This window comes from Dermacentor albipictus, chromosome 4 (genome assembly GCF_038994185.2).
Source record: "Dermacentor albipictus isolate Rhodes 1998 colony chromosome 4, USDA_Dalb.pri_finalv2, whole genome shotgun sequence".
Taxonomy (NCBI): Eukaryota; Metazoa; Arthropoda; class Arachnida; order Ixodida; family Ixodidae; genus Dermacentor; species Dermacentor albipictus.
In genome coordinates, this window is record NC_091824.1 from 158,237,635 (window position 1) to 158,522,634 (window position 285,000).

A 285,000-nucleotide genomic window follows, 5' to 3' on the forward strand; every position below is an offset into this window, starting at 1 on the left:
AATATGATGCCAATGGCAACATGTTTCTGTTCTTAGAATTTATAAGGTTATTATAATAGTCCAGCTCTTATCTAATGACACATTACACATCGAAATCCCCATATAATTATTTCTCTTAATCTCAATAATAACTTTGATGAAGTTTACCCGCCGTCTTGACATGGTGGCCTTGAGGTTGCCCTACTAAGCCTGAAGGCGCGGGATCAAATACCGGCCGCGGCGGTCGCACTTCGATGGGGCCGAAATGCAAAATGCGCCGGTATACCACGCATGGGGTGCACGTCAGAGAAACCCAGGTGGTCCCATTTAACCTGGAGCCCCCCACTACGGCATGACTCATAATAATACTGTGGTTTGGGCACTTTAATGTCTAGAATTTAGTGTGAATTAATTTTTCAATCAGCTTTGATATCTAGCCCACAATTCTTTCTTTTTTCTTCCTGTAATTTTTTTTCACGAAGTCTTTATTCTGTTCAAGCTTCCTTAGCCTTAATTCTTGGCGGGCCGGGAAGAAAAATGCCTACATACTCTCCCAGTGTACTGCAACAGAAACAGCACGCTCGCATAAGAATTTTTATCGTACTCACAATATTCAAGACAATTACCAAAAACAAGAACTGAGTACGAGTTTCTTGCCTGTCTAAAGCCCTTTCCTCATCTGTTGTTGCCCATGCAATCATATCCGAAAATCTCAATGGCCAAGTGCGACTGTGTGCTATGTAGAGCATCGCGCTATTCCAATAAATGTAGTTGTCGAAACGTGCACTGAATGGGAAAACGTGAAGAAAGAAAGGGCGCGGTCACATTAAAGCCGGAACGTGTGCGCGAGCCCTTTAAAAGTCTTCATGCCATTTAATATCCATACTTCATTGTTGTGTCTCTAAATCAATATTTCTGCTATATGTCATTCCCCAAATGCAATGCGGAACTCCTGCCATAACAAAGATGAAAGTGTTTCACTTCACTTCTTTCTTTCTTTTTTTCTATCTTTCTTTCTTTCTTTCTATCTTTCTTTCTTTCATTCATTCTTTCTTTCTTTCTTTCTTTCTTTCTTTCTCTTTCTTTCTTCCGTTTATACATACGTATATTTCAAAGACAGGTCGATAAGGTAAGGATCGTACTAATGTTTACATGTATGTTTTAGTCGAAGAAGGTGCACATCTGAGCCTTGATAACGATTGAGACTGATAACCTGCAACTAAGCAGCTGTGTTTGCAATCCCTCGCAGATGTCCCGCTCACGAGAAGGTCACGTGTTCATCTCATCCGTGAATTTGTCCAGCGAGGGTAACTACCGCTGCGAGGCTTCTGCCGAGGCGCCTTCCTTCCAGACCGTGGTTGGGGAGAAAGAGGTCAAGGTATTTGGTGAGCTCGCTATCTTTGTCTCAGCATGTACAAGGCTCTGAGTGGAAAAAACATTGAGGACGCGACTGAATATAGATAGAAGCTTTGTCAACAATATCAGTAAAGAACCAGGTCATGTAATGGGAACGAGTAATTAGTTATTTTTACGTTTTGTTGGTCCAGCACATCTGCAGAGTATGAAATGCAAGAGAGAGAGAGAGAGAGAGACAAAGAGGAGGAAAGACAGGGAGGTTAGCCAGTGTAAGTACTGGCTGGCTACCCTGTGCTGGGGAAAGGGGTAAAGGGAGTAAAAGGAGAAAGAAGAAGAAGAGGAGAAAAAAAAAATTAAGGAAATTCACGCAGTACCGCGATACTACACGATACAACACTCAAAGGCGATCGCACAATTCGCAAGTCCTTAGATACTTCAGCAAAGCCTTTAAGGCCTTGAGTGCCGAAGCCCGTCTGGACCAGTGTCCTAGAGCCTTCTCCTCTGTAAAGGGGCGATTGTCCAGTTTTTCGAGCGCGGTTACGAGCACTGTTCTTGGCACTTTGTAGCTGGGACAGTCACAAAGGAGGTGCTGAATCGTCTCCTCGCAGTCGCAGGTTCCGCAAGTAGGGCTGTCGGCCATTCCAATACGGAATGAATAGGAGTTCGTGAAAGCGACGCCGAGCCACAGGCGGCACAGAAGTGTTGCTTCCGCTCGTGGTAACCCTGGTGGTAGCCGGAGTTGCAGACATGGATCCAGTCTGTGGAGACGTTCGTTCGTGAACTCACTGGTGTTCCACAGATTCTGCGTAAGCTCGCGGGCGAGAGAGCGAAGACTTGTGGCTGCGTCTGTTCGTGACAGTGGTAGTGGTACAACGCGGGCACCGTCGTGGGCCGATCGGGCGGCGTCATCCGCATGATGATTGCCCGCAATTCCGCAATGACCCGGTATCCACTGGTAGATGACGTTGTGCCCTTTGTTGATTGCTTGATGGTGGAGTAGTCGGATGTCTGCCACTAGTTGCATATTTGGTCCGTGGTTGAAAGGGGACATCAGACACTGGAGAGCTGCCTTCGAGTCACATAAGAGGGACCATGACTGTGACGATTTGTGACTAATAAACTCTAAAGCAGCACGGATAGCTGCGAGTTCTGCAGCCGTCGATGATGTTACGTGAGACGTCTTGAACTTGAGGGTGACAGACTCTGCGGGAATAACCACTGCTCCAGCTGAGCTATTAGAGCAGACAGAACCATCCGTGTAAACGTGGATGCGTTCTTTGTGTTTGTCATGAAGGAATGAAAGCACGGTTTGTTTGAGGGCAAAAGATGACATCTCCGTTTTCTTTTTGATACCGGGAATATGAAGAAGAGCCTGGAGTGGATGAAGGCACCACAGCGGTAGAGATGGTCGTGCTGCAGGCGTGAAGCTTGATGGTAAAGTTCCGTGGTTGGCGGCAATAATCCTGCTAAACGCTGAACGAGGTCGAGTGGCAGGAAGGGAGGCGAGATGATGCGATGGAAGTCGCGCGAAGTGTCTGATATGCATCCTTAAAGCGTCGACTTGAAGATACGTATCGATGGGGTGGTCGTGCGCGATGGCTATTGTTGCTGCCGTGGATGCACATCTGGGAAGTCCAAGGCAAATTCGCAGAGCTTGAGCTTGTACAGACTGGAGGGCACGGAGGTTGGTCTTACTGGTCCCACCCAGTACAGGTAAGCTATAGCGCAGGAAACCGAGGAACAGTGCATTATAGAGTTGGAGCATCGCACTCACAGACGCACCCCACGACTTTCCTGCAAGAAATCTGAGCACGTGAGTCATCATGAGTAATTTCCTTTTTAGGTACGAGACATGAGGACTCCAGGAGAGGTCTCGATCTATTATCACCCCTAGAAAGCGGTGCGTCTTCTCGTAGGCAATCGGATGTCCATTAATTTTGACAACGTACGGTTTCATTGCTTTGCGCGTGAAAGCGACCATAGAGCACTTCTCGGAGCACACCTCCAGGCCTCGCGCTCGAAGATAGCCTGATGTTAGTGTGGCCGCTTTTTGAAGTCTGGCGCGCACCTGGGGACGCGTCGCTCCTGATGACCAAATGCATATATCGTCTGCATAGATCGACACATGGACGGACTGCGGAAGGATGTGAACCAGGTCGATGAGCACGAGGTTAAATAGAGTGGGGCTCAAGACTCCACCTTGTGGTACGCCACGGCAGGTGTTGTGTTGTGATGACGCACCATCCTCTGTTTGCACAAAGAAAGACCTGTCCTTCAAGAAGCTGAGTATCCACCGAAAAACAAGGCCGCCTAGGCCGACATTGCCCAGAGCGTCTAGGATGGCTCGATGGGTTACGTTATCATAAGCGCCTTTAACATCCAGGAACATTGCCGCTGACAGCCTCCTTAGGCTTTTTTCGTGCTGAACAGACGTGACAAGGTCGATGACGTTGTCTATAGAAGAGCGTCCGCGTCGAAAGCCTGCCATAGCGTCAGGGTATAACCGGTAGTGTTCTAGATACCACTCTAGCCGCGTCAGCACCATCCTCTCCATCACCTTTCCGAGACAACTGGCCAGAGCAATGGGACGATAAGACGCCACGTCTAGGGGTGATTTACCTGGTTTGAGCAGAGGCACAAGGCGGCTGGACTTCCATGCAGCAGGAACCAGTCCTTCACGCCATGAATTATTGTACACGCCTAGAAGAGCATGCCGGGCTGTTTGACCGAGGTGTCCGAGAGCTGCGTATGTCACCCCGTCAGGCCCAGGCGATGAGGAACGTCTGCACGCTGCCAACGCCGCCTGCAATTCCTCGATGGTAAACGGATTGTCCATACGTGAATCCCGCGAGATTGGAACATCACCGGGATCACGTGTAACGAACGATGGCGGCAGACCAGCAACCTTGACACAGAAGTCCTCCGCTACGTCGATCTCTCTGCGACCTTGGTAGAGAGCCAGAGATTTGAAGGGGTGGCGTTGTTGCGGTGACGTTCGAAGACCACGCACCGTTCTCCAGATATGTGACAGGGGTTTATGCGGATCAAGGGAATCGCAGAAGGTTTTCCATCTGAGAGACTGCAGGGAGTTGATCCGACGCTGGATCTTCTTCTGTATTCGTCTCGCCTCCCTTAGGTCGTAGATGGACTTGGTGCGCCTGTACCTTCGTTCCGCGCGACGGCGGATTGCTCGAAGCCGCTCCAATTCTGCTTCGAAATGAGAAAACATGGGAATAGGCCTAGAAGCTCTGGTGGCTTCTTGAGCAGCGGCGTTAATTAGCTTTTCGATGTTGCCAGGTAGACAGTCCTGAATCTCTTGGCAATTCTTCTCCATGAGCAGCGTGTATTGAGGCCAGTCAATGTGACGAAGAACTGTGGTCGACTGTGTCTTGCGTATGCCGTCAATTTTAACATATGTTGGGACGTGGTCACTACCATGCGTTTCGTTGTCCGTGAACCATTTCACACTGGCGCTGAGGCATCTTGAAACAAAAGTCAAGTCCAGGCAGCTGCTGTATGTCAATCCCCGCAGAAAAGTAGGACTGCCATCATTTAGGCAGCAGAGCTCATGGTCCGACGCGAAGGATAGTAGGCGTCTTCCTCGGCAATCCATCTTTAAGCTTCCCCATAGCGGATGATGCGCATTGAAGTCGCCGGTAATAATCCATGGTCCAGCTGTCGCTGTTAAAATTGCACTTAGTCTCGCGTTGTCAAATCGACTCGAAGGTGAAATGTAGGCACCTACGAGCGTGAGTGCGACGTTCTTGCATTTTATCGTCAAACATACGTACTGATTGTCGTCATCAGGTGCGACTGGGTGTGAAACATACGTCAAATCGCATCTGATATAAACGATGACTTTGCTGCGTTCGCTACAGGTAGCAGACATGAAAGCTTCATATCCTGATAGGCGGATGGCGTTGTCAATGTTTGGTTCACAAATGACGATTATTGGAAATTTGTACTTAAAGACAAACGGACGAAAGTCCGAGATGCGGGATTTAATGCCTCTGACATTCCATTGGAAGAGAGACGCTTCCTTGACCTCCTTAATGAACGAGTGTAGAGGAGCAGCCATGGTGCTTCTCAAGACCGGACAGTACTGGATTCAGGGCGTCCAGTATTTGAAGTGCGCCTCGAGCCGCCGGAGTGTGTATGGCGGTCAGTAGTACTCGTAGCGTGTTCATAAGGGCCCTTATCATGGTGACAACTTGTTTGTCGTCGTCTAGGGTGCTACCTGAAGGTGAAGCATGATTCGGTGAGCGTGCTACATCCTGTCGCTCCGCTGGTGGATCTAGCCGTGGCAATGGCGGCCACTCCTCGCTTGAGGCAATGATATTGGAGCCTTTCTGCTGAGAAACCTCATTGCTGCTATTGCTAGTTGTATGCGGAAGTTTCTGGACTGTCAGTGGACGCGGTGCATCCTTAGCAATAGCAGTGGGTTTCCTAGATCTCCGGCGACGTGAACGTCGACGTCGCACCTTAGCGGCAGCCTCCCTGTGCGAGGAACCATCCCTGACCATTTGCCTCAAGACTTTCGCTTCATTTTTCACGTGTGGGCAATTCTTTGAAGTTGCATCGTGAGAGCCCTGACAATTGGCGCACTTTTGGTGTTCTGTACGACAGGCGTCGGAGCTGTGCGACCCAGAGCAACGTGAGCACACGGCAGCATTTGTGCAAACCGCACTAACGTGCCCTATCCTTTGACACTTCCTGCACTGAAGCGGCTTTGGCACAAAAGGTCGTACTATGTGTCTGAAGTGACCGACCTTGACGTGTGACGGTAGGCTGTCACCTTTAAAGGTTAACTTCACACACTGCGAGTTCCCCAGGCGACGGGCATGCAATATGGCAATTCCCTCTGTCGCCGGCTTGATGAGTATGTGCAGGTCAGCATCGCTTATCGAATTATCTACGTCATATACAACGCCAGCCGTAGAGTCGTGATCGTCTTGTTTATAGCAGCGTACGTTGATGCTATCCAGGACCTTAACATTGCTCAGAATGTCTAGCGCGCTGCGGTTTGCGACATCTATAGCAAGGATGTTCTTTCGGGCGTTGATCCTTACATCTTTGATCTGACCCGGAACAAGTGCCTCGAGCGACACAGATGTGGCCTGGCGGTTGATCCGGTTTAGATTGTCGTTAGCAGCCACAGGCACAAATAAAATTGTGAGGTCTGATGGCTTTCGCGTAGGGATCACAGTTGCCTTACTTGTGGACGGAGATGTCCTGACGAGCCGTCTCTTTGCTTTGTTCTTCACTACGGGCACGAAGTCACTATCATCCGAGGTTTCATCACTGGTTGCTGAGTAGATCACAGTGTCCTCGCTGTCGGTGTCACTCGGGTGACTAGACCGCTTTCTCGGAGCGGCCGCTGTTGACGTAGAAGGACCAGGGGCCCCTCCAGGTGACTCCACGTCCATCGCCGTAGTTAAGGGAGCGGCGTCTTCCACAAGGTAGCTTCAAATTCGCAGAGACAAAAAAGCAGCGTTCCACACAGTGGACACTTCGTCGTCGTCTCCCATGAAATGCAAAGTATGCAAAGCCACTCTCCGGTGGCTTTGCTCGAGCAAAGCATTCAGTCCAGCTACTGTGATCAAAGCATAACTGAAAACACAAAAAATAAAGAGGAAAGGGAGGGGGGGTTGCAAGTGATTTTGAGTTTTACCCAGAGTCTCACTGATCTTTCTCGTTCGAGTCCAATTGGTTGTTCGAGTCCAATTGGTTGTTCGAGTCCAATTGGTCGTTCGAGTTCAATCCTACGTAGACTTACTAACCATATCATGGCTTTGAAATTTTCTTTCTGATCGCCAGAAGTTAACGGTGGTCGATAACGTTTCTTCTCCTTTTTCTGACGTTATTTATGATGTGCCTCAAGGCAGTGCACTCGGGCCACTTCTTTCTTTTTAAGTTTACATCAACGACTTACCGAATAACATATCTTGTTGCGTTTATTTGTCGGCGATTGTATTGTTTACCGTGCAATTAACAGCCGCGCTGACCACGTAGCACTCCAATATGATCTTGACCGTTAGTGACCGATGTACTTCGTGGCGCATGTACCGTCGACCAAAAAAAAAGTTTGCGGACCATGGGATCTCAGAAAACGCAGAATTTCTGAGTAGCCTGAGTAGCATATATCAATAATTAGTAAAAGTGCTTATCAGAATGTTGTTCGCATATACCAAAAGAGGCTGGAAATGCGAATACCAGGCCGGGTTGCGAGGCTACTGATATATTCAGCTCTTTCGCAGGGGTCATGGTCCGTAAACTTACTGGGTCGACAGTACTTGAACGTGTCGAAGTGCAAGGTAATTTCTTTCACTCGAAAAATTGTTCACTTACAATTTTCCCACCATACTTTAATACGACCACAGTTGTCCAACTCCAAGAATACAAATACTTAGGAGTTTTTCTTATGCCCAATCTTTCGTGGACTAATCATATCACCTTTATCTGTGCTAACGCTTCGAGATCATTAGGGCTCCTGCGCCGTAATTTAAACACTGTCCCTTCCAAACTCTGAAAAGAAGCTTATTTAACAATCGCTCGGCCTCCACTTGAGTACATCTCTGCTATGTGGGGTCCCCATCAAAATTCCGACCTTTTGGAGGACATCTGAAATATAGCGAGCCATTTAATTTCAAGCTATTATACTGACCATTCCAGCGTAACCTAAATAAAGCTTCACACTTCATTGCAACTCTTAAAAGTATTCACCGTGACATTGCTATTTTATCATTATTTCATCAATTCATTCGCACAGCTGATCTGTCCATGTCAAGTCTGAAAGGATCATTTTGGACGTCACGAAGATGGCACAATCAGTTCAGCTACAGCCGCATTTATGACACTGCAATCGCTTTTACTTTTTCAGCTCTGCCTCGTGCTACCCGCCTTTGGAACGCTCTCCCCAATAACACTGCTAGCCAATCAAACCACGACACATTTCGTAGTCGAAAGGCCGAAAAATTTGCCGTCTGAACTTTCTGGTCCTTCCATGTCTTCACTTTTCTTTGTGTCTTTATTCCTTCCCTCTAAATTTCTACATCCTAATCAAGCATCTTCATTGATTGGGAACTACAAGAATTCCGTGCGTGTTTTATGTTCATTACTTATTTTCCCGAACAAATTACGTACGAGTTCACGCGTTAAACATAATCTGTGAACCTGCAGCCTTTCGTCAATGACAGAGTTTATTGTTGCATGCCGTTCTTTCTTCCTCAGTTCATCACTTGACATGTCTGCCCTCGTGTTGTATGGTTATCCTGTAACTACAGTGATCGTCCTGTGATATATACACGTTTCATTATGCGTGTATTTGCACCTGTTTCAGTTTTCAGTTCAAATGAATTTTCGTATTGGGTTATAACGTTGCGTACTATTGTGTGGCATGAGAAGTGCTCTCGTTGCGCTGGTAGATCTCCCGCGATGCGGAGATCACATCGCTGACGACCAACTTCTTGAAGAGCCCAATCTTAGCCCAAAAGGCCGACCTGCGTCGGCCACGTCTAGGTTTGTTGTTGTTGTTGTTGTTGTTGTTGTTGTTGTTGTTGTTGTTGTTGTTGTTGTTGTTGTTGTTGTTGTTGTTGTTGTTGTTGTTGTTGTTGTTGTTGTTGTTGTTGTTGTTGTTGTTGTTGTTGTTGTTGTTGTTGTTGTTGTTGTTGTTGTTGTTGTTGTTGTTGTTGTTGTTGTTGTTGTTGTTGTTGTTGTTGTTGTTGTTGTTGTTGTTGTTGTTGTTGTTGTTGTTGTTGTTGTTGTTGTTGTTGTTGTTGTTGTTGTTGTTGTTGTTGTTGTTGTTGTTGTTGTTGTTGTTGTTGTTGTTGTTGTTGTTGTTGTTGTTGTTGTTGTTGTTGTTGTTGTTGTTGTTGTTGTTGTTGTTGTTGTTGTTGTTGTTGTTGTTGTTGTTGTTGTTGTTGTTGTTGTTGTTGTTGTTGTTGTTGTTGTTGTTGTTGTTGTTGTTGTTGTTGTTGTTGTTGTTGTTGTTGTTGTTGTTGTTGTTGTTGTTGTTGTTGTTGTTGTTGTTGTTGTTGTTGTTGTTGTTGTTGTTGTTGTTGTTGTTGTTGTTGTTGTTGTTGTTGTTGTTGTTGTTGTTGTTGTTGTTGTTGTTGTTGTTGTTGTTGTTGTTGTTGTTGTTGTTGTTGTTGTTGTTGTTGTTGTTGTTGTTGTTGTTGTTGTTGTTGTTGTTGTTGTTGTTGTTGTTGTTGTTGTTGTTGTTGTTGTTGTTGTTGTTGTTGTTGTTGTTGTTGTTGTTGTTGTTGTTGTTGTTGTTGTTGTTGTTGTTGTTGTTGTTGTTCTGCACGTATGCATTTCGAATTCTTGAATTTGCTTCTAGCGTTCGCATAACATATATCAACGCAAGTTTAAAGCATTTAATGCAGAATGCACGTAGAACCTGCGTTTTTTCGTTAAATAAGCGTCCCTTTGTTAGAAAGCAAATTGTTTTCCCTCGTGTGAAGGCTTTCGTGGAATGTATACTTGGAACAAACAAGCAAATAATGGCTGACACTTCTCGGTATACAAAAGGCGCCTGTTGTAGGGTTTGGAGTACGGACGTCGGGATGGAAATACACAAACTTGGGAGGGATTTATTCTACATTATTTACAAGAGACGTGAGCGTCCAGTAACAGTCGTACAGACATTACGGGCCGGCAGCAACTCGGACGCTGCGGCCCGCTGCAAGAGGTTCGAGAGAGGTGAATCAGGGAATCAGGGCATGTCCCAGAATGCTCAGGTCTCTCTGGAAGGCTTCTTATAAACCCTCCGAGCACTGCAAGTCACGTCATGTTTGACCAATGGGAGAGTCCACTCCGATGACGCCACTTTCAGCCAATGGTAGGCGCCCGTGTCGTGGTGTCACACCTGGCGGCTTGCTGCGGTCTTGCATCGCAGACTGGCAATGCACCTCGAACAATGAGAAGGAGAGGGCTGCACCTGCCTCATTGTCGGATGCCCACCTGCTAATCCCGGCGGCGCGCGAACTTGTTGGCACGTACGCTTCTCTGGAATGCGTTCTGCATTCCTCAATTAGCTGTGCAGCCATCCGATGTGGTCTGGGGAACTCGAAGTAATCGCAGGAACCAGCTCCATATCTAACAGCTCGTCCTCGCCCCGGTAGTTCTGAATGGCCGGTGAACTCAATTCGCTGGCCATGAGGAACGCTGATAGAAGCTGCAGGGTACTGGGGTCGAGCCACGTTTGACGAACTTCGGGATCCTGGGCCCTGGAGAACAAACGTCAAACAAACAAAACAGCACAGCGCTGCACCACGCGTAAGCGCAGGCTCTTCACCCCTGACTCGCCAGACTATTACTGAGTCAAAATCAACCCTGATCTTTTATTTCCCCAATTTTGACAACAGTTCCAACCACCCTTCCAAACAGCTATCCATTTCTCCTCGATTGCCGACAAGACCAGAGTACTATTGTTGTTGCAAAACAAAAGGGTCGTTGACGATGCAAACAACAAATGAAAACAGCCGAACATTATTTAAGTGGCCTAACTACACGAACAGCATGTTTCCAATCTATCGCAGTGGCGTACTTCTAGCACGTAATGGTGCCACTGAACAATCTGGTCAACCTCACAAGTACGTAATCACAAGCGCACTAGCCTTGTGGTCACTAAACAAAACGCGTACTTGCATTGTAGGCAAACTTTTCATTCACGCTTACTCACGTTTCTTTCCTGAAAGTCCTACAGGACACGTGACAGAAACGAACAATTAAACTTGCGGGACTTACACACTCCGCGGAACTCTTAAAATGATGCGTCTTCTACTAACTCGTTCCACGCGTACTTATAAGAGAAGTCAGAATACGGCTGCCCTCAACACAAACGAGCAACCCAGTCATAAAGTCTGCTTCCTTCCGTCCACACAGGACACGCGCTAATGGAACTACGAACGCTTCTCCGTGCAACTTATGCACTCACTGAAAACTACGCGCTTAACCTTACAAAATTCAAGAACGCTCAAAAAGAAAGAAGGTTAAATAAAACACACGCGCGTTACGATAGGCCTCTTAACAATAACCTTGACCCTCAGGTTACTCACACACACAAAAAAAAAAAGCCTATCTACTTATTAATGAGCATCTCGCGAGACTACATGTTTACTTAAAACGCATCTTTCAAATCTTGAGCTTCTCGAACGAAAACATAAACAAAGCTCAAACCTTACACATTGAAAGACATCCTAGTCTCAAATCGCGAAAACCTTCCGATGCTCAAAATAAAAAAACACACTTCATTTCTACGGAAGGGCTCTTGGCCTCCCTTTTCAAACGCTTACGTCTGACTCATACTTTGAGTCTAACGCGGGGTGGACGTGGTCTGAAAGCTACTCTGGCTGCCGAGAGACAACAAAAGGAGTGATTCACTATCAGCTCCCCCAAGACGTTACGGTCTCCTGCCAATTTGCGTCCTCCCGCCCCGCTTTCAACAGGACCTCGACTGACCGCGTCGCTACTCCCCACCTGGTCTCGTCCTGCCACCTCGCGTTTCTTCGAACTGCACGCTGAGCTATGAAAAGAACTACGGAACGACGAGGAGCTTAGCTGCCTCGTGCCCTTTGTCCGCGTCCGTACAGAACATTCTTCGCGGTCCCCCTTTGACCGGTGGCTCGACCATTTTGGATGCGTCAACATCGTCCTAGACGACCGCACCTTCTTCCTCGCGCCCTGCCCTTTTGGGTTTCTCGCCATCTTTGGCGGCGCTACATTAATTACCGACTTTCGGTCTTTAACGCGCTTCTTTTTACGGCGCTTTCTCTTCGCACTCACTTTCATGTCGCCTCGTGCTTCGTGCTGGCCGGTACACATTTCGTCGGCCCGGATCGGTCTCTTACCCGCACAGTCTGAGTGATTCTCACTTAAATAAACACTCTCTCTGCCTCGACTGGCGGACAGCCCAACCGACTCTGGCACAATGCAGCAGGCTTTACTCGAGTAAGACAACTCGCACTCTTGCGAACTGCCCTCTGCTACATTGCCCAGCTCACGCTGTGCATCGGCACACAGCCCGTCGGTATCGCTCGCTGTCTCACGCGCACAGTCCGAATGATTAACAACTGAATCATCCATATCTAGGCCATCTAGACTGGCGGAGAGCCGCACCGATCCCTGAACAATGCAGTTGTTCTCTCGTGAGCTACGGAGCTCGCCACCCCGAGAACTACTCTCAATTGCATCGCTCAGCTCGCACTTCACTTCCGCACGCAGATCTGGCTCTACATGGGTGCTCGCGTCTGTCGCGTCAACAGTACCCTTTTCTTCGCTAGCAACCTCGCTAACATTACCAGCGACGCACACACGCGGTAACTGTGCCAATTTGTTCGCAGCTGGCCTAGCTGTCTCTACAGTCATCTGTTGGCACAGCACCTCGTCGCTCTCACTCTGGCCTTTAACGGCCTCTATTGCCACTAAGGCATCGTTAGCAGCTAGCCTTTTCCCTTCACTTAAGAATCTGCAGCCAATCTCACAGGCACTACTCTTCTCGTCGGCTTCTGGCGAAAGTCCGCTAGACCCTTCCTCATTCTTTCGCTCTGTACTACCTACAGAATTCTCAGACAGCCGTTCTCTCTGTGCCAATAACTGATCACAATACTGTATCTCTTTGATCAGTGCTGCCTTCTCTCTCTCATACTTTTCCTCTCGCTCACGTTCGCGTTCAAGCTTATGTTCCTGATACTCGCGTTTGCGTTCCTTCTCACGTTCGTGACGCTGACACATAAGAGCAAGTTCTTGAAGCTCCTGCTTCCGTTCATTCTCGCGTTCTTCACGCTTAAGCTCACTCCTAAGCTCACGACGCTCCCGCAAACGTACACGACGCACACGCTCCCGTGGCTCCTGTATCACTTCCCAAGCAAGCTCAATGCTTTTGTCATCATTGCCACTATCATTAATCGCCTTTATGATAGCTGGCGTTTCCATCCGTTCGTCCGCCTCAACTCCCAAATCGTCGCACACCAACAACAAGTCTAACCTCGTCAACCTTCTAAGATCCATGGCAGCTGCCCCGACAGGTGGTTAAAACTGTTTTCCTTAATTAATTTGTGCAAACACACAATGCAACAAACTCCCGATTCCCAGAACTATCAAAATTGAACACACAACCTTTGAGTCTGGCGAATCATAAGGAAAAAAACCACGCGCTCACTTACGGTTGCAGCACCCTGCCATCCGGTTCATTTGTCCGCTGTTCCCGGTTCCTTCCGGACTCCCTGGGTCGAAGGCTCGCTCCTTCTTCGATACTCCCAGTCTCTTCGGACCTCTTTCGACGAAGGCTCTCTCTTCTTCGCTCTTCCCGGTTCTTTACGATCTCTCTCGACGAAGGTTGATTCGTAGCGCTGCCACCAGCTGATGTATTCGGAGGCGATCCTACCGCTGCCAACCAGATGTAGGGGTTGGAGGACGGGACTCCGGGATGAAGACCCAAACTTGGGAGGTGATTTATTCTACATTATGTACAGGGGACGTGAGCGTCAAGTAACAGGCGTACACTCATTACGGGCCGGCAGCAACTCGGACGCTGCGGCCCGCGGCAAGAAGTTCGAGAGAGGTGAAACAGGGAAATCAGGGCATGTCCCAGAATGCTCAGGTCTCTCTGGAAGGCTTCTTATAAACCCTCCGAGCACTGCAAGTCACGTCATGTTTGACCAATGGGAGAGTCCACTCCGATGACGCCACTTTCAGCCAATGGTAGGCGCCCGTGTCGTGGTGTCACACCTGGCGGCTTGCTGCGGTCTTGCATCGCAGACTGGCAATGCACCTCGAACAATGAGAAGGAGAGGGCTGCACCTGCCTCATTGTCGGATGCCCACCTGCTAATCCCGGCGGCGCGCGAACTTGTTGGCACGTACGCTTCTCTGGAATGCGTTCTGCATTCCTCAATTAGCTGTGCAGCCATCCGATGTGGTCTGGGGAACTCGAAGTAATCGCAGGAACCAGCTCCATATCTAACACTGTCTGTGAAAATAATGGGCATCGTATATTTGCCTTAACTTTATCCTTTTGACTTGAGAAATTGATTTTCGTGAGCTAAATAATTATCAATATATAGACAATGCGCAGGCATTACATAATGTTAACTGGTCGTAAACAAAACAGCGTTGAAAGCCTCGTGCCTATGACCCTCCCTTCACCATACAATTAATGTTTTTACAATCACGAGATCTGTCGAGAATATGAGCCAGGTTTCTCTGCCACAATGTGCCGAAACTAAAAGCGTCAACAAATATCCTGAGTGACCCTGCGTGACGCGAAGTAAGCGATAAGTCTACTTGGAGCATTCCAAGTGTTTCGACGAAGACGTTTGTTCTTAATGAGTGCAGCATTGGCAATGTTAATGTTCTCTTTCTTTCTTTTTTTGTGTGGCGTCAGAATGTCTAATGGCTATCTCGTGTAAATGGCCTTCTCAAATATGTATGTATGAATTTTGTCTTCTTTGCGACAGTTATTCCCGAGCGCCCACCCAAGATCCGAGGCACGCGAGCGAAGTACGAAGTCGGGGAACGTGTTGACGTGTCTTGCAGAGCCCCGTACTCGCTACCTGCTGCCAAGCTTGTCTGGCACGTCAACGACCAAGAGGTGTGTATTGCCCCCGAGACAATGTTGATTTTCAAGGTCGGCTTACGGCGTAACGGAATACGCTCTAACGTTTCCTCGCCGGTGTACAGTAAATCGGTTGTCTGGCCACCGTCGTCGCCGTCGTCGTCGCCTTGCCGTTGCCGTCAGACGCGCACAAGTGTCAACCTTTTACAAATATGTTGCTCACATTGATTCGCACAGAGTTTGGGGTCTTCAAGATATCTTAGGGGGGAGGGGGGGGCTTTTACAGCGAAGCTGTATATGGCTAAGGCATTTCCGTCATCCGTGAGGAACCCGCGAACTATACTCCGTTTCATACATCAGGTGCAACGCTGTGGAAGCTACGCAAGTAGTGCGGTCCCAAATTTTATCACTCCGCGCGTTCCGTCTATGCTTCGCTCCGCGCCAGCGGCGTTTGCTCGCGCGAGCATGCACGTGAGGATGCCGCGACTGTATGCAAATAAAAAACAACGAAAAGCAAATGAATATAAAACAACGTGTTAGCAGCCGAATGAGCGCATGGTTTGTCTGCTTCTAAGGGTAAATTCTTATTTTCATTCAGAATTGACCTTAGATAAAGAACATCTTCACAAAAATCGGTCAAAAGACACCCAACTGTTTCTAAGTGCGAACGCAGCCACTGCAAAAGGTATCTCTAGCCTCCACAGCGTTGCACCTGATGTATGAAACGGAGTATAGCTCGTTGGGGCCCCTCGGCGCAACCGGGCGTGCACGCTCGTGCCTGTGCTCGCGCGTTCGTCGTTGTCTTCTTCTACAGCTAGCTCCGTTGCCGCTCATTGCTTAAGGGGTATGAAACTATCGTCATCCGCATCAACAATTATCATCATCAGCAATATCTGGAGCATTGTCGTCTTCTTCCACAACTGGCTCGCTTGCGCCCCTCGAAGCAACCGCACGAACGCGCCCGTGCCTATGCTCACGACTTCGTCGTTTCCGTCTTCCTGTACAGCTGGCTCCGTTGCCCCTCATCATTCCAGCGTAGAATTTCATTTCTTTTCTGTCGTCGTTATGGGGAGACCGCGTTAAATTTTTTTTTACAGCGAAGTTCTAAAGGGCTACTTTCCCCAGGATCGTGTCCCTGTGTTAACACAAGACTATCATCATGGGATTGGCTCTAGCGTCGTCTTCTTCCGCAGCTGGCTCGTTGGGGCCCCTCAGCGCTACCGCGCGAACGCGCACGTACCAGTGCTGCCGCGTTCGTCGTCAATAATTAAATAAATAACTAATTAAGTAAATAATTAAGAAACACAAGGACTTAACCAATTTTACATCGAAGCTGTTAAAGGCTAGTTAACCCAGGATCGTGTCCGTGTGTGGACACAAAACTCCCCATACGTGGGCCGATACCGAAGATAGTGAAATGCCGGGCCGACCCGCGGTGGAGGTGAAGCAGGCGTGAAGCACTCCCCATACGTTGGCCTATCCTGAAGGCAGTGCAATGCTGGGCCGATTCGCCGCGGAGATGGAACAGAAGTTAAGCATTCCCCATACGTGGGCCGATTCCGAAGATAGTGAAATACCGGGCCGACCCGCGGCAGACGTGAAGCAGGTGTTAAGCACTTCCCATACGTGTTCCGATTCCGAAGATAGCGCAGTATCGGACCAACCCGCGGTGGAGGTGCGTCCGATTCGCTATTAAGGGGCCCAGGCAAACAGATATTCCGAGATACGCCCGCATACGCTGGTCATCCTTCCTCACAGAGTGGGAGGGCACTGAGTTTTTTTTTTTTTTTATCTACGGTGATATGAACCGTTGATTCAGGAGGCATGAGCCATTCATTGTCTTTGATAACAGAAGTGACACGAGAATGTGTGTGCATACCTATCGCCACAATGACCACCGATCAGTACAATAAATATGTTCGTACCTTTGTTGAAAATTCTATGTCGCCTCTGTGTCATGTGCTAAACGCTTCGCTCGTTATCCCCATTGACAGAGTGGAATGGCTCATGACTTTTATTCAGCCTTGCCATTTAAAAAGCCCGCGAGAGGACACGTGTGGCCAACAAATAAATTTGATGTTTTCCAGACGAAAGTCACTAATTTTATCATCTATGCAGAATCACAAAATATGCTACATTTACGAATACAAAAAGTGTTCTTTAAAAAAATATCTGACAATCTGACCACTCTTGCGATGCGTAAAATAGACAATCTGTAGACACTTCGAGCAACAATTGGAACCAAATAAGGGATACGCAGTCGAGAGCGACCAGAGACTAGACTTAGTGAGGAGATTAGAAAATCTCTAGTCACAGCATAGGCTCGAATGACACAAGAAAGGGGTGATCGGAGAGCTTTTGGAGCAACATTCATCCTGTAGCGAACGTAAACCAGATGGAGATGATAATGATGACTCACCTGATTAGCTAAACTAAACATAAGTATTTTGAGCTGTGCGAAATGCCTGAGGACTTCGCTTTAACAGTTTTGATCGCATTTTTCAGCTCCGTATTTCTATTAAAAGATCGCTTATTTTAAATGGGGTGCTCTGCAAGGTTTCTTTTTTTTCTTGCAGGTTCCGTTCAGCGATGTGCACGGCCTGGAGACCCTGTATGACTCTGAAGGGCTGCAGAGTTCAGGAGTCCTCCTGTCATTCGTCCTGCAGCCTTACCACATGACTGGCAGCTCGCTGCGGCTAAAGTGTGTCAGCGTCATCTCTGAGACGTTCCTGACATCCAGCGAAGAGCTTATTGTCGGCGACACGGTTCCTTCCATACCGTATCCAGGTGTGATCGGATAACCACCCAGAAAATATGGACCTTATTTCTAACAAATGCACTTGCCCTCTTAAAAACTCTAAAGATAAAAATTATTTCAGACGTATTATTTAATTAGCTTTCTGCAATACCAAATAAGCCACTATTACCTTGACAAGAGGCTCACTAAGCCAGAAAAGATGCAAGGACTGGTGGCGCCGCCGCCTTGAAGTTTTCGCACCGGCTAGCCATGACGTCAACAATTTAATGGCGTCTGCTGGGACCTAGATATCTTTTTTTTTCGTAAACTGCAGTTTATTGTGTCCTAAAACAGCATAATATCGAGCTTAGCAAGTGCCAGGAGCATTTATTTAGCCAGAGAACCCAAATACGTACAAATTCCACCGCTGAGGATTTGGTGCGAAATTAAAAAATTGAACTGTGAGCTTCATTCCTGCTTCTAATAATTACCCTGTTACCACGAACTTACTGAAAATAGAGATTTAAAATACTTTATCAGTCTAAATTAATATATTGTTTCTCCTTAGTGGGCATTTAAATCTGTCGTTTGACTATCGCATTTCGAAAAGAAAGTAGCTTAGTTAATCTAAGCACGCTTCTATTTTCATAACTGCGCGCTTGCTCACGATTCTCCAGTATGAAAAAAATTGGGAACATGAACATGTTTAATACGGCACGTTTATCGCCAATATTTCGCAAAATTAACTTATACGTCAGGTTGCGGGTTTCAAATTTGCATATTATTACGCCCGTTAAAAATAATTCTCAACACTTTTACGCTCGCACTTATAAAGCAATATTATACCACAAGAATGTGCCCCAGAGCAACAACATAGAAAGAAAGCCGGATGGCAAGGGTAGTGATAAATAAAAATTTCAAGCTGATTGATAAGGCACCTGCCCTACATATGTTTTTGCAGAAAGTGACACGATTGCGCGAAGTTGAGAAGGAGCACAAAGATCAAAGGAAACAAATGCGTGCGCACACATGCACACGGTACAGGATAACTTGTGATTGCGTGCGAAGTGCATTCCTATTAGTGCTCCAAAGCATAAGTTCGGAAGCTTTAACCGCATTTACGTATTATTTCCCGACTCAAAATGATCGTTCGCGTAGTGCGCCGTTGACGAATGCAATTAATAGATTACCACATTTCTCAAATGTAATACGACAGTGCTCATGGCACGTGATGCTTGGAGTGGCAAAAAGAAGACGGGACAGAAAGAGGGAGTGAGACGTAAATAAAGACAACAGGGCCTAAATGCATTCGCAGTGCCTCTCTATACATAATTTAAAGAAAGTGTGCAGCAGTGCAAACACGCAACGTATGAAAGCAAGTTTTGCGCTTAGGTGCATTCTAGTGACGGTTTGCTTAAATATCTACGAAAAGCGGTGTATGTTACCTTTATCGATTCATTTAAGGATATTGGCGAGGTTAGCTTGCAAAGCCAGTCATTATGTTTCAGAAGTGTCATTCCATAGATATATCGATTGACACTCCGATGTCCTCCTCCATCAATATAGTTGTCATAAATACCCCATGCATAGATCAGCTGTATGCACGCAAAACCCCGTTGGTCGCCCTCGTTCACCAAGCGTTGATAACATATATGTTTACAACTGAGCAACACTAAACGTCGTAGCTACTCCGTTATTAGCGCACCTCATGCGGTAATCTTCTATGTGTTACCTTTAGAGGCCAGTCCGCATAGTCCCAGAATCGACGGTGGTGCGCCAAAGTACCGGGTCAACGACCTTGTGAACCTGACCTGCAGATCTTCAGAGTACGACCGGCCTCCGGAGTTGAGGTGGTTCATTAACGACAAAGAGGTAAGCGGCCACATGCATATTTGCTCTTGATGTCCGTTAATACTTAAGCGAAATTTACCTAGGGAATTGTGCTGATGTAAAGAACAATAATACCTTACATGGAAGCAGTCATTTCTATTGTTTTCCCTTTAGTTTTGTTCTATAGCAAGCTTGTTGAATCGTTAACAGCGTGCCATCTCAACTCCTCCTGTGTCACAAAAGGTAATAAAACGTGGAAGTGTGACGTCATACTAGTGAATATGCCACTGGTTGCCAAGTATACTGTGACCAAAAACGTGAATAAACTCCTCTCAAATGGCGGTTTCCGGCTACAAGACTGCTTGGAGCCCAATGAAATCTCCTAAACAACTTTCTAACGCCTTTCGCAATGACATGCTCATACGAGAGCATAGCAACATCTTTTTCTGACATAGACCTCGACATTTCTGCAAATAAAGATAAAAAGTAGTACAATACATAACGAGGACACCTCCTTTAGGAAGTAATTGTAAGTGCCCTTCGCAAAAACCGGGAGAAGCTCGTGATTGTTGCCACTTGCAGGCCCGTCCTGAGTACCTGGTGAGGCACGAGCTGCAGAGATACCCTAGGTACGCTGCATCACTGGGCCTCCGGTTCAGGGTACGGCCCGAACACTTCGAGGATGAACGCATGCATCTGCGCTGCACGGTGACGCTGTCGAACGTCCTCAATACCAGCAGTGCGGAGGCGAGCATCAAAAACAAGCACCGAGCCATGTCGGGATTCAGAGCAGCCAGCAAAGACGGTGCGTTCGGGTGTCTAGATTCTTTCTGAATAACGGGCTCTCATTTACAACGCCCAAAGGTAAAATTAATTTGCGATAAATTGTGCTACTAATGAGCACATTTGCTCCTCGGCAATGCTTCAATGAAAATAATGCTTACTGGAAAAGTTATTTCAAGACAGCTCGTTCAATTCTCTCTTCGTTCTTTTTTTTAGCATCATTGATGGCAACTGGCCGATCCCGGCGATAACGTCATTCATGCTGTGTCTGTAAAATGTGTATGGCGTGAAAATTAGTTCTTAAATCATCATTTCATATATGTTTCGAAGATCCTCGCTCTTAGTCGATAGCAGACTCTTTCCTTTTGGTTACATGCTATTATGATAAGAATAAAACAGTGAATATATAGATAATGAAATCAGAGAATTCGTGAGGAACAAACAGAACCTTCGCTTGTCATCCTGTAGCTCAAGTTTGTTCTTCATTTGCTTGTTGTTGTTGTTGTTGTTGTTGTTGTTGTTGTTGTTGTTGTTGTTGTTGTTGTTGTTGTTGTTGTTGTTGTTGTTGTTGTTGTTGTTGTTGTTGTTGTTGTTGTTGTTGTTGTTGTTGTTGTTGTTGTTGTTGTTGTTGTTGTTGTTGTTGTTGTTGTTTCACCTCTCAAACCTGTGCAGTATCCAATGGAGCAACCTGCGTGTTGGTGCCATTGCTGTCAAGTCTACTGGTTTTGATTGTACTGCCGAAGCTGTAGAAAGAGGCGTCAGTCATCACGCAAAACGCAAGCAACTGGAAATTCACTGCCTCACCAACAACCCTGCTTTTTATTCGTCTGAGGACTTGTACGTTCTTCTACGACAGCATTTCTGACCACTCAGTTGGTGCCAAGGACACTCATACAAACCTGGCCTGGAGGCGAAGTTTTGGGTCTTGAAGGATGCTACAGTGGAAAATCTCGCTAACGTCGGCTGGACATGCTCTGAGCGCTGTTTTCATTTACACCTGTGCAACCTTGCGAATGTTTGGTGTACGTTGTGCTGGTGCCTTTGTTTTTGTGAACCGTCATAGCACTTGCGTGTTCGTAAACCAGGACAAGAGTGCTGCGTTCAAGACAAGACAACAGTTTTTTTGTTATTAAAAGCGTTGATATCCTAACATGACCGCGTTACCTCGCCAGAAACAAAGACGGATGCGGCAGTTGCATTCTACACAAACCTGCAAAGCGAAATCGAAGTGCTACATGAAAAATAGCTGCCTATGTTGATCGCAAATTTTTTGTGATAATCGAATGACATGAAAGCAAGCTGTCGCTTGTGATTGCAAAGTTAAATGCAGTTGCGATGCACGCATCATCAGCAATCCGATTTAGCTGAAGGAATGACATCGTGTGACAACACGATATCAGAACACATGAACGCCAAAACAGACACACTTTATAGCGTATTACGAAAAAAATGGTATTGCATTTTAATGCTTGAGGAGTTATTTTAATCGCATCCATCCGCAAAATAGCCCAAAAGCGAAGTTCATTCATTTATACTGTTAGGCAGGAACTTCTAATAGAACAACCGGTGCCATACGGCACCCTTTACATCAACATAACACATAGTACCACTGCCTGAGAGATACGCTGCTTGTTTAACCCTTTAAAAAACCGCACTCACTCGCACCCGACAGCTGCTGCCTTCAGCGCCTAAAGAAACACAATCACCAGCATGTTGCACAAAGCCAAGATGAAGCAGTCATGCAGAGCAATTATTCTTTGAAAGCACAGCGCCCAACCGCGACGCTTGCTCATAAATGTCAGCATCTATTACCACAACAACGGCACTGATTTAAACAAAGTTGGGCCGTTATTTAAAAAGGGATAAGATTTTGTTAGTACTCGAAGAGAGAAAGTGTATTTATTCCACTATCAGTAATGCGCGCGTGCGGCCAACATAAAGAGAAGGTGAAAGAGAGGAAAGGCAGGGTGGTTAACAAGCAAAGAAAGTCCAGCTTGCGACGTGCACCCTGCATGGTGCAATAGAGAGAAGGGAAGGGTGGTTCATTAGGCTAGTTGGGAATTGATGGTAAAAGCGACGTACAGCGCGAACGACAGGGACAACGCCGTGTTTGTCGTCTCTCGCAGTCCTTGTTCTTTGCGCTGTAGGTCGTGTTTACAAGGGTGAAGGGGTTGAAGAGATAGCAAGGGACAAATGTCGGCCGGGAAACAGAAATCGGTGCAGAAGATAGCAAGGACACATGCCGAGGATCATTTCTCGTAGTTGCTTGTCAATCCTATTTTCTATTTTTATTGTTCTAAGCTACACTTCTGCCACGCGTTGGGGAGGGCCTCCTACCATTCCTTCTAACATTTATTTTCTCTGAAGACCGCAGCTGCCCAGCATTGTTCTGCGACGTACTGTCGTTCAATACATTTTGTTCAATTTTCTAGGAAGAACTATATTACAGTACATTTCGTATGCTCATTACGTGCAGTGTGTCTTGCCCTCCTGCTAACTTGGCTTTACATAAGACACATATAGTAAGATGTGGGCATGAGTCAGGCATGTCAGCTACTTCTTAATACACGAGAGAGCTGAGGATATAAGACTGTTGTGATTACACAACGAGGAAGCTTGCTGGCGCAGCATTCCCGTCGACCGTTTGTGCAGTTTAAATAAAACTCACAGCGCATGTAAAACACAAATACCGTACCACACTTCGTGCTGCATAGTCCAGATCGTACGTAAAACACCCAACAGTGAATCCATGATATAATTTTCGCTTTTTTTTCTTGCTTAGAAACAGCATACGCCTGTAAGCAACGGGCGGCTATCGGAAGGCGCCAGCTGTGCGCTGGTGGGCCGCGCCATGGACGGAAGTGGTTGAAGCACTGGCGTGTGATGCAGACGGCGAGGCGAAGGCACACGAGGAGTTTCGAATGATTTTGCACAGCGGTTTTTAAGGCCTGACGAACCCGAGAACGCATTTTCCTGCATCTGCTTTTGAGAAGGTTATCCGCTTGTGCGAGATACGTGACATTTATGGAATAAGGTAGCTATGCGTGTAAAACTGAAAACGAGTGCGAATTGCGATGCAAATGCACGGCGCAGACAAAGCTCACCGCGCGAAGCCTAACCGTGTACGTCCAGCGGTTGTACTGCAGATGATATTCTCCTTTGCACGTTAACATTGTCGCGTATTTAATCACGTATATTGGAGGAGCAGCACAATAGGTATGGACAAAATGGAGACATAAAGTTGTCTCTTTAATGCGTTAATTAGCATTAGGAATGTGAAAGATGAAAAATGTTTGAGAAATATGGGAAGCCTCTCACTTGGTGGAGGTATATATATATATATATATATATATATATATATATATATATATATATATATATATATATATATATATATATATATATATATACCTGTGTGTGAGCTCCTGAACAACAATTTGCAATGTGGGGAACAACAAGGTTTAATTCATGGAATCGGGACCGCAAAGAGGTGCGATTACTGATAACGCAATTTTCTCGCATATACCGTTACATCACCATTGAATTTGTTTTTGTTTTGTTTTTGTCAGCTTCTCGCCGATCGCGCAGGTGTCGGCACTCGTCCATTCCCTGTCCGTGTTTTTTTTTTTTGCTAGCGCTTTTTCTGATGTCCCCCCCCCCCCCAGTTTCACAGACTATCCGTATCTCCAGTCTTGGTCTGTATTTCACACAGCTTGGCGCGACAAGAATCGTTCGCGGTGGCCGGTACACGTGTGAGGCCGGCGATGGCAGCCAATGTGAACACGTCCCTGCGTTGGCATTCGCCGTTGATGCAGAGCGCACGTAGTTGCGCACCAGACGGATGCAAAGCTGGGAAGCGCGAGGAACGGAAATATATTTCAATAAAGAAAAAAGTTGGGGCCCTCAGAGGATGACAAAGTGAGGACCACAAGTCTGCGTGTTCGCCTTTTATGCCCAAGCTGTGGAGCCGTCACACCTGTGGAGGCGGACGCACAATTTACTTGGAACACCTAGCCCTTGCGAATGAATGGCTCCTTTATTTACGATAGAGCAACCAGGCAAAAGCAAAGCAGTGTCGGAGCACATGTTTTAGGAGGGTGATTTGATGGCCGAATAACGGAAGCGACGAAACAACACACGTGTCCCGCAACATGAACCGTCCGCGAGATGGACCTCGCCTATAGTCCTTGATCAGTGTTGTACTAAACCCGATGATACTGATAAAAAGAATATGAGAAATAAATATACCAAAAGGACAACCTTCTACACCGGCTCCGGATGTTCTGCCAGCGTGCGCATGCCTTCGCATCCGCTTCTCTTTACAGTACCTCACAAATCGCCCGAGCTCTATTCGCTCGTAAATAGGGAAGTGCACAGGGCTGTAACGAGCTTGCTACGAGCACAAAAGAGGCCGCTCGTTTACGTCGAGCTTCTGACGCGAGCTTCTAAGCGAATTTTAAAGCACTCATTGCAAAAAGAAAGTACTACTAAGGCAAAGGTCCCAAGAGTATAGTAGGCAACAAAGAACACCATTAAGGGGAAGGAGCGACACAAAAAAAAAAAGCCTCGCCACGCTGTGAGAAGAAACACGATAAAAGAGACCCCAGTAAATGGAGAGACGTATGAAGACGAGACAAGTTGAAGTAAGCGAAATGTGCATACGAAGCACCAATTTTCTTTTCTCGTTCTTTCCTTTCATCTCTGTCAAAGCCGAGCGCGACCTTTCAATTCGCTTTGTCTCCCTTCTCTTCTGGTCCTCCTGAGCCCGCGATGCGCGTCGAGCGTCAGACAGGAAATCGATAGATCTCTCTTTCTCAGTCGTCGCGTCTGGACACGACGAGACAGAAAGCATGAAAAGAGTAATGCCCTTTGCTCGACGTAGTAAGTTTGAAGGGCGCCAGGGGCCCTCGCGCAAGGAAAGGCAAGAGCTGGGAACTCCTTGCGCGATCGTGTTTCCCCTGCGATGGTGACGTGCTTCTGTGTTGCATCATCATTCGTCGTCTCTCTCTGTGTGTTTGCAGCGTTCTGCTTCTAGTGGGTATGACGTCGCATACTTTGATCACTGCCTTGCTTTTTCTCGAAACAGCTATATATGGGCTCTTGAATGCAACTGCGTTTCATTAGCTGAAAAAAAAAAACAGAATATCCCTCAGAAACATGCGCCACCACAGTTAGACTAAATTTTTTTTAAGGTTTCAGGTGAAAGCTTTCGAGACGTAGCGCGGAGAGTAGGCACCATTGGTGCTGATTCTACCTGCTATCACTTGCTGCTGTTGTTGTTGTTGTTGTTGTTTTTCTGGACTGGAGGCGATGGCAAGCCCGGAGACTGCGAGACTCAACCGCTTCGGTGCCGACAAAGCGGCAATGCAAAAAACAGCAATCTTCCCGGTCAGATGTAAAATTTAAACTAAACTGAATCCAGCAGGGAAAAAAATGAACCAGCACAGCAGTGTCTCTCAACCGGTCAAAATTAACTACATATCAAGGACACAAGTTCATCTAAGGATCAAAGTAACAGGAGGAAAGGCCGTTCGCGATAATAAGAAAGGCAAAAGAGGTTCCATGGGAACAAAAAATTCAGCGTCCACTTGCCCCGGAGAAAGTTATTCCAGCAATGAGTCCCGAAGGAAAGCCAGAGAGATGTGGCAAGGGAAGAAAGGCATACGGGCAGAAAAAGAAGCACCAAGATTCTCGCCTTTATTAATGCGAGATTTATTAACGTGCACGCCGGCCCATTTCTTTCAGTACTTTCAGTTATTCAAATGTTGACGCCGCAGAGGCTCCAAAACTCTCTCTACAAAGATGCCCAACATGCAGATGCAGAATTTACGCTGGCCTATTCAGCGTTAGGTTACTGTACGCTCCTAGGAAAATCTACGTTAGGAAAAACATCCCGATTGCACGCTTTAGTTTTCGTAACCAAATCGAGCCTGAGCTACGCTTAGAGATATCTTTCTTTCCCGAAATTCAAACTATTAGATTTATGCGAACAGATGAAGAGAGGCAATGTTTATCGACGAAAAAAAAAGAATGATGTTTGGTTTGGGACGCATTCTTCCAGTCAATTTACTCTGCTCTGGGAAAATGAAGGGGCAACGAAAGAGGAACGTAGGTGGTCGTGATGGGAACCGAAGAAAGAGACAGAGCACATGGAGGGCGAGTTTACTCAGAGTATAAGGTATAAGCATATGCATTTCTTCAAGAGAAACCGCGTAAGGCACAAGTGACCTGCAACCTAGATACAGAGTTGCAAAGGGCCGAGCTGCAGGTCTCGTTCGACACGACAAATAGTTGCTGTCAGCTGTTGATAAACCGTTGTGGGTGCATCAATCCACAGATGAAATCAAGCTACAGCCGAACAACTATAGTAGTGAGAGGCACTGGCAAAATTAACTTGAGTATACAACAAGCAGTAGCATGGAAGACAGGATTTCATTTATAAACGGGGAGTACTTATAGGCAAGGAACCGGGCCTCATAATATTAAGGAGGGCAATTAGGGCCTTACAAATGTCATGCCCATCATATTGTTAGTGCTCCTTTGGTCACCATGTTGTCGGGATGGCCTCTCCCAGGCGCTTCTCTCTCTCTCCACAGGACCTTATGAAGTCCTACGTCAAGTTAACGACGTCAGTTACGAGATCTCGCCGTTACAGTTTGATCCATCCTCAAGTCCGACGCCTGTTGGCATATTGCACGTTTCTTGGCTAAAGTAATACTTCGCTCGCAGTTCTACGCCTAGCATGCACCAAGACGGCGCTTCAGCATCCGGGGGTCCTGTTGCTGACGGATAAAAGAGGAGAAAGGAATGAGACCGCGAGACACTGGTCGCTGCGTGTTGTTGCTGGTGAGCGCGAGCGGTGGTTCGAAGCTCGGCAGGACGGTCTTCGTGAGGCGAGCGTTGTCGTCGTCTGGAACTGGGCGGTGTGGTCAAGAATCGGGTGGCGCTATTATACTATTCGTTTCGCATTTTCGTTGTTCTTTTGACTTGTATATTCTTTTTTATCACATGTCCATTTAGTGTGCTGCGAGTTGAAGGCAGTCTGACTAACCTCATGTCTTTTTCTTCTCCCGGACAAGGGCATTCACCTTGGCTAGCTTCTAGAGTGACCCGAGAGTGGCGGATAGACAAATTTTTACACAGTGGTATCAATAATGTCCCTGTAGCCCTAGTTCCTACTAATGAGGGAGCCATACAGATGAAGAACTTGAAAACTATTCAGGTGGAACTGTGGAAGGTCACTTACTCATTCCAGAAGATCATCGAGGTCCGTAAATTTGCCTGTGCTGTTCGTCAGACCAGAAGTCCGTTCGAGACCTTCTAAACTGTCCCGAGTTTGCATCGAATCCGGTGAGCCCGTTTATTCCAGCAGACCTTGATTGCTTGAAAGGCTTAGTTTGAGGGATATACGTAAGCCTGGACCCCTCAGAAGTATTAGACTTGTGTTCAGTAGCGGGTGCTGTTTCTGCATACCGATGTAGCCGAATTATTGAGCACAAGAAGTCAGCTACGAGATCGGTGATTGTCAGATTCGCGGGGACAGTCCGTCTATCTGGAATCAAGGCACGGCCTCTAATATGTAGAGTAGAGCCACTTTCTCCACGACCACTACAGTGCTTGAAATGTTGGCGTTACGGGCACAGCATCAAAGGCTGCATATCAGTTGCTGAAAGCCGACTTTTCGGAGAAAATCATGACAGCACAGACTATATTCCAGGTAGAGAAATCTTGTCTGTGTAATGAAGCTCACACTGCAGACTATTCGAATTGTTCTGCGAAATAATGAGAATTAAGAATACTCGTTGTGGTGGAACGCAGGCGATGCTCACGTAAGGAGGCAGTGACTGAAGTTCAAGGAAGAGCCGAGAGATATGCAGGCGTAACAGCTCGTTACACTGCTGGCGTAGATGTTTCTGTATCCAAGGCCATAGCAGACGCTGTAGGGAAAGCTACGGAAAAAGGCTATGGAACGTATTGAGACAACTATTTTTGAGTCCTTGGCACAAACGCTGCCTAGTCAGCTGGCACAGTTAATTAGTGCTGCCTCAAACCAGGCGCATGCATCCCAAGTTTCTGATGTTATAAATCTAGCTCAAAAGTAATCATCGTCACCCAATCCATAAGCTGATTCTCCTTGTGCAGAACCTTCTACTTGTGTAGAACAGACGGCTCCAGAACCACTAACGGACGATTACGAAGAGTTCCAAAATGTAGAAATGGAACTTAAGAGACTGAAATGCACCAGATCTCCTCCCCTGAAAATTTCCCCTAAGTCAAAATCTAAAATATGTGTAAAAGCAAACCTCTCCAAGAAGAACTTTTTGAAAGAGAATATTTTGGATCAGGCAATTTCCGCTGCCATTCTATCTTCAATCTCTAAAGATATTGCAGTGGAATTGCCATTCGATTGTTTCTGCTACTACAGATTTATCATATATTTATTCTAAATTTTCCCCACACATAGCTGTTTTACGAGAAACTTGGCTTTCTAATGGTCAAAAAGTTTTCCTAACATATTACCGATAATTTCGTTTGGATCAACCTGCCAGAGGTGGTGGCGTTGCTTGCTTGATTTCAACTAAATTCAGTCACAATGCCACAATTTCGTATCAGTGTATGTCTGTCGAATGCGAAATTTTAGCATTATACATAACACTCCCAGACTGCTGCCCTTTTACCTTAATTAAGTTATATTTCCCAGCAGGAGTACAAGATACCCGATCTCTTGACAGTGCATTAGCTTCCTACAGAAAAGCCATAGTACTCGTTGGTGACTAATTATCACCATGTGTCTTAGAGTTTAATTAAAACTGATTTAGGTGGAAAACGCCTGTAGGGCTTGACTCTTGATAATAATCTATCCTGTTTAAATTCAAAAGCTGCTACGTTTGTGCGCGGCCATTCTCAATCGGCCATAGATCGCACTTTTTGCAGCTCGTCTCTAACTGTATCCTCGTGGAATACTATAGACTGCGCTACAAACAGAGATCACCTTCCTATTGTTTTTGATATTGATTTCCCTGTGATATCTTTCAGGAGAAAAATACCACACTTTTAAACTTACAAATTCCAAAGGACTTGACGTCTACGATGCTTTTCTGTACGGATATGCAAAAGAATACTAGGGCTATGAGCCTCTGCGCAGTTTTAAAACGTTCTTTGAAGAATGCATTTTTTAATTTAACCTCCGACACAGGTGAATCTTTGAGTCCGTGGGGGAATTCGGAATGCACGCGCGCTCCCCAAAAACGAAAATCTGCCTGGCAGAAACTTCTTTGTAATCAGTGTCCAAACTATTGGAGGGATTACCAATTTATTGCTGCATCTTTCAAGCGTGCGATAGCTAAAGCCAAAAGATGAGTATGATATGAATAAATTCACTTATCTTTTTTTTTTTGCATCTAAGGATGATCTACATTTACTTTATCAATCGTTACAAAATTACTTATGCACTCTTGTAACTTAGATAGAGAACGTACATATGTCTCTAAACGTCACTAAATGTGCACGTCTTCTCTATCCATTAGATGTTCCCGTTCACATTTCACTCATGTATCGCCAAGAGTTCATTCCCCAGATTGATTCTCCTAAATACCCGGGAATTACGTTTGATGGGATACTAAACTCGAAAAGCCACATTGAAAAAGTCGAGGGCAACTGGTGCTGTGGGATGATTGCGTAAGATCAGTAAGCGACGGTATGGGTGGCGAAGGCACACATTAATTATGATATATAAAATGTACGTCCGACCCCTCACGGAATTTGGGTGTGTCTTGCTTTCCGGCAGCTCAGCTTATAAAATGCAGCCTCTGGTTTTATTAGAAAGGGAAGCTCTGCGATTGTGCCTTGGCCTCCCTAAGTTTCTTGGAAAACACCGTTCTGTATATGAAAGCGCGAATACCATGTTTAAAAAGTAGATTAAGAAAGCATTTACGATTCCTCAAGGAAAATCAATGTATGTTTTCATAATTGAACTAGTTCATTCTTTAATAATCATAGGCCGCGTGACTACGTGCATCACAGATTGTATTTGTACAGGCACAGCTAATACCATTGAATGTACAAATTCAACGTATTCAACCAACAGGTCAATGCAAGATAAGTCTCCAGCAGGAATTTGATGATATTTTCCCCTCAAATGCTAAACTAATGTCCTAACAATAATTAAATGACCAATCACTAGATTACCTTTCTCGCCTGGAAACAAGCAATATAATAACCGTCAGTGCTTCACTGTCTGAAGAGAAGGCTGGCGTAGGCATTTTCTCTCCCTCTCTCTGCTGGTCTTTTTCCATGCGCCTTCCAGATTACAGGTGTATTTTCATAGCATAATCATTGGCTGCTGTTCTAGCGCTGTGCAAACTTCCCCCTAATCAATCGTCAGCTGTCGTAGTTAAAGATTCTCTATCGGTATGTGTGTCGCTTTCCACGGCAACGAATACAGATATCTTAAGTATGTCACCGACTAACAAATGCTATCGCATAGCGCAGGACGCACCTGCTTGTATCGGAAGCTTTTGGAATGTTATCGATGGTTCCATCCACTGTCTGTCACCTAACCTTGTGTAATCTGATTGCATGTATGCGCGACCCCTGTAGTGTAGAACTTTGTAGAAGACACTCGGGTCCCAGCGATTACTCCAGAACGTTCGACGACGGATGTATAAAACCCGACGCGCCTGAGCCGCTGGTCACATTTTCGACAATCGCCGACTGTATCCACTGCTTTCTTTGAGCTTTGAGTGTAGCCTGATTTTGAGGCACAGCATTTTAGGGTTAGTTTCGCCATTCACAGTTTTGTTGCTGCGTCTTCGACCATCACTACCACGTGACAATATATTGATGCGAATCAAGCTACCCACTACGAGTCCCGATCGCCACCCACTACAGGTACCGATCGCCAGAGAGAAAACGACGAAGGGCGCAGTTGTGCCCCGGGTTTTCTTCTGTTTTTTTCTTTTTATGCGAAGCATATTACGAGGGCTCAACCCAGCTCCTCAGGCGCGGCGGTGACCATGAAATCACGTGACACCGTGACGTCACGACAGAGGAGAAGTGGCTTTGGCTCAACTCTTGCAAGACGGGCTGGGTGGGAATCGAACCAGGGTCTCCGGAGTGTGGGACGGAGACGCTACCACTGAGCCACGAGTACAACGCTTCAAAGCGGTACAAAAGCGCCTCTAGTGAATGCGGTGTTGCCTTAGAAACGCGCTGTTTCTAAGGCGTGCGTCTCTTGCTCAGGCGCACATTTCGTTGCCGCGCCGAACGCTGCTTTGCTCGACGCTCACCGCGTCCAATGCGGGGCGCGTAGTCGCTGCCCTGTAGCCCATTGTCTTACACCCCTTGGCGGGTCGACGGGAACGCTGTCGCGTTCCACTCTTGAAGGCGAAGAAGTAATGCATGAGTTGTTTCTTCGTCTAGCCGAACCAAATATAGCCAAGCAACAGCAGTTCACCAGGCTAAACAGTGGTTCAACAACTAAAATAAAGGCTAGTATGCTTCGCATCCTGGGCTTAACCTTACCTAAGCCACAGCCATTTTTTTTTTTTATTGGGGGGTGGGGTGTTGGTCGTCATTAAAAGAAAGCTGTTCTGTTTCGGCGAGCCCGTCTTAGTTATCTTCGTGACAATATATTGTAAATGCAGTCTGTCTATATATATATATATATATATATATATATATACTCCCAACATCCCCGTAACAATATGTTATGTGCCATTTATTTCCAACAGTGGAAGTGCAGAGCACAAAAACCAATGTCTTAAAGTGGGCTGTCACTTTTATTACGATGGAATAACGAAGGCATGCTATTATGACACCCGGTCATCTGCTACTAGAGTCCGTAAAGCGTTCTTTACATTTCAGCCTGCCCCCCCTCCCACCTTCACATATGGGCCTAAGTTGCAAACGAACTGATAAGACGAATTTAGAAGCTTTGCTGCTTATATAGAAAAAATAATACGAGATTCACGATCCTTAGTATGAGGTAAAAGCACCTTTGTGATGCAATAATTGACGCCCACAGTGTGCAATTATCGAGTCTTCGTTTATCGTGCTATACCTAAAAAGGTCCCCACAGAACATTTATCAGCGTGCCGCTGCATTGCGAATACGCAGCAACCAAGCGAATAATTTTGAAGCTTTCGACATATATTGCGCAAACTATGAGCCACGTGCGTGGTGCGTTACGACAAAGCCATCATTCTCGGAAATGCTCTTTCTCTGTTAATTTTGTGTTTCATCATATTTTCTTCTGCTTTGGCAAACTGATAAAAATAGTGCAATATATCCGACCCGCCATATTTGTCATGATGATGCGACAACAAGCGCTGAATTTGTGGCTGGAACGGAGGGAAAGTTCACGAGACGGGCATGAAAATTCCTTACAGTATCCGTGCTTCCTTTTCAAATAGAAAAAAAAAGGCCCACGAAAAACAGAAAAGAAGTATGGGTTGCGGCATCACAGACAGCTTTAAATGCAAGTCGCCCCATCCGAACAGCGTGACTTCGCTTATTCTTCTGCCAATTACATGCCGCTCACACAACACACACACATACAAAAAGAGTGCTTCTTTTGACGGAGAAAGAATGAACTGGGGGCTTTTCTTGCCGATCCAACAAAGGCCACGCTAGAAAGTTTCACCTCTTCGGTTTTCACGATGCATTTTTTATGTACTTCTTGCAACTTTCGGTCTCGCGAATTCTTGGCAACGACCATTTAAACCTTGCATTAGCGGCGAGATCGAGAGGAAGCAGTGCTCGCTAAACGAAGAGGCGCCGTCGCACCAGCGAGCTCGAAAATTGCGCTTTAATTCCGGCGCGCATATTTGATAAGCGCGCTTTACACTCGAAGAGCCAGGTATGCGCATTAACAGCACGGTTCCCACGCTGCTGCATCCGCGCTGCGCGCAGCGTTCGTCTCGCATTATAAACAACGTCGGCCAGCGCCTCACTTTTTTTTCAGCCCGAATCTTGCGTGCCTCCGCGATAGTTTCGAAACGGGCGCTTGCTTTTTTTCTTGTTCCGGCGCATCTCTGCTCTTGCTTTCCGCCCATATTTATGAAATTGATTACCTCGTAATTGTGCATATTGCGTTGCCGCGTTGTGGCTTTATAATAAATGTTGCAAAAAAAACGCAGCCCTCATAAAATGCCTCGATGTTGCCATGCCCGAGTATGTAGCTGAGTGGCTACGCACTCGAGGTAGGTACTTTGTTGTTCCTGTCAGGTTGTTCTGTAAATGCTGATAGCACGTTAAACGGCAACGTATACTTTGTATGCATGCGATATCAAACGCATCATAAATAACGATGCTGTGTTTTCGTTTTCGTTTTCGTTACGTTGCAATACGTAGCCACCAGCGGCTAGAATGTACTATTTCAGTTTGGAACCATTTACAATATCTATATGGAAGCAACGACCAATGTCGAAATAATTAGCAATTAGCGAGCCAAATTCTATTTCAATACATTTACCCTTTTGGGGTATTCACAATTCAAGTTCACCTTCTTCCTGTTGGTCTTTACGCAGGATGTTCGAAATTTAGCACGTGGTTGCGGCTTGGCCATCGTGAACAACTTGAGAAATGCAATATGTCAGAGAACGTTTTCACCTGCGGGGATGGCTTTCGAGAACGCTGAACACAGATTTATGCACCAAATGTTGGTGGCGTTAAACATGGTTGAGACCGTGTACTCCGATAGCTTTCCGTTAGCAGTATATGTGTTTATAGCCTGTAGGTCATAGCCTGTCTTTTTTATACGCAGTGTATATACATCATCCTCTGATCTTCACTTTAGATAATAATAGGAAGAAGATGTAAAGCAATAATATCAGATGAAATTTAAATACGGCAACGCCACGAATAGTAATGTTTCAACAAAAACGAACTTAAACTCTTCTTGGAAAGTTCATCAGGCATTTCTTGAGATGGAGGTTGAATGAAGGAAAAGTAAGTTAAATTTTTAATTTCATGGAGTTACAAAGTTGTGTAGCTGTAAATACGGCAGTAAGATTTCCGTAATTTTCCCGCACTTCAGTAAGGGGTAAGTTGCGACCTTCAGAGATGCTTGTACTCATAGCGTTCGTGAGGCTTCCTTCAGTGAGCTGCTAAATGTTGAACTTTCGTGAGACGAAACTGAACCGCAAGCGCAGATATTAAGTGTTTAGGCTTAGAAGATGCAAAATGGTATTAGAGTGCTTGAGCTATGATTAATATTTAGGCCTGCTTTTGCAAACGTTCCAGGAGCTTGAATCGTGTAATGAATGTTGTTTTTTCCCCTAGGATGACAGGTGGCATGACAGATAAAAGTCCATGAATGCGTAGTAGGCACGGGACGTCAGGCTAAAGAATGGAATGTGTCTATACATATATGTAAGCACTGCACTAAGGAGCAGATGATAGCATTGCAATAAGCGGCTGTGCAGTTAACAATGATAGAACTTTCAATGTTCATACTATAATATATAAGCCCATTGCAGGAAACGACGAAACAACGAATACACAAGGCCTCGGCTTTCTAACTGGTCCCATTTAACTCCGTAAATTACCAACTCGCTCAAGCTTCTACCTTTGTTAGCTTATTTAATGGTTCCTTTAATTTTTTCTATAAATACTGATCTGTAAGTTACTTGATCATCGGAAGCCCCATGGGGTATCATATGAAGTCGGAACGCTTGTAACGCCTAAAGAAAAACCTGAAAAAAGGTTACATGCAAACGATAAAGAAGCTGCAGCTCTATGTGCCTCCTGTTGGGTGATATCGCGGCAAATATATTTTTTTCCGCTTCAGGTAATCTTTATCCGCGTACACATTAAACATGTTGCGGTAACACCCAAGAAAGTGCTTTAGTTTTCTCAGATACGTCCAACGCAAGCTGGGTCCAGCCATCTGTCAAGCGAGACAGATAAGGAGTCGCCTCAGGTTGGCTACGTACTTATTACACATGTGAAGAACAAGAAAGTCGATAGAAAGGTAAGAAAGAAGGAGAGAAGCAGAAGTGAAGTCGGTGTGCGCACATCCGCGTACGAATGCTCGCTCACGTGTTCACTCGCAAGTGTTCATCTAGTCCCGCTGTCCTCAAGAAGCGCATTAGCGCGTTGGTGGCCTTGTGCATAGGGATCGATGGCCTTTTACATTCAGGGGTCTGCAGCCTGAATGTAAACAATGAATGCAGCCAAAGTTCTGTGATCTTCGCTGCCTAGAATGGTCTGTCGTCTAAGCAGCTAAAACAAGTATGCAGAATATAGCGTTGAGAGTCGTATGTTTAACAGTAGCAGAGAATGTGCTCTCTAGTTTCATCACATCCGCAAAAGCAGCATGCGGCGCCATTGGCCATTCCGGTGAGGAATGAATAGGCGTCCGTGAATGCGATGCCAAACCGCAGGCGAAACGCTTCAGTTGTTTCACGACGGTACAGCCTAGGAAGGCAGGCGATGTTACAAGTCAGAGTTCAGTGAATACAATCACAAGTTGGCGAAATTCGACGAATTGCAATGTAGAGTGCTACGAGCAAATGAGTAAAGTTGGCGCGCTGCATTGGTTCTCGACAGCGGCACTGGTAGGCATTGGTCTTGTGTTAGAGGGGAGCGCGCGGCTTCATCTGCCCTGTCGTTGTCAAAGTGAACAAAACACTGGCCCCGTTTGCCGGTCACTCAATGAACTACAAAGCGGAATATTTTTTATATAAAAAAGAAGGTTCGAAATTTTGCAACTTGAGTCAGATGCTAATGCAAACAGTAGTGCTAACGAAGATAACAAGGACGGACTTGAACTAAGTCAGAAGGACATGTTGCTGAAATAATGGGTGCTTAGTTAATGACATAATGCAGCGCAAGGGCACAACCACAAGGAATCCAAAAAAAAAAACGTCACGTCATGGTATATTTACCACTGCAACGTCTTTCTGTAGTATGACACCGGGTATCGGTTCTCGGGAGAAAAAGAATTCTCTATCCGGTCAGCGACCACCATTATACCGAAGAGCAGCAGCCGGCGCCGCTCTGTGACGAGAGAGAAGAGAATTAAGGGCCCCTTGTCCGCGACGGTTCTTAAGCAATCATCGCGGCTCGTTAAAGACAAACCGCGACAGTGCTGCTTGGACGTCGATGCTGTGTCGTCCTTCTTTTACTTCTTCATTTCAGGCTTTTCTTTTTGAGAAGTTCTCTCGCAACCAAGTTTTGCTCTGCTTTTCTTTACTGCCGCTCTCGCCTTCGTGCTGTTCTTTTCCGAGCAGTTGGCGGCGACGGGCTCAACACTGAGGCGAGCGACAACGAGTCCTTCCACTCGGTTTGATGGCTTTTTTATGCGCACCCGCTGCGGTGAACATAAACGCGCCAGCAGCGGTTCTTTGTCGCCGACGTCGTCGTCGTCACGTCTCCATGGGTTTCTTATTAAGCGCCTCGAGAGTGAGCGCTGGAGAACGGAAAACGTAAGCGGCACGTTGGCCTCTCTTGTTGCAGAAAAGGACGGCGAAATGGGTGAGTGCGGGTCCCAGAGAGTGAGGAGGTGCAGCCGTGACAAAGCTCAAGCTGTCTCTCGGTGGTCGTGGAACGAGTTTTGGCGAGACTTTCAGGGGCGGAAAGAATGACGTGCGCAGCTGAGGCGAGGGAACCCGAAATGTCATTTGCATACAACCCTAATCCCAAGTGCGAGACCTTACGTCGTCGAGAGAAATCGAGGAGATTGGTCTAACGGAAGCCTTGCACTCGATCTCGATTCCCGTTTCCGTGGTAATGCCTCACTGCTCCTAACTTGTGAATGAACATAAGAGAGAGAGAGAGAAAAAGTTGGTTAACCAGGGTCAGGCTCTCAGGCTACAAGGGATACGCAAAGGTAAGAAAAAGAAAAAAAAATATGCAGATCCGTCGCGCACGTTACAATCTATGGGAAGGGGTTAATTAAATTCTGTACAACTAAGTACAATACGTAAATGTGTTTATTTTCATTCTATGCAACGTCTAATCTCATGCAGTGTTTATGGTCATGCACAACAGCGTTCGTAAGCTATTACGAAATGCAAAAGCCAAATGATGACAATGCAGTGTGAGTCGTCGACGCAAAAGCAATGTGTGGGGCTTGCGAAAGGAAGAATGGCTGCAAGAGGTGTATGGCGCGAAAAAGTACGGCATCTGTATAAATGCATTTAGACAAGAACAGCTCGATTTTAAAATTCACTCAGTTGTGGGGTCTTCGGGTCTCACAGGAGTACCGACCACCGCGGGTTCGAGCTTAACGAGCCACAGGGCCGCGTCAGCCGTCAGCCTCTAGCGCCGCTGCGCGCGAGCTCAGGCCACAAGGGGCTACCGAGCGACGCACGCAAAACACAGTATTGCCCTAAAATGAAGGAAACCGTTTATTGTTTCCAACGGCACCCAACACTGCACAAACGCCCGGTCCCGGGACGGCGGGGAACCAAAGGGGTCCCGCACCAAGGGCGAAAAATACAGCTAAGGGCGCCTGTAGCACGTCGCTGCGAGAGCACAGGCTCAAGCTGGGACGCGCCGCTAGGAAAAGTCCCGGCGGCTATGCTACTTGCTCTGGCGATAACCAATGGGCCAAATCGCGAGAGCTCGGGCAATCTCCTTCGGCTTGGGCCTTCGATGAGTGCGGCTCGGCGTGGTACGACCTCGCGCGAGCACTAGGCACCCGTTCTTAGGCTTAGCGTCGGGATAGGAAACAACACGAGGTACGCGCTCCCCGCACGGGCAAAGGCGCCGTGCGTGAGCTCAATCCTAGTCACAAAGGTGTCGGCGGATGAGAGAGAGCATCGTACGTACCGGGTGCTGTCCCAAGAAGAGAAGAGAGCCCGTACCGTCACGGCAGTAGCCACCAGGGCCACTCCCGTGACGTCACTAGCTCCGCCCTCACCCACGAACCATGGCAAGTGGAGCGCCACCGCTAAAACTGGTTCGGAGCAAGAACGACATGGCTTTTTGGATTGCAGACATGGGTGAAATGCGGCCGCGCCATGGCGCGTCGAATTCCCCAAATCCCCACACAGTGCACACACGAAATCAGACAGACGTTCACAAAGACAAATATGCTAACTGCGGGTCTCATTTACACAGCCGGTAAACATTGTGTCTCGTCACCATCACGTCAAAAAAAAACGTACAGCAGGCGTGACGGATTACAGTGTACCAATTGGCGACGGTGATGGTGACGTCGACAGCAGCATACATGTCTGTTATCATACGGTAACCTCTAAAGGCCTGACTGACTCCAACAATTCGGCGTTGAAACGTCCTTTGGAGTGGTCCATGTCGCACATTTGAGCACCACCGAAATTCAGAGGTCGGTATTCGATGTGCCACACGTGAAACGCAGGTGTAAACAAAGCAGCAGCCGCTGCTTTTGTGCGCTTCAGCTTCGTGAAATGGCTGCATATAGTGGCGGCTTCGTAATTTCTGATTGATTCATTTTGTAGGGACGGGGCTCCGTCACCGTGCTGACGACGGAAACGTGGAGCATCGCTGTATACGTCGCCGGCAACCAGTTTTTGAGGAGAAAACGACTCAGAAACCCTCTCCCCTGACGAAAACCCGTGTCGTGACGGTGAAGCGACAGAACATTTGACGGCTGTGTCAGTGAGGCCTGACTGTGCTGCTCTATGCTCAGTCATTATACTTTCGGTCACTACGCTCACTCGGGATTGAGTTCTACGTTCAGTCATACTTCCCAGTCTGCCTAGGTAGTTTAAGCATGCTCAATCCCATGCCAAGCGTTACTGTCGACGGCTACGGCATTATGAACGTTCTCACGAAACTTAAAACGAACTCTGTACCTGACCTTTGCGGTATTTCAAACTATCCTTAAATCTTAAATCTGAAAGCTGGCATCTTTTATAAATACTTAACATTATTATTCATAAAATTTCTGAATGACTGTCAGCAGCCTCAGGACTGTAAAACTGGTAACGTTGTCCCTATTCACAAATCAGGGCTGGGAGACAAAGTTTTTAACTACAGGCCAATTTCCCTAACTAGTGTTTTTTGCAAGACGTTTGAACATGTTCTATACATAAATATCTTTCTCACCTTCAGAGTAAGCTTTCCTTAATTTTCAGCACGGTTTTCGCTCCATCATTTCTGCGTACCTCCAGTTCACCGAATTTACACATGACGTATTCAGTTTATTTGACAAGGGCTTACAGATCGACTGTTCACTACTTGGCTTCCAAAAACCTTCCACAAAGCACCTTGCGACCTTCTTTATAAACTGTTTTTGCTTCGTTTGCCCGATAGCATTTTTGATTGACTTCGCAGCTATTTAACTGGTCGCGCCCTAAAAGTAATAATAAATGGTGTATCATCCTTGGCGCCCGTTAACGTTGGACTACCACAGGGATCCACCCTTGGTCCTCTTTTGTTTTTAATTTATTTAATGGCATAGGTACCGGTACCACATACAAAATTAAGATTTACGCGCACGATTGTGCTTTATATAGAGAGTGCGCTGATCACTCGACCCACTAAGCTTTACAAAACGATTTGGACTTAATTTTCTCCGGGTCACAAAAATGTAAGATGCCCTTAAATATTAGCAAATCTAAACACATCTGGTTTACTCGCAAACGCGTTCCCCGCGCAATTTTTTTTTTTTTGTGCTTATACAAGCAAGTCATCGAAGGGGCACGACATCGCATCGGGAATGGCACGCTCGCGCTGGTTCATGTTACAGGGCACTATCTCTTGGACGGTCTGTTGATGTCTTGTTCATCCAAGCCAGCACTCTGGTGCCAAGTTACTGCTAGCACTGTGCGCATCACAGCGCTGGAAGCCGGTTCTGAACAAAGCTTGCTTCACCAACTGGCAACCCGGATGTGCGACGACTACCCTCAAAACAGCATGTGGAAGCCGCAAAATCCAGCCATCGACAGCATACCTTAGGCACGACATCGCATCGAGAATGACACGCTCACGCTGGTTCATGTTACAGGTCAGTTACCTGAATAATGCGGCGTGTGTTAAGAGCAGTAACTACTGCTTATGTGTGGAGTCGTGCCCTGTAGAGCTTCATGACTTGTTTAAGCGGTTCTTGCTGTTGCATTCCAACATTCACAGTGCTTTATCTCCCCTTCTGCTCATAGTTTCTGGAGACGTTGAACCAAACCCTGGTCGAATGTCCAAAATTAAAGCTGATGCTTTGCCCAGGCTCTAGAATCCATTCGAAAGCTTGAAAATGATAACGCTGCTTTTATCTCAGAGCTCAAAGACACGAAACAAAAGCAGGAGGCAGCAGAAAACGAAGTCAAGATGCTCGGTGCGAAAATCATAAAATTAGAATCCGCCATTTCTTCTCATCGCACAGCCAAAGCTGGGACAAATCCTGAGGCTATGAGCAATGTTTCCGAGCAACTGGCAGCAATATCTTCAAAATGTAACGACTCTGAAAAGAGACTGCGCCGCTCGAATCACTTGTCTTTTTGAAATAGATGATGATCCTAAAGAAGCTTGGGCTGTGTCTGAGCAAGAAATTATCAAGTTTTGCTCAGAAAAACTTGGCGTTGCAGGTCCACAATTCGAGCGCGTGCACCGTTTGGGCAAACATTCGCAAGAAAAGCGCGGGCCAATCATAGCAAAGGTCACTTTCTTCAAAGACAAAGAGCGTATCTTGGCTTCAGCGTCTAAACTTAAGGGATCAACGTTTTCAATCCGCGATGAGTTTTCGCCCTCAACGCGACAAGCGAGGCGGAAATTAGTTTTGCTAAGAATAAAAACAAGGCGTTTAAGTTGCGTGTAGACCGAATGCGCATAGACTCTGGGACGCACACCTACGATGTCGCAACTGATGCACTTGTCATGGTCCATAGGTAGCTCCGACACAATACGCATGTGCACAATCATAAACCGAATCTAACGCTTACTTCCCCATCCTTAACATTACCGTTTGCTAGCATTCGTAGTATAACGTCAAAGCGCGATCTTGTTTCTTCTTTTCTTGACGGCTGCAATTCGCATGCGCTTGCTTTTACTGAAACCTGGTTAAACCCTGGAATAACTGACAACGAAATTTTCCCCGGTAACACAACTTACAACATATAGAGGCGCGACCGTGATAAGAAAAGGGGGGGGGGGGGGTGTCATGACAGGGATGAAAAGGAATATCATATATTTTGTTGTTAAAACCCATACTAACCTCGATATCATTTGCGTTGCCTGCTCTGTATCAACCGTGAATGTACTGCTCGGTAACTGTTACTGTGCGCAGGATTCTGATTTTTCCTTCCTAACCGCTTACATGACAGCATTAATGAGGTAATTGGTCCGTATCAGGCAGATATAATGTATCTATTCGGAGATTTAAATCTTCCTTTCATTCACTGGTTTAATTTATCCTCATCCTATGATATGTGCACAAGCTCTATTACCTTAACATAAGATTTTAACCTATTTCAAGTAGTTAATCAACAGGCTCCTAATTCCAATCTTCTGGATCTCATTTTAACAGCAGCTCCAGAAACTATCACACACATAACTGACTTAGATTGATTCAGTGATAACCAGCTACTTAAGTGACCATCGATATTCCGTGCGGGTCCACCGGTTTCACAACAAAGCAAATTAGAGACTACAATAAAGTTCATTATATTATCATATTAACTCAGAACTAGACAACTTTTTTATTGATGTACTGGAGCCATCCTTCTACAGCAGATCTGTCAATGAAAATTGGGTTCTATTCAGATATAAGTTGTCTGCATTAATTGAAAAGCACATCCCTCTCGTTGCTATTACAAACGATCATTCCAATCCATGGTTTACTAAAACTATTTACAGAATGAGAAACAAAAAAAATGCCTGTATGAAAACGCGAAACGCGTACAAACAACATTGGCTTGGGCTAAATACAAAAACTATCTAAAAGAGTACTGCACAGCTTTATTGGTCGCCAAGGATAAATATTTCTCAAGAGATCTACCAGGAATCCTCACAAGTAATCCAAGAAAATTCTGGAACATAGTTAACCCTAGTAATCGGTGCAGTAATATTTCATTGTAGGGTAAAAACAGCTCATCTATTCCTGACCGTCAATGTACGACAACATTCAACTCATTTTTACATACAAGAGAAGATAGTTCTAACACACATTTTGTACCCTATATTTCGATTTTCAGTACATGGCTCCCATCACTATCACTTTAAAAGATGTAGTCGACCTTACAGATAACCTTAACATGTCTTCACCCTCTGGCATAGATTGTATAAATTCTAAAATACTAAAAAACACAATACTAATATCGTGCAATATTCTGCTACAACTATGTAACCAATCATTTGCAACTGGTACGCTTCCTACAGACTGGAAGATAACAGAAGAACTGCCTGTCTTAAAGAAAGGTAACAAGAGTCCTAGGGAAAATTAACGTCCTATATCACTAACGTACATTTGCTGAAAAATGTTAGAACACATTATCGCATCCCACATATATTCTCATATTGAATGTAACTTTGTTTACCCGAAACAGCGTGGTTTCCGAAAAGGATTTTCTTGCGAAACCCAACTGCTAGAATTCGCGTTAGACTTACATTTCGACATGAACAAAATTTCCGGACAGGTGAATGTACGTGGAATGTATTCTCCCCTTCCTACCTCTGGGCGCGCGCGCACACGCACAGACGCACGCACGCACACACACACACACACACACACACATATATATATATATATATATATATATATATATATATATAGTCATATAATGAGAAGCCAACAAACACTGACACCAAGTACAACATAGGGGAAATCGCATGTGCTTAATAAATGAAATAAAGTAAGGATAAATTAATGGAAATTAAAGTGGATGAAAAAACAACTTGCCGCAGGTGGGAACCGAACCCACAACCTTCGCATGTCGCGTGCGATGCTCTACCAATTGAGCTACCGCGGCGGCGTTTCCCCATCCACTTTCTTGGGTATTTATGTGTACTAGTAGAACCCTGGGAGTGTTAGCCAGCGCCCCCACTCACAGACCTTGGCGGCGGACGTGGAACGTCTTTTTTGCCGCAGGCGTCACGAGAACGTGATCTTTTCGGGTGAAGGCAACTGGTCAATAAACCCACATCTGCTACCTGAAGGCATCAATGTTGCCGGATTCGAGACCCTCGTTATGTAATAAACGAGAAGAAAGGGGGTTAACCGAGGGACCCGATAATTATTAGTCATATAATGAGAAGCCAACAAACACTGACACCAAGTACAACATAGGGGAAATTGCATGTGCTTAATAAATGAAATAAAGTAAGGATAAATTAATGGAAATTAAAGTGGATGAAAAAACAACTTGCCGCAGGTGGGAACCGAACCCACAACCTTCGCATGTCGCGTGCGATGCTCTACCAATTGAGCTACCGCGGCGGCGTTTCCCCATCCACTTTCTTGGGTATTTATGTGTCCTAGTAGAACCCTGGGAGTGTTAGCCAGCGCCCCCACTCACAGACCTTGGCGGCGGACGTGGAACGTCTTTTTTGCCGCAGGCGTCACGAGAACGTGATCTTTTCGGGTGAAGGCAACTGGTCAATAAACCCACATGTGCTACCTGAAGGCATCAATGTTGCCGGATTCGAGACCCTCGTTATGTAATAAACGAGAAGAAAGGGGGTTAACCGAGGGACCCGATAATTATTAGTCATATAATGAGAAGCCAACAAACACTGACACCAAGTACAACATAGGGGAAATTGCATGTGCTTAATAAATGAAATAAAGTAAGGATAAATTAATGGAAATTAAAGTGGATGAAAAAACAACTTGCCGCAGGTGGGAACCGAACCCACAACCTTCGCATGTCGCGTGCGATGCTCTACCAATTGAGCTACCGCGGCGGCGTTTCCCCATCCACTTTCTTGGGTATTTATGTGTACTAGTAGAACCCTGGGAGTGTTAGCCAGCGCCCCCACTCACAGACCTTGGCGGCGGACGTGGAACGTCTTTTTTGCCGCAGGCGTCACGAGAACGTGATCTTTTCGGGTGAAGGCAACTGGTCAATAAACCCACATGTGCTACCTGACGGCATCGATGTTGCCGGATTCGAGACCCTCGTTATGTAATAAACGAGAAGAAAGGGGGTTAACCGAGGGACCCGATAATTATTAGTCATATAATGAGAAGCCAACAAACACTGACACCAAGTACAACATAGGGGAAATTGCATGTGCTTAATAAATGAAATAAAGTAAGGATAAATTAATGGAAATTAAAGTGGATGAAAAAACAACTTGCCGCAGGTGGGAACCGAACCCACAACCTTCGCATGTCGCGTGCGATGCTCTACCAATTGAGCTACCACGGCGGCGTTTCCCCATCCACTTTCTTGGGTATTTATGTGTACTAGTAGAACCCTGGGAGTGTTAGCCAGCGCCCCCACTCACAGACCTTGGCGGCGGACGTGGAACGTCTTTTTTGCCGCAGGCGTCACGAGAACGTGATCTTTTCGGGTGAAGGCAACTGGTCAATAAACCCACATGTGCTACCTGAAGGCATCAATGTTGCCGGATTCGAGACCCTCGTTATGTAATAAACGAGAAGAAAGGGGGTTAACCGAGGGACCCGATAATTATTAGTCATATAATGAGAAGCCAACAAACACTGACACCAAGTACAACATAGGGGAAATTGCATGTGCTTAATAAATGAAATAAAGTAAGGATAAATTAATGGAAATTAAAGTGGATGAAAAAACAACTTGCCGCAGGTGGGAACCGAACCCACAACCTTCGCATGTCGCGTGCGATGCTCTACCAATTGAGCCACCGCGGCGGCGTTTCCCCATCCACTTTCTTGGGTATTTATGTGTACTAGTAGAACCCTGGGAGTGTTAGCCAGCGCCCCCACTCACAGACCTAATTTATCCTTACTTTATTTCATTTATTAAGCACATGCAATTTCCCCTATGTTGTACTTGGTGTCAGTGTTTGTTGGCTTCTCATTATATGACTAATAATTATCGGGTCCCTCGGTTAACCCCCTTTCTTCTCGTTTATACATATATATATATATATATATATATATATATATATATATATATATATATGCAATTAAGTTTTTTACATACAAACCAGTAATCTTTTTTCCCGCTCACTATTGCACTGTGGAATTCGCTGCCCATCGACCTCGTGCAGGCAGTATCAGACAACACGTTTTCGGATCTTCTGCTTCGCCATTTGTAGGTTTCATTTTAGCCTATACATATTTCTTTCTTCATCTGCTTTCTGCGCAAAGGTTATCAACGCATTTTGACATGCCATAGTCAGTGTACGTTGCGTTTTGTCTTAGCAGAGGACTGGTGCCCTCATTGTGCTCTAATTTTGTTTGCTTAGGTACCTATAGAGTAGGTATCACATTCTCTTGTTATTACCCATCGCTGAATTGTGGTTTCCGCGTTTTCTTTGACATGCTGATTACTCCGACTGTGCCAATCGTATATTCTTTTTTTTTCTTTCATGTATGTGGTGCATACTTCGTGTCTCTTCTTATGTAATCAACGGAACCCACTACCAACTCCTTTACAGTAATGCCTGGGTAGGCGAAATGCAGGTATTCTAATTAAAAAATAAGAAGCTTACTGTCAGCTCCAAAGAATCCTGATGCAATTTTTACGAGATTATTTCAACCGCACTTGGTTTGAGCAACTGTGTACGTATACAGAAGAAAAGTTAATACTCGGCACCACGTATCCCTATGCGTAAGTAAAGTTTTAATGAAAAATTGAAGGTTTTTTCAAAGCTTTCTTTTTTACTATAAGTGCGTGTGTATGATTGTGGCGCTGTTATAAGTTATGAGCTAGTCTGTTGATGCCTTTATTTCTTTCTGTCATTCAGTTTTCAAAATTCGACGAGTTACATTTTCTTCAGCAAATATCGCAAGAGCGGGGCAGATGCTCGACTCTATACCGTCGTCAAAAGATTAATAGAAAGAAGTGGTTTATATCTTTCAGGCTGTTCAGGCCACGAATGTTATCTTTCCACTATTCTATGCGCAAGGACCTCGTTTCGGCGGTCGAATTCTCAGGGGATTCATGACGCTGGTAGGCACAATAAAATAATTTTCTTTTCGCATGCTTTTCTGCAAGATCAGCTCAACAGAGCCACGACTTTTACAGAAGACATCAGCACGTATAGAAGGGAGCCGCAATGAGCCACAATGGCACTCGGCATCTAATCTTGACTTGCCTGTGTGGCATCCACAAGTAATCAAAACTCCAGCGCATTCGTCAGCAAGCGTCTGATAAGCAATGGAAAGATAATCCAGTGGAAGCTGCAAGGCCGGGTTAGTGACCAGTATGAGTTCTTGACTTTCATAAATGCCGCTAAATGCCAGAAGAGAAAAGTGTGCCTCTCCTATTCATTTTGTACAACTGCACAACGTGTACGCCTTCCAGATGCCTTGATGTGCCACGCTCGGCTGAATTCTCTCGCAGGGCGTGTGTTATCGCGGTGCGCCCGCCGGCTCCGTTAGGGTTCCGTTATCTTAGCGTAGTGTGCCTGTTCCAGAAGCTGTCCATTGAACCAGCTTGCTTGGAGCCTGCTTGAAACGATTTCCTTCTCTCTCTTTCTTTTTTCTCTTTCTTTTTATCTTTCCTTCTTCTAGTGATAAGTGATATCAGGAGCGCCAGCTTGGCATCCCTTCAGTGCTTTCTCTTTTGGATTCGCTGACCCCGGGAACGATTTTGCTTTCGTTATTTTGCTCGGTCTCGCGCGCGACTTCTGGTCAATGGAGAACCTGTATTGAACTAGATCGCCGCCCCTGCAGCAGCGAATAATGAATTAGTCTAAGGTGTGAGTGTTGTCGAAGACTGATATCAGCGTCCGTAAAAAACCGTCAGACCTAAAGGATGAACGGTAAAACCACAGGCTTGCAGTAGTCTGCATGCCTGTGGTCCGCACAGGCACACGCACACGCACACACACACACACACACACACACACACATATATATATATATATATATATATATATGTGTGTGTGTGTGTGTGTGTGTGTGTGTGTGTGTGTGCGTGTGTACACTCTTCTACCACGTGACCGGCTTGCCACACTTCACAGACATCCACTTTTTGTATACTTTGGAACTCCTAAATCTAACACATCACAAACAGTGACAAAATGAAAGGGGACAATAAAAACTTCCGCCCATGCGCCTTCCCAACGAATCTATACGCAAACTCGAAGAATTGTTGATGTTGCAGCTGTGCTTTCCATGATGTGTGAACAGTCGCCACGGTGTCTCAGTGGATATATGGTGCTTTGAGGCTGGGCAGTAAGTTGCGTGTTAAATTCCCAGCCACGACGACTGTATTCCGATGGGGGCGGAATGCACAAAACGCATGTGCACTGGGCTTTGGGCGCAAGTAAAAGGAGGCCAGCTAATCATTACCAATCGGGAGTCCCATGAGTATGGCGTCTGTCACAGTGAGATTGTAGCTTTAGGATGTAAAACCCCATAAATTGAACAAGCATCACCACCGTGCATGGATAATAAAACAATAGTGATGACGGCAGTATATTACCAAATACGTCGTTGAGTATTCAAGATACGCGTAACCTCACACCCGTGTCATATATGTGCTACCCGAGACGCCCACTTTCTACGCAAAATTTTTGCCAAGGTTAATATTTTCACCGTGCTTTCTTTGCTGAACGCAAAAGTACGGCCAATATACTACAAATTAAGTAAGTTCGCCGAGGACAAACGCAGACCAATAATAGCAAAGCTAAGCTTCTTTAAAGATAAACAGGTCATCCTATCACCTGCGCACATACTTAAGGGATCGGAATTCTCGATTCGAGAATACTTTTCGCCATCTACGCGGCTTGCCAGGAGGGAGTTGGTGGAATTTGCCAAAATGCAAAACAAAACATTCAAGCTGTCAATAGACAAGCTACGTATTGACAATAATATTTACAGATATGATCACGCAACTGACAAGGTCATTTCATCTCAAAGATGGCTAGAAAATGGTACTTGTAGAGACGTGCCCCAAATAACCCAATCAATTTCATCAGTACAGTCGATATCCTTATCTTTCACTAACATTCGAAGCCTACTCCCAAAGCGCGATCTGGTGTGTTCTTTTATCGAAGACAGTCATTCAGACATTATCGTTTTGACAAAGACTTGGCTACGACCCGAAATAACCAATAACGAAATTTTTCATGATTGCCCTGTGTACAACGTATATAGGCATGACCGCACCTAAAAAAGAGGAGGTGGCGTCTTAGTAGCTGTTAATCGAAATAGTTCATCGCATATCATAGACACTAACTCAGCCCTTGAAATTATCTGGGTTGCATGCTCATCCTTATCTGTCAAATTATTAATTGGTCCTTGCTATCGTCCTCCTGATTATGACCAATCGTTTGTAGAAGAATTACGTTACAGTATTAACAATACAACAAAACAATATTCCGCTGAGAATATCTACATATTCGGCGACTTTAACTTTCCGAACATTGATTGGCCGCAGCTGTCATCCCCTTGTCACAAGTCGGCTGAATTCATTAACATAACCTTAGATTTCAACTTATTTCAAGTTGTCAAAGAGTCCACTCGAGGAACTAATGTTCTAGATCTGATTTTCACTAACGCTCCTGAAACAGTCGGTACAATTTCTTGTCTAGATGGTTTTAGTGACCATAAACTGCTTCAGTTACAAATTAACGTGCCTTTAACATTTACGGGAGTCATGGTTAAACAGATTCGCCATTAAAATAAGGCTAACTATGCTAAAATGAATACTGACCTGGATGCGTTCTTTAATGAAACCTTCTCGCCTTCCTTCCAAAATCGTAACATTGATGATAACTGGGTACTTTTTAAAAACGCCATTTCCGCTTTAATTGTCAAGTACGTTCCTCTGGTCACAATAACGAATGATAAATCTAAGCCTTGGTTTAATAAATATATTCGTAGTCTACGTAACAGAAAAAAACACTTTTACAAACGTGCTAAGAAATCGCGTGATTCTAATTTATGGGCTGAATATAAAAAGTGTTTAAAGAAGTACTGTGCTGAAGTAACCTCGGCTAAAGACAAGTACTACTCCGGCGGCCTACCTTCATTACTAGCTTCTGATCCTAGAAAGTTTTGGCGAACCATTGCTCCAGACAGCACTATCCATCACACATCGCTACAAAAAGATGACCAAATCGAGCTGTCAGATCAAGAGAGCGCATATGAATTCAATAGGTTCTTTTCATCTGTGTTTACTTTTGAAGATCATTCCAAAATGTCCATTATTCCTGATCATGAATTTCGATACATGGAGCCCATTGCCATCACAATTCAAGGAATCGCATGCCTCATTACTAACCTTAAGGTATCTTCCTCTGGTGGTCCCGATAACATATGTTCTAAAATCTTGAAGAATACAATCTCTATCTCTAGCAAAGTATTATATCACATTTATTTCACAATCTTTATCAACAGGCCATCTTCCACTTGATTGGAAAGTTGGAAAAGTAATTCTAGTGTTTAAAAGTGGTAACAGAAATATGGCGGAGAACTACCACCCTATCTCGCTCACTTGCATATGTTGCAAAATGCTTGGGCATACTATTGCGTCGAATATTTATAACCACCTCGAGTTTAATAAATTCTTTTTTAATAATCAGCATGGTTTCCGAAAATCTTTTTTGTACGATACACAGTTACTGGAATTCGCCACTGACTTGCACTTCAACATGGATAATAACCATCAAACTGATTGCATCTTTCTTCACTACTCAAAAGCATTTGATCGTGTTTCTAAATCCTAAAACCAGTGCACTCTTCTCGAAAGCGAACGTGAAACGAAGGTAAGGTACAAGCAGCTACTATGCGCCGATACACGCAGATAAGTAGGGGTTTCATCGTTTGACAGGCAAAATTCGATTTCATGGGCAAAGGACACCAAGGTTCTGCCCCTGGAGTTCACTTTGGAGCTTCCCCATAGGTAATGGTGGGCGTTAAAGTCACCAGTGAGCACCCACGGCTGTGGAGTTGATGTCCAAATTCCCCGTAAGCGCTCACAATCTAGACGGCATGTTGGAGATAAATAGGCTCCAAGAATTAAGCAAACGTATTGATTTGCTTCGTCAGGAGGCACTGGGTGATGTACGTACGTCAAGTCACGGCGTATAAACACAACAACCTTGCTGCACTCTCCGTGCGTAGAGGACATAAAGCACTCATACCCGGACAGTCTGATGGGAGCTGACAGGTTGGACTCGCAAATCATGATAATGGGCAATTGGTGCGCAAATACAAACTATAAACTGGAAATAAAACTCCAGAATTTATTTATTTTTAAAGCGAACCTCTTGTCGACGTCGATGAAAGACAAAGTCTTCCTGAGCGAGTTAGGGTTGAGAACGGGGTGTGTGAACCATATAATTTATTGGAAGAGCCACGCTGGAGCGAACACGTTTGATCGACTTCAACTACAGTTCGAACCGCCTTCATAATGTTTTGTCATCAGATTTCATCATCCTAATCACCCCCGTCATATTCATCGCATAGTCAGTGGCCCCAGGAGCACATACCCACTGCCACAATCTTATTAAACCCAGCGACACATATCCAGGGGCAGATATCCAGTGGTCCTAGGGGCACATACCCAGGGCCGCATACCCTGAGACACATCCCCTGTTTCCCACACTCAGTGGCATTTATATTTAGACCTAATGAAGTCTAAAGGTCCTGAAATCTAAACGATTCTGGAGATATTGCACTATCTCCAGGATCGGCCCACGAAGAAGGGTAGGAACGCGCATTCCTCATACGGAAAAAGCGGAGTAACTCGCCAAGAAGTACGCCCTCCAAATTCGTGGCAGGCTCCGCCGTAGTTGACCTCTACGTAATGCGAAGCATTCTTGTTTCGTAGAGGATGGATCTACGAGTCGTGCAGCTTTGGAGCTCCGCCGGTGGCGGCCCAATCGATTTCGCCGGCGAGACAGCGTCGAGACAGAAATATAAATGGATGCCGGGCGCGCCCGCGCACGTGTGTTGTTATGCGAGGAGGCGAGCTGGCTGCATCGCAGCGGCAGCTGTGAGGCGGCGTGCCTTCGGCAGCCAAGTGTCGTGCGCCTGTAAAGAGTGTGCCCTCTAAGTAGCAAAGGCAAATGTGGAGGGGATCGCATTCATCGCGGGGCCAGACGACATGAGCGTTCAGAAGTGCGGCCGCTGCGAATCGCCACCTGCGGTATATCACGGGAGAGAGAAAGCGTATGATGCGGAGGAAGGTGCGTGTCATTCAAGCGCGCTCGCTGGAGACTAGAGTCGTTGTCCGCTGAAGCCATCTCACGAGCGTTGTGCCTCGTTAAGACACGAGGCTCTCCTGGACAACAAAAAAATGTCAGGTATGCGAAGTTATATCATTTGACGACAGGAACGACGTTCTACTGAGCGCCTTATATACGCGCACAGCGCACGGTCACAGCGAGACGGTGAGTGGTGCAGGCGATCACGATTGGGAATACGAGTTACGCGTCAGCTGGCAACGCTCGTCTCTTGCTCCTCCTAATCCTCTCGGTAATCCTGCTAATCTCCTCTGCAAGTGATGGCATGACTCGGTTCTCACACGCAACAATAGCAGAGGCATCAGCAGCTTTAGATGAAATGAGGCGACATCTGGAAGAAAAAAAAATATAGGCACATTTGGTTCAATTTGTCTGTACCACCGTCCACACATACAAAAACTAAGAAGTTCCAAATTCCAAGCGATTACAAAAACAATGTTGCCTATATAGCCCCCTGCTCGACCAGTCGACTAGCTTATACGCAACCAAGAAAAGCAACAGACCACTGCAGGAACAAAGACAACAAACTCATGTTCTCGTTATTGCAAGAAGAATAAAATAAAATTTATTAAAAGGAAGGGTCTGGCAGTTTTGGTTGTTGTGGATTCATGTGGCGGCTCGAAGTCCTTGCACTAGGGCACCATCTTCGGCTCGCCGGACGGCCCAGAGCTGGTCTTCCAGCTCTGAACTTTTGAGAGCCGCTTCCCAGTGACGGCGACGCCGACGGAGAAGGTCCTCGGTGGCCCCCGAAGCCAGGGCGGCGTTGGGAAGAAGCGAGCTCGAGACCTTTTTTTTTTTCTTTTGTCAACTAGCTCAGCGCAAATCTATCGCATGACTAAGTCTGCTAGCACGAAGTCATTCAACTATTTACGTGCGCGAAACGGTTGCCTGATGGCACAGGTTCAGTATATATATCAACGCTTCCGCTTTAATGTGCAAGCGTATTTATGCACTTAGGAAACGGCGTTATGGGAAATAAGTGAAAGCCGAGCAATGTACTATACACAATCACTAATACCTTTGAAATATTGGCACAACGAACTTATTCTATACATTGTTTCTTACCGCACAAAATTCGACAGTTTTCATAAACTGCCTTGTTTTAAAGTTATCTAATCACACAGCCCGAAATTCGGCCACACGAAACCTCACTACTTCGACGACGATGTGCGGATAGGCGAGCATAATCTAGTTCTTTTTGATTCGAGGAGGGATGCCGCCTGAGGTATAGTAATAGAGAAAGGCTTATATGAAAGGAAGCAACCGAGCATCGCGCAGGAAGTCTATTAAGACTTTTATAATAATCGTCGTCTTGAACCAACATGCTGCAGCCAGCACGCCGGTCACTGCGGATGTCAGACCGTCTGACGAAGGACTCCTGAACGCGTCGTGTGCCGGTGCAAGGCCACAGGAGGTGGTGCACATTCGCGTCTTTTACCACGGTTGTACAATTAGTCAGCTGAATTGCAGGTTATTCATTAGCTGCGTCATTGATCACGTTTCAGTCTCTATACGTACAGTTAGAGGACGCTAGGGGAGAAGGCTTTTCATTTTATTTAAGGATTTCTGCCATGGAGGGAGAATTCTGCGTGTGCCCAATTGGAAACTGCATTTTGGAACATCACTCGAAGCATTGCACTCATCAAACAAGCGAGTAGTTGAAGATGGTACCACCAGTCTTATATTTAATATGCATCTCACAGCACCACTTGCATCATACCGACAGCTTTCATGCATGAGCTCAGCCGAAAAATAGTTGTTTTGTTCCAGCGTCTCAGTGGCATATGCTTTCTTTTTCTCATTCACGGTAAATAAACCGCTTTAACGGGTCGCGTTCATGCAACAAGCCAAATATCATGCTAACCTTCGCTTGCCTTCGAGATATCGTGGAGTCGGTATAAATGTGTGGAGAAAGTAGCGGATAGAGACGACACTTGCTTTACAACTTAACGCAAGCAGAAAGTGATAGATAAGGACGATACTACAACTCAACGAAAGCAGCGTTAAGTTTTAGCATCGTCCTGATCTGTCATCTTCTCGACACATTTATCCCGTCGGTGCCAAGTCTCATAGCACTTTTGCGATGAGCTTGCTAATGAAGGTAGTCATGTTTAAAACAACAGTTATAAAGCGCAAGAAATCTTTTGACCGAACTGACGCTTTTGCTTGCGCCTGGAAAACTGCATTGCAGCTAGTCCCTAATTCTTAACAGCGTTTTCCACTCGGACGCTCGAGCTGATCACTATCGACCTGAAACTTACGCTCATGTCAGCCGACTCAACTGCAACAACGCCACAGAAAAAAGAAACTGATGACGCGCGGTACCTTCCCGCTAAATCAAAGCCCAAGGACTTCACGTTTCTCAAGCCTACTCGCTGTCATAAGCTAGCAGAGCCATCACACGAGAGCGATCAACAATAAAGTTCACAAATAAAGATCGCAAAAGCATGAAAGTGTTGTTGTTCCGGGGTACATTTCTAAAGCACTTGAAGAAGTCGGTGACATGCTAGGGAATATGTCCTCATGTTCTGCACAAATGTTTCATGTTTTACCTGTATATACCTATAATTTCAACATTATATACTTGAGAGGACAGGACAAATTGAGCGCTCTCGCATGATATTCGTTTTCTTTTTTGTCTTTCTTTAAGCTTGCAAAAAGAAGCAAAAAAAGCGAGATTATTAAACAGACCTTGCAATGACGACGAGGCTTTACTGATATATCCGCGATTAATATTCAGCGTATATGTTAGGTAGCTGAAATAGTTGAATACGATGTAATCAATCAGTGTGAAGACATCTTCATTACTCCAACATCTACCTATCGGCACGCCACATTGATATGTTTTTAATCATGTAAGAATCACGAAAGCACTATATTTATATACCCGTACAAACTTATGTACCACTATGTTGTGTATCATGCTTATGTGTCAGTCGACCGAAGAAAGTGACTTCTCATCAACTGAATATTAAGTATCGTAAACTAGTATGTTTATAATATTGCTAGTCTGCTTCACCGTCTTTCTTTTCTCAAACACCTATATGCGGGATGGCAGGGTGGCCACAAATGCCAGAGCAATTCTTTTGGCCAGCAGCGTTAGAGCGAGAAGGAGCCGTTTTTACGGCAAGCGATTTGCTGCGTCCAAGCTTTGAGCACAGAGGTGCGGGAATCTCTGACGGCCGGTAGCGAGGCCATGATTTTTCATGGCAAACTCGATGGCCATTTCAAAACGATCCTCTAACCTGTTTATAGCGTCAACAAGACTGCCCTGCGTGTGTTTACCTTCAAACGTTCATTTACACGTCTTCATCGTCCTTCGTGATATATTTATTCTCTCTTATCTTTTCCTTTTTCTCTTCTTTCTTTTTTCTTGTTCTTTCTTCCTTTTTACGGCTTCCATGCTCGTGTCCATATTTTCCGGGCTCCTTAAAGGAGAAACTCGAGTGGTGTGAACGAAAATATCCGGTACGTTCTCAATGCGCCTCCAAACGGCGCTTCATTGCGATTGCTCAAAACTTATCTGACGTATGTTCATGCCTGGAGGGGAGGGAGGGGGGGAGTGATGCCGGGAGCAAGCATTCGTTCTTTGCACACTCCCTCACTGCCGTACCTTTTGACTGTGTATGTGGCCAAGGCATAGGTATACACGCTGATATTGCGGGTATACGTATGACTGGCGATGCGCCAGAACGAACCTGGCCATTTGGAAGGAGGGGGAAAAAAAGTGAAGCATGATGTACGTATTTGATTTGTATGTGCGTTATGTCGTTCCTTGCTGTTACAACTGAAACTGAACATTTGTCTTTTCGTTTTATATATATACAAGCGTGTGCGTCCGCTCTTACCGCAAGCGCCAAAACGTATAACGTGCTATGTATGATACCACGTTACGTGCATTGCAGAAATATTCAGACGTGCGCATTTCAAGCTTGTGTTGCATAACTATGCAGCCGCGCGCGCGTTGTAACTGTGGATTAGCGTTTACTTGTCTCATTCAAAGGCGCCGGTCGGGAGGAACAATTTCGCGCAATTTACGATTGGTTCTAGGTCGGAATTCAACCAAGAATTTTTAGCCCTAGTTTTTCAGGCAACAGCAAGTATATGAATGCCACACTGTACCATGTTTCTAACTCCAAGCCGAAGGATGGGGCTAGCGGTGGGGGGGGGGGGGAGGGGGAGGAGGAATAATGAAATTTTGCACATAAGCTGGTCACTTTGCAGAGTAAGCCCGGTGCAAAGCCAACGAGCACTTGCAAACGGCGAAAATGCGCTGCGCCGGACAATAATGGCTCCGCATCTTCTTTCCTATCTTGCATGGTGACTAAAACGCATGCGCCCTATGTATTCGATCCACAGCTTGCATTCCTATCCCCGTTCCATGCCAGTCCTGCAATACCTGCCATCATTGAAAATTCGACTGCGTATAGGCGCCCTCCGTACGTCTTTCTGATGTGTCTGCATAAATTCGTGATGCGTTGATATTCAAATGAACACGAATAATGCGATACGCTTGCAAGCATTTCTGCTCTAAAAAGTGATTAGAAAAGCAAAGCGTAAATTATGTACTTTAGATAATTGTCGCCCCAAGTCAATGCCTCGCAACTTTCTTTTTTTTTAACCCATGGCGGTGGCTCAGTGGCTACGGCATTGCGCTGCTCAACTCGAGGTCGCGGGATCGACCCAGGCCGCGGCGGCAGCGTTTCGATGAGGCGACATACAATCGTGCACTTTGGTTTATGTGCACGCTGAAGAACCCCGCGGGGTCAATAATAATTCGGAGCCCCCCACTACAGCGTGCCTCACAAAGAGATCGTGGTTATGGCACGTAAGACTCCACAATTCAACCTACTTTTTAGAGTCGACGCTACATTTGCCATGGGATGCGAAGAGCTTCTTTCATGAAGCTCATGATCTCTTTGTTGTCGTTTTCACTTATTATTTATTTGGCTCCAGCTTTATTTCAGGGATCCAGGTGTCTCGTTCCTACTTGTGACTTCATATATGCGAGCCCACTCACCCATGTAAGCAGTTCGCTGAAATCACGATGTTGTCACTTCTAAAGTGCCGTCAGCCTGACGTTGGGACAGTAACCCGACCTTTGACGTTCCTGTATAGTAATCACTGTAAAATCTTAAAACAATGTTAGGAAAGTGCGTGTATTTGTTTGGAGGCAGGATGGGAGAGGAGGGGACGAAGGTGGGAGAATACATAGTAAGCACCGCTGTGAAGCATGGCGAAAAGACAAGCAGCGACTAATGCCGAGCGAAAGAATACGAAGACCTGCTTGGCCGCCATTCGAGACGGGAGAGAGATTAAGCCGCTCAAATGCCGATTTCTCTAGCATGGCACAATGAGGCGTGCGGCGCAAGGGGCGAATGGGAATTTGCAATCATTAAACGCCTTCTCGTCGTAATAACTTCAGACAAAGAAGCAGGACTCCGGTGATTACGGTGGAGCAGGAACGGTACAAGCCAGAAGGGCAGGAATGAAAACATATATACAGAAAGTTTCGGAGGGTTAAGACTAGGATGAGGAAATTTGAGAGCCACCGTGAATGACGAGGCCTTATTTGAGGACGCCTAGAATTTCAATGTTTTGCAGTATGCCCACGTCAACTAATTTTTTATTATATGTATTTGTTTATCTTTCCCCACTTCCAATGAGTACAGGTACATGAACACCTTAAAGAGTTTCATTTGTTCGTTTAAACCGGCACAAAGAAAACAATTAGTTGCAACAACGAAAAATGGTAGAGAGATGCGGTGTAGCGAAACAGAAGATGCTTATTAATTGCATAATACAATCACTTTCGATTAAGAGTAAACATTTATTGCCGTTTTTACGGCCACGGTCTGACGATGAAGTTAGGCGGAAGCAGCCTAAACCCCTCTTTTTCTTTTCGGTTCAAAGCCATACTTTTTTATTCGCTTAATATGTTTCGTCATCCTTTGTTTCTCCAATTCTAGCCGACAGGTTGTCTTCTTCCCTGCGAGAGCTGCAAGATGGAATTATCGAGTTGTATTTACGTACTTTCACCACCTCATATTTTAACACTTTTTCACCTTTCAAATATGGTCGGTGACATCAGTTATGTTGCTGAGTGCTGTATTAATTATTTATCACAGAGCACAGTGACTACGTTGTAAGCACAGCCTCTTTTCCGACAAAGAGAAAGACTTCATTGAGAAACAGTTCCCACCTAAGTCGATTTCTGAGATGCAATTTTTTGGAGCTTTTTCTGCTTAATTACTGCTCAATATTGTCGCATAGCAACGTAGTCGCGTGCTTAACACGCAGTCAACGAAAGTGAATATAATGTATATGTTCCTATTGTTATTTTCAGGCCATGGCGGCCGCATTTCGATGGGAGCTTAATAGAATAACGCCCGTGTCCCGGGCATTGGGGACGCCTTGAAGATGCCCTGGTGGTCAAAATTAAACGAAAATCCCCTATTACGGCGTGCCTCTTAGTCAAACCGTGGTTTAATTGGTACGTAAAACCCCAGAACTCAATTCAATTTTAGTTTTCTAAACTGATGTTAAAAAGAAACGACAAACCAAACTATCTTGGTTGCTTTTTCAAATCTCTTATGCGCTTCTTTAACAAGAAAGCATTGTTTATTTCTAGAAAAAGAAATGAATGCATAACTTCTACCTTTGAATTTCCCACAGAAAATTCTCACCGTAGAGTCACTGGGATACCGCTAATATGACGGCATTTTCACGTACTCTTTCACGTACTCTTCTAGTGTCGGCGCCGGCGTAACCGAGTGAACCAGCATTGCGCAGGATGAAAGAGCGAGCGCGAAGCGCAGCGGAGGAGGAGAGTGCAGTTATTATCTTGGCAAGTTGAGAGTAGCAGGGAGCACGTCATTCAGATTAATTGTCACTCAGAGTCTCATGTAAAACAATCGAAAGTTTGGCTTAGAGCACAAATTTAGTGACGGTAAGCAGAAAGAGATTACGTGTAATGCGAGAACCCATCTCCTGGAGCAAAATTGTGAAATACGATTGTGAAATAGGTCGTGTTTCTTCATTACAGCTGCTGCTACCAGTTTCTTGTGATTTTGCTTCATGCCCTCTATATTCTTAACAGCCCGCAAACCCTTCCAGAAGAACCAGACTAAATTATAGGGGACGCGGGCAAAAATTGTTTGAAGTGATGTCAGCAACAGAGGCGTTCTACTGGTGCTCCCAACTTCTCGTCATGACAATTGAAGAGAAAAGCAACACCTTAGGCGAATATATAGCGACCTTCTTCAACTTCGTAAAAAGACGCGGGCATGGCTTTTAATACGCCGTTGAGAGAGAGACTGTGTTGAAGGGCCAGCGAATCGAATTGGCTATACAGACTTGCTTTTTGAAATCGAGGGTTCGACGGAAGCCCGTCTGGTCGGGATGAAGCATTGAAGAAGTAAAACCAAGGACACCGACCAACATAGAAGTGCTAAAAAATGAAAAAATCTAAAAGACGTTTCGGCTTCGCTACGGAAGCCTTGTTCACAATGGGATGACGGAAGGTTCAAGGAAGCTTATGTATGCTTTAGAACGTGACGTAAGCAGCGCGTGTATGACGGTGGGAGGGTTCCCTCATTTCGATTAAGCGTGTGACGTGTTTTTTGTATCTCCAGTGACTCCAGATACAGACGCGATTTTTGGTTTCTTTCTTGGCCGATAATTCTTGAGCGATCCCAGTCGATATCATGGCCCGTTGCATCCACGTGCTCGGCAAGGGCATTCGACACTGTACGCTTCTTTTCGACATCTTTCTGATGCTGTCTCAGTCTCTGTTTTAAGTTGCCGGATTCACCGATGTATGCGTAGTCGCAATCAGCGCAGGGTATCTTATATACCACGCCGGGAAACGATTCTCTCGGAAGCCTGTCCTTTCCGCCGACGAGCGCTTGCCTCAGCTTACAAACGGGCACGTGCGCCACCTCAACGTCATAACTGCGTAGAACGCGAGACAGGGTTTCGCTTATCCCTGGAACGTAAGGTATGGCAGCACGCTTTCTTGGTCGCGGATTGGTCGGACGTGCAGGATTGGACAGACGGCGCTCCACAGCAGTCAAAAAGGATGTGGGGTAGCCGCTTGCCGAGAGATCACCTCGCACATGGTCCAAGTCAGTGGAACGGCTTTCTGCTGTGGTGCAAATGCGGTTCGTACGGTTGAGCAGTGAGGCAGCAACCGACCTTTTGTGAGCGTCAGGATGAACGGATTGAAAGTTCAGGTAGCGGCCAGTGTGCGTGTCCTTACGGTACACGCTGAACGAGAGCCGTCCATTCACGTTCACGTTCACGTCACGTTCTAAAGCATACATAAGCTTCCTTGAACCTTCCGTCATCCCATTGTGAACAAGGCTTCCGTAGCGAAGCAGAAACGTCTTTTAGATTTTTTCATTTTTTAGCACTTCTATGTTGGTCGGTGTCCTTGGTTTTACTTCTTCAGACTTGCTTTTTGCTTCCCCTCAGGGGGACACTACAAACTGCGCAGTGATAACTACAAGTCGTCTCAGCCATTCAGGAACGCGAAATGGCTGCGTGTCTCAAAGAAAGGAGAAGGGCTCGCCCATAGTGCGTCGCTAAGCCTCCAGTGATCGTGCACGAGATCAGCGGCGGAGTACCAACGAGCACTTAACCCCCAGCGGCGGCTTAGCGGTGACGGTGTTGCGGTGGTAATCCCAGGTCGCGGATTCGGTCGCCGGCCGCGGCGACCGCATTCGGATGGGGTTTGAATGTGAAAACATCCGTCTACCCTGTGTTTGGTGCACGTTGAGGAACCCCGAATGGTCAAGATTAATTTGGAATCCCCCACTGCTGCGTGCTTCATAATCATATCCTGGTTTGGCAAGTAAAACTAGGGTGCGATCGCGCAAACAGCTCGCTTTTCCGTTCTCTCGCTTGCCCTCTCGTGATTCGTTGGCGCCCGCGCGTTTCGTCACGGCCGTCATTGCGCCGGGGCGGGACCACAAAATGCGCTTACGTCACACTCCTGTCAATCATTCCAAAACCGAGTGAAATCGGCCGCTATCGTGGAACGGTCGACAAGGGCATTCGTTTCGAAGAATGAATGGCCGTTGCCATAGCAGCGCTAGTAGCAGACGATGCGCCTGTCGTCTGCTCGTAATGTCGTCGCTCGCCGAGCTTGGTTGGCCCTGCCGGGGGTCCAGTTTTTTTAGATTAAAGCGCGATCCGCCACTGCAGAACGTTAGCGATGTTAATTATTGAAAACAACTGTGATCACAGTGAAATTAAATGTTGTGCCTGCGCTGTGATAAATATAACTAGTGTTCTTCTTTTTAATGTTGTTTGATCTGACCTCATTTGTCGAGAATGCTCGCCGTTTCACGTTGTGCTCAGAGAATCGCGTTCATTGTTCGGCGGTTTGACGCTCACGAGTCACGATGACAGCTCCTATTATCGCGCTTTTGGAGTCTCTCGGGCAGCCTCGGCGACGCATCTCTCGGGACGCATTTGACGAGCTTACCGAGGAAGAGTTCCGCGAGCAATTCAGGCTCTCGAAGAGCACTGTACGGTGGTTCTGCGAGCAATTGGAAGACGTTATGGGTGGCCTTCGGACCGGTGGCATCACGACGCAAGGCAAGGTGCTTTGTGCTCTCCGTTCGCGACGGGGAGCTTCCAAAGATCCATCGGCAGCGAAGAATTTGTATCCATAGGGCTGGCTTCCGTGAGCGAGACCATTCGCGCAGTTGCGGAAACAATAACCGGGATGCGCCGGCAACAGGGTTGGGTGAGCTTCCCGTTGACAACGGCCGGCAAGCCTAGTGCAGTTTTATTTTTGAGTTTTGTACATAACTGATTTACTGTGCCGCTCCCTGGCTTGCCCCATTCTGCCGAGCGCTGCCCCACAAGCCCATTGTTGGCTTGGGCAGGCTCGTATTTGTATGTAATTTTCGAAATAAATAAATCATTTATATATATATATATATATATATATATATATATATATATATATATATATATATATATATATAAAGGCGGCCTTTACGGATCGCGGCCGCATTCCCGGTGTAGTGGCCTGGGCCGCTATTTTGTAGCGATGCCTTATGCCTTATTCTATGCTATTCTTATCATCCACCACACACGGCGGCCTGATCCCGTTGATAGTGGGGGCAGACCGTCGCTCTGACCACTGGCTTAGCGCAAAAAGCCTGAAAAAGCATAGAATCGGAAAAGGCATCGCTACAAAATACCGGCCCTGTGTCGACGGGACGCTCTTGGGTCAGCGCGCGCGATGTCCGCACAAGGTACGGATGGCCCTCTATGAACGCGACCAACAGTTCGCGTTGGTGCGGCGACACGTGCGGGTCAAGTCTTAGATTTTTGTGCGACGACATAACGATTCGCAGTCGATGAACAATGATCGCCAATTGAACTGCGCGCTCCTGCCAATTTGTTTTGGCGTGTGCGATACCACCTAGCGGACTAAACCAAAATATATGCCGCTTAAATTAGTTTTGTTCTCTCGCATCACATTTCCGACGCAGATTATATGTTGCAACAGAAAGTGTTTTTTTCTTATATTACGTGTTTAATTATTAAAGCATCACAAACATTCTGCACGTAATATATTGTCCCCGATCGAAGCCCAAACTGGTGACGCAAACTTCCGGGGCTGGGCTCGCTCGTTTATTGGCTGTGCTCTCCCTCCCGTTCTCACAAATCTTGCGGACGGCCCACTTTGTGACGTAGCAGCCAGACCGAACGAACGGAAAAGCGAGCTGTTTGCGCGATCGCACCCCTAGAAAGATTCGTTCTTTTTTCTTTCTTTTTTTTTTACCGTCGAGCACTTTTGGGTCTCGATTCTAATTGACCGACGCAGCACGTTGCTTTCGTTATGCCGCAACGTGCTGCATCGTGCTTAAGTGTACATAGCATTCCGCCTGGCCCATCGACACGTATTTGGCCGGGATTTCTTTCAGAACTCTTTACCTATACAGCCCATTCATCGTAAACTTCTCTCTTAACTCAGATGATAAATAGGAAGTATATTTTAATGCTTTCCGCCAGTGTAACATTAGTCGATGAAACCTTTTTTCATGTAGTCAACTTATTTGTCTCACTCATGTCTTACAGAGAAGTCTCCAGACATTAGACTGACAGTCTATAGTCCTTTGTAAGGAATCGTTATTGCGAGAGAAATAAAAAATTCACTCTATTGCCTTAAGAACCACATTACCTTATAAAACATAAGACATAAGAGCTAGGTAACTGTGAATAGGCATTTCAACCAGGTCCTCATTGTTAAACCTGGATTACGACAACTATGAAAAACACACATTAGGTAGTAATGGTAGCGACGTATGCGTAAAGAGAGCGTAAACTACGCGTAAAACAAGTTTATCATCCTGAAGCCATCCTTATAGTCTTGTTGTGCCGTTGGTGACACCCCAAATCAGCAGTTGTAGTTATATTTTGATTTATTTTTATTATCCTAAAACGTGCGAGTTAGAAATCAGACGGCGACACCACACTTATACTTTTTTTTTTGACGAACGCCGGTGGCAGTAAGCTGGCGAATGAAAGGAAACTACACGAACATGTGAACGTGCCTCGTCTTTTTTTTTCTTGCTCATGCGTCCAACCCCTATAGCGTGACCCTGGAGCTCGACTACTCTTTAGGTTGGGCGCACTTAGCAGCAGGCGTTCAAGCATCCTCTCAGGCAACGCGACTTCAAAACTCGACCAGGCGTGAAATGAGCCCGGCACTTTGTTGTTTACACTGCTGCTTGCGCTTGACTGGTGCAAACGTCATAAATAGCGAGGCGCGTTTTCCGCCCAGAAGCTTCTACCTTTTGAGTTGTTCGTGCACCGGAGGCGATCCCGCGTGTAGGAGCAAGCGCGTTTCGCGATGAAAGGCTTGCGATTGGTTGTTTTCCTTTTCATGACATTTTATAAAAAGCTGCATAACAACAACGATATGTGGGACACTGCAGTGGGATGTTTCAAATTTTAACGTGCAATTTCATTCAGAATAGTTGACCATTTTTACACTACACCAACTCATCCGGCTCCCTTGTCATGATTAAACTAAATTTACGTGCCAAAACCATCATCTGATTATGAGGCACGCCGCAGTGGGGGACTCCGGAGCAGTTCTGACCCCCCGGCGTTCTTTACCGTGCACCCAATGCACGGCACACGAGTGCGTTCTCGAATACTCCGTCGGAATGCAGCCTCCGCGGCCGGTAGAGAAACCGCGACGTCACGCTGAGCAGCTCAACGTCACAGCCACTGCGCCAACACGGTGGAGCCCTTTTCATGGCACGTGTCGTTATTGCAGATGACAACGCAAAAAGAACGCCAGGCGAACGTGGCGGAGTAAAAGCGAAAACGAGTACCTCCAATTCGTTCGCGTTACTGCTTCATTGCCCTTTTTCAGAACGGGGACAGACGACGCCGGCGCTTAACTTAATGTTCCCAAATGACAGGCATATATTTTAGTTCATTGCGTACTTTAGATACCTTAAAACAGCAGCCAATTAGAGCCGGTACATGTACGTAAAAAGACAAACCATAATGAAACGCCGTCGCTTCAATGACACCACATGAAGACCGAAATATGGAAATTCCGAAACTGCTCGATTTCGCACTCTCGTTTCCCTGTTCGCGTTCGCTGAAAATCGTTCTATCGTTCACTTGTATTCGTAGCCGACGAGTAACACAACAGAATCGGTGGGCATAAAACTTAATCAGCCGTTAGTTTTCGAAAAATAAGAGCTACTTGTACGTGCTCGCTTTACTTGCGTTTTCTCGTCAGACAGCTCGCATCTATAGGACTTAACGATCTGCCGAAACATTTTACGCCCGGATGGCGTGAAGTGCGCGTGTCTGTAACGAAGTGTGTGCCAGCCCCCGTAAATGCAGTACAAATTGAGCTTTCAGCACGTGCGCTGTCAAATTTGGAAGTGAATTTTAAGGCGCTAGGATGAAGAAAGCATTCAAAAAGTCTACGTGTAGCGAAACTTGAAATCTATGAGAGAGGAAAAAACGTAAACATGAAGGAAGATTACCAGCGTTAAGAAATATGAAAGGGCCCACAAGCCAGAGAAGTACTTGAAAAGAAACATTGGCAGACGAACAGGACATTGAGCATTTCACTCGCCGGATTGTGCATGCTGAGCGAGAGTTTCTTTTCGCAGAGCCAGTCAGACCTGGCATTCGTGACAGGCTCCGTCTTTCCACGTCGACTTCGTTCTGTGGTGCGCGTCAAGCGGCCGACAGAAAATCGATGCCTCGCGCTGTGTCCGTCACCCAGTCGGAGAAACACCAGAGCGGACGGAGAAAACGACAGCTCTATGCAAGTGGTGTTACAGCTTTCTAGATCCTCCCTCAACAAGAAGTGCGGTAACGAAGGAAAGAGAGCCGGCGTGTGGTGAAGGCATAGCCGGGCCGTGAACCAGAAGCACGGTGTAGAATAAGAGATTGTAACGTTGAGCGATCTGATAATTTACGATTGCAGTAAAGTTTCACCGACGAAAGAAGACGAGCACAACAATATAAGTGCACACAATGCTATACTTCTGAACGAGCATAATCTAAAGGAACTCGTAACAGGAAAACCAAATCAGTTGAGAGTGATTGTGCATTTTCTTTCTTTTTTTTACATTTTACTGTGTAATGCCGATTACTGTATGAAAAATGAATGCCGAACTTTCTTTTCCCTTTTTTTATTTCGTACTGACCGCTAAGCGCCGTTAGTGCGACGTCACAAATTTAATGTGTTCATCACAATTAAGCCGTTTTGGAGCAGGAAAACTTCTCGAAATATGCTGAGTCATTTTAACTTGCACACATAAAAATAGACTCGAGCGTATACTGCCAAAATGCGTGACGCCACACAGAACTAGGGCGGGAAGGCCATGGTGACGTCGCCAACTGCCTCTCCTTTTACCGCTAAGTATGGACAGCTGGGCTAGTTGGTTGTGATCAGCATTGTGAAACATAGTTCCAGCGCACATTTGAAATGTGCGCTGGAACTATGTGCGCTGGAATGAAACATAGTTCCAGCGCTCAAATGTGCGCTGGAACTATGTTTCTCCTTTTACCAACTTTCCTGACCTACCAAACCTCCCCTTGAAGTAAAAAGGATCGCTTTGCTAATGCAGAAGCGTAACTTATTTATACAAACGTAACTTAATATTCGTCTGTAGTGTTTTTTTTAACCACATTCAATGTATTAAACGTACAACTGATTATAAACAAACGCATGCGCACAGCTGTCACGCCTAGGCTTAGCACACTTACCACCGACGCGCGGAATGCGGTGCCACGGCCGCTCGATGCATCGGTGCCACGGCCGCTCGATGCATCGATGCATCGAGCATCGAGGCACAAATGTAACAATCGTTATCGCGAGCAAGAAGGCGGTGTGCTTGCATCGTGGCAAAAAAGGGAGGCTTGACCAATCGCTCACTGCCAAGCAGGTGGATGCAGACCTCTTTTAGAAAAGTACACTATACTTAAACAGCAGCCTTGTCAGCTGGCACGTCAAATTCTAGAAGCTGAAGTAATTTCAAAATTGAACCATCATTTTTTCATCAGAACATCGATTGGCATGACTGAAAAAAAAAACACTTTATCTTGGCACTCCTGTTACCAAGAAAACCGCTAATAGTGTTCGGCCTAAGTTCGTCAACTGTGCGGATGTGTTTTTTTCTTAATGAATTGGGTATACTTGTTGAATATGGTTAAAATATATTCGGTTAGAAACGGTGCTTGCGTCTTTTCTATTTGTTGTTGCTTCGAAAGGCTAGTTATAAGCCGCATCTGAGTTTCGTTTTCTGACCACATTGTTTTGTTTCACAGGGAAAGATGAAGGCTGTCTTCATTGTATAATTTTAAAAGTAAAGGCGGTACATGTTAAGAAGGTTTGCGTCTAACGCAAGCCAGATGGAGGTTAACTGGAGCTCAGCCTGATAACTACCCTCCACTGCTAGAAAGGTCATGAAACAATGAAGACAGCGAAAGACACATACGTTCACAGAGGTGTCCTTGCACCATCAGGATTGAAAGCGCCGGCCTGCTGGCTTGAGTCGCCAGGAATGCGTTAATTTTTTTAAAAAAGAAACAGCTGATCTTAACTCCTGAACCAGCCCCCCCTCCCCACCCCTGTTATGTAATGCCTTCATCATCGTCATTATTTTCTTTATTTCCAACAGCAGTTGGGGGTCCCTCAGGCGAAAAACGATTGCAAACCGCTTGAAAGCACCTGAGGACCCTCATACATGATAGCTGTTTTACAGACCAGAGATGTTTAAATGTCCACTAGGGCAATACAGTAATAAAGAAAGTCAACAGAAAGAATAATGCTTTTGAAAATGAATAAGTATTACAAATACAATGGAGGCAATTACTCAATGAATACATACATTCAGGAAATATTTAGTAAAAAAGGTTAAGCATAAACACAAATCACAAAATAACGCAAATAATAATGAACATAATACACCTATCAAGTACGTTGAGTACTTCCTAAAGCAGATCCGGGTTCTGACCATACCTGCGCACTCGTTGCTAAGCACACCGGCACACTAAGGGCTCCTGCCACCCACCGGCAGCATGCTGATGCTCGCTACCTCCCTAAGCCATTCCAAACACAATATATAAAGCTAGCATCAGCAACCTAATGGTAATAGGACAACATAAAATAAGAACATTAACCAAGAGCTTAAAAATATTCCCGCGTTGGTTTTCAGCTGCATGTACCGTAACCAACGTCCCTCTGTTCACATTTGTTGAGCAAGGATGGCAACGTAAACCTTAGAGATTGCAGTAAATAGCTCGTACGCCAACGACGAACAAGCCTCTTGTCAGAGCTGCGGGTGCGTAAATCACTGTGTCGTATGTGCATTTCTGATACTATTTTAATAAACACTTTAAATTGTTCATTATCAAAGAAATAAGAACAAAGTAAACTAAAATTATACATATGCTTTATACTAATTATTTTATAACAAGAAAACAGTGTGCACGTGGAGTAAGAGCGCGGATCCTTCGCATTGTACCTAGGTGCCGCAATGCCTTCGGGCCTTCTAAATTAAATGAAATTAATGTTTCTGGCAGCCTCCGGCACAAAGCTCTCCGTTTCATACTGTAAAGCGGGCTTTGCCATCAACAGGAGTATTATGTGGGTTTGCCAGGGCTTATGGAGAAGGCAAAATAGTAGTCATAATAAAAAAAAGAATCCGAGTCTCCAGAGCGGTCGTAACATGCTCGCCTTGCACACAAGCTCCTTGTTCACGGGCAATACACATGGCGATGTGCGCATATTGCACGTTCTACGTGCCGTAAAGGTTTCCAAGTCAAAGTACCCTCAGCCAAACCTCATGTGAAGTCGTGTGGCAGCCGGACAGGGGCCTGACCTGCTAGCCCTTGAAGGAGCCTGTATTCCAATTCCTTTGCCGAAAACTGACGCAGCATGACACCTGAACAACTTTTTCTGGCAATGGTATTCGCCTGATTCATTTAGCATTGCCTGTACTCATTCGACACCTCGGTGAAACTGCGCCTGTTAGCTGGTTTTCTCTGATGTGAAGCTGCTCTACACCCGTCGTCGTTGCTTAGTGGATATGGTGTTGGGCTGCTGAGCACGAGGTCGCGGAATCACGAGGGAGCGGCAGAAGGTTAGGTGGGCGAATGAGATTAAGAAGTTTGCAGGGGTAGCATGGCTACTATTAGCACATGGCCGGGGTAGTTGGAGAAGTACGATAGAGGCCTTTGCCATGCACTGGGCGTAGCCAGGCTGATGATGTTTGTGACTTCTTCGCTTCGGCCTGGGAGTTGAGTATCGTTTCTTGGATGAAGTTTCCGCCCAAGAATGAAATAGTTTTGGTTAGCAATAACACCATACCATACAATGTGAATCATACTTGTCGAGTGGTCCAGCCACCGCGGCTGCGGATTGCGCGAGCTTCCGAAGCAGTGGATGCTTGTTTATAGACCTGCTTGTTCTATATACCGCATGGTCCAAACATGCGGCATGACCATGCGAGGTCGTATTGTGGCATTAGCCAGTGCTTCTTTTTTTCTCCTTTTTTTTTCTCGCGAGAACAAAGGATAAGAACCAATTTTCTTTTCTTTCTTTTTTTCCTTCTTGTTCGTTTCGTCCTCTACGACGCACTCACCTGCCTTACCGAAATTGTGGCCTCACGAATAGCCGGCAGATTATTTTCATGCAACCCACCGTAATGGTGTTGGGCTGCTAAGAACGAGGTCGCGGGCTTGAATCCTGGCCAAGGCGGCCGCATTTCGGTGGGGGCCAAATACGAAAACACTGCAAGCAGTGCTTAGGTATCGTCGGATTTTCTCCCCCTCCAACGGCGTTATCATCAACTAGAGGTTTCTATTGTTCTGCTCACTGAGATACCTTGCAAAAGTGAAGTCAACACTGCTTTGTATGCCTTGTTTACCTTGTTCTCGTTTTGCTCAATGTTTTCTCTCTCTTTTTCCCAAATCAATAGTTTAGTTGTGTGTTGAATTGTAGCCGGCAGACGCTAGTGGTTCAAAACTAAGCAGCGTGATATGAACGGGTCTTTGGTAGCCTTTTATTTACACCTTTTACCAAGGAACATGCTCACTTTATCATAGCAGCCCCTTAAATGGGTCCTGATCAACCCCTCAGGCGTGGTGAAATAGCGTAGTCCGCTGGTAGCACACGCTGCTGTGAACATCTCCGCCAAATTTTGCTGTCGTACGCGGTGCATGGAGCTCGCAAGCGGATCGCGAAGTCACTTTTCTCTGAAACGCTCTCTTTTCAACAGAAGGCCCCGCTCTCACTCTCTTCTAGATACACTGTTTCGTCATTCCCTTAGACGGCTGCTATTGGCCGATAGCTGACCTCAAGCTGCGGTCGGCTACATGGCATAGATATCGAGGCCGCCGCGGGGTGCTGCCACGGGTCGACTGGCTAATCGCACTCCGGCACGCTGAGGGCAACCTAGGCACCAAAGGCGGAAGTCGTGGCGTCTACGCTAACTATAGGTCGGTGCACTCACTCACACTCACTCACTCACTCACTCACTCACTCACTCACTCACTCACTCACTCACTCACTCGCTCACACTCACTCACACTCAAAGGCGTGAGTGCGAGTGCGAGTGAGTGCCGGTGAGTGTGAATGAATGTGAGTGCGAGTTCGAGTGAGAGTGAGAGTGAGTGGAGGTGACTAGGCGCTTGTGAGTGTGAGTAGAGGTGAGCATGAACGTGAGTGAGTGCGTGGCCTGGAAAAATTATGGTGAGTGAGTGTGAGTGAGTATTCTCCCACAATGCCGACATATATTGACGCTAACATCCAAAATGAAATTTGAACTACGCGCCACGGTGACATTTAGATGGTGGAGCGTTGTGGGCACGCCCCACTGCGTCGTAGCCTTCACAGTACAAGACATTGAAGAAGGAACGGGACATGGAACGGCAGCACAGCGGAGGCCGTGTTTGATTGCCTTGATTGCCGATAACTGCGCTTCTGCTGAACGCATTGAAGTACTTTTTGTGGCAAAGTATTTCTGAGATAGCCTATTTTCACTTCAAGTGCCTTTCTCCACTTCGATAAAGTGTGGTTCAGTGCCCCTTTAATTTTTCAGTATATTGATGCCCTGTGCGTGTATCTAGCCGTTAAATCGGAGCAATGAGCAGCGTTGGGCATGCGAGTCAAGAAACGAAAGCGAAACCAGTTAAACCAACTGTCACCAAGGTGCCACCACCACACTGTGAGTTGCATTATTTTATTAAAAATAAACTATCCTTTTCTAAAGAAAAATATCCTTCCTTTTCTTAAACATTTGAACATAATTAAAGGTGCACTTTACACTTTTTTGCCTACCGCGCTTAGTTATCAAGGTTATCAATCACGCGTACTTCGACACTTCGAGTGACTTCGACTTCGAACTCGCATCAGTTGCCATGGCAACATTTTTTATAAACAAATACTGACTTTCTGCCGATCTGCATGCGTCGGCTAGCTTTTAATGATCGCCATTTCTCTCGTAGGTTATTGCTAATTTCAACAGTCATCGTCAAAGCAATGCGTTGGAATTTTATGGCTATTATAAGCTACTGATTACTTTACTGCATTGTGTTTACATCCGTCACATTGCGCACCGCTGGGCTTCAAATGTGAGGCGTTCTCGTGGCTCTCTCTCTCTATCAACTTGCCGTGTGCCGAGAGACAGCTACTAGTTACTCTCGTTTTAACGATTCACTATGTCGTCCAAAAAGCGCGAGGAGCCGGCCTGTATGGACGAAGTAGGGCCTGGTCAGGCGTACCTTCCCTTTGTTGTAATGGAGGACTTGTTGGACAAACTGAAGCTCATCAACTATGACACCGAGTTTACAACTCAGTTTAAAATCAAGCCTATTAGCAGGTGAGGGGCCTACAAAAATTTTAGCTTGGTCAAACGGAGAGCTATCAATGAACTATGTTCGCCTAAGAATGTTTACCTTTGAAAGTGCAGAAGCATAAAGCCCGAGCGAAGGCTTGATGGTTGAACAAACGCGTACACCCGTGAGCAAAAGTATACGGACCATGGATTGCGCGATAAAGCCGATTATTTCCTCTGTTGGTGAATGAAACTTGAAATTGAGGACTGGAGTCCAAACTTGGCACTACGAACTCTCCAGTGTGCTCGCCAACTTCAGTTTATGCATGGTACTTGCAATGAAATTCAGTTTTTCCAGCGACCCTGCGGTCCGTATACTTTTGCTCACGGATGTACATTATCTGAGAGCCTGAGAGCTTTATGATTTGATCAATTAAAGCTCTACGTGCTACGTATAAAGCGAGCTTAATTCACTCTTTTTTTTTTTTTTGTGGCGGTGTGACACTCGTTTTGCTTCTTTATTTCAGACATTATTTTGCAGTGCCAACGAACCCAGGAGAACAGTTCTACATCTTCTCTTCTCTGGCAGCTTGGCTTATCCAACAGGCGGGAATTGAGTTCGAAACACCGCAGGAGGTGACTTGCTCGACTTTTTTGTCACCTTAACTACACCTACTTGAAGGATTTTTTGCATTAACCTTGTATGACAAAATGTGCTGTGCCATTGTTTAGTAGAGAGCACAATATGTAAGGGCTTTTTAAACAGCTCACTTAAGCAAGGAGTAAAGTGCAGCTGCTAAAGATAAAATGTAAAAATAAAGAAATTTAACTTGTCACTTTTCTTAGCTGAACCCTATGCATGCCTTGTACAGTTGCAAATGCAGTGCTCTTGCAGATTTCGTGATCTGTAATAAAATTAACCGATCTAAAGAGTATGTGCTATTATGTAGTCACATAATTTATATAGCATTTATCCTATAATCAAAGTTTACATTTGCTAGTATATTTAGTACTGAGCTTCCCCCATTCAATGTCCCATATATTGGCACGAAAGAAGTACTGTATACCTGATAAAAGGAAAATCAGACATCCACTTGTTCGTAGCAATTGCTAGAAAGGAAACCCACACGGGTTCCTTGAAAGAAAAGCCTCAGAGTTGAAGAAAAATTCTTCCTGGTCCGGGACTCGAACTCTAGACCACCGCCTTTCTGGGGCAGCCGCTCTACCATCTGAGCTAACCAGGCGGCTAGCAGATGGCAGGGCGAAGTCGAATTTGTCGACAACACACGAAGCCAAGGCAAGTGTTTGACTTGCCTTGCCCTGGAAAGGCGGTGGTCCCGGGTTCGAGTCCCGGACCAGGATGAATTTTTCTTCAGCTCTGAGGCTTTTCTTTCGAAAAACCCGTGTGGGTTTCCTTTGTAGCAGTCGCTACGAACAGGTGGATGTCTGATTTTCCCTTTATGAATTACTTCTCTCCACCTTGCGGGTTTCCGCAGAACTACTACGTCAAATACTATATACCTATAATGTAGGCCTCATATGTTGATTCCTCACATGTGCAACATATTTGAATACTGTGGTTACTTTTTCAACATCTTCTTCCCCCTTTTAGGAAATAGCAAAAAATGTTTGAGAAGTCACCCCTAATCAAGTAAAACAAGTTTTTACAACCTCAACATCTGCAACACAGTGGACTCCAGTTAAGCCTAAGTCACTTAAATGGAAATGCTGGAATAACAGGATGAGGGTACAAGTTTGGGTGGCCATTCATAGGAACAATGTTAATGAGCTTTGTTCAAGTGGGACGACTCTTTGTGAACTCCGGTTAAGCCAAAATGTAACTGAAATTGCACCTATCTCATTGGCTGCCATACTTCACATCAGGCCAGAGTATGTTGACAATAATTTCAAATGGGAATGCGAAATAGCCAACAAATTCCAATGTATCAGTCATTTTTGCTGTCGTGGCATCAGCGGCTGCCGTGCAGCATTCACACTGCCTAGTTTTCGCGTTCCTTTGTGCATTGTGATGGCAACAGTAAAAAAACATGAGCACATGAACAAATACCTTGTACGAAAGAAACTGTGATACTCCAAGCACGGTACAATAATGCCTGTAACTGAAGTGTAATTAAAACACTTGATGCTTTTTAAATAAAACAACTTTTTGCCATTTTTGCGTGCATTGCGTAAACAAAACTTCTGATAAACAGAACTGTATTTTCTGTCCCTTGAATTTCTGTTTAGGGGGAGTCTACTGTACTTTCCTTCTTCCTCTAGCGTACCTTTTTCTGCACAAATGATTTCTTCTACAAGAAAGTTTCTATTGTTTTATGTGCATGTACTGAAGGTTGTTCTATTGACCTCTTTGTTGTTGTGATCTTGCTGTTGATTACACACATTTTCAACCAAAGTAAAATGTCTGTTTGCAGTCAGATGATCCTAACACCACAATATCCAACATCTTAGATGTGCTTAGGAACATGGTAAGTGTTTAGTGTTCGTAGGGATTTGGAGTGAGCCTGTTCTCCCAGCAGCTTGCATCATTTTTCTTTTGCTCTGGTCTCTTGCATAGGGTACCACTATTGACTTTCCTCCAAGCCGGCTGAAGCAAGGCTGGGGAGAGCATGTGATCTTCGTTTTGGACCATTTGGCTGACAAGGCCCTCAGGAAAAAACATTTTGCATGGAAAACGTGAGGAATTAAAACACCCTGCAGTGACTGCTTGTGCTACCTGCACTGGCCTGTGACGAAATTTAAAAAAAACGAACTTAGCAGACGTATGTACATCTGAGCAACTGATACATCATTTCTCTCTTCTAAGCACGCCACCCATTCCAGAACTGAACTGTTTACTTGGCACTGTGTATTGGATTCTTTGTACTTGATTTCTTTATTTGCAGAAACTGTCCTTTTGTTCTGAGCTGCACTTTACAGCACCAACCATACAGCTGCACCTATAATGCATGTGAGTTACAGCAATTGCACCATGTTGCCTTTTCATCAAATGTACTATTTTGAAGGGACATTAAAGAGAAAAATTATATGAGCTGTTTTGGTAAAAAACCCATCCACCATACAAAAAAAATCCACTCTTACTGTGAGATGGTGCTTGGTAAGCCATAGAAAACGTAAAAGACAGGTTGCGATGACAGGTTGCGATGCCGCCTTAAAATTCCTGCACCAGCCCACCGTGACACCACAGATTTTGTTGTCATCTGCTTGGGCCTAGTTAAGCGTTTATCACTAAAAATGGACTATGTTATATTCTAATAAAGCCAAAGACTTCACATGAAAAATTTCAACGAAATGTAGTCTAGCGTCCAGATTACACAACATGAATTACTGTACTGAAATGAGCCCAGTGCAAGGTTGATCATTACCAACTCAGTACAGTTGATCAGAGTGTTGCCTGAGAGAAATGGCACCACTGCTTGTTTATTGTTGCCTTCTTATTTTTTGAAGCTGTGCAGGTACAAATATGGCATAACAACGCTTTGTATGAAAATGAGATGAAACACATGTTTAGTCAATTTTGGCACAGTCATTATGTGTTGACCAACCACACGTCTGTTATTGACTCGTGGCACGCTGCAGTTCACACTACCACCAATAAAGCCACCATCCATTGCTTAATCTTTTTTTGTGCTTTATAAACAAATTATAAATTACAGCTCTGGACTTCAGCAGAATGGTGCATTAAGAGCATATTTGATGTACTCTACTTTACTAGAGGGTCGCATGAAAAGTTCATTTTGACGAAAGCATCAAAATTGACCTGGGCAAAAATATGCTCGACGACTGTTTATTCAGCATGGTATAGCTACCCCTGTTGTCTTTGATGCTTTGTTACCTGTTTGGTAGCTGCATGCTGGCTTTCCCCCAGAATTATTGATGTTTTTGCTGGAAAAGAAATTTGAAGAGGCACGCTTGATGTTGTCAAGCATTGGAAGTTCTCTGCCGTGGAGTGAGTTTCACAGGGACTTGAACAATGTTCAAGTCAGAGATCACAGTGCCTGGAGAGCATAGATGTTGAGGCAGAGGCAGAACATTGCACTCAAGCTCCAACAATTTTTCTTGCATTGGCAGAGATGGCACGTAGCTAGACATTGTCATGATGGAAAGCAAATGCCTTCGATTTGACAGTGCTGGAATTTTCTCTTATATTGCTGCACTGAGTGTATTCAGTAAGGGGCAGTACTTATCTGAACTCGCTCTCTGCACATTCCATATGCTCAGCAGTTTGTAGAAAAAGGTTCCCTTGCAGTACCACCAAATGCAAAGCGAGATTTTATTGTAGTGAGGATCTCCTTTGCGTGCAGTTGTTAAAGGGTCATTCTGCCCCACTTCCTCTTTCTGGGATTGTTGCTGTAATAGCAAACACTTTTCATCTTCAGTCGCTAATTGCCTGAGGAAAGGCTTTTCTCTCATTGCATTTGAGGGGGAGCTGGCTACATAGGAATGTATGGTGATAAGCGGTTTGCTCTCACTCATGTATTAATTAATCTAAACAGATTTTACCAAATCCTCAGGAACTGCAGGTTTTTATATGTACAATAACTCAGCTATCTCTCTAGTTGTGTAAAGCGAATTTACTTCAATTGTGGTCATCATCATCATGGGCCTGCAAGTTCTTTCTTTGTCTTGAATAGGGATGTCTTTGACATTAAATTTTTGAATCCAATTCTGGACAGGTCTTCCTGATAGAGTATCCCCTTCATAGTGTTCACATTGTCAGGTTCAGGTGCACTTAGTTCTTTGTTAAAAAGAAAACGTGAGGTTCCTATAGTGAGTTCAGGTGCACTTAGTTCTTTGTTAAAAAGAAAACGTGAGGTTGCTATAGTGAGTTTCTGTCTTCTGTCTTCATGCTACCTAATGCCAAATGACATTTTAAAAAAAGAAAGTGTTAAACTATACGCTTTAGCAGAAACAAACACAATCTTTTAGACTTCCTGGGTCTAACAAATTGGAATGTTCCTAAATGCTTTCCTAAATTCTCTTTGTTCAAGCGTACCATAATTGGCCAGAACTTACCAGAAAACTCAATATACCCAATATCAGATACTGCATTAGTGTTCCTAGAGTACTTGATGTACTACTGCTTCATTTATAAAATGTACTGGTTGTTAGCTGAGATAATAAGTTGCATAATCAGTAAATATTGGCAAAGAAAAAAGAAGACTATACTATATGCAATTCACAAAACCTTCATTCACTACTTTCATGAATTCACAAATGCATGTTTCTGCTGTTCAAGGCTTTTACCACCAGAAGAACAGCTTGAGGAAGAAGCAGTGGTTGATGATGCTGCTGAGGTGACCCTGGAGAAAATTGAAGAGGAGATGATGGAGGTGCGTGCTGACCTCTGTGTGTGTGTGTGTTTGTGTGCGTGCATATGCAGGTACATGCGTGTCTCTCTCTTTCCCTTTTGCTTTGTGTGCTAAAAATGGACATCTGCTTCTGCAATAGGTGCTCTTCAAAGCAATTGTTACCTGCCACATATTTATGTCAAGTGCATCTGGCTGCTACTTTGTAGATGGTAAAGTTTATTATTGACAGCTGTTAGCTTCCACGCACTTTTATAGTCAAATAACGTGTTACATTTCAGTTTGCTGCTGACAACCTGCATCATTCTGAGGGTAAATTGGCCCAGTTGGTTCAGCATAGGGAGGTGTGAAAAGGGCGACTAATGAAGACAGAAGAAAGGTGTTTCTAGTTCTTGCACTTTTCTGGCATCTAGATTTAATTGTGCATTCACGTTCTATTGTTCTCTACTCATGCTTCACTGTTTACTTAACTCCGGTGACCTTTTTGGAGATCATGTTCTGTCTATCTCCTTGTGAAAGATGGTGTTGGTCCATTATTTCTGGTCCTTTAACTCGGTAAGGCCATTACTGGTAGCACGATCATTATAAATATTGTTATACATAGTGTTAGAACTTGAGCCTGGTTCATATGTTTAGTATTGTGTTGCTTGAGCACTCATGTTTTTTCACGAAGCAATGTCCCACCCAGTTGACCCTGTTGTATCCTTTAGGAACAAGCAGCAGATGACGAGGATGATGACGACGGTCCAGTGATGGACCTGGATGGGCTGAGAACACTCTCAGCTGGCCGCTTGGTGAGATGGCAATTTTTTTTTTTTTTTTTGCTGTTACCTTGTCGAAAAATGTGAGAAAGTGCATCAGGAAATAATGCTTCTTTTGACAAAACAGACAAGAGGCAGGTGAAGCCGTCCAAACACAAAATACTATCACTGCAGTATGTGGTAATGAGCGCGTATTGTAACTCATGGAGAGCGTCATACTAATTTGATAAGCTGTATGGCCAACAGCTGTTATGCGGTCAGGCTATATCGTATTGCGACCTAGCCTAAACTGTGCTTATCACTTTAGTCTCATCATGGAGTTTCATAACAGTTTGTTACAGTCAATGTTTTAAGTATTCATGCACCTAGTGACAACAAATATATTGTCACGGGTATAAAACTATCTACACGGTGTATTTACAAGGTCTATATAAACAGCAGCAGAGAATCCCGAGAGGCTGTTGCCATTTTGTCGTCTTCACCGTCGATGACCTTGTTCTCTTTTCCCACCATAACACAACCCTCGGCAGACAAAGCACCGTCCCGGTGCTTCAGATGGGGCTGTCAGTAAGGGCATAGTAAGGCTTAAGCCAAGAGACGTGTACGACGTCAGGTGATGTAGAACCGGGTGGCAGGACGGAGGTCTCAGGGATTATGACGTAAGTGACATTAATCACTTGATGTAGAACACAGTAAGGGTCTTTGTAGCACGGGAGGAGTTTCTCGGAGAGCCCGCTCGGCGGCAAAGGGACCAGAGTAGCACGAGAGAGTTTGGTGAAAAATATGTGTCATGTTGGCGGCAATTGTAAGCGTGTCGTTGAGATTCCTGCAATGCCAACAGACAAGTACGGGCAAGCTGACGCCATGGTCAGCGTGGGCAATAGCATCGCGGGCGTACTCAGTCCTCGAATCCTATATCAAGGGAAGTGAAGTGTCGTATGGTAATACAGGGTCACGACTGAAGAATAAGTAAAAGGGGGAATACGCAGCAGTATCGTGGTGTGATGAATTATAGGCGAACGTGACATAAGGGAGCGCCACATCCCAGTCCTTGTAGTCGGGTTAAACGTATTTCGATAGCATATCAGTAATGGTACGACTAAGTCGCTCAGTAAGGCCGTTGGTCTGGGGATGATAGGAGGCAGCCAGTTGGTGCTAGGATATCGGCGATGACTTTGGAGAGGAAAGTGCAGCCTTGGTCAGTAAGGAGCTGTCACGGTGTGCCATGTACTAAAATGATATCCCGGAGTAGGAAACCTGTGACGTTGATTGCGCAGCTTGTGAGAAGTGCCAGAGTGATGGCATAGCACATCGCGTAATCAGTAGTGACAGCGATCCACCTGTTGCCAGAGCTGGACTCGGGGAAAGGGCCAAGGAGATCCAAACCCACGCGAAAGAATGGCTTAGGTGGAATGTCGATCAGCTGTAAATACCCGGCAGGAAGCGTTGCTGGCTTTTTACGATGTTGACAGGGCTTGCAAGCAGCTACATAGCACCGTACAGAGCATGTGAGGCCAGGCCAGTAAAAGCAGCGGCGCACGCGGTCGTAAGTGCGACTAAACCCAAGGTGTCCAGCAGTTGGGGCGTCATGAAGCTCCTGAAACACAGTTGAGCGGAGGTGTTGAGGAACGACAAGGAGAAGGGGAGGGCCATCAGTATGAAAACTGCGTCGGTACAATATCTCGTCGTTGAGAACCTACCACCATAACGATGGATCAGCAGAAGCAGATTCCATTCGGTCAATGAGGGTCCTCAAAGTAGCTTCATGGCATTGCTCGTTGGCCATGTCCAAAAGCTGGGAAATGGAAACAACACTTGCAAAAGCATCCATGTAAGCAGTGGCGGGCATGTGTACAGGGTAACGGGACAATCAGTTTGCGTCCTTGTGTAGGCGACCAGATTTATACACCACTTAATAGGAATACTCTTCTAGCTGCAAAGCCTATCGTCCAAGCCTCCCTGTGGAATCTTTTAAGGATGAAAGCGAACAGAGAGCGTGGTGGTCCGTTACAATGGAAAAGGGCCTGCCGTATAAATAGGGGCAGAATTTCGCCACTGCCTGCACAATGGCCAAACACTCGTGCTCGGTAATAGAGAGGTTACGCTCTGCAGGTGACAAAAGATGGCTAGCGTACGCGATGACATCTTCATGGCCGTGTTGAACTTTTGCCAAGATGGCACCAATTCCGTGGCCACTGGCATCAGTGCGCACCTCTGTAGGGGCTGAAGTAGCGAAGTGTCCTAGAATCGATGGGTTGGTGAGCATGGTGGTAAGGCAAGAAAAGGCGGTGGCCTGAGAGGATCCCCATGAAAATGGCACGCTCTTCTTCGGAAGATCTGTGAGAGGACGTGCTATGGTGGCAAAATTTTTAACAAAGCGGCAGACGTAAGAGCAAAGGCCACAAAACTTTGGACATTTTTTGAGGACTTTGGAACTGGGAACTCTCTCACGTCGCAAATTTTCTCTGGGTCGAGTCTGATGCCAGTCGCATTGGCGACATGCCCAAGAACAGTAATCTCACGATGGCCAAAGTTGCATTTCTTGGAGTTGAGCTGTAGACCGGCTTTGTGAAAAACGGCAAGTACAGCTGAAAGGTGCTTAATGTGTTTGCTGAATGAGGGCGAGAACACAATAACGTCATCTAGGTAGCAGAGACAAGTCGACCACTTGAACCCTTGGAGTAATGAGTCCATCATATGCGCAAAGGTAGCCGGAGCATTGCATAGCGCAAAAGGCATAACGTTGAAGTGGCAAAGACCATGAGGCATTATAAAGGCAGTCTTTTCACGATCTAGATCATCAACAGCGATTTGCCAATATCCAGACCGTAGGTCGATGGACGAAAAATACTGTGCCCCGTATAGGCAATCGAGGGCGTCATTGATATGAGGTAGTGAGTAGACATCCTTCTTCGTGATGCATTGTAGGTGGCGGTAATCAATGTGGAATCTCCATGAGCCATCCTTCTTTTTGACCAGCACGACATGGGACGCCCAGGGACTTGACGATGGCTCAATGATGTCCTTTGCTAGCATCTTGTCTACTTCCGTTTTGATGACGTGACGCTCCAAAGCTGAAATTCAGCAGGGTCGCCAATGGATGGGTGGATTATCGCCTGTATGTATACGATGTTTGACAAGTGACGTCTGGCCTAAAGGTTGGTTGTTCAGGTCGAACATATCCTTGTAGGAAAGCAATAGACTGCAGAGCTGTTCAGTCTCTGCAGGAGTGAGATTCAGGGTGATCATTTTCCTAATGTCGATGTTAGTACATCTGGCAGACCGGAAAGGCTCACGGGAAGCGTCAACAGCAAAAGTGGCAACGCCACTAACTTCTAAAGCAGGGATTGTAGCCAGGGTGATATCTTTAGCCAGAATTCGCTTAGCAAGCCTGAAATTCACCAAAGGAAGGTATGTGCGATTATCTGTGACCCTCAGTCTTGTATGCGGGACAGTAACGCCGTGGGTGAGAACAATGGCAGTTATGGGAGCAGAGATGTAATCACCATCGGGAACTGGCGTAGAAGGCAACAGTTCGATGTATGTCAAGTTCTGTGGTGGAACGTGAACAAAATCAGTCAGTCTTAGGCTAATTTCGTGTGGTGTTGGAGGAACGTCCAGGAGAGGCAGGTCAAGACGCACAGTACTTGAGGAACAATCGATGAGCGATGAATGGGCATAGAGGAAGCCTAGGCCTAGGATGAGGTCATGGGGTCATTGGTCAAGCACAGTGAAAAGGTCGACAGCATGGCAGCGGGAAATGCCCACACGTGCAGTACACATTCCGACCATGGTCACCGTGCTACCGTCGGTGATTCGTACGAACCGAGTAACAGCAGGCATAACAATTTTCTTTATATGGCGGCTTAGGCGGCTGGTCATAATCGATATGTGTGCTCTGGTATCTATGAGGGCTGTGACAGGTGTGTCATCAACTTGGACGTCAAGAAGGTTATGTCTCGTAAACAACGTAAAAGGAGGATTTTGCAGCAAATCCGACATTGCAGCTCCACCTCGAGGTGCCGCATTGCCTAATTTTCCTGCTGGGACAGTCCTGGGTAGGTCAGCGACGGCGAGCGGTAAAGCTGGGGCGGACCTGGCTGGTGACGTTGAGGCGAAGGCGAGCAAGCATAGCGGCAAGTCGAGGTAGTGGCGTCGGAAGCGTCGTAGACACGACAAGGTAAGGAACTTCGGGGCGAACTTGAATTCTGGAAGGTGTTTCGAGGAAGGGATGGCCAACGGCTCTAGCAGTGATGAGAAGCGTGTCCGATTCGGCCGCAGCAGAAACAGATCGGCCTGTTATCTGGTGTACGCCAGTCCAAGGGATTCCTGGTAGTGTAGGGATAACGGACACTGTGAGGTGGACTGCGATAGGACCGAGGCGTAGGAGCATGGCAGGTGTTAGGGCAACTCAAGGAGCAGGCACTGGGAAGACCATATTAGCGATTTCCTGCTGAACCACGGACTGGATCAGCGATATCGTCTCAGCAGTGTTGTTCCAAGATGTCTGTTGAGGCGAGGCAGGGAACGCTGCTTCGAGTTCGCGGCGAACAATTCGGGTCACGTTTTGGCTGGGTGGTGGCGAGCTAGATTGGCCGGCGGGGTCGGTACAGGAAGAGGTCACTGCAGTATTTGGAAGCCATATAAACTGATTGTATATACAGCAACTCTTCGCCTGCTTGAAAAGGCAGCATTCCTTCATGATGGCGTCCACAGTCTATAAGTTTCTGAAGACCAGAAGGTTGAATGCATCGTCCGCAATGCCTTTGATAATGTGTTCAACCTTGTCCGCATCTGGCATGGACATGTCAATTTTATGACAGAGGGCTAGGACATCCTGAATGTAGGAGACATAGGACCCGGTAGCAGTTCGGGCACGCGTGGCGAGTTGTTGCTTGGTGGCTAGTTGTCTACCAGTCAGATTGCCAAAAACGTCGGACAACTTTTCTTTGAACAAGTCCCAGCTGGTCAGCTCTTCCTTGTGTGTGTAAAACCACGTTTGCAGTGTTCCTTCGAGGTAGAACACAACATTGGCCAGCATTATGGTCAGGTCCCACCTGCTCACCTTGCTGACGCGCTCATACATCTTCAAACATTCTCCTACATCAACACATTGAGGCTGGTAAACTTGTCTGGGGCTTGCAGCTGAGGTAGAGCAACGTACTTGGTATTCGTAGTCGGCATTGCAGCTGCAGATGCGGTGCCTTGCACTGGAAGCATAGTTCCAGGCCAGGTGAGACGTCCACTGTGGAGCTCTGTGGTGAAGACGTGTACCCAGCACCTCCACCAAACTGTCATGGGTATAAAACTGTCTACTTGGTGTATTTACAAGGCATATATAAACAGCAGCCGAGAATACCAAGAGGCTGTTGCCACTTCGTCGTATTCACCATCTACGACCTTGTTCTCTTTTCCCACCATAACAATATTATAAAGAATACACCTGCAACTTCTGGCATTTAAGTTGTCAACAAATTAGGAAGGCAAGGCTAATTTGCAATCACAGTTACACTGTCTTGATGACAGTGTAACTAATACAGAAGGAAAAAGAGGCCAAAATAATGAGAACAGCACAATAATAGATTTCAACATGACTAAAAAAAAAGTCCTGCATTGTGGTTTGTGTACTGCTGATTTTCGCTTCCACTGGAAGCTTCCAACCTCGTCATAGTGCTGAAAAGTGTGCCTGCAAACAAAAATTATTCGGAAATGTATTCGTCCAAGTCTTTTCATAGGCTTTGCTATATGTGCAATGCGCACCGACGAACATGCCACTGGTGGCGGTCTCACTAATTGCTCTTAGGAAAGAAGGCAGCCATCCACCATAGTTTTCTGCATCGTTGCTCGTGCTTCTCTGTTTGATTCATGTTTTTCAAGCAATATAAGCAACACCCGTCGCATTTGCCTGATGGCCAAAGCTTCAAGGCATGTAGAAGAATAACTATTGCACGTTGAAGGGCTCAAATACCTGAAAGAACTTGCCCATGACATGGCTCTAATCATTCTTCACGAGGCTGCATCAGTGGCACCAATTGATCATCACTGTTCGATGGGAAATTTCTTGTTCTCATGGTTTTGTTTGTCACCTTGTTGTTTGTTGCACTCAATCATGATTACATAACCAAGCAATGAAGTTGATAACGACTGACCTGTGTTTTGGTTTAGTTTTGCCAAAGTGCAGCATGCAGAATAAATACATTTCACTTAGGTTTTGAATGCCACTAGTCGCTTTTACCATTTGCCACTTCTTTACTGTGTTTCTCTAGCTAGCGTGCATGACTGTATGGGTGCATCTTGTGTGCTAAAGCTGCTGAGACTTCCAAGGACTGATTTTGTTCATTTTGTGCAGCCTGTTAAATCATTGCACCAGCTATCATGCAGGTCATGTTTTCGTATCTACCACATGCATGGCTTCGTGCATGTTGAACTGTTGCTAGTTGCTTCATGCAGAACTGTTGTTGCTTTCTTTAAGTGCCCTTTTTGTAAGAGGCTTAAATCACACTGTGTTCTATCGGAATGATTACAAGCAAGTGCTTCTTAAACAGCTTTGTTCTTTTGGCTCGACGACATATTCAATGTCTTGGTTGCTTGAGAAATGTGTTAGAAAAGAGGTAGCTCAGGGCAAGGATTGCTGTTAGCTGCTGCATATGGTATTGCTGTCCAATTTTCTTTGAAAATTTTGACCATGTTTGTGCAGTCTCTGCACCTTGAAGCTCTCTGAGCATGCAGAGTGCTTTGTTTGTTTCACAGCTGAGTGCCTTTGTATGTGTACATTTTGGACTTTACTGAAATTTTTCTTGTTATCTTTTGTGGCGTAGAAGTGCAATGCCTATGCTGCAACGAACTACACCCGGCCTTGTTGCCAGCGCTAATTTACGTTGGCCGGCACTGCTCCGCCTTTAAAGATATCACTCGGCTTCTCTGTTCCACAACACTCAAATTAAAAATACTCAAAAATTGGTAAGGTTTTAGTTTTTTTCATTTCCAACAAGCTCACTAAGGGAACTTCAAATTGCGAGAATTAAGGCAGGAAGGGCAATTCATCAATGTATGCTGTGGAATTGCATTGGTGGAGCAGCGCTAACTTTCACTTTTATTCATCTGTGCATATGGTGACTTCCTTGACAAGTATATGCATTTCCGTTAACAAGCTTGCTAGTACTCCTCTTGAGGTGACTTTGACAACACTTATTTGGCGATGTCACGTGTGTTCATTGGTATTAAGATCGCTACAATGTACCCAGGCACCACGCCATGGAGAGTCGTTTGAGCTATAATTCCACACCAACAACATGAGCCTATTATTGAGGTACAGAAGCAGTATTATGGCAAGGGTAGAATTTTAAAAAAAAAGCGGTCTAGTCATTGCATTAGTCATCAGAATGACGCGGCTACTTAACACGAGCACCACTTCATATAACTGGGCTTTGTTACGCTTGCTTGCGGGACGCACCTGGTACATATGTGGACTTGGTTGTCCCATACTCCGGTAGCATTGTGTACATGTCCATTCTGACAAAGGCCACTACTTCAACAGCTGTACTGCTGAAGTAGTGGCCTGGTACATGAATGAAGGAGAACTCACGTCCACAAGCTTCAGTCATCCTTGCTGCAAAGCGTTGTCATCTGTTACCGCATCCCGAGCATACTTTCAAAAGCACCTGCTAGGGGGTCATCAGTGGTGCCTCTGTAGGCCATGCACTATGCGTATATCTGAGCTTTGTACTTCTATATTCACCATTATATTGGACGCATGTTTCTGCATGCTACGCTGGATCTGACGATGCCAGCATCTGACGGTGCATTCCAACGGCTTGGTAGGGCTGCATTGCTGGCTGTTCTTACTGATAGCTCACCATTGATGCTGGTATCTGGCTGTGTGTCTTCATCGATGCCCTGTTCATACATCCGCTTCAGGGCTTAGACGCATTCTGCATTGCTGGCTGCTGTTTGATCGGCATTTGATACCAGGCCAACACCTTTCACCGTTGGACTTCCTCACCGCCGCTCAAGAACCGTTGTGGTTTTCATGTGGAGAAAACAGCCTTAACAGCTTCGTTGTAAAATCCAGCGTGCTGCCTGTAGGAGTAACCAGTCAAGGAATGTTGAATAAGCATTGTTTAAGAAGCACACTTATTGATATGCACATTTCTACGACCGGATAATATAGTCACCCTGTTACTCTTGCAGAAATCTGCACCCTATGAATGCTTTATATGTAGCACATGCGCATAGAGTAATACATAGGGTATTACTTTAATAAGCAAGATAGTTAAACACATGTTCCTGCTTGTTTCCATTACATTCACTGTGTTATCGAATGAGCTCACCTAGAATTCCATTCATGCAGTTGCACTGACTCGTATAAAGAAGGGCAGTATAGTAAACTGAGGCTGTTTATAGATGTACTTGTTGAAGTAGGCAAGATTCGCAATGCCTGTCTAATGTTGCCACATGGTCTGCAATGTATCACTTCACTTTGGCTAATGCCAGTCTTCTTCATTCGTGCCAACAGTGCAAAGAACCATGCATGCACTTAAGGCTGTGCCGCCATATTATTGTATCAATGTTTTGCAACTGCCCTACTCATGCTGTGCTTTCTGCACAGGGTGGATCAGCTCAGTTGAACAAGCCCGAGGACATTCTGCAGTCAACAGTAGACAGCGCCGAGTGGAAGCTGGAAGTGGAGAGGGTCCTGCCTCAGCTTAGAGTCACTGTCCAACCTGATGCCAAGGTCAGTCAGCTGTGTTGTAGGACAGTGCCTTGGGAATTATGTGAGTAATGCATAATCCCCTTAAATCATGCACTTTCTTCATTCATTGCATAACAGTGCCACAAAGTAACTCTATGGCTTGTAGTGACATTCGTGTGACCTGAATTCTCCCATCTTTTTGCCTCAATGCTCCATTGTAACTGCACCAAAAGACTGCAGCCTCTTTTGTGAATCAGCCACCACTCGCACTCCATCAATCTTCATGCAATGCACCTCTGGCGAGCACTGCAAACTACCATTACGCCTTCACGTGCAACTGGTGCAACGTTGCTGCATGTACAATCTCTCATGAAGTGATTGCATATTTTCAGAGCCACGAGGAATGATACTTATCTATCCATCTCTGCCTCAACCCTTTCCTTTTCCTCCTTGTTCCCCCTCCCGCTTGTTTCATGTTAAAGGCACTGTGGATCTGCTCTCCATAGTTGCCTAACTTTTCTGAACCTGATCAATTGTGCTGGAAGCGAAGAAATATGGTGTTTGTTTATTTTTTCATGTAATTAGGCCTGTACAACCTAGAGAGGAACTTGGGACACTTAAATGAGTGAAGGAATGAAAATACAGTGCCAGTGTCTTGGCACTGACTTTACCGAAATTGTCCTGGCTACGGCATCTCTCATGGTCCCTGTGTTGCTTTGAGATGTAAAACCGTTTCAGTCAATCGATAATTCCATGGTAATATTTGTTCATTTTTTGCCAAAGGAAAAGAAAGATTGATTGAAGTTTTACGAGGTACTGTAGGATTATTATTTCTAGACAATAGCCAAGAATAACAAAGAAAGAAACTGCACACTAGAGAAAGACATTGACTAAACAATGAGTGTGGAAAGTGGCACTGTGGTCCTTACAGCATTCTAAAAGGCCTCTTCAACAGAGGGACTGCACCACCACTGACAAACGTAAAACTGAACAAGAAAGGGTGAATAAAGATAAGAGCAATAGGTTTCCTCTGTGGCTTTAGTTTATGGTAATGCGCACCAGCACATGCGACACCATAACTGTACCCTGTTGTGTGTATTGCAGCCCAGTGGGTTCTACTGATAGCTATCAGCTATACCTGTCCTACAATGCAGCTTCTGCGTGGAAGCTTTTGAGTTTCTTGGTTTCAATGAGGGGGACCTGAAGTTAGCATTATATTGCAGAACCTGACTGACACATTTCTCCTTTTTATGTTTCTCCAGCTCTTATGCTATGAAATGCCAGTTCCTGTTACTTCCCACACAGTCATGGGTGTTACTGTAGCATCCTGTTTGTTATATCCGAAAACTGCAAGCTTCAGCTTGAGGATGCTATGGCATGAATAGAAGCTCATGCCAACTATCGTGAATATATGTTCTATGATGACAGCATCATGATATCAGAACTGTGAATGTTAGATATCGTACCTGATTTCAATACAGCTCACGAAGTCGAATGCAAAGAGGGGGTGGGCAAAGGCACTAACAGTCACTCTATACCCAGGTTTGCGGATGCTATTGTGACCTTTGATACATTATGAGATTACTTCGATAACATAACTGTGTGAAAAGTGCAAAGAGCTATGAGTGCTCAAAAAGATGCTGTGGTTATTGAATTTTCGACCCAAGTGTCCGATGGGAATCACCAGCTTCATTTTAATTAAAACAGCAGTTAATTTCCCCTGTTTAATTTTTCTTGATACATTGTGCACTTACTTCGGTATACACTGCTGCGTGAAAAGTGACAAAGAGTTGTGAGTGCTCAAAAACAATCTGCTATTATCGAAAGTTTGAACCGAATGCTAGGTGGAAATCACCAGCTGTATTTTAATTAATAGAACAGTTTATTTCCCATTCCATTTGCTGGCACAATATGGTTGCAACTAAAAAAAAATTTAACCCCTCAGTTCTCTATATCTTTAGAGTTTCTGTAGTGAAATTCATGGCTACAACTGCTCAAAAAGATTGTTTAATACTCTAACTGCCACGCAGTAAAAGCAAGCTTTATTTAGTGATTGTTTAATAATAGTTTCTTGGCTTTCTATTTCAACTTCAAGTAATGTTTTGTGTGACAGTAGTTTATCGTATCATCTTTAGTGCTGCCACAACTGTTATAAGATGCTGCATTTTCCCAGATTGTGCATTCTTTTCCATGATCCTCTAAGAAAAACACGCTTCTACTGTATGTGACTGGCATTGCTGCAACTCTTATGTATGTTGATCTCTTGTGTCATGTCATATGATGTGCAGGACTGGCGTGGGCATCTAGAACTGATCCACCAGCAACGTCGTGAGCTTGATGAGGGCCTGCACATAACCCGGGCCCAGCTTGAGAGACTGTCGACTGGGCTTGGGTCAGTTCTGGACAAGCTGGCAAGCCGTGAGAAGTACCTGAATGCACAACTGGAAGCACCTCTGGCCCAGTACCGGTCAGTGCAGGAAGCCCTGGCACGCACACGCGAACACTACCGCACTGTAAGCGGGGGCATCACTGATCGCTCACGTACACTTGCACAGGTTGGTATCTAATGTTATCAACATCACTGGAATTTAGGTCCTTATGATTAAGTAGTGTCACATCACCAGAGATTGCTGATGGCTTCTGTAAAGTTCTTGCACCTGCTTGCACATATTGGTGCCTTCTTGTGCAAATACCAACTGGTGTTCTAAAGCGAAGCTTTCTTTGCCTCTCCCCTGCTCTTTGTGGGTGCTGGCTGCTGGCTTCTGCTGTCTTGCTGAGTATACTACCTAAACATAAACAGCACAAAATAACAGACAGCGGCACTGACTAACAGTTAGTCAGCACTGTTGTCTGTCTTTTTCTCATGTCATGTTATTTTGCACTGTTTCCGCTCAAGTCATGAACCAACCAGCCCAATTGCATACACTTCTGCTATACATCTTAGGCCACTGGGTATGTGAACATTCTTGGCCAATGCCCCACAAAGAGTATGTGCCATTGGGAATGTGACCAAATGGACAAGCAGAACAAGGGGCAAGAAGTGAAGAAGCCAACAAAAGATAATTAAAGGAGTTGACTACAGAGAAGTGAAGAAGGCAGCAACAGAAGCAGCTGAGTGTGGAGAAAAAAGTGAAGGAAACAAATTGGGCCCATAGTGTGCATTGAGCGAGAAGTGTTAGCTACAGAGAAGAGAAGTCAGCAACAGAAGCAGCTAAATGTGGAGAAAGAAGTTAAATCTATGAAATGGGACTGGATTGTGCATTGAAGAAGGAGCATTGAGCTACATTGAAGTGAAATGTAATAATCGAAGACATTTCAGTAAACATCAAAAGGAGCTTCATTTACCATTGATTTCCACATATGTGTGGGATCCGGTGATTTCTTGTGGTGCATTTGCGCCCAGTCACAACTCTGGTATCGAAAATGTTGTGATAAGGAATGAATTTTGTGTTGTGTCCTCTACGGCATGTAAAAAGTGTTGCCGTTCAAGCAGCTTGGGGGGGAACCGAAGTACTGCTGGCTGTAGCCTATTGTTCTCTGTTCAGACCACAAAGCTGCACTACAATTATTAGATGTAGGTTTCTCCTTAACAAATGTATTCAGGGCACATTACGTATGGTTGAAGAATTACGAAATATAGGATTTACGATCATTCTTTAGTGGCTACCCTCACATAACAGTGTAGCGTGCAATCGCACCCTGACAGTCTTGCACACGCAGCATTGCACACGCAGCATTGCACAATTTTGATTTAAGGTATCATACATTTTACATAAGTTGCCAAAAATGGGTAAGCTCTAAAGAAGGTTAAAGGAGAGAGAGCGTAAACTTTTATTTCAAATCAGCAAGATTTGAGTCCGGCGTCTTTTAGTGGGTCTGGGCACCCGCCGCGGACGCGGTTCTGAGACCTTGTCTCGAAGCGGCTTCCTCGGCTCGCTGGACGGCCCAGAGTTGTGCTGTCAGGTCAGAGCTGAGCAGTGCGGTCATCCAGCATGACTGGAGGCTGGCGGTGGAAGAGACGGAGGGGTCGGCACTGCCCGACTTGTTTGTTAGGTCCCGACACTCCCATAGCATGTGATTTAGTGTGGCAACCTCGCCACACGATGTGCATCTGTTTGTAGTGTACATGTCTGGATACATGGCGTGCATGAGTCTGGGGTTTCTGTAAGAGTCTGTTTGTAATTGTCTGAAGTGTACTGCTTGCGTCCTGTCTAACATAGCGTGACGGAATGGGTATATGCGTCTTTGTAATTGGTAGTGTGCCGTGATGTCGTGAAAAGTGGTCATACGATCCTCCCATGCCCAGACGTTTGCAGTACCCCGGAGAAAGTTTGCAAATCTATAACTTTGCATCAAAAACAGACGTAGCAGTTTTGTAAACTGCATCTGTTAGAGCATCTGAAGCAGATAAATTTACATATGAAGTTTCAGCTTATGTGAACTTCTTGGTGTTTATGAGAGCCTTCGCAAAATTCATACTTGCAAATTATTTATATATGTCAGAGAAATCTATAATACTGTACATAAATTTTCTGTGCTTCAGATGTCTCAATAGATGTAGTTTACCAAATTTCGATATCATTACTTGTTGCTGCATTATGGAGTTGCTAAAATGATGCACAATGCTTTCTCTTTTTTTTTATAATTTTCGAAAATTTTTTGTAGCAACATTGGCGGCATTAATAAAAAATTGACTTCCTACAGTCGGTAGATTTATTAGCTTTCTTTTAAATGCAGCAAACCTCATCATAATCGATGCAGGGGATGTTGACGAAAAAGGTTTCTCGATTCCCATGTGTTAACATAGGAGCCCCCAAGGTAAATCTTTAGATGAAGCTTTAGCTCAGGGGCTCCCATCTAAAACACTTGGGAAAAGAGAAATCGCTTTTCTCAGTAGCCACTGCACAAAAAAAGGTGAGATTCAAACCAGTTCTATAGTATGACAGCCAGATTTCTGCCCATTAAGGTCACAGACATAATAATGGAACCAGTGAATAGCAATATTACCACTCTCCTTCTCTTATAGCAGCTAGCACTTTCAGATTATTGGCATGCCCATCATGGCTCATAGCAACAATTTGCCTTTATAAGCTGGAGCAGCTGTGTACACACCAATTTCCCTCATCCTTCCCTTATGGCAGCTAGCATTTTGAGCCCCTATCTGGCATTGTAACTCCTTTTGGAATGGCCTAGATTACACAGTGCACTACTTTTAGTACCAACTCAGTTTGTAATGAGACAGCTTGTAACAAAACAGGTTGTAACATTTCTTTGTCAGAGTATACAATAAATCACTTGTTACCCGCCGTGCTTGCTTAATGGCTGCCAAGTGCGAGCTCACAGGATGAAATCCTGGCTGTGGTGGCCACATTTCAAAGGCGGCAAAATGCAAAAATGCTTGTGTACTGTTCATTGGGTGCACCTTAATGCACCCCACGTGGTCAAAATCTGGAGTCTCCCACTACAGCATGCCTCATAATCAGATCATTGTTTTGGCACATAAAACCTCTGAATTTAATGAATCAATTGTCTTGCCATCATAGTCTCCATCATTGTTGATGTGATGATCATGCTGTTATAAAGCTGTTCTACATGGTGCGATTTTAGCTCTCTGCAACTGGGTTCCGCAAAATTAGTCGTGCCGTCGCGGAGTCGAAGCGATCTGCGTGATTTTGGGCAGGTCGACAGCAAGTGCCATTGAAATTGGACTTTTCTGCTGACATCTATTTTGCATGTTGTGCCAACATCTCTGCAGTTAAACACTAAACAATTGTAAATGTAGAAAGCTGTTTATGGCGAAAAAGCATACTACTTATTCTATTTTTAGTCAAGTAACAACATTCAAACATATTACCAGTTTCCATGTTCTTTTATTGTAACGATGAAGGTGTGAATACATTGAGAACTGTGTTTGATCTTGGGCGTTGTTCTGATGGAAATAGCACCATCACCGATGCATGTGAAGGCTGCCAGCAAAAATCACTCAGCGACAGCAGCAAATCTTTTCGCTTAAGTCGCTGCATGTTAAAACAGCCTATAATCAGGCTGTCGTCATGCCACCATTATCGCTGTCATTTGCACCTGACCTTTTTTTATAGTTCTAGCTGTTATGGACTCACTTCCCTATTCATTTTGACTTCCACCTGTGGTCATCAATAAAATACCAGAGTGCTTTGCGAGAATTTTATGAAGAAATAAAAAAGAAAGCCGCAGCACTCTACAAAGATTACAACTTTGGACCCACAGATTGCCAGTAGAAGATTCTGTCTGTAAACCACTCTGCCGATGCCGTGAGGAAAAATGCTGCACCTGGACAATACTGTGCCAGACCACTTGAATGCTTATCCAAATGATAGGCTGCTGTCGTGCTCTGTAGTTCATCCATAGACTAATGCAGAGGTGAAATGAAGTCAGCAGGAAGAAGCAAAAGGCAGTATAGAAGAAAGAAGGAAGAAAGTTTTGTCCTTCTACTTCTCCACTACTGGGGAGTGCCACCTGCACATACAGAGATGACTTGGACTAGAGGCAACACTGACTAAGGTTTTCTTCTTGAAAGGAGATTGCTCGCGTGCATCTGCAAATGTTTACTCCAACCCCTACCGCATGAAACAATGCAAGACTTCCTGCACATAATATTATGCCAGCTATTGCATCACCACTTTGCATTATAGGCAAAACTGAAACCTGCGACTTGAACACCCATGAACTTCTCTGAACACAAAGGACCTAAAGCAGCTTTCACCAGTGTTTGTACAAAAGACATACCCATTTTCTTCTCAACTGCCATATGCTGCTAAATCTGCAGCTTTAGAGAACAAGAAACTGCTTAACATTGGATATTAGCAGAGCATGCGTATATGGTCACTAGAATCTGTGACGAGACATCAAATTTCAGTCCTTTATGCACTGCTTGTGTCAATATATTTCCCGTTCTGCTACTGCTGGAATAATATGGCATGGAATAGTAGGCCACAGCAGATAGTTGTTGTAATCCACCTTATTTCTCCATTTGACCATGATCATTTTTTGCAGATTACGGAAGAGCTGGAGCAAATAAAGCAAGAAATGGAAGAGAGAGGCTCTAGCATGACCGATGGGAGTGAGTTCCGTCATTTGTAGATTCCTGTTCTATATGTTGACTTCAGAACAGTAAAAGTTCAGCTAAAGACCACTGATGATACAGTCCCTCTTGACACATGTAGCAGGCAACAGCAATGAAAGTCGACATGACAACATTCTATAAAACAACCCTCACTAGGTTTAGGAATTGTAAGCAAGCAACTGCGGTGTGTAGATTGTGTGGTGACGATTCTGTCTGCAAGGTATTACACTGATGTATTCTAAAAGAAAACTAAAAATTCAAACAATACATTGCATGTTCTCCTTTTCGGAGAAGCCAGTCGGCCCTCCAGCAAGATGATGTCATGTGTGTGATGCTTCCTTATGGTGGATCCACACAACGAACTAATTCTGTCTTTCCTGCGACGGACGGCGCATCACGTGACTACACGTCACGAAATCATGCTCTCCGCACGTCATGCGCGACCTTTACGGGCGGAAAATGCCGAGTCATTCTCCGCATCCACATTCTGGCGGTCGAATGCTGTGGATTTAGCCTAGGATGCTCTATAAGACTGCCAAAAATGCATAGACGTGAGGCCCTTGCCTGAAGCATCGTTGTTTTGCTGGTACTGCTCACCGCATCGCGGTGTCCTGCCTTCCTATATGATGACACGCGACAGCTACTGAAGAAGCTGCTCTCTTGTCACTCGAAGCAGCCTCCGGTATTCCTCGCTGTCACTCACCAACATCTCTTGGTACAAGTGGTTTTGCATACCCAGATGCTTTTTGGTGATATTGTCCTTGTGCCAACAATACCTCTTTCGATTAAACAAGTACTCGTAATCATCCAATTCGGGCGAAACAACAGCCATTGCGGCCAACCGTCGTTTCCTTTCTATCTCCTTGTTCATTCAGAGCGAAAAACAAATGCGACCTGGTCTTCATTACAACGATGGTGCTACCTAGAGATAGTAGAAACAAGCAAACATTTGTAACTTATGGCTACTGAGATCTGCTCGGGCAGCCGCAAAATCTTCGAGGGGATGTTCAACCAATACAGCCACTCTAAGCGTACACACCGAGAATCTGAGTGTGGCTTTCGGAAACGGTGCCCAAGCATCACGAATACTTTGCTGTCGAAGCTTCTGGACACAAATGTAAAGCAAATACAAGCATCAGTTTGAAGCTTACGGGCCACTCAGTGAATGATGACAAGTTGATAGGTTCGAGGTGGACGGCAGCCGCTTCGAGCAGTGCCGCCATCTTTATTTTTCCGGCGTGGTCATCTGCTCACCCTGTCCGTCGTCTGGATGTGCTTTGCAGCCAGACGAGTGGCGCATTAACCATCCGCGGAACTGATTTTCACGGAGCCGTCTGTCGTGTGGATACACCATTACCAGATGCATGGTGCCTGCAGCGGTCAAATAGCCAACAGCAGTGCAAACTTGTGTGTTCCTATTAAGTGCAGTGCATGCAGAGCCACCTCTGGAAATGCACAGTACAACAATAAGAAGGAATTCAATGGAGGTGAGGGTTGTGACAAAAGAGGACTTGTGCTCTTGGCCATAATATGGTAGAAGGCAGAAAAATAATTTTGTTTGTGGATGCTGGTCAAGGCAGTGAGAGAGAGCCTGGGCTGCAAGGAGGGTAGCTAACCTCTTCACACCATTGCTATTGACATTTCACTAATCCATCACATTTAACTAACCTCCGCCCTATTACACAATTAGGCCAAAGTGCCATTTGTATAGTAAAGCGTTGACTCACTCATATGTTGCTATCTCAATCACAGTCGTCATTTTTTGTTAAAAATACTTGCAGTAGGACACTCCCTGCACAACCCTTTACATCCCATAAAGCGTAACTAAAATTCTCAAGGCGGCCTCGTGAGGGGCCCTTCAGAAGTAAAGTTTATAATTGCTGACTTTTGCCAGTGCAATCCTGTGGGCCAGAATCTTGGTTGATAACTTTAGAGGAAGCTATATGCTGTACAAAAGGAGCAATAAAAAGGAAAATGATAGGCATAGTGCTTAGAGATAGAAAGACAAGCAGTATGAATTATGCCTTGCATGTTAATGGATTATATACTAGTTAGAATTAGCAGCGTAGTGGGTGTTGGACAGGTCACATAGGTAGCCTACCACAGTATCAGAGTGAGTACCAAGGGAAAGGAAATGCAGTCGAGGGTGACAGTGGAGCATACGGGCTGATGATATTTTCAAATTTTTAGACATAAGGCAGATTCAGCTAATGCACAATACAGGGTAATTGTAGATCTCTGGATGTCTCGCTGTGTAATTAATATATGCTGCTGGTGATTGTAATATTGCCCATTCTTCGAGACTGCATAGATAGTGTAGAACGACTGGTTTGGCCACTGGAAAACAAGAACACCACAGCAGTGTCCTTGTTTTCTTTCTGTCGTCACTGTGTGATGCTATGCTAGCTAATCCAGTCTATATGCACCAACTAGTCCAACAAAACATTGCGTTAATGCAGAGTGTTAGGGCTGCTATTTTGTGGAGATGTATTTTCTGATGCTATCGCGTTCCACGCTTTGTCAGTGGTCAGAGTGATGCTCCCCCTGCATTATCAGTGGGATTAACCAGCCATGAACTATGGATGGTAAGAGTGGTATAGAATCAAGTAGAAGGAATCGCTACAAAATCTTGGCTCTGTAATGTTTAAGGCAGTTCCAGTTTGCTGCATAGTCACCAATGTGTGACATAAAACATGGCACCTGTTTTCTGCAAGACCAGTAACATATGACTCTTTGGGAAGCACAGAAAAAAGACAAACACAGGCACTGAAAAGGGCAAATGCACAATGTGCTTACTTCTAATAAATATCTACCCTTTCCCTCAAGTTGAGGGGGGGTGTACATGTCACGAGAGCGCAGGAGAACCGGGAGATGGCATCATGCGCCTCTCCCATATCTACACCGGCTCTTGACGCGTCCACAATATGCAAATGTAATGATGTGAGTATACAGGAGGAAATGGATGTGTCTGCTTCCTGCATCCTAGATTTTCAAATTTTCAAAACAAGGCACCACCACTACCTGAACATTTCAGCATTTAATCCTTGTACAGACTTTCCTAAGTATGTTTTTTTTTTTTTTCCATGCTGTATAGATCACTGGAATTTGTGGTGTAGCTGTGTTCATCCACATTTTGAGTTTTTAAAATCTATTGAATATGTTAGTGCTGCGCACCTTGTTTTATTGCATTGGGCTGTCTCTTACTAGATCGTTTTATGCATTTGCATTATTACACTCCTGCTATGGTTTATATTTGGGCTGCAGTCCGTACAAGTAAAGAAATAGATAGTTGGGGCATTCATTGCTGTGTGGCAAATAAGAGCATGGTCCCTCCAGCTCACCCAGCCTTTCTGTGGTATAATTGTGCACTCACGTATGTTTTGGGTTTGTCCTTTTCAGCTCCCCTGGTAAACATTCGCAAAGCACTGGCTCGCCTCAAGACAGAGATAACACAGATGGATGTCAGGATAGGTGTGGCTGTACACACGCTTCTCCAGGCCAAGATTAAGGAGAAGGGAAACCTGCGAGACGTCGCAGATGCACCAACTGCCAGCTACGACTCTGTGTATTAGCATTTCTTTTTCGTGTTCAGCAAGGAACTCTCAATAACTAAAGTGTTTGCTGTTGCTGTCATCATTTGCTGTGACAGATGTGTAATTTGTTCTGTTAATGGACTATTTAGTCACTTGTCCATTAATGGCTGCCTCTGTGGTTATTTCCCTGACTTAACGATGCAGTACAGAACTCCCTTCTGCTTGCTACTTGTTACAGCATATACAGATCAGATATGGCATCTGAAGAAATGTTTCCATAAATGTTGGATGGCCTAAAAAATAAAACCATTTTTACTGCACATGTAGCTTGTAGAGTGCATGGCATTAAAACAAATCGCTTCAATGATGTACTGGTCTTGATATACAAAATGTTTTCTGCGGCTCATCCTCAAAATGACTCCATTTGTGTTTTAACAGCACAACCATCGCCTCCAAAGCAGGCGAAGAAGAAGATGGATTCACGTGCGGGTAGCACATGATAAAACATGCTAGCGCTTGACCTGAGCAGCCGCAGTGTCGGCGACTCCTGAGATCCTGCTGCACCATGACTGGCCGGCCTAAATAAACTGTGGCTATGATGGCTACCCCTTCACACCGCCTCCCACAAATTGGTGACCTGGACAACTGAACTCAGCCTTCCCAGAAATTGGTGACCCAGACGACTGAGTCCAGCCATGCTCGTGTCAACCCACAACCTGGTGACACCACACGACCAAGCCAAGCCATGCCAGCGTCCGCACAACTTGCAGGCAGCCGTCCTTGCTCACTATGTCACCTCGAGCACTCACTCACAACCACTCTCACCATTTGAACCATTGCGTCATTCCATGTCTTGTCATCTCACATCACCTGCGTCCACCTGTGCCGGCCCCAGCATCAGACCTCTACTCGGTTCGTGAGTCTCCTCCCCAGCTTAAAGGCAACTGCGTGACTACTCTTTCCAAGGGATCCACTGGGCCAAACATAAACACTTTCAGCTATTCTATAGCCCGTCGCTCTCCTTCCTTGGACATTTCCTCAAGCTGTCCGCTTTCCATTCGAGGACCTTCACTCATCACCGATACAGAGGCTCACCCACCGGCTCCACTAGGCGCCAATTTCACTCTTGCAGACACGGAGATGCCACAAGCACAACCTTCACGACGCCTTCAGTGACCACCGCGACCCTGATACTATCAGCATTTCAGATTTCACAGCAAGAAAAGCAGGCGAGCCTTCCGATGTTTTATGCTCGCACCTTCCACGAATGCATGGCCTACAGAAGTTTTGCAGGAGTAGCTCTGCCATCTGGTTTCTTCATCTCGAGAATCACTTCTATGTCCACAACATGAGCGACCAACACTCGCGCTGTTTCCGCACAAATCCCGGGCTGCCAGACGGTCTACTTTTGGAGCTCCGACTTTCAATGCACCAGTACATTGTCTCATACTCCTTACAGCTTCTCAACATTCAAATTTTGCATTTGTCCTAATCTCATGGCATGTCTAAAGGGTGCAATACCCAAGCCATACATTCATATGTATGACTTGGAGAGAGAGAGAGAGAAAGCTCTTTACTGAAAAAGTGGAGTTATTACCCAGAGTATTGGAGAATGTGGGCAGAAAAAAACGAGAGAAAAAATATTATGCACATCCCACGCACTGTGGGAATCGATGTAAGTGAAGCTTTCCGTGCTGGATGATTTGCTTGACAATAATTAGCGGTGATGTTGGCGGCTAAAGCTTAATTTTCTTCACCATTTAGGCTAACACGAGAGTGGTGAGTTGATGTTAAACGTTACCTTATGTGCACCACTGCTGTTTGTCTGCGTAGTACACAGAGCACACAGGGAGAGGTGCTTGCTTGAGGCATTGTTGTGCGCCGTATTTTATAACCTCTTAGAGGATTGCGCGTTGTCATTGCCTCACATGGCACATTGCATTGTGGCAGAAGTTTTAAACTTGAATTAGATTATGGGGCTGCACGTGCCAAAACCACACTCGGATTATGAGGCACGCCGTAGTGGCAGACTCTGGATTAATTTTGACACCATGATGTTCTTTAATGTGTCCCAAATCTAAGTGCATGTGCGTTTTCTATTTCGCCCCCGTCGAAATGTGACTGCTGTGATTGGGATCAAATCCATGACCTCTAGCAATGCCATAGCCACAAAGCTAATGCGGCGGGCACAGAAGTGTTGATTTGATGGTGGACTACTTCCGTAGTGTCTCCTAGACCCTGCAGTGCACTTTAATTAATGCGGCTCTGCTTCTACACGCCCTGCGTAAGTTGCCCGCTTGACATATTTGCATGGTGTTTATTTTTCAGAAATAGCAGCAATGTACTGTACCGTACTTTGAACTTAAGCTTATCCTGTTTGCCCGCAACCGCTGTCATATAGTAGTGGGCTTTCCTTGCCTTCTCACGTCACCTCTCCGCTCTCTTGTATAGGAACTGCCTTTTCTCCTCCTTCTCCTTCTTCTCTCTACAGTTCTATCTGCGTCCCCTCTGGCCTCGCATGTTGGTAGAAAGGTAGAATGTTAGTAGAAACTCTACTGTATTGCATGTTTGCCGTTTGTGCTACCTGTACTTGCAGTGGCAATATTCTCCGATTGTCATCCTCGCTTCATTTTAGGACCGAAATGCCGAGGAAGTTGTAGAAAAATGCGGCGCCATTGTCGCATCTATACGTAAGAGCACCGCCGACACGGAATAAGTGTTGAATGTGGCCGGTCTACATTTGGAATTTCACAACACGATGAGGTGGAAGTCGCAGCTGTGAATGATGAAATAGCTCGTTACCACTTTTTTGAGTCATCCGGGCCTGACAGAAACTCTGCATGCATACATGAAGGCTAAACTGTCTAAATATGAACTGAGGTTGGCGACAGATTTGATTGAGCTTCTCTCCCCAGTAGAGGAAGCCACGGAGTTGCTGCAGAAAAGGCACGAGACAGCCAGGCTTTTGCTTCCCGCGTTGCGAAATATCGAAGTTTCCCTTGCGGAAATCTTAAGTAAAGGCACACTTCTTTGCAAAGAGGTGGCTAAAGGCCTACAACGTAGCCTGGAGAAGCAGTTTGCAAGCACATACACTGACTGTTTTTTTTTTATGGGTGCGCTTCTATACACATGGTTTAAGTCTTCTTAGTGTTCAGCTGCAACATCCGAGCAGATGTGCTCTGCTGTGCTGGGAAGAGGGCCTCTTTGTTAGGGCAGGACAGTGCCAGCACCGTCACAAATGGAGACTCTGAAGCAGGGCCAGGCGGACCAATTTTTAAATACATCAGCCAAAATAAAAATGCCCCCCAAGATCATAGGCCTGGATTCATTGTAGGGAAAATTTCTCTTTACCTTACAGAGCGAACTTGCTCAGACACAGTTAAGTCACTGACCTATGGGAAAGCGAATGCTAGCCGCTTTCCCTTGCTTTCCAGCCTCACAACGGCAGTTTTCACTCTGAATGCTATGCCAGCTGACGTGGAATGCGCATTTTCTATGGCATCCCTGGTAATGACAGCGAAGCGAAATCGCCTGTCGGGAACCTCTTTTGAGCAGCTCGTTAGTGAAGTGCAACACATAGTTAGGCAGAAGGCAACTGTTTTATCTCATTTTTTAACTAATTGTTGAAGCAGCCATCATTTACACTTAGGGTTTTAAAAACTAAATGGCGAAGCGCCCTTTTAGGTCATGACATTTTGTTGCAAAATTTCAATGAATAAAACCAAAATAAAGCTTCTCTTTACACCTTGCACTGCTTGCAACCTTTATTGCAGCATTTAGAAATCACAAGGACACCTAAACAAAAATATGCAATGTCGTCATTTTAGCATTAACACATTTAAGCTTAAATAATATTAAAATGCTGATGATGCAAATACTATAGGTAGTGGGAGAACAGCCCTATGGGAATCAGTAGGGTGGTTGTACTGCACGAGATTTGTCACCAAGCTACTATCCCTCAACCTTGGTAATATGTTTTGCATATTTCTGTAGTTCTTAATGCGTCTGATGACATCAACTTTATGGTGCATCCATTGGTAACTCGATAAAGCTACCAAGATGTCTTTCCTACATTGAGGAATTACAGGAATGGAATTGAACTGCCCGGCCATTCCCAGAGTGGGAATGGCCTAAGTTTGTCATAATTACTTTGTTAAGTGTAAAACAACGGACACAAGAAACACGACAGGACAAGGCTCTTGTGTCCGTTGTTTTGCACTAAACAAAGTAATTATGCATTCACACCAACTAGCCCGCCAATGCATTGTGTAAATTTTTTTTATTCTGGGGAAATGAAAGGAATGGAATTGTGGCAAGTTCCAATTCCTTGGAATGGAATTGGAATGAGGGTGCCCATTCCACAACACTGGCACAAACTAGAGTGATGAACTCGAGAAGCAACATGAATAGGACAAGACTTGCAAGAGCCTGAAAGTGGCCTGTGAGTAAACAATGGCATCTTTGTATGTCGACTTATAAATGTGGAGACAGAAAAAACAAGTAGCAATTCGATTTAAATTGCAATGCAGTGATGATCACTGGTGCACTAGTGCATGTAGTAAGGCTTCATGCTTTGCAGAGTGTCACTTTCATAAAATATTCATGGAGGTGCATGAACAAACTGCTGAAGAGAACCACAGCTTTTGTTTCATTCTACAGCCTAACCCATAGTTCAAGCTTCTAGGTTTATTTAACTTTTATCACTTCAATGTTGCTTAGGCAGTTGCTGCCGCTGAGCACGAGGTCGCAATTTTGACTGCTGGCCACGATGGCTAATGGAGGCAGGATTTGAAAAAAACTTTACCAAGCTTTTAGTGTGCACAAAAAAAATTCCAGGTGGTCAAAACTGATCTGGAGCTCTCCTCAATGGCATGACACATAGCCCCGTGTTGCTTTGGCACATTGCACCTGACAAACCACTGATTACCACTTTGTACACCGCAGTGCACATCATGACGATTGCCTCATGAGCCACTGCTTCTCTTGGCACTTTCCTGATCTTCTGGTAATGAAGTTGGTTAAAGCATCAGTCTTGGAAGGAAAAGAGCCACAAGGTTAAAGTTTTTTTTTTTACGTACCATAAAATCGGAAGAGATGCCCTGCCTCAGACAGATAACCCACCCCCAACTAAGCTCCTAGCTTAAAAGAACTGCATATTACCCACATGAAAGTTAGCCCACCTCATATTTTCCACTTGGTTTTATCACGATTTTATGATACCTTAACTTATTTTAAGCATATTTTATTGTTACTGTGACATAATTACTGGGGAATGATCGACTACAACATATGGCTATGCTGAGTATGCAGCTTTAAAGAGATTGCCCAGCGAATTCAAATCTGTGAAAGAGTGGCCTTACATTATAAGTATTGTTATGCAGACCTGCATGGACCAATGCAACACATATGAAAGCATTACTTTATGCACAATTAACCTAAATATGTTACACATTCCTTTTTTAGTTTTCCACACAGGAAGGGCCATGCAGCGTCATAAGTACGACTCAATCCCTCTGCATTTTATATGCCGCACAGTGTTTCAGGAGCACATTAGGCCTAACTTGTGCTGAATTTTGGTTTTCACCAGCTGTCTACAGATGCATATGAGACAACGGGCTACCTATGACATCAGCCAAGCCAGATGGTGTCACATAACAAAAAAAAGGTATTAAAAAAGTTAAGGTGTCCATTAATGCCTTAAAAAGCACATGTAAGTTGTTTTAAATGCAGGAGTACAACATATTCAAGGCTCAACTTTTTGTTCTACAGTCGGATGATGCCTTTAAAAGCGCTATTGCTACCAGATAGTGTAAATGATATGCAATTGTATCCGTTCTAAATATGCGTGTGCTGTTGCATAATCAGAATCACTCTATAGATGCCTCCTCATAAGCACTTCTAAAGTTATAAATGGTTCAATACCTGGTATGTGCACAAGAGCGAAGCTACATTTTTTTAAACATGTTGCTCTGCACCAGCACAGTAGGGAACTCTACCCAACATTCAGATAAGTTCCATGCATGATTGTGAGTATCAATGTTGTTTCGACATATCTGGCTATAACTAAAAACGGAAGCAACTGACGCTCTAAAAATCGCGTTACAGCGTCACATCACACGACGTTTCGCGATGTGACGGTAACTGCGATCCGCAGCACCGTCGATTGACGACAAGAATAAACACAAGGCAGTTATGTATTTAAAACAGGTGTATTCTAGCAACACAACACGTCCAACCACTCATGCGAGCTCTTTAGCCCGCATGTATGCGTTCCACTGCTCGGGAATCTTCTTCAATGTGTTTATCTTCTGCCTAATCTGGGCAGGCGTGTCCTGGAAGTGATTCTTGCGGTCTCTGGCCATGGCAGCGTAGTCCTCGCCGTACTTCTCCAACATGTAGACGCAGAATTTGACGTCGTCTTGTGACATCCGCAGCGTGCTGGGCCTAGGCTCAGAAGCCGCGGCTTCAAGTTGTGCCACGACGTGTTCTTTGGGAGCGCGTGTCTTTCGCTTGCCTTTAGTCGCCGGCTGAGCATCGACCTCCATGGGGATTGCCTTGTTTGCGTCCGCTGCGATGCCCATGTCACGCAGGTTGTCAAAAATGCCTTTGTTTTCCTCCCAGGCTTGCTTTATAAGCGTGCTCTTGATCTTCACTTGGCGTTTCAGCTTCTTTTTCATCTTCTTTTTGTGGTTGGCGCTATATGTTTGGCGGTGCCGCCTCTTTGTCTTCTTGGCATTTCCCATGATTTGATAGCACTCGAAAAACGGACCACTCGCTTACTGCCGAGAACAAGAACAGCCACGTGCGTTTGATCACCACGACCGACCACAAACACACCACACAAGAGGGCTCGACTTGTCTTGGATTCCAACGGCTGAGACCAATCTCCGCAAGCTCCGCCTACCGTGAATTAGAACCGGAACACCAAGAATTAATTGCGTTAATATAACGTAGCATATATAGCATATAAACATTTTATCTGTTTTAGCTTTTATAAATGGTAAAAATGCAAAATTTATGTGCAAAAAAAATTTTTTTTTAAATATTGTTTACCGGTTTGCCGCTTGAAGTGCGTGTATCCGTAGAAAAGATCCGTGGCGATCCGGTGAAGCTGTGCGGCTCTTGCATCGGAAAGACTGACGCTACGCCGTCGATTGCGTCGATGGTTGCAGTCTCCCACTTGATAGTGCCGAAGCAAGGTTGTTCGTCGCTGCAACAAGCGGCCACCTTATTAGCGACATTTGATTTCTGTTGAATTGACGTTTCATTGATCTCCGCGCTACGACAATCGCCAGAGCCCGAACCAAGGAAATGAACAACACGGCGGACGTGCTTTCGCAAGCGATCAGCGTCAGTAAGTTGGAGTCTGCAAAGAACCAAACTGGGGACAATGACGCCGAATCTGACTGCGACGTTGACAAATTGTCAGGTAAAGGTTTCCTATTGTTGCATCCCTTAGGCACACCAGTCTCGGCTGGCTTCCGATACACCTCGTTAGTTTCGTTTCTGTGAACCGCAGTCGATAATACGTGCTTAATTTTATTCACGCTTCCTACATGTATAATTATATCTGAAAAAAGTCAACACCTTTTCGCAGTTTTTTTTGGTTGAAACTCTACCACCACGTGCATGGAAAGACACCCGGAGACACGATATACTTGTGATGCAGCAAACGCGTATATGAAACAAAGAAAAAGCTTAGTAACCCTTCGCGCGGCGACGGCTCCCCGCGGACTGGTGCTGGAGCGGAACAGCTGTTATGCTCGCTGTCCCGGGCCGATGAATGCGTTAACGTTGCAGCCTGAATCACCCGCAAACAATGCTACTCTAATGTGTAGGCTTCTCTGCATCACATATTCTTCCCGCGATGTGGATGCGCGGACATCATTGCGTAATGAAGGGTGATGCGGTGTAGCCATCCTCATTGCTAAACAGTGTTCATTGGTTTCTCACGGGGAAAACAGGGCATAACGAGTAACTCCACGCCTTACTTAAATTTTATTTTAGGAAAAGCGGTAAACTGGAGAGGAGAGAGGGGGTGGGGTATAGGGCTCAGGGCACGCCCATTGACTTACCTTCGGCGTGGACGGATGAAATGAATGACGAGTCAGTTTCTCTTGTGATGACTATAAATTTGCACTGGCAGTTATTGTCACAGTGCGACAGACATTGTAATTTAAATTTGATTATTTCTTGTTTGCTGCTCGAACAGAGGCAATTAATACTATGTCATTTGGGGAAGTATGCAAATCGACACTATTTGGAATAAGTCAGTAGCACTTCTGCCTAGGGATCGTTTTTCATAAGTACAGCGCGCAAATAGAGTTTGGTGCTGTGCCTAAAACTTTTTTTTTTCTGTTATACAGCCCGTTTCGGATTCTGCGTTGATGAAAAGCGGCTTCGCCGACGCAACTGTGTTTTTGAATGCATCGCGAAAAATGAATGATTTCATGTCACTCTGCCTTTTCCCATATGCCCGCATCTGTAACCCAAAGTATGGATTGTCATTCAGATTATCTTTGGCAGAATGACGCCGAACAACTAAATTCAATCGTAAGGTCGCCTTGTCACGAAACATCCGTGTATATGGGTAGAGTGGAATAAAGTTACGCCATACACAGATGCAAACGCCGGCAAGCAACGTTAATGAAATATATAAATAGACGCACAAAGAAATGTCAAATCATGACCAGAAAAGCAAGTTCGTCTAATGATGGCACTGGTCTAACGCCGGTCCTGTGCACTTCTATGTTTTCTGTCGTCTTCTTTGGCGCTGTTTACATGTTTCGCAATATGGTGTCACGGCCGCTCGATGAAAGCACACACAAGAAAATGTTGTTTAGTTTGTTTGTTTAGCAAACTGCGGCCAACTGCACGAGGAGCTATGCATGGTGATGTGAAAGTGGCGTCGCCACCAGTCTTCCGCAGATGCATGATATATATATACATACATACTAGCAGCCAAAAAATGCTTTATCTCTCAGGTATAACGGCCGTTCTCAAGTACGTTCTCAACGTGTCTTTTTAAAAAAAAGTGTGCATGTGGGTGTCATGCAATAAAGATGTGATTTGCATTTCTAAACACAGGTTATATTTTAATATGTGCTAGGAATAAGGGGGGGGGGGGGGGGGGGTCATTGCATCTTATATCAGCCAATGCATCGCCGGCAGCTGCAGCTTCTCAGCCTGAACCGCTGATCTTTTTAAAGCATAACATAGTGTGCGGACTATCTAAAATATGCCTGTATGCGCAATGGCTAAGAATTTCAAGCTCGCCCAAACAAACAGAATACTCGTTTGTAATCCGGTATTGGTGCGCGCCGATACCGAACGAGTCATGCTTTTTTTTATTTTTTATAATGGCCGCGGTAGTTAATGCAACGCTCGTGCGCGTGCCGAAAGCCCTCGTAGTTTGTGCGACCTTTGAGCGATAAGTACGACCTTCCTTCCTTGGCCTTGGCCGCGCGTTTTTGTCGGCCTCGTTTTTTTCCGGCGAGTTCTCTCGTCTAGTGTTTCGCGATAGTGGCGGATTTCTTCAGAACCGAGTCTTTCTGCTGCTTTGCCCGAATGCGTGTTGAATGCGCTCGGGCTCAGTTATTGACCTCCCAGCTGGTCGTTGTGTCATAAATTTTACGGCCTAGCTGTAGCTTTCTGTAACAGAGTCGGCGTTTTATAATGACTTTAATGGGGTCGGTGCAGCTCAATAAAACCGTGGACTTCCCACGACATCGACAACATTATATTAGTTTAAGTTAAGCTAGGTTGCGTTACGCAAGGTAAAGTTAATTAGATAAATTTAATTTGGGAAGCGCCACAACCTCCGTAAACCTACTCCAGTTTATGGAATATCGGAACGCTAGGGATGCATAGAGATACAACGGTGGTAACGCCCTCTTGGGACGCTCACGTCAACTAGAGCCCGCAGAACTATGCAACGACCATGTTCTACCTTGGCTTGACAGCAGCAGTCATGAGCTCATGGTGGACTCCTTTTTTTCGTTATGCGGGAACACCAACTTAGCAAAAGACGTTTCTAGCGCCTTGTGGAAGAAAGCATCGCAAGATAGCACTACTAGTGCTGTCGCTGCCGTAGAGATAGCTAGTGTTCCGTAAACTGTGACTGTTGTACAGTTGAAACTCTATTTAACGAAGCGATGAACACGCTCGAATGATTTCGTTATATCGGCAGTTCGTAAAATTGAGAAAGGAATTTTTCTGTCCTTCGAAATCTAAGATTGAACGTAGCGACAAGCAGAGGCTACCGCGGCATTATGTTTCCCGCAAATCCAGCCATCTGTCTCATAAATCACGAAGTAACGGAAGCAACCACCGCTGCCACAACCGAGGCGGTGTTGAGTCGACTTTTCCGTGCATGGGCGGCGCGGCGTGCGGCCTAGTCAAAATAAAGCCAGGGATGTGAACCCATCGCGCCAAGATGTTTTAACGCTATAGCTTTAGAGCGCACGCTTGAAGAAGAACCCGTCTGTGTCAAAATTAGAAAGAAAAAACCGCTTTTTTTACTCATTTATTTCAGGAAAAACTTCGTTAAGTCGAGTTCGGACAAGTGTGTTTCGTTAATTCGGAACATTGAACCATGGGTACCTCCTCGGGAATGTAAATTTCTTCGTTAGATTGGGAACCTCTCAGTCGGATTTTATTCGATTGAGTTTTAACTGTAATTCGTATAAGCAAATACAGTCTGAAGATGTCTAACCTCCCGAGACATAATCACTCAAGTCAGTTCTTATTAGCGACTGATATGTCTCGAGCGTGAAAACTCGTGTTTCCTTTTTTTTATTTAACGGTACATTTAGGTGCTGATGACGGCATCTCTATTCACGTGGAAAAAGAAACATCTTCTTATGTTTTGTTGCGGTACCGCTTTATTTTAACACGTAGATGGCGTACTGGGTTTTCACATCATCTCGCGGTATTCGGAATACACTTCACGGATGATTCCGTCGTCTGTGAAAATACAATAGTCTAGATCAAATTAGTGTCCATTTTCTGGAGACCTGATGGTAAGATTATGATTACACTAGTTTCATACAGTTCCACATGCAAATGACTTCATATCCAGGAATTTTTTTTATTTAATCGATTGCGAGACAATATTGAAAAGGTTTGAAGACAGTGTACTACATAATGCACAGAAGGTCTCAGTAGGATAATAATGGACGCAGACATGTTCTTTTCGGGTCACGCATTGTTTAGGCACTCCTGATATTCACGCTTTGCAGACATCTTTAACGCTTTTGTTTTTCAACACCACCAGGTGTGGGACAAGAAACTAAATTTAGCGTTTTCGTAAGAACTTTATAAATTTAGAAATCAGGGCTTTCGTAAGAATTCGTGATGGCTTGAACTGCTTTTTTCAATTTTATACGTGTAAGTGTCGAATGTTGGAGGCAGAATTCGTACCTCATATTACATAACAGTAACTTTTGACCTGAACCGTTGTTTATAGTGCTGCAAGTGCTACTGGGCTGTGTGGTGACGGTATACGGTGACATTATTTGACTGTGATCGTATGTCTATGCTCCTTTCTTTCTTTATCTTTGCTTTGCTATCACTTTACCTTCCCTTCTCCTCGCTCCCCAGCGTAGGGTAGCAAACCGCATCTGCCCATCTGTTTAACCTCCCTGCTTTTCCCCTTTCTTCTCTCTCTCTCTCTCTCTTTGACAGACACAAACATAGTTATAAATTAGAAGCTTCGCACTTTTCGAGACATAATAGCGCAATTTTGTAAGCATACCGGCGATCTGTGATAGCTTCCCTGCCGTAGCTCCTATGTGAGAATCCGATAACGTATGCTCTTCGAACAGTACAGCAGATATCGTCTACTGGTAAAAGTTCAATTTCGGAACTTTCGAACTTTCATGGAAAATGTGTGTCGCCTGTACGGTTCTTACGTCTGAAAATAACAGCTTCTGTTTTCAGTAGCATTTAGGACTTGATAATTTGCAGTAGACCAGACTGCTTCGACGTCCATTTTCTTGCCTTGAAGAAGACATGGAAGAGGAAAAATAGACGGAAAGACAGGGAGGTTAGCCAGTTCTCAGACCGGCATGCTATCTCCCAGGTTTTGACACCCGTATGTTCTTTAATTAAATTTAATTAAGTAAACATTCGCCGTCGACATCTCCGCTAATTATCGTCAGTCAAAGCAACCAGCAAAGAAAGCTTCGCTTACATCGATTCCCACAGTTCGCGGGATCCGCATGGCTTCCTTTTTCTTCAGGCTGGTATGTTTTGCAGACGGCTATAACATCGGAACTGCTCCTTGTACACGAATGCGGAGTAAACGTTCCCAATATTTCTTCTAGGGCGAGTATCCTTCTTGGCTTTCGGCTGTTTAAATCATCGTTGTCGGATTCACAAGCTCCGAGGCTTTCGCTGCAAAAGTGCGCCGCTCTTTGCGATAGAGAGAGAGAGAGAGAGATAGCAAAGAGAGCAAAGGCAAGGAGGTCAACCAGACGAGCGTCCGGTTTGCTACCCTACACTGCGGGAAGGGAAAGGGGGAACAGAAAGAGGAACGCGGGATAGAGGGAACACTGTGTGTGCGCGCAGCAAAGCAATCGGTCAAGTAAAAGCAGGTGCTCCGTCGATACGTTAGGCTGCCGTCATTCTGCTGTCTGAAGCTAATCTTGGTGCTCCATAGCTGGTGATGCACGTTGAAATCACCAGTGAAGACCAAAATATCGTAAATGGGAAGGGCCATGGTCAATTTTGGCCACTCCGCTGCGGTTAAATCTGTTTCCTTGTTTTGAATCCTTTGTGCGTGCGGGCGTGCGCGCTTCGTGTTTTCATCTCTGTGGGTATGTGTGTTCGTGTTGCATAGGATAGCGTTCATTTGTGCGTTTTGGAATAACCGGCTTTTGTGAAGGCTATCATCATTCCATTTGTTTGTACCGTTAATGAACTCCGCTGTGGAATTTAATCGAGTCGCGCTCTGACAAAAAAAAAAAAAGAACACGCACGTACGAATGCACTCCTCAATTGTCTCGTGTCGTCTGCTTTGTGAGTAATCGGTCGCTTTGCGCATAGTTTTTAAACGGTGACTGTGTGCCTGTAACGACGGCCGCAGCTTCGTTCCCACAAGGTTCATATTGGGTTATGATTCTATCGCTTATCGTTCGGCACACATCTTGCGTTTATTATTTCACATTTAAAGCTATCCCGCGGGAGTATTGGTACTTGCACATGTGACTGGACAGCCTATACATTTTCTTTTAGCACGGCAAACGTACAGGATATTCCGAAGTGAATGCAGCTGTTCACGTTTTTTCTGAGGTCGGGGTAACATAGCTTTTTACTCTTCAAGCGACAAATGTCTGATCACCACGTTTGTTTTGGGACATGTCACTATAGAAACCGTTAATTCGAAGAACGGTATGTTTAGCATCTCACAAATTCCAAATGTGAACATTGTTTTCAACACAGCTCCAGAAAATAATCTTAATTCAATTTATAGAGCGAAGGAATCTACTCAGATATCCTAACATACTTATTCATGGTTGGGCTTTCAGTACTAAATATGCGTTTTGCAAGGCATTGCAGCCGTCGGAGCAAATTTTATTTTGCTATTAACGTGCGCTAACTGCATTACGTATTATATGGCGCTCGCTAACACTCCCAGGGCTATACGTTAGAAACATATGACATTAATACTGAGGAAAGTGAACATGTAGACAATAAGTAGTTTTAAAAATATGTTACCCAATCTACATCCAAGCGTTGGGGGACGCAACCTCTATTTTGGGCCCTTCGGGCTTTTTTTTTTGTGTGTGTGTGTGCTTGCTTTGCGTTCTTTTGCAAGACCAGTGGTTGGCCTCCTTCAACGCTTAGAAGTTTATTGACTGGAAAAGGCAGAGAGGTCGGCCAGTAAGTGGAGTATTTGGCCCGTTACTCTGCGCAAGGGAATGGGAAGAGGAGACGAAGGTCAAAGTGGGGCCCAACGCCTAGGCACCCTAATCAGGTAAACCTATCAAATATGCGGACGTTTTGGGTTCGGCTCCCACCGGCCACACATTGTCGTACTTACAACTTTCGCTTTCCCTTTAATTTATTAAGGATGTCAATGTTATCATAAAGTTAGTTCCCTTCTGTAGCTATACAGTTAGCCGAATAAAATTAATTATTTTATTATTTTTTATTATTATCTTTCTGCTTTCCTTGGCTTCCGTTGTCTGTTCGCTTCGTATAGTTGTGACGTATACGTGTTCTGCGTGCCTGTTGTACAGCAGTTTGACCCACCGAGGTTGACGCTATAGTTGCGTTTGTGACCACCACGAGGCATCTTTTGCAGTCACCTTTGCCTAGCTAGCAATTGAGGTATTTATCACTGCTGGCGCCTGCTCCAAGGAATCGCAGAATCTACTGCGCGTGCAGCTTTTGCGAAATCGCTGCTTCAATGAATGTGCGTTCCGCCGTGGACCCTGCGCTGGTTTTGCTGTAGCTTTCCTGGCCCTCTGAAGAGAGCGTCAATAAAACTGACCTCCCTATCTCCACCATTCTGTAGCCTTTGTATAGTTTGGAAGCTTAGCAGACGCTCGGCCTGTGCATAGAATGGTACAGAATATTTGTCCGTTCAAGGACTGCATTAGGAGGTTAGAAACAGCAGAGGAATAAATTATATCGGTCGCTTAGATACGAAATTAGCTTTGGTGTAATTCCCACCCGTCGCGTCTTCGCAGTGGCTGTGGCATTCTGCTGCTGAGCACGGGGTGTCAGATTCGATAGCTGGCCGGTAGTGACTGCATTTAGATGGAGGCGAAATGCTGAAATGCTTGTATGCATTGATTTATAGTTGCACGTTACAGAAACCCAGGTGGTCAAACTTTCCGTAGCCCTCCACCACGGCGTCTCGCATAGCCCCAGTGTTGCTTAGGGACGGTAAACCCAATCAGTCAGTCAGTCAGTCAGTCAGTCAGTCAGTCAGTCAGTCAGTCAGTCAGTCAGTCAGTCAGTCAGTCAGTCAGTCAATCAATCAATCAATCAATCAATCAATCAATCAATCAATCAATCAATCAATCAATCAATCAATCATGCAAGCAAGCAAGCAAACAATCAATATGATTCGTGGCTAGCAAGACACAGCAACATTTCTTTTTAAATAAACGCAAGGTTTAGAAATAATATAATTGATCATCATGTTAAAGCTTCACATTTTCTTCTGTTAGCCCTTCTGCCTGGGCAGCGTGGACGCCCCCGAGTCTTCTAAAACTTCTAACACACGCGCGCGCGTGGGCGCCGGGGCGGGCGCACTTGTGCACGATCTGGCGGCGCCCGCTATGCAGATATACGTCACACGTAGGCTCCTCGGCCAGCGTCGTTCGCGGGGTGGGTGATAAAGGTCGATACGGTAACTTTCGTCGCGTTTCTTTTCCTTTGTGACCCGCTTTGCGCCGTGCTGTCTGCGTTGTGTATGAGTCGATGTGCGTGCGCTTACCTCTGCGGATCCTGCGATATGATATGGATGAATAGAGGTGCGTCGTCGCGCGTATAGTACTCAGCCGGAGAACTTGGACGTGCGATGTCTGAGAGGGTGTCGGTGCGACAGGGACTTCGGCGGTCTCCTTTTCTTTTTTTCTTTCTTTTGTGCCACTTTCGCGCTTTCTTTTGTCTTTTTTTTTCACCTACACCATCTTCTGATGTCGCCAATCGGTTTCCAAGTGGCAGGGGGCACTTATACGTGCTTTCGCACTGCTGGCCGACTTCGTCTCTTGTACGCGCAAGCGACATATCGAACGGCGATAACGATACGGCGCTCGGAAACGACTTCGCGTGTGTTTGAAAGACCGCAGTCAGAAAGAAGCCACAATGCGGGAATGTGTGAACGTTCGGTATACGGCAGTACCTCATTCGGTTTGCGTGTTCCGTTTTGTTATTCTTGTTCTTCGAGATATGCGCCCGCTCTCAGAAGCTTACGTCCGATGATACAATGAAAGGGGCAAAATGACGGTGGGAATGAAAAAGTCACGCAGAAACTCGGAGAGTTGTGTAAGTGTGCGCAAGCGTTATGCAACTTGCTCATATCCACGCAGCCCGGTGTCATTATCGATGTTATGAAACTTGATCCGACCAGTATAAACCCTTATCAAACCTTATTTATTTATTTATTTTACCCTCAGGGCCACGTAGGCATTACATAGGGGGATTGGGCAGACAGGAAACTAAAGAAAATAATGCGAAAATGCAGTACATAAATGATTGCGCCTACGTATATAATGTTAGCTAAGAAACAAACAGTAAGATCGTTAGTGAACGCGAAATACAAAACTATCAGTGTTCATACAATACCAACCAAAGCTTTGCGAAAATTATTGATATCAGTAATAGATACAATTTCACTGGGAAGGTCGTTCCAGTCTTTAGAAGTGCGGGGAACAAATGACTGTAGAAAAAAAGCTGTTTTTCATAAGGGGATGGCTACATTGTGGGGATGATCCATGCGACGCGATATGTAATTGGGTCTATAGAAGAAATTATTGTGCAAGATGGAATAATAGAATTTGTGGAACAGAGTGAGCCGGCAAATCTTTCGTCGTGAAATCAACAATGTAAGATTCAAAATAGATTTTATTGCTTTTACGCTTGCGCCTCAGTTAAAGTTGGACAAAATGAAACGAACACAGTTAATCTCAACACGTTCTAAGGAAGTAATCAAATAGCCTTGGCTTGGATCCCACACTGCTGTTGAGTATTCTAGTTTAGGTGGCGTTAATGTTTTATACAGAAATAATTACAAAGAAGGCGTTGCACGAGAAAATTTACGTCGCTGGTAACCTAGCGTTTTGGTAGCGTTATTGATTATGTAATCTATATGAAGCCTCCAAGTTAGATTAAGTATAATATGGATGCCTGAGGTCTTATAAGATGGTTGGTTGGTTAGTTTGGGTTTAATGGCACAAATGAGTACTTATAAAAATGGACACGTTCAAGGGCAGTGTAATATTGATAGTATACTGGAGAAGGAGTAGATGTACATATAACACGCATGTCTTGCATTTGTTAAAATTCAGTTCCATTAGCCATTGGTTGCACCAATTGGCTGTAGCCGTAAGGTCGTGCTGTAGCATTTTAACATTATTATCGCTTTTAATCTCACGAAGAATAATACAGTCATCGGCGAATAAATGTATGTTAGATGACACGGAAGAAGGAAGATCATTGATATAAATTAGGAATAGTAGTGGTCCGCTGAACGGAACCTTGTGGTACACCACAACGTACACTAACAAATGGTGAGTCGTAGCCGTAGGCGGATGAAAATTTTAAATTACTGAGAAAACATTTGATGGACTTAATAAGTTACTGTCGAGGTGACCGAATTTTAGTAGAAGAAAATCATGGCGAACTTAATCGAGTGCTTTTGAAAACTCTAAAAAGATGCAATTTATCTGTGAAAAAAAATTAGTTGAATTTCGCATGAATATGATTTGCGGAAACCACGTTGTACAGACGTTAGGTATACATCAATTTCTTTGTGGGGATTCGTGTTACGTAACTGAGGGACGGGTGTCCTCGCTGGATAGGCATAGAAGTGCTTACGCATTTACAAATGGTTCACACTTCGGTCATCGTGTCCTGCCTGTCTTCTAGTGTGTGTGTGTGTGTGCGCGCGCGTGCATGTGAGTCATTCAAACACTCTAGCCTCGTTCGTTGCTTTACTAAACGTTGTCGAGCTCAAACTTAGTGTACCTTGCAGTCTTCGTTTACGAAGTTTGCAAAATGGGAAAAGAGAGAAAGAGAGAGAACACTAGTTTCTGCTTCGCGCCTAGCCCAACGTTTCGGTAGTAACTACCAGCTGCGTAAAATTGTGGCAAGTAACTTCAGTTTCGCTGCCAAAACGGCGGTCCACTTAAATTTTTCACCGCTCATGTACCAAGCGGTTACGCCTTTTTTTCCCCCCGCTTTCTGTTTTTATCAAGTTAATTGTTGGAGCTGTTATGGCGGCGATGGTGACTCACTTGCGAATCCGCTAGTTTTGCGCCCGGTCAGAGCTTGAGTACAGTACAGTCGTAGCTTCCCTATCGGAGTTCTTCGAGCGTATTTTTTTGCGGTGTTCCTACATGACTCTCGTCGTCTCCTCTTTTGGTGGGTAGGCTTCGTGCATAGCTGCGCGCTGTGTGAGGGAAGCCGAACGCGCGCTCACCGGAAGAGGCTGGCGTTTGCAGGCGAAGTTGCTCTGCCAGGTGCATCGCTGACTGAGTTGGGATTTGGACCGCGACGCGCGTCCGAGCTTGCCTAGATTTTCATGTTTCCTTATGCGTTTCACTTTAATTTTGATTCTGAAAGGCAGAAGTATTGCTTCCTTTTACTTAATTTAATTTCTAGCCTGGGCTGAGTCTCTGTGAGTGATGAAAATCGCTAATGCACAACAGACACTACAAGCCATTGACGGCGCTTAAGCCGCGGTCAAGGACCTTTATTCAAAAGTGTGTGCGGGTTTCTCAGGACACGTAACGCCGTGGCTCTCTATATCTGAGGTTGGCGTGCCGAGTGTGAGGCCTGTGCTCCCTCGTAGATGGCATGGAATTTTGTTGGAGCATGCGCGCTTACTTCTCCGCTTTGTCCTTTTTGGAAACCTAGCTTTTTTCCCTGTTGGCATTGCTGTGAAAAGAAGGAGCGAAATCTGATTCAAGTATATGACCTCTGGCAAACACCTGCCGCATTGAAGAGCTAGAATTGTGCACAAGTGTTGTTTTCTTTTTTTTTTTTTTGCTTATCGAGACGCTCTAACATGCATCGATGCGCGTCTGCTAACCTGGTCCCTTGTTTTTCACGGACTCATTTACGACTTGATTAAGGCTGGCGCACTGAAGCGCGGGAAGTCGTGAGCGTGACGAAGCATAATGGTGTAGAAAGTTGGGCTTGTTGGATATTCATGACTGAGGGTACAGCACGAAATAAACACGACGGCCAGTATAGTAGACACACACACAGACACACAAACACCTTCATTGCGCAGGACGCCTGAGACTGATCACTTGGGAAAGGCTTTCGACTTGAACTTTGTACGTAAGCAGCGTTAATTGAAAACGGAGTGGCACGTACGCCTGCTACCCCCTGCGGCGCGTGATGAAATCGCTCCCCCGTGGCGGTATACGGGCTCTCGAAGCCACGGAGCTGCGTTCTGTGTTGTAACCGTCCTGTGTCGTAACCTGGTGGGGGCCTCTTTATAGGAGGCTGACGTGGAGCATGACTTGCGAGACCGCTGCGGCTAGCGAATCAGGGTGAGAGCGTTGTTACGAATTAAAAGCCGAATTGTAATGGGTGGTCGGGCGATCGCTCACTCCATCCTCCCATAGGCGGGCTCGCTGCCAGGGCGCGCAAAACCTAGGCGCGCGGCTTGCCACTGCATTATTTTCGCTCGCTTCCTGTCAGTCTGCGTTTGTCTCCCTCTGTAGCAACTGGGAGAAAACAAGGAGAAACGGTGCGGTCCCGTAGCGCAGCAGACCGCGGCAGGCGAGAGTGCTACGGAGTTCAATGCTTGCTGTGGCCGTCGCGCGCCGGGAGCGTCGACGAGGCGGCTGTTGATGGGCGCCCCTCGGGGGGGCGATTGCGCTAACCGAGTTCCCTCGTGCTAGTGGATTGCGTGGTCCGGCTAAATGTGCAGACGCTTTGTATCGTCTTTTCTTCTTCCTCCTCCTTTGCGTACTTTTGCACCATTTTTCGTTCGCCGAAGGGGAAGCGCAAGCAAAATATGGAGCGTAGAGGGTTGTCCATTGCAGTGCTTAGTATAGGTGACGGGGTCTTCATGCCAAAGCTGCATTTGGATTAAAGAGTCGCTTATGGCACGCGTGGGCTTAGTTTTAAACGTGCTATTCAAGTTGAACTGGGTGGTTTAATTTTTATGCGATAGCGTTAACGGCCCCGTGTCCCAGAAAATCCGGCGTCGGCGTCCATCGTCGGACGTCGATCGGCAAAATGTTTTGAACGGAATTCTGAACCACGCATACCCAACCACTTCTATACCACCAAAGTTGCTGATACCTTGTCCTTCATTCTTTACAAAGTTATTCCTCGTAATTTTGAGAACGGCAACCCACAAACAAATGTAATGGAAAAAAACACCGACAGCGCATACCTATTGTTAGCTCTTCTCAGACTGAAATATTAAAAGTGCGAAACAATAACAGGAGATCGACCCATGCAAGAGGCCGCGTTTCTACCAGAAAGCTCGTCTTAGTACATAGCGTTCGCCGCCAGCGTTTGCCGGTAAACGTTACGGTTACATAAGCTGCAGTTAACGGGCAGCATGAAAAGCAGTCAGGGGTCTTTGAATGCACTCGCGTTCCACTCTTAAAGGTGAAGCTTAAGCGTCCTCAAAATTTTTTTATAGCGATAGCGTTTCATTGTTTTTCATTTTACTTTCGCGGCGTATCATGATGAAGATAACAAGATGTATTTATTAAGGGATGGCTCGAAGACCTATAATGGGGAGTAGGAAGAGAAGGGGGAGGCGTTTTCAGAGCCGTCCTAGGAGCTGCGCGTCCTTGGCGAAAGCCAAGAGCGAGTCCAGAATGACCCTGTCGAAATCCGTCGAACCAGTTGCCGGTCTAATCCACTCCTTGTAGGACGACAATCGCACCACCCTCAGGTGGTGATCCCGCTGCTGAGCGTGTCGCTGGCACTCCCAAATCAGATGGGCTGCGGATGGCCCCGTGGCCATGTCACAGTCAGGGCACCTGTGTGACGCCTGGGGTGCTTCTTGGTCAGCGGAGGCTGTGGGAGGGCCGGGTTCCTGCGATGGGAGGGAGTTGGGAGACGGAGATGGAGGGTGTCTTTCCTGGCGTGGCCGGTAGCTGCCGCCACCGTTCCAGCACATCCGGTGCGAGGACGAAGCCGGAACGGAGCCTATGCAGCAGCACCTGCCCCGACCTGGGAAGGCCCTCGGGAAGTGGGTCTGGGTCTGAGGGCACACTCGCATGGAGTTCCCTCTTGCGTCGGTTGGCTGCTGCTCTCAGAGATCTGTCAGGGTCATACGGGGCTCCTTTTGCCGTGCTGCTTGTGCTGGCTGAGAGAGAGAGAGAGAGAGCAAATGATAAAGGAAAGGTAGGGATGTTAACCAGGACTGAGTCCGGTTGGCTACCCTACACTGGGGAAAGGGAAAAGGGGACGGAGAGATTAAAAGAAGAGAAAGTCCACTGGGGATATCGTTCGCTCACTCAGTCCGGATCACAGACGCTGACTCAGTCCAGTAGCCTTCAAATATCGCAGCAGAGCTTTTGTGGCCTTTTGTAGCTGCGATATGCGAGGCCATGGTCCCAAGATCTTCTTCGAGGGGAACGGTGTTCTATCTAGCTGATTGAGAGCTGTGCAGAGGTCATGTCTTTCGTTTTGAAAAGATGGGCATTAGCACAGTAGATGTTCTGTAGTTTCCTCGGCACCGCAGGCATTACAGTCGGCACTATCAGTCATTCCAATCAAAAACGTATATGCATTGGTGAATGCGACTGCGGCTCTTACCAGGACTTCTACGAAATGAGGAAACAATGCTGTACCGCTTATGCTGGCTGTGATGGTTTCTGAAGGATACCGGGAGACGATGCGGTTGGAAAGAAGGGCGCGCGCCACCTCGTGGGCTCTCTCATTTCCCTCGATGCCCTGGTGACCAGGGATTCAATGAAGTGTTGCAGTGAACCCGTGGGCCTCCGCACGCCTGAAGCCCTGCTTGACTAGGAGTGCTTCCGATGATGCTGTGTGGCGTGACTTGCAGGCATGCAGCGCATACTGAGAGTCGGTGTATATATCGGTGCGTTTTGCTTGCGTGGTGCTCGAATCTCTATCTAACGCCCAGACTATTGCGCGGAGTTCAAGTTCCGTTGGGTCATCGGCATCAGCAGTTGTAAGGTAGAATGTGTCGCACAAGAACCCACTACGTGGTAGGCGACTGCTCCCTCGAGGGCTGGTGCGTGGGTCGAATGCTGCGTCAGTGTACACTTGTTCATGGCTTGGCGGTGCGTCTGCCAATGTCTGCGTATAACGCGCAGCGAATGCTGCCTGGCGGTGCGCGTGTTGCGCGGTGCCTGGCGGTGCGCATGTTGGGCGCCCATGTTTCGGGGCGTCGGTGTATCATAAGAAGCCAACAAAGACACCAAGAACAACACAGGGGAATTTACCTGTACTTACGAATTGCATTAAAGAAAATGATAAATTAATGGAATTGAAAGTAGATGAATGGCGTATGCCACATGTATGTCACGTATGTCACATGTATCATCAACATGTCCCTTCGCTATAGAACAATATTATGGAAGAAAGAAAGCTTTGTACGGTTTACTGGTGGTTATCCGTACGCACTTATGTTGTGACGTCGTGGCATCCTAGGTCACTGTCTTTTCGGTGTATTGCCATCTATAACGCGAAGGTCCCCGACACGTGTGCCGCTCTTGTGAAGCAGCGACGAACAGGGATGAAGCTGTGTACGCCCGCGCGGCGTGTGGGGCGTGCGCAGCTGTCGCTCTTGGCACCGCGCATCGTGCGGGGTGTTGTTCGGCGCTGGAGCATCGCAAAAAGGAAATTGTCAATGAAGAAGAGACGGCGTGCTGATCGTTCGATGTTCGCGCCCCTCCCCTGTGTAGCTGTCGACACGCGAGCGCAAGCAGGGTCGCCAGCAGCCGCAGTGGCTGTATTGCGATGGGCCTTGCTCGAAATGTCGGGGGAAGTAACTGCCGTTTCCTGTCTCCTTCTGAATCCGGGAAAGTCGATACGTGGTGCTGTTGTAGTACACAGCGAACGGCACTGTCTGCAAATTATATCTTCGTGCCGCACGAAACTCGGCAGGCCCGGCAAGGTGTATGGCACGGCGACCGCGACGTTTAGCGTGGTGGGCAAGGTGTAGCCGGTTCTATCCGCCGCCGCGACAGATGTATTATCGACAGGTCGAAATACAGAAGCGTCCCCGCACGTTTAGCGTGATTTTGGTTCACGTTAAGGAACGCTAAATGCCCGACGCCATTCTACTGCCCTCCACCGCGTGTGTAAGCTTTGGACCACAGTACGCAGTGATTTTTTGTTTTTCTGCGCTCAAGCGTATACTCTCTCCTCACGCCAATGTGGGGCGGAGTTTACTATAGTTTACTATAGTTTACTATAGTTTATAGTTTACTATAGTTTACTATATTTGTTGTTGTTGTTGTCGTCGTCGTCGTCGTCGTCGTCGTTGTTGTTGTTGTTCCTTTTTCATTATTCCACTCCCCTTCCTTTGAAGTCGCGGACCTTACATTTAGCACGCGGGGCTATCACCTTCAGCATTCATTCGACTCTTCCTTTGTCTTCAGCAAAATCTCATTTTTAGGACTTCTCGATTACGCTTTTCTGACCACCCACAGTGCCATGTCGCCCGCTTCAAGCTTTGCTCACGGTGCGCGCAATTATTAGCGGCAGCGAAGCTGAGTTGGCTCGCAATCCTTCTTGAAGTAAATGAGTGGCGCCGATGCGCCATGCGATGACGCAGCGCCTGCCCTGTGTTTTCATAGTTAATTGCGCGCCGTGGCTTCGTCGTCATGGTGACCCGGTAGAAAGGGCTCTTGGCCGCGCAGACTCCGAATCCGTTCCAACTACGCCAGTAGGTCTTTATGAAGTCGGAGTCGAGTTTCCTGCCGCGATGTCTCGTTTATACTTGCGCATTTGCCAGACGGGGCATATATTTAAGCGCGCACGCCATCTGTCCTATACTGCTGGTTTAATCTTTCGCACGGTCTTTTCTCGGGTAGTCTTAGAACGATTTATACTAACCAATGCGCCTCAAGTGCCGCATGCTTTCCATGTGGCGTTCCCTATATATATATATATATATATATATATATATATATATATATATATATATATATAGTGTGTGTGTGTGTGTGTGTGTGGTCATTATGTGAAGTTTGTTTTGGGTGCATGTGCATGTCCTCCCCCCTTTATTTTTGCACAGCTGTATACGTCGGTATACATGTATGTACCTTTTTTTATTTCTAAGTCAGTAGCGAATGCTTCATCTATAGCGCCTATCTAATCAAATCACTGGGACATATAGTGTTTAGTGTAAAAGACGCAAGGTCTGTTTCCCGCTTGTCCCCACGATTCAAACAAAAAAATATGCGATTAAAAATATTAATGGCCAAAGCATCCTCGTGGTATGGTTACAGTTACGATCATCTCCTGTTTTCGTGTGTAGTTTGCGTATGAAACAAACAAATGGCGACTATATGCGATGAGCAATGAGCAGCAGGTTATGGTGGCGAAAATCTGCGTTCGCATTTGAGTCAACCCTTCACTCGCAGCTTTAGCATTAACCCATTGTGAAATGCCTTCTCCGTTTCTGCGTGTCTGCGTTTCGGTTAATTTATTTATTCTCATAGCAACGCGATGAGGCGGAAGTCTGGGAATCCATTCCACAAACGCTTCCAACCCTCGCGCATGGACGACGCGTCTTTGTGTGTCCTCGTTTGTGCGAAAGCCGTCAGCACAAGCGCCTCGCCATAACATAGGCGTACTATATATGTACAGCGTCGACGTATATGATTCTGTAAGGCATAGGCTCATATAGAATTAGGTGCTTCGATGCGCTTTCATTGAGGTGCGCTCCATGGGTCAGCATAAAGACCCAGTGCAACCAGCACTTAGCAGAGAAATTGCGACCGTGCAAAAAAAAAAAGTTATTCCATTTACGTGACATGTAGGTTAGCTGCCGGAGAGGTCTCCCGTGCCACATCCTTTATGTAATCGCGATGGTGGGGTAGAATTTTGACGAGGTGTGAGAGGAGCATAGAGTTTTCTACAAAAATTAAACCAGGGGTAACTTTCGCGCCAGTGTCAACGGGAGCTGCCAGTGTTGCGTTTAACCGTAATTAAAATCATGGGAATTATAGATAGTACGTGGATGGGCCTATGTATAAAAACTTCCTTCTCTGCTACTTCAAACGACTTTGTGACTTTGCAAATTCATCATTTTCGAGGAAATAACGCAACAACTCGCTGTGATTATGCATGTGCGCAGAAACATTCTGCCTTCGTGTGTTTGGAAAACTGATTTCAATGAAGTTTAGAAACAAGGCGTGATAAACGAAGCCAGAAGAACGTGTGAAGCGACGAGTACGAAGACAAGACAAATCCATGCACTAACCATCATTGCCATGGTGACTGAACGATCGCCTCGCCAAAGTTCCCTCTTTAGTAACACCGGCGGAGACACCATTTGGCGCTGTGCTTAATCAAAGAGCACAACTAATGCAACTACCGACTGTGTTGCACTTACGTGATAGCGTGAACTTGTCTCCAGGATATGATCTTCATAAATATCGTTTTTTTTAATGGAAGCCGCTCAACGTGATAACCATTTTCTAACGCATCATGGTTGAATACGGCGTGACAAAATACTGTTCTCACGCTGCTGGTCTCGCGGATACGTCTAGCTTATTTATTAACGCGATAGCGTTAAGAGCCCTGTGTCGCAGAAAATCCGATGTCGGCGTCAGCGGCGTTGTTCGTGAGAAAAAAATCACCCCTAATCACGCAATCCCCAATCACGCAGGCCTTCCGCGTGGCACATAGGCGTTACTGAACTAATTGAATTTCTCAGAGTAAGATGCGTTAGAAAATTCCCATAGTACAATTTACAGACGACCTACAGGCATATAGCATCGGATTGTAATTTGAATATACTAAAAAGAAAAGTAGTTCTGTTACGTGCAAACTCAAACGCAAACCCCTTTTTCCAGCTGCCGTTTGAGATTTGCCATGTCGCGGCTGCGCACTACCTGCCGGATCGGCCCACGCAAGAGGCCGCGTTTCTACGAGAAAGTTCGCCTTCGAGCATAGCGTTCGCCGCCAGCGTTTCCCGGTACACATTACGGTTACATAAGCTGCAGTTGCCGGGAAGCGCGATAAGCAGTCGGGGATCTTTCAATGCTGTCGCATTCCACTCTCAAAGCGAAGTTTAGGTGTCCACCATTTATTTATTTATTTATTTATTTATTTATTTATTTATTTATTTATTTATTTATTTATTGCAAATATCTTCAAGGCTTCCTGAAAGATGCATGTTACTTGGATGGCACTTTTGACGTTGGTGTCGGTAGTGGCAGTGGCAGAGGCGGGGAGGTAGTTCCATTAAGTGCTGGTTTTAGAGATGAAGTAGTCATTCTACAGGTTAGTTCGTCAAGACGACACACCACCCTTAAAGTTGTGATCCATACGCGATGAATTGTGCATGGATCGAGAAAGGAGATCGCTTCCTATAGTTCTTCATTCTGACGATAAGGTTTGTGAAAGAGGCAGAGGCGATCGAACACTTACGGCGTGGAGAAATAGATCGCGGGTGAGTTTGGCGTGTTTTTCATTGAGGAGTGAGAGGGAATAAGTATAAATTGGGCAGCGCGTTCTTGAAGAAATTTGAAGGCAGTGATTAGTGTAGATTGGCTAGGGTCTCAGACAGCGGATGCATATTCCAGTTTAGGGTGACTAGGCTCAGACGCTACATTGTCACTTCATACGTGCGGTTTTGTTTCGTTCATTTAGTGCTTGCTTTATGTCACCGTTGATTGTACTGAGGTAGAGAGAAAAAAGGCGGAAGGTTGAAACGTAAAGTACCCGATTTGCTACCCTAAATACATTGCAGGAGTAGCACGTGAAAGTTGAGCGAAGAACTGAAGCTGAATCGCTGCTATCGTATTAAAGCACGTGATTAGAGATACAGTATAAGCAAATGTAGAGCAGCTCTAGTCAGGTGAACTTATGAGGCAGTCTGGACGGCCTGGCTAAGCACTCTGCAAAGCGGGCGTCGTAATGCCCAAGGAATTAATAGGCGTCCCTTTTTAACGGTTCTCTGTGAGTCGGGAACCGAGAGCTTAAAATCGACCATTCAAATCGACTGCACCTGTGCTAGATATAACGTTAATCGGAGGAGGATCGTATCTCTGTCGACCTGAACGTCTCGCTCTAAGCGGTCGCCTATGGTCCTAATGGAGCGACCGACGACTTCGAAATTGGGCTGCAACTAATGGTAGGATCTGTGCCAAGCTCGTTCGGTACTTTATTCGAGGTTCAAACTGGCGGTAAGGGACGTCGCAGAAACATTTGCCCGCTCCGCAATGTGAAGCGAAATCGATGGTTCCCTTATACTGTACACAGGCAATATTTTCCGCCGTAGCCAGGGCTGTTCGTGTCGTGTGGTAAGAGAAAGAGAGAAAGGTCCGATGGTAACATGACTGAAGGCCAGCCGATTTTTTTTCCTTGGTGGATAAACCCGGTGTATAGGCGCTGACTTGTTTATACTGCGTTATTGAGATGAAAATTAGCTGGACACCTGCACGGAAATTTTGCAAACATCCCTCGAAATTTCTTCCCGCGAAATTACACACCTAAAAAAAATGCTGGAATTTGCAGATGTTGAAAGCAAATCTAAGCGGCTAAGCCTTCGCCCTCGGATTGTTTTTTCTCATCCGCGTGTAATGAGAAGCCCTACGCGAAAACAAGACGTCCGCTTGAGCGCATTCCTTTAGCTGTCTTTGGTCATTGTTTATTTTCTTGATAAGGTGGAAGCTTGGGCGAGTTGGTGATTCAATAGAAACATGTGTGCACAGCGCAAAAGACGAGGACTGAAGGAAGAACACAACACAGGCCTGTGTTGTGTTCTTCCTTCAGTCCTCGTCTTTTGCGCTGTGCACACATGTTTATTTTCATTGCCACTCATTATGTGCTGGGCATGTAATTCATCAACTACCGGCGCTGTAAAAGTTTATCGCCCCATTTCGCTTGTATATGAGTTAGGTACATACTGTGAACTGCTTCACTAGTAAAAACCCGCGTATGGTGAGGTTTCAGTCTGTGTGTAAGTTATATGTTTCGACTTGGCTGCTGTCATTGACAGCGACGTCCCGCCAGCATTCTCCCTGACACAGGCGGAAGGGGGTTGCCCGTGGCATTGTCAATTAAGTCTAGTGGGCTCGGAATGTGCCACAGTTGGAGTGTAAATGTTATGCGGATGAGGAGGCCATCGTGTATTGAGCAGCGCACATGAAAGCGTTCGGTATGTGTCCGACAGGCCGCGCGCGTCATGTCCGTTACATTAATGTTCTCAGTTATGCATAGCTGTCCCTCAAATACACCGACGCCGCACTACATATTACAACGCGCATCTCGAGGCTTGCGGCGCATCCAAGCGTGGTATCTCAGCTTGCGCAGGGCTCCCGGAACGGGGCCGTTTATCAGGAAGCTTTGATTTTACCGACGCCTAATGGCCGTTGTAAACAGAAGATGGGCCGCTGAGAATACTAAAACATGGCCAGTGAGTTGCAGACAGTCGTGTAAACAGAGCTATTGAGAGCTGCAGTATATACAGTCGCAAGTGGCCGAAGCCCGTCGGAAGACAGCAGTGGCAGAGCAGCGGCAAGGGCCATCAAGATTCCTGCTTCATGTCAGCGTCTTGCGCTTCAGTCACTCGCTGGGTTTCCGGTGCGCTTTCTTTTCGCGGAAGGTGGACACCTCCGTTTGATGTGTATTTGGGCTGCTTCTTGCGGATGCTCTTCGAAACACATGCAGCGAGGGCGCGTGCTTTTCCCCGGCAATGGCTTTTCGCAATCGGGATGTAAGGCCGCACCGTAAACAAGTAAACACGGGTGCACTGTGTACCTGGAGAAGGTTGTGGTCGGCGCACTCGCGCTCCCTCGGCTATTTTCGTAGGAGGCGACGGGCAGAGCGAGGCGGAGCTGGAGCCGGACGCGCTGCCAAGCTTCTCGGGCAGCAGCTTGCACAGCGCCGAAGGCCGCCGCCCTTAACGCGCATATTTCCACCGCGCGCCTGCGCCTTAATTGTGTTTTTATTTTTGCGGCGACGAGGTAGTCCCGTCGCCGAAGCTGCGTGTTTCTATTCGCGCACCTTCGCCTTGACCTTTCCGAGACATGCCCTGTCTCGACCGGAGCACCTCTGGAAGTACCTTTACTTACCCGAGACGCTTGCCGTTGGCGTTGTTCGGATCGCAGGTGCGTCCGTCCGTGACCCGTGTCTGGGATCATCATCAGCCTATTTTGGCTACTGCAGAACGAAGGCCTTTCGCAGCATTCTCCACTTGCCTTGTCTTACGTCAGGCAGACTCCATTTTGTGCCTTAAAATTACCACCCTTCATCACACCACATGATATCACTCCTCTGCCATCTTCGAGTGCGTTTCATTTCCTTTAGCACCAAATGTGTTTCTTATAGAACACTAGTCACATGTCCTGTAATAATGGTTGCGTGATGTCTGTAATTAATATCCGTAAAATAAATTTTGCTGCACTTAAGTGCCATCCACGCGAAGACTGACCGGAGCCACCCCCTGCCCTTCTGCCAGATGGAATAGGATTCGTGTTCTCTTGTTTTACAACTCAGTCTTCCTTCTTTCGCTTCACTATAGCTAGGAAAAGAAAATCGTGCGACGAGGGAGATTGATCAAAACGCGCGGTGAGAAGTCGCACTTGAAGTAACAGAATGCATTGCCCATGCATGCGCGAAGCATAAAAAAAAAGCCGCGTGGCGCGCCCCCGCAGCCCGCGTCGTCTATTTCGGTTGCTGCTGTTTGCGTTCCCGTTCCGCACAGGAGAAGCCGCCTCGTCGGCACGCTCGCTGCAGGTTTACGTGCGGAGAGGGTGAACCCGCTTGAACCTTCCGGAGGGAAACACAGCTGTGCCAGCGGACACTGAGCGCCGCGGTTTTACAAGGGGAGAAACGTCGTTGGCACGATCCCGCGGTCGCGTGACTACATAGCGGCAGATAGCTGCCTATCCACGACAGTGCGGCGGTGAAGAGTCTCTGACGTGACAAAATAGTAGGTGGCGCCACCGTGACGGGCACTCTCGATAGAACGACAGAAAGCTGAGCTAGTTGGTAAGGATTCATTATGCAAAAAAAGAAGTGAGGTGTGCAGACAGGACACAAGAGTACAGAAGTGGACAACACGAACGCCGACTATCACCTGAAGGGAGCACTGAGGCGAAAAAAGAAAGAAGACACAAAACTCATCTGCGCATGCTCAGGAATGGTAACACCACGTGTCAGTCGGGTACACGTGCCGGTCTACGTGAGAGATAACTGTTACGGCACTTAATCTCTTCCTTATGTAAAGTAATCGAAGGCTAACTCACACACTGTTGTGCCATTACCACAAGCCCGGATTCCGAATCTGCAAGATGCGGAATCTATCCTGCGAGCGCCATAATTCTCCCTTCACAAGACAAGATGCTGCGCCGTCGTGCGGGAGAAGCCTCGGCGAGCAGCGTGTTTTGACGTGTCCGCGTGTGCCCGACAGCCCGGCGCCGCACCTCCCTTGCCTGGAGGTCACCGCGCGCGCGAACTTTGAACCGGGTGGCCAGCGCGGTCGCTGGTTGGACCCCTCGGACGACCGTCGTGTGCTGACTTTGTATTGGGCCGTTTGAGTGACAATGGGCCTCGGGGATTATAAAAGCAGCGACACGCCGCTCGAAAACAGGATCTGCCGACCCCACCGGGAGAGAGTGTCGCTCCCGACTGGGGTGAGATGTGTAACGCGTTTTCGCCGGACGTCGTCGTGCGAGAACAGTCGCGTTTGTTGTGAGCACTCGGCCCCAGTGCCGACCCGTTCATGTCCTGTATGATAACCTGTATATAATGTATAAAGTCCCTTTTGTTATTCTCATCGACGCCAGGCTCGGAGTCTTCGCTACCAACGCTCTGTCACGAAACGGGTGACGAGCGCTACGGGACCACAAAGCCGTATTCGTGGTGCAGCGGTGCAAGTTCGTAACACTGGTGGCAGCGGTGGGATTGACCGGCATCAGCTACCTCGGCGCGGTGAGTGCCTGAAGTTTACCTCAAACACCAGACTTTCTCTGACACAGGTTATAGTAGCTTAGGGAAGGATTTGGTGTTGCATTGTGATAACCTTGAGTGTTTCAAGCCTAGTAAGAGTGTTTTGGAAACCAGGGGATGCTGTGGGGGTAAACAGGGCAGTGTGTGAAATACTTGCATATGTCTTACTAGTAGCATTATAGTAGCGTTCGGCAGGTATATTCAAAAAGGGTAAACAGCAGGAGGACAGTGTGAACGATGGAGAAGTACAAGGTGAAGGAACTTCTCGAAATTTGTGAGGAGTTGGGCATTGAGTTGGGCTCAACCAAAAGAAAGAATGCGATCCTTGAGGTCATGAGGACTGGGGACGTAACGGCTGAGGAAGCCGCAGAGGCCTGGGCGGATATCAATGAACGTCGGGAAAGGGAGGAAAGGGAGAAGGAACGTTGCGAGCAGGAAAGGAGAGAACAGCAACGTCGCGAGGAGGAAAAGGAGGAAAGGAGAGAGATTCGTGAGCACGAGCTTAAAATGAAAGAGTTGGAGAACCGAAATAACTCGCCGGCGCCTAGTCTCACTTCTAATGTTCCCAGAATACGCGATCAACTTCCACCCTTTGTCGTCGGAGAGGATATGGCCAAATACCTCGTGAAATTTGAGCACGTGTGTGAACGGAATAGCATTGAGCGATCCCTTTGGGCACAGAATCTGTTAGCGTTGCTTCCTGGGGAGGCATCAGACGTAATAACTTGCTTATCGAAAGAGGCGTTTGAGAGCTACAGTGATGTGAAGGAAGCGCTACTGCGGAAGTACAAATTGTCGCCCGAAGCTTTCCGGCAGAGGTTCCGGTATGCAAAAAAGGGCAAGGAGTCGAATGTTGACTTCGCGTTTCGTCTAAAAGCCGACCTGGTGGAATGGCTGAAGGGCGAAGAGGTTTACGACGACCGCGACAAAATTGTCGAATGCATCGCGTTGGAGCAGTTCTACCGTTGCATTGATGAGGATGTCCGGCTCTGGCTGCAAGATAGGCTAAAGGAGGTTAAGCTAAACAAGGCAGCAGAGTTAGCGGAAGAGTATTACACCCGCCGCAGCTTGCACAGCAAGGCAGTGCGCGTAGAAAAAGCAGATAGGAGAGTTGGGTTTTCCGGAAAGCCCGAAAAACGGAAATGTTACAATTGCAAAAAGCAAGGGCACATCGCTGCGAACTGCCCAGAGAAAATTGCTTTTGCAACAAAACAGCGAAATGATACGACGCGTTTTTTTGAAAAACGGAAACCGTTAACCTGCTACAATTGCAAAAAGCAAGGGCACATCGCTGCAAGCTGCCCAGAGAGAATTGCTTTTGCAACGATACAGGAAACTCACAAAAACATACGTCTATTGGAGCCCTATGTGCAGGAAATTAAGGTAAACGGCAAGAAGTGCCGTGCACTTCGGGACTCTGCAGCAACTATGGACGTTGTTCACCCGTCTTTCGTCTCCTCGAGTGATTTTACGGGAGAGTGCGTTAGGATACGGCAAGTGGCCGAGAAGGAGAGTGTCTGTTTACCGATCGCAACGGTTATCATTGAAGGAGAGTTTGGGAAACTTAACACCGAAGCCGCTGTGTCAGCCGCCCTCCCGGAGCAATTTTCCTACCTCTTCTCAAATAGCTCGGAGCAGCTGCTGAGGGATCACGGCAAATCATTCTTTGCCGACGTGGCGTACATGGCCCCCACGCGATCCAAAGCGCGCCCGCTGTCGAGGGAACTTGACTTAGCGTCGGTGAGCGAACAGCGGTGCGGTACAGGGACCGATCAGGGTAACTTGAGTGGCGAGCAGTCACGGGAGAGGCAGAGCTCGGAGGCTGGCCTAGGCGAGCGGGTCCTGGAGGTGAGTGGGAGTGACGCGTGCAGTGCTAGCCACGATAGAGACGCGACGCCGCAATTAGGCGACGCGGGCTCCACACTCGCTCCGGTTTCCGCCAGCTGGCAGGAGCAGGCTGCAGTTGAAAGGGAAACTCGGATTCGCGAACAACAGGAAGATTGTTCACTAGGCGATCTGAGGAAGAGCGTCAAACGGGGAGTGAAAAAAAAAGGGGTTTCATTTGGCAAGGAATCTGGCTTATTGTACCGCCGCTACACGGATAAGCAGGGTCGCAAATATAAGCAGCTTCGGATTCCGCGAAAATATCGCCGGGAAAAATGAATGACCTCATTTGCTTCCTCAGTAGTATGTTTTCGGTCCAAGCGATTTCAAGGGGACCATTCTATTTGTAATTATTATTGCTGATTAATAATTGTTTCTATTTTGTTGTGTTGATGATTTGAAAACTGATTGTTTAAGCCTTGTGTGCTAGATCGTACACCTGCCTCTTGTTGCAGCGGGAGAAAAAAGGGGAAAACAATTTAGTTAGGTTGATTTGAATTATGGCCTTGTCTGGTGTTTGACGGGAGACAGAGGGCACTTGTTCGTGTTGGGTGTTGCCTTTTGCCGGTCGGTTTTGCAAGCTGCAGAACGACCAAGCGGGACCAGTGGCGAGAAGCAAGGTCTTAGGAACGACCCGAGCGGAGCTGGTCAAGGTGCCTTGGCGACGACGTGGTGAGCAGAGCTCCTGTCCTGGCGAGTCGGACCTGGGCACGTGATGTTCCCTGGCGTCCCGACACTGGACGTGAACTTGGACGAGCCTGACGAACGTGCGCGCCTGGCATCCGAGCCACGTGGAGGCAGCTCGTCTTCCCGGCGCCTTATCTGAGGGCGGGGATGCTGTTGTGCCATTACCACAAGCCCGGATTCCGAATCTGCAAGATGCGGAATCTATCCTGCGAGCGCCATAATTCTCCCTTCACAAGACAAGATGCTGCGCCGTCGTGCGGGAGAAGCCTCGGCGAGCAGCGTGTTTTGACGTGTCCGCGTGTGCCCGACAGCCCGGCGCCGCACCTCCCTTGCCTGGAGGTCACCGCGCGCGCGAACTTTGAACCGGGTGGCCAGCGCGGTCGCTGGTTGGACCCCTCGGACGACCGTCGTGTGCTGACTTTGTATTGGGCCGTTTGAGTGACAATGGGCCTCGGGGATTATAAAAGCAGCGACACGCCGCTCGAAAACAGGATCTGCCGACCCCACCGGGAGAGAGTGTCGCTCCCGACTGGGGTGAGATGTGTAACGCGTTTTCGCCGGACGTCGTCGTGCGAGAACAGTCGCGTTTGTTGTGAGCACTCGGCCCCAGTGCCGACCCGTTCATGTCCTGTATGATAACCTGTATATAATGTATAAAGTCCCTTTTGTTATTCTCATCGACGCCAGGCTCGGAGTCTTCGCTACCAACGCTCTGTCACGAAACGGGTGACGAGCGCTACGGGACCACAAAGCCGTATTCGTGGTGCAGCGGTGCAAGTTCGTAACAACACGCACTTCCACCATTATAGATACGCTATGCCTCTACCATAAGACGCGTATCTTCATTCTTATGCCTGTACAACATCGGGCATTCATCTAACTCTGGCGTGCAGTTACAATCTCGGCAATGTAGCGAAAGATTAGAAGGCGATCCACCGGTTAACGACCTTTTATGTTCCATGAACCTCTGATTGATACACCGTCCCGTTTGCGCTGCGTAGAACTGGCCACAGCTAAGGGGAATTTTATAAACCGCACCCATACGACACTCAATGAAGCTGTTGTTCTTGTTGTGCTTCACTGGACAAATATCTGTTCGTTTCTTGCCTTTTACCCGCTTTTTTTTTTCTGTGTACGGCAGCGCATATCTTACCTAGCTTATTGGGAGCAGTGAAAGCAACATCGTCATATCTACCTGCAACTTTTTTAAGCCTGTGCGACACTGAAGGGATACACGGAATAGCCACTACTCGTTTTTTGCTGTTACTGCTTTCAGTAATCACGTCCTTCCCCCTCGAAACCGACTTCTTTAGGCGCTCAGCCACAGTGGCCACTGCTACCCTAGGATAACCTGCTTCTAATAGGCGCCGGACCTGCGCAATAAAACTGGCGCTCATTTTGTGCATGCAGGATCTGTTGAGGGAAGACTCAAGGCATGACATGGCAATTCGGTTTTTTACTACTTTGGAATGCTTGGATTGAAAGCTTAGCAACGGCTTCGAAGATCTTGGGGAGTACTGCCAACAAACATGCTTTTGTACGAAGACCAAGGAAATGTAAAGAAACTGAATTATGCGTCGCTGAGGAAATTCCTTGGTAAACTTTAATCCTCCTCCATAAAGTTTAAATTGCTCACTTACTGAGGTAGCAGTGGAATCGAATTCTTCACTATTGCAGAAAATCAGGTAATCATCAATGTAACGAAATATCTTGATAACGCTATCACCTAAGGCTTTCTCTAAAGAGTTGTCAACCTTACTTTGGTAAATATTGCTAAGAATAGGGACAACCTTTGTGCCAATACAAATGCCTGATTTCTGCAGAAAAACGCCATCTGTCCACCCAATCAGCGTCGACTTCGAGTACATTGAAAGAATTTCTATAAAAGCTCCCGTGGAAACGCTGCATCCGTCAGTAAAAGCCAACTCTAGCAGTTGTTCTTTAATCCACTCATTTACGGAATTTAGCAACCCGTCATGCGGCAAAGAATAATATAGGTCTTCGATATCCATACTAAAAGCTGTACAATCACCAGGATTTTGCTCTCTCAAATACTGAACTAGTGCCTGAGAATTACGTAATGCTGCAATTATGCTGCAAATAAGAACCAGGCTACAGTTTGTGTCGTACCAAAATAAAAATGTGTTTCGTTTTAAAGCAAGAAAGACTGACAGCTAAATAGGCCACATGTAAACAAAACAGAAGCAGCGAATTTCTCACTACAGTGCAAGAGAACCAGCTTATATATCAAACCATATTGGTGCTGAAAAATAAAAAAACTCAAAGTGATCTCGGCATTACGTTGATGAAGACTTTTGCTTTAAAACTCAATCATGGAGACACCTGGTTATGGAGAAAACTTTTGGTTCAAGGCCGTGCTGCTTGCTTGGGTGCTGGACCTTGGTTCCTCTCTCACGGTGTCATGCTGCGACTGACCTGAAAACAACAATGGTGCTTTAATATACATATGGCAGCAGCATGATTGTACAGAACTCAGTGAAGCTCAATACTTTTTTTTTTTTGGAAGAGTGGTCAACAAAGCTCTGCAGCGTGTGCTTATGTGAGTACCGTGTGGCAGGCCACTTCCAAATAATATTTACTACAGCCAGACGACTATTTAGTTTCAGGTAACTGCAGAATATTAGTGCGTGGCCAGTCAGTGGCAGCGTATACGCTTTGAAACAAACATCACTCACCATGGGACATAATGTACACGCCCTCCACCCCCACCCCCCCACACGCACACAACACGTACAAAACGCACACGCGCGCGCAACACGTACGCAGCACACACATGCACATGCACACAACACACATACACACAAACACACAACGCACACACTACTCAATGTTCGTGGTCGCTGTTTGTTTCAAAAATGTAGAAGCCTATACAGAACAGTGCACTGACAAGCTTCATTTTATTATTGCCAATATGCACTAAGCTAGCGGATGTGTGAAACTCAGGTTAATTGAGGCGTCTGTGGTTTTATTTTTTAAGTACATTTAAGCATACAAAAGGCGACAGATAATTGCAGTCAACGAAGACAAAGAAAGAAAAAGATCTCAGGTTGGTCTCCACCGGTTCAGCTACAAGTGTAATTAACACCCTACCACTATCTTGGTCGTTTTGTTAGTTGTTGTTATGTGTGTCACCTATTCATGACAATATTAACATACCGTTTGTGCAACTATGGCTAAAACATTTTTTTAAACCATGCAGCCAGTTAGAGCGCGATATCAAAAAGAATGTGCGCATTCTCTCATGACTTCCTCTTTTATAACTCTTCTAAACTAATCATACTGTTCACTTGAGCGCACATATTGAAATTGCGGAATTGAAGCCGATCAGTGGAGAAGTGACGCGACGACTTCATTACTTCTTTTCCTCGATTTCGGGATCTGTACGTACGCTTCAAATAGAATACTTACGAAGTTATCCAATGAATCGTTTTAAGTAGCAACCTGAACACCGCAAGCGGTCGCTCAAGTAAAGTTCCCTTCTTCATGTAATTCATATCAATAGGCCAGATTGCGCTGTATGCTCCATGCGCTTTATTTAACTAAAAAAAAAATGGGGCACTTTCGCCGGAAAGGCGAAGCATCGATTGCGATAGCAAATTAGTAGAGAGCTATACGAAGAAAGGACACTAGTTTCATCGGCAGTATAAGCTTGGAAAGATTCGCTTACTAACTGAATCAACAAAGCGTGGTGTCAGCGCGCACAGGCAAACATGGACACATCACACTAGATGAGCACGGACACTCGCTGTCAAAACACTGGTGTGAGCAAGCGCAGCAGCAGCGAGTGAAGTGACCTTCGTGCGAGCTATCGCGGGCTCGACGCGAGAGCGGCGAGAACAGAGCGCGCGCAAAGGCATGAGCCGTGTGCAGATCAATTTCAAGATACGGCGGCGCGCAAAGTGCGCACTTGTTGGCGAAGTCGAAGCCGCCGCCTCTCCTTCCCGCGCTGCCTCCGTCGGTTACCCTTGCTCCCGGTCGCGAAATGCGCAGTCGCAAACATATCGCACGCCAGCAATGTCTAGCAGAATGGCACAAATTAGAAAATAGTCCTGCTAATTTAAAAGCTTACTTTGATTTAATTTAATTTAAAAAGACACATTACGTTAACTGTACAGTGTATATATATATATATATATATATATATATATATATATATATATATATATATATATATATATATATATATATATATATATATATATGTATTAGTTACGCTAAACAATTATACGTGTTTCTTTATTACTTTTTTTTACTAAGTGTGTTGCTGCAGTTCAATTTATGCAAATTTTGACCATTTGTTTCTCATTTTTGCAGCCTATCATTCGTACATTTAGTTATTATTTGCCAGAGTCAGGAAGTGACGCCAGCAGACAACATGTGAACAAATTTCTTCGTGGCCACGAGCGGGATGGCAGCACATCTTCGCGGCTTGGGTGCTAGCCCCTTCCGCGCTGTGCTTTTAAAATGCGCAGAGAGTACACAGAGCCACGCAGTCTATAGTGTTCCCGCTATTTTCAATATGAAGCGACTTAGTCAGTGGCCAGGCAAAATCATTTCCCTATGGTAACGCACTCAAGCACTCGAACCGCAGCTAACGAAGCAACAAAATGAATACTGGATACCATGTGCCCTCATACGCGGCGGGTTCATATGCCAGTATCAAAACAAATATTATACAAAAAAAAACTCGCACTTTGCGCTCACTCCAATAAACTAAACACTTGATCGTAGCTAAGAGCTAACGTCGCTTAGTGAGCTTTGTTGAGAGCTCACGCATGCTTTTACTTTTTTTTCTCGCAGCCACAGCCAGCACAAGTACATTCCGAAAAAGCAAGAACAGACATTAATACATTTGCCAAGCCCACTCACTGGCTAGCCCTTACGTGTGCTATAACAAAAAAAACTAAAGCTAAATTTAATACCCAAATTCGACGTTACCTCACTAAGCGCACCGCACACTGAAATACGTAGTCGCTAAGTTTTGTCACTGTCCACTGAATTTTCTTTGCGGACTACATTGTAGTCCCGTTCTGTGTCATAAACACGCGAAATATATTGCGTAAGGGAATACGTCGTGCACTGTTTGTTATGTACTTGAAAAGAAAACCGCTCACCTCTTGCGATTTTCGAAAACAGAAACGCAACAGTGTCGACATGCGTTGACTCGAAGAGCAGCCATCTTGATTATGGCACGGGGCACAACAGCAATACCGCAAACAGCGCGTCGTGCGTGGTACATGCAAAAAACGGCGTGTATGAAAGGAAAAAAACTGAAATTTTATTTTACATTTTTTATGCAGTTACAATTAATGATTTCAAATGATTACATTTTAGTGTTGACTCGATTTATAGTCTAGAGATGAAGAACAACAGAAAATGCCTGTTTTTCTTATAACAGGTTTCTCTCACAAAGAAATCACAGAAAATTTCTTTTGCGGTACAGAAAATTTCTGTAAATTTTCTTTAAATTAACCGCATTGTTTTACAGTGTAGCTTCATTGTGTGCGTGAGTTGTATACACCAGTGGTAAGCTTCTGTTTTAATATTGTGCGTCAGCTTATCACGCACGCACGCACGCATACATGTACGCAGTTACGCCTATGCGAAGGTTAACATGGTTCCAGCAGGCGAAAAATAGGCGAGCGCTTAGTTGTAAGTGCAGCTTTGTCCCGTCTATATACTTCTCTTTACTTGTGCTCGCGTTTTTACCCTTATACCATGCACCAGCTCGCCCAGCAAGCCACCCTCTTAAGCCTTTATGCCTTCGCTTTATAAGAATACCCTCGGGAGACCTCGCTTCTGTCCTCCTTTTTATTTTTTTCTCTACTATAGGCGGCAGAATTCGCTTGCTTCTGAGAAGAGGAGGGTGTTACCATGGCTACAGGTGGATTTAGCCTTGCAAAGGCATGTTGGCAATTCATCCGCGCGTGCTTCACGAGACTGCCTCATGAGACGTTTAACGGTGACAACTATATACACCTATAACGACCTATAACGGCCCCATTTCGCTGCTTGATTTACGCAAAATGTTCTTATGTTGGTCTTTTTTTTTTATCTTGCGTGTGCGTGCGTGCGTGCGTGCCTTCGTGCGGGTGCTTTTGGTTTCGCCATTGTTGACGGGAAGGTGTTCATTCCTAGCATGTCTTTCTTTTTTATGCCACTCGGCTGTTACTATACATATCTTGAGTTGGCACTTAATTTTTTTTCCAGTGCGTGCGCGCCTGTATAAATGTAAGTGCAAACAATAAACAACCGAAGCTTTCCTCTTCCGACACCGGTGAGCTGACTACCTCCGCTGTTCATCGTATTTTTCGGTGTCGTATGTATACGCCGAATAGAGGACATTTCTGTCGTGTTCCTTATATCGGCGCATATCGCCGCGAACTTTGTTACGGCCCTGTAGCAGCTAGTCGCTTTCCGATCAACTTTTTGCTGTTGGTTGAGCATCGTGCAGTTGCAGCACAGATATGATTATGTATATAGACAGTTTATCGCGTCTAGTGAATGATTTATACGGATGAAATTGGATATGCTGTCAACTACAGCGTTACCCGCTCCTACGCAAAGAATAAATTGTCCAATGATCAAAGGATGATAACATGAGGGGACATGAAAAACGCGTTCCGACAATAAAGCACATTTCCCATCATTCTTAATAATATTTGGGGTTTTACGTGCCAAAACCACTTTCTGATTATGAGGCACGCCGTAGTGGAGGACTCCGGAAATTTTGACCACCTGGGGTTCTTTAACGTGCACCTAAATCTAAGCACACGGGTGTTTTCGCATTTCGCCCCCATCGAAATGCGGCCGCCGTAGCCGGGATCCGATCCCGCGACCTCGTGCTCAGCAGCCCAACACCATAGCCACTGAGCAACCACGGCGGGTTTCCCATCATTCTTAAACAGAAAATATAGAGAAAAAAAATTTACGAAAACGCAACAATATGGCACACACTGCCCTTTCTTCAATTCAACATAAATAAGTCAATCAATTCAGTCGAATAATACAGAATAAATAAATAAACAGACGTATACATAGCTTTAGTACAGAGATACTGTGTCACTCTCAGTATAAAAATGTTATTAAAGATTTCGGAGCTAATCGCTGTCATGATGCGTTACCCATGGCCCAGGTCGCGGGATCGAATCCCGGCCATGGCGGCCGCATTTCGATGGGGGCGAAATGCGAAAACACCCGTGTGCTTAGATTTAGGTGCACGTTAAAGAACCCCAGGTGGTCAAAATTTCCGGAGTCCTCCACTACGGCGTGCCTCATAATCAGAAAGTGGTTTTGGCACGTAAAACCCCAAATATTATTATTATCCCATGGCCCAAGCAACTTCTCTATGCTATAACGACGATCATCCAGGGTAATAATTGTTGTCTTCAGAGCCCATATTTACTGTTGTACCTTAGGACAGCTTATCAGATCGTGTTCCACGTTCTCATATGAGCGGCCGCACAAGCAACCAGGTATAGTTGATTGACGTATACGATATGAAAAGCTACATGTATACGCCACCTCCAACCTGATACGATGAATGAGGGAATCTTTATGTCGCGTCCAGCACCTGCGGAGATTGGAAACTGCAGATGTGTATTGAACTGGCATCAAATCGATGAACTTGTGTTATGCATTTACATAATTGTTTTATTTTCTATTGTTAGCATCAACCCTCGTGAAATGAGTTAGTGGGACAGGAGCAGAACGGTGTGCATTTCTCGCCATTTTGTCGGCTTCAGCGTTTCCTGCGGCACCTATATGTCAACTTGTATGCGCCAGCTGGCGTTCTTACATTTACTTGCATGCAGCAGTTTAGGAGGGGTTACGCGTCACCGAAATACAAGCGCCTCAAAGAAACAACAAAATTGCAAGCGCTTATGATGCCGGCTATAGAGCCACCTGCCCCAGTGATCAGAAAGGGTTTGCTAATACTTTTGCAGCTTTACATACTTGCACGTCTACGCTCCATAGACGTGTGTGTGCATCTGTATCACTTTATTACAGTAATACTTGGCGCGACGCGCTGTAGTGGTTTCGCATCATCAAAAAACTACGCCTGCAGTGCCTTTCGTATGTTCTGCGCGTCCTATATGGGAGTGCTTCCTTGCACATTGTAGTAAAAAAAATCTCGCTGCTGCAGTATAGTAAGGCCAGCCATAAAAACGTGCTCTTGTCTATAATTCATTAGCCTATCTCGTATATAAATCTTGGATGTAAACGTCACTCAACAGTTACAGCACTTTGAATGCTAACTAAATCCAGGCATAATTATATGCTGAGCGCAAAGATTGCATCTTGAAAAGGGAGGCGTTTATTGTACATGGCGGGATTTTCGGAATACGACGCCAGAAATTGTTCATTGCTGCTATGCAGTGACCGAGAAAATACCGCCGCACGAGATATTGCAACAATTCAAGGACAAATAAATTTCGTTATCTGTGCAAGATTTTAATGAATTGAATTCTCTGGCGTTTTACGTGCCAGAAGCACGTTTTGATCGCGAGGCATGCCGTAGCGGGGGACTCCGGTTTGATTTTGACCGCCAGGGGACCGTTAGCGTGCCCCCAATGCACAGGACACGGGAGTTTTTGCATTTGGCCCCCATCGAAATACGTCCGCCGCGGCCGGAATTTGGTCCCGCGACTTAGTGCTTAGCAGCGCAACACCATAGCCGCTAAGCCACCGCGGCGGGTTGCAAGATTTAACGCATTGCGGAACCAGTAGCTGACGCGAACAGGAGTGTCTCTTCATAAAAAACGCAGTTGTGTTAAACACACTTGTCGCGAAGCCCCATTTATTATTTTCCTTGAAAACTCGAAACGCAGCACTGCTTCAAGAACTTGGGGTTCGTTAAGCAGGGCTTCGTCGTATATCTTCACCTTGGCAGTGCGGGCTTTAGTGAGTGGATCGACGAAAGAAAAGACGCCTGCGCTGTTAAAAAAAAAAGAGCAGAAAAGACGAAGAAGAAAAAGCATCGCGGGGTGTCGAGGAAATTCTGGAAAAAGAGCAACGTGCCATCCGAATCTTCGCCTGCAGTCGTACGCAGTCGGAGGCGTCAAGCCCTCGGTGGCACCGCGGCACGTTTGCCCTAATCGCGCAGAGACGCCTTGCCGGCGCCGTCAGCGCGCCTTCATGTAAATAAGCTGGCCGCTTATCATTACGTGAGCGGCACCGTCCCCGCGCGGACTCCTCTCAAGGCGCGCTCACACTAGCGGGAGACTTCCCGCAGCGGCACAGCGTAAACGACGCCGCTGCGTCGCAGCTGCTCGGAATGACGATCACACTGCGCGCGTTTTCTCGCTGCGGTTCTTGGGATGTAGAGAGAGGAGCCGTCGAGGGAGGACCCTCGAGGCAGGAACACACAGGACAGCGCGCCGAGCAACAGCCGAGTGTCCCGCAGCACGCGCGCAGCCTCCTGCCTCCGCCGACGGGGTCACTGAACAGGGACCGACGTCACGGTTCACGGTCGGCCCCCATTGGCTGTTCTCGACAGCGGCACGGCAAAAATAGGTACAGGACCCATCGCTCTGCGGGACGGCAGAGCAGCCTGTCTGCGGGAGAAAAACCGGTCTGTGCGGGAAGCGGCGTGCGGGAAACGTCCTGCGTTGTGCGCTTTCCCGCTAGTGTGAGCGCGCCTTCAGTCGCACGTGCTCCGAGCGCATCTGTCCACCGAGGACGTGTTTGCGTGTTTTTTTTTTTTTTTGTGCCCGTACATCTTCGCGCTGCTTCGAGCGAACCGGGTGGCAGGCCACTTAAAAGAGCTACCCCGTCTCGTCGGTCGGTAGTGAGGAAATCGGTCTCGCCCGTTTTTTTTTTCTGGCCGCCCAGGTTTCGCAGGATCGAGTGTGCTTCCCTCTCTGCCTGGCTGGCTGCTTATCCCTGGTGTCCGCGCAGCATATGTGGGTAATTACCCGTACAACCGAGCTTCAAGCACGATTTCGCCCTGGTAACGGAGGCTCCGTTCGTATGAGCGTGCTTTTTCTGATGGGAATGTAAGGAGGAACGAAGCAAGTAGGAGGTAAAAAGAGAGAGAGAGAGAAAAAAACGAGTCTTCTGGGAATCTATAGTGAGGCCTTCTGGGACCTTTCTCTCCCCAATCCCCTTCTTCATGCGGAGTATCACAGGGAAGCATACGCCGGCAGAATTCTTTGCATTTCAATAAAAGGCTCCCTTCCTCCCTTTATCTCAAAACGCGCACAGATAAGAGAGCTTCTGAAAGAAGTCCCACATTCTCAACTCCGTTAGTTCAAACTGGGGAAGAGAAACAAAAACATCGTTGACAGAAAAGCAAAATAGGACTAGACAGGACACTGAGTCTTAAACTTGACATATTTTTTTTTCCTGATTGTTTCTTCCACATTTAGGAAACTGCCAAACCGTCGCACGTGGAAGCTACGCTGATTCTCGCATCTGTTCTATAAGAAACCAAAAGCTCTGTCAAATGCAGCCGGAATCCTTGGCGCGGTAACACAGTATTAGTGCCTGCGCCACCGTGTAGCTATCCCTACAGTGTCACGTGCTATTGTCCTTAAGTATAGTCAGTGCCTCTCTTGTGTGCTTTTCTCTTGTGTTTAAGTCCCCTTTGACGCTGCAGGCAAAATGAACAGCTAATTATGTCATGTCAATAGAAAGAAAAATCAGTGGCGATGGTGCGTTACCATTACGTCGCACCTCTTTAATGTCCCGGAATCCCTGATTTAAACCGCAATATATATATATATATATATATCATAAGAAACCAACGGACACTGGCACCAAGAAAAACATAGGGTAAATTACTTGTACCTACTAATTGAATTAAAGAAATGATAAATTAATGGCAATGAAGGTGGATGAAGAAACAACTTGCCGCAGGTGGGGAACGATCCCAATTGAGCTACCGCGGCGCCGTTTTGCCATCCATATTGCAGGGTATTTATGTTTTACTACTAGAACTAACCCTCTGAGTGTTATGCCAACGCCACCACTCGCACGCTTGTGCGGCGGATGTATAACATCCTTTCTGCCGCAGGCGTGACGAGCTGTCAGGCTTCCACTTCTCCAGAACTATCTCCTATGTCCGGGTCATGTGGACCATTGGCGTGCTACTTGGCCTTGCATCTTAATATGTAGCGTTGAGGTGTCACCATTTGTGTGCTTGTCTTGCAGACATTTAAGGATTTACCTCATATATATTGCTTCGCTCTTTTACTGTTGTTATACTATAGCTGGTGTAACCGAAAGTTATTCTTTTTTCTTTTTTTTTAAAGCGTGCTATGCGCCTTAACTTTATTTTCGTGAAACTTCAGAAGCGTATATACGCTCGGACTGCAAGCGCTATCTCCTCTCCACTTATTATTAGCGTTCCTGGCAGGCTTGTGTCTGCAGTTTTGGCTTTGATATAACGCCGTCCATTAATTTTCACCCGTTCTACGTGTCGGGAGGCACGTATTATCCTTGTTCTTGCTTGCGATGACGGCCATCCATTAGTCATTCATTATATCCGGTGAGGTCGTTAACTGCGAACAGCGATTCCGACAGCCGCGCGGTGGCAACTGCGCGAAGCCTCGCCTTGCGAATTGCAGATGACTGCCCTCGCTGTCGCTGCATCGTCTGGAATGAAGATTGCAGGGCGAGTGCGTGCTGTCACGTGTGTGACTAGTGGGAAAGAGTTGCTGGCGCTGTAGCGCAGACAAAATCTCGCGTTATCGCGGTACTACACTTTGTCGAGATGGAGCTCGTAAATTTGTGCTGTTTTGTTACGTGCTTGCTTATAAACGAAGCACGACTTGCACCAAGAACGCTTGCGGTTCTCGTTTTGTTACGTGCTAGGCGTTTTGGCTTGCGTATCGCGAAATAGAGCAAAGTAGATGCGCTGGCAGCAGGGTCCGTCGTGCTGCTTGTGTGACCGTTACTTTTCATGCTTCGTGTGCGCGAATTTAGATGCCCAGAGAGACATTGGCAGTGCCCCATCTGTTGAGCTGAGAATTCCTCTGACGTCATGGGTGTCTGTACCCACACGCGGCTAACTCATGTTTGTACAACAGTATTTCCAATCCAAAGTGGTATAGTTTGAAATTATTCAGCGCGTTGCTGCGGTCGCGTGTGGATAGGCATCCAGCTAACGCTGTGTGTGTTTAGTGGGCTGGAGGCGGGGGGGGGGGGGGGGGGTGGATGTAGGGAATGAAGGATTATCGGTATGCTCTACCGCCAGGGAGCATGCTTTGTTGCTATCGCGAAGTCGTACAGGCTCCATCCGAGTTTTGAATTTTTGACTCTCATTTACTTCACTTGGCGCTTAAATGCAACGGCGGTCTGCATTTAAGACTCGCATCTGTATCGAGCTTTTCGGTATATAGACATCGTGTAGGTTTCCAGATAAGCGGGTGTCTGAAACAACGATTTCATGTTGAAACTTGCTTTGTGATGTTGCGCGATGTAGTTCAGTGTAAATACTCACAAACAGGCGTTCGTTCTTATCCCTACGTAAGTTGTGTGCTCTTACCGAAAGGCGGGAGTCTTCTGACCTGTAAAATATGCCTTGTGAGGCCGCAGCGTGCATTTTCCCTTACTATCTTTTTTCCTTCCCTTTTTGCTCTCCCCTTTCCGTGCGCTGTCGTTTGGGCGTGTCGGCGGTGCCCGCGGTCGGACGAACGCACGGTCTCGTGAAACCATTACCGGGCCCATGCATTAGCCAGCCTGCCTGCTCCTGCATTGAAGTAATTGTAGCGCAAAGAAACATGAACAGAAAAGAGGACAGGATACCACGAGCGTCCAAGTGTCGCTGCACTTGGGCGGCCCGCTTTGTGCGTGCTACAAGGACAGATGACACCGCGCTTCTTTTATTTATTTATTTTTCTCTCCGTCTTTTCCTCTCTTTGTGCCCACACTGCATTCCTGGGAACCAATGACTGCGTTGCGCCTTCACAGACTGAGTGACAGCGCCCACACGTGCAGGCAGTTCTGCATTGTTCATTATTTCCTTCGTTTGCTTTTCTTTCATGCCCCTTTAGCTTCGCCAATGCAGGGTAGCCAACCGGAGTTTTCTCCTGGTTAACCTTTGCTTTTATTTCTATCTCCTAGAAAGCGATCGTTGTCGTCGCCCGTTCTACGTCTTCTCGAAACGTGAGCGTCGTTTCTATCGGAACAAATTCAAAGTGTGCGAAACTTGCAGGTACGCAACAACGGCTTGATAACGTTGGCGAAGCCCACCTTCAGGAAAACAATAAAAATTCGCGCGCACTCATGGATGCACACATGCGTACTAACCTAGGGGTATGTCGTCGTGACAGGCTATTGTAGATATATCCCTTCGCTTCAACGCCACCTATAGAAATGCAATCCCTTTGCACGACAGGCCGTGATACCACATTTAGTGAACCGGTAGACCGCCCTCCGCCGTACAGCCAAAGGGGAGAGAAATTCCAAACGGTGCTTAGTAGCCGCTGCTGAACTCCAGCTGGGTCTCCGATCGTGGCGCTGAATCCATTTGTCTGGACTCGTTAGCTTTTTTGTATGCGCCAGCACTGGCCATATACCACTGGCGGTGGCGTCGACCAGCTCTCTCAAGTGTAGGGAAGGGAGAGTTGGATGTTGGAAAGAGTTAAAATTTGCGCAGAGAACAGTGAAAGCTGACCAGGCAGCAGTCATGGCGTTTTTGCTTTTCGCACATAATGCAGGCTTCACAATGGAAAATCGATATGATTATGCGATGTGGCGGCTGGAAGCGCGAAGGTATTAATTTTTGAAAGAGGGAAACAAAATTAGTTCGCTGACATATATCCGGCAGCTGATGGTTTTAACAGTGACGAGTTAGTGGAGTTTTGAGCCCAACCCACGGTCATAGTTCCAATGGACAGCTTCAAGGCGATAATTAAGCGGCTCATGCCCCCGAAAGAACGCGGCGTGCGGTGCAGAAAGTCATGTGAGCTCGCCTCGCGCATACACGCGCTCGTGCCACTGCTCTCGCGTTCGCCATCTTCCAGAGCTGGCTCCGATGCCGCTCATTATGTCAAAGAAAAAAAAAAGGCAAGTTAAGATAGAGTTAATTCAGGCACTCGAACCCACGACCTTCGGTGTTAAGAGGAATTAAGACAAAGTTAATATGTAGTTAATTAATGCACTCGAACTCACAACCTTTGGTGTTAATGAAGGTACAGATAATTAAGTTTTCTTCATTTAAGGCATTCAAACTTACGACCTTTAGTGCGGGAAAACAAATAATAAGTAACAGCGCATTCGAATGAGAATGTCAAGTGATTCTCTTGAGCGCGCAGGCTTTCGCCTTCACCCATTTTGATGTATGCTAAAGTGACTGTCAATTTTCAGTTTAGCCTGCTTAGCGGAATAGCGGGATCAAAATGCGGATGCGCAGAACGCTAAACGACCCATACCGTTTAGCGTACGCATGCTATTCATATTTAACGTTACCGCCTTTGCGTGACTTACGTAGTTTACGCAAAACAATATGCCGGCCGCTGTGAACTGAATTTGGCGTTGTTTTTGTAGAATTCGCTTTGTTCGTAGCAGTGACTGAGTAAACGGTCTTCGTTTAGTCTCAGGCCACTTCGACGACCGAGTATTATGGATAACCTTGCGGAGTTTTCGAGATCACTTCTTGTTTTGAACGCGTCTAAGCCTAACGAAAGAAATTCACGGATGGATGGATGGATGGATGTTACGAGTGGGGCGGTGAAACGGGGCGGTGGGTTGCGCCACCAAGCTCTCTTTATGTTATTGCCTATTGTCCTACCTATGTTGAAAAAGAAAAAAAAAAGGAAGGAAAGAAAGCCTTCGATGAATTCCCATAACTAATGTTTCTGAACCCGTATTGTGAACTTTGTTTTTGTGCATCTCCGTTGTTCGTCGTTTCCCTTCTTCACCATTCTTTGCGCCACCTATCGGTGAAGTTGGAAGATGGCGCGACGACGGTATATGGCATCTGAGATCGGAAGCTTTCGGGGCCTATGGTAGGCAGCTTGTATTATTGTTTCGCCGCAGATCGGCGGACGTGGAAAGTACAAATACAACGCGCTCTTGGCTTGCATTGCGTTGCCTCTAACATTTTCCGGACGCAGACACAGATAGAAGCATTCAGATGCACTATGTATGCGAAGTTCAAAGCGTAATGGAATAGCGTCCCGCACGTAAATTACGCTATCACGCTATACTAAAACTCGCTTCCTGAAAAGTTCGTTTGCGAAGCTGTAACGCTACTTCCCTTAACCACGCTAACGTTTAACTAAAACTGTCCAATAGCTGCTATTAGGGGTTTTCGAAAACAGCTGGCGCATATACAAGGTAATCATTTTCAAGTTTTATGGAATTTTTTAAATATATACTGGGGCAGATAGCATAATTTTTGTCCTTGAGCTGGATTATTCGAAGAGCCGGACATTAGTATCTCGAGAAATTGCAACGCATATTCAACTACTCAATATAAAATGGCTAAATAACTTGATTACGCCACATATTGTAATTCAAGAATTGTAGACGGTGAGCTTGCAAGACGTAGCCAGTTGAAATGAACTTCCAGGGCGATGCCGGTTTCGAGATATATTATTTCCCAAGGTGCCGAACTAAATGCATGGGCGTACCAGTTACTTTTATACCTCAATTCATAAAGGAGCGTTCGTTAAAAAAAATAATAAGTGGTACAGTGCATTTTTAGGCAAGTTTGATGGCGCATGTCTCCAAGCTAGCGTCATTCTGGAAAATCATTTCTATTGGATACTCCTTGCAAAATCACCGGCTACAATTCGTAAATTGCAATATGCGCCGTAAAGTAAGAGATTCGAAATATAATCAGTGGTCAGTTAGTTAGTTAAATACCTGTTTCGATTTCTCGCACATGTCTGCCTCTCTGGATAATCCAGCTCAAGGACTAGAATTACGTTATCTGCAACGGGCTATGTTTAAAAATTCCAGAAAGCTTAAAAGTGACCACCCTGTATACTTAGCGGACGTTATATTGGCTTCGTACACAAAACATCTGAAACGGGGTTTAGCGATATGCGCTTGCCAGGTTCCACCGACGCCATCTCTTTAGATACGCTAAGCCGCTTGCGCAGATGCGCAAAGAGCGGAGTAGGTTCGGTTTATTGTATTTCGACTGCTGTAAACATTGGAGTCCATGCGAAGTTTAACAGTCCGACAACAGTGGAACAATCGCACGAGGCGCGTCTGCGTTGCTTCTTGGCGGGCGGATGACCGTCGTGCGCGGCGGACCGCCCCGAGACGGCGAAGCGCACGTGAGGGCCAAAGAAAGCGGAACGCCGAAGGCAGGGCGTCGCTGGCTGCCTGCCTGCCTGCCCGCTTGCTTTTCTTTCGCGCGCGTAGCCGCAGAAGCAACAAGCGAAGCCGTCGTCGGCTTACTACGTCGGTCGGGAGGGCGACGTCGCGTCTGTCCTCATGCAAGGCGGGACGGGGCACGGCGCACGGGCTTCGGTGACGCATCGCACACCAGCTTGCGCGTCTGGCTTCGCCGAGGCCGAGCCCCCACTTCCCTCTCGCCACACTGGCTCTTCTGAACGCTCCCTCGCCAGCAGCACTCCAGTTCTGCCGGGGCTTCCGCACGGGACGTTCGGTGGTGCGACGGTCGGGTCGTTCTCGTGTTCCGCACGCGCTCCTCCGGTGGTAGTGTAGAGGCGTGCAAGTTGTGCGCCGGTATCCTCCTCGTTTAAATATTTTTTCGTTTGCCTGCGCTGCTCCCTCACGTCCAGTCGCACTCCGGTTCTTGTGCGGCTGTGAGCGTCTGCTGTGAACCGTTTCGTTATTGCACCGTGTACATTTACCGCGCACCGGTTGCAAGTGTGAGGAGGGCCAAGCGGCCGGACAGGGAGGCCCGTTGATAGAAGAAACCGAGAACGCTGGCAGCAGGAATTGATCCGTGTGTCCTGCCTGCTGCCCTGCCTCTGCCGCTCGTCTGCGGCCCACGTGGGTTCCGGGCAGCGCACCGTTCGGCGCCCGAAAGCCGTGATTGGCATATGTCGCGCGCTCGTCACGATGCCTCATAAGGAAGAGGAACAGCAAGCCAACGGCGAGGGTGGGTGCCGTAATTTTATTTGTTTGTTCTTTCTCTATCACGCGCTTTCTTATTTCTTCGCCCGTATCTTCGTTTTTCTCTGCGACCAGATTTAGTTAATATCGCGCACGTAGACCAAATCGCGGCTTGAAGATGCCTACGCGACATAAGTGCTTTAGTTACCCCGTCAATCTTATTTCGTGTCGGTATCTTATATACTCCGCAGTGTATATCTGATATTCTTTAGCAAACGTAGAAATGGTTATCGTGAAGAAAGAGGGTATAAATAAAGATTGCTATGGAAGAAGAGAGAAAGAATGTACACGCTAAGGAAAAGAGAAAGATAGAGTTAAAAATGGGCTAGAAGCGCCCTAGGAACTACTTCCTGCAAACGAAAATGCGGCACGCTTGTTCTAACAGAGAAATAAACAGAAGCATGTTTTAAAGATGCTTCATAGAGAAACGAATATGTATACGGACCGGAAAATTTAATAAAAAGGGCATATTGCGCGAGGTCAGTTTGTTTAACGCCAAAAGGAAAAAATAATATTCACGAAGCACGATATGCATCAAAACATCGATGCATCGTTGGTTTCGTTGTACGTGCTGAGAGGCTACTGTGTAACCTTAATGCAGGCGTCGCACTTTCTTTTTTTGGACAGCGTGCGTGGCCGGTGGTGGTCGCACGCATTTATTTTCACAGATTTCCGCCCCTTCTCGACTATTTTAGTTACGAGTGGATGTCGCAAGAGTAGTCGTGGCACTTCCGCTTTCTCCGCGAATTCGTTGCGCCCTCTGTGTGGGATGATTTAATTCTACCTTCGGCTTGCCATCTTGCGACGTTCGCAAGAGCAGCTCTTCAACGCAGTCGCTGGGGTCTCGAAACGGTGGCAGCGAACTGCTCGTTAACTAGCTCGAAGGACAATTCTGTTAATCATAATCAGCTTTTTGTGTGCCGAGTACAGGATGCAGGCCTGTCCCAGCGACCTAATTTACTCTTGTGTTGGCATACCTTCAGCCAGTACCTGCAAACTTAAATTGTTGCTCTTATCACACCGCCTAGTCCACTGCGTTCACCTTCATTTGGCACCCGTTCTGTTGACATAACAGACCACCGATCATCTGTTTTAGGCAGTACGTGACCCACCAAATTCCACTCATTTCCTCTCTAACCCATACCACCGTCTTTTCCGTTCCATCGCTCACTGTGGAGTCCTTAGCGCCCTCCAGGGCGTCTTTGTTATCCTCAAAGCTTCTTCCCCTTAGGTCCAAAATGAAATTTCGAATATGGGACGCGTCAAGTTTCCGTCTGAAGCTTTCTAATATATAGCACCCCTAAATAATCATCAATTCTGAAAGAACGCAAACACTAAGCGTGCAGAGAATGTCGGCTTCGCGCAGTCGTGCAGCGTATTGACATTCCACATCTTTGTTTTTCGTGCTTTCGTTGCTGCGTTGACATCTGTGGATGTAAACTTCGTTGCAGTGAGAAACAGCGCCGGTGTAAGTACGGCAAGCACATCTGGGAAACCTGCTCTCGTCGTTGGTTGTCACTCGATGATGGCTCCAACCTAGGTTTATGACTGCAATTAAGACCACGGTTTTTGGACGTACCGTCACACCAAAACGGCGGCATATGGGTGTCTGTAGCCGTGCCGGTGACAGTCGCGACGACAACTTAATGTGACTCCGTGACAGGGCAAGACTTGCTGCGATGCGAAATATCTGCAAGTGCTGCACGAATATCTATCGTTACGACAGCGTAACTGAAGCTTGCGCGCTAAAATTGCGACAAACGTGTACTGATGGGGAGAAACACACGACATGGAGAGCTACTAACAACAGTTCCTTGTTATTGCTTCATTTTCATATTATTCGGGCAATTACAAGGTTATCCCGCAAAGCAACACAAAAAGAGGACGTAATCCTCCTGACTAAGGCATTTGTCTCGCTGAACCAGCAGAAGTAGCAGTTTTTATGTTACAAAGAAACATAAGTATCATAACTAATACAACACTCTGTCATATTATTATATGGGCTTCATGGTTACATGGCTTCATAGGCTTCATGGTTTAACAGTCTCGGAAGAGAACAGCAGTTTACGATAGGTAGCGAAGCACTAGAAGTGGTAAGGGAGTACATCTACTTAGGGCAGGTAGTGACCGCGGATCCGGATCACGAGACTGAAATAATCAGAAGAATAAGAATGGACTGGGGTGCGTTTGGCAGGCATTCTCAGATCATTAACAGCAGGTTGCCATTATCTCTCAAGAGAAAAGTGTATAACAGCTGTGTATTACCAGTACTCACGTACGGGGCAGAAACCTGGAGGCTTACGAAAAGGATTCTACTTATATTGAAGACGACGCAACGAGCTATGGAAAGAAGAATGATGGGTGTAACGTTAAGGGATAAGAAAAGAGCTGATTGGGTGAGGGAACAAACGTGAGTTAATGACATCTTAGTTGAAATGAAGAAAAAGAAATGGGCAGGGCAGTATTGAGGAGGGAAGATAACCGATGGTCTTTAAGGGTTACGGGCTGGATTCCAAGGAAAGGAAAGCATAGCAGGGGGCGGCAGAAAGTTAGGTGGGCGGATGAGATTAATAAGTTTGCAGGGATGACATGGCCAAAATTAGTACATGACCGGGGTAGTTGGAGAAATATGGGAGAGGCCTTTGACCTGCAGTGGACGTAACCAGGCTGATTATTATTATTATTATTATTATTATTATTATTATTATTATTATTATTATTATTATTATTATTATTATTATTATTATTATTATTATTATTATTCATTGTACTGCTGATGTCATCACTTATATCATTTACGGCATCGATTTTACTAACCTCTTTTTCACTTAGTGGAATGAGAGGTGTGCTGGTGAATGTGCCTTAAAAAGCGGTTGGGATGACATCTGCTTCGTTTATTTAGAGAGGGAATCCCGGGATCAAATCCCGGCCGTGGCGGCCCCATTTCGATGGAGGCAAAATGCAAAAGCGCCGGTGTCCCGTGCATTGGGGGCACGTTAAAGATCCCCAGGTGGTCGAAATTTCCCGAGTCCCCCATACGGCGTGCCTCTAATCGAATCGTGGTTTTGGCACGTAAAACCGCAGAATTATTTTTTTTATTTATTTAGAGAGAGACCGAGAGAGGAAAGACAGGGAGCTTAACCAGGTGCGAGTTTCCGGTGTGCTACCCTGCACTGGGGTGGGAGAAATAGTAAATGGCCTTTTATTTGTTCTCTGGGCCTGTATACGATCTCCGCACTATTCAAAATTGGTTTGTACTGGTACCTCGTGCAGTGTACAGCCGAAATAACCTTCTGCTTCTATAGCAGCCAGTGGTCGTAGCGGTTTCCGCGTCGTTCTTCGCTCAACGTTTTTTTTTTCTTTTTCTTTTTTTTTTAAGCATGCAGTCATAGCTATGTCCAACCTAGGCTATTGCCAAGCTTTCGTTAACTATAGGTAGCTGCTGAAGAGGGTTCAGGAAAGTCTGCTGCGACTGAATCTTTTTTACGTGGCGTCTGTGAAGAAAGCCACCAATGTTGCTGTGCTAATTGGCCTGGACTGGTGAACATAATAGCGTGTTCATACGAGGAGAACGAGGACGCCGTTTCTAGCCACAGCTATTCCGTTGTCTTATTCTTCACTCCCTCTATCGCGTTAAAATCTGCCGCGTTACTAAACACATAACACATTCCTGAAGAACGCGTTGTCTGGACGGTGTTTGTCCATGCGGAGATAAATTTTCGAAGTCATTCAGGACTACTGTATGACAAGTGCTAACAACCGCCGAGACCAACCCACGAAAAGCGAAAAAGAGTACAATCGAGGGAGAAAGATAAGGGAGAACGTGGCCAGACAGGCAGCGCTCTCTCGCTTTTTCTTCGTACACTGCTTGATAAACGTTTATGTCCGAGGGAATCACGTAGTGGTTGCGCCATTCGGTCGTGATGTGGCTGCGAAGAATTACGCCCTCGGCTGCGTGGGTGGGCTGCTCACTTGTGCGCGCAGTGATCGTTATCACCGCGATCCTTCCGCGGTGTTTACTGCATCCGCTGGACGGCTTCGGAGGACGACGCGGAATGGAAAAAAACGCGGCTCCCGACGGGAACCGAAGGCTGGCGGCCGTAGTTGTCTCGACTGGATGCGTCTGCATACAGCCTCGCTCGCAAGCAATATCACTTATTGGTTCTGGCCGTACTAGAGGTGCAACTGGGCAATAAGAAACACCGTAATGGGGCGCCCCTGATTTTATTTTGGCACCCGAGGTGTCCTACATAAAGTGCGTCCGAAGTCGCAGTGCATGCAGGAACGTGTTTTACGGCGTTCGGCGGTAGTATTGTCCGTGCCGTAGGCGCCAGCGTTAGTGGGAGCCGGATACACCGACCGCAATTTCACCCATGGGGTAAAGACGACTGTGACTACAGCCTGCATGCAGTGCGCCTTCAAAAAAATAGATTGACGCAATCCATATCTTACCGATTTGACTGCGTCAGTCTTGCCTCTACAAAACCCATTAAAAGTCGATGCAGACGACAGTTGATGACAAGTATAACGGAATGAGCCATAAACTGCCTGCAAGCAACGAAATTGTAGCTTTCTATATACTTTGTGAACTGTACCGATTTTCCGTCCTTTTTTTCCTGATGAGAAACTGATGTTTCTATCTCTGCGCGACTTGGGAAACCTCCGCTGCTTGTGAATTCAGTGCGAGAACGTCGCCACCAATGATGCAGCTAAAACGACAGCCCCCACGCTTTGCATGCCCAGGCTTATTCATTTCGATGGGGGCAAAATGCAAAAACATCCGTGCATTTCGTACACGTTAAAGAACTCAAGGTCGTCAAAATTAATCCGGAGTCCCGCACTATACGGCGTACCTCGTAATCACATCGTCGTTATATGGCACATAAAACTCCATTAATTTTTTAAAACCTAAAGATGGCAGTGATTACTACGAGTGATACGTAAAAAGAAGAGAAAAAGAAAGTGTCAAGTACCTGTTAAGCTTTACTTGCTTTTAACAACTGCCGCTCTTCAGTTCCGGGACAGTTCTGACGTGCTCTGCTCAGAGCAGTTGGCTCTGAACTTTTTCGGGCGCTATGTGCGCAGACCGCAGGAACGGTTTCGTGCATTTGAGGGTCGCGCGTGTACCACGATCACGAAATTTTTTATTAACTATATACTATCAAAACAACGCGTAGCGTGGAAATAAACTGTGGGTGGCTTCCGCTTCGAAGAGGCTCTTCTTTACGCTATAAGTCATATTGACGCGAAGTATACGCAGCCCACTATATATGCAGTCGCCGGCCGTCTGCGCGAGAACGACAAAGTGTGCAGTATAGTCCGCGTCCCCTGTGAGTGTCGGCCATCATTAAAAGGACGAACGTTCGTCAGGCTCTCGCTTATTACCTTCGTGACAATATATCCGCGAATTTCTTAATCACAACTGAAAAGCTCCCTTTTTTCAACGTGGTAGCAATGGAGTTGTACGAGTTTTCACTAAATGGCACCAGGTTGAATATTCGCGTGCATCAGGTCTTTTTTGCACTTGTATTTCTGTCCCGCGCCTTGCCCATTTTCCAAGTGTTCCATACGGCACACTATCTGTTCTTTCCTTTTTCCCTCCCCAAGTGTAGGGTAGCCAACCGGGCACGACCTTGGTTAACCTCTCAACCTTTCCCTCTTCGTTTCTCTCTCTATCTCTTAAGGTTATCTCCTAATTAGCATCCAAAGCAACATAACTATGGTGAAAAAGGTGCTCTATGTGGCGCGTTACATAACGCTCTCTCTCTCTCTCTCTCTCTCTCTATATATATATATATATATATATATATATATATATATATATATATATATATTGTGCCCGCATCTTTTCATGCAGTGACGTAAAATTCACAACGACGCCTCGGAGCGCGGGAGTTCAAAGTGTGGCAGTGCGCCGGGGCTTTGCTTTGCGCTCGTGATGTGCCAAGAGTGCCGAAGACGAAGCGTTGCTTGCAAGAAACGCCTGCGGGTTCGGCGACACGCTGACAACATTTTCATGTAAAGCTATGAATAGCCGCTTCCGAAGGTATTTTCGACCGCAGTATTCCTGGCGACCGCGAGTACTCAGTGTTTCCTGCTGTGAAAAGGCGGCCCTGTATTTAGGATGAGCAGCGCAACCATGCTGCATTTGTTAGTATCGCACGCTTCACGTACGCTACAGCTATAAACTTCCCGTTCGTAGGCGGCACGTCGATAGTGTAATGGGCCGAAGAGAGCTGCGTATTTTTGTGCGCGTCCTTGGTCGTCTGCGCGCCGTACCAGCGCCGACCTTACGGTGTCCCTAATGTTTCCCATTCTCTCTCCCCCTCTTCCGCTTCCTCTCGCTCCTCTATAAAGGGAACACGCTTCTGTATAAATACCGAAGCATAGTGCCAAGAAAGCTATACCGGGGGCGCACCTATACACTCGTAAGGGCGCGGAGCACGACGCTTAGGCAGTAGTTCCTGTTTTCTCTCTTGGAAGTTATCTTTCCCTCATTCTACCCGTTCTCTCCTTTCCTGATTTCATGCCTGAGCCGGTGCTTTCTCGTCACCGTTACCATGGGTTACATGCAGCTCGACTAGCTTGTTTGCGCCGTTTTACGAAGAGACGTACTCGTGCATTGTGTGCGCAGCTGCCTTCGTTGTATATATATATATATATATATATATATATATATATATATATATATATATATATATATATATATATATATATATATATATATATATACTTGTATTATGTTATTAATATTCGTAACTGCATGGGAATGGGTTCTGCGGCCTGGCAGGCATGGTTTCAGTTTCACTATCTGCAGCAGATGTGCGTTGCCCTCCACCAACAAATACTTAGCTGTGGCACCAGTTGAACGTCTGTCGAAAGACCGTCGAGTGTTTCAACGCTTTGTGAAAGTGTTGTTTCATGGGACAGACATCAGTTGCTGAACTCCGTCGGTCTCTTGGATACAAACAGTTAAAGCTGCTGATTAGGCCTCGTGCGTCGTAGTTAAAAGCTTTTGGTTGGTTCACTGTTCCCGGCATCGCCGTTATAAGCTACACTTTTGCAATTACGAAGGTCGCTCTTCTCGCAGAACTCCAGCTTAGGCAATCGATGGAGTCGCGACTTTGACGCTTATAAGGCCTCTCGGTTCTGGGTCCCGTTTGAAGCCAGTTATTTTCCTTTAGGAGGCGTATACAGCTCGTGCGCAAAAAGACACGCCGTTATACGGTTTGAACCTTGTCTGTGAAGGTAGACGGTAGACCGAGAGAACCTTGTCTGAGAAGGTAGACGGCCCGAATAGCTTACTTATTTTGTGGATTCAGAGTGACGCGACTCAGCTGTGTACCGAAACTCGATGCGATCTCTTATCGGCGGCGGCCTTTTGCGCGTAGCGATTCAAAACGTTGAGCTGCGCCATGCTCTTTATATTGCGTGTCTGATTAGGTGATTTGGCCCGCCGTGTTGACTTGAATTAGGGAGGTAGTACATTATTTTTGATTTCACCACAAAATTGCCAGTTATATAGACCGTCGTTTCTCGACGGGTATTCCGGCATTCCTTTGAGTGTGTTATATTTTTTTTTTAAACATGACATAAAGGAAGAACAATCGCAGGCACTCGCTACCTGCACGCTGTTCTTTTACGCCCCGCTTCCCTCTTGTGCGGTGATTTGTCTCTGCCACGAAGTTTCTCTCCACAGTGATGAAAACGACCCGACCGACGTTGCACACTAGCCGCGCCAACGCGCCTTGTCCCATCCTCCTCAGTACGAACTTCACGCACTGTTTCTATTCCTGCCAAGTCAACGCCGTGTCGTCACTATGGCGACTGGCGTTGTGGCCGTGACTTCTGGAGGACGCGACGCCTTGTCGTACAAACTGGGCACGCTCCAGCGTCGGGATTCCAGGTAAACCTGCGTCTTTCGAGGGCTGGAAGGTATTCGAAGACGCAAAGGTGCTTGGGAAGCGCTTTGCGCCCCAAGGCGAAGGTTGCTGTCTCGGGGATGTAATCAACTTCGCGTCGTTAAGACGAGTGCTTCCTTGGATCCTTCCCAAACGAGCGGTTGTTCGGTATAGCAAGAGCGTCTTCCGGCTCCACTCCCCAGAACTTGGCTGCTGCCACGCGTGCTGCAGCATTGCACTCGCGTCTGATTTCCCTTGATTGCTTGGCTCCCCTGCATTGCTCACTCTGCGAAGGACGCCGCCTGTCTAGCGAGTGCGCTTTTAATACATTGTGCGCCTCTAGATTAGCCTCTAACGTTACTGTAGTTGGTTCTAGTAGCGTTGATAAGACGCTTCATGCGACGCTGCTCCTAACTAGACGATCCGCTAATTCGAGCGCAGCGCCGCGCCTCGGTCGCAGTAGTCGCTGCGCTGCAATAACGCTCCTCGTCCGTTCCTGCTACGAGGTTCCCGCTTGAGAAAGGCCCTTCACTTCAGTTTCGTCTATTATACGATCAAAATCTTTTATATACAAAGTTTGTAGATTGGTGACCTCCTATTGGGAGCATTGATCTCCTATTGGGAACTCGAAGCGTGGCACTGCTTTGCACTATACGGCTTTCTTTTTCTTTTCTTTTTTTTTTTGAGAGCGTAAGCCGCACACAGTTATTCTTTTTAAATATCACCGGTGGCAAATAGCGTAATTGCCGCTTTTGAGCTGAATTATACGAAGCGCCGGACGTTACTTGCACGAGCAATCGAAATGCGTGATCTCATAATAAACAAAAAAATCAATACCTAACTTTTAAATAATTACGGCACGTATAGCAATTTACGAGTTGTAGCCGGTGAGCTCCCATGGCATAACCAGTTAGAAGACATTCTAAGGATCGCACGGGCTTCGAGATATGCGCCGTGATACCTGCGGTAGAAATGCAATATTCTCCTGCTTACTTTTTAATTCGAAAACATTATATGTCCCGTTACGCGAAAATACGTTGTAGTTGGCGGCGTGACCGACTGATGGTACCAAAAATGGCCGACGGGGTAAACAGTAAAAACGCGTAAAATAATGTTCGGATTGACGCTAAATTTCTAAGGGGAGTCCCTTTAAAAAAAAAAGTAAATTGGTGGCTTTGAAAAGAAATTTTGCTGGATTGCGTCTGAACACTAGGCGTTCCTTGGCGCGAGTTGTACTCCCGTGAGCAAAAGTATACGGACCACAGGGTCGCCAAAAAAAAAACCGAGCACCTGGACGGCTCACGCTAGGATCAGAGAGGGATCGCATGGTCAGTTACCAGGAAATAACCCAGCACTACAGTTTAGCCAGGGCAGTGTACCCGCCAGCACACAAATCGCTTAACAAGCGACAAGAAGTAGCTTGGAGACGACTTCAGACGAACACCTACCCCAACCCCGTAGCCTATCACTACTACTACCCGGACCAATACCCTAATACATGTAAGCATCGTAAGCAAAAAGCGGATCTATTTCATATTATGTGGTCGTGCCCAGCCGAAAATCACACAAATCACGAAAAAGGTAATACTGAGCAGTGGGAGGCCGTGTTGCTCAGCTCTGACCCTGACCTGCAGGCCAAGGTCTTCGAGAGAGCTGAAGAAGCCGCCCGGGCCCAGGGGCTCGTGGCTGCCTAACAACAAGGTCATCCGTCAATACCTTGTTTTTAAATAAAGTCTTTACTCACTCACTTCTTCGTAATTAACACGCATAAGCGTAAACTGACGAGTGCACTAGAAAATTTGTAATGCCAAGTTTGGACTGCAGTCTTTGGTTTCTAGTTGCGTTCACAGACAGAAGAGAAAATTAGTTTTATCGTGCAATTCCTGGTCCGTATACTTTTGCTCACGGGTGTACGTATATGTGCCTCGAACTCTGAGTTGCATGTGTGTGTGCGACACTAAAAATGAAGTGGCCGTTGACTATACTGTATATCGAAGAAGGGTGGACGCTAAGGTCAAATGAATTTATTTATTTATTTATTTATTTATTTATTTATTTATTTATTTATTTATTTATTTATTTATTTATTTATTTAATATCACCGCCACTTACGAATTTATGCTTAGCTAGAACTCTCTGTCGAAGTTATTAACCACAATTGATGCGTGAAAACAGATCGCGCACGAAAGCCGTGTGTGGGTTCCCCTCAATCTTTTCATTTCTTCATTGGGAAATTAGTCTCTGTACATCGCTCAACCTGCGTGGGGTATTATGTTTGTGGCATTGCCGGCCTCAACATTTGGAAAGTGGTGCGCCCCTTTTCCGAATTATCGTCCATACTGTTCAAAAAATGACCCGCCATGGTGGCCCCGTGGCTATAATATACTGCGTCGCGCTGCCGAACTCGCGGTTTCGATCCCGCCCACGGCGTCCTCATTCAGGCTAGCACGTAATCCGAATACGCTCGTGTACCGTGTATTGTAATTAATTCGGAGCCCCCCACTACGACGTGCCTCGAAATCAGATCGTGGTTCTGGCGCGTAAGATACCATATTTTAATTTAATTAGCTAATGACTGGATGAACGTTAGTGATACATTCTCTGTTGTCTCCTTACGAGCCCCGAAATTCTAACAGTGCGTTCTAAGAAGCGAGAAGAATAGCCTCTTGAGAAGCACTATAGGCACAGTCGGGTGCGCACTGCGTCGTCCGCGCATACGTGTGGCTGCGAGGGTATATATATAGAACGAGCAGGCGCATTCTACGGGCGCCCTGCGACGGAACGCGTGTCGGTGCAGAGGGCGCATTGTTCTGCTTTGTGCAGAGCCGTTGTCACGCGCTCGCCGCGCAGCTGCTAGTTGCTCGTCCGTCTTTCTTTCCTTCAATTCTTTGCCTGAAGGTAAAGTCGGAAGTAAAATGTATGGTAGTTGTCTTTTAGTGACCTTGGCATGCCGCCACGCTGAAGTTTCCGGCCGGTTGCGCACACACTCGGCGAACCATTTGCGTGAACGACTTGTCGTCATGCGAAAACGACTTTCTACCGGGCAGTTGGTATACATACGAGTCAGTTGGACAGGACGCTCAAAGAGGAGCGGAGGCTGGTGCAAGTTTAAAGGTGAACATTCACAGCACCTGCAGAGTCAGGCACCGGACAGATAGATGTAATACGCGAACAGTGTTCAGAGAAACGCCCGAGTTCAATATCCACAAGAAGGTCGCGAGGTGCATGCTGTGGCCGTAAACGTAAATTCATGGATGCATCACTACGTGTGACAGCAAATGCCGCGAGCATGGTGCGCGTTGCCGGGAACACTGTTCCGAGACAGGTCCTGATAAAAAGAAAGCGGAAGAGGAAAGTAGAAGGGAGAAAAGGAAAAGGAAAACTCGTGAAACGTCGATACGCGTGAGCGTCTGAAAAGCCATCCGTTCCTACCAATTTTACGCCGAACCTTGTTCGGGCCACCGGGCGGGGAAAGTGGCACGACGTCTTCCGTGTCGATCGACATTTTCCCGGAAACGCTGTAGGCAGCTTGTACGTAATGAAATTTCGTTTTCCGTTCCGACGGCGATAGCGCGCTCTTTGAAATGTTTTCACGCGCCGTATACTGCTGCCCCCCCTCCCCCCCCTCCGCCCACCTGCTTTTTTCTCTGTCTGTTTCTCTTAATATTCAGTTTCCTTGCACATCGAGAGGTGATATACTGTGCTGAAACGTTAAAGGTTAAAGGTCATGCCTACGGTAAAGGTCATGCCTGTGCAGTGAAAGGTGTGCGCGAGTTATTAGCGGTTCCAGGGGAAGGTAATCAAAAGTAATTGAGAAAGACACAGCCTCTGCGTAGAAAACGTTCCGAGGAATCTTTTTAGGCTGCTGGGGACGGCGAAGCGTGGTTCTCCATCTTGCTGGGGATGAGGATTGTGTGCCACAATGTACTGCAACACAGCTCGCCGCTCTGTTGCTATGTATTTGCTTACACGTTGGGCACGATGCATAAGCAGGCCATTTCTGACCGTGCTTATCTGCGCGAGCATGCTGCTTGGTGTTCTGTCATCCCCTGCTCTTTCGTCAGTTAGTTAGTCTTGCAAAAATTAATTTTGACCAGTTATCGTTTGTTTACAGACATCTAGTAGACTGCCGTTTTTTGTCATAGGTTATAGTCTGTAGATTATTAATTAACAAAACTCATAGCAAGCTTGTCTACCGTCTATTTGCTGTCCATTGAAGGCCAGCAGCGCAGGAAAATACAAACCGCGTAAACGTTAGGCCGATGAAATAAACAGACAGCGTTGTCGTCCAAATGACCTTTACTTGAAACATGCATACGTGTGCATGTAGAGGGGATGTGCACATAAAAGCGACCAAGAACGAAACAAAGTCACCGACCGTCTCCTCATAGTATTGAATGAATACTGGCAGGTTTCAACTTTACGTGCCATCAACGTTTGCATAGGTGCGCATGCCTGAAAGGGGATTTAGAAGGCTGTACCGTGTCTGTGTTTGTGCTTATTTCATGGTTAGTGCCGTTTTTTAATTTTCCGCACCGATTTTCTCCCATTGAGTCGATATTCGAGCTCACCGATATCAGTTCCATGTTAAGATATATTACTTAGACTATTGAATGGGTTGGGTTGTTTGCAGAAAGGACAAGTAGGCGGTCATAAGTGCGTAGGCTGGTAAGCTTTCGCGCAAAGTTCACAGAAAAGCAATTATACACTTTCTGCTGCGAAAGTAATGTTTCGATGAGGTTAATGTATAGTCGGGTACAACTTTAGAAACAAAGGAGGCCCCGCCCAGATGACCGAAGCGCGACAGCCGATTGCCTCCGCGACTAAAATAGTCCCGCTGAATTACTCTTTCTAGAGTAATAAAGTTTACTTCCTCCTCCTCCTCCCGCTCAAAAAACCGTGCTTCTAAAACGCGTAATTATCTGTATAAATAAAGACTTTTTGTGTTTTTATTACTTGTTTGGCAGAGGTTTCGTGATTGGAATGCTACTGCACATGCCGGATCGCAAGAGAAAAATAACCCCGTGGGTTCTATAACGCTGCGCGTCATCTGCTTTTTAGCTTGGTTGTAAGGGACGTGAGTAGAAAGAGCAGCTGTGCATGGCTTTAGCCCTGGTTTACATGCACACGGCACATTTACTGCTCGTTCTCCGAGCTTAAAATGAATCAATTGCTATTTAACAAATACTCAAATCGAAACCATTCGAAACCATCGAAACCATTACAAACCTGGGGCGAGAATACGATTGAGGGAGGAAAGATACAAAAATGATTCATTCATCCTTTTAAGTAAGTACTCTTGGTTTCAAATAGCATATGATCTTTTGTTGTGTGTTTTCACAATCCTATTTTCAAGAATGTAATAGTTTTTCTTTTCGCTCCTTTTCACGTTTCTCTCTCTCTCTCTCTCTCTCTCTCTGTCTCTATCTATCTTTTTTGCAAGCCTGCAGTGTCGCTAGTTCGCGTAGCGTAGCGTCAGCGATGCTCGCTGCAATCTTTTGTCGCCGATCACGGCTCAGGCTAAACGCACGTGGCACAAATAGGTCGCAATGATATTTCCGGCATGTCCACCGCAAATAGTTTGGGAATCCATTCTCACGAGGGGTAGACGCACACGACTGACGCGGCTCGGCCCAGTTGGAAGCGCGGGCGGCCATCTTCTCCATCGGCGGGGTCAGCGGTCGTCTGGCTCGTGACGTCAGTCTAGAGTGCGTGCCCATTGGTGGAGGCTCGTGTGCATCCGCCTCGGAGGAGTAAACGGCCCTTTTTTTTCTAAAGTTGTACCCGAATATAGTTAAACTGCGGGCAATTGAAGTACAAATGTGAATCATGACAGTGCAAGAACGCGATGAACATGAACTAAATATAGAAGAAACAACATTTGCCCAAATAAGTATATGTGCAATAATCAATTTCGTCTCCCAGCAACGAAGCACGGAAGAAATAAAGCTTAATTTAGAAGATTCGCAGGAGCCGATTCTCTTCTGCCGCCTGTTTCCCAGAAACTTCGGCGGCGTTCTCAAAAACGACTGCAGGTATTCGTGATATTTCAGTGTCTAGAATGCTCTCTCTTTCTCTCTCTCTCTCTCAATTTCTTGGAAGGCTCCGCCAAAGTTTAAGGATTCTACGAACCACGCATCAATGACCGCAGCGCCAACGCCCGGCGGCGCGCCTGTGTTCGCGAGGCTTTCAGTCGGCGCGCGCCCTTTCGCTTTATTTGGCGGGGGATTTGATCCCATCGTTTGTTTTCTGTAATGTCAGCATGCTGTTTCCCGCTGGTCTGTTTTCCTCTCATTTAATGCGGATTCAAAAACGCCCGCATTTTCTCTCGACCGTTGTGCCGCTTACACCCCCCCCCCCCCCGCTTATTACTTTCGTTTGCTTAGTTTTCGCAGCCAAGCTGCACAGACGGCGTCTAACAACGCCATTGCGGACTCGTCCTCGGGGGCTGCCTAACAATGGGCACTGAAAAATGCAGGCGTGCGCCGAGTGATGTCTTACCTACGCTTCTTCGCAGGCATCTGTGTAATGGGATGCCCTCAACAGTCTGGCTCGCGTTTCTCGACAAGCTAACGACTTCGTAGAATCTCTGCACTCTTGCTCAAATTTGCGGGTGAATGTACTTGCGCAAAGAGCAGTTGTGGGATGCAAATGAAGTCCTCCGCGCGCTTTCTTTATTTGTGTTCTTTATTTTCATGACGTTTTACTAGACCCCGGTTCAAGCTGCCTTTTATTTTCTTCCTGTGCGTCGGTTCTCCTTTCCTGCTTTCTTCAATTCTGCTTTTGGTCTTTTTTGTTTCGTACTACTTTGTTTTTTCCTGTTGTGCTTGCTTTATGACATGTTTCTGACGTCTGTCTGTCTGTCTGATCTTTTCTTTTCTTTCCTTCCGTTTTTTTTAGGTTTGTTATGGAGGCTCTCGTCTACGGAATTGTCATATAAGCTTGACTTCTTTCATTTAGTCTTGCAGGCCGTGGTTTACGTTAACACTACAGGAGGCATCACGCGAGCGGTGCGTGTGCAGAACGGAGTATGTAAGAATTTTGTTCGCGTTTATTAATTCCGATTCCGGCGTGCGTCAAAAGAAATACATGCGTATGGCCATACAGTATAAAAATGACGACGACACTGCCAAGCCGAACTGTTGTTCTAAATATAGTATTAAAAATACCCGCGCATTCGCAGTCTCGTGGAAGCAGCAGATGTAAATTCGCCTGAGTTATCTCCAGAAGACTATCTGCTCGACGTGGTGCTCTCGAACAATTCAGCAGGGTGGACGTCAATCAATAAAAGGGAAAAAAAACGACAAATAAATCCAGACGAAGTGGCTATTATTAAGGTGATGTTGACTGTACGTTTCTACTTGGAGATTATCTATCTCTTTGGTACGATGTGGCGTGGTATGCTGAAAGGTTTATGTGCGAGCTGATTACAGCTCAGTCTATTTGCGACGAAAAAAAAAATTTTCAACGTTGTTGTTGGCCTGGAAGTTCGAGTGGCATTTGTCCGCGGTTTTCGCGAATGACAGTTGCTATAAACAACCGGTTTAAGTCGTCCTCCCATTTATTTTGTTGCAGTAGACATCAGCAGATGCCTTCTTCATTCCTGTCTTTAGTAGGACGTTCTGGTGGGCTGGTTGGTTCATAGCTTTACTAGTTTCTTATAACTGCTCGAGAAAACGAGGGCACAAAAAAGAAACACACCACGAGCGCAAAGGGAGATTGTCGAAACGTTCCACAAACAAACAAAATGATGAAAAATGTATCACTACGCCATCTGTCTCATTGCTTCAAGAAGTCAATTTTCTGGAATATGCCTTTTAAAATATTCCTTTTGGAGGTCCAAGGTTCTTTTTCTATTTGTTTGTTTGTTTGTTTGTTTGTTTGTTTGTTTGTTGTAGGTGTGTTGGGCTGTGAGTGCCGTTGAGCATTAGTTTTTTCACCACGTCTCACTCTTTCCACAGTCCCGTTTGTAAATTCAATAGTCGCCGTCAATCACTCCCCACTTTCCATGGTCGTTTTCATTAAGCCATATTTCGATCTTTCATCCCTTCATAACGTCATTTCCACATTTGTTGATCGGTGTCATATACCCCGTTTGTTGTTATGTTGTGTTTTTGCCCTTTTTGCTTTCTTCAAACGATTTTATGCCCTCGTCCTTCTCCTTTACACTGGTTATTTGGTAAGTGCCATATCCGTGTCGTTCACATACTCGTGGTCTCTTCCTGTTTTTCTTTGTTTTTAGTTTATCTTTCCCTCTTTTATGATGCTGTAAGAATGGCTCATGGTTATTTTGCTAAGAGCTCGTCGCAATCTTGGATACATTGTTAGCCAGCAGATAATCTTTTGTGTTTTTATGTTTATCGGCACATGTGAGAGTGACAATGGGGCCACGTGCACAGGTTCCCGAATGAAATATATGTATCTTGCTTGCTTTTCAAAACTGCGCTCGTGGTGTGGTGTGTGTTTCTTTCTTGTGTCTTCGTTTTTTCGTGCAGTTATAAGAAACGTCTAAAAATACAATAATTCCTGTCCTCCTTTCTTTACTTGCAAACCGCAGCTGCGTCCGTGGGCGAGGGGTGTGGCGGGAGGGGGGATGTTGTAGTGTTGATTTTGACCGCGTAGAGTCTTAACTCGGGATTCGGTGTAGGTAGAGCGGTCAGAAAAAAAAGTAACAAAGAGGTACCGTGGACGCACTTAGTGCTTGCCGCGCTCGTGTGGCTGTATTCTCGGTCGATAATATTTAGGTTGATATCACCTACCGTGCGCATGCGATGGATAAGCTAATGAGCAGCAGGCTGTTGAGGCAGTGAGACGCCGGGCTGGGCACTGCGTGGCGCCAGAGTATCCTTGAAAATAATCGACCGAGAATACTGCCCCTGGTCAGTTCAACGGGGAGCGCTGCGCTCAATGGGCCGTTATGTTTCGCGGTGTGTCAGCACTGTTGGTCCCAAAATGGACGGCCGTCATTGGCGCCCTCGACAACTTTCGGCACCGTGAATCGCGCTTGTGGCGTGCGACGGCGACCGCGATCGGAGGTGTCGTGCAGACACGCAGTCTGCCACGATCGGTAGCGCGCGTGTCCAGCGTGGCGGGCTGCGCGCAATTGGGTCAACAAGTCCGGCCGCCGCAGCCTCCAGTCCCGCTTTCTTCGCGGTGGGCGCATTCCCGAGAAGTCGAGGGGCGGGCGGCGAGGCGCCGGAATCTAGTCGCACTCTGCGGGGATGCGAACGAGTTCTTCTCGCCAGTGTGCCTATACGTGCAGCGCACAAAAGCGGCGCCAGTCTCCCGCGGTCCGTACGAAGGGGGCGGGCGAGGAATTGTCCGCGGCACGCCAACCTGCGGCCCCCTGCACCGTGTGAGTCGCACGAGGTCGTTGAGCGACTCCCGACCCGGCATCGGGTGTTATGTAAGGAACGGCCTAGCGAAGGCCAGGCACGCGATCGAAGTGAAACGCCACGTCGTTCGGTCCATTCTTTATTTTAATTTTTTGGATTTGCGCAAATTTATTACGTGCCATTCATTGTCGTTTGCTTCTCTTTCCTGGTGCGTAGTAGCGTAATACTCAGTTTGCACCGTCCATACACCTGATGGCGTCTGTGAAGGGTTATTGTATGACGGCTATAGTGATAACGTTACGGCAAAACTGAAGAAGCAAGAACGATGTCGCCGCGCGTTTAAACTTTTGGGAGAAAAAAAAAATAATCCACAGACTCCCTTGTTCTCGTATTTATACTCCAACCTACGAAATCCGTTAAATGCAGCGAAAGCTATAGGTCGTGTCAGCCAATCATAGAAGAAAACCAAAACAAGGATTCCTCAGTTGCCCGCTTCCGATCGCCTTCCGCGCGAGGGCGACTGAAAAGATGCGTCACGAATTAAGGATACTCAGCGGACAGCTTTTGTCCCTTCTCTGGCACATGCAGCCAGCGCTCGTTACTGATTCGCTGGCACGAGTCCTTGATTTTAAACTATGCATGATTGAGCGAGTTATCTGATCTTTAATATGAATTCTTGCATCGTCTGTATAAGTCAATTCTTCGCCTCACGTTACCTGTTTTGCTTACGTATTTTCGCCCTTGCGCTGCTAAAGGCTCGGGTAGCTCGCTACAAAAAAGAAATCTACATACCGCAGATATGTGTGCGCTCATCAATTGTAATGTTTGTGCAGTTTCTACAATAAGCCGTGAAAGTTGTACACACTCGAATACCCACAGCTAGTCACGGTCATACAGCTGTTGCGTGATAGCGAAGTGGAATCGCCAAGCTCGTTTCAACGCGAACGCGCCGATGTCAACGCTCGTGTTGTCCGCTTCTCCTTCTCGTCCATGCATCATCTGTGTCCTTGAGTACTTGATTGGTGCCACTGTTGCACATCGCCTTCAACCGTCTTGACGGTTACTTCGGAAGCGATCGCGTAAAATATTCCAGCCATACGGTTATGCTTAAATGCAGGGAAACGATTTAATCATATTGTCGCACTTAGCTTTCGGAAAAATTGACGCCAAATTGATCTACACCGTTGTGCCGTCGCAGATGAATATAGAGCGCACCAAGTGCGTTTGTTGACACGAAAATTCGGAATGCAGCATGAATGTGCCAAACTACCACACGATGTCACTCCACCTCTGTGTTCAGATATAAAAAAGCGGTTTTTGACACGAAGAGATGGGGACTTTAGTCACGTATATGGAGCTACTGGCATTAGCATTTAACCGTGGCATTTATGCAGACAATGCGTTTTTCACGCTGGTACCAGTCAATAATGAGACCGTCCGAGTTTATCTCCCTGACATTAAGAGGAAGAAGTGTAGTTGAGTGGGCCATGTAATGCATAGGCCACATAACCGGTGGTCTTTTTAGACCTACAGAATGGGTGCCAAGAGAAGGGAAGCGCAGTCGAGGACGGCAGAAAACTGTTTAGTCTGTTGAAATGAGGAAATTTGTAGGCATACAGTGGAGTCAGCTGGCGCAAGAAAGGGTAATTGAAGATTGTTGGGAGATGCTTTCAGTCTTGGAGTGGACTTAAGTATGATGGTTATGATAATGAATAACAACTGACTAGAGAGGCGATTGTGTCCTTGAGCTGAGGAGCACGTACGCTATAGTGCTTCGAGAGAAAACCTCCCCGCAGCAGCCTCTAACGATCTGTTCTCCCCCGGTGTTGCTGGGCAGGCAGCGAGTCGCCGCCGGTGTGCGGTCATCCTGGGCCCCGGTTCGACATTCCCGAGATCCTGGAGCCGGGAGGCTCCGGCGCGGGCGACGAGTGCTACCAGGCGGCGGCCGAGACCATCATCTCTCACTGCCGCGAGAAGGCCAAGGTGATGGGCAACGAGATATCGGCGCCCTACGAGGTGCCACACTTCCCCATCGAGCTGTACGAGTCGCGAAAGGTCATGCAGCAGCAACTGTCCACCAGGTGCGTGTGTATACATTGAGTGCCATCGGCTGTGCGATCATTTGATGTAAAAGTCGCACCTACCGCCTTTATGGAAGAGATACGACTCAGTTCGTCCGCTAACAAACAGTTCAGGTCATAAACAAACGTGTCGACTTAATATATATAGACATATAATCTTGTATCTCGTTTTCTTCAAAGGTGGTGAGAGAGCCTTTTAAATGTCGAAAAAGTGGAGAGATCTTTCAGCCTAGAGGACGTGCTTCTGACTTCAGTGGTCTATGGGGTTAGAACCACGGTATATCCTGGAGGTGTCTTGGATACAGACCCTACTTCGGGCATGTGTAGTGCATCTTGATGAGCGCGCAACACTACAAGAGATGCGCAGGAGGTCCGCGAGAGCACTTGGACGAGTGTAGGCGGGACTATAGTCAATCGGGAGGCCGCAAACATTACTAAAACCAAGAGCTCGAAAAACAGAGACTGACCGAGCTGAACTACTTGTCTTGTTTTGTTTTCGCACTCTTTGTTTTAGCAATGATTTTAGCAAGCAACAAGGCCAAGCATCTGTGAAAGTCGTAAATATGTTGCAGCTGGTGTTAACGCAGATATCAGAGTGGGACTTTTTGATCGATCGAATAGTAAGAAATAAAGAAATTAAACCAGAGTTGAACATCTTGAAGGGGCAGCGCAATGAAGACAGAAGGCAGGAACACACAGGGCAGCGCTGAACTCACAACTAACTTTATTCGTAGGCATACACAAACTTATGTACTACAACCCATAGCCACGTGCTCTTCCATCGATATCGTCATTATCAGTGCGTAGGTAAACACGCAACACCCTGTAATCTAATGCTACACTATGGGGCGGTTTAAATATTCAAATTCACTGTCATATAAATTTAACGCTGGCATCCTTACACAACGCGATCCTTTTTTGCTGATATAGTAGGCCTCAATAGTCTCCCTCGTAGTCTGATTTCTATTCGCGGAAAGTATTGTGGTGTCATCACAGATTGGAGTGCACCCATGCTCAGAGCAATGCCGCGCGACATGTGAATATGCATTACCCGTTAGCGCGCGCCTATGCTCAGACAATCAGACATGCTGGGAAAGGCTGCACCTCGCCTGTGCGCTGTAGAATGGGAGTTGTTTACGAGCTTCCATTTTCCTGCGGTCACGTCTATATCGGCCAAACAGGTCGATGCCTGAACATTAGATTGTCTTTGCATAGGCGCTCGCTAACGGGTAATGCCAAACTCGCATGTCACGCGGCATTCCTCTGAGCATGGGTGCACTCCAATCTATGAAGGCACCACAATACTTTCCGCGAATAGAAATCAGACTACGAGGGAGACTATTGAGGCCTACTATATAAGCAAAAAAGGATCGCGTTGTGTAAGGATGCCAGCATTAAATTTATATGACAGTGAATTTGAATATTTAAACCGCCCCATAGTGTAGCATTAGATTACTGGATTTTGCCTGTTTGCCTGCGCACTGATAATGACGCAATCGATGGAAGAGCACGTGGCTATGAGTTGTAGTACATAAGTTTGTGTATGGCCTTCGAATAAAGTTAGTTGTGAGTTCAGCGCTGGGCCTGTGTGTTCCTGCCTTCTGTTTTCGTCATCTTGCGCTGCATGCCCCTTCAAGATGTTCAACCAGTATCAACTCGCCCAAATGTCGATCCTTAAACCAGAGTATCTGTTTCACTCTCTTAAAGGTGAGCCCAGCGTTCGCCACATGTGAAGGGATGCGTAGATTGAAACTACGTTGAAACTCTACCAGAGCCTTGGACGTTTATCTTTGATGCCGACCATGTGAGTTCCGAGGCCTGTACAGTATGCCTCAGTGTGACAGGGGACGCCTAATTTGTATTCGAATAACAATACTCGTGGGTTCTTATCTCACTTCCTGTTAGCGTAGTTCTTTGGAGCAACCTGTCTCGTGGCGCCCTTCTAATGTTATAGCGCGAGAGTCTAGAAAATTGCGTGTTTCGAACTCGAGTCGCATATCCCCTTTCGAATTGGCGCATCGCGTACATACGAAATGGAAAAAGGCCATGTGTTCTCGACGTAATAGAGCCGACTCTCGTTGGTATAGAAATGAAATCTACAAAAGATAAGATAATCGTGTTTAGAACGTATTTCCTTGACCCGTTTCCGCGTTTCCATACCGGCGGTGCTTCTTTGACAGTCCGTCCGCGGCTTCACAGATCGTATGTCATTCGAGCCCTCCACTCTAACCTCTGACGCGCTCCCTCTCCCTCTATACATATATATATCTGGAAGCTACTCGAGGAGCGAGCAAGATAATACGGGCGATGGCAAGATAGGCATGTCGAGTGACGGCCGGCTGGTGTCGTGTTTCGCACGCTCACGCAGCATGCGCGATAAAGGGTAATCACCGGGGGACGATGGTGAGGTCGTGCCTCTTAGGAAAAGATAGGGTTTCAAGAACAATGTTTTTCATTCGTAAAACTAAGTGAAGCAAACAAAGTCAAGGCTTTGTGCGAGCCGCTGGAACGACGAAGCCGAGGAGCCTCTTTCTTCTGAGCCCGGCGTTTCAATGCCGTGTGTCGGTCCGTAGATTCCGAAGGCACGGAACAATTAAGTCACCGAAGGAGAAATTAATGGCTGCCGAAGAGAGAAACGTGTATCGGAAGTGGCGGGGAGAGAGAGAGAGGCGTTTTTCATCGATCGCTTTCTGGAACCCTTTCACCTTTACGTGAGGTAACGTCCTCCGCTGCTACTCAGGACGACGTGCGTACCCACTCGACTACTATATGCGACGTGAAAATAACGCTCATGAGAGGTGAAGCATTCCGTTAGTCACATTTACTTCTGCTGGCTTAGCCAATATGTAATACTGCGACATATATACCTGCGTCTGCGCGCCACCGCGAAAACAACGATGATGTAGCTCCGAGATATACGAGAAGGCGATGACGTCGTTTCCTCCGTTATAAAGAAACGTTAATATGTTTACAAGACTCCGGGTTTCAGCTCCTACTACGTCGCGACAGTATGCCGATCGATGTTTGTTGCCACAAACCCAAGTCCTGTTGATATCCGAGCGTAGTATTATCGGACATCGTATAAACATAGACAAAAAAGAAACCGTAATAATATGAATATATAGGAAATTTATACGCTACTGCGCCCTCTCTGTACGGTTCCAAAATTTTGATTTATCTGGAGCACAAGCGGTGTTTTCACTTCGGCACAGACCAGTTCTTCCTTATCGGGATGTTTAGAAAACACGTAAAAAATTCCACGCTTGGGCGTCCTTCGTCACTGCTGCGTCCTTCGGCGCGCAGCCAGTGAGAGTGGGCGCAAGGGAGGCGCGGTGGGGAAAGCGAAAGAGAGGACGAGGCAACCTCTCTTATTTTATGTGAGTCGTTGTCGGCCGCTAGGTGGCTTTACGTTTGTCAGCCACTCGAGACGCGCTTTTATCCAGATCTTGTTCCCGCTGTAGATATAGCCCGGCTGATCCATACCAGAGACCCTTGAAGAGCAAAACGAGGCCATGTTACGCCGTGAAAGGAGGAACCGACGACCTTGTTGGAGCCGATCGCGCTTTAACATGATGTTCGAGTTTCAGAAGTAGGCGCGCCTGAAATTAACGGAAGCTATCGGCCTTGCGCACACAGAGGGCGTTCTGCGCATGCGAAGGACCGTCGCCGTTGTTCGTTCAGCATACGATAAGGTCCCGCCGCTTACAGCCACTATTTATGAAGCTGTAGCAACTATAAAAAGCGGTCGGTAAAAAGTGGCTTCGTACGAGCACGCGTGTGGTATACCTGGTATAGTTAAAGGTGTGAGATGTCTCAACTGCGCTCTGTTTACCAGTGGACACACCTGACAGAACGGCCGCAGTGGCACCCGATCTGTAAAGCCAATGCCGCCTTGCAGAGAACGAAGTGCATAGTCGCCATTTACTCATCTTGAGATTCGGTCTTGAGTTCACAGATGGCAGAGTCGGTGTCATCAATTTCCTTATAAGACGTGGAAGAAATCAGAGGGACGTCGCTTCGGTGAAGTGTTTCGATACCTACCATTACACTCGCTCAGTATCCTTGCCTCCGCTATGCAACCGCGCGAATATAGAATAAATAAAACAAGTGAATGTAAGCTCGCTGGTGAATAGGCGTGTATTTATTTGGTCTACGCCGAGTTAATTAAATTGCTCATGACGCATCGAGCATTCAGTACTCCGCAGTATTGTAGTTGGCTCCCCCCGAATAGACCAATCGTGACGACGTCATAACTGCTTGCGTTCTGGTCGAGTTAATCGCAATAACCCGTCATGCACAACACTGTCAAGTGGAACGCGTAAGTTATAATGATTAGACAATAAAAGGCTTGTATATGTCCGCGTGTTCTGTGCGGTAAATACAACGAGCACCGTTATGTATTCTTCAGGTCGCCATACCTGCGAGCATGCTTGTGTACTCCCATAACCTGAAACTGATAGCGTATAGTCAGGATATCAAATCGCCGTGAAATGCTCGTCTATCCTTACAGTTTAACCTACCTTCAAACACTTTCATTGATGTACTTGAGAAGATAAGTGACAATCGATTTCCAGGGAGGTTAACTACGCTGAGCGCGATTTTCTACCCAGCACAGGACAAGGAGGAAATGAACGAGTGGAAGGAGAGTGAGAAAATGTTCAGAGCACGCACGCACACACATGCACAAGCGTTCCTTGTTCCGTCATTCACAAGTAGATTTCAAAAAACGCAACAGCGTTTCGTGGCTTTGTACATCGCACTTGAAATGCTCGTACACCGAAATCATGATGCACGAGCATTCTTGCATTCCGTCTTCTTCGGTATAAAGCCGCCGTGGCTGAAGATCTAAATAGCTCCGACCATATGCTGAACAGTTTAACTCCACTTTAACTCCACTTAGCCATCTCGGTGGGTCGTGGACAAAAGTAAATGATTGTATTTGAAGCATATAAACAACAGCATCCGTCCCGACACTTATATTTCCCTTGTGAATATAAGCAAACGAAAAACGACCGTCATGCGAATCGCATGACAAGGAGAGGATTCGGGAGCGATGGGCACTAAAATGGCGGAGCAGGGCAGGCCCGGGATTAAAAGAATACCTGTTTGTGACGCACGTTTATTGTGTTGGTTTCCCACACTCCGCCAGGCGGTAACTCTGCCTGTACTGTCGATGCTGCCACATGAAGCCGAAACGCGCGTGCTCACGCGATGTGGGAACGGACACGCAGATCGCTAAGTACGGCGTCAGGAAGTCCTGTCGTGTGACTAGTTTTGAGGAGGAGGGCGGGTACGCGTTGGGAGGGAGGGAGCACAAGACGCTGACTGGCGATGGAGGCCGGCTCGGGTTTCCTCCCTTCGTCCATGCTGCTGAAGCTCCCCCGTGCGTAGTAAACACGACATGATCGCACGGGGGCCCGACGGTGGCGGTAGTGTGGTCGCAGTGCGGTCCCGCGCGCGACTTCTTGAGCAGCCCTGTTGCGACTGATAATGCTTGTCGTGTTGCGCTAGGGAGTGTTGAGCGGAGACAAAAAGGAAAGCGATAACGGAACCGCAATAAATATGTGCCGTCTCTGTTTTTTCTCCAAATGCTGCAGGGAGAAAGGAAGCAAGTAAGTCAAAGATTTCCGTGGCCCTTCTCTGCATGTTTCGGGAATTCGTGGTCGGCCGTTTCGTGTCTTGAGGCAACCAGAAAATGAATGATTGAGTTCAGACTCGAGTAGCATGACTTGCTTTTGTTTGCGTTGTCTGATTGTCGTTATTTGTTGTTGTTGTTGTTGTTGTTGTTGTTGTTGTTGTTGTTTCTTAATTGTAGCTAACCGTCTTCGTGAAGTTTCAGGATAAGGTTATTGGTATATAAGGTGTTGTGATTAAGAGGGGCATGGCAGGTGCAAAGCTGAAAGTACTCACTTACAGAGAAACATTTGGAAAATCTTTCGGCTTGGTTTGGGAAGGTTCCGAAGGGGAACAGGCGCTGACTTTACCATTTGCTTGTTGGTTTGTCTTGCTTGTCACGCAGCGACCAACATGGAACGTGTAGCACATGTATATTCATGCTCTGGAAGATGCCTTGCGTCGATTGCCTTGTTACAGCCGAAACCATACAGAACGCACATACGCGTGAATTGTAGTTTCTTCGTCGCGAAAATCTTATTGGGTGAACGTGCCGTCGGTCACGGACGCCTCTCCCGGGAAGAACTGAGTACTGACGTCGGCTCCTTCCTAGAGAATGGGCACTTCTTTGAACTCGTCGGCTGTCTATAATGCGGGGTACGTCCCACAAACTTTACACACTTTACACCGAGCCGTTGGCGGTTTATAATTAGCGCCGAGTGTTGTATATAGCAGTAACGGGTTCGCTTTTGCATTGCTGAAAAGCATCGAAACCAGATGAACAGGACATTGATCCTCGCGGAGATTGACGCCCAAGGCCTCGTTAAAACAGCCGTCATCCGTTACTCCATGTCAGTGGGGGAAAAAGGGGAGGGGGGGGGGGCTGAAGGGCAATTCAACCTTTAGTTGACGTCGATCAAAGACAATGCCTTCCTGAGCGAGTTGGGGGTGAGAATGGGACGGAGTCAGGGCTCACGACGCTCGGTCGCGTCACCCCTGGCGCGAAGGGAGTAGGAGGCGCGTGGGACTGCTTAATATTTTTGACTGCACTACCTTCGGTATCGACCCCCACTCTTAGACTGCACATGCCCACGGGAACGGGGCACATTTTTAGACTGCACTACCTCCGGGATATCGGCCTGCATATCTGGACTGCACATACCCACGGGAGCGGTTTTAGATTGCACTACTTGCGGAAGTATTTTTTGCCTCTTTCTTCGACTTCCCGACTGCTGCTGCCGTCTTTCACGCCACATCTGGGGTTGGTTGAGAACGTGTTAATCTACATGGCAGTAGCGCGGGAGAGGGGAAAGGCGACGTCAGAAAGCATGCCTCGTTTTAGGTCATTGAGACTTTTCCTGCGAAAGCTCCTTGGCCGTCGCCACAATACCCTCTGGACTGCTGTAATAGCATGTGAGCCCCCCGCAAAAGCATTGCAGAAACTGCAGCACTTACCAGAGCTGCAGGCTCTGTCTTGGCTCTGTTTCTGGCCGCGCGTTTGCGTTTTGTGCAGAAAAGCCGTAGCGCCGTCTGCTGGAGCCGTTTTACTCACCGACGGCGCAACGTCATTATGAGACCATGACGTCAATACTCCTCGATCGGAGGGCGGGTGATTTGAACTGCGCTAGAGGTACGCGGACGCTTCAGAACGCATTTTCGCTTAAAATAAGTCTCTTCTTCGCACGAAACAAGCGTTTCGAGGTTTCTGGGATGGTATTTCAACAGTCCACGTTTACTTAATATTAACCTTTAGTGTCCCTTTAATTAGTTACCATAGCAAGCGATGGCCAGCTAAACGGAGGCGCCTTCAAATGCATCGCCTGCTTTGCCGTGGACACTGATGTTCCCTGATACCTGCACGCCATGTGAAACTCAGTTTCTTCGAACGTACGAGTGGCCCATGTCTCGCAGCCTGCTCACGGCTGCCATATTCTAGTCGGCCGTTAGGATTTTGGTGCTGTGCGCTTTGCGCCCATCTGTATTTGCTTGAAATATAGGGACGAGGCCAACGGTTTCTTGCGCTTTCGTCTTCTGCAAGGCTGTGTTCCCTAGGTACGATATATTATCTAAGGACTTCATACCAGGCAGGACCGCCGAGGCCCCTTCTTAAGATACGTAACGTCACGGGCGAAACCAGAAAGACGAATCGCTATGTGATTGGAAGTGTTTGTGCCTGTAGAACGTGAGCACACGAACCTGAGATGAGCACTATCAGGACTCGTTATTGGTTAGTCGGGGTTTCTGACCGCGCAACTAGGCCTCGGTGGAGTACGAGGGGAGCGAGCTCGGCAACGCCCAGCTAGCGCGCAACCTCCTAGTCCTTTTTCATGGCGATCCCGTGGGCGCCGCCATGTTTGATCAATTGTTGACGCGTCCATTCCTTGCCTCGGCTGTCTCCATTGCCTCCATGTTTACAACAGATGGGCATGACGCCGGTGCGTCTCCGGAAAGCTCTGTTCGGCAGATATCGTAGAGGGTAAAGTGACTGGATAGACGACACGAAAATTCGACCTCAGCTTCAGAGGAGGTGTAAGCGCTTTCAGAGCTTATTACGCCTTGTCCAAAGAGGGCTAGCTGCGTACACGGTGCTTGTACTAGAAGCGGGGCTAGAAATGTATTCCAAGTAGTCCAAAATTTCCGCTTATGAATGAGATCAGGATCAGTGCGTTTTGCTCTTTGTTCTTTATTTGGCAACACTTTGAACCAGCGCTTCGTCGTACATGTTTCTGACTCGGTAACGCTCGATCGGTGCGGTCGATATCAGATCGTTTATTTTCTGCTTAATCGCTCGCAGGTATACTTAGTTGCGGTATAGATTTGTTCTTGCCGCGCACAAGATTTGGAAAGCAGATGTTCTGTACACTGTAATAGCTTGTAGCAAATGCGTATTATCGCTTATTGTCACTCGCTTACTGGGTGGACCACTGCGAAACATTCAGCTTCGAACATTCGCGTGCTGTCGCTGTAGTCGCCGTCACCCATGCTTCGGAGCATTTATTTAAGAGTACACGCATTCACTTACTCTTGACACGTTGGCGATAGAGTGGGCGTAAGTTTACGTGTGAGTTGGGGTGGAGGCGTATAGATAACGTGCGACAAAGGTACTATCCCAGGAAGCGACGCTACTCCATTAGTCACTGTGTAATGAGCGTGCCGTATACTCACACTTCATAATCATCCGGGATTGAAGTCCTTTCTTTTCAGTTTAGCCATACCACGCTCGCGGATAAGTGACTTTTTTTATCTTAGAGGAAAGCTGTGCATCGCGAAGGGCCGCCAACACATGCAGTCCTTTATGTAGCACCAGTCCGTGCGCTTGGTCATGCAGATTAATTCTTTCTTCAACATGCCAGTCACAACATTTCCAGCCAACTACTGTACACGTCTTCCCTCTACAGCCCCACATTTTGCAACATGAATCAAACTCGGTGCGTTAGCGAACACCCAATTGCATTTCCGACAGTTGACCGCACAGTATGGAGGACAGGAGCGGTAAATGGTTTCGTATTCGTGCGCTTTCGCTGAGACACCGTGCCGCGCGCCGCCGAAAGCGCCATCTCGTTCCTCTAGAGCGAACTGTTCCGCGAAAAGGGTCTACGTACACTATGACTACAGTGGCATCGGTGGTTTACGCACACGATAATCCACCGAACATGGACGAGCTCCAACGCATATGCCCATGCATGGAGCCTCCTGGACTTGGTGCACGTCGCCGGCTTACCCGCACTAGTTTAATCCTTCTCTCACGTTCCCGAGGGCTGCAGGCTCTTCATCCCCTTAATTCAATCACGGTGCACACATTTCTACCATTTCTTTGAAGTGGTTGAACATTCTACGTACCTAAAGTATCTTGATTTTACTTCTGTGCGGCATCTGTCGCTACAGACGACTACATTGGTGAAGGCACTAGCGTGTTTCGCGAGAGGTTTCACGTGGAGCGTTTCATTTGTTTGCCTTTCTAGTAATGCTTGCAGCCAATAACGACATTGTGCGAGGAATTGGAGTGGGTGAGTCAATTATTTGAATTAAGAAACGTTGCATGACTGGCTGTACAATATTTATATAATAATTAACTCTCTAAATATGATGACTTATCATAAAATCACATAGTCATTCTTTCACCTTGACCATGCTTCCAATGAAGTCTGCAGCACCTTGGCCTGAAATTATGTAAACTTCATACATTTATCGACAGTCGATTATAATTCGTGTCTGAAGGGGTTACAGTAAATTAACAGCGCCACAAGTGCCTTCTCAGGAATCGAAGCAGAGAGAAGAAAAGGAGGATGAAGCTTGTGTGCGGCATTGAGGTCTAAGACTGTTCATCAATGCCCCAGAGAACGTGTTATAGGCAATTAGTGCAGACGTCTGCTGACACACTACGACTGTGCAAAGTTATCGGTCCAATCACCCTCCAGCTTTGGCGGGTATACGTCACAGTCCTTGAGGTCATCATCATCATCATCTTGCTGCCCCGCTTCTTGGCCAGTCCCACGTAGTGGGTCAGCGCCATTGATGGCACCGAGACCGGCGGTCGGCCGGCGTGGCCGGCTGCATGGCGTCGGCCCCCCCGCCCGGGGGCTCGGCGATGGGGTCCGACCAGGTGTCGACTACGGTGTCGCCGCCTGGATCGTGGAGAAAGTTGTGCCGGCAGGCCGGCGCACCAATGCTCGTTTCGGCCGCGCGCGTCGTCGACTCCGGCGGCAGCGTGGTGGTCACCCCGGACTTGCGCAACCTGTCCGAGATCAGCTGCACGTTGTGCGACTATCAGGACGAGAACGGCGAGTCCGAGGGCCTTCGCGCCGAGTACTATGCCATCACGCACGTCAAGAGCGCCCAGCGCCGCACCAGCGTCGGTCCCCAGGGCCGGAAGGGGTGCGACGGCGGCAAGTCGACGACCGTGTTGTTCAGGGACAACCAGAAGCAAGTCGAGCGTTATGCGGGCATTCGCTTGCCGCACCCCAGGAGCAGAAGCTCGCTCCAGTGCGTTCCGCCACGTGATACAATCGCTGCATCGTCGTTCGTGCCCTCGCGTTGGTTTTGATTTACCGCGTTTGTCGCACAGTGCTCCGCGGCGCTCCGTGCCTTTACCTGGAGGCCTTTCTCATTGTATTTTGTGAAACCCATCTTTTTCCGCGATCTCTGTTTTTTCGACTCGTCAGTGCCCGTGTTGGCCTTGTGTGGGAAGTTCGCGTGCAATCGACGTTGTTTGAACTTTTGTGCATTACACGCGCCACGTTTTGCCTCCAGGATGTAGCTTACTTGGCAAGCGTTCACGGCCTCCTGTCCCGAAAGCGCAGCCGTTTGTCTTCCCGCCTGTTGAGCTGGGGTTACGCCTTACGTGCTGTAGCTTTAATTCCACCTGCAGCTAATCGCCTATAGACTGGGCGTATTGCTCGCGACGTCTAGTGCGTGCTTTGGAGCTCTATACCCGGAGGCAGAATTTTAGACATTCGTGCTTTCGTCCTGCGTGTGCAAGTAGTATACTTCAATAAAACTTGGTGCTGGGCTAGTTGGTGATGCATTCTTTAAAACTGATGGTAGCGCTAAAAAGGAACGTCGTCTTCGTTCTTCGTCGTCGTGTCGTCTTTTCTTCGTGTGTCCGTTCCTTTTTTGCGCTACCATCAGTTTTAAAGAAGTAGTATACGCATGACCACCTCATGTACACATTGGTTCGCGTCGATGTCGATTCAGGAAAACCTTACACGTGTTTGCTCCACAAATTCGTTCACGAGGACCACTTTCTCGAAATTTCACTTCCATGCACGTTCTTTAATAGTCAACGTCAATAGCTGCGTATGCATGTCTGGTTGAGCAGCAGGCGTTACCGAGATACTACTTACCGGTCTTCGTACGCGCGCTTAATTGTTTTATACGAATAGTACTGGCGTTGGTAAATCAGAATTCTGTGCACGCTGTTCTTGTCGGTTTTGCTAGCTTCTTTTATGCTGTTGGGGCAAGAAATATTCGTTTTTTTATTCGATCTATTGCACTTCACGTCTGTGTTTTTGTCCTGTAGAATTATTGGGATGGTTTTGTCTTTATTGCGTGATTTTTAAGTATGATGTGCGAGTTTTCAAAAGCACTTTATTGTCTAAGTCGTCTTCGCCGGCAGCTCGTTCGCAGCTTACTGTGGATTTTGTTCTTTTTTTACATGGTTAAGAGTGACCCCTTTGGAGCAGGCGGCTAAGAGACGCCCTTTTCTTTGCTTTTAGAGCGCAGAAGGAACTCGAGGAGCGCAAAAGTTATTTCGATGGCGACGTCAAGGAAATGGAGGACAACTTGGCGCAACTCAACGACCTGGACTTCGTGCCTCACTTTCAGCGTGTGGCCATCAGCGGCGAGGACACGTCCGGGGTCAGTATGCGCTATACCCGGCGTTGGTCGCGTGTTGCCGGTTCTGGCTCGCTACGTCACCGCCAAGTATCTCGGTCGCCGATGTATGTACAGCTTCCGTGCTCTTCATCCTCTCGTCATGCAAAGCGTATTTCGCGGAGTTGTGAGCTGTGCGCATGTCGGAAATTACTTTTGATACGTGATCGCTCGCTCAGCGTGTAGTAACCGCAGCTACACGTATATCACGCCCCAGCACGCGTCCGCGCGCCTCTATAAGACTGCCAAAATTGGAAAGAGGGCAAGGAAACTACTCGGGCCCAGGTAGTCTTGCACCGCACCTGCGTGGCGCCGCAGCGCACAACACTGTGCCATGCACGCGTGCACGCTTCTCACAGCAGGCGAAAGAATGGCAAAGGACGTGGCTATCGCTTCCAAAACTTGCAATCACATACATTCGCATTTACAGGCGCTGCGCTGAGCAGAGGTCCGCAAGCGCGTTGCGAACGAGTGCATGTTTTTCTCTATACGCTCATGCAAATAACAACGGTTACGTGGCGAGTGTAATGTTATGTGCCAACAAAAGGTTTGTGGAATACCGGGTTGAGCGTGGTGCTTAAGAGGAAGCTTTAGCTCGGTCCCAACGCCGACGCGGCCTATTCAAATACATGTAAAACGCAAAAACGCTTTTCTGTGATAACCCCTGGACTAATTTTAATGAAATTTGTTGCATTTGATAGAGAAAGTTAAATTATAGTGACTTGTGGAAGCGGAATTTCGGTTTAGGGCCTGAATATTGTAAAAATAATTTTTAAAAATTCGAAAGTTCGAGAAATATAGACGTACGAAGTTTATAAATTAATAGCTCTGCATCAAGAACAGATATCACGGTTCTGTAAACGGCATCCATTAGATCATTCAAAACGGACAGATTCGATATGTCTGTTTATATCCGACGTGAATTTGTTACGTTATGTACAAGGGTTCTGCAAAAGCTGTATTTCCATATTATAATTCATGTGTAACAAATTTTGTCCGCTTTAGATGTACTGTCAGATGCAATTGACAGAATTGTGATATCATTTTTCCTTGCTGAGTTAGTAGTAAACTTGATAGTTTCGTTTCTGAAAATTTTCGATTTCTGCCAGTTTTTAATAAAAAAATTCGAAACCAACAGTTTCTAGATTTTAATGGTATCAATCGTCACAAAAAGCGACGACGAAGACGTTTTTTGTCCCTCGTCTACGTATGCGCTGTAAGTGACGATTGATACTACGGAATACCAACTAGCGCGTACCCAAACCTTGCTTCTAGATTTTAAGTTCTTTTAAGTGGAACAAACCTCGTCAAATTTGGTGCAGTGGTTGCCGATAAAAACGAGTTCTCCTTTTACATGTATTAAATAGGAGTACCCGAGCTTAAGCTTCCTAACTAAATTTAAACTAAATTTAGGTTTATCTCTCAAATGCAACACATTTCATTAAAATGGGTCCAGAGGTTATCTCAGAAAAACGTTTTTGCGTTTTTACATGTATTTGAATAGGCCATGTCGGAGTTGGGCTCGAGCAAAGGGTATCTGTATAGCGCAACAAAACGAGGACACAAGAAGAAACGAAGAAACACAAGAAGACGAAGACAGGAGCTTGTATTCGTCTTCGTTTCTTCTTGTGTCCTTGTTTTGCTACGCTATAGAGATACCTTTGAATGATGACCGACCAACGAGCCCACACCGCCACCTTCCCCAGCTTCCTCTTAACGAGCTCCAACCTGTCCCCAAGCTCAAGTTCGGCTTCGTGATGCTACGAAGAGTAATCCTACGTGAAAATCGCACAGCTTTACCGTGGAGTACTGATCGGGGACCAATGTGGCCGTTAGTCCTTGCGGCTTGTTCTTGGTGCAGTGCGAGGGTGTCAGTATGCGCGTTTAACACCTGCTTATTGTTGTCCAAGTTCCCAGCCTCGGCGCTGGTGCGCGCATTTTCGTGTCATTTTTAGTTTCAGCTTTGGTTTCAGATTGACGAGATAATCGGCAACTGCATCATAATGAAACATATTAGTTATGCCTGATGGCAGTTGTGCGAGCGTACATGGCAACGGAAGGTTAAGTGTCAAACTTCCTTCGCGGTCGTATAGGAATAGGAAGTGGCATAGAGGAATGAGAGCCGCGCCTCGTTCTTCCACTGCTTTTTTTTTTTTTAGTTAATGCTGACAGGATAAATGCATCGCTTTTTGCGTATTGGTCGTACCCACTTCTCTCAACTGTACGCTCTCTTTGTTGAAGCGGGACGTGCAAAATCAGAACTCCGGCCCATTTCTCTATCGCATGCACCGTTTCGCCTCCAACTGATTCAGGGTGATGTGTGCCATGGCGAGTTTAGTACACCTTGCCGGACTAGCTGACGCGGTTTTCGGTTACCGCATTTTTGCCACCAGGTCCCCCTGGAAGACTTGCATCAGGCTTCTAAGCTTCTCGTCTCCGCACTCAGATTGAGAGAGAAGTACATGGAAATTTCACAGCAGTCCTTCCCCAAGGCCACCAAAAGGTTTCTTAACCAACTAAAAGGAAAGCCCCTCGATGATTTGGACTCTCCGGAAGAAATGTTCAGCTCAGCGGGTAAGCACTGTCGTGTGTTCATTTCTAATTGAGTGGCGGAACATTTGTCCTTTGTTTGCTCAGTCATTCTTTAAACTTTTATGAAAGCTGTACAGGCATTGAGTTTATTTACATATGGGCATGGTGATTATTTTGTTTTCTCCGTGTTGTCGTCTCGTGTTATAAAATGGTGTGTGCTTAGTCGGCCATTGTGGCTGTTTTCAGATGCATGCACTGTTTGAGGACGCTACGAAGATTAGTTGTCACAATAGCATGCCCTTTCGTTGCTTTGCTGATGCTGTGCGCCGTGTTTGTTCATTATATCCGCAATTAAATGGATTCAGAAACGATGGGGATAGTCAGAACTGTACGCAGGGACCCGTGTCGAACTGCAGCTATATGCATTTGGGTGAACTCTTAAGCGTATTTTCGCAGATTGTGTAGCGAAGGGGTCTTGACTAGACAGATTGTGCACGCGTAACAACATCTGTACAGTGGCTTCGCCTTGGGCAGTTTTGGCAAAAACCATTGTCTACGGCGATCTTTCAGCACTATTATAAAGGTGTGTGCATGAATTTTTTTTTCGCATAGAAATAAGCCCTTACGGTATAACTTGCGTTAGTGGCCTTTGTGTAATCACTGTACTTTTATGCTTTACGCTTTTACGTGTGTAATTGAAATGCCTTTTCATTTTTTTGTCGATGGGGCCTTTGAAGTTCTTGTGCTTCAAATTAATTCTTAACGTGTATGCTCATTTCTTACCTTTAATGAATACAACTTCCGCAACCTAAACAGCATATTTCTATGTTTTTGATGTCAATTCCTTGTTTTTTACTCTTTTTTGTTTGTTTCATATTTTTATATCACTTGATGGTTTGCTCTTCCAAGGTCTAAAGGTGCCAACCACCAAACGGGTTAAAACTAAAGGTATACCGCCGATTTCTTGCATGTCGAGGGGCCCCTGCGCCAGGCTTCTTTCACTCCCTGGCATGTGCTCCAAGGAGCTGACTTTTTATCCCTCCTTCCACCAACTTTTTCCTGGGCTCCACCATTCCCCCTCGAAAGAAAAAGAATTAATAGAGAGAAATATTGAGGTTCGTGCTCTCCATGGTGCCAAAAGCAGAAAACACTGTTCAGCCTTGGTGTATTCCAGTGGCGCAGTTTTGTTGCCGAAGTTCCGCTCCGGTGTTTCGGAACTGCGGGGGCAGCCAGTGGTGCTTTCATGTTTCCCCGCTAGAAGGCTTTAGTGCTTAGCGCCGCTTGTACAACGATAGCTGTTGCAGGGCTGTCTGCGTGCTAGGAATGATGTACAGCGTCGCGAAGCTAACAGACATTAGCCGTAAGCTTTGGGTAAAAACAACGCAATCCCACCTCGCCTCAGCATTCTGTCCCGCTGTATAAAACCGTGTTAACGACATTCCTGTCCACTAGTGCGCCGAATGGGAAACGCGTAAACCGGGAAAAAGGCGTCTGCGCACGTCCCGTGTTTCACGTGCGACATGCTGGTCACATAGACACTGCCCGTGTCGGTCCTCTGTCAGTTGTGTATATCTGTGACTTCTAAAACCCAAACCAAACTACCTCAGTACAAACGGCATGCGACCATGATTCAGTTCTTTGGGATGACAACTTTCAGAGTCCATTATGGACGTAGCTGTCGATGTGCACTGCTGCTGATTTCGTAGGACTTGTACGGAGATTTTTAAGATTTTGTCGACTTAGCAACTTTCAGCAGCCTGAGATCTAGTAGACCAGACTTTTGCTGCTGCTGAGGGGGAAGGAACCTTTCGTTTTGTTTCTCGACTGTGTCTTTGAGCGCTGATTGTTGATGAAAAATCGCCGACTATGTCGAACCATGAAACACAAGAACGCGTTTGCATCTTCCGTTTGCACCACAGTTATATCGCAGGGAAGAGTATAGGTAAAGCACTCCATTCTTACAATGTCTCCCAGACTTCCCCACAATGCAGGCACTCTTTGACGGCTGCTCGGGTGATAAGAAAATGTCTCATAAAGAACTAGAAACGAGGTGTCTCTTGCCATCGAAAGACGATAAGCCTGCGAATCTACCTCCGTGTTGACACGAACCGTTATCAATACCTTTTCATCTTTGCACTTCTATGATCGAGGTACCTCTGGCTTCCCTCTACTTAGAACTTGGGCAGGAATTACGGGTATAAACTAGAGAACCATCAAGACACTACGTATGGCGCCAAGGCTTCGAACGGTTTTTCAGTGCCCTAATTAGTCCGCTGGAAATCACCGTTAGCCCTTAACGTTAGCCATGAAATCCTAGCACCGTATGCTACTAACGATTGTAGTGCGTTTGCAAGTGGAGTATGCATTCGCATAGGCTTAACCGTAGCGTCGAATGCAGAGCTGCAGTTTGCTGCGGCGTAATATTCCCTGTTATAAAGCATGCTAACTGTATACCATACCCGGATACGTTGCTGCACTTTGTCTTGAGAGGCAGCGGAGTAACTGAAATATTGCACTTAGAAACTTGCTGTTGCCTGCAGCGTTCTGCTTACTCACTGACCGAAAATTGGCGATTGAAACGCGATATTCGGAGTGCATGGCTGCCAGCACATTTTGCTCCGGCCATGGGCGCTGTAGACAACGAGCTGATACACCGTGATATACGATGAAATCGAGAGCCCTCGTGACGCATTGTGACTGCATTTGGTGCCGCAACGATCACTCAGCGCTCACCGATGACGAAAAGAAAGAAAGAAAGAAAGAAAGAAAGAAAGAAAGAAAGAAAGAAAGAAAGAAAGAAAGAAAGAAAGAAAGAAAGGAAGAAAAAAAGAAAGAAAGTGGTGGTGACCACGCGCTCCGAGAATCGTGTTTCAGTCGCTGAGAACTGTGCACTGCAGATGTGTAAAAGTATAGAAATTAATAGTCTGAACTTTATCCCCTTTTATGAGCTGCCTAATGTTCTCCGAGCTGTCAGGAGCACCACAGATGCTTTAGTCTGCCTGCATTTTATCATTTTTCTTAGGATGAAGATCATGCCACACTTGATGACTTAATTTATTACAGTGCCTAATTGCTCATTACAAAAGTTAATTTCAATATTTTTGGTAGTAGCAGCGTTTCGCAAAATTTATTTGAACAGGCTATTGCTTGTGTACTTTCTTCTTCGCATTAAAGGTCGAAATGAGAGTAACTGTAGAATAACTATTAATCACACATTATGTGTCCGCGCATGGTTTGCAGGGCGGTCCTAACGTGATCTGTAACACTTAAAACTGTTAATAAAAGATAATAGCGAGATTTTAGGTTATTTGCTACTTTTCGCGTCTTTAGCTTGCTCTGCTGGTTTGTTCCAACCCAGAACGTTTACTGCCTTGTAGCGTGTCCAAGAAGATAATCATGCGAAATCCTGGAAATGTCGCCGCACTTGTGTCATTACCTGTGTCATTACCTCGGCACAGGTAATGAGACGGGCGCAGCGATGGCCAGCCATAAAGATCGGTAGTGCATGTTTTGGATTTCGGAAGTCTCATTCTGCTGTACACTCTAAGCTACGTAGGCCCTTGTCGTCGCTTGAGTGCATCGAGCATGAGCTGCCTTACACGTGTGCTGCTTTGAAGGCGTTCTAGAGCGTCTCGCTTTTGGAGTTCATGTCCACGTGCGCGTCACTTGATTGCTTCAATTTCTGGGGCGAACAGACCACCCGTTCTACAGCGTACCCACGGTGACGGACCCGTGGAACTGCGAAGTGCTTCCCAGCATGAACTGCGAATTGCGCATGCACAATGGCGTGGTACACGTCTACAAGAACAAGGAGGACATGGCGGCCGAGAAGCCCATGGACTTTCCCTATGTCAACCTGCCGCAGTTCATCAACGACCTCAACCTCATGTGCGCCATGATCGCCGACGGACCGCTGTGAGTGGAACACCCAACCTGTAGCCGCTGATCGTCAGCGTGCACGTTTGCTGGCGTGTCGTTTTCATTCCAACTTTTCGCCAGCGTGTCAGTTGCTCTAAACACTCTAGGTCACGAAGGGGTAACCGGAGAAGTGACACTTGCATGAAAGTAAGGCGAAGATGTCGCAAAAGAGAGGAAGGAAAAACGGATGTTACTCTTCTTTATTGTGTGGTTAGTGTGTCCTCGCTTATTGCTTTATGATGCTCTTTGTGCCAACCAGCTCAGTGAGCAACCACCCTCGAGGTCACATGAGATCCAGTCACGCACCCTCTTTGTTTGCAGCTTAGGACAATCATAATGGTCTGTCGTGACGCTGTCGAGGTAATGTTGCCATATTAAGTCGCCTGTGGAGACCGCAGTCAAATTATGGCGGCTATGGGATTGGACAGAATGATGCAAAACTTATGCTCCAAGCATGAAAAGACGAGCAACGCTCTTTACTGAACGTACGGCTTCTTATGTTGGACGAGCCAGTCTCGCATATTACTTTTTTCTTTAGCGATTCAGTATTTATTCTGCTTTGCTATCAGCGGACCGCACGATGTGCGTGAGGTGGACTCGCCCGGTATTCCATGATGCGTATTTCCTGACACATGGCGATGGACCTTTGAGGCTGGGCTAACGCATACTTTCTTTTTCTCCTTTCGATTTTCTAAGCTCCCGCTGCAGTGACGTGACTGGCGTCCGATAGCGTGTCGAGTGCGACCGAACAAACGGAAAGAAGCAAGAGCTGTCGGCACTGCTATATAGGGGAACTGATAGTGTCACGCAGGAGGCCTCATTATAGCTGTCAGTGCTGAATCGACCGTCCGCACAGCAACGATTACTGTGACTGCGGTAGCACGTGCAGGTTTGCGCACGGTAGATTGGTGGTTGTAGCACGGAGAGAAGCCATGTGCCCGCCCCTCCCTCTTCACTTCCTTAAGAGTGCGTGAATTTAGTAGATACTTTGAGAGCGCATGAATTAGTGGGAATGTTGAGAACTAAAATTATGTGCGAGAATGTGCAGGAAATCCCGCAATCCTGCAGTTCTACATATACAATCCTGTGATCGTGCGCATAGTCCGTCCATAGTCCTGCACATGCCTATAGCTGTACTTCGGCCAAACTATGACACGACTTCCGCTACTCGAGGTAAAATAAAATAAAAGTAGCGCACGAACAAAAAACGAGAAAAAGAAAACGTGTTCGCGTGTCTGTCAGCTTACATCGTACGGCACGGCACAGCACTTCTCCCCGCTTTTGGCAGGAACCGTACCGCCGCGACAGTACACGTTCGGAGAGCTTCCATCTGTACGTCGTTTTTGCTGAATCCGTCTCCTGGTCTTGACCGCTCCGCGCACGTTCTGGCTGTCATGCATGTTACTTTCCCGATTCGTGCACGGTAGAACCACGCCTGCACCGTCGCATCTCTTTTCCTTATATATATATATATATATATATATATATATATATATATATATATATATATAATCTTTTGTTTTTTTATTTTCAGTAAATCATTTTGCTACCGGCGGCTCAGCTACCTAACGTCCAAATTCCAGCTGCACGTGCTGCTCAACGAGCTGCGCGAGCTGGCAGCCCAGAAGGCAGTCCCTCATCGTGATTTCTACAACATCAGAAAGGCACGTATGTTTTGAGCCACAACGCTGCTGCATTTATCTGCGGCTAGGGGTAGGCATATTTTTTTCCAGCACGGGGTTGCTTGTCCTTTAATCTACAGATTGATCGATGAATTCGTCAACTCGATGCGCTTGTACATCGCCTCTAAAGCCTGGTAGAGGTGCGGAGAGCACAAGTACGCAGTTTGACGGTCGATCGTCTCATCGCTCGTCGATACTGTGGAAAACGTGGCGTTCGCAAAACAGCCACCTCCTCGTATTTATTTGTAGCCACTTAAGGGTTGCAATCAACGTCGTGACATGCTCTGGAAAGTCCATCTGCTAACGAAGATAATAAACTGCACTCGTTATCCCGCTGGTAATTGGTTAACGAGAACACGGCACTTCCCGCCTGGCGATCGCACGCAACATTTTAAAACGACGTGCGTGGTTCATTTGTCTCACGTAACATTATCCAAGTAATTGACAAGAATTTGACCGTTGTTAAAGTATCACGTCATTAACCTGGAAGTTAATTACCAATCGCCCAGCATTTCGCCGCTCCCCACCTCGTGGTCTCCTGCGCTGGGCCTTTTGTTTCTGCATTCGAATGCTGTGATAAGCCAGTGCTATAGTTCATCTCGTGCGACCTCTTCGATGTTCCGGGTGACATCCTTTTCATCAAAAGTCGAGAGCTTCAGCGGTGCCGCGATATTGTAGCGATGCGTTTTTTCATGCTGCTCCTTTTCGCTGTTTTCGTGCCTCGTCAATGGTCAGAGCGACGCTCCGCCCGCGCTTTCAGTGGGATCAGCCGTCTGTGAATGGCGGATGATAAGAGTAGCATAGAATCGAACGGAAAGCATCGCTGCAGCGTTGCGACCCTGGTCTCGTTGGGCAAAACTGAGTGATACATGAAAGTGTTGGGAAGACGTGTTACGTGGAGAAGTTCGCTTTTCTAAGTGATAATGGCGAATCGGCGCAGGAATGACACAAACAACCGGAACGATGACGTTGTGCGCTGATTCTTTGCCATGGCAATTCCAACTCCCCATGTCAGTGCGATGTCTAGTTTTGCTGCACGACACCAGAGCCAAAGGCAAACATTGATTTACGGAGATATGGGTCATTTTGGTATGACTCGGCCCGTATTTTCTTCGACCTTTTGAATGAGTTAAACCGGAGATACTGTTCTGAAATCTGTCAAATTAATCCCAGCTTGAATTCTCATAATCTGACACTCGGATTTGCTGTCGGTTCACGGCTGAGTTCGCGTCCTGTGCTTAGCTAATACTTGTTATTATGTTGGTTGGTACAGGTGGACACTCACGTTCACGCTGCGTCGTGCATGAATCAAAAGCATCTGCTCCGCTTCATCAAGAAAATGATGAAGATGCATTCTGAGGACCACGTGTTCAAGCATGGTGACAAGATGATGACGCTCGAAGAGGTGAGTTGCGTGTCTGCTTTTGCGTAGCACTCTTTTCCTTGCGAGTGGTTGCGTTGCGATAGACTTGGCCATATTTTCTTCCATTTGGCGCCTTAGCTCATCACACGGGTCGTGTATTGTGGAAAGTCGCGTGACAATATGTTGCCGCACACTATGTGTGGTGCAAATTTAAAACTCAGTTGTGGCTTTAGTGGCTTATTTAACGCCTTTCAGGGCTTCTATTGATTGGGTGTGTGCTTGTACAAGCACATGCTGAAAAAAAGATAAAATGTCCTGTTGCATTTGAAATATGCAGGTAGTACTATAGTACTGCCTGCTGAACTGATGTTCCAGAATATACTTTTTTTCATTTTAATGCGAAAGCATTATATGCACCGTTACGCGAAAATTCGTTCACGTCGGCGTGACCTAAAGGGGGTGCCAAAGATGGCCGACTCCGCAAACAGTAAAAGCACATCAAAGAATGCTCGAGTTGACTTGAAATTTTTCAGGGAGGTATAAAGATGTTTTACTCCCTCTCCTGTAAACAAGCTAAATTAATGGATTTGAAAAGAAAATTTGGTACATTTAGGTTTGGGTGGGAACTGGGCCCGGGCCTGCGGGGTGCAAGACGAGCACGCTTCCCCGACACCACGGCGGCTTCACGGTTCTGGCTGACTAAAGGTGTGCCTAGTGCGTGCGTCATTGGGCACGTGATGGTGTAGCCAGTGGGAAGGAGGTGGCGCCACGTCATGAGTGTATAAAGTGAGCGTGTTCATGACATTCTAAGGTTTTCAAACAATATAATGCTTTCGCCATGTAAGCAGTCTTAAGTGTATCTGCCAATTTTTTTTTTTTACTTATATTGAACACTGCAATCGTTTCTGTAGCTATTGCTGCGGCATGGCCAAATAATGTATGTCGCCGTTACAATGGCGCAGTGTTGCAGTGTAGCTGTTTTGAAATTTTTCCAGAATGATAGTCTAAATGAACTGCACAGCATGAGCAGCGTTGGTTATGTTAGCTTTGTCTGGACAAAAAAAAGTAGCTGCTAATCGTCACAACGCTTTCTGTATTTTGTAGTGTGGTGGCCAAGCCTGCGAACATCAATTTCTGCATGCTGGCTGCTGTGCATGGCTTTTCTTCTGCTGTGTAGCACTCCTTAGTGTGTCTTGGTGTCTAGTTTAGTCTATGTTGCAGAGCTTTATGCATTTGCTTAAAGCATTGAGCCTCATAACTAAATCTGGTTAAGCATTTAAGGAATTTTATTTTCACAATGAAAGCAGTTGAAGTGTCACCTGCCAAAGAGTAATTTGACTTTTGTTGCCTGTTAGATGTTGCTTATATTCAACGACAATTTCATCATGTCTAAGGCACAAAAGACCTATTTCTGCACAGCCTGTTTGCTTCTGGTTAATGTAGCTAGCTTTAAAAAGTTTTTTTGTTAACTCAAATGATAGGTGGGAAGCTGGTTTTGATGTAATACAGCATTCATATTGAGCTTCTGCTACCTTCTTTATGCCGCAGCAAAGCATATATGGAAAGCGCAGCCATAAGTGTGCTCAAGGGTAATTTACTGCGTAATGTAATTAGGGTGGGACACTTCGGTATAACGAAGTTGCATCGGCCACGAAAATACCTTCGTTATGTCCGACTTGCGTTATAACCATACACGCAGATATTGTCGAAAAATATCGCGGAGAGGTCTATGACGCAAGCGGGATGGCTGGGATGGGCCAGCAGAAGGTCTCCTGCAGATTTTGATGCTCCGTTGGCACCGTGTCGTGCCGATACGAGGTACGGGAGCAACAATAAATGCGCTATTTTACCGCGTATAACTCGCGCCGTCGCAAAACGCGCATACCTAATTACAACTCCCGGAAACAAAATAGAAAAAAAAACGCGCGTATAATCCGCAGGAAGAACTGCACACTACAACGCTGAAATACTTATAAAATGTCGCAGTTTCGCCCCAGAGGTGAAGGAAGCATCGATTGCGATAGTAAATGCGTATACAGCTATACGAAGTAAGGGTAGAAGGTTTATCGGCCGTATGAACTAGGAACTAACTGAATTTACTAACTGATTTAACAAGCATCCATGGTGTCAGCGCTCACAAGCAAAAATAAACACATCACATTCGATGAGCGCGGATACTCGCTGTCAAAAAGCTGGTCTGGGCAAGCGCGGCGGCGGCAGCCAGCCAAGTGACCTTTTACTGTGGCCTATCGCTTCAGCGCAGGAGCAGCGAGAACAGAGCGGGCACAAAGGTATGAGCCGTCTGCAGACCCCTTTCAACTTACGGCGCGTGCCACCGCGCCCCCGCTCCCTCCCACGCTGCCTCCCCGCTTCTCTCAATATATGGCGCGCGCGAGATTGAGCCGCGATCGTCTGTTCCACTTGCGCCTGGTCGCGAAATGCGCAGTTGCTGCCGCGGCACAACGCCACCGCACCCCCCCCCCCCCTTCTTATCCCCGCACGGTCCTTCGCGCGATGGAAGACTGCGCGTTCGCGCTCCCGCTTTCTTCTTTCGCGCGCGCGCCAGATTGAGCCGCGATCGTCGGCTTCCCTCGCGTGCTTTCACTCGCACAGACGGCATACGACGCGCGGCGACGGTGTTATCGCTCTTCGACTTTATACGGAACACCACGGTGACGGCAAAAATGCGCCTAGAGTGTCCATATAATTGCTATCTCAGTAATAGTCTCGCCGGTGCACGGCTCTTCAACTTCATATCATCGGCCAGTGACTCTATCCCCTACCTCTTCAGGGACGCTCATAATCTGCTACGCTGTGAAGGACTGACATCGAGGGCAGCTCTCGTGATTTTAGTTCTGGCTCGCCGGCGCGAGCCAGAAAGAAAATGAGCATGGGCGAAGGTGAAAGGGGGAGAGGGAGCTTCAACACACGGGAGGGGGGGCGGGGGTTACCTAGGACTTTGCCTTGATGTGCGGCTTCATGTCAGCGCGTTGTGCGCTGCTGTGAAGCCACTACACCTCGAGGCGAAGTTTACCTATAATTGGCGTACTGACTTCACTGTTAAATTTGTCGAATTCTAGCTGCGGGTTATAGGGGCAAAAATACGATACGTGCGCCCAACACACAGCCGTGCGATCGGTGTTACATGCGGGATCGGCGCGTTGGTTGGCCGACTGCCGTCTACCAGTCAAGCCGCTGGTTAAAACAAGCACGCGCGTGCCGTGTGGGCCATTTCAATTCGCTATTGCTAAGTTTCACCGTGGGCAGACCTTTTGGTTATGGAGAGGAGTGCATGTGGATACGTACTCCGCTACTATGCTGTCAGTCTAGCCTTTGAGTCTGTCTCGTATTCAATTGCCGATAAGATATTTCTGAGTGCGAACATATTGACACCGAGCTTCTTGTGGCGGCTTGTCACCAGGCGCTCTGCCAGCCACACTACCTAGGCTACAATGCTTAACCGGCACTGTTTCATTGGGAGTCGGCAACCAAACTTTTGGTTTCGTGCCTGAAACATTCTAGTTGTAGGTGGCGGTGCCACAAGGAAGTCCAATTAACTCCACAAGTTTGAAAAAAATTGGGCCTCTGAAAAATCATTCATTGTCTGTTTTTGACATTATTGTTACCAGCATATATATTTTCAAACACCTGCAGACAAAATTTTGCTTTGCTATAACAGATACCGAGTTGGATGCTACAATTTTAATTTCATTGTAGTAGTAGAATACTCCATTGAAATAAAGAATGGCAAACTAAATTTTATATTTAGTTTGGTACATCCAATAATTTGATATATCGAGGTTCGACTTTATTAAGTAAAGCTAGATGGGAGTAGGTCGCAGTTCTGGAATACTAAATGGGAGCTATGTATTTTAAGGATTACATTTCTACAGTTGTATTCATTCGTTGTACAGGGGATGGATTGTCGCTTTAGTGGCAGTGTGGTGTTGTGCGAGCCAATGGAAAATGTTAAAAAGGGATTAGAGTGAGAAATTAAAAATACTTACATAATGAAAATTAGATACAAGGAAGCGAGTCTAAAATGTTTCCTGCCAATACCAACATGTAACGAATATATGCTTGTAACTAATATTGGGCGTAACGAAGGTATTTTTGTGTACTGCGCAATTTCATTATAAAATATTACCCCAGGTTAGTCTCATTATGGTCCGAGGCTTGGCAGGCCAGAAGAACATCAGAGGCACAGGAGCTGCAACCCGACCGTGACATTTCTGTACCAATTCTTCCATGATATTATGGGTTATGAAAGTGGGTGCTTAGGACTCACTACTTGCTTGTCAATGAAAAGGGATTATAGTGAGTTTGAAAAGAAGGGTTCCACTGCTGCTGGGAGCATGTTGAGAGCTTATGATAGTTATGTGAATATTTACAAAATTATGAAACGATGCTGAAATCTATTGCCATTTGGATGTGGCATATAATAAAAAGAAGCCTACGTTTGGCCTTGTGTTTTCCACCAGTAATAAACGTCGCTTTTTAAAAAGAAATGTAAAGTTTTGAAAGAATACTCTGCCAGTCTAAATTAGTTCAGTGTTCTTATATTTCGTCCATTTATGGAAGTAGCAAGTAGCCATGGGTGTGGAAAAAAATTAACTTAAGTAAGGCATGTGCATACTTTCCTTACACATTCTTTTTTTCTCATATATTATTTTGATTATGCACATTGCTCCCGTTTATAATAAGACTTACATCAGTCCCTGTTTTGACCACTTCTACATTGTTTTGTTGTATTGCGGTTCACACCTTTCCATTGAGAGCTATGCATGGATAACACTCTCTCTTCTTTTTTTGGTGAAATAGGTATGGCGTATGGAGTGGGTGTATGCAAAACAGGTAATTTGACAGTTGTCTAACTAGAAAGGACAATTGCTTTAACAGGCACACCTTCTCTTTCGTTACGTCGAAATGTTTCTTAAGTCAGGAAGCACCCTTGCATCAAGGCTTCCTTAGTGTAGAGAGGTTCTTCTAAAAAGCAGTAATATATTGGGAGTTGATGCTTCCAGTCACTACTGCAAATCTGCAGTTTAATAAGGGAGGACACAATTCAGTAGCACGGTGCATGCAATTTATGTTAAGGCATTCCTCTATATCCGCATTTCAGCAATTGTCTTTTCCAGTGAATGTCATTTCCAAGGAACCACATGTGCTGTTTGTTCACTGCTACAACAACAAGATTTGATTACATTAGCAATTGGCTGTAAACATCTGTTGTTCAAAGAGTTTAGGGAACTCACTTGCATGTTCAAGGATTATGAATGATAATGATGTTAGTGCCTTAGATGCACATAACAGAGCAGAATTGTTTTTTTTCTAGATTTTTTAAAAATCTTTGGTCGTGTTTCACACCATAGGTTGTTACTTAAACTTCAGAACTTAACATTCACTGTAATGTAATTGCGCAGATGAGCAATTTTCTCTCGTCTAGAATTCAGTTTACATCAGTTAACAATTCTAACTCATGATATGCTGATGTTACATCTGAAGTTCCACAAGGCAGCGTACTTGGATCTTTACTTTTTCTAATCTGTATTAATGGTTTACCCAGTTTCGTGACATCTAATATCAGACTATTTGCAGATGATGGTGTATTTTATCAATGCATAACTTACAACTGACAAGTATCTTGGCATCAATATTCAGTCAAACTTATCATAGAATAATCATATTAATCTTATGCTTTGCTTCTGCTAACCGTACTCTCAGACTTAAACATAATATAAAGGAAGCCCTAATGCATATTATAAAGCTAGCATACACCACGTTAATCTTTCCTAAACTACTATAAGTGTCTGCCATTTGGGATCCCAAACAAACTTATATCATCAGTAACATCTAAGCCTTGTAAAGCCACGCTGTATGATTCATTTTTTGGATTATTCACGTTACACCAGTGTGACCTCATTAAAGAATAAAACAAAGGTTGACAACTTAGCACATTGCCGTAAAATTTCCTATCTATCACTTTCCCATAAGCTTTATCACCATCCCTCACTTCATGGTGAATTCTTTCAGTCACCAGCAGTTATGCCATTGTGCATATTTGTTTTTACTGCGCACAATAACTGAATGGAACGACTTACAATCAGACATTGCCACAGAACCCGGCTTGACTAAGTTTCAGGATGTAATTCGCTCACGACTTGCCACCTAATCTTGTTACTATTAATATTTTATTCCTGGACTTTACAGTGTTTTTTCGCCCAATGATCTGTTGCTGTTCGCTTTTCATGGCGGTGGCCTTATGTTTCTCCTAATATGTCCTAATGTGTTCTATTCAACCTTTGTTTACAACTCATGTTTTACACACCTATGTTTTTACTCTATATTATATTGTTTTCTTTTGTTTTGTTAGCACAATGTATAATCTGTGACCAATGCCTAGGTGGCAAAGCCTCACCCCCCTCCCGCCATGTAATACCCTCGGAATGAGGGCTTTTGGGGGTATTTTGAGTGAATGAATGAATGAAATGAAACATCATACTTCTTGTAAGGGGGGAAGTAAATGTGAGTTTGGTCATGCGTACAAAAATTTTAACATTGGTGCACTGCTGAATGCTAGGGAAGTGTTACACTATCAACAATGCTTCAAGTGATTTGTTATGGTCCTGGTGCAGTATTGTTGTAGCTCACCTCCAGTATTTTCCACAAATTCATGCTTTTGTTGATTTTTGGCACAAAGGCCAGGGTTGCTAGAAAAGTGCTGCTTGTGTTCACACGAAAACGGGACTATACACTACATTGTTCCACAGTTTGGTGTTCACAATAGGTGGCAACATTATGTTTGCCTCAGACACAAGTTTGCTGCTTTGATTCGTTAGGGTTTAGCTTTGCTATATTTACTGAAACTCTAATATAAAGTCAACACAGTGTTTAAAAATGTAATAAATATTTACAGAATAAGCATTTGATTGGCAATAAACATTATTTTTTCTCATGTGATGCAGCTGGCTTTGCATGTGACCTCAGTGTTTGTCATGTTGCGGTTTCCGGCAGTAGTGGCACCTCATGAACACAAATGCATTCACTGGAAAAGACATTAGTTTTGTGCACATGACAGGCATGCAACACCAATGTCACACACGCAGTTTGAATGCTCATTGAGTGCTGCGGTTGAATTTGTTGAGACCCGTTCATGTTGGTGAAAGACGACCACTGTTCCTAATGGGCCAAACTTATAACTCACTGACATTTCTTATGTAATGTCTGAAAACAGGTTTAGCTTTATTAAGCCTGAACAACCCTCAGTAAGCGGACAGTACTCGATGACCATAGCTGTACTGCATGCCTGGCAGATATTTAAAAAACACATTCCACTGAGGTAGAGTTGAATGCCTGGCTTTGACTTTGTCACTTTGTGCTGCTAGACAGCAAAGCCTTCACCTTGCATGTCATTGTAGACATCCTCTCTGTTGTACTTGTGTGCACCAAAAATGCTTGGTAAATGTCATTTGTTGACCAGTACCACTCTTTATGGATCCAATCATTCTTGTATCTGTGAACCAAGCTAAATATTGATAAGTAGCTCAGGGTGAAAGGAGTCCATTTAATGTACGTTTTTTGGCTCTTTTTTTTAAAATCTTGGCAGAGCATCGCAATAAATTTTACATAATGTATTTTTGCATTTTGATGGTGGCAAGATGCGCGAACATCCGTGTGCTTTAAAGAACCCTTGGTTGTCCAAATTATTCTTTAGTCCCCTGCTACAGTGTGCCTCATAATTGAATTGTGGTTTTGTTACCTAAAAGCCCATAATTTAATTTTTAATGATGCATTCTGCAGAGATTTAGTTTTGAAGTGCACTCAAAGTTTCTATATTGTGGATGTTCATTTGACAGCACCAATACAAGTTCGGCATACAGCTTTAGATTAGAATGCTTTCCTTAATGTTCTTATGTTGCCAGAGCTTAGTATATGCATTAAAGCAAGTTTCCTGTGCAAGCTTAGTCCTTCATCCTGCTTTATCATTGACCTAGTTACAGGAACTAAGTCTTATTACCCTAAGTTGATAAATCATGGCAGGTAACATAAAATTTGGGTAACTTATGACATAGCAGGTGGATATTTCAATTCAGTTTTATTAGTTTGGCTGTTGAGAGGCCCTCTGATGTGCTTGGAAACATAATTATCTTAGTCATGCAAGAGCTTCACCTAAACCATGGTGAACACTCTGAAATTTTTTCTGTAGGATTGTTTCAATAATTGTTATATGGAGTCCTTAGAGTAATAATGTGAAATTACTATGTTTGTGCCACTTTGTGCCAGGGCATTAACCACTATAGCTCTCACTCACCAGAATATATAGGGAAAGAAAGTGTCAAATGTTAACGCTGTAGTATAACAAACAATGAAATAAGTGCACACAAAATGCATGTACTCTAGAGTATCACTGTCCTTAACTAACATCTGTTTCCTTGACATCGTTTCCTCAGTGACTACTTGGTAATGTGTTTTGAGCATTGTTATAGCATGAAATGAGAGCCCTGGGCAGTTTTGTAATGACTAGAATAGATTGTGTACTCACTACCATAAGAACAATTGGCCCAAGTGACTGATAACCAAAGGGGTGAAATCATACTCTGCGATGCTGCAGTTTGCAAGAAAGGTTACTAGTGAGAGTGTCAAGTTATTAGCCTGGTTTAATACATGGATATAGCATGCGAGAGTACAATGATGTCCTAATATGGGCAGGTCAGCCTCTGATGCTGGCTACCTGTCACGCTTTGCAAGCAAGAACTCTAGTGAGCAACACTATGGATTCATCTTGAAGTATGGGAACAAGAAAATGAGAACAAGACACATTTATCACAGCTTGAAGACTTGAGCTGTTTTTGTGATGTTCAAGTTTTGATAAACACTGCATCCTGCCCATGCATACTTCTGTGTTTCCATTTTCATTTGTCAGTGTTTTTAGCAGGAAAAATGACGATTTGGACTAGATATTGTAGCAATCAAAAATGTCTCAGAAGCTATGCCTGTATGTCAAAAATGGTTCCAGAGTACTGGCACATATCATTGGGACTATTCTAAAGTAAGATAATCCATATACCTGACCATTCGTGAACAAATTACAACCATCACGTGGCCACATTCAGTCAACGAGCATGCTCGGAGAAGAGAACACCCGCGTTTCGCCACTGGTAAAGCAAGCTGCACAAAAGCACACAAAACTCTTTGCAATAGAGTCGCGTTGCATGCGGGATGACCATTCAAGCATTTTTCAGCGTAAGCTGTTGTAGGCTCATTCCAATAGCCATATTGGTTGGCAATGGTGTCCACCACTGCTACTTCTGCCGCCGGTGTCTGGTGTCTGTAGCAGCTATCACCGGGAATGAGAAAAAGAATACTAACTTCCCGCCAAGATTGAACCCGGGCCCGCTAAGTGGCAATCAGCTACTCTCCCACGGAGCCACACCAGCGCTCGCTAGCATTCCGCGAAAGCATGTCCTATAAACGCGTCCGAGCATGTGAGGCACACTGTCACATGCATGCCGCATAGCATCGATGCGTGCACATTTTGCATTGCAGTTGCATATTATTACACGAGGTAGGGTGCCACCATGTAGTACATGCACAGGTAGCAGTACAAGACAGTTAAGAATGTTCAGGGAAGAAAAAGAATTTAAAGACATGTATACAGGAACGCTAGAAAATATATTATGTACCTGGTTAAATCAAGCTGGCTAAGTGATGATGTCTCTGCCGCATTTCAAAGGGGATGCCAATAAATTATCATCATCATTATCATCTTATCGTGCCACTTGCCTTGTGATCTGAGATGCGTGCCATGTGGCGTCTATATGTGCGCCCTTTGCATTGCAGTTGTATGTTATTACACCAGGAGGCACCTCATGTTGCAGTTGCACAGGTAGCAGGACAAGGTAGATAGGGAAGTCTTGAGGGAGAAAGAGAAGGTAATGGAGATGTATAAATATTGATTGCTTCAAAGTGTTGTTTTCACTGGCTTTACTTAACGAAAAATAACAAAAACATAGACGTTTCGCCACCTATGCGGGTGGCATCGTCAGTACACAATGGCAACAAATGAGAAATACATCCTATTTATCTATGAAACTGCCGTAAACATCCAGCAGGGGGCCACGGTTAGAGTTACATGAAGATTGATTACAACGGATGAACCATGATTCTACGTACTTTCTTGGGCCCCATCGGTGTTCCCGTGCTAGTGTGGTTACATTGTTAAAATCGAACATGTGTCCCTTTGATAAACAATGATCAACCAATTCTGTCTTGGCACGTGTAGCATGGGTGGCTTTCGTAGCATCACTGACGATGCCACCCGCATAGGTGGCGAAACGTCTATGTTTTTGTTATTTTTCGTTAAGTAAAGCCAGTGAAAACAACACTTTGAAGCATGAGTTCCCCTGGCTTTTGGAACATTTTCTCATAAATATTGATATACTGAAAAACATATTTGGCATCCCTGATTAATTCAAGCAGGCTAGGCGACTGTTTTTCACCATCCCATTTCAAAAGGAATGCCATTAGATCATCGCCATCATCATTAGCATCGTATCGTGCCATTTGACACGTGATGTAATACTATATGCGCCGCGTAGCTTCGATACGTACAAATTTTGCATTTCAGTTCCGTTATATCCCACCAGGTGTCCCGAAATGTAGCAGTTGCATAGAGCAATTCCATGCTGAGCATAGCTGGATCTGGTTATCTGGCTAACCTGGCCGAACGCGCGAAGTGCTCATCGTAGGTTCAGGAACCCCTTTTCCATACGAAGTATGCATGTGGGACACACCAACAACTCCTAATGGGCTGTTTGTACATTACTAGGCTCGACTAAAATTCATCCTAAACTATGCACAACCCACAACTATAGCACATAGTTTCCAAATGGCTAACTGCGAACATGCACTAACACGTTCTGGATTGGATTATCTCAGTGACCCATTAGCTCGTTTGACTTTATGAATGGCAGGAGATGCAATGGCACTCTTTGCATAAGGTGGGAGTGACCGCCACCTGGCATTGACCGCGGATCCTTTTCATTGTGTCCTCTGAGATTGTGCTCGACGGCTCGTCCTGGAGCAGTCTTGGAAAAGTTTCTCCTATGTGTAGCATGGATGTAGCTGCTTTAATGAAGTGTAGCAGATTGTAGCAATTGGAGCATTATTCCCATCACTGCAGTGTTAAAAAGTGATCCCTTCTGGCCTACCTTGCTTGCATTTCTCTTAGGCACTACGATTGAAGAGTCAAGATAAGACCTGACACTCTTGCTGTTAACACTTGCAAACTGCTGTGCCGTTTGTTTTGATTTTGCCACTGTGGCCACTGATCATTTATACCGATCATATTTTGGGGTGATTGTTAAAAAACAAGGATGAGCACACACTAGCAGGTGTATGTACTGCACAAAATCTTGTCATCGGTTCTTGTAAGCTTACTATCCACTTTATTTTAAGTATTTTGTTTTTAGTGTCTGATATAATAATAGTTTTTTTTCTTCCTTTTTCACAACTGCAAATGAGTCTGTAATAAGTGCATACACCCATAAGATCGCTTATATATAGCAAACAGTAGAGGGATGGGTTTGGCTTTTGATTTGCAGCCAGCTCACCCTAGATTTTTGATGCATATTTTCTTTATCTTCCTTAGTATGGCTGTTTCAGCCGTGGCTTTGATGAGGAAATTGATGATGGAAAGGTGTGTATCCATACAGCCTGTTCTTGTGAAAGTTGCCAGTGTGGCTGTGCTTGGTTCATATATATATATATTTTTTATGTGTGTATGTTTGTGTATGCTTGGGTGCCCACGGGGCCTGACGTGTGGGTCACAACCAGCCTTGGACAGGTCGCTTATGGACGAAGTCAGCAGTTTGTTCTCTTTTAAACAACGTGGTTCACTTTCACGTTCATGAATGTGTGAGGTTGACATGTATAACCTTTTTTTACGTTGGATTTGGTAACTTATTAGGGGAACATAGCTTGTTGAAATTCGCTTTTGAATGTCTGCACACAAGGCGTATAGGGAAAAACACAACTTCATTATCTTGCTTGCGTGTAGCTGCACCAACAGCTTTCAGTCCTGGAGCTTTCGTAGCAGCACAGTAGGGAAGTTAGGTTGCTCTTGAATTTCGCTTTCTTAAGTTTTAACATTTTTTGCTACTTACAAGTTATATTCAAATATTTCTTTCATTGTGCTTATTGCATATGGTCATGAAGTGTGCATAAAGGCATAGGTAATATGAATGAATCTCCATAATTCGTCATGCATGTTTTTTTACGGCACAGCTGAAAGCTTGTTAAGGTTTTGTGTTTGTCTGTACTTTCTAAGCATAAGTAGGAAATAGAGGACATGACATGTTCGTTGTTTTGAGCTTGTCATTGTAAATTTTGTTTCGGGAGCTGTGAATATGTGATGACATTTATTGCCAGCTCATCCCTAGCAGTAAACCAATACACATAACTCAGAGGCATACTGAGCATATTGATGACTGCCATATCATAGTTATGCACAAGCTTAATAATACATTCATCTTATCTTTTACTAACAACTGGCCACATTCTGTTTCTAGTCCTTGACGTCATAACCATTGCCTGACATGGGTCTACCATGTAAAGTTAAGTCCATGATGTTTTGAGGAGCTAGCAATATTTAATATGAAGCCATGTTAGTTACAAGTTCTTCAAAATGTTGTCTACTGTGATGCACCCATGGCTTTGTGAGCTGGTCGTCACTTTGAGAATTGATGAGTCAGCTACAAAATCATTTTGGTAAAAACTTCCAATTATTGCTGTTGGTTGGTTGGTTTACATAGTGCACACTCATGACTCCTTCAATTGAAGATACTGTATTTACAAAAAATAATAAAAAGAGTGCCTGTTCATGAAAAAGCACAGTGTTGTTAAATGATGACGTAGTGCTAACAACAGTCCTTACATATGGTTTCGATTTCATTATACCATGGTACGTCTGCGAAATATCTAAAGCACAAGGGACATTCCGAAAGTAAGTTTCGTCATTTATTTTCACACGGAAACTTTATTGCCCCAAAAAGTACACCATGGCATCATGAACTATGCATCTTGCACTATTTTTCCACATAGTTGTTGCTGACATTGAGACATTTGTCGTAGAGTGCAATCAGTTTGAAGAAACCACTCTGGTAATACTTGGTGCCCTGCGATAAAAGGAGTTGCCGCACAGCCTGCTCCATCTCAGCGTTGTTGTGGAAGTGATGTCATGAGAGTGCGGCTTTCAGTGCAGAGAACAGGTGCCCATTCATACCAAATAACAGTACGCACTTCCATTGGTGACCACATTGTCAGAACAAGTCTGATTACCATCGTGATTTGTACTCTAATAACCTCAGGCACGCTGGTGCTCTCTCCTGTTCGGCGCTCTGCACATGCTTCATTCCTCCTCTGCTGATGCTCCTTCCGTTGTTGAACCAGCAATGGGCGTGGATTCTTATGCCGATTGTTGATTTCATCTGGTGCACCACCTTCTATTTCAAAAAAATGACAGAACTTACTTTTGGAACGTCCCTTGTATTTAACACTTTGCGATGGCTGTCATGCTAAAGTAAAACACTTGCGTAAAACTACTAATGGGATTGAGGTGGTACTGTAGGTAGTTGTAGTTGCGCACTTATCTCTTAGAACCTGTAATGGCACAAACTTTCTTTTGATATCATTAAATATTGGCGGTACACACAAATATGGGAGTCAGCATTTAGGTGTGTGCAAGAAGACGAATGTCATAAGTAATATATTCGTTAATAACACTTGACTCCTTGTAATGGAAAGCACTAGGGGACCTTCCAAGTTAGTTTGCTTTATGAACAGTTTAACTTAACAGAAGTACAATGAACCTAAAAACACTAAATGAAGTTTCTTGAAGTTTTCAACTTATCAGAGAATTAGCTAACAGAGGTATTCTTAATAGGAGTCTACTGTATTTATATTGGTAATTGTCAAATGTGACTTTTCCTTCATAAAATTTGGATAAGTGTTGGATAAATTTGGATAAGTTTAAACCTTCTGTATAACTGCTCAGTTACAAAGTCAAAAAGAAAGAAAAGACAGCAGTCAAATTTGCAATCCAGCAAGTTAATTAAAATTTACTTACTGCACAACCTACTGGGTTCTTCAGCATGTCCTTCAGTACTTGCAGCTTATGCATGAACATAGTGATTACTGTTGCACATTGATCATACATTTGATGCACATCTTTAACTGTCAACTGGTATCTAAAGGCAAAGGCTCTTGCCTGAGGCCAGTGCCCTGTTCTTCACTTTTGTCTCTTGGAAAGTCACTTGCACTGAGTCAGCTGCGGTTATTCAAAGAAAGTAAGCCATGAAAACTATCCAGTCCCCTTAACATGTTCTACAATGGAGTTTTTTGATGACCTGATGGGCAGACATGACACTGATCGCACCTGTAGCTACAACAGTACTAGTTAACTTGACAAGTTAAGTTAATGACTAAAAGCTTTGGTGTAACAGCATCAAGGATTGCTGACGTGTAGGTGCTTGCAAGTAGTATAAAGGCCTTGTGTGAAGGGGCGTGCTTTCAACAAGCAATGTTCTTTTAACAGGCTTTGTCTGTATCTTTCTTTTTTCTTTTTACAGCATTTGTGATTGTTTGCTATAGGACTATAGAATGACATTCTTATTGTTCTTGTAAATTCATCGCAGATGTAGTGCCATTTACTGTGTGTCATCGGCTGTATCGGAATAGATAATATAAGGTACAATATGGTACAAGCTACAAGTCACCCCTGCCTAGGCATTATTGACAGAATACAGTATTCTAATTCAGCCTAGTTCATTAGTGCACTTGTCCTTGGCTGGGAGGACTCATGTTGTTGTGTATTAAACTCCTTGCATGCTGAATGTTTCTACTGTATCCCACTAACTGTAGGATACCACCAATGTGATCGAGTTGTTTAGAGTGGCAGAATTCAGCTGGAAAGAACGAACAGCTAGCAAAGTTGGTGCGTTCTCCAAAACACAGCACAAAGAACAGAACCTGTCTCTTCACTTTATTTTGCTGTATAAGCATGCGAAGCAGTTAATCCTTACTACGTGAGATTTGTCCACGAAAGTGGACATTTAGTTGGAAAAAGCGAATCCTTTCCATTGCTCAGTTTTCAGTGGCTCTCAAGAAGAGGGCAGGACAGTGGGAGTGTTTCTATTGTCTCTCATTCGTATATCATAAATTCCAATAAAATCTATCATGCACTTGTTTGCTGTTAAGCTCGTTGTCCACATTGCGCCTGCAGTTGGAATGAATTGTATCAGATAAATGCACTGTTTCGCTCAAACCTAGAGCAACTTCAATACGGAACAGAGCGCACACGCCACAGAGTGGTGTATGTTCATGTTGTGTGTGCTGTGTATCCTACCTTTTTTTTAATGCGCTCTTGATTTTGTGCAGCACAGAGCATTTATCTGATGCTGTGAATGTATGACCAACTGGCACCTTGTTGCAGCTTCACTTTAAAAGGATGTTCCACATCAACCGCTGTAGTTATAAATAGAAATTACACTGATTCATGCTGTCAGGGCTAGATCAGGTACACATGTTGTAATTAATTCCAATAGAGTGTAACCGCTACATTCTTTGCTTGGATTGGTTTAAATCCTTGTGGTGACAGTATGCTAGCCATCACCGACCTCCTTTGAGAGTATGTGTACTTCAACACACACTATACTTCCTGTAGTTCCATATAGCAGGCCATTATGCACCACAGCTACAATAAAGCACCATGCACATTGGTATCACTGTAGCAGTGGATTACAATTTTTTTTTCAATGTACAATAATAAATGTTCAAGAAAGGCATTGCACAGACAGCTAATGCCATCGGCTAATTAATCAAGCCATTCACATATCCTATGGAGGATGTGATGTCCACCTCCCACTTTTCATGCACTGCCTTTTCTTTTGCTTTTGCTCCTTTCCCTTCATCATGAATGGAAATATTGGTTCATCTTGATGAATGCCCATTATGAATGCCTGCCTTAGGAACTTCATTTACTCTTCATTCACTTGTGTTGGCTTCTATAGTAGTTAGTTGGTCTTTCAGCAGTTATAGGTGTGAAGTTCAGTGTTTGACGGAAGCCCGTCTGGTCGGGATGAAACATGGTTAAAAGGTAAACAAAAACCCGGGGCACTTCGCTGACCAAATAAAGATTTAAAAGAAAAGAAGACGTTCCGGCTCCCACACGGAAGCCTTGTTCTCAGGTTAAAAAAAATAATTTAAAAAATGGAAAAAAAAACAAGGCTCCCGTGTGGGAGCCGGAACGTCTTCTTTTCTTTTAAATCTTTATTTGGTCGGCGAAGTGCCCCGGGTTTTTGTTTACCTTTCAACCAAGTTATAGGTGTTGGTTTGGGGGGTGCTCTCTCGGCTATATCCTTAATTATCGTTATCATATTCCAGAGCATTAGTGCATATACAGTTTCACTTTGTGTTCCCTGTAATCACAGTTAGGCTTAGGCACAGTAGGGTAGAAACCACAGGCCCGCAATTTTCCTACAGATATTGACAAAAAGTTTGAAATTTTCAAAAATTCAGAGCATCAAATTTACGACTGTAATTCCACAATGAAAGCATGTGTAACGATTATGTAAGCAGTATCTGTAGGGCATCTGGAACAGACAAAATTTATACATAATACGTGGTTCTAAATTTGTGAATAGGACTTTGTAAAACTCATAATCAAAGTGATGGTTGGCATACATTATAAAATAGTATGCTGCAATGGTCCTGTTTAGACACTGCGATAGATTCAGCTGATAGAATTGAAACCTTTTCTTTTTTGGTGCCAAATTTCACAGTTACGCATCTAAAGGAAGCTTTAGCTTAGGCCCAATTCTTTTCTTTTTGAAGTATATGTGAAACGCAGAAATGCTTTTGTTAGACAAACTTCTGAGTGTATTTGAATAAAAATGGTTTTTAAGAGGGAAAGCTACAAATTGTACGCACTGTAGCAAGCAGAATTTTGATAGCAAGCCTCAGATATCTTTTAACAAAAGTTGCCTGACATTGTTAAATTTTAAAGAAGTTTGGCACAAATTCATAACTTCACCAATAACAGGTATCAAAATGTTATAACTGTATCTGTTAGTGCATTTGAAGCAGACAAATAAAGAATGTTTAGTTTACAGCTGATATGAAATTGTATTGTTTAATGGGCTTTGAAAAAGCTATATTTGCAGATCATTCATGTATTCCAAATATGTGTCCATTCCTGTCTGCTGTAGATGTCCAAATAGATGCAACTTGTGTAATTTTACTATTGTTACTGTCTGTCTCCTTATTTGCCAAGTTGGAGCTTTAAACTCCATGTGCGTGTATTCAAAAATTTTGCTGTGTTCAATAGTTTATGCAAAGATGGTGGATTGTCTAAATAATAAATTTGCTGCCTACAATCGGTAGTCTTTTTTTTTTCTTAAATACAAAAGGCTTCATCAAACTGGCTCTGTGGATGCCAAGGAAAAAAATTTATCCATTTGCATGTATTTAGGTAGGAGCTCACAAGGTAATACTTTATTCTTAAAACATCTTCTTCTTATTTATTTGCTAGTTTCAGCAACATTTACAAAAGTATTGAATATATAAATAAATAATTTCTCCCAATAATTACTAGAATTTAGCTTCCTTAAATTGTCAATTCAGTCAATTTTGGAGATTCTGTGGAAACATCAATAGACAATTATGTGCAAGCACCTCTTCATTTTCATTATTATTATCTTTTTTAATGAAATTTCTGACGTCACTCTCAGTTGTGTTATTCTAAGCTTCAGTTTGTATGTGTGTTCAGATGTACAAAAAAAAAGAAAGATGCATAGATGCCTGTTCTGTTTCTCTTACCTGTTTTGCTGCTCATCTCTCAACTAACCATCAGAAAGGAAATAATTCCACAGAATATAGATAGCAAATCAGTATATATTCATATTCTCCGCTTATCTTTTGGTAACCACTTCAACGCTCTTTCTCTTACGCAATATTCATGATGTGACGAATATTGTCTGAATCCCTTAAGCCAAGTTACTTATTGTGCCATGTAAGCGTAGATTTAGGTTGGCAAGCACTTATATAACATTGTCACACCTTGTTTCTACATTGTATGTGGTATGTCTGGGATTCCATTAGTTGCACACAGTTTTGCTATGACTCGATCGATAGCTTATCTCGCATTATCTTATGCTCTTCTCATTGGTAAAAAAAAATTGGATATGTCTGCCACTTTGTACTTCTCGATCTCTTTGATGGCACTGTTTGTAACGCTGTTTGAGGCCATTTTATGTTTTTTGTCATTAATGTCCCGGGTTTTTTGTGGGTTTTGCATTTATGTTGAGTTATGCATGATTTTACCTATTTTTTTATTGCTTTTTCTGCTTGGTGCATGCTCAATATCGATGTTTGTTTCTGAGTAACCATCTTAACCATTCCATCCCTACCAACTCTTTGAAGATGGATGTATTCCTAAGTTTCCATCTTTTTCAACTTCTAGGTTTTCAGTGCTATGAACATTACAGCCTATGACTTGAGCGTCGACATGCTGGATGTTCATGCGGTAAGTTTGCTTGCTTGTGCCGATAGCAAAGCATGCCTATGAAACTGTATTGGGCCTTAGAAAGCATAAGTCACAATTTCTTTCTGAAGCTGAATAAATTAGTATCAATAGTTAAGCGCTTGTGAATTCTTGAGCAGTGAATACCACTTCATAAGGCTTCCATGCACGTTTCATTCCCGACTAGAAACTGTAGAAATAGGGCATCAAAATTTTCCCTGCAGTGAGTTACATAAAGGAAAAATGCTTATGCACTTTCTTTCTCTAGCAGTACTGCATAAGGAAATGCATAAGACTTGTTCTATTAATCTTTCACCTTTCCATGCCCAGGACCGAAACACATTTCATCGCTTCGACAAGTTCAACACCAAGTACAACCCTGTCGGTGAAAGCAGGCTACGAGAAATATTCCTCAAGACTGACAACTACATCGGGGGACAGTACTTTGCAGAAATCTTAAAGGTTTGTAAGTGTGGCCTTCTGTGAGTACATGTGAGAAGGTATTTCCAAGAAAGCAAGCACAGCTTTCCGAACTCAAATGTGCAAATAATTAATTAGCTTGGACACTGGCTAATTATGGTAGAATACAAGATGATAGGCAATTCATGAGCCAATTACAAGCAATTCTTTGGAGTGATATTTTTCGTAGATCCAGCTCCTAATTGGTCATGCCTTTGCACATGGAAGCATGTTCCTACACATTCTCTGTTGAAGTAGAACCATAGTGTGAAGACTTTCCTTTGTATTTAGTTTAGGCTTTACATGTAAACAAGGTATTACAATGGTCATTTTGATACCAATTGTGAGGGAGGTACCAATTGTGAGTGGCTGAGGAGTTCTATAGAGATTTATACAGTACCAGTGGCACCCACGACGATAACGGAAGGGAAAATAGTATAGAGGAATTCGAAGTCCCAAAGGTAATGCCGGAAGAAGTAAAGAAAGCCTTGGGAGATATGCAAAAGGGGAAGGCAGCTGGGGAGGATCAGGTAACAGCAGATTTGTTGAAGGATGGTGGACAGATTGTTCTAGAGAAACTGGCCACCCTGTATACGCAATGCCTCATGACCTCGAGCGTACCGGAATCTTAGAAAAACGCTAATATAATCCTAATTCATAAGAAAGGAGACGCCAAAGACTTGAAAAATTATAGACCGATCAGCTTACTGTCCGTTGCCTACAAACTATTTACTAAGGTAATCGCAAATAGAATCAGGAACACCTTAGACTTCTGTCAAGCAAAGGACCAGGCAGGATTCCGTAAAGGCTACTCAACAATAGATCATATTCACACTATCAATCAAGTAATAGAGAAATGTGCGGAATATAACCAACCCCTATATGTAGCTTTCATTGATTACGAGAAAACGTTTGATTCTGTCGAAACCTTAGCAGTCATGGAGGCATTACGGAATCAGGGTGTAGACGAGCCGCATGTAAAAATACTGAAAGATATCTATAGCGGCTCCACAGCCACCATAGTCCTCCATAAAGCAAGCAACAAAATCCCAATAAAGAAAGGCGTCAGGCAGGGAGATACGATCTCTCCAATGCTATTCACAGCATGTTTACAGGAGGTATTCAGAGACCTGGATTGGGAAGAATTGGGGATAAAAGTTAATGGAGAGTACCTTAGTAACTTGCGATTCGCTGATGATATTGCCTTGCTTAGTAACTCAGGAGACCAATTGCAATGCATGCTCACTGACCTGGAGAGGCAAAGCAGAAGAGTGGGTCTAAAAATTAATCTGCAGAAAACTAAAGTAATGTTTAACAGTCTCGGAAGACAACAGCAATTTACAATAGGCAGCGAGGCACTGGAAGTCGTAAGGGAATACACCTACTTGGGACAGGTAGTGACGGCAGATCCGGATCATGAGACGGAAATAATTAGGAGAATAAGAATGGGCTGGGGTGCGTTTGGCAGGCATTCTCAGATCATGAACAGCAGGTTGCCATTACCCTCAAGAGAAAAGTGTATAATAGCTGTGTCTTACCAGTACTCACCTACGGGGCAGAAACCTGGAGGCTTACGAAAAGAGTTCTACTCAAATTGAGGATGACACAACGAGCTATGGAAAGAAGAATGATAGGTGTAACGTTAAGGGATAAGAAAAGAGCAGATTGGGTCAGGGAACAAACGCGAGTTAATGACATCTTAGTTGAAATCAAGAAAAAGAAATGGGCATGGGCAGGACATGTAATGAGGAGGGAAGATAACCGATGGTCATTAAGGGTTACGGACTGGATCCCAAGGGAAGGGAAGCGTAGCAGGGGGCGGCAGAAAGTTAGGTGGGCGGATGAGATTAAGAAGTTTGCAGGGACGGCGTGGCCACAATTAGTAGATGACCAGGGTTGTTGGAGAAATATGGGAGAGGCCTTTGCCCTGCAGTGGGCGTAACCAGGCTGATGATGATGATGATGATGATTGTGTGAGGGAAATTACATTGAATTTAACAGTGCAACATAAATTTATGTATTTGTAAATATTGAAGCTCTGATCTTTACCAGAGATATGGAAAAGCGAAAGGAAAGTAATAAATTTTTTTTACTAATGGCTCCCCTGCTCTGAAATTCTTTAGAACGACGGTCACATTTCTACCTAAAAAGATTCAATAAATACAAATAAAAGGGTTGTACTTTGGAAGTCTTTCCTTGCATTTGACCATCCTTTTTCTTAAATTATTCTTGAAAGCATGCTGAGCAGGAAGCATTTTATTATAAAAGGCACAGAAATATAAAATAGTTTCAATTTTGGTTTATTCACATCCTTTAAGTGTGGCCAAAAAAAAAAGTGAAACATTTCACTCGAAGAGAGCACCCAAGCGCCTCTAAAAGGCATACAAAAAAAGTATACACATGTATAGAATACATACAACAAAAGGACACAGCACATATACCTACACTCGCAGTTCCTGAAAAGATTACGAAAAATTCACATGGCACCACAATCTTCTGGCCGCTAATAATAAAATTACTAAATCATTCTCTTTGATGTGTCAGCATACAGAAATGCATTCAGATTGAAGTATACAACATTAAAGCACATTTGTATTTCTAGAAACAAATTATGGGAATTGGCTTTGACTCCCTCCTTGTGGTAAAAAAAGAAGCTACTGTAAGAATTAGTATCTAATATTTCGTGCGCTGCAAGTTTCCAGTGAAATGCTAGTACTTTGTGATACGTTCAACAAGTGAGGCAAAGTATACTGCAACATCGGCCATCCATATTTAGTTCAGCAAAAGAGAATGGGCCAGGATTCTTAGCCTTCAACTCAATAAGAAGAAACGTTGAACCTTAGATCAGAGTTTAGATCAGATATTTATATAAAAAAAAATACTAATTATCATCATCATCACTTATTTTCCTTTAGAGACCTCAATGGGGCATAATACTAGGGGGGGGGGGGGGGGCAGCAGAAAACATTACAGTGTGTGATAGACATAAATGAGAAAAGTGAGCAATGAAAAAAGACTGAATTAAAATACCAACTATATAAGTGAAACCTCGTTACACCTTAGTTGGCCGTAGCTCAGAAAAAGCTTGTACAAAACAGTAGTACTGCTTAACCAGAATAGCATGAGATTGCCCACTTACCTGTCAAAAATGGAACTCGGATAGAGTACGATGAAAGGGGAAAAAAGCAAGCAGTATTTATTTATTTTGCGTGACAAACGTGTTATTTTCGTTTGATGCCGCGGTGGCCTAGCAGCGACAACAGCGGCCTGAAACTTGCTGAAGCTATGAGCCAGCTTTTCAGCCAGCCCCCTTTTCTCGGCAAACATTCGCATGGCAGATTCCTTGTTGGCGTTGCATGTTCTCCGTACACGCAGGCAGTAGTGCAGCAGTAGTCGCGGGGCACCTTTTTTCATTGCGGGGTGCTGTTCTCGTCGCGACAATTGCATTTATGAGGCTGACGTAACGCGCAGCTTCTGCCACTGTCGGGCCTGAATCGCCTGTGCTGTCACTTTCCGTGTCATCCTTATCACTTCACTAGGCGACACTTCGGCAACAACAGAGGCAACGATGGTGAAAAGTGAAACTTCGTAGCCGACATCTCTTCGCAGTCACAGCAGTGCTGCCGAACAACCTCTTCGCATTCCAAATGCCACACACCGTAGTCAACAGTAGACCCATGTTGCGTGCCAGCGCCAACTTTTCGTGTCACGTTCGATAGCAGGAACAATGTCTAATTTTTCTTCTTTGCTGAGCACCCGGCATTTTTTTTATTCGAGTTTTGGCATGACGCAAGTTCTCGCTTGCGTGACGCCACAACGCTCTCTGGCACGGCGCCGAAATGATGTTGATGTGGCCTCACGTGCAAATGCACAGGACACTTGGAGGCCGTTCTGTTGATCTTCGAGGCTTGTTGTTCTGCCGGGCCGCCTGATAGAGACGACGCACCGTCGTGTTTGCGTGACGAAAAGTGGAAACACTTCGTGTTAACCGATTTGTATGCAATAAGATGGTACGGTTTATGCGGATACAAAACACATTATGTTCAATGGCTGCTGTGTCGGAAATTTGACTTTACTACATTTAAAATGAAACTACCGTTTAAGCGGGTGCGATTTAATGAGGTTTTGCTGTATAACAAGAACCACATACAGAAAAGATATTGTTAAGGGCAATGGAGGAGATTTCTCTCGTGAAGTTCATTGACTGGTGATTCAATAAAGTTGTTCCTTCCATCCTGAGGGAAAGACAAAAAGCACAGCAAAACAGTTAGGTAATAAAAGGGGTTGTAAGTCTGTCTTTGAATTTAGAGGGATTTCTCTCATTGACAATAGACCCAGGAAGTCTGTTCCAGTCTTCAGTAGTGCATGGTAGAAAAGATTGATTAAAGGAATTGGTAGATCCGTGGAGTCGTTGTAAACTACAAGAATTGAAAATAGGCCGAGAAGTACGATTGGGAGGCAGCAGGAGAACACCATGAATATCCAGAAAATTATAGTACATGTTGTGGAAAAGAGAAAAATGAATGATACTGCGGCGCATTGCTAGAGATGGAAGACCTAGGGACGATTTGATATTGGTTATATTAATATTCCTGTCATATATAGGAGTGATAAACCATGAGGCTCGGCTCTGAATTACTTCTGACGCGTTGATTAAATAAGCTTGATGGTGGCCCTGGATAGAGGATGCATGCTTAAGTCTGGTGTGGATAAATGTTTCGTAGGCTAGCTGACAAATGAAAGAGGAAGAGAGAGCGAGGGATCATCTGATGAAGCTGAGGGACTTGGAGGTATCAGCAGCGAGCTTGAGTATGTGTTCTGACCAAGTTGTTAGTGATTTACTCCAAGATCCAAGATAAGAATAAACTTCCTCAATACTAACTGAATTAAGGGAATAAAAATAGATATTGCTAACCCTTTTCCGAGAAGCCTGCATGAATTTACATTTCGAAACGTTCAAAGACATTTGCCATAAAGTGCACCGATTCTTAATTTTATGCGAGTCACCCTGCAGTTTAGACTGATCACTGCTGGAAGCAATTCTTCGATAAAGGACACAGTCATCTGCAAAAAGTTGTATAGTAGAGGAGAGATTATTTGGAAGATCATTTATAAATATCAAAAACAAAGAACCTAGAACCAACCCTTGGGGAACACCTGACATTACGTCACAAGTTTTAGACTCCTGATTTTCAATTACACTGAACTGTGAACGATTAGTCAGGAAGCACTCAAGAAAGATTTGTCAATAAACGAATATGGGCTACGCGGTCGAAGGCTTTAGCGAAATCAAGATAGATCACGTCTGTCTGAAAAGAAGAATCCATGTTGAGGTGAAGATCAGTAGTAAATTCAAACAGTTGTGTGTCACACGACAGGCCTTTCCGGAAACCATGTTGTTTAGAAAGGAAAAATGAGGTTTTATGAAGGTGGTATGCGACATTTGAATATAAAATGTGCTCTAGGAGTTTGCAAGCGATACAGGTGAGTGATATTGGGCGATAATTTGACGGGCGAGAATGACTACAAGATTTGAAGACAGGAACAACTTTACTGATTTTCCAGTCCTTAGGAACAGAACTATCAGAAATTTCGAGCAATAAAAACAGCGCTAAACGACAGGACGAGTGAAGGGACACAGACAACGGTGCTGCGCCGTTGTCTGTGTCCAGACAACAGCGCAACACAGACACAGGACACAGACACAGAACACAGGACACAACACAGAACACAAGACACAGACAACGGCGCAACAGCGCCGTTGTCTGTGTCCCTTCACTCGTCCTGTCGTTTAGCGCTGTTTTTATTGCTCGGAATCATGAACCAACCAGCCCAAATGCGTACTCTTTATCAGAAATTGTTTGTGTACAAATGATTTATAAAATTTTGCTGGAAACCAGTTTAGTACTCTTTAATACTTTTGGTGGAATATTATCGGGAAACGGGGTGCTCGATACCTTAAGCTCATCAATAAGTTTCATAATTGCTTCAGCGATAATTAGTACAGGATCCATTTGGACAAAACTATAATCAGGTAGGGAGTTTGGGAGAAGTGAGGTTTCCAGAGTAAAAACAGAATTATAAAGTAGGAGTTCATAACATCAGATTGCAATTTAGGAGGAAACAGGGATCCATCAGGATTAGTTAGTATGCAAAGCGAACGACCAAAGACACCGTGACCAGTTAGAGGAATGTTGGTGAGTGCTATGATTATGATAGCTTTTTAAAACATTCGGCAGTTAAGTTCCAGTCATTGACATGATCTGCCCAGGTTCGTGGACAAGGGGCAGGCTCAAGGCACCCTCTGTAAGAGTGACGCTACGTAGCGAACTAGTGGTGCTAGTGAACGATGACTGACCGCGAGCAGCTGTGCTCGTCAGTGTTTATTTGGTGCAGTGACCTATGTTGCCTACCGAGCCTGGCGGGCCAACGAAGATTATGCCCAAGCAGGCATCACATGCTTGTCACACCTCTCACCCACAGTTTGTTCAATACAAACAGAATATGTCCAGGCTCAATGTAAAAAATAAGTTCACGCCTGGTCGAGGCTCTGCCGCCGTCCCAGCCGGGTCGACGGCACCTGTTACCCAGGCGAGCAACGATCCGGCGACCACCGCGGTCGAGTACTCGGCCTGGGCGCCACTGTTGATGGACCAGGTGTGGCAACACTGGCCGCTGCCTGAGCCAGCCTCGCTCCCTCCAGAGGATCTGCAGTGGCCAGCCTTGAGAGTGGCGCCGCACAGCTGGCAGCAACTGATGTTGCCGTTAGTACCCCTGTGGCTGGACTTCTGAAGTGGCAGACAAGGGTGCAAGCCAGGTCCTGAGGCGAGGTCGACATGCCGGTCGGCATGCCACGTGTGGCATGTAACAACCGCCCACACGTGGTCTTGTTCGGCATGCAGATGAGCAGTGATAAGGCGCTGGCAGGAGTCATCACCTGTCTGGTGGACCAGTGTGGGCCAGTACAGAAGTTCCTGGCGAAAACTGGAAACTGCCGACTCTGGAAAAAGCCCAGGACGGCACCCTCAGTCAGCAGCCAGCTTCTGCTTCAGCTGCTTCAGGAGTGCTGTGCTTTGGAGGTCCAGATGCAAGACGTCCAAGGGTGTCCTGACCATCCAGCCCAGCGTGAGCTCACAGGGGGCACGGCCAGCAACATCGTGGGGCGTGGTCCGGTACTGAAACAGTACCCGGGCAACCTGCTTCCGGAAATCCCCAGCATGGCTCTTCTTGAACTTGTCCTCGATGGTCTGCACTACCCACTCAACTGCACCATTTGAAACAGGGTGGTACGGTGGAACCATCATCCAGCGGATTCCGGTCTTCATCAACCAGGCAGAGTACCCTGTGCCGGTGAAAACGGGAGCATTGTCGGAAAAGCTGACGTCCGGCAACCCCTGGGCACTGAAGACCTGTCGCAGTGCTGCAATTGTCATGCCTGCAGATGGAGTGGTGGTAGGTGGAACCTCCACCCACTCAAAATCTACACGCAGGCGGGACCAGGGTCGTCTCTGTGGGAATGGTCAGTGGGTGATCTCCACATGACGTGAGGCTCGCTGGTGCTCCTGGCAGACTTGGCAGCCATGCACCATGTGAACAATGTCGTAGTGCAGGCCAGGCCATCAAACATGGGACTGGGCCACCATCTTGGTCTTTTCCACGCCAGGATGGCCCGCGTGCAGCAACTGCAAGACCCTGGACCGGAGACATTGTGGGATATCACCATCCTGGAACACCAAAGTAGGCAGCCCTGCTGCAGGCTCAGCTCGGCGGCCTTGTGGTTATAGGCCTGCTGAACCAACTCCTCCCCACAGAACACCACCTTGACCACCTGGGACAGGACTGGGTCCCGGCTGGTCGCCTGTGACACCACAGATGTGGAGAGTACCTCCGAGTACGCGTGCTCCAGCATGAACGCTTCAGCAGGTTCTGGAACAGCAGCAGGCACCTCTGGCAGGGGCAGGTGGCACAGGGCATCAGCAGGTCCCAGGTTATTTTCTGGACTATTGACCAGTCGGTAGCTGTAGGCTCCCAGCCTCAAGGCCCAGCGTACCACTCGAGGTGATGCCTACGCAGGAACCGCATTGTCAGGTCACAGCAGCCCAGCAGCCCCAACAGTGGCTTATGGCCCGTGACTGCCTCGAACTTCCGGCCCCACAGGTACTGGTGAAAGTGCTCGACCCTGAACGTGGGTGTCAGGCCTTCGTTGTCCAGCTGGTTGTAACGTTTCTATGCAGCATGAAGCCGACGGGAAGTAAATGACGTAGGGCATTCCTGGCCGTCCTTGTCCCGGTGCACCAGGACAACTCCCACGTGGTGCAACAACGCGTCTTCGGTCAGGAAGACAGGCTTGGCCGGATCGAAGTGTACCAGAAGTGTGCCTTGGTGATTAGCTCCTTGCTGTGCTGGAAGGCCACGTCTTGCTCCTTCTTCCAGACCCACTGCTGACCATCTCGAAGCAGAAGATGGAGTGGCTGTAGATGCACCAAAATGTTTGGCAGAGAACTCCTGTTGAACTTGATGAGGCCGAGTTAACTCTTAAGCTCCTTGTTCTGGGGCTTAGGTACCTTGAGCACAGCACCAACGTTGCAGGGGGCCAGGGCTTGGCCGGCCTTGGAAATGACATGTCCCAGGTGCTCAACGCTGGGGGCCAGGAAAACGCACTTTTCTAGATTGAGCTTGAGCCCGGCATCCTGCAGTCATGCCAGGAAGTTGTGCAGATTCCGCAGATGATCCCCATCGTCGGTGCCGGTAACCAGGATGTCATCCAAGTACACCACGTGCCTCATGCCTCTGAAGAGGTTGTTCATCACCCTCTAAGAAATGGCTTGGGCTGAGGCCACGTGAAATGGTAAGCGCATGTACTGGAAGAACGCCACCAAAGTTGACGATATTGCGACATACTTCCAGGAGGCATCCTGAAGCACCAGCTGCCGGTAAGCATCTCTGAGGTCGAGCTTTCTGATGTCTTGTCGGCATTGTCCCCTGGACACTGCTGACCCAGAGATCTTCAATCCGATGCAGCGGGTTCTTTCTCGGCGGTAGTGACAGGGCTGATGGTAACATTGAAATCCCCACATATTCTGACACTGCTGTCTTGCTTGATCACTGGTACAATGGGAGTTGCCCATTCAGACGTCTTGACGGGCACCAGGATGCCCTCTCACTGTAACAGTTGCAGCTCCTAGGTGACCGCATCCTTCAGGGCGAACAGCTGGAGGAGGCTTGAAAAGCGAGGCCAGGCTCCCTCAGGTACTTAGATGCCAGCCGTCATGCAAGCGAATGTGCGTACCCCTGGCTGGAACAGCATAAGCATTTCTATGCCTACCCAACGAGGAAGCCCATTCGTCCATCTGTCCGCCATGTAATATGAAAGTGGCTAGAACACAAAGCTATCAGCACTCAGCACATTCTGTCCCCACCGCACATCGATTTCAATATGCCACACCATATGCAGCAGCTGCCGGAGTACAGTTGATCACGGCTGATAATGGTTCGACACGGATGGATAAGGTGCTAAAGAGCAATAATGGTTTATAATGATTGAAACGTGATCAGTTCACCTGGCGCTGCCACCTGCAGTAGTTTGTTTGCATCATCAATTCAGGCTGTCATCTTCAGCAGTTCCTAAGGCCACAGTGCTGTCGTTTATATGGTCAGATCAAGCTTCATAAAATCCATAATGACACCAGGCATGTGGAGATGAGCAAGTGGCACAATGCTCACACATGCTTAGACACTCCCATAGTAGTTTCTGTGTGAATTCTTTTCTTGTTGTTAAATTTCCCCTTACCAAGAAACAGTGATTTACATGAGAGAAACACAGTGCGTTATAGATTAAGTTTTATTGATACAGGTAGAATGTGTTGAAATTTTGCAGTAATACCTATACTGTTAGATATGTATGTTTTAACATAGTCAAAATTATCATCCCATGTCATGTTATTATAAAAAAGCACACCAAAAGATTTTATTGTGTGAGCTAACTGTTGTGAAATTGCCTGGAAATATTTGGCTGTAATGAGTAACTGTAAGTTGGCATGGATGAAAATGAACAGTTTTCATTTTTGCCATAATTTATCTACAAGCTGGCTTCACTCCAAGTATGCAGATGTTTGAGGGCATTATTAATTTTAGGTGTCAAGCACTGCTGGTAAGGAAGAGGCTGGTGTCATTGGCATACACGATAGAGGTTGGCTTTTTGCTGATTTTGTTAATGTTGTTGATATCAAGGACCCAAAATACTTCCTTGTGGAATGGCAGTAAATATTTGATGAAAAGATTGAAAAGATGAGACTGCTGTCCCTATGCTTACATATGTCTGTGTTGCGAGTAAGGCTTAATAAAAAGGAGTGGCTTGCCACAAGCACCATTTAATAGCAGTTTTTTAATATAGCATTCTATGATTAAGGCAACCAAAAGCCTTTCAGAAATGCAATACAAATACCTATACATACCTGTCTCAATTCAAAATCTTTCAGAGCAATTTCCTTCTGAGCTGGCAAGGCAGTTTCAGTAAGCCTACCGTGGAGAAAATCATACATACTGGGATTGGCTTTTAAATTGCGACGCTTTACAAAATTTAGTTAGCCATTTGTAAGTAATTTTCTCCAGTCCTTTGAAAAATCTCTGCAAAATGGAGATTGGCCTGTAGTTTGGTAATTCATCCTTATCATCCTTTTAATACAAGACAATAACTTTAGAAATCTTCATTTTTGGAAGGCAATCTGTCAATAACGCAAGGTTCTGATTGCGAGCAAGCAGGGGAGCAATAATTTGAAGCGCCAACATTGCTGGTTCAATCTGAATATCATCAATATCTGGCACTCTATTTTTAGAAGAGGCATAGATGTCTTGCATCTCAATTTGATTAGTTGGTTCTAAATAGTAGATTGTGGTCATTTTTATTGATGTGATATGCTACAGGAGAAGCGAGTTGTCAATAGTGACTGCATTCTTAAAAAGCTTTTGAAATTGTTCAACAAGCTCTAATCTATGTATGTGATGAGTTCAGCAACACTCTATCGCAGCTGCACATGTTTTAGCAGCCTATTAAGCTTTTTTCACGCATCTGTTATTCCATCACAGCATTCCCATCTAAGCAGGTACTTGCTCTTCTCACTCCCAAGAAAGTTAGGTCACCTTATTGCGGTACTGCTTAAATATTTGAAGATCAGCACTTTATTTAGTTTTCAAAAATTTTTTATAGAATCTCATTTTTGTTTTATTCTTTATAGGCACTCATGGATAATTTGTGGCTTACAGTCGTTACCATGTATTTTGGTACTCATTATTTCAATTAAGTACACTTAGTTTATGCGCCTAAAAAATATAAATAAATGCCTCATAAGCTGCTTCTGCCAGTTCACAACATCAAGCTTCTTTTTGTTTTTCTTTCTTGAGCCTTTCAAGAAAGGCATCCAAAATTTGAGCTGTGTTTTATTTTTTGCTGTCGATTTCTTGGGGTATTGGTTTGACCACAATTTTTACAAATGAATAAGAAAATGGTCACTGATACAGGAGCGTAATGTTCCTCATACCACACACAGTCTATACAAATGTTTGTGATAAAAATGGCACTGTTGAACGAGTGAATGAGGCCATAACACACATTGCTGTGTTTGCTAAAAGCTTATGGCCATTTGAATCTACAGTGCATAAAAGTGTTGCCTGATTTGAAAAAAGATTTCATAAATTTATGTTAATATTACCTTTGAGTATTCATTTATATCTGTTGTCATACATTCACGCATATAGAGCTCAAAAGCATATCTAGGTGATCAGTAAAAGAGAGCAAGTTACCATTGGGCAATTGGTATTTTACACAGTAGACATATATGCAGGACAACATGCACATAAGATTTAAATGTTGCTTGTCATGTAAGAAAATTCTGGTATAATAGAATGGAAGCCATCCTGCGCAGCTCCCATCTCAACGACCAATTCTGGGCGACCCAGCAGGCCTACGAAGCGGCGAAGAGGCAAGACCTCGACGTCCCATCGTGGGAGGCCTAGGCATGCCGACTAAACTGCATAGCTGCGCAAGCACTATGTCTTTAGCTTGGTTAATAAAATAAAACTCTAATAGCGATTACACTTCTATACCTACTACTTATTTTATACCAAATCTCATTTGCCTAGTTCATGTGTTAATCTGTATGAGACAGCAGAGAATGTAAAGATCGGAAAGAGACGGTTGCAGTCGTATTTTCAGTGTATAACTTTTGATTGTGAATGGTATATAGCATTTTCAACCTATCGCTTTTGTTGATGATGTAAGTGATGTTAAGCAATCCTGAATACCAATAATGACTTTCACTTGAATAATGTTGGTGACTTGTCAAATTATTGATGTTAGTAGTATCTACGGACAGGAAAGACTTACTGAAGTCTTCAGTATTTTGTTGCCAGGTTGCAGCTCTTTTTATTGACTTATGAACAACATTCCTGCAGTAAAAAGTGAAGGTGTTTATGTTTGCAAGAAAAATTGCTAGAGACTACAGCTGGGGCAGATTAAATGCTGAAGGTACTCCGTCTTGCAGTTTTGCACTATTACTGCCTTTTGCATTCCAGGAGGTGATGAGTGACCTGGAAGAGAGCAAATACCAGAATGCGGAGCTGCGGCTTTCGATCTACGGCCGATCACGCAATGAGTGGGACAAGCTGGCCAAGTGGGCTGTTCGGAATACCATGTACTCGGACAACGTCCGCTGGCTTGTCCAAGTGCCCCGACTCTAGTGAGTGATGACATGTGTGCTTCTGTCATGTTGTGAATGCTCCATGGCCTATTTCTATGTAGTTGTAGTGAACTTACCCAGCTTAGAAATGGCCTAGTAGCTTGAAGGTTTTCTCATCCCTCATTACTGTTGGTTTATGAAACTTCACGCATCTGCCACCACATGCCAAGCAAGTCACTCTAATCAACATTTCACTCAGTCAAGTACTTGCATGGTAATCTTCAAATACTGGTACAAGAGATGTCTGATCAGAAGTAGTGTTTGAAATGTTGTGGGTTCTGATAAAGACATCTAGACCGCTGAGTTTATCATTGTTCAGCCACACTAAAAATGGACAAGCTGACGCTTTCTCAGATAAACAAGGCTTCATCAGTGTGATGTTATACATGGTCACCACTTCCAACATAGATCTTGGAAATGAATGCTTTCATAGCATGGTAGGTATATTCCTGTCAGTGTCCAGCTCTATGGGCACAAATAAGTGCAAGTGTTGTAAGTGTGAATTTCAGTGTTTTATTGCTAGATGTGTTGGTTCAGATAATCTGCATGTACACATATGGTCATTTTGTATGCCCACGGTTTGGCTCCTCCATTTTAATGCAAGCATTACATTGTAATTATTTTCTCTCCACCTCTAGCGATGTATTCAAGTCCAACAACATTGTGAATAACTTTGAGGAAATTCTGGAGAACATCTTCATGCCTCTCTTTGAGGTCACCAACGACCCGAGCTCACATCCAGAGCTGCACCAGTTTCTTCAATACGTAAGTTTTACGCAATGGCGTTAAGGAGCTCGTGTTGCAGGAAATCCGGTGTCGGCGTCGGACGTCGCCTCGGTAAAAAAAGATTTTCTAACCACCCATACCCAGGCCCTTCATGTGGCCCAAGAAACTTACTGACCTTATTGTATGTATTTCTCAAGCTAAGATGCTTTGAAAAAAATCGTAAGGTACGATTTGCACACAACCTACAGAGATGATAGCTCTCGGATTGTAATTTGAATATACGAGAAACATAGTTCTGCTATGCGAAAATTGAAACAAACCTCTTTTCCAGCGTTTCTACGATTCATAGACCGCCGACGACATCCGCCATTTGGGTGCACTGGCGCATGAATATCTGGGAGTCCACGTAGCGGCGCACCCGTTTCCTTGAAACACTTACAGATGGTGCTCGCTTCCGTCGCATTGTGGCCCACGCAAGAGGCCATGTTTCTACCATAAAGCCTGCCTTCGTGCATAGCATTCGCTGCGAGCATTTCCCAGTAAATGCTGCAGTAAATGCTGCAGAAATGCTGCAGTTGCCAGGAAGCGTGAGAAGCAGTCAGTGATCTTTGAATACTATCGCGTTCCACTGTTAAAGAAAGCTTAAATGTCATCCAAATTTTTTCACTTAATCAGCAGACAGAAATTTGTGCTGCCAAATTTAACTTTGTTGTTCACTGTTCTCACAAAGGAGTATTTAGGTGTCACTATATTTCAACAAGACAATAACCTAAAGAGCTTCGAAACTTAAATTATTGGAGTATAAGTTAGCAACGGAGGCCCACTTAATACATATTGGGAGGAATTTCGGTGTATGGAAGTAAGCAATCTCTTTATGTATATGATGCGCTCAGAAGGTCACCTGCCACAACCATCATTTGTTGCAGTAAATAAATTATGGCTCACGAGGCACTTATCAATGTGCGGTCACAAAATGTGACTGAAACATAGAATGACTTGCAATAGTTCTGCAAATCCTGTAGATGCTGACCCTTCATGGTTACTTGTTCAATGGCCAAACAATAAACAGTGATGGTGATCATTGGGTGCTTTGACATGAAGCCTGAAGACATAATGCAATTGATTTTGCTGAGGGGACAACAAACAGCTGGTCAAAAGTATACATACACCGGCCCTGACACGTCAACCACCAGGGGACCCAAAGAGAACTCAAAGCATTGATAATTAAGTGTACAAAAATACACAGATGCAAGGCGTGACTGAATCCTCCACCTGTCGCTGATCATTTTATGTAATCGTAGTAGATTGCAGGTTTCAAATCACCGGTACTAGCATATTGCTGGTTACTGCTTGATAAGATGGTTTAACATAGCCCCTTAAGCATGAGAAATGTCGTAGTGTTGGTTAAGATGTTATAGGCGGTAATTGTGCTTGTTGCACATGAAAGTAATCTTGTTTATTCTCCAAAACATTTAATCTATGATGCCTTGGAAGACCAGTTCTGAAGTGTATAGTGCCGCTGACACAATGGTAGCTGCTGGACAGAGGTAATAAGGTAGCTAGCACATTGCAGTTCTTTATCACTCCATGTCATTCTATACATTCAGTATGCCTGTGCATGGAGTTCAACCTAAATCTTTAGCATGGCTATAGCATGGCTATACTGGAGAACAGCCTTCCTAAAGCCTGTACAAATATCAAGTGGCTTTCATAATATGCTGAGTTTTGAAGAAACCTAACCACCAAATTGTCACGCTGTTGTGATGGCGTAGAATAAGACACTGTCAAAAGCATAAATTCAAAACATTACCAACTCATTACTGGCCAAACTTGTGCCTAATAATACAAGTGACACTCAAAGCACAATGATAATGGTGAGTACAGTCTCGGCGATCGTCAAAATCTGGTCTGTGGGTCAAGCGCATTGGCTTTTATACATTATTCGTCAACAGTTCCAGCATAATTGCTGGTGCCTGCGTGCCTTCCACAAAGTACTACACAATTCATGTAGGGCATACAATCTGATTACACAAAGTTGTTCGAGAACAAACACAGCAGATAGAATCAACAATAGAAATGTTTGGAATAGGAGCCCCAAAAGTTTTAGGCCCCAAATAGCTTTGCGGGTGTTAGCGTTGGGGCACCTAGGAGCAAAGAATTTTAGAATTGGGCTTTGCTATGGCTTTGCATTTCCAGATAGTGTCTTTTGCTCGCAGCACCACTACAGCATCAAAGAAAACATATTATGAACATTAAAGTATACCATTTTACGATAAAAATAGTAATTTTGACTTTAGTTTCTTTGCGTCTAATTACAATTTAGAGGTTATTCTATTAGCAGCAAACAATATGTTGTGCTTATTTTTGAGTAACCAACTTTACATGCCTTCACCAGCCAAGTTAAGCCATGTTAGGCCTACGAGCCATGAATCGACCATCAGATTTAGAATCAGCAGCGTCTAATGAATCAATTTTCATTATACACTTTAATTGAGAGAAAGCGATAACCACAGTCACTTCTCCGAGCTTACGAACATCACATGTTACCACGAATCCAGCCCAATCTGATGCTAGGTTAGAGCCATCGCTTCGATGGCTGCTGCCATGTTTGTCTAAGCAAAGCTCTTGGGACTCGCGCTGAGTTCACGCATGCGTGAAACTCAAAGATAGTTTGTGTTTCACGCATGCGCAGTAGCTTCGATGCTATTTCTTTCGGGCCCCAAAAGGTTTGGGGCCCTTGTTCTAAAACTCTAATAACATTTGAGTAAGTTCCAGATCATGCAGGCACATCTTGTACTGAGCGATAACATGAAGTTGTTAGCTGGTGAAATGCAGTCCCCGAAAAAAGGTTAAATAAGTACGCATGTCAGTGCCCCCCTTCTTAAAAAGCATTGTGCCGATGCTACAAATGCAAGAGCAAACACTGATGCACACATAGCAGAGAAAAATAACGAACAGAAAGAGAACAATGTTCCAGAATTCATTACTCCTGGTAGAAAGCCTTAAGGTGCACAACATGGACTACTTCAGGTCACAAGCGGCGCCTCTGTGACAGCGAAATGCTGTCCGGCATGACCTCATAGTCGAGTGCACCAACACGTCGGATGATCTTGTGGGGCCTGAAATTATGTCGCAAGAGTTTCTCACTCAGTCCTCGTTGGCAAGTCGGGGTCCAAACCCAAACACGCAGTCGTTGTGCTGGTATTCCACGTAGCCTTGTAGAAGATTGTAGTGTTGGCTGTCTGGCCTTTGATGGTTGTTGAGGTACAGGCAGGTGAGTTGGGTTTCTTTAGCGCGCAGTTGGTAGGCGGCGACATCGAGATTCCCTTTGTCGGTGACATACAGCAGCATGATGTCAAGAGTCATCATCGGATTCCTTCCGTAAACCAACTTGAACCATGTGATCAATGTTGTTTCTTGCATTGCCGTGTTGTAAGTGAAGGTTACTTATGTAGGGACAGCATCCCACGTCTTGCGTTAGATGTCGACATACATCACTAACATGTCGGCAAGCATCTTGTTCAGGCATGTTCCATTAGACCATTCGTCTGCAGATGGTAGGCAGTTGTACTCCGGTGACTTGTGTGGCTGTATTTCAGGATGACTTGAGCAAGCTCAGCTGTAAAAGCTGTTGCTGTCTTGGTAGTGAGGATTTCTGGTTCACCATGTCGCAGCAGGATGTTCTCGACGAAGAATTTCACAACTTCTGCCACACTACCTTTGGGCAGGGTTTTTGGTTCAGTGTAACGGGTAAGGTAGCCGATGGCCATGACAATCCACTTGTTTCGAGATGTTCGCATCAGAAAGGGCCCCAACGAGTCCATCCCTATCTGCTTAAATGATCAGCAAGGAGACTTGATCAGCTGTAGCAACTCTGCTGACCTTGTTGGTGATGGCTTGCATCGCTGGCAGTCATGGTACGTCTTGATGTAATGGGCGACATTGACACTCAAGCAGGGCCAATAATACTTCTGAACCCTCATGCGCATACAAGAAAAGCCAAGATGTCCTGCCATTAGGTCATCATGAAGGGCATGGTCGCATGTGAACCTCTGGTCACAGCGCTGAACGCACAACCATAAAGTTATTGGTGAGGACTGGCTCAAAAGTTTTTCTTTATGAGAACATCGTTTTGCATTGGAAAAGAAGATAATCTGTGCTTAAATACCCTTGGGACAAAGTTGGTCTTCCCTTCCAAGAACTCAACAAGGCTTCTTAGCTCCAAGTCTGCCTGCTGCTGTTCGGAGAACCTACAGCTGAACCTACAGCCGAACCTACAACAACAGTCTGTGTTAGTGAACTTCATTATTAATCCAAGCCTTCCCAGGCTTAAGCAAGCACAGCTCAAAGGTCTCAATCAATACAAGGACTGCTCCTCGTTGTAATCAAGGATTCAACAAACGCCAGTTGCTAATTGCCGCATAATAACCAAGGGATGCACTTGACCACTCCGCCAGAGCCTTTACGGAGTTTCAACGTGATAATATGAAGCATAAGGCAGCATGTTGATGAAATGCTTCATGACATCCTCCAGTGGTCGAAAAGTCTGTGGGTGTCTGATATAGTCTTGGTTAAATGCAGTCCCCGGAAAAAGGATAAATTAATTAGTATGTGTGTCGTATTTGTAGAACGCAATCAGTTTGTTCCTATTGCACATTGTCTCACTTTAAAGCAAATTTGCACATAGGGACTTCAACCATCAATTAAGAACTAAATGGTTTTTAAATGATTGGTGGAATACCGCTGCAGTATTTTGCTAGATGTTGCTGATTAAATTTTTTTACTGTTTCTCTTTTTATTGCATCTGTGAGAATCTTAACCATTCCTATGTTGGCTCATCGCAGTTGAAAAAGTTTGAGTGCATTTAACTTTAGAGATGTTAGCTATGGTCAAATTTCCTCTGGGACAAGTAATTTCTTGTTTGCCTGCTTTTGATCGTCATTCTGTCTGGTAAAGCTAACATAAAATGAAATAGTTGTTCTGTTGAAGTGTTATATTTTCATCCTAATTATAGCTAGTCATCACAGCTATATTAATTTTGGCTATCCAGACTCCATTTCTGCAAGTGGGTAAAACTCATGATGTTAGATCGCCTCCTGTTCTCATAATTCATTTCTTAAATTATGGCACTAGTGGAAGTGAGTCATGCAAATTCTTTTCGTTCCCTCCATGTTAAAATAAGGTACCACGTTTTCTGGGCTTACGTTGCATCATATAACACTCTCTTATGTTAGCATTGAATTTATCCCAAGCATTGTTTCTGCTACTCTTTTGTTAGATTGTGGGCTTTGATTCCGTGGATGACGAATCTAAGCCTGAGTACCCCATGATTGACAAGGATGTGCCGCTACCCAAGCAGTACACCGACACAGAGAACCCAGCATACAACTACTACCTCTACTACATGTATGCCAACATGTGTGTCCTCAACCACTTCAGAAAGTAAGCATGTCTGTTCTCAGCTGGTCAGTGAAGGCCTTTATTTTGAAATACTGGTGGTTGCAATGGCACTGGCCTTGGGGGCTATGCAGGAAGTTAAGCATCCAATGATTGTCACCTTGCTATTTACTCGCTATTGCTTTCTTTCTTAGCATAGACAGTTTTTGTGTCTTTAGAGGTTTGACTGTCACAAGACAGTGCAGGACTAGTAAACAGGGCGTGACGCCTATTTAGAGAACATAGGAACTGCAGGCTTGCGACTACATGAGCAACATAGAGTGATAATACTACTTGGTTTAAGACCAGCTCAATGTAAACATGCATAGCTATATTTACAAGATGACTTGTCTCCTCTCATCCTGTTGGTCGCTGCATGCTTTGGCACTTGATTTTGCCATCAGAATCTGTCTGCAGGGCTGCGTTACAAAACTAGAGTAGTTTGTCAGAAAATTGTGGGAATTCGTATGAGTTAAACCACCATCTAATGAACTTCAAATAACTAAATTTTTTATATAACGAAGTATTTACCTTTTCATAGCCTCTTATCCATCAACCACTATGTATTTAGAACCTCCATATTACGAAGTGTGTTTGTATGCAATTTCAATATAATGAAATTTCGCTTCCAGTGCAAAGGAATGCCGATTCAATAAATGGCAACGTCCATGGATGCAGATGGTCAAATGTTTGAATTATAAGCGGCTGCTTCCAAACACACCTCTCAAATCACGCTCGGCGCGAGGGCTACAAGATCCTATCGCACCCCGTGCCCTTTGTGAAAACAAGTGAAAGAAAGAAAGTGTGCAACGGTGCGACGAGAGAGATGGTGGCTTCACTAGTGCCACCTTCCCGCTCGAGCACAGAGAAAGAGGTGGAGGAGAGGGAGCTCGCAATAAGGTGACCAAGTGCACGCGAGGGGACCGAGGAGGGGGAAGGGGGAGAGAGGTAAAGCTGTGCAGGTCTCGATTTCTGGTGCGCGTCTTGGTCGTGGCTGCGCATGTCTGTAAGCACGGCTGGACGCAGCTGCACATCCTGCTTTAGAGTTAATTTGCCGCATGTGCAAATAGTGGGCGTGTCGAGAGGGCATGGCATCATGTAGGCTGTCTTCCCATGCGTTGAGTATTGGAGATTGCGTAATCTCGAGTTTCAGTGACCCGTTGGAGCGAGAAGCAGATGAAGCATTCGCTACCCACTGCTGGCACTTTTCATGATAGTGTCGTCCTAGTGTGGACGACGCTATCAGCTGGGGGGGGTGGAGAGTATGGCTGGCTTCGCTTAATTCGTACTGCCGATGTGACAATATCGTTGACATGGCGTGAAACCGTATCACTTGTCACCGACTCAAATTCATCAAAATGGTGAATTCAAGTTTGCTTTTTTTAGCAATAGCAATTATATGGACACTCCAAACGCATTTCTTCCGTTGCCGCCAGGTTCTGTGTAAAGTCCAAGGGCGATAACACCGTCGCCGCGCACCCTACGCTGCATGTGGGAGTGAATGCGTAAGGGGGGAGCCTACGATCGCAGCTCAATCTCGCCCGCGATCGATTGGCGACTGTACTTATTTGCATAAGAGGTCGAATTCCAATGCAACGAAATTTCAATATAGCGAAGCAAATTGCCGATTTTAGTGACTTAGTTATGTCTAGGGTTAACTTACAGCTTTACAACTTCGTCCAACAAAAGCAATTTCATCCCAATGTGTTGTGGCATATATGTTCTTAAAGGGACACTAAAGTGAAAAATGATTTCTTCTGTATCAGTAAATTTCCTTTCTACAACACCAAAAACACCACTCTTACAACAATAAGACGTTTGGTAAGCCAGAAAAAGCGCAAGAACGAAATACGGGTGGCGACACCTACTTAAGTTCCCGCACCTGGGGCTATGACATCATGGATCTTGATGGCACCTTCTAGGGCCTACTAATTATATATAGCGGTACAGATTGACTACATTGTGTTCTAAAGGGACCAAATGTTAAACATGGCAAGTTTCGGGAACCTTTATTCAGCCAACGCGGCCCAAATGCGAAAACATACTTTGGAATTTCTGACGTCACGCTGACGTACCGGCGCTGGGGTTTCGGCGCGAAATTCAAATACTCATACTTGGACCTTCATTTTCTCATCTAATAATCAAACTATTTCTTTTTATGACTGCCTGCAGGGTTCTCAAACAAAGCTTCATTAGCCTAAACTGATTTATTGCTTCGCTTTAGTGTCCTTTCAATGCCCTCTACAATAAAGATAAAATTACTTTGAAAACCCACTGAACCCATTGCTGATGCTTTTTGCATGTTCAGTAATTGCATCTCATGCCGTCTCCACAATGAAATGAGTTCTGTGAAATGCATGCATAGTTAATGGTGATGAACTGCCAAGCCGTTAGCAGGAGATTTAGGTTTTGTACAGGCAATATAAATGTGCCAGTTGGCAGAATGATGACACAAGCAGAACAGAGCTCTCAACTTTATGCACATGAAGCATTTTTGTAGCCCACACTTACATGCGTAATCTTAAGTTTTGTTTCATTACACGGCACTGCAGAGAGCAGAACTGACAGTGAAAGTAGGTGTCAAAGGATGTCATGATAGACAGGGCAAGAGCAGACAAGTCATCTTATAAATGTAGCTGGGCATACTCCCATCAAGGCAGTCTCAAACCAGATGTTATTGCTAAGTGTTGCTCATGTAGCCCCGAGCATGCAGATCTCATCGCATGCATGCATCGCATGTTCTCTAGACCGGAGTCATGTGCTCTGTACTAGTGATGGAAAGCGTGGAACCGCATACTGAGTTAAAAGAGTGCATACATCAAAATTTAAGTCCTTATGTTTTCGCATAAAATAATGCCCTTGTTTAATCACAGAATGAGATGTTGTTTGATACACACTTTTTCTGATTATTGGCTTCAGTTTAACCACATCGTCCTTAGGTGGCTTCATGTTGCTGTCAACTGCATAGTGTTTAGTAATTTTAGGAAGTCAAAAACAATTTCAGAGAAAATACATTTTCGATTGATTTTTTTGCCCTGACAGATACCATATGTTGGTATTTGCTTTCGCTTATTTTGTATTCAAGAAAGCTAGACAGATGTGCTGGTTAACATGTTCATGTACATTGACACGTGTGATTTGATGTCTCTCTATTAAGGCACAAAAACAAGTTAAGGCTGAAATATCTGCAGAAGTACTTTGGGTGTTAGTAATTACATGCAGCCAACTACGTGATAAATGCTAGGAGACGCGGATGGGTACAATATTGTGAAAGTGTCATTTTCTAAAAAGTTCAAAAATATCTGTGCTTATTCACATTTCATGACAAATCTTAGAGTAGGTGCACTTGTGTGAATTGCAAGGTTCAACATAGAACATTTATTGTAACTTTCATTAGTCTCTCAGGTCCCAGACATTAAGAGAGCAGCTGGAATGGAAATTCATCCTTCGTTTTCATCACAGCTGAAAACAGCTGTAACTTCTAGATATCACTGAGCATTTTTTTTTCTTTGTTATAACAGTGACAGCTGATATCGTTACACGTTAATGATGATATGTAAGGCTATGACACAGAGAAGTTAGTTTACTGAGGAAAAAAAGTTAAGCCCCTGAAACAAAGAAAGAATTTGTTGGCAGCCTAATGCTGCAGGCATGTTTTCTAATTAACCATGCTAATTAATTCCACAGCTTAAGTTCAGCTTCAGTTGACAGGTAGTGCTCAGCCTTTTAGTGGGCCATGGTTACAATTTTGGAGCATCATGATGAATCATGGTCAACCAAGGATCATGGTGAACTGGGTATTTGTCGCCACAAGCACGTCATATGTTCGAGCAGTATTTTAATATCACTGAATGTCTGCAGAAAAAAAAAACAGGACATGTGATGTTATAAAATCCATGAAATCCTTGAAAGCTTTTGACAATCCTGTCACATTTGTGCCTTGACCCATGGCTTAGCATATGTCACAGCCCATTGATGAAGGTGTTGCCTTGCTTTTCTCTCCTCGACTTATCCAGGAAGCGTGGCTTGAATCTTTTTGTACTACGGCCACACTGCGGAGAAGCAGGTCCTGTGCAGCATCTCGTTGGCGGCTACCTGCTCTCGGAGAACATCAACCACGGGCTTCTTCTGAGGAAGGTGGGGAAGCACACTTGTTTATGTTGTGCTTGCGTTGAAATATATTTGGAGATTAAGACAGCATCTATGCTTGTTTAGTTTGTGGTTGGCTGCTTAGTGCAAAACAAGCAGGCAACATCAGCAGCACTCTTTAAGTATCATTTTTCTTTGCCTAATGCTTTGAAGTGACAGCTCTTGCCAGCTCTTTCTTAGGTCATGATGGTGTACAGTTCACGTAAAAAAAATTATGGACTGTGAGACCTGAAAAAAATTTGAACATTTCCCCAGCCTGGGCACAGTGCCTGATTTCCAGCCTATACTAGTGTATGCAAATAACATATGTTTGTACGGTTTTACTGGATACAGCCACAAACTACTCAAAAATGGAATGTTTTGTCAGATTCTGCTGTCCATAACTTTCTGACACTGACTGTACAACATTGTGAATGCAGCCAATGTTAGCCAGAGGCTGGAAGAAAGCAAAACAATCCCACCCCTTTTCAGAATCTAGTCTCAAATTCTCTGTAGGCCAGCTGACTTCAATGGTGAAAAGCTGGGCTAGATGTTTCAAACACACTGCATAAAACCACATAGGAAACAATGTTGTTGGTATTGTCTCTCTCCTGGTGTGCCACGTGAAAAACACATAAGCAAAGAAAAAAAATTTCAGCATATTTCACTTTATTGTTGTGTGATGCATTGCTTACGGGAAAATTTCCCACATCTGTCCTTGATTACCATGCACATCTGATGCCATCATATGATTAATCTTTTTATGTATGGAAGACAAGGAAACATTATTGAGTTAAAGTACAAGTATGAACACCTAAGCTTCTAAAGCTGCTGATATCACACAATGTGGTGTGGATTGCACAAAAAAAAAATTACAACACGGATTACGACGTGACATAAGAGAGAGAAAAAAAAAGCATGCCGGCCTGTCTTATGCAAGTTATTCAGGAGTGACTTATAATACGTCCATATACCATAGTAATGGCCGACTTCATTGCAGAAGTGTGGAAAAGGCAGGCTGGAGAATAAGCAATTGGCAACTACAGCATCGATTCTAGGAACGCTATAGGAGAGATGCCAGTAGAATTTGCAGAAAGGAATAAGCTTCGAATAATGAACACTTTCAAGAAGCATAGCAACAGAAAGTGCACCTGGAAAAGCCCTAAAGGTGACACAAGAAATGAAATTGACTTCATACTTTCTGCTGACCCCAGGATGTAGAAGTGATAGGCAGCTAAAGTGCAGTGATCATAAGTTATTGAGGGCTAGGGGTCACCTCAATTTGAAGAGAGAAAGAGCAAAATTGGTCAAGAAGAAACAGGTCAATCTTGAGGCACTAAGGGTAAATTCAGACAAATTCAGGCTGGTACTTGCAAACAAATATGCAGCCTTAGAACAGAGAGGTGATGATGACCTAGAGCTAATGAATGAAGCTGTAACTAGGCTGGCTTCAGAGGCAGCAATTGAAGTGGAAGGCAAGGCACCAAGGCAACCAGTAGGCAAGCTCTCCCAAGTAACAAAGGGCCTAATAAAGAAACAATAAAAAATGAAAATGTCCAACTCAAGAGATAAGATAGAATTCGCAGAACTCAGAAAACTGATCAACAAGGTGAAAATAAGTGATATTCGAAACTTATAAAGTGAGAAAGACTGAAGAAGGCCATAAAAAATGAACGCAGCCTGAAATCAGTGAGAAAGAAACTTGGTATAAGACAAACCAAGATGGATGCACTAAAAGGCAAGCAAGGTAGTATCATCAGCAATCTCGAAGATGTAGTAAAAGCAACAGAATAGCTCTATACTGACCTGTACAGTACCCAGAGAAGTCAGGATACCTCAATTACAAACAGTAATGAACAACATACAGAAACTCCTCCTATAACTAGCAATGAGGTAAGAAGGGCCCTGCAAGACATGAAACGAGGAAGAGCGGTAGGAGAAGATGGAATAACAGTCAATTTAATTAAAGATGGAGGAGACATAATGCTTGGAAAACTGGCAGCTCTTTATACGAAGTGTCTATCGACTGCAAGGGTCCCAGAAAACTGGAAGAAGGCCAACATTATACTAATCCGCAAGAAAGGAGACATTAACTAATTGAAAAATTACAGGCCCATTAGCTTACTCTCAGTATTATATAAAATATTTACCAAAATCATCTCCAATAGAATAAGAGCAACTTTGGACTTTAGTCAACCAAGAGAACAGGCTGGCTTCAGGAAGGGATACTCTACAATAGATCACATCCATGTCATCAATCAGGTTATCGAGAAATCCACAGAGCACTATAAGCCTCTCTATATGGTTTTCATAGATTATGAAAAGGCATTTAATTCACTAGAGATACCAGCACTCCTAGAGGCATTACATAATCAAGGAGTACAGAACGCTGACGTAAACACCTTGGAAAATATCTACAGAGGTTCTACAGCTACCTTAATTCTACACAAGAAAAGCAGGAAGATACCTATAAGGAAAGGGGTCAGACAGGGAGACACAATCTCTCCAATGCTATTCACTGCGTGCTTGGAAGAAGTATTCAAGCTATTAAACTGGAAAGGCTTAGGAATAAATATCGACGGTGAATATCTCGGCAACCTTCGGTTTGTTGATGACATTGTTCTATTCAGCAACAATGCAGACGAGCTACCACAAATGATTGACGACCTTAACAGAGAGAGTGTAAGAGTGGGGCTGAAGATTAATATGCAGAAGACAAAGATAATGATAAATATCCAGGCAAAGGAACAAGAGTTAAAGATCGCCAGTCGGCCTCTAGAGTCTGTGAAGAAGTACGTTTACCTAGGCCAATTATTCACAGGAAACCCTGATCATGAGAAGGAAATTCACAGAAGAATAAAAATGGGTTGCATCGCATATGAAAGACATTGCCAGCTCCTGACTGGAAGCTTACCATTATCACTGAAAAGGAAAGTGTACAATCAGTGCATTTTACCAGTGCTGACATATAGGGTAGAGACTTAGAGACTGACAAACAAGCTTAAGAACAAGTTAAGGAACACGCAAAGAGCGATAGAACGAAGATTGCTAGGCATAACATTAATAGACAGAAAGAGAGCAGTTTGGACCAGAGAGCAAACGGGTATAGACGATATCCTAATTGACATCAAGTGGAAAAAATGGAGCTGGGCAGGTCATGTAATGCGCCGGTTAGATAACTGTTGGACCATTAGGGTTACAGAATGGGAATGCCATTAGCACATGGGTATCATTAGGAATGTGCGATCAAAACTCATGCCTGTCTTTCTCTGTTTCGTGTGACATGCAGGTTCCAGTTCTTCAGTACCTGTACTACCTGGCACAGATTGGCATTGCCATGTCACCATTGAGCAACAACTCGCTTTTCCTCAACTACCACCGGAACCCGCTTCCAGAGTACCTCAGCAGAGGCCTGTGCGTCTCTCTCTCGACTGATGACCCTCTCCAGTTTCACTTCACTAAGGTACTGACCTTTTCTCTCAGTGCAGTCATAAATGTGATAAATCATATAATATGATAAGTCATAAATATGCTGTCATAAATATGATTAGAACAGTAAATTGGGCTAATTAGTGAAAATCTGCAGTCGCCAGCACTACAAAGACAGACTTCATTAAGGAGGAGACCAAGCATACGTTCCCTTCTCCATTGGAACACCAAAGTTAATGCAATTGGAACTTCTCCCATGCTACCCGCTGTGGTTGCCCAGTGGCTATGGTGTTGGGCTGCTGAGCATGAGGTCGCGGGATCAAATCCCGGCCACAGTGGCCGCATGTTGATGGGGGCGAAATGTGAAAACACCCGTGTGCTTAGATTTAGGTGCACATTAAAGAACCCCAGGTGGTCGAAATTTACGGAGGCCTTCACTACGGCGTGCCTTATAATCAGAAAGTGGTTTTGGCACATAAAACCCCATAATTAAATTTTTTTTTCTCCCATGCTCTATGTCTGTATGAGGGTAACAGTGTTTAGTTGGCTATTGATAGAATGCTTTACTTATATATTAGTGAGTGCTGATTGAAGCATGGTGCTTCAATATGCTTTCTTCTTTTGTTTCTGTGCTACTGTTACCTGCTGCACACATTTTGACTTTGCCTGGGGGAGCCCATGGCCACATTTGCACTTCACAAAGTAAGGCATCATGAGAGTATTGTGAGATCTGTTCTGTGTGCACAGTGTGCAACTTTATTGCTTCTGCTTATGTTTTTGAAGTTTGTCCTGCGCTAGAGTTTCCTTTTAACAGAAGCCCTAAATTGTTTTGTTGACTCAGTATGATAGTCAGAGACATTGACGGCTTGATGATTAAAATCTTGTGCTCAGGAACCCCTCATGGAGGAATACAGCATTGCTGCACAGGTGTGGAAACTGAGCAGCTGTGACATGTGTGAGCTGGCACGTAACAGCATCGTCATGAGTGGCTTTCCACACAAGGTAGGTGCCACAACCTGGACACCTTATGTGTAGTTGACTTCTGTTAGTCAAGCATTGGTGAGACATACGTGCTGGTCATGTTTGAGCATTGAAGTTCTTGCCAAATAAGAGCGTTTTTTTTTTTTTTTTCTAGAAATAACCGCTGCTAATGGTCTGCATTCGCTTTTCCTTATGGGCACCAATTCTACCTGCTAAAGATTTACGTTCATAACGTTTGTTAAATCTTTAGCATTCTTAAAAACAGTCAGCATCAGAACAGGCTTCTTAAAAATGTCACATTTTTGTTTGAGTTCTAATGTGTCCTTAACTGTGGCCGCTCGCTTGAATTTTATAGTAAACCAATTCAGAAACAGGGCGCATTTCTCTACTGCACATGAAGTATGCTTAGAAACACTTGACAATTTCAGGAGCTTTCTTACAATAAACCTTCATTGTAAAAAACTCGGTGCCCTTCCACTTTGTGAAGAAGCATGAGCAGCAAAGCTGTTTATGTGCACCCCTTAATGGTGAACTGCACCTCTGCCGTGGGTCGGCCCGGCATTGCACTATCTTTGGGATCGGCCCACATATGGGAAGTGCTTAATGTCTGCTTCACTTTTGCCATGGTTTGGCCCGGTATTGTACTATCTTTGGGATCGGCCCACATATGGGGAGTACTTAACGCCTGCGTCACCTCCGCCATGGGTCGGCCTGACATTGCGCTATCTTCTGGATTTTTTTCTACATGCGGACATGATAGTGGGGAAAGTAACCCTTAACAGCTTCACTGTAAAAGATTGCTTTATTCAAAGCATCACTTTATTTGAAGTTTTTAGCAGTTCCAACTACAGTGCATGGTATTTTAAACTGCATTATTCAAATTGGAATGGTGCCAGGCTGCACTTAGTAAGAAGTGGGGGATCTGCATGAGGCATGTTCGATGCAGATCGATGTTCGAGCATAGACAGTGACCACAACCTTTTACTTCTCATCGTATCAATCAATCAATCTCAAGAGGCAAAGAGGGCTGTGAAGGCCACTGTGCCACGTGGTGGCAGCTTTTACTAACTGTACCATGCAATGATAACCAACAAGCAAGGCCAGTGTTCATGGGTATCAGTGGAATCATTGTCATGTTGCCAGCACAGCTTTGTTTCCGTGTACTAGATATGAACAAGTTCCTGTGTTGTTGGAGTGCGCTTCCCTCATTAGAGTGGCTTTTTGATGATCTCTCCACTTTTAACAGAGCACCACATGGGGATAACAAAGTCGATGTCCTGTCCTTGCCACAAAGATATAGTGACAGTTTACTGGAGATCATCACTGTCAAAAATATCAAAGGAAGAGAATCCTTATGTGGCCAAATGCTTTTTAACTAGTGAACACCTGGCTGTCTACATGTACTCGCACTTCTTTTTTCGAACGCATTTAGCTCGTATTAACCACTCTTACCACATAAGTCTAGTCTACGGGGACCTAAGATGTATGCAACACATCTTAAGCATGAATATTTTCACTAGTGCTTGTAATTTTGAAGTCTCAATCTTGGTGTGTACAATTGTTAATGAACTTTCACAAGTGGTTAATGAGTGCTAATGTTTCATGTTCCAAAACACTAGAAAATGTTGAATCCATACATTGACAAAGAGCAATAAGACCTGTTGAACTTTCAGGTGAAGCAGTACTGGCTAGGACCCAACTACCAGAGGGAGGGCCCCACTGGAAATGACATCACCCGCACCAACGTTCCAGACATTCGTGTAGCATACCGCTACGAGACACTCGTTGATGAGCTGTCCACCATCTTCCGGACAATGCAGCCTACCCCCTAGAAGTGGCACATTGTTTGCTTGTTGGTTCATGTTGTATACTTAGAGTTTTTAATGAAGTCACATTGAACAGAGTTCATTGATGTGCCAATGACTGGGGCTACTAGGCTTCTACTGAGTGAACAGTGATTTGTCTCTCAGCAGAAGACCAAATTGAGACTATGCCATGCAAATCCATTGGCACTATCTGAGTATGAGTGCAAAAGGAAGCAAAGAGTGTTAGGTAGCCTTGAAAAGTGATTATGTGTACCTTTATTGTATCCATAACTGCTTAAGTTATTGTCATGATTAAAGGACTTTCTTTATGAAACTGAGTTGCAGCAAATTTCTTATGCATGATGTTGCACGTTACCGACAAGGTACCCGACAAAGAAAGTTTTGTTTGCTTTGCTTTGGTTGTGATTTGGGATTGTAGTCATGGTTTTTAAGAAGTACTTTTCTTTGTGATGTAGATGTCAATGTAGCATACAACAAATACAGCCTAAATTGTCATCATGTTTGAAATATTGTCGGCAATATTTTGCAGCAATGCTAAATCTTGACAGTTTATGTCTGCTCATATCATTTTGTACATAGTAAGGCCACGTTTGTTTGAAATTTAGTAAATTCAATTATGTTTGTTTAATTTGATGATCTAACAAAGGTTCCACTTTGTCAGTGTGTCTGCTGGTTCTCTCTTATTCACTTTACTGTTTGTATTTAGCATGCCCTGTAAAGTCCAAGCATTAAGGCTGGTTAGCTGTAGGGGCCTCATTGACATTTACTGTTCGTGCTCTTTTCTATATAAATTTTTGTCTAACATGTCTAAAAAGAGAGAAGTAAATTGACTCAATACAGTGCCTACATAGTACTTGCTTAAGTTGCCCACAGACTCGTGGATTTAATATTGTCATCAATATTGTAATTCACTTTTATATCTGCTCACTTGCTCATAGATCAGGGGTATGTGGTTATTCGAATACAGATAAAATATTCCTTGCTATTTGATTCCTATTCAACTCAAGATTTCATTATTAAAAGGTGTTAAATTCGTTTAATACTATAAGGCACAACAACAATTCTTGCCGCCTATAGGAACAAAGAGTGAGGCAAATGGAGACTCATGTGGATGATACTGCTACAGGAGAACCACAGATGTGGTCCATACGAACAAACACAGCGAGGAGGTCACTTATGCAAAATAGTTACCAGTAGTTAAATGAGCATGTTTTGCCTGAGGTGGCATACAAGCCTCATACTCGATTTAGGCAAAACAGTTTGAAAAAGTAGGTATGAGAAATGCAATGCGAGTAGCCACTTAGGAACGTTTCAGCGACGGAGTGTAACTTCATTGCTATTTTGCCAGTTGTCTATCTTACCATCTCTGTACACTACAGCGAAAGCTACCAGTCATGTTAGCCTACCAGGAACAAGAATTAGAAGAACGCCTTATCTTTTGTGTCGTAGGCTGAGTGGATGGTTCATGGAAGGTTGGAACCATGTTAAAAACAATGGGCTGTGCTATAGCATTGCCTTCAGTTCTTTCAACGAACACTACACTCTATAGTCGGATACAACTTTAGAAAAAAGGGGAGGCCCCGCCCAGATGACTGAAGCGGTGAAGTCACCGGCCGTCCGGCGCATGACGTCCGTCCAGAGTGCGCGCCCATTGGTGGATGCTCGTGTGCATCCTCCTCGCAGGAGTAAACGCCCCCTTTTTTCTAAAGTTGTATCCGACTATAGTAGACTACATGCTTCTGGTGAGGGGCTGTTCCTTTCTTTCGTTACTGTTACTTCATTACTGTTTCATTACTTCAAAAAAATTGCGAATACATTCGAACTTTGGTATAACGAAATATCGGATATAACGAAGTATATGCAAGATTTGTTTGGTCATGCTTTATTTTAATGGGGCATTCTATTGCTATAACGAAATAGATATGGTATTCAACTTGTTATCGATTATAGCGAGACAGTTGCAGACCAATTTTTCAGGCTTACATGATTATACGGACTTTCCTGCGGCGCTGCCACCTAGCACTAGAATAAAACGCAGCGGATCCAACGTGGCCTGTTGGAATCTACAGCGAAGCTTTCCGTAAATACATAGGGAGTGCTGAAACAGGTGTTTGTCTTTATTGAATGTGACTGCTAAATAAAACTGAACGCCTTATTAATGTTGGCAAAGAATGAAGTGCACCTCTGAACGCAACCAGCATTTTAGAGATTGAAAAAAGCAAGCTGGCTTTCTGTGCCATTTGTTTGGGTACCCGACCTCCCCTTGGAGGCGCAGATTCGAACGTCCACGCTGTTACCCGGCGGCACTACTCTGGTGCCCGCTCTCGTCTCATGGCGTCTAGGCCTCCTCTCCCGCAGAATAACTTGGAAAAATTTAATTGCAAGGTCAGGGTGCGGATTACATGTAAATTTCGTCTTGAGGTGTCGCTTTACGTCAACGCAGCTCAGCGCGCGCTGCGTTGACGGGAAAGCCACACTAAGGCATAGCAATCTGCCATCTGAAGTTTAATTTCGTTATCTCTTAGGGAAAAATAAGGTAAGTCTACAGCCAGTTACAACGTGAGCGCACCCTGGTCCACTCACTTCTCTGGAAAGCGCTGGTGCGGTGCATACATATCTCGATCCCCATGCTAATGCACGTGCTGACGTCAATTCACGCGGTGAATAAACGCTCCTGCGCCGAATGAATTTCGCGAAAAAAAAAAGTAAAGGGAAAGGTAAGTCTACAGCCCGTTGCAGTCTCGGCCTATAGCCAGGTTCAATTATTTGCGTGGAAATGGATGGGTCGACGGGTGCATCGTAACTCTTGCTAATAGGAGAGGGATAACAGTAACTTTTGAGACCGAATCGAATACGAATCAAATAGTGCCAAAAGCGAATCGAAAACTTTTCAATAGTTTTCAAATAAAAAACAGCCGTTATCACAATAATTCTCAAACGATGTTAGCATCGCAGTGTTCTTAAAGTTAGCAAGTTTCTGTCATAATATAGTACGTTATGAAGCGTTGATTACTGAAACCACAAATGGAGCATTAGAAGCTAACAAGTGCCTTCTTTACATGCACAGGGCACTTCAGGGAGTGAAAATGATCGCTTTACAACCTGTAAAGTATAGGTATACCATGCTTCACTATGCAAATCGTCATTTTTTATGTTTATGCTATACCCGCGGTGGTCACAATTTACCGTACTCTTGCTCTAACGTTATGTTTATTTGGGCGCAATTGACCTCGCCAAAGGCATTCGAAAAAAGGATCCCAGGACACCTAAGCACTTGAAAGCATTAATGTCCATTTGAACGCAGCTGAGCGCTCCTTCGAGTTGCGAGCGCCTCGTGGGCACGTTGAGACGCTTGACCAACACCTCCTATAAGATAGCACACGGCCGGTGCACTTCGATCCGTGACGTCATGCTGCCTTGCCCGACTGCCATAAAATCTTATAGCGATGCTCCGGAGTAAGCCGCGTTGATTATGACGTCACCTGTTTCGTCACGCCGGACGTGGCTATGGGAATTTCGGTCCAGTTCGGTAGTATGATGTCATAGAGCAGAGTGAACATGCCTGCAACCTATAGGATGCGCTAGCTTAGCCCAATGGGTAAGACACTCGGCTTGTGATGGAGTGGTCGTAGGTTCGATACACACTATCGCCAGCATTCCTTTTTTTTTCGAAATTATTCTGTTTATATATTCCCTTCTTTAAAGGCGATTACCAAAGTTAGGACGCAGGCGAGAGCTTGCACGGTCGAGGAACGTGCGGGTAACACAGGCCTCCGAGAGCAAGGGTGACGTGGCATCTCGGCGATGCCGTCTGTATCCCCACGCAACGCCTGGAGCACCAGCAGGCACGTGTACCCTCTCGCCCGCTCCGCTCCGTCAAAGCGGCTAGTTTGTATTCCATTGCAAACATCACTTACAACGCGCACGTAGACAGAGGGACCGAAATAACGATGAAGACAGCGCTTGTCTTCGTCGTTCTTTCAGTCCCTCTGTCTATGCACGCGCTGTAAGTGATGTTTGCAATTTAAAATGTAAGCCTGTACACAGTAGTGGCAGCGTATGCTGCACAGTGAAGTGCTGGCGGACCAACTCAGGGTGTCCAGAGGGCCCGTGTGACGGCAAGGAGCTCAGCCTCTCTGTACCGACGTGGGAGCGGCCCGCATCACTCCCAGACTGATCCCTCAGGACCTAAATAAAGTTCTTCATACCATACCGTTACAACGTGCGCGGTGAAGTGCACTCATTTCACGTAAAGCACTGGTTCAGCGTATACATCACTCCCCACGTTAATGCCCGTGCAACGTTGATTTACGCGACGAATAAACAGATATGTGGAGATGGGCTTTTGCGGGAAAAAAGTTACGCCCATGGCCCGTCGCAACGTAAGCCCAGCCAGGTCCACGCACTTCTCCGCAGAGCGCTCATTAGCCTCAAGCATCACTCCCGATGCTAATACAAGTGCTGAAGCTGATATACGCGACGAATAAACGGACATTTAACTCGTAAAGGAAAAAAAAGTTACACTATGGTGCCTTATAACTCAAGCGCTACCAGGTCCACTCACTTCTCAGGAAAGCGCCGGTTCAGCAATTACGTTAATCGCCATAACAACGCAAGCACCGCAGACCTCAATTCACGCGACGAATAAACGCACATGCTCTGATTGACTATATCGGAAGAAAGAAAGGCCAGGTTATAAAGAATAAGTACTCATTAATTTTCCCCCAAAAGTAAGAAACCTCGAAGCCCACAAAAATATTGTCTCAGACAGGCAGAACGAGTTCTCTCGAAAGCGTTGGTCCTTCGCATACGTCACCCCACGCGCCTCTGCTAAGGAAGATTCCCGCGATAAATAAACGAAAAAGTACAGATGCAAATATTGGTTTCAGCCGCGTTAGATAAGTTCTCTCCAAAGCGCTAGATCTTCGCATATACCTGCGGTGGTGTATGTGAAGTACTCCCCAAGCATGCGCTGACGCCGATTTACGCGATAAGTAAACGAATGGGCACATAATAATCTTTCCGAAAAAAAAATCGAAAATATTCGTTTCGGCCAAGTAAAATAAGTTCTCCCGAAAGCGGTTTTTCTTCGCACATACCACTCCCCACGCATGCGCTGACGCCAATTTAAGCAATAAATAAACGAATAGGCACATAATATTTTTTCGAAAAAATAAAAAAATGCCAAGCCTTATAGCCAATGAAAATATTCGTTTCAGCCAAGTAAAATAGGTTCTCCCGAAAGCGGATTTTCTTCGCATATATCACTCCCCACGTATGCGCAGACGCCAATTTAAGCAATAAATAAACGAATAGGCGCCTAATAATTTTTCCGAAAAAATAAAAAAATGGTAAGCCTATAGCCCATGAAAATATTCGTTTCAGCCAAGTAAAATTAGTTCTCCCGAAAGCGGTTTTTCTTCGCATATACCACTCCCCACGCATGCGCAGACGCCGATTTAAGCAATAAATAAACGAATAGGCGCATAATAATTTTTCCGAAAAAATGAAAAAATGGTAAGCCTATAGCCCATGAAAATATTCGTTTCAGCCAAGTAAAATAAGTTCTCCCGAAAGCGGTTTTTCGTATAGCGTATAGCCCATGAAAATATTCGTTTCAGTCAGGTAAAATAAGGTCTCCCGAAAGCGGTTTTTCTTCGCATATATCACTCCCCACGCATGCGCAGACGCTGATTTAAGCAATAAATAAACGAATAGGCGCATAATAATTTTTCCGAAAAAATAAAAAAATGGTAAGCCTATAGCCCATGAAAATATTCGTTTCAGCCAAGTAAAATAAGTTCTCCCGAAAGCGGTTTTTCTTCGCATATATCACTCCCCACGTATGCGCTGACGCCGATTTAAGCAATAAATAAACGAATAGGCGCATAATAATTTTTCCGAAAAAATAAAAAAATGGTAAGCCTATAGCCCATGAAAATATTCTTTTCAGCCAAGTAAAATAAGTTCTCCCGAAAGCGGTTTTTCTTCGCATATATCACTCCCCACGCATGCGCAGACGCCGATTTAAGCAATAAATAAACGAATAGGCGCATAATAATTTTTCCGAAAAAATGAAAAAATGGTAAGCCTATTGCCCATGAAAATATTCGTTTCAGCCAAGTAAAATAAGTTCTCCCGAAAGCGGTTTTTCTTCGCATATATCACTCCCCACGCATGCGCAGACGCCGATTTAAGCAATAAATAAACGAATAGGCGCATAATAATTTTTCCGAAAAAATGAAAAAATGGTAAGCCTATAGCCCATGAAAATATTCGTTTCAGCCAAGTAAAATAAGTTCTCCCAAAAGCGGTTTTTCTTCGCATATATCACTCCCCACGCATGCGCAGACGCTGATTTAGGCAATAAATAAACGAATAGGCGCATAATAATTTTTCCGAAAAAATAAAAAAATGGTAAGCCTATAGCCCATGAAAATATTCGTTTCAGCCAAATAAAATAAGTTCTCCCGAAAGCGGTTTTTCTTCGCATATATCACTCCCCACGCATGCGCAGACGCCGATTTAAGCAATAAATAAACGAATAGGCGCATAATAATTTTTCCGAAAAAATGAAAAAATGGTAAGCCTATAGCCCATGAAAACATTCGTTTCAGCCAACTAAAATAAGTTCTCCCGAAAGCGGTTTTTCGTATAGCGTATAGCCCATGAAAATATTCGTTTCAGTCAGGTAAAATAAGGTCTCCCGAAAGCGGTTTTTCTTCGCAGATATCACTCCCCACGCATGCGCAGACGCTGATTTAAGCAATAAATAAACGAATAGGCGCATAATAATTTTTCCGAAAAAATAAAAAAATGGTAAGCCTATAGCCCATGAAAATATTCGTTTCAGTCAGGTAAAATAAGGTCTCCCGAAAGCGGTTTTTCTTCGCATATATCACTCCCCACGTATGCGCTGACGCCGATTTAAGCAATAAATAAACGAATAGGCGCATAATAATTTTTCCGAAAAAATAAAAAAATGGTAAGCCTATAGCCCATGAAAATATTCGTTTCAGCCAAGTAAAATAAGTTCTCCCGAAAGCGGTTTTTCTTCGCATATATCACTCCCCACGCATGCGCAGACGCCGATTTAAGCAATAAATAAACGAATAGGCGCATAATAATTTTTCCGAAAAAATGAAAAATGGTAAGCCTATAGCCCATGAAAATATTCGTTTCAGCCAAGTAAAATAAGTTCTCCCGAAAGCGGTTTTTCTTCGCATATATCACTCCCCACGCATGCGCAGACGCCGATTTAAGCAATAAATAAACGAATAGGCGCATAATAATTTTTCCGAAAAAATGAAAAAATGGTAAGCCTATAGCCCATGAAAATATTCGTTTCAGCCAAGTAAAATAAGTTCTCCCGAAAGCGGTTTTTCGTATAGCGTATAGCCCATGAAAATATTCGTTTCAGTCAGGTAAAATAAGGTCTCCCGAAAGCGGTTTTTCTTCGCATATATCACTCCCCACGCATGCGCAGACGCCGATTTAAGCAATAAATAAACGAATAGGCGCCTAATAATTTTTTGGAAAAAATCAAAAAATGGTAAGCCTATAGCCCATGAAAATATTCGTTTCAGCCAAGTAAAATAAGTTCTCCCGAAAGCGGTTTTTCTTCGCATATATCACTCCCCACGCATGCGCAGACGCCGATTTAAGCAATAAATAAACGAATAGGCGCATAATAATTTTTCCGAAAAAATAAAAAAATGGTAAGCCTATAGCCCATGAAAATATTCGTTTCAGCCAAGTAAAATAAGTTCTCCCAAAAGCGGTTTTTCTTCGCATATATCACTGCCCACGCATGCGCAGACGCCGATTTAAGCAATAAATAAACGAATAGGCGTATAATAATTTTTCCGAAAAAATGAAAAAATGGTAAGCGAATGAAAATATAGCCCATGAAAATATTCGTTTCAGCCAAGTAAAATAAGTTCTCCCAAAAGCGGTTTTTCTTCGCATATATCACTCCCCACGCATGCGCAGACGCCGATTTAAGCAATAAATAAACGAATAGGCGCATAATAATTTTTCCGAAAAAATGAAAAAATGGTAAGCCTATAGCCCATGAAAATATTCGTTTCAGCCAAGTAAAATAAGTTCTCCCGAAAGCGGTTTTTCGTATAGCGTATAGCCCATGAAAATATTCGTTTCAGTCAGGTAAAATAAGGTCTCCCGAAAGCGGTTTTTCTTCGCATATATCACTCCCCACGCATGCGCAGACGCTGATTTAAGCAATAAATAAACGAATAGGCGCATAATAATTTTTCCGAAAAAATAAAAAAATGGTAAGCCTATAGCCCATGAAAATATTCGTTTCAGTCAGGTAAAATAAGGTCTCCCGAAAGCGGTTTTTCTTCGCATATATCACTCCCCACGTATGCGCTGACGCCGATTTAAGCAATAAATAAACGAATAGGCGCATAATAATTTTTCCGAAAAAATGAAAAAATGGTAAGCCTATAGCCCATGAAAATATTCGTTTCAGCCAAGTAAAATAAGTTCTCCCAAAAGCGGTTTTTCTTCGCATATATCACTCCCCACGCATGCGCAGACGCCGATTTAAGCAATAAATAAACGAATAGGCGCATAATAATTTTTCCGAAAAAATGAAAAAATGGTAAGCCTATAGCCCATGAAAATATTCGTTTCAGCCAAGTAAAATAAGTTCTCCCGAAAGCGGTTTTTCGTATAGCGTATAGCCCATGAAAATATTCGTTTCAGTCAGGTAAAATAAGGTCTCCCGAAAGCGGTTTTTCTTCGCATATATCACTCCCCACGCATGCGCAGACGCCGATTTAAGCAATAAATAAACGAATAGGCGCCTAATAATTTTTCCGAAAAAATGAAAAAATGGTTAGCCTATAGCCCATGAAAATATTCGTTTCAGCCAAGTAAAATAAGTTCTCCCGAAAGCGGTTTTTGAAAATATGAAAAGCGCCCATGAAAATATTCGTTTCAGCCAAGTAAAATAAGTTCTCCCGAAAGCGGTTTTTCTTCGCATATATCACTCCCCACGCATGCGCAGACGCCGATTTAAGCAATAAATAAACGAATAGGCGCATAATAATTTTTCCGAAAAAATGAAAAAATGGTAAGCCTATAGCCCATGAAAATATTCGTTTCAGCCAAGTAAAATAAGTTCTCCCGAAAGCGGCTTTTTCTTCGCATATATCACTCCCCACGCATGCGCAGACGCCGATTTAAGCAATAAATAAACGAATAGGCGCATAATAATTTTTCCGAAAAAATGAAAAAATGGTAAGCCTATAGCCCATGAAAATATTCGTTTCAGCCAAGTAAAATAAGTTCTCCCGAAAGCGGTTTTTCTTCGCATATATCACTCCCCACGCATGCGCAGACGCCGATTTAAGCAATAAATAAACGAATAGGCGCATAATAATTTTTCCGAAAAAATGAAAAAAATGGTAAGCCTATAGCCCATGAAAATATTCGTTTCAGCCAAGTAAAATAAGTTCTCCCGAAAGCGGTTTTTCTTCGCATATATCACTCCCCACGCATGCGCAGACGCCGATTTAAGCAATAAATAAACGAATAGGCGCATAATAATTTTTCCGAAAAAATGAAAAAATGGTAAGCCCATGAAAATATTCGTTTCAGCCAAGTAAAATAAGTTCTCCCGAAAGCGGTTTTTCTTCACATATATCACTCCCCACGCATGCGCAGATGCCGATTTAAGCAATAAATAAACGAATAGGCGCATAATTTTTCCGAAAAAATGAAAAAATGGTAAGCCTATAGCCCATGAAAATATTCGTTTCAGCCAAGTAAAATAAGTTCTCCCGAAAGCGGTTTTTCTTCGCATATATCACTCCCCACGCATGCGCAGACGCCGATTTAAGCAATAAATAAACGAATAGGCGCATAATAATTTTTCCGAAAAAATGAAAAAATGGTAAGCCTATAGCCCATGAAAATATTCGTTTCAGCCAAGTAAAATAAGTTCTCCCGAAAGCGGTTTTTCGTATAGCGTATAGCCCATGAAAATATTCGTTTCAGTCAGGTAAAATAAGGTCTCCCGAAAGCGGTTTTTCTTCGCATATATCACTCCCCACGTATGCGCTGACGCCGATTTAAGCAATAAATAAACGAATAGGCGCATAATAATTTTTCCGAAAAAATAAAAAATGGTAAGCCTATAGCCCATGAAAATATTCGTTTCAGCCAAGTAAAATAAGTTCTCCCAAAAGCGGTTTTTCTTCGCATATATCACTCCCGACGCATGCGCAGACGCCGATTTAAGCAATAAATAAACGAATAGGCGCATAATAATTTTTCCGAAAAAATGAAAAAAATGGTAAGCCTATATATAGCCCATGAAAATATTCGTTTCAGCCAAGTAAAATAAGTTCTCCCGAAAGCGGTTTTTCTTCGCATATATCACTCCCCACGCATGCGCAGACGCCGATTTAAGCAATAAATAAACGAATAGGCGCATAATAATTTTTCCGAAAAAATGAAAAAATGGTAAGCCTATAGCCCATGAAAATATTCGTTTCAGCCAAGTAAAATAAGTTCTCCCGAAAGCGGTTTTTCTTCGCATATATCACTCCCCACGCATGCGCAGACGCCGATTTAAGCAATAAATAAACGAATAGGCGCATAATAATTTTTCCGAAAAAATGAAAAAATGGTAAGCCTATAGCCCATGAAAATATTCGTTTCAGCCAAGTAAAATAAGTTCTCCCGAAAGCGGTTTTTCTTCGCATATATCACTCCCCACGCATGCGCAGACGCCGATTTAAGCAATAAATAAACGAATAGGCGCATAATAATTTTTCCGAAAAAATGAAAAAATGGTAAGCCTATAGCCCATGAAAATATTCGTTTCAGCCAAGTAAAATAAGTTCTCCCAAAAGCGGTTTTTCTTCGCATATATCACTCCCCACGCATGCGCAGACGCCGATTTAAGCAATAAATAAACGAATAGGCGCATAATAATTTTTCCGAAAAAATGAAAAAATGGTAAGCCTATAGCCCATGAAAATATTCGTTTCAGCCAAGTAAAATAAGTTCTCCCGAAAGCGGTTTTTCGTATAGCGTATAGCCCATGAAAATATTCGTTTCAGCCAGGTAAAATAAGTTCTCCCGAAAGCGGTTTTTCTTCGCATATATCACTCCCCACGCATGCGCAGACGCCGATTTAAGCAATAAATAAACGAATAGGCGCATAATAATTTTTCCGAAAAAATGAAAAAATGGTAAGCCTATTGCCCATGAAAATATTCGTTTCAGCCAGGTAAAATAAGTTCTCCCGAAAGCGGTTTTTCTTCGCATATATCACTCCCCACGCATGCGCAGACGCCGATTTAAGCAATAAATAAACGAATAGGCGCATAATAATTTTTCCGAAAAAATGAAAAAATGGTAAGCCTATAGCCCATGAAAATATTCGTTTCAGCCAAGTAAAATAAGTTCTCCCGAAAGCGGTTTTTCTTCGCATATATCACTCCCCACGCATGCGCAGACGCCGATTTAAGCAATAAATAAACGAATAGGCGCATAATAATTTTTCCGAAAAAATGAAAAAATGGTAAGCCTATAGCCCATGAAAATATTCGTTTCAGCCAAGTAAAATAAGTTCTCCCGAAAGCGGTTTTTCTTCGCATATATCACTCCCCACGCATGCGCAGACGCCGATTTAAGCAATAAATAAACGAATAGGCGCATAATAATTTTTCCGTAAAAATGAAAAAATGGTAAGCCTATAGCCCATGAAAATATTCGTTTCAGCCAAGTAAAATAAGTTCTCCCGAAAGCGGTTTTTCTTCGCATATATCACTCCCCACGCATGCGCAGACGCCGATTTAAGCAATAAATAAACGAATAGGCGCATAATAATTTTTCCGAAAAAATGAAAAATATGGTGAGCCTATAGCCCATGAAAATATTCGTTTCAGCCAAGTAAAATAAGTTCTCCCAAATGCGGTTTTTCTTCGCATATATCACTCCCCACGCATGCGCAGACGCCCATTTAAGCAATAAATAAACGAATAGGCGCATAATAATTTTTCCGAAAAAATGAAAAAAATGGTAAGCCTATAGCCCATGAAAATATTCGTTTCAGCCAAGTAAAATAAGTTCTCCCGAAAGCGGTTTTTCTTCGCATATATCACTCCCCACGCATGCGCAGACGCCGATTTAAGCAATAAATAAACGAATAGGCGCATAATAATTTTTCCGAAAAAATAAGAAAATGGTAAGCCTATAGCCCATGAAAATATTCGTTTCAGCCAAGTAAAATAAGTTCTCCCGAAAGCGGTTTTTCTTCGCATATATCACTCCCGACGCATGCGCTGACGCCGATTTAAGCAATAAATAAACGAATAGGCACATAATATTTTTTTTCGAAAAAATAAAAAAATGGTAAGCCTATAGCCCATGACAATATTCGTTTCAGTCAGGTAAAATAATGTCTCCCGAAAGCGGTTTTTCTTCGCATATATCACTCCCCACGCATGCGTTGCCGCCGATTTAAGCAATAAATAAACAAATAGGCACATAATAATTTTTCCGAAAAAATAAGAAAATGGTAAGCCTATAGCCCATGAAAATATTCGTTTCAGCCAAGTAAAATAAGTTCTCCCAAAAGCGGTTTTTCTTCGCATATATCATTCCCCACGCATGCGCAGACGCCGATTTAAGCAATAAATAAACGAATAGGCGCATAATAATTTTTCCGAAAAAATGAAAAAAATGGTAAGCCTATAGCCCATGACAATATTCGTTTCAGTCAGGTAAAATAAGGTCTCCCGAAAGCGGTTTTTCTTCGCATATATCACTCGCCACGCATGCGCTGCCGCCGATTTAAGCAATAAATAAACGAATAGGCACATAATATTTTTTTTCGAAAAAATAAAAAAATGGTAAGCCTATAGCCCATGACAATATTCGTTTCAGTCAGGTAAAATAAGGTCTCCCGAAAGCGGTTTTTCTTCGCATATATCACTCCCCACGCATGCGTTGCCGCCGATTTAAGCAATAAATAAACAAATAGGCACATAATAATTTTTCCGAAAAAATAAGAAAATGGTAAGCCTATAGCCCATGAAAATATTCGTTTCAGCCAAGTAAAATAAGTTCTCCCAAAAGCGGTTTTTCTTCGCATATATCACTCCCCACGCATGCGCAGACGCCGATTTAAGCAATAAATAAACGAATAGGCGCATAATAATTTTTCCGAAAAAATGAAAAAAATGGTAAGCCTATAGCCCATGACAATATTCGTTTCAGTCAGGTAAAATAAGGTCTCCCGAAAGCGGTTTTTCTTCGCATATATCACTCGCCACGCATGCGCTGCCGCCGATTTAAGGAATAAATAAACGAATAGGCGCATAATAATTTTTTCGAAAAAATAAAAAAAGGTAAGCCTACAGCCCATGAAAGTATTCGTTTCAGTCAGGTAAAATAAGGTCTCCTGAAAGCGGTTTTTCTTCGCATATATCACTCCCCACGCATGCGCTGCCACCGATTTAAGCAATAAATAAACAAATAGGCACATAATAATATTTTCAAAAAAAAATTGAGAGGACGGTAAGTTCATAGCCCATGAAAAAAAAAATCTCCGTGCCCTTTCACTCTGGGAAGAAGGATGACCAGCGATGATGTGTATGTGGGCCCCTTAATGTCGAACTGCACCTCCACCGCCGGTCAGCCCGGCATTGCACTATCTTCGGTATCGGCCCACGTATGGGGGATTACTTAACGCCTACTTCACCTCCGGCACTCTAGGGGGGGCAGCCCTTGTAGTGCCCGTCCGTCACTTCTTTGTCCACGCTCCTCACACATCCACTTTGCCTCGCTTTGGGGGTCATAGCCCATTGCTCCCCTCACAGTGCCTCAATGTGGGGTCATTGCACCCTGTTCGCCTGACGAGGCGCCACCACAGCCATTCGGCAAACCTCCTTTTACTTTGAATAAAGTCAGTCGACTCTCCGCTCTCAACCTGTCAAAACGGGTATTTGTTGCATCCGCTAAACCGAGCTGCCAACAACTGTTTACATCAAAGTTAGAAGCAACTCCAAATATTACAAATTATGAATTTTCGTTTACAAAAGCCAGTATATTGTCCAGAAAATCAGGAAATCCGTGGTTTGACCAATCTTGAGTCCGATTACAGGCTACAGTGATAACGTCGCGAATTTGTATATAAACTACTTGGTAGTTAGCTGTGGCACAATTATATTCGGCAGTGGAGCAGCTTCCAATTCCTTTATAATTAGCATCAATACCCTTCCTCCTCGACTTTTCTCCCACGACACATGAAAAGTTTGCATATTATAGGAAGCTCAATATCATCGGATGCACAGTGCCTCCCTGTTTCGTGAATATGACAAATTCAAATATTGAATAAATTGCTAAAAGAACACTAACTGTATGACCTGATTCTATATCGATTGGACATTCAAATGAAAGCACCGAAAGAGACAGTTTATTAGGTTGAATCTCGTGAACGAGTTTCTCGAGAGAAATAAGAGAGAGAGAGAGAAAGGCAAAGGAAATACAGGGAGGTTAGCCAGAGATTATCTCTGGTTGGCTACCCTGTACTGGGGGAGGGGCAAGGGGATGCAATAGGTGAGAAAGAAAGAAGGATAAAAAAAGGGAAGAAAGACCGAAGTGTACCACTTACGGAACTGATAACTTCATCAAATGACCGGCGGTTCTTAGTCGCTTAAGACAGACAAGTCACCGTCGCTTCTTATAACTTGAACTAATATTGCCATGTGTTGGGCGTGTTGGTAAACTGACTTGGAGAGCATATTTAGCGCCAGCGAACAAGCACAGAAGGGAGTCGACACCACAATGCGCTGACGCCATAAATGAATGAATGACGCTGCAAATGAACCAGTATGCGCTCTGTTTTGAGACAATCGATTTCCCATTTTTATGCCAAACAAATTGATATCCACACTTCTTGGCCCACACCTTAGCAGGTAACAGCAGTGTTCTTGAGTCTTTAGTCAGATTTTCACTGAGATACACGCTCTCATTTCCCCGTAATGTTCATCCTCGACACAACGTAGGCAGACGCAGGGCAAGAGCCCTCGCCCTCCTCAAGCGTAACAAAGACGATCCTTACTCGGCATGTTTTGTCGACGCAGCCCAATATGGACAGTCGTCTAACTTTGCCATTGCCCTCGTTGATCACAACGGACAGATAGTGAATGCGGCTTCCCTGAAGTGCTCAACACCAACCAGAGCGGAGCAGGTCGCAGTTGCTATAGCGCTCCTAGACAACAGCAGATCACAAATCTTCACTGATTCGAGATCGGCGGTCAGGGCTTTCGCTTCAGGATCCATCGCTGAGGAGGCTCACAAGATTCTCAAGAACAAGATAATCTCTCCGCACACCATCACGTGGTTTCCGGCTCACCTCGACCCCCAGCTTGACTCGTTTCCCAATCTTAATGACATTGCCCACTCCCAAGCGCGCGCACTCACCCACCGCGCGGGAGCAAGATTGAGCTCAGACTCTGGGGTTCTCGAGTTTCGGGACACTCTCACTACTTTCAGCGAAATTACTACGCACTATCACCTGGGTAGGAGGACTTATCCTCCCCCTCACTGCAAACTGGCTAGACCTCTGGCGTCCCCTTTACGCATGCTTCAGACGCAGTGCTATCCGAACCTGGCCCTTTTCCACACGATCACTCCAGAGGCTTTCAGCTCTACTTGCCCCGACTGTGGGGCTGTTAGCAATCTCGCACACATGCTCTGGCGATGCCCCTCGTTACAGGGACCCAATCGCACCACAGAACAAGAATGGAGCTCTGCCATCCGGAGCTCAGAATATGCACGTCAAACTTGGGCTGTCCGCAAAAAAGACGGGGACATAGGAAGAAAACACATACACCTATGTCCTCGTCTTTTTTGCGGTCAATATGATTTGCAGTAAATACCAACTAGGCCAAACTGAAGTTCTTTTGGGCTGTCCAGAGAGCCCACGATGTGGCGGTTAGGCTCGGCCTACCAGTCCCCACGTGGGAGCGGCCCGCAGCTCTGCCCTAGGGCAAAGCGTCTCAGGACCTTGCTATTAAAGTTCTTTGTCTGTCTGTCTGTCTACACGCTCTCAGTCTGCTGCCTCAAGGCTTTCCTTTCCTCCAACCAAGTGTCCCGTACATCCTGTCTCACAAACCGTACAGTAATACCAAGTGTGCGTCGTGGCCCTGTCGCCAGTCTATGAAGTGCATGGTGTGGGCACTAGAAAGCCTTGCAACGCCTAATTTAGCTGCTACCTCGTTTACCTCACTCTAGAGTTCTTCTCGGTCTGTAACAGGTACACCACGAACGTATAAGTTTAGGCGCCGTCTACGCCATTCCAGGTCATGTAGATCTCGCTTCAGCTGGGTTAAATCACTCATGTCTCTGTCAGATGGAATGCAGAACTGCATTGGGAGCAAAGAAAGCCTGATTTCTGCAACTCAAGTAGTGGCCGCAGTGCCGAGGCGGCGCCAACCTCTTCCGAAGATGGCGCGGTGTGCAGTAAACTCAAGTAGACGGGGTGATAAGAAAAAAGTCGCAGTTTCGTTCTGAACGCGAAGCATTGATAGCGATAGCAAATTTAGATGGCTACCCGAAGTAAGATTGGTAGATTTATGGGTGGTATAAACTGCCGTGCACATTACGCTCACCAATTAAGAAACGTGGTATTACGTGCGCAGAGGAAAACATGAACAGGTCTCTCTAGACGACCACGAACACTCGCCTTCACAAAGCTGACGTGATGAAGAGCGCAGGAAGAGGAGGACGAACGCTTCGTACTGCCTCTTGCCTGAACGCCTGTCCAGTGCGTGAAATTATGTGACACCGACAACAGGCGCGCGGGAAAACAGCGCACACGAAGTCACCAGCCACCTCGGCTCGCCCTGAACTTGGCGTCCACGGCAGATCACCTCCAAGTGTACGGCAGACAGGCCGCGTGTGCGTTCAGCCGCGCGGACAGGCCGTTCACAGCCACGGCCGGGCTAGAGGAGCATACGAACATCACCTCTTCATGCTTTCGTGCGCTTGGCCACGGGACTTCTAACATTCGGAGCGCGGGGAGACGTCGCGTATCATGTTAACGCCCTTCTCGACACGCCCTCGCACGTCTTCCTTCATACCCACAGCATGTAGCTCGCGGGGCCGCGCTAGGATCTTATCGCACTTGGACTTAATCCAGAACATCAGAGCGGCGGCGAACATTCGCCTGGAGTGTCCCCATAATTTCTATCGCGATAATAAAAGCGGTGCAATCACTCATGAATGTTTAGATCTACCTAATTTTGATTGGCCACAATTTGTGTACTGGGGCTAGAAAGCCTTGTCAAGCTGTCTATAGCTTTTACTTCCTGGCCCTCCGATCTTTGAGGTGGAACTAAATTGATTGATTGATTATGGACAGGAATGAATCCTGCCTAATGGGCTTTGCACGCTTCTCTTTTGCTACATGTCATTCCTTGCGTGAACTAACTTTGTGAGCAACAGAAGCCAATTTCATTGAAATTGGCTCTGATTTGTTATTTAGAATTCCCTCGATAGCCTCAAATATTTTTAATTGGTTCAGTTTTATTCAAATCAGGTCAGCGGCTTCATAATGCAAGCATTTTCGCGTTCTTGTTTAGGAAAATCGGACTTCGGATGCGTGCCTAAGCGTTTCTTGACAAGGAAGCCGACTGTATGTCTCTTGTGAAACTACGCCGATCTAGCTGTACTCTTCTATCCAATAAAAATTTGTGCTAGCCTAGTACGGAAGGTGACAAAAAGGGCAGCCGTCTGGACGCGCGACCGAAGATGCCCATCACAACATGTGAAAAATGTTTGTTTGGTGTTTTAGTTTTCGAATTGGAATGTGCTTTGTGGTTTTGACAAAGAAAGTTATTTTTCTTGTCTCAGGTTTGGTGACAGAAGTGGCTTAGCAGAGTAAGGGGGCTGGATTTCCTGAATACAGCCGCTTGATTGCAGTCTTCCTGCGACGAGAAATTGGCTTTGTTGCAGTATTGATTTGTGTGAGGGAAAGACCGCTTCCGGTTGCGTAAGCGACTGACTACTGATACCAGCAGTTGCAAGCTGTTTCAGTGAAATTAAAATTGCTTGGCTACTACAACTAGCCGTGACTAAAGGCTTAAAGTCGCATATTAAAATCTATCTCCAACTGAAACTCCAGGATCCAAGTAAATATGACTTTACAGTGCACTAGGGCTCTTATAGTGGAGGAATTATTGAGCGATGCATCGTGGCGTTAGTACTCGTCCAGTTTCCTCCTTTCCTGGTCATCATCTAAAATAACCTTTTAGTTAAAGTGTCGTTTTAAAGCATCGTCCCGCATAACCACCAAGGTTAGCAAAATTAGTAAACACTCACTCATAGTCACCAATATTTTTTTTCTTTTTTTTTTTACAGCGAAGCAGTATACCTCTACCATCCGAGGAAATTTTCGTGCCGTTGGAGTAGTAAGCAAAAAACTCCCCATACGAGGGCCGATCCCGGAGATAATGCAATGCCGGGCTGACCCGCGGCGGAGGTGAAGCAGGATTAAGCGCTCACAATACGTGGGCCGATCCCGAAGATAGTGCAATGCCGGCCGACTCACGGTGGCGTTGAAGCAGGCGTTAAGCACTCCCCACAAGTGGGCCGATCCCGAAGATAGTGCAATGCAGGGTAACCCGCGGCGGAGGTACAGTTCGCCATTAAGGGGCCCACATTCACAGATTCGCTGGTCATCCTTCTTCATAGAGTGGAAGTGTACCGAGTTCCTTTTTTAGGATATGCACTAAAGCCCAATGACACTCACCGACACTTAGCCAACGTTCACACTCGCGTCCAATCACAATAAGAATTTATTATTATTATTATTATTATTATTATTATTATTATTATTATTATTATTATTATTATTATTATTATTATTATTATTATTATTATTAAACATGATGGTGACTCGTTCGCCATGAAAACCATAAAGAGCCACCTTTCATCAGTCACCCAATATTGTTCCCGAGATCACGTAATGTCAAATCGAGCTTGCTTGCCTGCACTGCCTCTTGAGCTATAGGTGCAATCAAAAATATAAGAGGGGCATCGGAACTTTTCTTTTATAAATGAGGGGTTAAACAAGATAACGTCAGCACCACCTTCATTATCAACGTTCTTGTCACGATTACGTTTGATTACTCAAGGTGACTACACTGATACACACAGATACACAGTACTATAAAGCAGGCATTCTAAATGTTGTAGGTTTATTTTGATGTAATACTACGACACTCTAAGCAAGTACGGAAAGAACAGAAAGGATGGAAGAATTCCACCCTTTAATTTTTTTCGTGCTAGTTCAAGAGACGCTCTTTTTCAGTAGAGACGCAGTTAAAAACTGCGTATATGTCGCCACAATGTAGCCGTACTACAAAGCTCCTAGGTCATGCGTGTCGAAATTATTGTTTTGTCGTATTACCACTGACATCGCCGCAACAATGCTTTCTAAGCACAGAGTAAGAGAGTTTTGTATGGACAAGCGCTAAATCCTACATTAGCATGGAAAACTTCAGTCAAACTCTGATTACCAGCGGCCGAAGTAAGCGTTCTACCTTACATTGTGGTAGCGGCAACCCCAGTTACTGTCGCTCCACGTGTTCCGACGCCACTGACCCAAATGAACGAGCGACACTGTCATACACGCTTGCAATTTAAGCGGACGGATACTTAAGTTCTCCCCGGTCCTGTGGCGATATTCACGACTACACTATCCGAAAAGGAAGGCTGCCCTGAAATAAACTCTCGACCCCACACAGAACTGCAGTCGCTCAACAGCATACAAAAAAAAGAAGAAAGAAACAGCCAGTACGCAAGCATTTACAGCGGGAATCGCCAGCGAAGGCAGCAGGTCGCGATATTCATAAACAAGGGCTCCATAAGACAAACGCACGCATCGCGTACAGCCCTACCGCACGCGCTGCGACGTAGACGTTCCCAGCTTGCTCAGTTGTTCGGATCATGAAATTCGCCGACGTCAGCGAAGTGGACAGCTAGAAAGAGCCCCTTCTCCCTCGGGGACAGTGTGGCTGCAGTGCGGATGCAGTGCCGTGACTTAACCGGATCCGAGCGCGGCGCCACTGCCGGACTGGCGTCGCGGAGACGACGAGGCGGCCCTAATGGATTGAACGGCTCCATCCCCCCGCCAACGATCCGGGTCTATACACGACTCCCGTCTCTCCATCGCTATAGGAGCAGAGGAGAACGACCGCGACCCAACGCTCTGGCATAGAGCGCCCTGCGAGACGCTGCTGCCGTCGGCGTCGCCTGAAAAGAGAGACACGATATATATGCCCGCGGCGTAAGAGGCAGAGAGGGTGGCCTCTTCGCCTCTCTCTTTTTCTTTCGGGCCATCCCGCTCTTCTTCGCGTCGCTGATGCTGTCGCCGCCCTTCGCTCTCCTCGGCGTGAGTTTGCGAGCGGTCGACATTTCGGAGGAAGTGTATCATTCGCGGTGATGCGTGCGGAGTAGCTGTACGGCGTTTATCGAACGGCAGCTGTCTATACGTCGTTTCCAGTAGCAGTGTAGTTTTCTTTGCAGAAAAGAAGTAGAGTTCCTTTTGTTCAAAAGTAGAGGCGGAAGATGGCATACAGTCTGCTCTCTGAACTGATGTGCAGCAGTGACCCTCTCGACGTATTTACAAGAATACTGTGAGGCATTCTTTAGACAAACACACACACACACACACACATATATATATATATATATATATATATATATATATATATATATATATATATATATATATATATATATATATATATATATATATATATATAAGGGCGACATTATAGTCGGATCATGCGAGGCGTTACTGCGTTCGCTTGTTTCGAAATATTGCGTCACCTTCATTGCCTGGAGTTTACCACTTGCGACTTTCAATTGCCGGCAAGAACGTGTCGATAAGCATATGAGAATGTCGTGTGAACCCGCCGTGGTTGTTTAGTGGCTATGGTGTTAGGCTGCTAAGCACGTTAAATGACCGCAGGTGGCTAAATTTCTGGAGTCCCCCACTACGACGTGCCTCCTAATCAGGTAGTGGTTCTGGCACGTAAAATTCCATAATTTAATTTTTAAAGAATTTAAGTCGTATAAGCCATAAACTACGTATTTACTAGTCGCTATTATTCGAAAGTTAATAAGTAACTTTCTAGACTACATCAGGATACTCCTTGTCTTCGATGCAACGTCCTTTCGTGTCACTGTCATCATAATACCAATATTATTATTTTTTTCACGCCACGGATATGGATCGCTTATCTATGGCGAGCGTACACCCTTTGACTGCATCAAAGTGTATGTCTCGGTGCTTTCTGTTATTGTTGCTGCTGTCCTCTGATGTCTGTGCAGACTATCTGTCGTCAATAAAATTTCAGTTCCTATAGACAGCTCTGTTCCCATGATTTTCTTCCGAGTCATTGTACTTTTGTGTTCTGGTTACGATGCATAGCTTTCAATTTCGCTCACTGTGTACAAGTGGTATTCATCGGGCGAATAATCAACAAACGAAGTATTAGTAAATTCGCAAGATAGGTGAAATTTCACTAAGAAAAAAAATGTGACCATTTTTCCCTTTCATAATGAATACATTCGCTTGTTAAGTGTTCCAGCTATTCGAGTCGCTTATTGATTCGCTGTCACCCTACCACCCGCTAGACTCCTGGTTAGTTCACTGGTAAAACTACTGTCCTGAGAAAGCGGTGGGGTTGGGTTCGATGTCCTAATGAGGACTAATCCTTCTTCAAACCGAGAAGCTTCCTTCCTGAGGAATCTACATGGGTTTCATTGATTGGTGGCTTGAAGTGGATGTCACATTTCCCTTGCGTCAACGGGCCGTCAACGTCGGCTGTCAGTCGCAACCGCGCCAGCATGCCCGCCACTCGTAGCCCAGTCTCCGAAGCGAAAGTGGGGCGACCGCCGTGCCAGGTGGCGTCAAAGAGTCGAGCACCCGGGCCTGCGTGCTCGGCGCGTCTGCTGCTGTCAGGAGGAGCCGGGAGGGCCGGCGACGACGCTGGCGGCGCCGCGCCGCGGGCGCTATTGCGCACGCCCGGGGCACTCATCCCAGAACGGGACGGCGGTGGCGCTAGGGGGGGAGGGGCATCCACCGCCCCGAGTGACGCGCACGGCTCGCGCAACAGTCCCGCGCACAATCTGGAGACTCCGAGGCGGCCCGGGCGTCGCACTACATTCGTGCGGGAGTGCGCGCGTCTCGCCAACGCGAAACTTGTCGCGCTCTGGTGGTCAGGTGGACTTGAAGAGCCGGAGGGGACCGATGGACCCCGCCACGCGGAGTCATCGTGGGCTTCTGTCAACCACGACACGATTCTACAGAGGAGGCGACAGCGACTGCGAGAAGACGTGCGGGAGGGTGGCTAGGGTGTGACTACAACGACCGAGATTTCATTTTCTGTTTTCAATTCTGATTCTGATTTCTGTAACCTGTGTTCGCAGCGGGCATTAGTTGCTTTTACGTAGTTTTTTGCTCGCATGTGCCGCGTACATTGCTGGAAGAAGAGGAGTCGGGTTGTGACGCATCGCATCGTGCTGTACCAAGAAATTTGTTGGTGTTGGCTGGACTCACCGGGCGACCATGTTTCTCCGTGCGACGTCGACACCCTGCTCGCGCTTCGGCAACGCTTGAGTACTCGAAGTGCTGTGCCTGTCTTCGATTTGCTCTGGCCTGAACTTCCGCACGAGGCGGTACCAAACCGGATGTGAAAATGGAAGAGGAGGAAGAGCAGCGCGGGCAGGACGAAAAACCAGAGGTAACCTACTTTTGCACTTCTGTGCCGTGGTCATACAGGCTTCACTAGCGTAAAGCAGTGGCTGATAGTGCGCGTTTCGTTTTGGCTGCAACTATGGTTGGAATCTTATTCTGGCAGTGCTCTGCCCCATGGTTAGCGCGTTAGGATTGAGTATATACGAGTTTATAAAGCTAATACACCAGATAAATATTGAAGCGGTAAGCTTAAACTCGCTGTAGGGACGTTCACAGAATCATAGGAAAGTCTTCGTAGCCGCATGTTAAACATCTTTCCAAGCTAGCCGTTTTGTTTCTTTCGACTGAAAAAAGTTTTGCATTCGCGCTGACTGCGCGTAACGCTTCCCTTAGGTTTGCGGCTTGTTCATGCTTGCACTGAAACGTACGCCAGTGTGGTTGTCCTATTACGCTTCTTGTTTCCCACACCTCACTTGAAGCAAGGTAATTTTGTAGAACTAACTTGTTACTATTTTTTCCTTAGCAAGAAGTTTATTTCTTCACGACAAGTCGATGAGCCGTCTAATTAAGGCGATAATAACTGTTACCATGAGGCTCATTTCTACAAAATTTGTCTTTATTGATATGTTGAAACTGTTCCATGCACACGAAACGTTCTCCTATGGATACATTGGACCATCTAAACTTAGCGACAGAACATTGTAGACATATTTCTATAAAAATGAAAACTTATTCTTCATGAGTCAAATTAGGATAGAAACAAGGCTGTTGTCTCTTTCTCTTTGTTCTTCGTATTGCGTTTCTTGGCTGCTTGAAAGAATATAATGCACCTCTCGGTGTAGCATTTGCGCATCTGGTGTTTAACGTCCAAAATATTCGCAATGAACTACGAAATATGGTGTGGTTGCACCTAAATCTAATCGCACTAGCACTTTTGGTCTCTGCTTTCACCGAGACGCCGCCACCGTGGCTGGCATTCGATCTCGCGACCTCTCGCTGAGCAGAGGAATGGAACAGCCACGAAGTTTAGACTGACGCGATATGCGCGCATCAGTGGTGCCCCTACAATACCACGAGATTTCGAGATGAGTGCCATTCCAGATATTCGGGGCGCTATTCTCAAAGAGGAAGAACTAGGAGGGAACAACACGATTGGAGCGAAACAAGTGAAGATTGAAACAACAAGTTTAAAGCGAAACGTGATCGTCGCGTAAGAGCGCACGTTAGCTTTTAGTGATCCCGCTCTGCAGGTGTTGCTGCAGGCAGAGCCGCCGCAGAGCAGCCGAACTTGTGCGCATATAAATGAAACGCTATTGGGCTCCAGAAAATCTCGATCAATACGCCGACACTCGGAGGCCATGTGCTGGGCCGACTTTTCGAGGGAATTAGCGAAGGGAATGGCTTCACAAATAGGCTTTACAAGGCTGGCCCTGTGACGTAATGCTCGGTCATAGTTTATTTCCTTCCCCCGGGGCTATTCTGTGCTGTGAAATTCTGCCACGTTGGAATTTTTAGCCAATCAGAGAGGCTGTAGCCGCCCTGTGAACCAGACGGAAAGGGCAATATGGTGAACTCAACAGTTTCCCGAATAACAACCCCGGTCATGCATGCAACTGTGCGATCGACAAGCATGGAGAAAGAAAATAGAGAATTTTAGTTTAGGGAACGCAAGAGCTAGGGGTGACGGTACTGCGCATGCGCAGACCCAAACGTTTTTTTTTTTTGTAGGGGACGCAAGTGGCTTGCGTACGCAAGAGCTAGGGGCGACGGTACTGCGCATGCGCAGATCCGAACGTTCTTTTTTGTAGGGGACGCAAGTGGCTTGCGTACGCAAGAGCTAGGGGCGACGGTACTGCGCATGCGCAGACCCAAACGTTTTTTTTTTTTTAGGGGACGCAAGTGGCTTGCGTACGCAAGAACTAGGGGCGACGGTACTGCGCATGCGCAGACCCAAACGTTTTTTTTTTTAGGGGACGCAAGTGGCTTGCGTACGCAAGAGCTAGGGGCGACGGTACTGCGCATGCGCAGACCCAAACGTTCTTTTTTTTTAGGGGACGCAAGTGGCTTGCGTACGCAAGAGCAAGGGGCGACGGTACTGCGCATGCGCAGACCCAAACGTGTTTTTGTAGGGGACGCAAGTGGCTTGAGTACGCAAGAGCTAGGGGCGACGGTACTGCGCATGCGCAGACCCGAACGTTTTTTTTTTCGTAGGGGACGCAAGTGGTTTGCGTACGCAAGAGCTAGGGGCGACGGTACTGCGCATGCGCAGGCCCGAACGTTTTTTTTTTTGTAGGGGACGCAAGTGGCTTGCGTACGCAAGAGCTAGGGGCGATGGTACTGCGCATGCGCAGACCCGAACGTTTTTTTTTTTGTAGGGGACGCAAGTGGCTTGCGTACGCAAGAGCTAGGGGCGACGGTACTGCGCATGCGCAGACCCACACGTGTTTTTGTAGGGGACGCAAGTGGCTTGCGTACGCAAGAGCTAGGGGCGACGGCACTGCGCATGCGCAGACCCAAATGTTTTTTTTTTAGGGGACGCAAGTGGCTTGCGTACGCAAGAGCTAGGGGCGGCGGTACTGCGCATGCGCAGACCCAAACGTTTTTTTGTAGGGGACGCAAGTGGCTTGCGTACGCAAGAGCTAGGGGCGGCGGTACTGCGCATGCGCAGACCCAAACGTTTTTTTTTTTTAGGGGACGCAAGTGGCTTGCGTACGCAAGAGCTAGGGGCGATGGTACTGCGCATGCGCAGACCCAAACGTGTTTTTGTAGGGGACGCAAGTGGCTTGCGTACGCAAGAGCTAGGGGCGACGGTACTGCGCATGCGCAGACCCAAACGTTTTTTTTTAGGGGACGCAAGTGGCTTGCGTACGCAAGAGCTAGGGGTGACGGTACTGCGCATGCGCAGACCCAAACGTTTTTTTTTTTGTAGGGGACGCAAGTGGCTTGCGTACGCAAGAGCTAGGGGCGACGGTACTGCGCATGCGCAGACCCAAACGTGTTTTTGTAGGGGACGCAAGTTGCTTGCGTACGCAAGAGCTAGGGGCAACGGTACTGCGCATGCGCAGACCCGTACGTGTTTTTTAGGGGACGCAAGTGGCTTGCGTACGCAAGAGCTATGGGCGACGGTACGGCGCATGCGCAGAGCCGAACGTTTTCTTTTGTAGGGGACGCAAGTGGCTTGCGTACGCAAGAGCTAGGGGCGACGGTACTGCGCATGCGCAGACCCAAACGTGTTTTTGTAGGGGACGCAAGTGGCTTGCGTACGCAAGAGCTAGGGGCAACGGTACTGCGCATGCGCAGACCCGTACGTGTTTTTTAGGGCACGCAAGTGGCTTGCGTACGCAAGAGCTATGGGCGACGGTACGGCGCATGCTCAGACGCCTACGTACGGGTCTGCGCATGCGCAGTACCGTCGCCCCTAGGTCATGCGTGCGCGAGCCGCTTGCGTCCCCCCCTAAACTAAAGCTCCCTAATAAACTATAGGAGCGAGCATTACTTCAAGCAGCCAACCTTGACACGCCAACTCCTCGTGAAGCCATTCGCTTCGATTTTTCTCTCGAAATGTCAGTTCAACGCGTGACCTTTAAAGCTCAGTGTATTGGCGAAGAATGTTTGGTTCCCAATCTTTATTAATCGATGAGCATATGTTCGGCTGCTCTGCCTGCAGATCGTAATCACCTGATCGTAACGACAGATAACTACACGTGTTGGGCCGACTCGCTTGGCTTCAACTGCGCTGCTCAAGGCTATCTCCTAGTTCTGTCACAGTTTTGCACTGAGGGGTCATTTGCCGTCGCTACATATAGTGACACTCCGAAAGGAAACGCCTCTTTACTGAACTCGGACTTGCAAAAGCGAACACTGGAGCTAACGAGAACTTCGTGCGTTCGACACCAATAGGTGCGTGGCAGGGTTTTAGTCTCAGAAAAATTAGAAGAAAAAAATAAGAAAATAGAAGAAAAAAAAAGACGGCACCTGTTTGCTACAGGTTAAGCATTTCTGGTTAACAAAAATGGTGACTAGGGATAGGTGGTAAGTGTTACCATAAATTTTATTGTGGTGAAAGTTAAATTCGAGCGCTTTACTATGTTATCTTGGTCCACATGCGGCTTTGTGGCGGTAAAATTTATTTGAACAAAGCGAACTTAGACCGGTCGTCGCCGTGTGATTGGACGAAAGAGCTTGGGCGCGCGCAACAGCTTATTGCATCTGAGCTGTCTGGGCTCTGCTTCCTGACGAAACATTTGCTTAACTATAGAAGCTGCTGCTTGAACGGTCTATCCGATGCAGATGCGTAGAAAATAAGGAGACCGACCGTTGCAAAAGCAAATCGTGTTGCGAGTGCGAGTAATAGCTGCGCGCAGACGTCAGTCTAAAATTACGCCTGGCCGACCGCTTCCCCAAGTGGTCTATACCGGGCATCGCGCGCAAGCTGGCCGTGCGGCACTTGATGCTTCCCGCATCCAGCTGGAAGCGATACGTTCACACGCACGGATACGTGCCCCGCACAAACAATGCCGATGCAACGTAAAGAAAATAAAGGCGCCATAGTTGACTGTGGAGGCACCGCAATAATGTAAAAGCCGCCTGCGGAGGGCGTTTGCGACTATGGCATCCGCCAGCTCAAAACGGCTGGTGCAGGTACTTCCCGCTCGAAGCAAGAAAGCCAGAAGGTAGGTTGAAAGAAGCAAGTTGGAACCGGAAAATAAAGAAAGAGCGAAAACAGGGAAAGAAAGAAAGAAAGAAAGAAAGAAAGAAAGAAAGAAAGAAAGAAAGGAAGAAAGAAAGAAAGAAAGAAAGAAAGAAAGAAGAAAGAAAGAAAGAAAGAAAGAAAGAAAGAAAGAATTAATGATGCGAAATGAAGAGATAGGAGTTGGTCGGAATGGCGCGCTCCTGTCATGCTGTCAGCCGCTCTACCATCTGATGGTAGAGTGGCTGCCCCGGAAAGGCGGTGGTCCCGTGTTCGAGTCCCGGACCTGGACGAATTTTTCTTCGACTGCGAGGCTTTTCTTTAGAAGAACCCGTATGGGTTTCCTTTGCAGTAATTGCTACGATTAGGTGGATATCTCATTTTCCCTGAACTAAATGTGAACTCAATTGGAATATGAATCATGCAGTAGATGTAGAGCGGCTAGCTTCAGGGCACAAATTGCAAAGTCGGACTTGTTTCCAACTCCTGGAATGGAAAGCCGCACTTGTGGCTGCCGGAGACACTACGTAGGACAAGGTGATCTTGCTGCAGGCATGGAATCAGACAGAAGAGAGGATCGGTACGAGGCTACAGGGCCCGGAAAAGTTATCTCATGTCTACTTTCCGAGAGAGAAGCAAGGCGTTCAGACTGGAGTTGGGAAAGGTGACGAAGATGATTACTAAGGGTGGTTGTGGCGATATATGTACTTGTGGGATGTTCCCTGGCGATGGCAGTTGTTGCGGCTGTGGAAGTGCATCGCGGTTGACCCAGACATCTTCTAAGCGCTTGAGCTTGCATTCTGTCAAGCTCTCTGACATTCGTCCTCTAGGTGGCTGACAGCACCGGAGTGGTGTAACGCAAGGAACCCATGAAAAGCGTTTCGTACAGTTCAAGCATAGAACGCACCGACGGTCCCCATGCCTTTCCAGTAATAGCTTTGAAAAGGTGACTCATTGAGAGGAGTCTCTTCCTTAGGTAAGATACATGAGGGCTCCAGGAGAGCTCGCGGTTGACAATTATCCCTAAAATCTATGGGTTCTCTTGTACAAGGTAGACTGGCCATTATTAGACACTGGGTATCCAGTCACCGATTTTCGTGTGAAGGCGACTAATGCGTACATTTCTGTTGAAATTTCGAGGCCCTTTCTCTGAAGACCAATAAACGTCATCGTTGCAGCCTTTTGTAACCTTGTGCGAACCTGTGGCAGAGTTACTCCTGACGCCCAGATGCAGCTGTCATCAGCGTAACTTGACAGACTGACCGACTATGGCAGGAATTCCACCAGCTCAATCATAGCCAGGTTGAACAAAACCGGACTCAAAATGCCACCTTGTGGAATTCCACGGCTGGTGCAGTGGTCGGTAGTTTTACCATCCTCGGTGAATAAAAGGAAGCTCCTTTGGGTCAGGTGGCTCCTAATCCACCAAAAAGTGCGGCCTCTGATTGCAACAGCCATGAGTGCGCCAAGAATGGCTTCATGAGAAACACTGTCATAAGCGCCCTTCACATTTAAAAATAGCGCTACAGAAAGGCGTGTGGGTGATTTTTGTAGTTGAATCGAAGCCATAAGATCAATGACGTTGTCGACTGACGAAAGGCCACGTCGAAAGCTTGTCATCGCGTCTGGATAAGCATTGTAATGTTCAAGAAACCACTCGAGGCACTTGATGATCATCCTTTCCATCAACTTGTCAACACAGCTGGCGAGAGCAATAGGTCGATATGATGTCGCTTGAAGGATAGACTTTCCATGCTTTAAGATTGGGTCAAGACGGATACGCTTCCACTCAGAAGGAACAACTCCGTCACTCCATGAGACGTTGAGATGACGCAGCAGGATCTCTCGTGCGTCATGGTGAACGTGGCGGATAACAGCGTACGTGATGTTGTCGGGTCCGGACGAAGAGGAACGCCGGTAAGTAGCTGGAGCAGACTCCAGTTCTTCCACGGAGAAAGGTTCGTCCACTGCCGAAGCTTGCATGAAAGGAACTTCGTACAATTCAATATACTTTAGTAGCTCGCCGTCACCTGCGATTGCCACGCAAAAGTCTTCTCCAACATCCACTTCTCTACAGCCTTCGTGGGGAGCCAGTGCCTTAAAGGGGTGGCGTTGCTGGGGAAAACAGCGAAGGCCTTGGAGAGTTCGCCATACGCGAGAGAGAGCTTTGCGTGGGTCCAGCGAGTTACAGAAGGATTGCCATCGTTCGTTGTCTCATTTGTCCATGCGATGACGTATTTTTTTTCGCGTGCACCTAGCCTTCCTAAGGTCTAGAATCGACTTTGTGCGTCTGTATCTCCTCCCGGCGCGCCGACGTACAGCACGAAACCTTCCTAATTCAATGTCAAAGACCGTGCGAGTAGCTGACTATGAGAAGCAGCGCGTTGCAGCATGCATCACGTTTGGAGTAATAAGCTCTGTGCTACGTACAAGGCCGCCCTTGCATTCACCGTTCACAAAGGCTTGGAATGCCGGACAATCAATTGCTCGAGAGATCATAAGGGAAGACATATACCGCTTAGACCTTTCATGGCAACTTAAGTACGAATGTGACTACTTCCGCATGTTTCCAAGTCAGTAAACCAGTAGACGCTCAAAGTAAGGCATCGTGACACTAAACTCAGATCTTGGCAGCTGCTGCTGACGACGGTCCTTTCAAGAATGTTGGGCTGCCGTCGATCAAAAGGCAGAGGCCATGGTCCTAAGCAAAGTGTGCAAGAGTCCTGTCTCTTAAATTGGTTTTTGTACTTCGTAAGATGTATTGTACTGTATTGGTAAAAGATGCGTACTACGATACCGAAAGACATCCACTCGCTACCTTATTAAATTTCCCAGAGTGCGTTCGAGAGGACGGCTAGCGAAAAAATATTAGAATTCCCAAACAGAAGCACACGCAGGCTCAAACGGATAGTTACTGACCTTTCCCGGCCGGGTCGTAAAGCAAAAGACGTGCGTGCACTCGCGTTTCGAGTTTATTTTCCCGGTAAAGAATTTATGGCATCGCCATGTGGCCCCTCGTAAAGGACAAGGTCGTTTTTCTTCCACAGAGAGCTGTGGTATTTATTTCGAAGGAAAACACACGCAATCGACTCGCCGTGGTCTTCCTCGCGTTTTTGAATCCGATCCACCGACGTTTGCGTTTCGCAGTGTAAAAACAGGTCTTTCATTTGTCTACATTTTATTATTGTATTCTCTGAATGTGCTGCACGAAGCGAGGAGACCATGGTGGACCTCAAGAAAAAGATTAGCCGAATACATCCCAAACCTTTCGTCTGTACTGACACTACTGGCACCAAAAGGTTGCGAACTATGACAGTAAATAGAAGGTAGTTAAAAATAAATGCCTTGCAGCCAACGCGTGCACTGCAAAGAAAGAGAGAGAAAAACAAGCTTTAATACTATGCTGGAGATGTTAGCCGGGCTGTTCACCTGACATGCTACTTCACCTCCTGGGTGATTATTATGATATATACAGTGATAAACACTTTACACGATATGCAGTCACACACAAACTCATAGATACACTATGGAGATAAGTTTCGTTAAGAGTCGTGGCCCGCAAGAACGCAAGCAGCGCCTTCGTGGCGCGTAACGCACAGATGGTGCTTTGCCATGGGCCGAGAATGTGCAGTAGTGCCAAGCTAGAGTCCCATTGAAGGTACAGTGACGCCTTCAGAGACCCTCTCTCTGACGCACAGCGGTAGCAGTCGCACAGAACATGTCGCACGTCTTCAGGGGCATTACATTCAGAGCACATTGGCGAGTCTGTGAGTTGAATTTTACACCTCAAGTAGTTTGTGTAGGCCACGTTGAGTTTCATGCGATGAAGGCATGCCTGGTCTTGCCTGGTGAGGCCTTGCAGTGTGTAAAAGTCGCACGATGGATCTATTTTATATAGGGAACCGTACTGGTAGCTGGCATCTGTGCAGAGGGATTGCTGGAGACGCCGAGCGTGCGCAAATACCACTGTCGCCGCGTCTTTTCTCGAGAAAGGTATCTGGACCATTTCGCTCGAAAGTGTCGTGTCCAGCTTTGGCAGCGTGGTCAGCCTGTACGGTGTCTTGTATTCCGCAGTGGGCTGGTAACCACTGCAGCAAAACGCTGCATTGTAGTTCGCATGCTTTATTGCATAGGCGTCTGATGTCCATCACGAGTTGTTACTGCACGTGAGGCGACTACAAGTACTGCAGGGCTGCTCTTGAGTCGGTGGAGATGACCCAAGACTCAGCTGTCTGCTCTATGATGCCAATAAAAGCTGCCCGCAGTGCAGCTTGTTCAGTGGCTGTAGTTGATGTGCGGTGACTGAGAGCGGTAGTGATGGCAACACTCGCAAACAGACTCCACACACCAATGGCAGATGATGTGGACGTAACGGAGCCATCAGTGTAAATATGACGGTGAGCCCTGTAGCTGGTGTTAGCATGCTCTAGAGCAAAATATGTCAGTAATGGACCAGGAGTATCTATCTTGCTTTTGAACCCACAGGCACGAAAGTGACAATGGACCACAGAGGAATTTTCCACGGTGTTTTTGTCAGCATTGAAGGGCTTTGATAATTTAGCGGGAGCAAGCTCCGAACCACGGGACCGCTGTCTGAAGCAAACGGATGACCCGGCACTTTGGCGGCAAAGCGCATGTGTACTTGAAGAAACTACCGCTGCATAAGCAGTGGAACCGATAGGCGTCTGCTTTCTGCAAGGGTTCCTGCACTCGATGCGTTTTTTCGGTAGGCCGAGGCACAACCTCAGAACTTTCGCTTGCGCACATGTGAGTGCTTTTATGATGGTTTGGGAAATAGCGTGTATCGCAGAAAAGCTGTATCACAGGAGACCTTCACAGCGAGCCGCATACATGCGTAGCATAGAATTTACGGAGCAGGCCCCAGTGTTGCTTGATAGCGTACAGAAGGTGCTCGCGTATGACCCATTTTTTTTTCTTTTAGTATTCAAATACCCACGTCCCCGTCACTAGCCTGACCATTTTCACGCCTGAAACTTGTGACTCGACACACACCGAATGGGAGAGTGTGCAACATTTAACGTGTAGCGCGAGACATCACGTCTGGTGAAAGCAATGACACCACACTTTTCTGGCGACATCGAGAGACCTCATGCAAATAGAAAATTTTCCATAGAATTGATAGCTTTCTGCAATCTTGCTCATAGGAAACGTCTGTTGCGACCACACCTCCGTGTATATATGTCATCTGCATATAAAGATATTTCAACGGACGTGAGAATGCACTTCTGCAGTCCGATAAAAGAGATGTTAAATACGGTCGGGCTTAAAATGCCACCTTGGGCAACTCCTCGATGCACAGTGTGCGGAGCTGCGTCACCTTTTTTTGTGGACATGTAGACCGACCGATCGGTGAGGTAGCCTGAGATCCAAACGGTACATACGGCCGCCAACTCCAACGGATTACAGAGCGTGTAAAATACTCACTGAGTCACGTTATCAAACGGTCCCTTGATGTCGAGGAATACGCCAATAGTGGTGTTGCATCTAGCTTTGTTGAGTTTTACGCCGTTCACAAGGCTGATCCCGTTGTCTATGCTGCTGCGTCCCTTTCTGAACCCTGACATTTGCGGAGGGTAGACGTTCACGTTCATCAGCAACAAGTGAAGGCGCGTCAATACCATCTCCATAAGCTTTTCCACGTAACTAAGAAAAGCAATCGGACGATATGAGTTTATGTCTGTTGAACAGTTGCCAGGCTTCAGGACAGGGATAACACGAGCTCGTTTCCAGCAAAGGTTCCAGACAGCCCCAGAAAAGGGAAGAAAGAAGGCAGGCAAGTGTGGTAAATAGAAAATCATCTAGTTGACTACCCTACGCTGGGGGAAGGGAAACAGCAGAATTCAAACTCAAGGACAGCTGGCAGAAGTTATACCAAGACAACTCGAGGACCTATCGAGCAACGTTCGACTCTATGTATCTACGCCGACGACATCTGTATTTAGACGTCGCTGATGACACGGCTTCGGCTTCGCGCTCGGATTCAGAAGGCGGCCTCATCGACATCATGCTACCTTCGTAAACAGGGACTGGAGGTGATGTGGGAAAAGTGTTCAGTGGTGGCATTTACCCGGAAGCTAATGTCTGCATGCGGCATATCAATCAATGGAAAAGTGATATCACCCAGCAGAAGTCGCAGGTTCTTGGGCGATTTGATTGATAGAGACCTGTCCTGGACTCCTCATGTGAACCAGGTGAAAAAGCATCTCATTGCTATTTGTCATCTATTCAGGATCCTTGCAGGAAACAACTGGGGGGTCCACACAATCTACATTACAGCTGTACAGGCTGCTATTTGCTGAGTTCCTCCGGTACAACCTACCTGCTATCTACCTGTTATATCCAACACCTGCAAAACCAGTTTGCGCACAATTCAGAGCATTCAAGCCCAAACTCCGAGGCTATGCCTTGGATTACCACGCAGTGGGTCAACGGCTGAAATTATTGTCATTGCTCAAGATTATTCAATCACGACACATATCGCCGTCGATTCAATGCGTGCGCATGTCCGGCACACTGACCGGACCCCTTGCCACCACCTCGCTGCACTCACCTTGGAAAGAACCCGCACGTCATTTTTAGCACAACTGTCAGCGCATATCGTGCCTCGCTTACATCGGGGCACACAGGTGCGGCCAAGCCGCTTTCTCCGGCAGGGTGTTTGTGCCGTCCTGATGTACACGTCAGAATTCTAGGACTTGAGAAAAAGTCAGATCTGCCACCATTTGTACCATCCCCGTCACTCGTCGGCCCACAAAGCTGTGAAGGCACTTTTGTCTTTCTTGAGGGCGACTGACCTATGTGAACATTTTTTACCCGCTCAGGCCCTCCGCTTGCGTGCGGGAGCTCACCGCGGCTTTCTTTCCCCTCCCCTCCCCCTCCCCTTCTCTACCTTACCTTTCTATTCCCTCTTGCTATACCAAAAGTAGGGTAGCCAACCAGACGTATTTCTGGTTAACATACCTGCCTTCTCTCTTTATTTCCTCCTCCTCCTCCTCCTTTCCTTATATACGAGTACAGTTGCGTAATATGGAGGAATCAGCAATACACGGCTGGTCAGGCCCATAAGCGGGTCGAGCAAAGCGCCACACGAGGAGCAGCGGGTCGCGCCGACAGGGAATTGCGCACGGCCGCATCATAGTGAACCCGCACGAGTGCGATGCGAGCCTTGGGCAGAGAAGCTGCGCTGAGTGGTTTTATGTGAACATCTTGAAGGGGCAGCGCGAAAAGACGATGACAGAAGGCAGGAACACACAGGACAGCGCTGTGTGTTCCTGCCTTCTGTCATCGTCTTTTCGCGCTGCCCCTTCAAGATGTTCAACCAGTACCAACTCGCCCAAATGTCGATTCTTCTAAGGTTTTAGGTGACACGTTCGAAAGCATCTGGAGTTAAACTTTGCGGCAAAGAGTGGCGCTGCAGCTGATCCAGAATCTAATAACGAGCCGCCGCGGTAGATTAGTGGCTATGGCGTTGCGCTGCTAAGCTCGAGGTCGGTGGTACGATACCGGTCGTGGCAGCCGCATTTCTATAGGGGCGATATGCAAAAACGATTTTAACTGCACGCTAAAGAGCACCAGGTGGTCAAAAGTAATCCGGAGTCCACCACTGCGGCATGCATAGTGATCGAATCGCTGTTTTCGCACGAAACAACCAATAACTTAATTTAATTCAAAAATCGAATATTGCGGCGTTCTTTTTCCACTTTCAGTGGCTGATACTGGGTACGCATAAGGCCGTATTTACGTACGTCGTTTTAGGGCGGTCAGGTAAAAGACTATAAGTCTTTCTGACAGGAACTTCCTGCTTTCGCGTATGTCTGTTCTAGAGAGGTTTGGGCTTAGAGCAGCCAGCGATAAACATGTCCCGACGGGTTACTCACCGTGCTCGTAAAGCAAAACGCCTTGTAAGGAATGTACCGGCGTGGCCATGTTTGTGAGCTAGCTGTACGGGCTCGTCGACATTGCTGCGTGCTTATCTGTCAGGCAAGCTTTGAAAAGACGACCATCTTGCAGTTTTATGAACGATAACGTCCTGCACGCGCTGTTCTTGCACTCGTGTGAGCCCTGTTGGCTAAGCGAAAGGCGGTTTGTTCAACTTTTCTTTCCCATAGATAAATGCACTGATAGCCTTGAGTAGGGAATTATTTCTTCGGTTTCAGGCAAGGTAAATATACCTGGTAGCGAAGCTTCCATAGGAGCCCATACGTTCGAAACGCGGCGGTTCATCGGCTGTTCATGAGGCTTAGTGCCATCTTTATCTGGAGGGAACACTTCCGGCGGAAGTAAAAATAATGTGACGCCCTATTTGTTAAAAACAGAAGTGACGTCATTTTGTTTTCGAAGGCGCGAAATTTGTTTTGCTTTCCTGCCTTTAGAGCTATATGTTCAAATGCCCCGCCGTTCGACTTGATGGGCGTTTCGAGCTTTCAACGCGGAAAGCAATGCAGCAAAAGGCCAGCCGTGCGGTTTTCGAAATCGCACCCCTGCACAGAACATACTTTCTTTGGAGGCCGACGAAAGCTGTAGGTGTAGAGTGCAGGTACTATCGTCTGACGCCAAGCCCGCCGACAAGCGCAGTCACATGAAAAGATCTTGAACAGCTTAAGAAGCGATGAAGCTACCCGCGTGACCAAATTCAAACAAAAATCAACAAGCAAAAAAGCACTTGTAAAGGGGGCGTATTTCAACAGGTGAACTTTACGAGCGCGCCTTTCTTGCACATTTGAAGAGCTGCATTGCATTGTGAGTGATAGTAGCGTCAACGCCCCCTGTATTGGCACTGAAAAGAAATGCATTTATTGTAATAATAATGAAATTAAATAAACTTGTATTTTTTTAACTCGTCACGAATATATAAAATTGACCAGAAATTTTATTTTCGTTGAATGACTCTAACTTTGTCTCGCTTGAATTATAAAACGCTTTTTCCTTTCCCAATATTTGTTCTCTCCAAACATAGTCGTGCTTCAATCGCTGCCCCCATAACCCCCTTTGCTGATGTCGGTGACAATTTGTACTGAACCGCTTTTCACCCGAAGCTTCGCGACCTATTTGGATCGACCTTGTTTCAGGCGCCTATGCCGTCGCCTACATGGCTTATCGGTGCATGCAGGCTGGACGTGCCAGGGTAGGACCTGTACAGAGAACTGCAGCTCAGGATTGGCTTCAATAGCGCTTTAAATCAAGTTTGAAAAGCCAACTGACCGTCTGTATGGGCATCTATTAATTATACTGCTTCGTCCCTGCAATTATTGCTGTAGGTACATAACCTGCAGGCATACTGTACAATCGTCGTCATAATAATCCGTTATGTCCACTGCAGAATGAAGACCTCCAACAACGACCTCCACTTACACCTGCCTCGCGTCAGCTGACATCATTGTATGCCTGCACATTTCCTCATTTCATCACACATATTCACTCAACATTTTACTTTTAGCCTACGTGATTTTTTTTCAGTGTACGCTTCACTACTCCAAATTTGTTTTTCTTTAGGCGTAATAATAAAAAGCCTGACAGTCCAGTTTGCGACTGCTGGCATAGAGCTTTCTACAATAATCACAGGTAACTCTGGGTATGTCTACAGCAGCTGCACCTACAGCAGTTCAGTCAGCATGGCAATGGGGCGAGGGGGGGGGGGGGGGGGGAAGATAGCATATATAGATTTGCCTATATCTCGTCCTTCTTGCTTCAAACGACCTTGTGACCCCGCGAACTGATAAATTTAGTTTAAAAATTGTTTGTTATAATTGCAACTCCCAATACTTGTGCATGGGAAGAGACCTGTTGCCTTGCTGTGCTTAGAAAAATATGATTTCAGGGCAATTTAGAAAGATATATATCGCGCGTAATGAACAACGCTACAAGAACGCCTCAAGCCACAAGAATATAAGACAAATCCATATAATATTCATCATTCCCATCGTTAGCTTAACGACCGTAGCGCCACAGTTCCCTATGTAGCAATTTTTGGGGGAAGTTCCATGACATCTGCTCGCCGAGATTGTCGTGACAGCAGGCGTCACTTTATTCCAGCGTATCCGAGACCGACGGTGATTAAGAGAGCGGATGCACAGAAAGAGCAGCTGCAGAAACTCCTACTGATAGAGGTGGTTATGATGTAACTGTTTACGCTAACAAACCACGTAAAGTAGGCAGTAAATAAGGCTTATATGGCCATCATTAGAAACTTGGATAAACACAAGCCGGCAATGGTACTTTGACTCTCGCGTCTGTCCTATATAGACTGGTGTGCCTGCAGATGAATGTCGGGAGATGATAATTCCCGTAAATAGTAAATGAACATAAAAGTGTGCTCGCTTAAAGGAAGCTTCGATGGGCAGTTCAATGAATTAAAACGTAATGGCGTTCTCGACCACGAAAGGATTATTGAGTGCGTGGGACAGAACTTTGAAAGGCATACACCGTCCTGGCTTATACATAGCGAACTGCAGTTTTCCTTGCTGAGCCGCTTCGGATAATTTCGGTTCATGCTGCACTCGATGGATTGGTGCACGTTTGTTCTCTGTCAGTTCCAAGTCTGTGCAGAACGAATGATAGCCTGGAAAAGCAAAAGGAATATTGTTCATGTTAACCAAACAAAAGTAATCGTGTGCCACTACCCTACGCAGGTGAACTAAAAGTTAAAGAAAGAAGAGAGGAGTTACGCCGATGAGTGGCAACTGAGATTCACATAAGCCTGTCGTCCTTGAAAAATGCTACTGGGCTTCAAAAATGTTACTCGGCTACTACTGCTACTGTGGGGCTTCCCGAAGTCAGGAGCCTGTAACTATAGTATACTCAAAAAGATGACGAGTTTTGAAGCGCTAGCGAAACAAACTGCGAATAGAGCAAAAGCTCAAATGAACATAACTTGTCCAAAACGAATAGAAAAATTAGTATACTACTTTACTAAGTGAGATGGGCTTTTTTCTCCTCTTTATTTTTTGTGTTTTTGTTTTAGTACGTCCTGTGATAACTTCCTTACACACTTGCGAGCTCAGTCTCTACAGCAGTGACGATTCTGGGCCGCGTAGGTGGGAATACCACGATACGTACAGACGCACTGGGTATCGGGAAAAGGAAAGTGTGCCCCGAACAAACACGTGTTACGGGTATCCTTGGAGGCGGCGTGCAGGGGCTGTCATTGCGTGCCTGTCAAAATGTGAGATACGTCGTGTGCTCACGACGAAGGAGCAGCCGCGAAACCGCGGCCCATGGACCTCGTCGTATATGAAGGCTCTATTTTAGCCTCGTCGGCCCACTCGCGAGGCAAGCAAGTGGCGTAAGTCTGCGTCGCCTGATACAGAGCTGGCTCGCAAGCACGCACACACCCAAACACACACACACGCACACTTTGGCGGAAACGCTTGTGTAGGTTTGAGGCATAAAAAAATATATTGAACGCAATCAGCTCGATCACCACCATTTAAGAGGAAAAGAAAGCTTCTGGCGAACGACTAGTGCGTGCCCTTTGACGCATGGCTACGGCTGCGGGCGAACATACGCGTACGTACACAAAGACACGCACGCACCCCGCCCCCTCGCCCCGATGTCGTGCGCACTCCGTCATCCCACGCAACGGCGGCGCTGCCAGCGAGACCTGCGAGCTTTCTTTTTTGTCACCTTTCATTTTTTTTTTCCACCTTCGACCGCGCCGCCGAGCCGACATGCACCCCCGCGCATGGCGTTGCCGCGCTTTTCGTGACGAAAATAAAAGCGTGATAACGGTGATAGAGGTGCTGGGCAGGGCCGGGACGCACGAACGCGCCCACCCACCACTCGGTCGAGACCGCGCCGGCAGCACCGGTCAGAGGGCGAGCGTTCGCCGGCTTGCGTGGCTCGCCGCTGATACGTCGGTGTTGCGCGCCTGCGCGGAGTTCTTCAAGTCCCGGACGTGTTTGTGCGCTGCCCGAGTCTTGACCACACGAGCTGGCTCGAGAGTCCTCGCTGCGACTGTGGTTTTGTCGCCACCAGCGACGGTTTGATGCGTACGTTTCTGAATGGAAACAAGAGCGGTTGACGTCCTCCAGTGCGTTTCAAGAATCGATTCGCTCACACCTCACCGGGTGCGCTCGATCGTATTGTTTTGAGGTCTCGATTACGAGTGTCCCGATTGCGGGAAGTGGCTAACACATGTACGATATGGTCGTGTAACCGTTGCGGAGGAGTAAAGTGTAGGTAGTACATTCTTCCACCACGCGCAGTTTTGTGGCTGAGCGGAGGAAGATACAATCAAGGTAAGCCAGATGTTTTTATTTGGTTTTGAGTTTTAATTGTATACTACCATATTCAGTGTTGTATGGCTTAGTTATATAAATAGTTCCCTTCCTTGCTCTCTGCTCTCTGTTATCCTCTCTCCTTGTGTTTTACTCTCCTACTCCCTCCCCCACTGCTGACTGACGCTCAAGTGTCAGCCGTCTGAGCTAGACAGTGCGTCGGCAGTACATTTTCATTCATTCCTCCCTTTTTATTTAGTTATTTATTATGTTCTTCGTAAAATAAACAACCAATTACTACTACTAAAGTTGTACAAAAGAATGAACCAACTTTTGTTGAACCGGTTCACGTGCAGTTAAGGGCAGGAAGGGGTGCATATGAGCGAGTTCGATGCCTTCAAAGAGATAAAAGCCATTGCGTGGCCACATTTCTTAAGTGCGAACCGCAATACACATTTCAGGTGAAGTGGAAGAATTTACCAAGTCTTAATGAATTAAACAACAGAGGAGTCTCTACTGACAATACCTGAATGTCAGTACCCTCCCCACTCCCACTTTTATTTTTTAGAACGGAGAACTTCACTTCAGTAGAGTCACTTGGTGCCGTTCAAGAACTGTACACGCTCATCTTGATTTGTTTGGCTCATTGGAAGCTGAGCGACAGAATTAAATAAAATACACACTCTCATGAAACAGTGGTTTCGTCCCGAAAGCGTGAGTGAATGGAGAAGTCCTTGCGCGAACGCTCAGGTCCAATAAAGGACTCGCCATTGGCCGGCTGAAGTATAGTGTATGCTCGATACGGGGCAATGCTGTAGCAGTCCCTCATAGAGGACATGTTCCTGTCCTCTAATCATGGGGTGGACTCCTGTAGAAAGACAGGTTTCTGTGGACAGGCGCGTGGATTGCCATAACACGCGCCTATGAAACGCAACCGGAACAAGCATTTGTATACAGTATAGTGAACAAAAATATAGGACATTTTGCATTTGGGTCCTGTGAGCTAAGCTGCTCGCAATGTTGGTGCTGCGTTATGCCAGACCGCTATAGGTGTAGGACAATCGTCTCTTGAACATGTGCTGCCAGCTTGCTTTATTCGCACCGCGTAGCCCACTTACCATCCCATAACTTGCTTATTCCACGAATGTATCACTAAGAAACCGTATACAAGTATGTGAAAATGCTTGCGTTCTGATAAGAGAAGCCTTAATGATAGGTGGAGAAGTTAGCCGAGCAAGAGGCTTGACATGCTACTGCAGGCTTATTGTATAACAAGAGATCAAAGTGCGAGTGAAGAAAAAGGAATGCATGGACACGGACAATAACTCGGAATGGGGCAGCAGTCAGCATTATGAAATGAACAAAGCGGAAAGTGGAGCATTGTGATACCATCAATCGCAAAGTTTTGTGTCCCTTTGGGTGCAACATAGCGAGATGGATAGCATTTTGGTTATTGACGGCGCCAAAAAGCTGTATTTTTCACTTCGTTCATTTCATAATGATCATGCACTGATGCCCCTGTACGAGTTTCTGTGCGGGTGTCTGCGTCTGCATTTTTTTTTACTTTTCTCTTCTCCTTTGATACCCTCACTAGCGTATCCTCTTCCAGCTCTAGACGGTCTAGTCGCGACCCTGTAGCGCACACATCAAAGAGATAAAAATAAAAAGGAAAGCGTTATAGCACCCTCCATCCATCTCTCTCTCTCTCTCTCTCTCTTTCACACAAGCTTGCATATTTTCCAGCCGCAGTTGCTATTTCGGCAACTCGGTAGAAAATCAAATGTATTCCGCTCGCACGTCTGAACAGGACACGGACGGGAGAAAGGGTGGAGGAAAAAAAGGCCGCCCCTCTCTGTATTTAGGGTGTTTTCTACAGCCCTAAGAAAGTAGGGCAGCGTGGGTAAGCCGATACTGCTTTTTATGCGCCTAGGAAACTCCTATACTTGTGCAGGAAGACTGCCGTGAAAGGCGTGAGTGCAAGATAAAACATGCACAGGCTGCGCTTCACATAATGTGGTCTTCGAGTTGGCGGCTAACCCTTGCGGTAATGTTTGCATCCACCAAACTGACCGGTGTACGAGCGATCTGCTTAGAAAACACTTTTACAAATGTCATTCACGCGATTCAAGGTCATCTTGGTGTGCATTGCCACGACCGCGTTTGCAAACCTGCCGGTGAAAATTTTAAGATTAAAATTGATTAAATTATTAGGTTTTACGTTCCAAAACCACGAGCTTATTATGATGCACGCGCAATGGAGGACTCCGGGTTAATTTTGACCACCTGGGTTCTTTAACGCGTGCACCTAAATCTAAGTGCACGGGTGTTTTTGCATTTCGCCCCCATCGAAATGTCACCGCCGTGGCCGGGATTCGATCCCACGACCTCGGGCTCAGCAGCTCAAGACCAAATCCACTAAGCAACCACTGCAGGTGACAAATTTAAGATTGGCGACCGCATTTCGATAGGGTTGAAATGTAAGAACGCTCGTGTAATTACATTTAGATGCGCGTTAAACAACCACAGGCAGTCGAAATTAATCAGGGATCACTATACGGTGCGCCTCATAATCAGATTGGGGTTATAGAACGCAATACCGCAGAATTCAATTTTAAGTTTCAAAGTGAATCAGCTCAGGTTTACAAGAGAAATTACCGAGGCTGCCGAAATCGCTGAAAGTCCAAGCAAATTTTGATTTAATTCAAGACCGCTACCTTCATCAGGTCCTACCATTGTCAACTAGAGGTGACAATACCCTCGATCTTGTTCTGACCTCCTCTCTTGACGACGTATAACAAATACAACCGTACTACCTGACATCAGCACTCACAACTTACGCCGCGTTTCTCTTAACTTTCCGCTGAAGAAAAAGCTCCCTTACTGAAAAAGTTAGCACTGATTACAAAAGATACAACTTCGTGGCTGTCAATGAATAACTTTCCTGTTTCTATGAATATATCAAAGCTAGTTATTTATCCCGCAGAGCTTACACCAATTGGGAACTGTACAAGAACACGCTACTGTACCAAAAAAACAAGTACATCCGAACTATTTTGATCAAACCAGATAACAACAACCCTTAGTTCAATAAATGTCTTCAATTGATCCTCAATCGTAAAACGAATCTCTACAGACGGGCAAAGCAAACTAAGAATCCGACAGCCTGGCAGCTGTGCCATGCCAACAATGCGTGAAAGAAACAGTATCTCAAGGAACAGCGTGATGCAAAAGATTACTTATGTTAAACTGATCTCCTCTGGATTTTTCAAACTAACCGAAATAAATATTGGCGAATACTCTCCATGAAGAGCAGCCTAGTGAAATGCAATTATTGAAGGCAGACGGTGACCCAATCAGTCCCGACAGACGCGCCACAGCTATTAATGACTATTTCTGTTCAGTATTCACAACATCTAACCACTCTGCTGCCTTTCAGTTCTCGAAAATTTCTCCTATTACCATGAACGAAATCGAATTTAGTGTAGGAGGAATGTCAAACCTTATCCATTTTCTTCCGATATCGTCATCAGCTGGCTGTAATCAGAGTAACAGCAAGCTTTCAGAAAAAACTTAAACAATATCAAGCAGGGTACTATATCTAAGCTTCTCACAGCTCTTGTATACTGGTAATGTGCCCAAGGATTGGAAGAAAGCACAAATTGTGCTCGTTTTCAAATCGGGTGCGCTCTATAAACCCTCCACCTACCGTCCGATATCTCTCACTATAGTGTCCCTTTCAAACTATGTGAAAATATTATAGCATCGAACTTAATGACGCACCTCGAATCCATAAATTTCTTTTTTTTTTCTGCAGCAGCATGGCTTTCTAGGAAGTTACCTTCATGCGAAACATACCTCGCAGAATTCGCCCATGTATGACCTCTTACAGTAGATGGATGTCCAACAGGAAATTGATGCCATCTTCTAAGGCATTTGATGGTATTTCCCATGATCAGTTCCTGATAAAACTTTCATGTTTTTGTCTAACTACTGCACAGTGCATGCATAGTGCATGCGCGTAGTACATGCATAGTAGACGCATAGTACATGCACTACTGCATGGATAGAACATTTATTGAAAGGTCGAATGCATTTAAAATATACTATAATACCATAACTCTCCCACTTCTAACGCAATATCAGGTGTTACACCAGGAGTCTGACTGTCGCGGTAGTTATCTTTAGTTTATGTTATTGGTATGTGGAATAAAATTGAATCGAAAGTTAGACTATTTGCGGATGATTGCATCATTTACCGTCCCGTCACCGACCAAGATGACATTATCGCCCTTCAAACGACCTAGATTCAATCACAACTTGGTGGGGTACATGGTTCATGCCGTTAAACCTCAACAAATGTAAAATTATAAAGTTTTCGCGGTTACACACCGCAACACACCATACCCTCAGCCCCGTTGAGTGTATTAGTGTTCAGGTGACTCCTTCACTATTTAAGATTGTTTTAAGCGCATTGACGATGGGGACAAGCGAGTGGACACACACAAGCCTTGTGTGTGTCCACTCGTTTGTCCTCGTTTTCAACGCGCTTAAAACAATCTTAAGTATGTCTTATACCAAGAAGGCCGTATACGTCAACACTTGTCCTTCACTATCGTGAGTAATGCACATCGAAACTATCTGTTCTGAAGCTTCGCGCACGCTCCAGTACTTGCAACGTAACCTTCGGAAAGCATCTCCAGAGATGAGACTTGCGTACCTCACGTGCATTCGACCTAAACTCGAATACGCGTCATCTGTTTGGCACCCATCTCAAGTGTATGCATCACCGGCCACCTTGAATCGATCCAAAGCCACGCAGCCCGATTCATCGCACTAGACTACTCAAGGTAATCTAGCGTTACACAACCAACATGCACGCGCGACTTTCCGTCACTTGCATCACGTCACCTCATATCTCGTGTATTACTTCTTCATTCCTACTACTATCACCCGCTTTCAAGGCAGGCCTTGCTAAAACCAAGTTTTGCGAAATTCCTCTCGCGTCAGTCACAGCACCTTTCAGCGCGCATCCTCAGTCGGAACCTTATAAATAACAAATTAATTCTTTCCACACTCAATAGCCTTATGGAATTCCCTCCCTGATAATATCGTTACCATGCAGCGATCGAAATTCATTTCGTGATAAACTAAAATGCTACTTTACATTACATGTGTCCTCTTTCTCGTAGATTATTCACCGTATGCTTTAATCACTATTTCATGTTGAACGTTCGATTGTCCCCAACGTTGAAAGCTAACCAGCGTTTGTATAACCTTGGTGGGGTTTACCCATACTAGTGTTTTCTTATCGTTCTTGAAATTACCCGATGGCTTTAAGAGGGCAGCTCTTATAGGCGCCCGTTCCTGGGTTGAGCGTCGGCGTCGGTGTAACCGCGCGAACGCGCGCGTGCCACTTCTCGCGCGTTCGTCGTTGGCTGGCTTCGATGTCGCTCATCATGTCAGCGATCCCACGCTGGCCCTCCCTCTGCGAAGGCGCTGACGGCGTCGGTCCACTGGCCCACTGTCAGTCGGTGCGGTGATCTCTGTCTCAAATTATTTGCCTTCGAATGTCTCGAAATGAAAACAGGTATAAAGCTGCGCTCAAATTTCGCATTAAGGAATGTCGTAATCGTCAAACACATTTTTCTTTCCCTTTTTAGTGTTTTAATTTGTATTGTGTTCTTATGAGCAATGAAAGCGTGTACTCAAGCCTCACCTTACGTGATGCCTTCGGGTCTTTAAAGGGATATAAATGAAGTGAAATGAAGCAACACGTGCGTGTCAAAAATGTGTAAGCTTTCCTGCTGTAGTAATGTGCGAAAAAGAAGTGACGTTTTTAGAAAACAACGTCGCCAAGAGGCGGTAATTAATTTTTTATATTTATTTATTTATTTATTTACTTATTTATTTATTTATTTACATACCTTCATATCACCCAGTAAGCATTACCGAAAAAAAAAAGGGGGGGGGGAGGGTTCATAACATTGCGAGGTACAACGGTTAATCACGCACACAATAAAGCGAAAAAAAAAAGACGAACGTACAAATATGTAACTGTAGTGCAACCAGGGCCAGATCACGTGACAACAAAAGTGCTTCAAAAGTACAAGTACGTAATAGCACAGAAACCCAGGTCTCCACCATAACAACACAAATTGCTACATGTACAGCCATAACCTCCTCGATAAACTTTATCGAGTTTATCGAGGAGGCTATGGTACAGCATGCATCAAGGAATAAGCAAAAAACATGGGGAAAATACGAAAGCCAGTATGAGTATAAATAACGCATTTACGAAATAATACATAAGCAAGGCATTGATTACAAGTGCCAAGCAGCATGTTTGAAAAATAGCGTGAATAAAGAAAGCTATAGGGTTTATACCGTCTTTACACTCGCGTTAGGGGCACAATCATTCACAGGTGAACGCGTGTCCGGTCGCCAGTGTATTACCGCCCGGCGTCCTCGCAGTTCGTTTTCACCATTCTTTATTGATTTATTTGTTCAATATATACCTTCAAACGCAAAGCACTGTAGATAGAAGTGGTTTGCAGATTGCAGAACAACAATGACAAATATATGGCAAGTTATACAATAGAAATTTAAGTGAAAGCAACAGGATCCATACAAAAAAGAAAAAGAATAGGAAAAGAAACCTAGCAAAAGGCGAAAGGCCTAGCAAAGACAAGAAAAAAATTCTGTCACGAAACAATAAACAAATGAAAGAGAAAGAAGAAAAAGCGTACAATAACCACGCACACAAGAAAAAGATGGTCATGGGGTACATCAATTGCAATGTAAAAGTGTGAACAAAGATTGACTGACCAAGCGATAATCCGAGATAAAAGCAATGTTATTCGGCAGGCGGTTCCTGTCTCGTGACGTGGGCTACATGAAAGAATGCAAAACAGTGTTTTTGCGACAGGGCGCACAGCCAATTTTGTTATCTTGGTCAACTCGCGATGAATGGCGTGTAGGCGCAGGGAAGTGTCCCACGTGTAAAAAACGATGATACTAACTTTATGTAACATGCCATAAATGAAAAACGTAAAATTAAATTAAATTATGGGGTTTTACGTGCAAAAGCCACTTTCTGATTATGAGGCACGCCGTAGTGGGGGACTCCGGAAATTTCTACCACCTGGGGTTCTTTAACGTGCACCTAAATCTAAGTACCACGGGTGTTTTCGCATTTCGCCCCCACCATAAATGAAAAACGTTTCTGCTTAGCGATAAATTGGAAAATAATAAACTGGCTTTCATTAATGTTGTGCTATAGCTGTGCGGCAATAGTTGGCTAAGATAATACTAGTGACATTGTTCGAAACGTGTTAAATTGCATTAGGTGCGTTAGGTTATTGTGGCTAGGACCCAAACAGCTGCGGCGCATTCCAATTCAGAGCCGATAAAGGTTTTATATAGAAAGTATTTTAACGCAGTTAGAAATTTACTAAACTTTGACGTAGTTATCCTAACATTCAATTATCATTATTAATTATCAAGTTGATGTGTTTTTTTGTGTTACATAAGAAGTTAGAGGGATACCAAGACATCGATAACAGGAAACATGTTAAAGAAGAGTACTGCTAAGTTTATAGACTGAAGGGCGTTTATGTTTTCCAGAGAAACGCATGATCGAGCTTGCACATGTTAACGTTTATTTGTATTAACCATTTTTTAGCTTGTTAAGTATTCAAAGTATGAATGTAGTATATGTTCGTCTTGTTCGTTACAGATCTGTCGATGTATAACACGGTCGTCAGCTAAAAATGTACATTAGAGGAAACACAACCTGGTAACACAAGTGGTGGGCCTGCAGCATTGCCCCAGGCCCACCCGATGGGACCCATGTAGGATTAGAATCGTAACCGTTATCTGTGATACTCAAGGTGATTAGTAAAAAATAATTCTACTCAAGTTGGCAGTTTAGAATTTAAGTTCAGTGCTGAAAGTTTTGCCATTATAAGAGCATGACTTACTTTCTCGAACTCAAGTCTATAGTATATGCAGTCAGCTTCAGCGCTTCTGTCCTGTATAATGTGCAAGCGATGCGTAAAAAGGTCTAATTGAGTTTCACTGAATACGATCGTCGGAAGCCGTGTTGAGCAGTCGAAAAGAAGTTATTTGAGCATAAAGATTCAGGAATGTTAGTATACAATATATGCTCCATAATGTTACAGTGAATGCTCGTTAATAAAATGGGTCTAGTTAGGAGGGTAATGCGTGTTACCGGATTTATGGGGTACCTGGAACCACCTTCTAGTTCCTACAGTGCCAGTGCCAAAAACCGCTACATTATAATAAACAGTAACGTAGGTTGCGTCCTTGTTCAGCGCGCGGGGTCCTTCTCACGTGCGTATATATATATATATATATATATATATATATATATATATATATATATGTAAGCTTAAGTAAACTACAGTTAACTTAATGATTCTGTATTCATGGTACAAGCTACGCGCGCTTTCTTCAGTGTTGCCATACTGCGCCGTAATGGCGCTTATCGCCGCCTTCGGGTCATTATTTGAACAAGTGTTATAACTGTTTCACAATATTCCTGTCATTTCATATGTTTTACTTGCTTTAGTGATGGCTTTATACGCACCCTAATATTTCTCGGTTCTCGTAAATGTCATTTTTACATGCTTTTTTAGGCCATATCTATACTTTGGGTTGCGAACAAAACACATTGACGAAGTGAAAGGCTAGACAAGACGAGCGCGGAATTCTTCCCTTCGTCCGTGTGTTTTGTGCGCGACCCAAAGTGTACGTATAAGAACATGGGTACCAACTCGCTCAGCTTTCAGTTCTTCTGCTATATCTCTTTCAAATGTTAGTCTTCACTCTGAAGTTGATCAGCTTTTCATTGTTCTTTTTTTTAATAATGTTCTGCTGCATATTATGTCTGTCTCATTTAATGTCATATTTATGCTCACTTAGCATGCCATAGTCACACTGGAGTAAGACACCACTAACTCCACGTTGTCGTGCCTTACATCTGGTTTCTTGGCCTCGTAAAGCCGCGGATAGACTTTAACCCAGGACAACTTCCGATAATGTATTGTAAATAAAATTAAATTGAATAGCGTTGAACCACGTCGTATGAAACCACAGCGTTGCTAGAAATGCGGAAGCCATGTGAGGTTGTGTCGGCGATGTTGCACACATGCCAGTCGTGCATAAGACACGAGCGCTGCCAGTTCACCGGGCGACAGACACGGGACAAACCTCCCATCCTCCACGGTATTTGTGCGACGCAGATAGGCAACAGAGAATTCTCGAAAGATATGGAGACAATCGGTCAAGTGCACTCTGAACACCGTGAAGCCCTGAGTGTGGGAGAAAAGAAGAAGTGTGGACGGAAAGCAAGGAGCTTAATAAAAAAAATCAATAAAAGAAAAAAAGAGGCCGCACAATTTGCTACGCTAAATGAGGTGAGGGGAGGGGGGAGCAAGAAAGAAAATGAGCACTGGGTTTTTTATAAGTGAACACTTACTTT

At 45.4% G+C, this 285,000-nt stretch overlaps 5 protein-coding genes and 1 long non-coding RNA gene across 26 annotated transcripts in view; 4 read left to right on the top strand and 2 right to left on the bottom strand.

Moving 5' to 3' along the window:
- LOC135915792 (uncharacterized) overlaps positions 1–21,383 on the top strand; it is a 382,578-nt gene extending 361,195 nt beyond the window's left edge. For all 4 annotated transcript variants that reach the window (XM_070537746.1, XM_065448933.2, XM_070537747.1 and 1 more), the window contains 6 exons: positions 1,229–1,364; positions 14,792–14,925; positions 17,466–17,676; positions 19,365–19,498; positions 20,039–20,261; positions 20,912–21,383. In XM_070537746.1, coding sequence (XP_070393847.1) covers positions 1,229–1,364; positions 14,792–14,925; positions 17,466–17,676; positions 19,365–19,498; positions 20,039–20,261; positions 20,912–20,988 — 915 coding nt within the window. In that variant the 3' untranslated portion in view covers positions 20,989–21,383. The remainder of the gene's footprint in view (positions 1–1,228; positions 1,365–14,791; positions 14,926–17,465; positions 17,677–19,364; positions 19,499–20,038; positions 20,262–20,911) is intronic.
- The window catches only part of LOC135915794 (uncharacterized), a 60,064-nt gene extending 21,991 nt beyond the window's left edge, over positions 1–38,073 (bottom strand). The window contains exon 1 of the long non-coding RNA XR_010568751.2: positions 38,018–38,073. This is a non-coding gene — a long non-coding RNA (uncharacterized lncRNA). The remainder of the gene's footprint in view (positions 1–38,017) is intronic.
- Positions 38,074–70,450: 32,377 nt separating this feature from the next.
- Positions 70,451–96,582, top strand: IFT57 (intraflagellar transport 57). Of its 2 annotated transcripts, XM_065448938.2 has the most exons (10): positions 70,453–70,902; positions 71,385–71,493; positions 73,290–73,343; positions 73,433–73,551; positions 76,115–76,208; positions 76,895–76,978; positions 85,554–85,679; positions 87,926–88,192; positions 92,670–92,736; positions 96,139–96,582. In XM_065448938.2, the coding sequence occupies exons 1-10, from the start codon at positions 70,742–70,744 to the stop codon at positions 96,309–96,311; spliced, it is 1,254 nt and encodes a 417-aa protein (XP_065305010.2). In that variant the 5' UTR covers positions 70,453–70,741; the 3' UTR covers positions 96,312–96,582. The 2 variants fall into 2 exon arrangements, with proteins under 2 accessions (XP_065305011.2, XP_065305010.2); XM_065448939.2 differs by lacking the exon at positions 92,670–92,736 and having other exon boundaries at positions 70,451–70,902; positions 96,139–96,293.
- A 5,880-nt stretch (positions 96,583–102,462) lies between these two features.
- Positions 102,463–103,137, bottom strand: LOC135915790 (nucleolar protein 16). Its single transcript, XM_065448926.1, has one exon. It carries the CDS (start codon positions 103,013–103,015, stop codon positions 102,512–102,514), a length of 504 nt encoding a protein of 167 aa, XP_065304998.1. The 5' UTR covers positions 103,016–103,137; the 3' UTR covers positions 102,463–102,511.
- A 226-nt stretch (positions 103,138–103,363) lies between these two features.
- On the top strand, positions 103,364–236,129 carry AMPdeam (AMP deaminase). Of its 12 annotated transcripts, XM_065448916.2 has the most exons (20): positions 103,364–103,701; positions 139,515–139,589; positions 165,797–166,040; positions 177,869–178,010; positions 180,419–180,599; positions 181,467–181,505; positions 184,253–184,472; positions 186,010–186,139; positions 187,431–187,562; positions 192,342–192,374; positions 199,171–199,218; positions 206,038–206,100; positions 206,428–206,559; positions 219,127–219,290; positions 219,929–220,055; positions 225,295–225,458; positions 229,469–229,589; positions 232,870–233,043; positions 233,901–234,011; positions 235,664–236,129. In XM_065448916.2, exons 1-20 carry the CDS (start codon positions 103,584–103,586, stop codon positions 235,820–235,822), a joined length of 2,577 nt encoding a protein of 858 aa, XP_065304988.1. In that variant the 5' UTR covers positions 103,364–103,583; the 3' UTR covers positions 235,823–236,129. The 12 variants fall into 12 exon arrangements, with proteins under 12 accessions (XP_065304988.1, XP_065304992.1, XP_065304993.1 ...); XM_065448920.2 differs by lacking the exon at positions 139,515–139,589 and having other exon boundaries at positions 103,365–103,701; XM_065448923.2 differs by lacking the exons at positions 103,364–103,701; positions 139,515–139,589 and adding an exon at positions 145,767–146,709.
- A 21,828-nt stretch (positions 236,130–257,957) lies between these two features.
- Positions 257,958–285,000, top strand: part of LOC135915787 (fibroblast growth factor 1-like) — a 58,796-nt gene continuing 31,753 nt past the window's right edge. For 3 of the 6 annotated variants that reach the window (XM_065448908.2, XM_065448907.2, XM_065448910.2), the window contains exon 1: positions 257,962–258,618. In XM_065448908.2, coding sequence (XP_065304980.1) covers positions 258,574–258,618 — 45 coding nt within the window. In that variant the 5' untranslated portion in view covers positions 257,962–258,573. Of the gene's footprint in view, positions 258,619–275,001; positions 275,520–285,000 lie in introns of those variants that run through there. The other 3 variants (XM_065448906.2, XM_065448909.2, XM_065448911.2) reach the window with 2 other exon arrangements.

What these genes read in the sequence shown, in the direction of transcription:
- IFT57 (XM_065448938.2), top strand. Translation starts at nt 70,742, where the DNA reads ATGTCGTCCAAAAAGCGCGAGGAGCCGGCCTGTATGGACGAAGTAGGG. An exon ending in TAGATGTGCTTAGGAACATG is followed by an intron (nt 73,344 to 73,432) that starts GTAAGTGTTTAG and finishes TCTCTTGCATAG; the next exon opens with GGTACCACTATTGACTTTCC. An exon ending in TTGAAGAGGAGATGATGGAG is followed by an intron (nt 76,209 to 76,894) that starts GTGCGTGCTGAC and finishes TGTATCCTTTAG; the next exon opens with GAACAAGCAGCAGATGACGA.
- LOC135915790 (XM_065448926.1), bottom strand. Translation starts at nt 103,015, where the DNA reads ATGGGAAATGCCAAGAAGACAAAGAGGCGGCACCGCCAAACATATAGC.
- AMPdeam (XM_065448912.2), top strand. Translation starts at nt 176,169, where the DNA reads ATGGCACCGAGACCGGCGGTCGGCCGGCGTGGCCGGCTGCATGGCGTC. An exon ending in AGGAGCAGAAGCTCGCTCCA is followed by an intron (nt 176,637 to 177,868) that starts GTGCGTTCCGCC and finishes CTTTGCTTTTAG; the next exon opens with AGCGCAGAAGGAACTCGAGG. An exon ending in ACATGCTGGATGTTCATGCG is followed by an intron (nt 206,101 to 206,427) that starts GTAAGTTTGCTT and finishes TTCCATGCCCAG; the next exon opens with GACCGAAACACATTTCATCG.